Source organism: Carassius gibelio, chromosome B23, assembly GCF_023724105.1.
Source record: "Carassius gibelio isolate Cgi1373 ecotype wild population from Czech Republic chromosome B23, carGib1.2-hapl.c, whole genome shotgun sequence".
NCBI lineage: Eukaryota > Metazoa > Chordata > Actinopteri > Cypriniformes > Cyprinidae > Carassius > Carassius gibelio.
Window position 1 is genome coordinate 9,265,518 of NC_068418.1, and position 264,214 is coordinate 9,529,731.

Sequence of the window (264,214 nt, forward strand, 5' to 3'; positions counted from 1 at the left end):
GATGGTCCACAGTATCAAACGCCTTTGTGAGGTCTATGAACAGAGAAACACAGCTAAGTTTACTGTCCATGGCCTCTTTGATGTCATCCATTACTTTTAAAGTGGCGGATATTGTACTGTGCCCCGACCAGAGCCCGGATTGCATTTCATTTAAAAATATTATGTGAGTGCAAATATGATTCAAGTTGGGTAGCAACTAAAGATTCCAATATTTTAGAAAGAACAGGAAGATTAGAGATGGGTCTAAAATTATTCATGTTAAAACGATCACCAGACTTGAATAGGGGAGTAATGTAAGCTTGCTTCCAGATTGCTGGGATCTGATTAGAACTTAATGACATATTAAAAATATGAGTAATAGGCTCAGCTATAACCGGTGCAGCCACCTTTAACAAAAAGGGATCCAGACCATCCGGTCCAGGCGCCTTTTTTGGGTCTATAGAATTTAATAATTTCATAACATCTTGAACTTGTAGGGCTTCAAAATCAAATGACAAATCAGAGATAGAAAATGTACTAGGTGGCAAAAAATGTGTTGAATCATCCCTTGAAATTGATGGAAACTGCTGATCAAATAGATGACCTGCCTTCTCAAAGTGTGCATTAAAGGCATTTAAAATGTCACTTTTATCTGTGATGGTTACATTTCCAATGATCAATTTCTGGGGAAAGTCTGAAACTTTTTTGTTCTGCAATAATTTAATTGTTTTCCAGAATTTAGAAGAATTGTTAAAGTTATCAGTAGTTGCATTAAGATAATAATTTGATTTAGAGGCCCGAATAGCTGAGGTACATTTATTTCTCAAAGTTCTAAAACATTGCCAATCTACATTACTGCTGGACCTCCTTGCAAGGGACCACTGTTTATTTCTTAAATGAATTAACTGGGCTAGTTCTTGAGAAAACCAAGGATTGTCCCTATTCTTTATTCTATGCTTTTTAAAAGGAGCGTGTTTATTGGCAATCAATAGAAACTGTTGCTGAAAATAATCAACAGCTTCATCAACAGTAGGAATCAATGCAACATGATCCCAATTCAATCTTGCCAAGTCAGATAAAAATGCCTGCTCTGAAAAATGTTTTAAATAGCGTCTAGAAACAGTGAGACCCTTAAGTTTAGGTAATTTGGTGTTTCTAACACATCCTATTGCACAATGATCGCTTAGATCATTTACAAACACACCTATTGCTATATACTTATGAGCCCTGTTAGTGAGAATGACATCTAACAGAGTGTCACTATTAGTCTTAGATGGATTAAATCTGGTGGGGCTATCAATGAGTTGTACTAAATTTAGAGAATTACAAGCCGACTTAAAATTATCTGATTTGTCGCTGAGCCAATCCCAATTTAAATCACCAAATAAGATTATTTCGGAATTATTTAACTTGGACAACACTTCAGTTAAAGTCGATAGGGTCTCGTTAACAGCAGAGGGGGGCCTATAGCACCCAATAAGAGTAAATGGAGAATTTGCAACCCCAATATTTAAAGCAATAAGTTCAAACTGTCTTGGGATTGACTGGGAAAGTAAAACAGACACAGGAAATTTTTTAGATACATAGATAGCTACGCCACCTGCACGCCCTTTTCGATCTATTCTGTAAACATTATAACCACCAACACAAATAACATCATCAGGGACAGACGGTTTAAGCCAAGTTTCAGAGATCACAACAATATCTGGATTAGCAGACATAAACCATGTTTTCAATAAATCCAGTTTAGGTAGTAAACTTCTAGCATTGATATGTAGAAACCCAATTCCATGCCTATTAGCAAATTCAGTAGGCGTAGAGAGATGATGTAAATTTACTGAATTAGACAGGGGACCCGGGTTTACATTAACATTACCAGAGACAAATAAAAGCAATAAAATCAATGTTCGTGAAAGAGGCTTTTTAACATTAAAAGATTTGTGATGGGAGGAAGTCCTTGGACAGCCATAAGAGATAACTGATTCGAACACCAGCAAGGCGTGTGGAAAGACAGACCTTATATGATCAATTATTAGTACATTGAGAAGTTGATCAGTGGTGAAGTTTGTTATATTTTGCTCCCGCCCATATTCGCAGCGGTGTCCGAAATAATTTTGCATGTTCAAAGGCTAGTGTGACCGCACCTTTACCCCAATCATCCTAGAATTTTACAAAAAGAGCTACTCAAATCATTAGGTGAAATTGTTTTCAGGAAGAAGAGGAAGTCATAGTTTTTCAGAATTTCATTTTACTCTATGTGCCTATAGGGGTGGGATGGCAGGGGTTGGTGGCAATGTAAGTATCTAGATATTTGCAGCGGGGCCAGGGAAAACATCCCAAGACCATTACCCCACCTTCAACACTGGTCCATATAATTTAGTCTTCAGAACCTTAATAATTAAATTTTAGTGGACCCCCCAAGAGTCCTAAGTCATTTCGAACCCTGGTTTTTATTCATGTATAAAGTTTGTGTATTTTTATAGTGTTGTCAGCATACAAAAATGTGTAATTTGTGTGAATAGTCAATAGCCAGTTAAACTCCATTAAAGATTAAACTGGTCTGGCATCACTGGTGTTTGTGGTCTTTTTGTGGTATCAAACCTGTGAAGAAACAGAGGGTGTCATTATCAGTATTTTCTAGAGCAGCCTACTGTAAACGTATTATACAGAATAGCCATTTCAGTGCTGTCAAGATGAAGATGTCAGTCTCATTTGTCATGTTTATAGTTTGGTGAAAGGGTCCTGACCATCATGATAAATAGTAAATTTTTTGAGGAATGATGTCTGAATGTCTGAATTCTAACAGTTTCAGTTTCATGATTGTGACTTCATGACTGCAGCAACGCAGTCTGAGCAATACATGAACCAGCACTCATGACATAATACAGATAAACATTCAATCTTTAACATGCAACCTTTCCACAATAAAAGAAGAGCATAAGAATAAAACGTAAAATAAACACAAAATAGGTTTTTATCTAAAATAATTCATTAAAAAGCAGAGGTTATTACCGTTCTGTTTGCAGCAGGAGATGAGCTGTCATAGTGTCACATGAAAGCTTCCCACTGTAAGTTAAAGTCAGTATCTAGTACAGTGACACTCGCGTTGGTTTGGCTCAGTGGTTACTTCCGATTATTGAAAGATCCCCCTCTCATGGTCACCGGGAAACCGGCGACCGGAGATCGAACCTCGGGCACTGTCCAACGTTTTCATGTTTCATGCTACGAGAGCTTGCTCTTTAGTCAGTCAGTGTTTTTTAATCATTTGTATAGGCTATAAGTGTTCGGTATTAAACTTTAATCTCACTATGTCTCGACGTCTTGCATTTTTAAGCCATGTTTACATTTTACTTTTTAATTGATCAAATTAAGACGTAAGACAGGTATTATTTTAATTGCCATTAACGAATACGAGTCTATTGATATTTATATTTGCATTTATAAAAAGCGAGACAAACTCGATTTAATTCCAATAGTTTCACTTCTCGTTGTTGTAACACCCGACACGAACAGCAGAAGGCGCTCAAATGTCATTTGAGACACTCCAAATATTCAAATATCACATTTTTAAATCTTCCATTAGGTTTCCCAGATTTATGATTAAAATCTCTTACTGGCAGCCTATTTTTAATGCTTGATTTATAAAATATTAATTTATATTTAAATTGAGATTAATTTACCGAGAAGATTAAATAATCCCAAGGCACTCCTGTAGTATGAATACAAACAACTCGTTATTATTTTTGATGCATGTATAAAGTTTGTGTATTTGTATAGTGTTGTCAGCATAGGTACAGCATACATTTGTGTGAATAGTCAATAGCCAGTTAAACTCCATTAAAGATTAAACTGGTCTGGCATCACTGGTGTTTGTGGTCTTATTGTGGTATCAAACCTGTGAAGAAACAGAGGGTGTCATTATCAGTATTTTCTAGAGCAGCCTACTGTAAACGTATTATACAGAATAGCCATTTCAGTGCAGTCAAGATGAAGATGTCAGTCTCATTTGTCATGTTTATAGTTTGGTGAAAGGGTCCTGACCATCATGATAAATAGATTCATTTCTGAATTCTAACAGTTCCGTTTATGATTGTGACTTCATGACTGAAGCAACGCTGATAGTGAAAAATATGACAGTCTGAGCAATACATGAACCAGCACTCATGACATAATAGAGCTAAACATTCAATCTTTAACATGCAACCTTTCCACAAATAAAGAAGAGCATAAGAATAAAACGTAAAATAAACACAAAATAGGTTTTTACCTAAAATAATTCATTAAAAAGCAGAGGTTATTACCGTTTCATTTGCAGCAGGACAACCTATGAGCTGTCATGGTATCACATGAAGGCTTCCCACTGTCAGTTAAAGCCTGTTTCTAGTACCGTAACACTCGCGTTGGTGTGGCTCAGTGGTTACTTCCGATTAATCGAAAAGTCCCCCTCTCATGGTCACCGGGAAACCGGCGACCGGAGATCGAACCTCGGGCACTGTCCAACGTTTTCATGTTTCATGCTACGAGAGCTTGCTCTTTAGTCAGTCAGTGTTTTTTAATCATTTGTATAGGCTATAAGTGTTCGGTATTAAACTTTAATCTCACTATGTCTCGACGTCTTGCATTTTTAAGCCATGTTTACATTTTACTTTTTAATTGATCAAATTAAGACGTAAAACAAGTATTATTTTAATTGCCATTAACGAATACGAGTCTATTGATATTTATATCTGCATTTATAAAAAGCGATACAAACTCCATTTAATTCCAATAGTTTCACTTCTCGTTGTTGTAACACCCGACACGAACAGCAGAAGGCGCTCAAATGTCATTTGAGACACTCCAAATATTCAAATATAAAAAATTTAATGTTCCTTTTTTAAGTTTCCCAGATTTATAAAATATCTTAATGGCAGCCTATTTATAAAGCCTTATTTATAATTTATTAATTTATCTTTAAATTGATATTAATTTACTATCAATTTAAGATGAAATAAATACTCAAGGCACTCCTGTTAATTAATTTCTCTTTGCATGCAATTTAATAGACCTTGACAAAGTTTTCACATAATAGACAAAATGTGTAAATAAGACTGTTATTTGTAGTATTACTTGTATTTAAAGAGAATTAATGCATGCTCTGTGTTTGACAGTTTTCTACATTACCTGGCTTTTCCTTCTAGACTTTCTATACCACTTTTCTTTACTATGAAGCTGTATTTGCCACATTGAGACAGTAAATCACCCAGTTAACGTCCATGTTTTATGATATAAACATCTGGCTGTGAGTCTTGATGGCTATTTTTGTTCTGTTGTGATATGTTTTAGGCTTCTATCATCCTTCTGCCGTTCCTCATGGACAGACTGGCACCTGCTGCTCACAACCTCGTTACGCAGGGCATTTCCTGTGAAAGAACAACCGCTCACATGAATGTAACTGAAACAGTAAGGATCTGATTAAGAAGCCCTGTGTGTGTTTAGTGTGATGACAGTCTCACCAGTGCAAATTCAGGCCTGGACCGATCTCTCTGAGACTGACACAGGCAGTGCAGCACAGCGTCATGGATAGATGGGAATAGGCGACTTTTTGAGATGGACTCAGAGAAGAATCCGCCTCGCTCCAACTGCTGCACTACACACACTACAGCCACACACATTGGTAGAGTGCGATATGCCACATTTATTGAAGGTTGATTAAATGATGGACATTAGTTAACATCGTCTTGATTCAGCATGTGAATGTTGGAATAAAGAGTGGAGGTCTGATTTTACCCACCTTGGCATCCGGCGATGTAAACAGTGACATCAACCTCTGCAAAATCTTGAAAAATCTAGAAGCATGTGTTTTTTTTTTTTTTTTAAGTACAGTAAATGTAAAAACATTTCCACTGCAAGCCAATGTGTTTATGATTATTATAATGAATTATAATGTTATAACCAGTTTAGAATATCAAGCTGCATGCACTGTTTTAGCACAGCTAAAATAACTGGAAGCGAATGACACTGGCAGCATTGCACATTCAAGTCACATAGAAGCTGGGTACAAATGAATGTGACTTGGCTTACGTTTCTCAGTGTTTTCAGGGTGACCGTGTCGATGAAGCTGACAGGGCTGAAGTCCAGGATGATGGAGTGTGTGTGTTCCTGCACACCATCACAGCTGGAGGAGTGCGTGTCTGTCTCGTCCCGTTCCTCCTCTTCAGAGTCCTGCTCTGGCTGGAAGCTGCAGTTCATGTTCCCCTGGGTTACTGTTGCTATGCCGCTGTCGTTGATGATGCATTCCTGGTCCGTTCCGTGACAGTGCACAGACTCGCTCACATTCTTCATGGAGACCATCATTCTGTTCGCCAGCTCTCTCAGAACTCCAGTCTATGAACAACACACATTACCACTTAATAAAATGGTAAACGTCACTAAATAATACCTTAAAGAACTAAAACAAATGTTTCTGTAGGCCTATGTGTATTAGTGATGGGAAGTTCGGATCATTTTACGATTTAGACTTTTGAGTCACGTTCAGCAAAATGAACAAATCTTTTTTTGAGTCATTTAGTTCATTTCTTTCATTTTAGCAAAATGTAATTAAAAATGTTATGTTATGATTAAGGAACGACTCGACCCGAAGACTCATGAGATGAACTAATCAATTCTCTTTCCGGCTCAGACTACATTGGGTTTAGCGTATGGGGCTGTCACGTAATTAAGGAACGAGTCAAAAACCTGATTGTCCCAAACTATGAACTTATCAATTCTCTTTCCGGCTCAAGACTGCATTGACTGACACAGGTGAATTACTACTAGCGCAACAAAACCTATAGAAAATTGCGCATGCGCGACTGAACGAATCATCATCCGAGACGACTCGTTCTTCCAAGTTTGAGTATGTAGCCTAGGCCTTTGGCCGTACTGTCACGGACAGCCATCTAAACATCACAGGGGCAACTCTCATGGAAATGGTAGAGTTAGTACCTAGTGCTCACCATTTTCAGGCCTGCACTCCCCTCAGCATGGTGGAATGGGTATACTGTTCCCCATAGCAACCCCTAGAGGACGCAGTTCAAAGTTCCCTTGAAATGTTACTTATGTAGCCTTGGTTACCTGAGTAGGGAGCGAGACACTGCATCCTTTAGTTTCCTGCCATGATTTGGACGCAAGCGTCAGATGAAAAAGTGGATGACGTGTTCTCCCGGCGCCTATTTAGTCACACTGCTAGTGACGCCATGACCTGTCGCCAGCGAACATGTTGTTGGTGTGTTTTAATACAGGATTCAGACACGGTTCACAACGAGGTGTTCCCCGTAGCACCCCCTAGAGGACACAGTGTCTCGTTCTCTACTCAGGGAACCATGGATACATGAGTAAACTGAGACATTACTTGACCAAATTTGTATACATGGATGATAAAACCTGAAATCAGTTTTGGGGTCAGTGAGTGTTCAAGGTAGTATATTTTATTATTTATTTATATTATATTTATTATTTAAAGAAAATTATCTTATAAGTCCCATGCTTATTTGATAAAAAAACAGTAATATTATTACAATTTAAGCTGAATTTTCAGCATCATTTCTCCAGTGTTTGGTGTCATATGGTCCTTCAGAAATCATTCTATTATGCTGATTTGCTGCTCAAGAAACATTTCTTATTATTATCAATGTTGAAAACAGCTGTGATGATTAATATTTTTGTGGAAACTGTGATACATTTTATTTTCATTATTCTTTGATTAATACATTTTCATTGCTGGTCCACATGAAGAACAATTAAAAAAAAAAATTGAACTTGCATAGATGTTCATATAGGTTGTTTGTTTTTAAGGTTAGAAAATATAAATGATATAAGATATATATAATAATACAATAGGCCTAAGTATAAACAAACACAAATTTATTTTTGTATTTCTGATTGTATTCTCAAAATATTACTGCTTTAATCTAATAAAAGTGTGACCTTATTCTCAAATTGTTGACTTTTTCATAAAAATGTCAATTATGAGTTAAAAAAAAAATCATTCACTTTGATCCTATAATGTTATGACTTTATTCTCATAACTATATGACTTTAGTCTTATAAAGGCCAATTATGAGATTTTGTCCAAACATGATAACTTTATTCTCAAAATAGTTATGTTGCACTAAAATGCTGTCGTATAAAAGTTATTCATAACTAAAAAGTTCATTTTTGTGTAAATCTAAAACACAAAAATAAGTTTTTGATTAGTTTGGGGACCAATTCTCACTCTCTATTAGCTATGACATGTGCTTTTATAAAATCCAAATTACTGCTTTTTAATATTTAGCAAGGTAATTAAGTTTAGGTATGGGGGAGGGTTTAAAGCTGCAGTAGGTAACTTCTGTAAATATATATTTTTTACATATTTGTTAAACCTGTCATTATGTCCTGACAGTAGAACATGAGACAGATAATCTGTGAAAAAATCAAGCTCCTCTGGCTCCTCCCAGTGTCCTATTGCCATTTGCAGAAATGCATCGCTCCCGTTAAGAAACAACCAATCAGAGCTGCGGTCCGTAACTTTGTTTGTGTTCAAAATGTAGAAAAATGTATATAATAAGCGAGTACACCATGAATCCATTTTCCAAACCGTGTTTTTAGCTTGTCCTGAATCACTAGGGTGCACCTATAATAATAGTTTATATTCTGACTATTTTAGATTGCTTCGGGGGTACCGCGGAGGAGTAACCCAGTACCTTTGTGATCCTTCATAGACATAAACAGAGAGAAGTAGTTCCGGCTACGATGTTCTTCCGCAAGACGCAAGCAGTTCTGTTTATTAACCGCTAGAGCGTCAAAAGTTACCTACCGCAGCTTTAAGGATCTACAATATGGTCAAGCTGAATATGGCATTAATATGTGGTTTATAAGTACTAACAAACAGCCAATATGCCACTAATACACATGCTAATAAGCAACTAGTTAATAGTGAGAATTGGTCACTAAACTAAAGAGTTACCAAGTTTTCTTAGAGAGGTCAGGTAAGTGTGTAGTAATTACAAGTAATGTGTATATGTGTTTGTGATACTTAGACTTAAACAATCTTTTCTTCTTCAGTAATTTACTATTTCTCTCTCACCTGTTTATCTTTTTCATTCACTTGCTTCTTTTTTGCATTCTCCTCCTCCTCTTTCCTCTTTTTCAATTTGAGCAGCTTTGGAACATTAATTCCACTCTAGAAAGAAAGAAAGAAAGGAAGGAAGAAAGAAGAGCTGAAAGCTGTTGTTGGTTTATTTTTAGTCTTTGATCCTGTGTGTATTTCATCTGTTGTGTGTGGCACCTTCTTTAATAGAGCCTCTTGATAGAGTTCAGCGTTTGCATAGTATGTCATTGCAGAGGAACGGAAGATAGTGATACCTGGGATTGCTTTAGCCTGTCCAGAAACACAAATATAGGTGATATAAGTATCATAAACAAGCACACACACATGTAAATGAACATTTTATTTGCCTATAAGGAAGTCTCACCTCTTTATATGACTCAGTTTCTAAGTACAGTTCTGTGTCAGAAACCCTGCCAAGCAAAGAGTACCTGGGACTGGAAAGAAAGAAACAATGGCAGTTATGCTTATGAATTAATCAGTATCTTAAATACATAAATATATTTTCTCTCTCACACACAAACACACACACTCACCACTGGGTCCTGAAGATCACAGTGAGCAGTGTGAAGATGATGGAAGCTGCCAGACCCAGGTCCAGATTCAACAGAACTGTACAGAGGAACGTCACCAGCCACACTAGCTTGAGAGACGGAGAGAGAGAAACACAGTCAGGACTCACAAATCAAACAGATTGAGAGTCTTGATGATCAGATCTCACCAGATCTACTCTGTTGCTCCTCCACAGAGCAGGAATATCCTGACACTGCGTGAACATCCCCTTCAGATTCACAAACACAATGCTGGACAGCACAGCCTGATCAAACACACACACACAAACACAACCCCTGCTTACAAACTGCTGCATGTGCAAACTGGAGGACCAGAATTTAAATGGCATTTCATATCATTCTTTAATAAAGAGCTCTGAGATTAAACACACCGTTCTAAAACATTATCCCTTCAATATGCAATTTGTACAATACATTTATAAGTTCATAATTTCTAAATTGTCAACAAGGGATTTAGCCTTGTTTTCATAGATATTATGTAAACATATGTTTTCCTACTGACTTGCTTTCTACAGTGCATTTGTGATGCATTGCTTTGAGCCTTCACTGTAGAAGCCGTCTTCTCGCACACCACAACTGGTCGATTATGTACTATACCTGCACACTGTTGGTCAAACTACTTTTCAGTCATCAAGTATGAAAACAACAGAAAAACAATACCAAACAAAGGATATATTAGGCAATTTACAAATCCAGGCTAGGACATGTGAAAAAAAAACATGATGGAACTGGAAAAAAATGGTCATCCAATTATAATTTTAAACTACATTAAAATGTAATTTAAAATTAAAATTTTCAGATACATACAAACGTTTATGCAGTTTGACAAAGTAACTGCATCTTGGCTGTTTTCTTTTTAATTTATTCACTTTAAATGAAAATAAATATGTCATTGTTTGCATCCAGGTTGTCAATGACTTGTCAATTTACAATGAACAAATGAATTATAAGAGCAGTGTTTATGCTCTATATGACCTAGTTTCCCTCATGTTTGATTGTGTCATTAATTATCTTCAGTTGCTCCTGTACTTAAAGTGTAGTCTTTTCTGTCTTCCTTTGTCTGGTATTTTTGTTACTCTGTGTGTTAGACCTTCTTCTTCATGTGGAATACCATTAAAAGGATTTGTTAAAATCTTCTTCATGGCTTTGTCTCCCTAACAGCAGTAGCGTGATAATTTCAGATCTATTTGATTTCCTGAAGATTATTTTTAATAGTTTGGGTTTTAGTTAACAATAACAACACTGGACACAAGAGAGGTCCTGAATTACAGAGCTTTATTCATTGCAATTGTTTTAATTTCATATTTTGAACTCTGTATCACAAACGTCTCTCTCTATATTAATGACACTTCAACCTATGTTCATTTGAGTGCTTGACTTACTGTGGGCAGCTGCTCAAAAAGTGAACCAAGCTTCAAAACTGTAATGAACACAATAACTGCAGATATCAGGCCAGCCACCTGTGTGACACAACAAGCAAATTTGTAGTTGTGCATAACTGTATGTTTTACATGTATACTGTATGCACAAAGGTTTGGGGTCTGTATGACATTTTTATGTTTTTGAAAGAAGACTCTTCTGCTTGCCAAAGCTGCATTTAAAATACTGTAAAAATAGAAAATTACTGTTTTCAGTGTGAATTTTCAGCATCATTACTCCAGTGTTCAGTGTCACATGATCCTTCAGAAATCATTGTTATATGCTGATTTGCTGCTCAAGGAATATTTATTATTATTATGTTTTATCTATGTTGTGCTGCTTTATATATTTGTGCTTCATTACATTATTTTTCAGGACTCTATGATGAATAGTAAGTTCCAAATAAAAGCATTTATTCGTAACAAATGTTTTGTAACATTACAAATGTATCTGTATTAATTTCTTTAATAAATAAACCTTACAGAGCCCAAACTTTTGAACACCAGTGTATATTTGTGGTTGGTGGAAAAACACCTGTGTCTTTCCCCCTGTGCTCTCCTGCACAAGACTGCGAGACAATGAGGAAGTGACAGAGTAGCACTGGAAGAAACCACCGATGGTGTTACTGAGCCCCAACGCCACCAACTCCTGCAGAGGGACAATGAGAGACCCTCACCACACATACTGCACATTTCTTTTTCAGAACATAATATATACGTGATCAAGCGTTTGTTTTGCATGACAGATGCTGTACCTGATTGCTGTCTACTTTATATCCATGCTTGAGAGCAAAAGTCTTGCCTAGAGAAATGCTGATGGCGTATCCCACCACAGCCACAGCAAACGCATCCCCAACCACTGAGGAGAAGAAACCCACCTCTGGGACTCTGGGTGGCACCAGTCTGAGGAGGGTCAGAGGTTAAAGATGACTAACATGGCTCTAGGGCTATTATAGTTAGCTGAAATTAAAACTAAAATAAAAAATGGTTACTTGAAATAAAATAAAAATATTAACAAAAAAAACTTTAAAATAATGGTTTCAAAAGTGTGTTTTTTTGTAGTGATGTCACAGAAGAACCATTTTTGGTTTTACCAAAGAACCTTCTTGTGAACATTTCATAGTGTGAAGTACATTTTAACAATCTAAAGAACTTTTTTTTATTATTATTATTATAAAGATTGTATTGTGAAATGTAAAGTTTCCATAGATGTTAAAAGGGCTCTTCATTGAACCACGGATGCCAATAAGGAACCACTAAGTTGCCAGTTCTAAAATGACCAAAACTAAATAAACTTGAATTAATACATTTGAATTGATAAAAAAAAATGTACATGTTTAAAAAAAATTAACTAATAAAGACGACAAAAACTTAACAAAAGTGAAAATAGAATATATTAGAATAAAATCAAATTCAAAATGGAGACACATTTGTGGTCCCCATTGAATTTTTGTATCTGAATACTGTGAAAGTCAGTGGGGACCAGCAACTATTTGGTTACCTTCATCCTTCAAAATATCTTCAATTGTTTTCAGATGAAAAATTAACCTTATACAGGTTAGGAGAAAAAAATTAGGCTAAGTAAATGATGGAATTTTATTTAGGTAAACTATGCCTTTTAAATGATAAATAACACTGACCTTTGTGTGTCTTTTATATGTTTAGGAATTCAAAAGTCCTCCTAATGTCTCACGTGAGGGAGTACAGAACAAGACTTGGATTAGTGCTTTACTGTCGACGTGTTTTGATGGATTAACAAAGTCAGTCAACCAAGATTAAGACCAAGAACTGAGCCACCAAGAACTTTCTAACCTCCTGCATGAGGTCAGTGTTTAAAAAGAAATGGTTTGACTTCCCTGCACATGCAAACAATGTCAGACTAAAATGATTTTAAACCTGCCGTCGCTAGTGAAAGCTCACTGTGTTCTTCTAGTATCCACTCAATGTAATGTAAAACACATACTTACCCACTGGGAATTTCTCCCACCACGTCGACACCATTAACAGCTCTCAGATCAGCATAATGAGAAACAAGTGTCCCTGCAATAATCTGTAAATATAGACACAAAACTGTTGCATCTGTCTCTTTGTGTACTTACTAGGTTGGAGTTTTGTGGTTTGACATCTGAAGAAACATGGTACATGTGTACTCACCACCATGAGCTCTATGGGAACAGGGAGGAGTAATCTGTGACTGTAGCAGGAGTTGATCTCTTTCACAGTGATCAGAGCTGTGAGAGCCACTAGACTGATCAGAAGAGTGGCAATGTGAGTCTGTGGTAATAACCTGCCCAGCTCCACCAGAGTCTAAAGACAGAGAGGAGTCATTAATAAAATAAATGTGCCTTTTTAAAACGTGACTGAAGCTGATTTTTGTAGATCGATTGTACTTGAGGTCTATATTTTATCTGTGTGCATATAAGTGCAGTGCTCTGAGTGACAGTGGAGGCAAGAGTGAGTTCGGGAGTACGACTAATTAATTAATGTTAAAATCCTCAAACAGGTTATTTTGAACGCCCTTTTTCTTGTTTCGTCATTCAAAGAGAGATTATGGAAACCAACTATTGGTTGAAAACAACCTTGCTTTTAGTCATCACTTTTTGCATTAGGGATTTGCGCCATGCTGTTTGCCTGTGAATTCTTCAAAGTGCCATTCCAGCGTGCTCTGGCTTACATGTCAGCAGCTCCTCTAAATCCACAAGGAGAAACGCCACCTAGTCTCTTCAAATTTAACTCTTTTATTTCTTTTACTTTAGTTTCTTTTCTTTTCCGTTCAGAGTTTCTTGTTCTGAGTTAAGTTTTTTCTGCAACGATGTGTCTCCGAGTTCACCTCGAGTCTGTGATCACCTCAAAACTTCAACCAGCCCACAACTCCACATCTTCAACCAATGACCAACCATTGGCTTCCCAAGACATCACTTCAACGACTACAAGGGAACTCCCTAAACAGGCAATGCAAGTACCTTCAGATCCTAGCTGAACTGGTGGATTTAATATAAATTTCATTAAGGAACTCAATGCAAGGGTTAATTAAGCAATTGATGGTTGTTTAGGTCTATGCAATAGTACATATTGCTATAAACTTGGGATTTCACATTTTCATTCTCTTAAACTCATTCTTTCCTCAGTTTTGTTCACTGGCCGATTCAATTGATCAGCCATAAAAAAGTGATTCTGTCAAACTGCTTTACAAAATCAAAAATAATTTCCCTTGAGCTAAATTGACCTGTTTTCCTTGAATGGTCAAAGGCTGGGACCTGTACTGGATTCTGGTCGAAGGCTGGAGCCTACACTGTACACTGGCCTGGGGCTGGAGCCTTCACTGTACACTGGTCTAGGGCTGGAGCCTACACTGTACACTGGTCTGGGGCTGGAGCCTACACTGTACTCTGGTTGTAGGCTGGAGCCTACACTGTACTCTGGTCTGGGGCTGGAGCCTTCACTGTACTCTGGTCTGGGGCTGAACCCTACACTGTACTATGGTCTGGGGCTGGAGCCTACACTGTACACTGGTCTGGGGCTGGAGCCTACACTGTACACTGGTCTGGGGCTGGAGCCTACACTGTAAACTGGTCTGGGGCTGGAGCCTTCACTGTACTCTGGTTTGGGGCTGAAGCCTACACTGTACACTGGTCTGGGGCTGGGGCTGGAGCCTACACTGTACACTGGTCTGGGGCTGGAGCCTACACTGTACTCTGGTCTGGGGCTGGAGCCTTCACTGTACTCTGGTCTGGGGCTGGAGCCTACACTGTACACTGGTCTGGGGCTGGAGCCTACACTGTACACTAGTCTGGGGCTGGAGCCTACACTGTACTCTGGTCTGGGGCTGGAGCCTACACTGTACACTGGTCTGGGGCTGGAGCCTACACTGTACACTGGTCTGGGGCTGGAGCCTACACTGTACTCTGGTCTGGGGCTGGAGCTTACACTGTACACTGGTCTGGGGCTGGAGCCTTCACTGTACTCTGGTCTGGGGCTGAAGCCTACACTGCACACTGGTCTGGGTCTGGGGCTGGGGCTGGAGCCTACACTGTACACTGGTCTGGAGCCTACACTGTACTCTGGTCCGGGGCTGGAGCGTACACTGTACTCTGGTCTGGGGCTGGAGCCTACACTGTACACTGGTCTGGGGCTGGAGCCTACACTGTACACTGGTCTGGGGCTGGAGCCTACACTGTACTCTGGTCTGGGGCTGGAGCTTACACTGTACACTGGTCTGGGGCTAGAGCCTTCACTGTACTCTGGTCTGGGTCTGAAGCCTACACTGCACACTGGTCTGGGGCTGGGGCTAGGGCTGGGGCTGGAGCCTACACTGTACACTGGTCTGGAGCCTACACTGTACTCTGGTCCGGGGCTGGAGCCTACACTGAACTCTGGTCTGGGGCTGGAGCCTACACTGTACTCTGGTCTGGGGCTGGAGCTTACACTGTACACTGGTCTGGGGCTGGAGCCTACACTGTACACTGGTCTGGGGCTGGAGCCTTCACTGTACTCTGGTCTGGGGCTGAAGCCTACACTGCACACTGGTCTGGGGCTGGGGCTGGGGCAGGGGCTGGGGCTGGAGCCTACACTGTACACTGGTCTGGAGCCTACACTGTACTCTGGTCCGGGGCTGGAGCCTACACTGTACTCTGCTCTGGGGCTGGAGCCTACACTGTACACTGGTCTGGGGCTGGAGCTTACACTGTACACTGGTCTGGGGCTGGAGCCTACACTGTACTCTGGTCTGGGGCTGGAGCCCACACTGCACACTGGTCTGGGGCTGGGGCTAGGGCTGGGGCTGGAGCCTACACTGTACAGTGGTCTGGAGCCTACACTGTACTCTGGTCCGGGGCTGGAGCCTACACTGAACTCTGGTCTGGGGCTGGAGCCTACACTGTACTCTGGTCTGGGACTGGAGCGTGCACCGTACACTGGTCTGGGGCTGGAGCCTACACTGTACACTGGTCTGGGGCTGGAGCCTACACTGTACACTGGTCTGGGGCTGGAGCCTTCACTGTACTCTGGTCTGGGGCTGAAGCCTACACTGCACACTGGTCTGGGGCTGGGGCTGGGGCTGGAGCCTACACTGTACACTGGTCTGGAGCCTACACTGTACTCTGGTCCGGGGCTGGAGCCTACACTGTACTCTGGTCTGGGGCTGGAGCCTACACTGTACACTGGTCTGGGGCTGGAGCCTACACTGTACACTGGTCTGGGGCTGGAGCCTACACTGTACTCTGGTCTGGGGCTGGAGCCCACACTGTACTCTGGTCTGGGGCTAGAGCCTACACTGTAATCTGGTCCGGGGCTGGAGCCTACACTGTACTCTGGTTGTGGGCTGGAGCCTGCACTTGACTCTGGTCAGGAATAGATACCCTCTGTGGGCCCAACTTGGGAACAGAAGCCCTCTCTGGGCCAAACTCGGGAACAGGGGCCCTCTCTGGGCTACACTCTGGGATAGAAGCTCTCTCTGGGTATGATTTGGGGACCAAAGCCTTCTCTGGACTAAACATGGAAACAGCCCTTATGAAACAAAAATATATTGCAGTATATTTGAAAATATCAATATTAGGCATATATTCTTATATATATTTATTTTTTCCAATATATTGCAATATATTAAAAGCGGCAATCATTTGTATATTTTGCAATATATTATATAATATATGTATCATCAATATATTATTAAATGTATTCAAATATATAAAATATTAGAAAATAAAAAGAGAAAATAATATATTACGATATATCACAATAAATTTTAAGAAATATATTGGTAAATATATTTTCCTTTCGCAAGGGAGGAGCCCTCTCTGGGATAGGCTCTGGGATTGAAGCCCTCTCTGAGATATACATAAGCCTTCCCTTGACTATGGTCAGTGGCTAGAGTCATCTCTCGAATAGAGGGCTTGAGCTGATCCGGGGCTGTGCTCTGAGAGGAGTGCATGGTCTGGATGGGTTTCTCGTGCAAGTTTTTTAATGAATTCGGACTGTAGTGGATTCAGGACTGAACTTGATGAAATGAGTAGATTTGTGCATAAAATCACTCTTCTGTGAACAGTAATGCCCACCTACTTTGATTTAATTGGCCAGCTCAATTATTGTGACATTGATGAGTACTATTAACCTGAGAAGGGCAGGATGTCACTTTTAAACCTATTTGTCATCCTAAAAAACAGTGCTGCTAGTGGAGGGCAGCAGATAAATGCACAAGTCTCAGATACTGGGTGGTGGGGGGGGGGGGCATATTGGCCATTTCCAATTAGGGGGGGGGGGGACTTGGCCCCCTCAATGTCTATGGTGATTAAACTGCAAGCCAAAAGTCAACGAGGGCAGTGCTGAAAAAGGAGACATACAAAATAATTAATAAACACAAGTGGATCAAAAATGAACTAGTTACGGCAACTCAGGAAAACTAGGTCAAAGGAAAAAAAGACAGAAGATCAGGAACACAAACAAGTGTCCTTAACTGTGATAACTGTGTGCTTGGTATTGTTGGCAGTATTTGGCCTTCAGTAATAATCATTAGCTATTAAAAATAATTTGAATGAATCATCAGTGAATTTACAATCTTAAATAAAAGGCCTGCAATGCACTGCAGTGTTATTGAATCAATACATGTTATTCTTAGTTTACGTTGTTAAGATTTAACCAACTGAAATACTCACATAGAGCAGCTGCAGGGGTCCACAGAATCGTCTGGGTGAAACTCCAAACATGTATTTGAGTTGAGAGGTGATCACGTGAGTGGCTGCACCTGTCGTGTAGCCCCGCACTAACGGCTCCGAGAGATACTTCACTACAAACCCAAACCGAACCAGACCAAACAGAACCTACAGAAACATTTACTTCATCAGCGAAACCTCTTTTAGACAAAACAAACAAAAAAACTGAAACTTTACAGGTCCAAAGTGCTTGTTGGTTTTATTATTTTGTTTAGTTTGTACTGGTTTGAAAATATGTTTGTTTTTATACAAAGATTAATGCCTTTGTTTGTTTATTCTTGTATTTTCTTGTTTAGCCTATTTATTTTATTGTTTTTCACATTCCTTAAAGTATTTTGCCCCACATTTAGCATACATTATTGTTTGATTCGTTTATTTTTATTTTTTACTTTTTTGTTCATTCTTTTGTTGTTTTTTTCATGTTTGTTTTCAGTGTTGTTTTGCCTGACTCACCTGAAATATGCCACACAATAACGTTGTTGCTGCAGCCACTTTCACTCGCTGAACATCTCTCGCCTCCGTGTCTATGACGACTGATCCATTTGTCCCATTGGTCAGAAAGTGATCGTTAGGAGCCAATCGCTCTGAGACGCTCCCGATCATTATGCTTATCACTGCAAAGGTTCCTGGTACATTTAAAGAACGCAAATCAGTTTTCATACTGTGAAGGCAATGTTATTTTTATTAATATATATATATATATATATATTTTTTTTTTTTTACAGTTTTTACATTTATATATTATTTTCTTCCCTTACCAATGGAGACATGTCTAGAAGTGCCAAAGATGAAGTACACCAGTACAGGATAGAAGGAGGTGTAAAGACCAAAAACTGGTGGCACAGAAGCCAGGAGAGCATATGCCATACCTGAGTAGCAACACACACACACACACACACATGCAAATAATGTATCCTTTGACTTCTCGTTCGCATTGGCTGGTGTAATTTATTTAAAACATTGTTTAGACTGATTTTTTTTTTTTGGGGGGGGGGGGGGTGGACAATCCGGCAATGGGGTCTTGACTTTTTTTTTTCTATGTGTTATTCACTTTGCACAAACTTGCACTTGTAAACTGACCCTGAGGCAGGTGCATGATTCCCACGCTGACACCTGAAACCAGGTCACCAAGTCCGTTCTCCCGAACAGAATACTGGGGTATCCAGGAGAGAAGCGGTATCCACTTTAGAATCCAAATCTTCCACTGTCCCACAGAGCACCTTGAGCAGACAGTGAGACAATAAAGAGCTTTATAGAATGAGTTTATAGAATATAACTTTATTTTAAAGCATCCTTGACATTACTGGCTGACTGCAACAATATCCACAAGATTAGAACAGCAAACACTAAATTTTAGCTAATGAGATGCCAAGTTCATTTGTTTACAGTAGGCTTTGTGTCCCTAAGAACATAAAGAAAGAGCTGTACTTTAACAAATGATACACTGAAAAAAATGGCAACCAGAAAAAGGTTACTTTTATTCAAGTGTGAAATATTATTTAACATCACTATAAGTTAAAGTGGTTACAGGTAAAAAAAAATGGTTTAAAGGTAACAATTTTACAATGTAAGAAATGACAAAACAAAAAAAACAAAAAATGTGCATGCTCTTTATAGTTTTCAAGCAATCGTTGCTTTCAAAATGGTTATGCAAGCTCACGTTTTACAACATTCCTAGTATAAACAAGATTGTTCATTTGACTTTTTGAACTTTTTGAATGTGTATATTGTTCATTTGAAAAAAAAAATCTTAATAATTAATAACTTGTAAGTAACACCAAAACATGGGTTTGATTCTCATTATACACTTATGCAGTGTATACATACAATCCAATGTAAGTTGGTTTGAATAATCTGCCAGGTGCATGCCAGTATTTACCCATATCGCAACTGTTTGCAGTCGACCCCCAAATTTAGCCAGATTTTGTCACACTGTCTTTGCATCTTACCTTACAGAGTTACAGATCTTCTCCTTTATAGAGGAACACTGAATTTCATTGTGCCGTTGGGCTACTTCATCTAGTTTAAGTTCATCCAGGACGATCCTCTCCACACAGAATGTTGCTCCAGCATGATCGGATACACCCATGCCTGTCCTGTTCATGTCCATATATGCTCCTCTCTGCTTAGGTTTAGGGGTTTCAGCAAACCACCTCAAACCCCTCCCAGGGGTTCGCGTATGAATGGAGACTTTTTTTTCTTCTCTCCCTGAGTATGCCTTTGAACATTCTCCTTATCACTGAGCATGGGTTTCAAGCAGCGATGACAGACATGCTTGAAGGAATCATCTATAGGTGCAGCCAAAGGCGGATTTCAATGTGCAGTTATGAGAGCAAACCAGAAATTTCCACATGAGAAAAGTTGTTGGGTCCTTATCAGTCTTCACAGGTCAATCCCACTCCCTCCCACAGCACGCAGTCCCATAAACATGAGCGTGCCAAATGGATCACACATCTGTAAATTAACTCATGACACTTCACAAACTCACTCACTATGCTGACTTAAACTTTTTGTCCAGAGCACATTTTGGACAATATCTGGACAATCTGTGCTAGACCAGGAATGTTGTTCAGAATAATGACAGTTTTAGTCTTTGTTCTGCTGATTAAGAGATACATTTCAAAGTACACAAAGAACAAAGTAGGCTGCGTTTTAACCAAATGTAATATTTCGTAGCATGGCTGCTGAACGTCCTGTGAAACCAATATGCATTTAGACACACAGCGTGAGATGCTTTTTCTTGTTTCACAAGCACAACCTTATAATCTGATTTTAAATCAAGTAGTAAAACAAATAGTAAGCATATTTTGGCGTGCTGTCCTGCGGGAGGGGTCAGAGCCCAGAATATAGCCCAAACCCAGAGAAATACCATTATAGAGAATAGATTAAGAGTTGGGAGTTGGGGTGGAGGAGGAATGCCGGTGTTGTGCACATTTTCGATCCCCTGCCAAATTATTACCCCTCTCATTGAAATCAGTGAAACCAGTGTTGTGCCCAGTTCTGACCCCTGCCAGATTACTTCCCCCATTTAGTATTGGTATAGGGTTAGGTGTGAGGGAGGGGTTAGGGTTACAAATACACTGTTAGACATTTTATTGTATTTTTGCTGTAACTCACTGGCAGCACTATTGCTAACAAGTTACTGTAACTACCCCTTTACAGAAGCTTACCGCAATTTCATTTTAAAGTATGATGACCTTACCGTAATTTATTTAATACCACTGAATTTAATAAATTCCAAATAAGTGACCTGAGTCCATTTATAACAATACATTTTTTATTCACTGTCACTATTAAATACATCCATTACTTTTTTTTTTTTTTACTTTATTCTGGAACATTATTAAAAAATAAATAAATAGAGAACTGAATTCATAACAACAAATCAAAGCGGAGATCATGACAATATGGCAACAAACATCCTAGTTGGTCTTGGCTGCATGGCCTCTATAGCTGATCTGGAACAAATGCAAACGAAAAGCTTTCTCAAAAAAAAAAAAAAAAACAGACATAACATGGATCAGAGTCTAAAATTCTAGAAGTACTCTTGAAGAATGCAGGGTTATAACCAAAATGAATTCTTTATCAAGGTACATAAATGGCTGTCAACAAATTCTCAGAAATATTTTAATCCAATTAAATTGTTTGGAAACTGGAATCAAGATTAATCTAATCCAGATCAGAACTTAATAAAGAGCTTGTGAATCAAATGGAATCATGAAATCTCTATCAATCCCCATCCCAACATATGAGTGATCATATGTTTTTTTTTTTAAAACATACAAGGCAAAAGGTGCTGTGATTCTAGCTGGCCCTTAAAAGAGTCTCTGGGGTGCTGACACAAGAAAAATGAAGGAAAAGTGGAAATATCGGAGGGATATTGCATATCTCAGGTGTGGGATGCTTGATAATATATAGTTTACTAGGCTTTTTGCGCTAACTAACTGTAAAACTACAGCAAAGTTTAGCAGTGTATTCAATCAGCTATAGTGATTTCAATGCGAAGGGATAATAATTTTGCAGGGGTAATGGACACAACACCGGAAAACTGTTGTAGGAAAGAGTTAAGTATGCTGTGTATGTACGCATTGTGCTAGTTAGGATGATTAGCTAAACAGGTTACACTGTGCCAAATTGGTTGTTTATATGATCATGCTCCCCCCCGAACATTGTTAGTAAAACATAATTTAGAAAAATGTATATTATTGCTTTTTGTTTGCTGATTGACACATTTCTCACACAAAGTTTAAACATTTATATTCACTTGGCTTTTTTTCTCTTTGGGAATCTTCTGATAATATTTCAAGTCAGTCAAATCAAATTTCATGTGCCATTAAATGTAAAATATGGGTTAAAATACTTGCTTTTAAGATATATATTATAAAGAAAATAGATTTTTAAAAAAGAAAAAACATCTACACTTTATTTTTGGACAACATAAATGGCAATTAAAGATTTTTTTATTTTTTATTTAACATTAAACTTAACAAAAAAGATAATTTTATTTATAAATTAGTATGTATTATATTGTATATACTGGACATTGACATGTTTATATTTTTCTTAAATATCGAGTGCTGTAAAAAGTACATCTAGCCTATACATGTACAATACACGACATCTATATGAACTTCAATATTTTCAATACAAAATATCAAAGCAAAGTCCTTTATCACAGCTTAATAACACTTTACTAAGACATTTTTGCAACTGCGTTCATTATTATTATTTCATATATATGTATATAAACTTTTTCTTAAAAATAATTTGTGTGTGTGTGCACTGCAGTTCGTATGGCTTCAACATCCACGATTTGCTGTTCAGATATGGCGTTATTTGTATGTTTTAAGGTAGGATTGGAGTCAGCAGTCCATCCTGGCACTGATGCGCGTCACCGCTGATGATTGACAGCTCGACTCCGCCCCTCGTCAGCGATGCCGGGCTCCGGAGGAAAAGAGAGCACAGGCAGTGAACCAGAAGATGCTCCAGACTTTCAGAACAACAACATGTTACTCTATTTCCTGTCATTTTATTCCAGTAAATATCAGAAAAGCTCATCTTAAGTCGCCGTTCTAAACAGCGGCTACAGCACGCCTCCCAGGTGAGCTGCTCCTCGGCGATGGACTGCGCGCACACACCGGAGGAGCGAGCAGAGGTGAAGAAGCACCAGCACAAACACAGCCTCACGCGCCGCTTCCAGGTGCTGGAGACGCTCGGTAGAGGCGCGTACGGTAAAGTCAAGCGAGCGGTGGAGAGGCGCTGCGGGAAGACGGTGAGACACTTCAGCTGCTTTTATATCGACACATGCATTGCAGTTGTGCTGTTTTGAATGATGATAAAAAAAAAATGCTTAGGCCTATATAAAGGTAATTTTTACATCTGGTTTTTATTTATAAATCAGTTCACTGTTATAAGAAGGTCTTCATTTGAGTAAATTTCTCATAGTTCTCTAATTTCTCATAAATTGCTCAGTTTTCATTTAAAAGCTGTTTATCCAAAAGCGAATCATTGTAATAATAACCATTTAAATCTTAATAATAATAAATTGTATCAGTGTAAAATACGCATTGTATTATATATAATATTAGTTATAGAAGAAAACATTTAAGTCTTGACGAAGGTTTCTAAAGTATAATAGTGCATTTCTATAATATTATAGGGAATATTATAATAATTTGAGTGTAAATGATTATGTAATATAAATGAACAAGAGTTGTGGTGTGGGAAGGACACTCAAGTGTTAAATTAAACCAAATTCCTTAGATTTCCAATATGCAAAAAATACATAAATAATCTAAAATCTTATCTTAGTGTGTAATCATTATTTTTATAAAGATGTTTATATGCATTATTTATTGCTATTTATTTCAGTTTATTGATTTTATCCATCAACTTAAACTAAATAAAAATAAGAAGTGTGGCTTATATGTGTGTGTGTGTGTGTGTGTAAATGTAATTTTATTTTACTTCAGTTAACATTTATTTTAGCAACATTTATTATTATTATTATTATAATTATAATTATTATTTAGTTATTAGTTAGATAACTGGCCTGACTTTTCTCAAAAAAATGATAGATTCTGTGATTCTGAGCCCCTCATAATAATGGCTAAATTTCAATTAATTTAATCCAAAATGTTCAGAGGGTTAATTTCTTTTGAGAAGAATATCCAGCATGTGTCTCTTACCTCTGACAGCGTGTCAGTCAGTCAGCATGTCTTTACTCAGTTAATTATTATTTGGCTTGTCCAATAGGTGCTTTGTGCGTGTACACGCGTGTCTACTGTATGTAGACCCCATGTTAGCAAACTTAATTAAATACTTAACCACTCATTCATCACTCAGTCTGACATTTAACAAAAACAAAAGAGACATTCCCCACAGCCGGTCTCTGCATTCTTTCACAGCCTGAAAATGTATCGCATTAATGGGAAAAATGAAGTAATCTCAGTGTCCAATCAGATTAGAGCAGCAGCTGAGCCTCTCTCTCACTCTGTCACTCATCCGGACTCAGAGGTGAAGTATTCCGGAATCCAGGAGCATTAAGCATAGCTGGGATTCCTGGAGAAAAACACTAACGGCATTCAGAGGGAGCCATGTGTGACAGGGGAGCGAGGCGTCTGAGGGTCCGAGTTGTTTGGCAGTTACCCAGATGGCTCTGCCAGTGTCGCCATACAGACAGCAGGCTTTAGATGGTGATTTTGGGGGTTGATTGATATCTTTTTAGCTTGACTTTATTTACATCAGGAAATTCTGTTTGCTGATGATATTAGCAAAGAAATGACATAGTTTCACTTTAAGCCACATCATGATTTCAGTTAATGAATTTCAAGGAATTTGGGAATCGTAAAAATCCAGGGGGTTACAATGGAGCTTTGTGTTTGCTGCTCCAAGCTCACTAGATGCAACACAACACATGAGATACAGAGCACAATATGTGCCAGAGACTAAACAATACCTTAGTGGCAAATTCAAAGATAAACGCAAGTCACTTTTGTTGTGTAGAACCATTAAAAAATGTGGATAACATCTTTGTTCTGCAGTCTGAATTGTATTCATGAACCTGAACCTTTTAAATTGATCAAATATATGAATTGTTTACTGTTAGGGTTAAGGTTAGACTACTGGACATATTTATGCTGTTTAGACATCTATGCTATAGGTCAGTGACAGAAAAAAGATGGGGAAAAGTAGAAATATTTGAAAACTGTAGTAAGAAATTGATTATTTGTATTTGTATTGGCTCCAAATATTTGTGGAAAATGTTTGCACAAATAAAAAAAAGATGCTAAAATAAGTGCTAAAATACTTTAATTTCTCATTATTCATTCATTTAAAAAGAAAACACTTTTTTTCATGTTAAAACTAAATAAATATTATGAACGTTCAAATCATGAATACAATTTTAAATAAATAATACATTTTAATAAACCTGCTTATTTTATAAAATATACATTAGTAAAAGACCAGTTATAATGAGACTGGGTTAGTTAAACCATGTAAACTTTTCTGATTACAAGCCACGCAAAAGCTATCAATATGAGAAACTGAGAACAGAACATGGCAGGAAAGGTTTATTCAAGTCTGTATTAATTGCATTCTCCATGTATTTTTGAGGAAATTCAACAGACAGGCATATGTATTTGGTTCATTGGTGTGTTTGATTATAATGTGTCTGTTTGTGTGTTTCAGGTGGCTATTAAATCTATTAGAAAGGAGAGATTGAGGGATGATCTGGATAGATCTCACATCCAGAGAGAAATCGAGATCAGTGCCTCTCTCGTGCACCCACATATCATCCGTCTGTATGAGGGTAAATCACATCCACAGTCTCACAACCTCTGTGTGTGTGAGACCTCTCCGTTAATGAAATGTGTTGTGTTTCCAGTGTTTGAGAGCAGAGAGCGGATCGTGATGGTGATGGAGTACGCGAGCGGAGGAGAGCTGTACGACTACATTCAGGACAAACAGAGACTGTCGGAGGAGGAGGCCAGACACTTCTTCAGACAGATCACCTCTGCTGTGCAGTACTGCCATAGAGTAAATGATCTATATCATATTTGTTTTTATTATATAGCATGTTTGTGTTTATACTGAGTCTCTTGATGTTCCTCAGAATGGTGTGGTTCATCGTGACCTCAAGCTGGAGAATATACTTCTGGACAAAGACTTAAATGTGAAGGTAAACGATTCAAACTCAAACTGACTGATAGAGAATTGACAAATGATTCATGCCTTTTCATTTCTCATCCACTGGATCATTACAGAGACTGATGGCTTTGAATCCACTTCAAATGAACTGCACACAGTTTTTATTTTTAAATCATAGGTACAGCGGAGAATATATCAGAAACACAAAACAATGAAACCATTCAAATTTAGGATCAGCTTTGATCAGCATCATTATCTTTTTGGAATCTGTCGAACTTATTATTTCTCTTTTTTTGTGAACTCTTTCCAGGGATTGGTAAAGTCTTATTCTGAAATCCAGAACGTCCCTGTGAAGGTTTAAGGATGTGCAGATCCTGATGACCATGGATTGAATTTGACTTCATCCTGGTGTTTATGAAATCACTCTTCGATTTATTTAGGGGCGTCATTATTCTGGAATATGGGAACATTATGAGGGAACAATGTTGCATTATTTAGCACAATAGAGCTGCCTCATTCATTCCAAAACCATACAGACAAGCAATCACCGGATCAGATGACAAGCAAAATAGCTGTGTGTACCTCACCATGCCTCATAGCTGGTAACAGACAGGCATCCTTTGTCTTCATTTTGTAACTGGATGTAGGAAACATGATGAAAGATGACGGCTTTCTCATACCAGATTCTGTGTCTCTTAAATAAACGCAGAACGAGAGTTTTATTTTGTATGCATGCACAGTTCGTTTTTGTCTACGGATCTAATTGCAAGCAATTCAGCATAAACCCTCATATCAAATGTTTTTGGGAATAAATTCAGTCAAGTGTGTCCAAATGTTTGTCGGGTGGTGTAATATGATTCGTCTCTGCTGCTGCATTCCTAATTATAATTATACTTCAGAATTAACCTCCTTTTCCTATTTTCGTCCTCCCTCTTTGACTCAGAAATAGATTCCATTTAATAAACAGAAGTAGGTCACCCATTTTAATACAGATCTGCTGTATCTGTAAATGCTCTGTTTGTTGTAGTTGGCTGACTTTGGCTTGTCGAACCGCTACACGAGAGGCCAGTGTCTGGACACGTTCTGCGGGAGCCCACTGTACGCATCTCCAGAGATTATCAATGGCCTTCCTTACCACGGACCTGAGGTTACATTTACTCTGATAGCTCGCCTTTGTGCAAGCACACTTAAGCATGCTTTTAAAAATGTGCTTTTATAATGTTATATACTGAATGTAATGTTTAGACTCCTGATTACATGTTATTTGCAATTAAATTCAAATGTATTATGGGTTAAAAGTAGGGCAATTTGCTGAATATTAGAGTGCTTTCTGACCCACTTAAGTGGTGCTTAAGTACATCTTTATTTATAGTTTCATAATTACTTCTACTGTCTTTGTATATATGCTTAAAGTAATGTGCACTGGCAAAAATACGTTAATGCCATTTCTAGTGCAAAATCTAAGTCATGTATTTAGATATGTTTGTAATTTCACATTTGTAAAGAAGTTGCAATTTAGCAGAGGCAGACAGTAGTGAAGTATTTTTAAAAGTACATTTGAAGTGTCTGTACTTTATCAGTGTTTTTCTTTAGAAAGCTTTACTTCACATCATTCCAACCCATAATATTGTACTGTTTATTGCTCGGTTTCATATTAAATATAATTTAATACGTAAATACATTAGACATCTATTAGTTTATACGTCTACTCAAGTAAAAGTAATTTGAAGATTTACTTGAGTATGGAAAAAATGCTGTTTTTTTCAAGGTAAATCAAACAACAAATGTACTTTAAAGTACTTTAATGTACATTTTTACAAAGTAAACCTGAAAATGACTCTTTCTTCATTTATTCACTCTCATGTCGTATTAAACCTCTGTGACTTTTTTATTCTTTGCAACATAAAAGATGAAATGATATGAAATGATAGCAACCAAAGGGTTATGAGTCCCATTGACTTCCACAGTATGAGCAAAAAATACAATGGGAGCCGAAACCATACGGTTACCAATTTTCTTCAAAATATCATTCCACAGAAGAAATTCACATAAGCTAATAGTCATTAATATTATATCATCTGCAAGTAAAGTTTTTTTTTTACTATAATCTTACAGTTGAAAGTAAACTACAAATGCAAATTCAATACAATTAAGTGCTCTTCTTTTTCACAAGGGCATTTAAATCAGTAAACAGATTTTAAATGATGCTTTTGCTTGGTTTATGTCCCAGGTGGACTGCTGGTCTCTGGGTGTGCTGTTATATGCTCTGGTTTATGGCTCCATGCCTTTCGATGGCACAGTTTACAGCGTCCTTAAAGAGCAGATCCGCCACGGCCGATATAAGACCCCAGATATCCTGTCAGGTGAACCTCACACACTCACATATATCTGCCCATCACGAGTGAGGATTTACCAATTCTTCCTACAGAGGCCCGTTCGTTGATCGGATGGATGCTCACAGTGAAAACAGAGGACAGAGCCACTGTGGAAGACATCGCTAACCACTGGTGGCTAAACCGAAACGGTCCCAAAGCTAAAGAGATGAAACCGTGCGCCTCCACTCTACCCAGAAAGACACCTAAAGAAAGTAGATTGTCCTCAAACAGCAGCTTCGATCTGCTGTCGTCCCACAACCAGCCCACGAAGGGCATCCTGAAGCATCTCTACAATCAGGTTGAGCACACAGACAGGTCTGTGTCTGCTGGAAACAGTACGGCAGCGACCGGCCAGGACGTGGAAAGAGTCGGGACAGAGAACGGGAGGACGAGGAAGGGCATTCTCAAGTGTCACGGAAAGTTCTCCGGTGTTTCTCCAATCACGTCGGCTCCTACGTGGTCACATGGTTTGGGCGAAACGAGCCAGGAGTGTGATGGAGGTGAGCAGCAGGAGATGGAGTTTGAGATCAAGATCTCCCTGTGGAAAACACACGGGTCTACAGGTCTACACTTTCAACAGAATACCTATTTTGATCATGAGCAATGATTGTAAATGCATTGAATTTAATAACTAAGAATATCGGTTACACTTTACAGTTCAACTAGTTAACATGAGAGCGTTAAGTATCATGAACAATATTATGTAGCATTTATTAATCTAGGTTAATGTTACTGTATTATGTTATTTTGAAAAAAATATATATTTATTGTATTTATTTAATTTATAAATAAACTATTGGTCATTGTTGATTTACGTTTGTTTGTAATGTTAATACAACTATTGAAATATGTATTAGAAATATGTCGAAATGAACATGAACCTATATCAATAAATGCTGTATATTAATAATGAATTTAAAAAAAGAAGTATTGGCATAAACACTTCAAAAGTACATTTTTAAATAAAACAATGAAACACTTTTATTCTGCAAGGATGTATTAAATTGATCAGAAGTGACAGGAAGTACATTTATGTTGCAAATAAATTCTATTTAAAGTAAACGTTCTTTTTCAACTTTTTATTCATCAAAATGCATCAATGGTAAGGGTAAAAATGTAACAATGAAGGATCATGTGACACTGAAGACTGGAGTAATGATGCTGAAAATTCAGCTTTGATCACAGAAATAAATGACATTTTACAAATTGCACAAATATAAAACAGTTCTTTTAAATTGTAAAAATATTTCACAATATTTCTGTTTTTTCAGTATTTTTGACTAAATAAATACAGCCTTGGTGAGCAGAAGAGACTTCGAGCAGCACAGAGCTGCATCATTTGGCCTGTAACCCCAATCAAGGAGTCACAACAGCAGCATTAACATGCTACTGAATAACTCCTAACCATAATCATCTGGAAATACCTCAGACATTAGAGCTGCTAAGATAATGCGTGCTGTGAAATTGTTAATAACCCAGGTCAATTTATTTATTTGCCTCAAAGGAAGTTAAATCAGCTATGAATCCGTAAATCCCATCCCAAAAGAACAGAGGCTTTGTGCGGAGCTACAGTCGTGCCATTCTCACTTTATACTGGTGTTCAAAATGGGCAAGAGTTTAAGGGGACATTCAAAACTTTTGCTCTCTGGCTCTCATTTGCTTTCTCACGTGAAGAGAAAACACGCTGTTTAGACTGATTAGCATGACACAGTAGAATTAGTATTAAAATCTCAGTTAAGCAGCAGTGTTTGGTCTTGTGTGGCCTATTAAGCCGATCATTTTTATTCTTTATTCCCTTCATTGTGTGAGCGAATGAATGAGGGGATATGTGCAGTGTTGGGAAAACACTCACCTCATTAAAAATAAAAATATTTCGAGGAGTATCGGGATGGTAAAATCCTGAATCCCAAATGAAAACGCTTTGATAAAATGATCGTACTGAACGCCAACACTTTTGTCATCAAATACTTTTTTAATAAAAAGAGTGGGGAAAAAAATCCACATCTCACCAGAGTTAAATTACAAACATAATCTACATTTTTACACTCTGCTGAAGTCTGTTCAAGAGTCGTCGGAGGAGACTTGACCCATGACAGCCAGTTTGGCACTGAAGGGCTGTGTGGGGCAGGAGAGCGCCCGAGCGGTCCTCCTCTCTCCCGGCTTCAGGGCGATGCTCTCTTGTGTGCCGCCGGCGCCTGGCGTCTCCTCTGATTGGTCCGCTGCAGGCCTGAGTGGTTGGGACAGGCTGATGAGTGTGTCCTGTAGCTCCCTGCGCTCGCTCTGGTATCGGCTGCAGCAGTGGAGCGCGGCGGGGTCCAGCGGATGAGCCTCCGTGTTAAACACATATCCGCCTGCGCCGAGTATGCAGTCGCCCTGCAGGCCGCCCAGCTCGAACTCTGTGCCCGTGTTATGAAGGAAGTTTTCAGGATCGAAGAGGAGGTAGAGGTATTTAATGGTCTCGGCCAGGAAGAAGGACTCCATGCGGTTGTCCAACTTGTGGTCCCTTACATCCTTTACCTTCGGCAGAAACAAAAAGATGAGCATGTTTAGGGACTGGGCTGGTTTTAGCCTCAGTGTTGTACTGAGACTCGTTTTGAAATGTAGCCCTGAGACACTCACAGTGGCAAAGCCACAGTTCACCCGGCTGATTTTGTCAATCGACTCGACTGCATCCCGGCCAAGCTGCATGAAAGTCGGGTCACCGGTGGCCTTATACAGATACATGGCGCTCTCGATCAACTCTGTACAGCACAAACACAAACACACACAGAGGGTCACTTCAGTTTCATTCAATAATATAAATCAAACAACTGTATGGAGAGAAAAAAAAAAAAAAAAAAAAAACAAAGCAGATTTTACATGACCTGAAAAAAAAAAAATCTGATAGGTGCCTATTTGAAATGTTCTGCTTTCATGCACATTATTTGCAAAGTGTTTGCTAGGGTGTTATGAGGGGTTGTTAGAGCATTGCTAAAGTGTGACTGTGTGGGTTGAGTGGTGTTTAATAGGGTTGTGTACTAAATGGGATGAGCAATAGTTACAGTGGTGCTTGCTAAAAGCTGGAAAACTCAAGAAATCAGAACAGATTTTTTAACAGTAATCATGATATATTCAAACAACATGCATGTTAATTTAGAGTTTTCACTAACTATATTTATTTTACTTGCATTGCACTTCTTTGATGAAAAGATGATCAAATTTCCATGCTGCAGTAATTTATTAACTCTTTCCACGACATTGACGAGTTATCGCGTCATATAGAAGACAACGCTTCCCCGCCATTGACATGTTTTTACGGCTTTTTGTGTTTTCACTGTTGTACACTCGGGGGCACTATTACACATCTCCTGAACGAGTACAAAACCTCCCAAACAAAAACACACGTGAACAGGCTGGAAAAACGAGTGATCACTTATGTAAACAGATGTAAATAAGAAATAGACAGCATATAAATGAAAACTGCATAATGTTATGGAGTGAAATGCTGTCCCAGGAAGTGGTATAAGTCTGTGGATGTTGATGGAATTTATGCTTTGATAATTGTACTGAATATTATCCAGATGTAGTTTTTGCTCAAAATGTGATTTTCTCACCTTTTAGCTCAAAACTATACATTTTTATGAAACCTAAAATGATGTCAGCAGAGCAAAATGTGGCCTTAAGATTTTTCCAACCTTCTTTTTCTTTTTTAGTAGTTTATTTGATATAGCTTTTTTATTATGTCACATTTGTTGTCTGTTTATAATGCGTTTATGCATAAATATTCTATTCATGTTCAGCAACATACCGTATTTTCCGGACTTTAAGTCGCATTTTTTCCATAGTTTGGCTGGTCCTGCGACTAATAGTCAGGTGCGACCTATTTATCAAAATTAATTTGACATGAACCAAAAGAAATGAACCAAGAGAAAACATTACCGTCTCCAGCCGTGAGAGGGCGCTCTCTCGTGGCTGTAGACGGTAATGTTTTCTCTTGGTGCTTGGTTCTAAATAAATGCGACTTATAGTCCAGTGCGACTTAAATGTTTTTTTCCTCATCATTACGTATTTTTGGACTGATGCGACTTATACTCAGGTGCGGCTTATAGTCTGAAAAATACGGTAATTCAAAAGTGTGTGATATATATATATATATATACACTAAAAAGGGAAAAAACAGAAAAAAAAACAAAAAAAAACATTGTTTTCCGAAATCTTCAGGAAAGACCCAAATGTGTTCCAAGGCTCTAAATCAAAGTGTTTCATAGACACCTGGGCGCAGAGGGTATCCCTCTCGTTTGTCCACGGTGTAACCTTGAGGAATGCTGTAGAACTCCGGGAGTCCTCCAAACTGACGCCACACACTGTAGTAGTTATGAAAGGTCTTCGTGGCACTGGAAATATCACCTATCAAACTCTGATAAACACATGAACATTACAAACTGAAACAGAACTCTGCTCTCGGATGCATTCAGTAAATAGATAACAAAGACTTGAAACTAGTCAAACTGGTGCTTTCCCTTTGTCTTGTGACACACTGGACGAGTGTATGGTGTCAGATCTGCTTCCTCACCTGCAGTCCAGGCCAGAACGCCTCCAGAGACTGAAACACAGGCATTGAGACGGTCCCCTTATGCATCTGCACCCACAGATACCAATCATCAAACTTAGTGTAGTTCTTTATGGACTTATCAAATTCTGCAACACACATTTGAAAGTTGATAATGCTTTCATGCAAGGCAAGGTCAAGAAAGATGAATAAACAGCAATTATGATGAGCTATTCTTGTCAAAACTAATAGCAACTGTAACACAGCTGTCAGTTTACCGTGAAACATTGCCAGCAGCTCCTCATCTTGCAGCATGATGGCCCCCTTTACCAGATACTCGAAATATGAGTCCACTCCCGCCCCGATCCCTGCGTCCTGAGCCACCCACTTAGAGGTTATGACATCTATATGGTTGCCCACCTGAAGAAACGAGACGGTTATATGATAACATGAACACTGAATGCAACTGTTAACATATGGTAAATGCATGCCATCATGCTGCCCAATAATTGCTGAAATATTGTAGCTCTATACTGTGTCTCCTACAAATAAATTGACATCAAACAGACAAGTTTTTATTATTAAAACTGCAATGCTAAAATGCAAGCTTACATGCTTTTCCACAAGTGTAGGAAACCTGGGGAAATATTCATATATATATATATATATATATATATATATATATATATATATATATATATATATATATATAAATGTTTTGCACGTGTGAGCATTGTTACTCATTTCAAATGCAAAGAGGGTTTACATTGCAAGCCCCATTTAATTCTATGGGTGAGAGAGAGGGCAGAAAGTGGTCACAATTATATATATTTTTTAATTAGCATATTTTGTTGCAAACACATGTATATGACCCTATTTAATCAGCTTGTAAATATGTCCAGCCATGCTACACAGCAAAATGCTAAGTGTTAATCAGATTAGGATATGTATGAGCTTTATGGCGTAGAGGCTCTATAATAATAATAATCTGTTTTCTGTGAACTCAGGGATAATTGGTTGTATACCCCAGACAAACATAAACATAGATTTTGGTTTTCAGTCACCTCGTCTTAGTAATTGCTGTTAAAGCGATTAATGCTGTGCTAAGAAAGCACCAGCTAAAGCATAAATATTAAAGTTATTAAAGGCATTTGGTCAAAGCTTTTCAAGAGAGACATTACTGAGTGGTTTAACTAGTACTAGCAGGCTGCGGTCAGTAGGACTCTTGCGTACATGCAGGTCATTCCTATACTGTGCATCACAGTACTAGTAAAATGTAAAATAAAAAATGCACCAGCGAATAAGTTAGTATTGCATTCTATTAAAGGAAAAGTTTGCACAAAAAATGCATGTGCAATCAGGACACTGAAGAAGTGGAGGAGTCTTTTTTCTCCATGTGAACAGATTTGGAGAAATTTTGCATTTCATCACTTGTTTACCAGTGGATGCTCTGTAGTGAATGGGTGCCGTCAGAATGAGAGTCCAAACAGTTGATGAAAACATCACAATAATCCACAAGTGTAACCTACACCAGTCCATCAGTTAATGCCTAGTGAAGCGAAACGCTGCGTGTTGTAAAAAAACCTAATCCTACATTAAAACATGTTTACCTTAAAACAAAAAGTACTGACTCCTCTACCCAGAATATTGCTTTCTTCAGTGAAAAAGTACTCTTGTCTGAATCAGGAGAGAAATATGCACAGACCAAGCACCGTTTCCAAGTGAAAACAGAATAAAACAGTCCTTTTTGATGTTAGAAGACACCAGAGGATGGACTTTTTCACCAACGTTAAAGGGATTTAATGATGGATTTTTTTCTGATGGCACCCATTTGAATGCATTGGATCCATTGGTGAGCAAGTGATGTACAGCTAAATTGTTCTGATGAAGAAACAGACTCATCTGGATGGCTTGAGGGGGTGACTACATATTCAGACAGTTTTATTCTTTTATTTTTGGGTGAACTATTCCTTTAATATTGCATAATGTTTAGTTAAAACCAAAGCATGCTGGACTCAAAATGTTTTACCAGGCCGATATCGGAGCGTGTTCTCCACAAGGCCCTGAGAGCTTTGCGAGCCACGTTCTCAAACACAGGGTCTCCGGTCAGTCGGCTGAGGGAGGAGAACTCCAGGATGAAGGTGCCCACTCCAGCAGTGCAGGTGACCGGGGTCTCGCCGGGGTTCACCCCCCTCAGCAGGTTCACCGTCCCGTACGGCATCCCCGTGGGGGTCTGGAAAGCTGAGAAGAGACAGGATAGATCAAACTGACAGCATTATGCAGTTATCATGATCGATTTCCATCCAACACAGCATGCCAGATTTGCATTAGTGTATCATAAACCATATGCTCTTAAAAATCTATGGCTCCATGAAAAAACATTTAACATTTGTGACCCTGGACCACAAAACCAGTCTCAAGTGTCAGTTTTTCGGAATTGAGATTTATACATCATCGTAACAGTATAAAGCTGGTTGGAAACTGTTAAACGAACATTAACAAAACGTTTTGCTCAGTGACTGTGGTGCACTAACATTTACACTTAATCATCTTTGAACATTTGCAAATCGCAAATGACAGCTGCAACAAACAATACATGCCAAATATGTTTCAGACAGGAACGGCATTGCCCTATTACTTCTAGTTCTAGTTTGAAGCATATGTTAGCTCCCTCACCAGGCAGCAGTCTGCGGGCCGCGTCCTCTGCCATGCGCAGGAGGGGTCCGGAGCAGGGCCAGCCCTCCTCCACCTCCATCCCGGCACGCTTGGAGAGCAGATGAGCCGAGAGGAGCCCACCCACCACTGCAGATCAGATTGGATCATGTGACCACAACATCAACACATGCACTGGTGAAACTGCTTGAACCTCACGGACTACAAGCCCAGGCGATATTTAACCCCAAAATTAAAAGAAACATTCAAGATATTCTGTTTTGCATGACAACAATGCACTCTACCATATTTAAAAGTAATGCACAAATAATATTTAGCTTTGTGATATTTATCCAAGAAGGCTGGTGACTTTACCTCGTATATTGGTCTCAAACACAGATGCATTTACGTCGGTGTCGAAATCGACCGTGTCCTGGAGCAGTGTGGCCACGCGCTGGAACTCGGTGTGGTTTCCCAATATCTGTGATCAGAGAGGACACATATTCTCTGCATCTGAACACTGCAGGACGTGAAACAATCTTGTTGAATGAAATTTCATACCAGCAATGTGTCCAGAGCATCAATGAGTGTGAGGGAGAAACTGGAGGAAACAAACAGAGAAGGGACTTCTAAACCTCACGGTCGTGATAACAGAGATAATATATTACAGACAAAACTCAGTTCTTCAATTGCTGTTGTTCAGGAGTGAATAATGCCACAAAGTGTCCCAGTGGTATTTAGCCAAAGACATCACTGAATGTTAAAGAAGTAAAACGGAAATTTTACACCAGCAAAGTTTAATAAAAACTGCTATTTTAATCTTGTGGAAAAATTTTTTTTTTTAATGTCACATGAGCAGCAAGGCCATTTCCATACGCAGAACAAATTGAATAAGAGTTGTACAATGTAAAATAAAAACAAATAAATAAATATAAAAATCGACCATTTAAGATGAATACAAAATAAAAATATCCATTCTGGTGATACTTTTTCAAAATACACCGTGAGTCGAATACAAATGTTGCTATTTACATGAAACACTGCAGTCCAGTAAAATGTGTCTGACCGTCAATAAATTATTCTGTGTAAATCAATCTTGAGCCTAGCAAAAATTAACTTAATCAGATTTGAAATTACTAAAAATAAATAAACCAATATGTAAACCAGCAAAAAAAGATATTGAGGTGTTAAACACATCTACTTTAGGCAAGTTATTTATGTTTTTGGGGCAGTCAGGTAAGTCTTTACAGTTTGGCAAGGTTTTGAGTCTGTGATGAACAGAAAATTTTGTTCTTATCTATTTTTTATCATTTCCAGGTCTAAGATTAAAGCAGGCGCTTCAGCTGTAAAGATGTCCTGGAATTTGCATGACTGATCCGTAACCTGTGCTCTTCATGACATGCAGGTGTCAAACAAGTTAAGATAGCATGAAGAGGTGGTGCCGATTATTCAGGTGCATGCATCTAGACTCCTTGACTCTCTGATGAAGAGTGCAATGGAAAAGAAGCATGCATAGACAGAGTTTGTGCTCATACCTGCCCCATGTGTCCTGTCCATCACATGTGAGCGGCCTCAGCTCATCATAGGGATATGCATTGTCCAAGTAGCTGTTGTATGCATGATAAAACATGGACTTTATTCTGTCCCTGTTGAGAAGAATAAAACAAACGAGCATTAAACAGAACTGATTAGCACTATTCTTCAAAGCAGTGTCAGGTATTACACTCCTAGGCTACAGGTGACTGGCGTTAACAGTTAGTAAACAAGCTTTCTGCTGACATGTATTCACCATAGACTGCATAAAAACAGGTATTCACACATGAGCATATGGTAAAGCTGATTGACTGACACTACAGACATGTATTTATACTTGTTAGAGCAGCTGTGATATCTATACGCAGCCTGATACTCTGACCCACTTAGTACAGATTAATATTTAATGCTGAACTGAGCATGTCATAAAGAAATCTCACCTGTAATGGGACATGTCCTGCTCAGTAAAATCTCTGCCTTTAACATGACTGATGCTCGGAGACAGGTATGTGGCGCAAAAAACGGCGGAGAAAAGGAAAGTAAGCATGAAGTAACGAGATGTGAGCAAAGGCAAACAATACGATTTCCAGCGACATGGATACTCACAAATACTACAAACAGTGACAATAGGAAGTGGACGTACTGCGCGTGCGTGTGAGCGAATGCTGACGTGCAGGTAGCTCGCGCTGTCGCGTTTAAAATAAAAGCCCCGCGACTGCGATTGAGAGAATAAAAGTCCTCGGTCCTGAGAACACGATTGTGAAGAAATAAAATGACATCAAATATACATTAAAATAAAATGACATAAAATAACGTGAAATAAAATAACAACATAAAATAATATAACATAAAATGAAGTAAGATAACAAAACATAACATGAAAATGTAATTAAATTAAATAAAGCGAAATGCCATAAAATAACATGAAAAAAAAATGAAAATAATAAAACATAAAATAACATAAAATGAAGATAACAAAACATAACATGATATAAAATGAAAATAATAAAACATAAAATAACATAAAATGAAGTAAGATAACAAAACATAACATGATATAAAATAAAATAAAATAACATGAAAATAACATAAAATAAACTAACAAAATTAAATTAAACGAAATGGCACAAAATAACATGAAATAAAATAACAAAATAAAATAATATAAAATAAAATAACATAAAATTAAGATAACAAAACATAAAATAAAATAACATGAAAATAACATAAAATTTAAATAACCTAAAACATAACATAAAATAAAATGAAACAACATTAAATGAAATACCAAAATGAAATAAAATAAAATGAATAAAACAAATAAAACAACCTCTAACAACATAACCTGAAATAAAATGACAGAAAATAACATGAAATAAAATAGCAAAATAAAATAAATAAAAAACAAAATAAAATGTAAATAAAATAACAAAATAAAACAATATAACATGAATAACATAAGAAAATATAAAATAAAATAACAACATAAAATAACATGAAAATAACATAAAAGTAAATGAATTAAATGAAATTAAATAACAGAATAACATAAAATAAAATAACCTAAAACAACATAACATGAAAAAAAATAAAATAATAGCATAAAAGTAAAATGAAATAGAATGATAAAATTTAATTAAATTAAATAACAACACAAAATGAAACAAAATAACTAAATGGAATAAAATAAAATGTAATAACAAAATAAAATTAAATAAAAATGAAGTAAAGTTTGAAAAAGACACATGCCATTGTTTGAGTGTTTTCAGATTTTTTATTAATTTATTTTTTAAAATCTACCAACAGAAAAAGTGTACTTATAGAAAGCATCGACAAAACAAGAGAAATCAGCAGCACCTAAGCAGCAAATTGATATCTGACAGTTTTCAATACAATCCAATAAACTATCCAATAAACTATCCAATAAAACTTCAAAGTGATTCAGACAAATAAGCACCTTCTTCTACCCAACACATGTTATAAAGATGAATCGACTAAAAACAGGTAGGAGATAAGTTACTGAGACAGCTTATTTTGAGTTATTATGTTGTGAATGTACAATTATGAGCATTAGAAACATGAGTTAAAACATGAATAACGTTGTCAACTTTAAATTATGAGAGTTGTAGATTTGGCTCAATGTGCAGCACCAGATGTGAGTGTCCAAGTGAATATGTGCATCTATGTAACTGTTTAACATGAATAACTTGCTATACATAAATCATATAGTGCTCACAAATAAAAGATATACAACCAGAAGTAGAAACGTATAACAATACAATGTCTTATGTGTTCGACACAATCTCAGCTTATTGTTACACCGAAGGAGTATTATACAAAACACTTGGTGTTTCTTTTTTATTAAAAAGTGAAAGTGAATAAATAAGGATAAAGGGAAAGTTATTGTGCATATTGTTTTAAATAAAGTGTAGTGGAGCTGAACTGAGACCTGTGTATGCTGTAATTTAATAAGCGGTCACACTCAGCAGCCTCTGCCAGCAGTTTATAAGCATCCCCATCATTTTCATTCTCCGCCGCCGTCTTCCTTTTCCCTTCTTCCCTGCTTTGCAAGATGCTTTTTTCCGTCTACTTGCCTGCGAAACAATACATATTTCTACATCATGTTAAATCCTCTCTACATTTCAGATTATTATAATTCAGATCAACTTTATTATAGTGCAGTCAAATGATCAATCGCATCCAAAATAAAATATATGTATATGTGAAATGTGTTATTGAATTTTATATATATATATATATATATATATATATATATATATATATATATATATATGTACACACACATACAGTTTATATTTACATGCATATTAATTTATATTCTTATATCATATACAAATATAATTAATATATAAACATAACATATTTTTCTTAAACATACATGCCTGTGTATTTATATACACATAATAAATATACATAATACACACACGTATATTTTGTAAACAAAAAAAAAGTTTATTTTGGATGCGATTTATTGATTGACAGCACTACTTTATTTTCATTATTGAATCAACAAACAAAAAAATAATTAAAAATCATTACACTGACATTCCTAACATTTTTTTTAAATACATACATTTCTAGATAATTTTACCCTTTATTTCAGATTAGAACCATTCAGATCGTATTCTGATATTATTCAGACAAGTTTATTTTGATTATTCAGTCAATTATCATAAATAGATTTTGATCATTCGATCACAAATAAATAAACAAATCCGTTTCTGGATCATGTTATCCTATTTTCATTTTTAGATCATAATAATTTAGTTTATTTTAATCAATTAATAAACAAATAAATCCATTTCAAGATCATGTTTATTTCAGATTATAATATTCATTTTGTAATTATATGCTTTATTTTGATTATTCAATCAACAAACAAACAAACAATATTTTTTATACATTTTTGATTATTCGATCAACAAATAAATAAATCAACACATTTCTAGATCATCATCCTCAGTGTATTTCAAATCATAATTATTCAGATTAAATGTATTTTGATTATGTAACTTCACATTTCTAAATCATGTCATCCTAAATCTATTTCAGATTATAATTGTTCAGATTAACTTTTATAAATAAATACACTTTACTTAGACAGACAAACAAACAATCAAGGTTCTAGATCATTTTACCCTGTTCATTTCAGTTTATAATAATTAAGACTCACTCTATTTTGACATTCGGTCGACAAACAGACAGATATGAATATTTTACCAGTCTCTCTGGCTTGCGGCAGTTTCTTGTGATGAGCTGCTCCATCTGTCCCACCACCTTCGTCATGTGATCTGCATGCTGTCTCTGACGTTCACTCAAGCAGCTGAAGATCTGGGTCATGCTATAGATATATCGCAGGATACGGTGCACCTACCAGCAAAACACACGGCATCGACTATCAAGACACCGCTAAACAGAGAACAGCTCAGGGGCAACTGTCTCTGGAAACTTCAAAGACGCTAGGGAAACATACATGTAGTCATGTACAGGTGGCTGTACCTTCTCAGACGGACAGTGGTCCTTTTCTTTCGATATGTCCAATGCACCAGTCAGATTCTGGCAGAGAGAGAAACAAAACACAGTACATCTCCATCACATCACCAGAAGAGGGCAGCTAGTGACCTCATATACACACACAATCTCACTACTTCACACTTTAAATGCTTATATAACACGTTAGACGGTCAGGCAGCCCCAGCTAGTCAGATGTACACCGTCTGTCTGAACAGATGAAGTGGGGTCATGAGATGACACTCACCAGGCTTTGGAGCTCCACCAGGATGAGAGCCCTGTAGGTGCTGATGATGGCAGTGTAATCACAGGCACGTTTACTGTGGGCCGCTGTGAGCAGCAGCATTACAGTCACACACACAGCAGGCCTGCTCACACACTGCACACAACACACACATCTGCAGCATCAACAACACTGCGCTTTACATCTGCATTCAACATCTAGACACGCTATCTCATCCCTAGTCTTATATACATATATAACACACATAGAGTTTTTGAATATTTTATACAGACTTGTCCACTACAAATCAAAGTGCATTTGCTATATGGCTGCTATAAAGTCACATGAGATTATAAAACTTGTCAATACACACACGTAGGCCTACAACTAGCTAAAATAAAAAAATTATACAAGCTCTATTACTGTTGTATTATAATATTATATCATATCATATAATATTAGAATTCTGATACATCATTCAAAAAAAATACCACATTTAAAGCCTCTGTTTTTAATTGTCATTATTTTATTATTCTGATCACGGCATATTAAACAGGACGCATTTAAAAAAAAATAATAAAAAATAAAAGAGTTGAATTGAAAAATGGCAGATTCGTCACACCCTCTATGTTTTAATACGATTGTCACTAGACATAAATAAATACATAAACAAATTTCTCAATAAGAGGAAAGAAGTAAAATATAAAGGGCTTCTTGTATTATATATATATATATATATATATATATATATATATATATATAAATAAATAAATAAAGTTTAAAAAAATATTATTAAAAAATAATAAAGTTGGAAGTCCCATCCTGAATAGAACTCGGACTAACTGTAATAATATATCATGTAGTTATATAGATAATATTATTGAGCCGTTAAACCAAACCAAGTAAAAGTAAATCAATTTAAATCGCACATATTATTTTTCCTCACTATTGCATGACGAATGTTGCGTTAACTTGGTCGTACTGAGCCACAGGAACAGTTAATGTTTTTGAAGTTTATCATTTATATAATAGAAGAGTAAAATATATACTTTGATACGTACATAAGCATGTATTCAAGTAAAAAAATATATAAAATATTTATATTAAATTATGCAGTTTGTGTCACTCAAGCTTTCTAAACGCACGTGTTCGATTACCTGGTAATATTTCTGCGCGTAAGCTGGTTAATTTACAGTGTGCTAACCATAGACAGCAGTGCTAACTCCACTCTCCTCAGTTAGTCTGGTCACGAATCCGTGTATCTGCTGCCCGAGGCTCTGAACAGAAGCAGTGATGCAGTGGGCTCTTACCATTGACCATGGGATGATGAGGGACTCTGGCGCGCACCAGTCAAGGCTTGGAAAGGTGGACATGGTCCAGCGGCGTCCAACGCCTCTTACATGTTTCCCGCAGAAAAACTTCAACAACGGTCCGAGCGAGGCGAAATAACGCAACAACCTTAAGTACTTGTTCGGGTCTAGTGTGAGCTGGAGCTCCGGCGAGGGTTGCGTCGATGCGCGTCCATTCCAGCACTGGCGAGAGAAGTGCGTCTCAGCCGTCACGCGCTGCTGCCATCGCGCTTTGGGTTTCACCAGATCTCTAGTCTGATCAAGTCGAGAAAACTTCCGCGATCAATCAACTTTGCGCTTTGTTTCGGTTTCGGCGCGAGATGACTTTATAAACCCCACTGGAGTGTCCGCTGCCGAAGGGAAGGCTTTGATTCTTCACCGGACACGGCTGAGATCAGGAAATGACTCGTTATTTACACTGATTAATATGTGGACGGACAGATCCTTTAATCTTTGATGGTGTCCAGACGTTTGTGTCAGGTTTCAACGCGGCCGTGTGGTTCGTGTCAGGCTGATAAAACCACTACATGCAAGTTTCACACTGGATTTGATTTCCTTTAAGGAAATTGCTGTGCTTATAGGTGGAAATTATTGTGTGTAATGACTTATGTAAGATTAATTGTAGTCAGGGTCATCACAGGCGGGGGTCCTATACAGCAGGCCCACCTCTAATCTCTTCTTTCTGAACTTTACACATTATATAATCAGCTCATTTAATAGATATCCAAAATCAGTTTGTTTCTTCATCCGGACAGACTTGGAGACATGTAGCTTTACATCACTTGCACACCAATGAATGCTCTGCAGTGAATGGGTGCCGTCAGAATAAGAGTCCAAACAGCTGATAAAAACATCACAATAATCCACACCACTCCAGTCCATCAGTTAATGGCATGTGAAGTGAAAAGCTGTGTGTTTGTAAGAAACAAATCCATCAAAGACATTTTTAACCAAACCATAGCTTCCGTTCAAAATACACACATCCATAATAATCCAATTCCTTCAGTGACAAAATCCTTAAATCCATCTATGTATTTGTTCAGAACAAGCGGTTTTCACCAGATCCTTCTTTCCTGATTCAGACCAGATGATGTTTTACTGGAGCTTTTCACTTCACACGACATTAACTGATGGACTGGAGTGGTGTGGATTATTGTGATGTTTTTATCAGCTGTTTGGACTCTCATTCTGACGGCACCCATTCACTACTTTGGTGTAACAAAACGTGCAAACAGAAAATTTACATTCAGAAGATGCCGAATGACTGGTGGATGTAGCTTAGCAGCTTTAGAAGAAATTGTTAGAGATAACACATTATTTAAAAAGGAAAACAAATATATTTGCAGAATTATAGAAAGCTGGATTTATCAAGCCAACGTAAAACCAGGACGACTGAGAAATGCCCAAATCACCAGCACAGAAGCACTGACATCTGAAACAGACTGGACTTCATTTATTTTCCGATAAGCAGCACATTTACACATTAGCATCATGAGAAGCAGAGTAAGAGTGTGTCAGATATTAATGTTCAAAAGAGACTTATATCTCTGGGAGACAGCCTTGAATCACAACACATAAAAAATGAAAAAAAATAATAATAATAATGACTAGACAAAACAAAACCACTGGTCCACAGATTCTCTAAAAACAACATATTTGCTAAACCAAACATGCTCAGATTTGTGAATCCGCTATCAGTCCCACAGTTCAGAAGGTGTTTTTGATCTTTGAAGCCACGAGGACCAGGATCTCTCCGATGTTCTTCTGCCAGTTGAGAACGTGTTTGGATTCAGCGCACCACAGCTCACCGTGCCGCGGCTCTGCGTTCTCACAGCGCTTCTTCACCTCCTGCTGCTGCTCCTGAGAGACAGAACAACACCAGAGTCAGGAGACGGGACACAGCAAAGCAGAACATCCTCCAAAACACCTCTTTTCGTCTTCCACCAAAGGAATCAGTGAAATGAGATGATGAAGAAATGACAGAATTTACATTTTTGGATGAAGAACTTCATTCCAAGTGTCTGTGCCTAAACTAGTTAGTAACTTATTATCGCATAACAGCAGCAAAACGTCTTACTTCTGTGCCGTGCTGAAGCTCAAACTTGTAGAAGAACGCCCAGGTGTCGCCCAAGTCTGGTTCGATCTTTACCGTCCGCAGAAACCACTCTCGTGCCTTTGTTATCTTCCTCTCGCTCCAAAACAGTCTGCAGGATACACAAACACAGAAATGGTATCAATGGAACTAAAAAGTTCGGACCGTTTTTGTCAAACAAGCAAAAAAAAAAAAAAATAAGGGAGGAATGTGGGTGGGTAAACTGGAAACAGGGAGAAGTTTGGCAAGAGCCGGGTCAGGAGACTTACTTGGCCACAGCCAGAAGCACATGAGGATCATGTTCACACTTCTTCAGAGCGTCAACACTCTTGGTCTTGCGTTGAGGCCTGGCCTCCAAGAACACGGCTTCAGCCCACAGGATACCTGACAGGAAGAAGCAAAGGTTGAGGGGTGAAAGTGTGCCGAGGCTCCTGACGGATCAGTTCAGGGCTGAAGAAAGCGTGGCTTACCAGAGTTAGGACACTCCTGAAGGGCTTTGGCCATGAGCGTGTTGGAGATGTTTTTCAATCCAGCTCTGTATTCAAGTCGGACAGACTCCAGCCTGCCAAAGAAATTGAGATCGTTGTATATAAAATAGCATTGTTTTGGTGAGATTTTCAAGGACTTGTCAAGTAATTATTGCATGTACTTTTCAACGCAAAGTAGTTCTGTCAGTAAGTCTTAGATGGATCCAAGTTGTTCATGCCAAGCTGTCAATCAGACAGCACCCAGAGGTGAATGAACACGTGCTACGGTGATGAGGGCTGGGCTCATGAATATTAATGAAGTGGCATGCTCATCCCAGCAGAGTTTCACTCTAAAAAGAGTTCCTAATGATCTCGAAGCACTTGATTAGCTGGTTCAGGTTCAGAGTTTATGTGAGGCTCGGACCAAAATCAGCTGGAAAGGGTCCATCCAGGAACAGGACTGGAAACCCCTACACTTAAAACCCAGCTTAAGTGATTTGCAAAAATAGTTTTTATTACCAATTAGTTGCTAGGAAGCTAGCATATGGAAAAGGCATTCCTCATGAATATTTTTAAGGTTATGTGACTGAATTGTTCTGGAGTATTCTGTGACAATGTCATCAATCTAGTTAATATTCATTAGCTAAGCCACTGTCATAGTAGTATTTATCCTTATGCCACTTGTCTATTAATTTTGTCATAAAGAAACATTCAAAAAGTATAATTAGCTACTCTTTCGTATAGGCTTTGTACAAGTACATTTGACCAGTTTTATGTTAATATTGATATACTATTAGGGATGTAATGATACTGAAATCTCACAATATGATAGTATGAAGTAGTATGATATGAAGTCCATGATACAATTTTATTTTATATAAATATAATATTTTCATTACATGCTTTTATCTTCTTTTGTAATGTAGCTTTATTTAATTGCAGTTAGTTTGAGTAATTTCAGTACCACATTTTACGGACTATAAGTCGCACATGATTAGAAGTCACATCAGTCCAAAAATACGTCATGATGAGGAAAAAAAAACAAATATAAGTCGCATTTATTTAGAACCAAGCACCAAGAGAAAACATTACCGTCTACAGCCACGAGAGGGCGCTCTGTGTCTTCAGTGTAGACTACAGGAGCAGCATAGAGCGCCCTCTCGCGGCTGGAGACGGTAATGTTTTCTCTTGGTTCATTTCTCTCGATTCGTGTCAAATTAATTTTGATAAATAAGTCGCACCTGACTATAAGTCGCAGGACCAGCCAAACTATGAAAAAAAGTGCGACTTATAGTCCGGAAAATATGGTACTTATTTAATTTAGATGCTGAGAACTAGGGCTGGGACGATAAATCAATGCACCGCAATTCCTCTGGAATCATTTCTGAGCTTAAATTTTAACAGCAGATGGCGCTCTAATCTAGTTATCCACACACTCAAATGCTCATGAAGAAGAGTGCTTGTGCGTTCGGCTGAGTCATGTAATTTCCCTTGATCTTAGAATGCTTTTATGATGCAAGATTAATATAAACACAGCCAACTGAGAACACCTTTGTAATAGCGCTTTTTGAATTTTATGAATGATTATTTTAGGTTCAAGTGTGTGTAATGATTTGGAAACGAGCAGAGTACGGGTGTTTCTAAAGCATGCAGTGCCGTCTGCTGTTAAAATTTACGATCAGAATCGATTCAAGAAAGAATCGCGATGCATTCGGAAAATCTCAGAATCTACGCTGTATCATTTCTCGATTCGCGATGCATCGATTTATTTTCCCAGCCCTACTGAGAACATATAAAGTTTTGACATTTAAAGCCAAGTAGCTTTAGTTCTGGTTACCAATAACATCACTGAATTTGTCATGGTTTCTCACCAGATCTCAGGGGTTTGTGGATTCTTGAGGCGAGCTTTCTCTAAGATGGCTCGAGCGCGTGTGAGCTGCCCGACTCTCTCTTCCAGCCGAGACAGGAGCAGCCATAATGACATGGAGTGAGGACACTTCTTCAGCTGAACGGACACAGCAGAGAGAAGCCATTAGAGGAACACCATCATCACTAATGCCCACTGAAAAATGATTGATCCTAATATTATACAGAACAGAATTTAATTATAGCACGGCATCTTCTCCAGAGCCCATAAACGTACTCCCTGGTTGTAGGCCTCTCGTGCTTTATCGATGTTCTCTGACTGCTCCTCGATCTGTCCTCTCATCATCCAGAGTTTAGGGAAATCCTCATAGTGCTTCAGGGCCTCGGTACAAAGCTCATGTGCCGCCTCAATATTCCCCAGCACCCACTCCAGCCTCACCGACTTCATAAACACCTGCGAGCGGCACACAGAAAACACTTATGACAACTCATTTAAAGCTTTTAACATCATTTATTAAGGATGTGTAAGATGCATAAAGGTGTTCTTGAGTGCAAACAAACAGCCAGAGAGATTTTCATAATCCTTTTCCCGTATGAAGCTCACATGGCTAGTTTCCATAGATGCAGGAAAAACATAAGTGTATTTTATTTTTTTTGATAACATTATCACTTATGAGGAATCCTGCCAAGTGCTTGAGGTACATTTGATCCGGTGATATTTGTCTAGATGCTGACACTCTTTCCTGGAGCCAAGAGTTAAACAAGCCCAGGCAAGAGGCCATTCTAACACCTTCCATCTGCACCATTTACTCCCAAAAATCCCACGCTCCTTTATAGTGTGCAGAGCAAGCACATCTGCTGTGAGGAGGTTACCATCCACTTACAGACCTCGTTTGACACAATCAGCTTCTGGTGCATCGGTCTCACATGTTCATTCTCTGACGCAGAGTCAACATCAGGGTTTTTAAGGTCATTTTAGTCACATCTCACAGCTGAACTTTATATGCAAAGTCGAAAATAGCTTTCGGTTTCTCTATGTGAGTGTGGGGTAAAGTAACAACCTTAAAAACTGCTAAATGATAATAGATTTAGGTTTTTTATTATTTTTTTTATAAACAAAAACCACACACACACACACACATGTATATATTCACACTATATATATATATATATAAAATGTCTAAATGTAATATATCAGTGACTGTTATATTTAACTGAAAAACATAAAAAAACTTTTCTCCTTTCTTAAAGTCAAACATTAAGTGATATTAGATATATATTTTGTACTTTTTTTTTTACTTCAGCAGTTTGAATAGGAACATTTCTCATTTAGTTTAACTTGTATTACAAGAACTAAAACTGAAGTAAAAACTAATTTAAATTATATGGACTTAAAATAAATTAATTTAAAATATTAAAGCTTCAAAAAGAAAGTATTAAATTAAGCATTGTATACTTATTTTAATTATGAAATTATATACTATTAAAATGTATTAAGAAAATTTAACAGGCTCTTAATTATACTATAATCAAGCGTCTTATTAAAATAGTAGTTGTGTGGAAAAGTGTCAGATGCTTTGGGCTAAACCACCGCAGACTTAAGCTGATCAATCATTTTCTGAATATTAAAGCTTTTACCTTGATGGTTTAATATAATTATGTTTTGCAGAGCAACCTGAGTGTGCTTTAGCAAAAAAAAAAAAAAAAAATCTAATTTAACTGAAATGAAAATGAGTCACATTCAGTGATGACACAACTAAACCCTTCATTTGACATGGCGCCTAATGTAATCCAATTCGTCAGTGGGACACTTTTTAGATGAAATATTATTAGGATTATTAGTTCAACCTTGAACCTAGCCTCATCTCGCACAGCCTAGTTTCATGCACAATCCTGATATGGATACCAGCAAAATGGCCAAAGGCCTTGAACTAGCCATGCCTTGGTAAACCGTCTTCCCACTAGCGTCCCATTCAACACTGTTGCACAATCACTTCTGCAGGGTGACTCACCCCTCATCTACTGATCTCATCACTTATCTCTGGCAATCAAAACAAGAGAAATCATAACATGCAGAACCGAAACGATGTGTTCCCAGCAGACGGGTGTCCCCAGCATGACACAGCAGCGGTTACATCTATTTGACACTCAAGGGCCCGCTCACCCTGGCGGTGGGGGCGCTGCTGCGGGCCTTGGCCAGCAGCCTGCGCGCTCTCTCGTACTCGTTATTCTCCGATTCCAGCTTGACGGCAGCCAGCCAGATCTCCTCACTGTTGGGGTTAGCCTGACACCAAGAGAAAACCAGAAAGAGGCGGGATGAGTTTTATCTGGCCATCGTCCCAGTCAACACTTAAGATACAGTAAAAGCTGCTTAGTTTCAGGAAATAAGCCCTGAAATGCAGTTTAGAGTTCTGCTTCTTTAATTTGACGTTTTGCATACAGTTCTTGCATGTTTGGTGCTCTTTCAGTTAAGTCAATGTTATGACTAAGTCAACACTGAATCAAAAGTTTCTGTTGTTTTTTCACACCTACTTGTGAGGGAATCTAAATGAATTTGAACCGTTTCTATTTATCTACTTTAAATGAATATTCGGTAATGATGCATTACACTTTTCAAAAGAGACCATAATGTATTTTAGACTTTAAATCAAAGTATCAACATTTCAAATGAATGCTGTTCTTCTGAACACTCTATGCATCAGATTAATGTGCATATATCCTGAATAAATGCATGGTTTCCACAAAAAGGTAATCTGATATGTTTCCTAAAGCAGCAAATGAGCATATCTGACACTGAAGACCGGAGTAACCATAGTCAAAATTCAGATTTGCATCAGAAATACATTACATCTTAAATCGTACTAAAATAGAAAAAGAGTCATTTTAAATTCACAATTCTTTTAAAACATTTAAATAATGTTATCAAGCCTGAACTTTTGAACTGTAATCTATCCGTTAACAGTTCATATTAAATAAATAAAAGCGAGTGAATCAAGAATGAAGCCAACCACTGTGCTTCACAGGCCTTTTGTGAAATGCTTTTGTACAAATCCAGCACAAAGAAATATATCTTGTGCTGTTGCTTCATCATGACAATGCTTTCAATAACGATGCTTGCTACAAATAATGCAGTCATGGGGCTTGAAGAGCTGAAGGGGAGCGACACTCACCTGGAAAGCCAAAGCCAGGATACTTCTGGCTGCAGGAACATCGCCCGCTAACCATTTCGATTTAGCACCCATTAGCCATAACACCTCAGCCTTAGGACAATGAGCCACGGCCCTCTGTAACAGAGCCTCCAACGACTCTCTGAGAGAGAGAGAGAGACAGAGACAGAGAGAGAGAGAGAGATTTAGAACAATGAACATAACTATGGAATACTATCAAAAGATTAGATTAGGATTGGCTTCAATAACAGCAAGTGTTCTGATCTAGAACCATTTTAAATGAGCAAGCTCCAATTGGCCTCATTGCCTTCCTGCCTCCAGCCAATAAAAGCAGACTTCAATCATGTCGGGCTGTGTGTAGAGAGCCAGTGAGTATTTCTCACCGTGTACCGTGGTTCTTCTCAAAGTAAGCGGCTCTCAGCCAGACGCTCTTCTTGCTGGGGAAGACCTGGAGCGCATGAGCGTAGATGGCCCGCGCACACTCCAGAGCGCCATGAGCCACACACTACGACAAAACACAACCAATCAGCAGCAGATATCACAGTGACAGTGTGCATTAGTGCTCGCCCACAAAACAACACTATGCACTTAATGGCTTTATTGAGTTCAAAAACTAGTCGCATGAACCATTTCAAGAGACGTAATCAAATTAGTTATTTATAGGAAATTTATTTTAAGTTTATTGCAACTACGGATATAAAGACAAGGGGTTCACTGCGGGGTTGTTGTTGTTTTTTTTTGGAGATTTGCTCTTCTCTACTTTCTGATTAGTGCAATTTTTCTGTACAGAATCATGAGTAATGTAATTTTTACCACAAATTCAGATTGAATCAGAAGAAATCATTTGAAATAATGTAAATAAAGAGCCTCAATGAAAAATACTGATTTACAACTACAAAGCTCACACTACTTATATCTGTTTTTAAAGGCTTGCAAGTTATTGCTAAAAATCCCTTTAGAAAAATGTATGTAGTTTTACTTGTAACACGACCAAACTAACGGTAAAAGATAAAAAGACATTAAAGGGACAGTTCATCCAATGAAATGAAAATTATCCTCATTTACTCACCCTCATGTTGTTCCAAACCAATGTGAGTTTCTTTCTTCTGCTGAACACAAGAGATGATATTTTGAAGAGAGACAAGCAGTTGCTTGAAGCCATTGACTACTATAGTATGGGGAAAAAAATGGCTACCGGCAACTGTCTGCTCACTATTCTTTAAAATATCTTTTTTGTGTTTAACAGAACAAAGGCATTAATGCATTTTCATCTTTGGGTGAACTATCCCTTTAAATGTTCTGATATAAATTGTTATTATCATAGTTCAATGATCAGAAATGTCTGTAATAAGCGATCAGGTGGTGCTGAATGAAAGCAGAATGTGGGAGTGTAAAGGTGAGAGGATGTTTACACTGTCTGCGTCCTCCATCCATGTGTGTTTGCAGTCCTCCTCTTCAATGCCAATCCCAATCACCGCTCTGATCACAGCCTGACATGTGGCCACGCTGCCAGCCTTATCACACTCCTCTGCATCCTGAGACAGACACCAGCTTTGAATTAACACTTCCTGATATAATATTTTTCTTTTTCTTATGACAATGCAACTTAACTGAGAAACCTGATCCTGTCCTTATGGAATCTGTCTTTGCATATATGCATTGCACATTTGAAACCATTGAGTATTTAGTCAAGCATGTCACTGAGCCATCTGAGCTCTTAAAGATTGAGATGTCAGACCTGAATCCACTGCTCGCGGTTGATCTCCACGCCGTTGGCCCTGAGGGAGGTGATGGCTCTGTCGATGATCTTCTCCACCATCTGTGTGTTTCCGTTGGCCTCCTCCAGCTTGGCAGCGGTGATCCAGATATGGCGGTCGGTGGGAATGTTTTCACGGGCCTTGTTCAGAACACGACGGGCATTCTCATAGGTTTCTAACCGGGCCAGAGCCAGCCAGAGCTACGGAGGACAAGCACAACAGAGCTGTCTGATTTATGGGCCATAAAGAGGTTTATGGGTTCTGGCTGATTAAGGTGGTGTGTGTACCTCAACGCTGGTCGGACAGCACTCGACTGCTCTGCTCAACATGATCCTTGCATCCTCTGGCTCCTCCAGCTCAACAGCGATCTTCCACAAACGCACCGACTTCGACACATTCTCCAGAGCTGTGGAGACATGTAGATATCGGGAAAAAAGGAAGTATACAGACACAAAGTTTTTTAATGATTAAACAAAAATGATCAAGCATCACATTACTCCTGTTTGGGATTATTTGAACTAGATCTCTAAATAACAATAAATAAGTATAAAAAGTTCAAGTTATCTGATATCTTAAGAGACTAACTGACTCATGGGGGTCTGGAGAGGTCCGTTGAATGATATTTAGGGATGTAATGATTAACCACAAGCTGGTTGAAAATTGATTCAAACATGAGGATTCAAATCAGTTGAGTTGCAAAACAAATCGCAAGTCATTTTAGGGTAGGAGTTTATATGAATGCATGTCTGAGGGGAACTTACCGTCTTTAGAAAAGGTATATTGTCTTTTCATCTTGTCTCTGTGTAACGCATATTAAAGTTCATAAGTGCAGTGCTGTTTTGTTTACAGCGGAAACCAAGGAAACGCTTCAAGCTCCACCTGCTGGCAGAGAGTGAATCTGCGTCTCGTTCAGTTCGTCTGCCGTTTCTGTTTCTGTTTCATGCTGATATTTTTAAGTATAGTTTCACAAAACTGAAGTCTAATCATTCTGTTTTTGCTTCAAATTAAATTAAAAACTGCTCATGTTGCATGTGTGCAGAAACTTGGTTTTCTATTGTTTACAATAGCAAAGAAACACTGCTTTGAAACCAAGCCAACGTCTATACTAACATCCTAAAGTGTAAAAACTAAGGTTTAAACAACTCCAGGAGCTCAAATACTAAATGAAAATGTTGTATAAAACAATAAACCACGAATTTCAGCCTAATAAATGATTATGCATGTTATACATAAATCTGGTGTTTGTTTATCAGTCTGGCTATAGCGCCGTCTGCAAAAGCAGTTAAAGTGATGGGTAGACTAAAGCTGGGCTCAGGTGGTTGTGCTGTGGGATGTGTTTCCCATACATTTATTTATTTGTGGTGCTCACAATATAAAAACTGACTGATTTTCCAAAAGGTTTTGTTGAATAAACATGAGCTTGTACTGTACCTTTAAAGATCAAAACGAGGCGCGGGTGTTTTTATATCACTGTATTTCTGAAGAAAGACTATCTTTAATTAGTCTATACATTTTTTTATGTAATTAACATTTCGTCTTGCATGTTATATGCCGGATAAAATAGCATTTGTAAGCTCAGTGCTGCATTGTGTAGAGCAGTTAATGGGGAAACCTCTGTTCTTCCCGCTTTAAAGCACCTCCTGCTGGCAGATAATTAATTAGCATTTTCAGTAAATCTGATTTATGCGGCAAACTGATTTTGCTTTTCATCAAAAAGCCACCATCTACTCTTGAGGGACTACTTAGCCGTTACTGATTCTATTCCTCCGGAAGTAAAGTTAGGGCCACAAAAGCGTGCACGCACAGTAACGTTTGTTTATGTTGTTGCCGTTGAATCCGTCTACACATTCACATTCACTCCTCAGGTTTGCAAGAAACACATGAATGGCCAATTTCAATGGGCAAGCACTCAAACGTTCTCCAGAAAATGCAAAAACCACTGCTGTGCAAACACTTATTATGAATCACGTCATTAATTATAATCAAACGGTTACAAAAATTAAATCTTTATTGACAACTAATTCCCTCTCATCACTTTACAGAGTTAACAAGCTGATCAAGGCAGAGACATTGATGAAGTAGAACAGTCAGCCTGTTTAAAGAGATACTTCATTACAAGGGGGAGATTCAGGACGTTTTAACAAGCTGAGACGGATAGAGTTTTCATACATAACTAACAATTCATCTGTCACTGTCACACAGGTATGCAGGTTGAAAAAAAGCAGGTGACAGTGGAAAGAGAAACCTAAAGAGGAGTGGAGGAAGAGAGACAGACAGAGAGGCACTGACCTTTCCTGAGCACTCGTTTCTTGGCCCTGATGTCCGTCTCGAGCTCCGCAGCTCTGATATAGATGCGCACAGACTGAGGGAGGTGACGCACCGCCTGGGCAACTACTGCCTTCGCCGTGTCTCCGGGCTGCAGCCGGGCGGCTTCCAGCCAAACATCCTCACTCTGCACAGACAACACACACACACACACACACGAAGATGAACATAAGACACACAAATAAACACTATATTAACCAGTTAAAGCAGATAACATCTTCAGCAGGGCTCAAGAGAAACAAAAATGATGAGGAAGCCAAAAAATCTATTTAGTTTCGGAATTGGTTAATAAAGAGTCATTCATGAAGTTATGCATGTTTCTGCTTGACTCTGTTTGAATGAATGGCACAGATTTAACACATACTGAAGCACGCGTGACACTCACAGGGTTTTCAGCCTCTTCATTATGTGAGTACATGACCACATAAACACTGCTCTGAGAGTCACTTCATCAGCATTCACCAAGAAATTATCATCATATCACAAAATAAAAACCATAAAGGTCTTCACAGCAACACGACAAAATAAAAGCTTGGTTGACTTGAAGAAACCGTGACAAATACATTAAATGTAATGATAGTATTAATACTACAAATAATTATTAAAAAATAATTTAAGGAATATTTATGTACCAGAATTTAGCAGAAACTGTTTTAATACAAAACACAGTATTTCTGAAACAAAAAAACAAACCAAAAAAATTATTATATAAGACCAATTACTTAGAGATGCTTTTGACTATTACAATTAAATTAAACAATTTAAATGTAATCCAGAAAAACAAATGGAAAATAGAGTATTTGGTAAAAATAAACAAATAAAACTGAATTAAAAAAAAAAATATATATATATATATATATACACACACACACACACACACACACACACACACACACATATATATATCTCATAGGGGCCTTAAAATTAAATTTGTCAAACTTTTAATAAATTGCAGATATCAAATTTATGCTGTCATAATTTCAATTAAACAAGGTTTTTTTTTTTTTTTTTAAATAATGTAATTTCACCATTGAAACAGTAAATGTACTGATCATGTCCCAACATCCTGTCTAAGTGGTCAGCTCTCTCAGGCTTCGAGACACATCCATGTCACTGCTCCGCTGCTGAACTGTGGCGCTCAACTTTGATTAATGAGCCTGCAGAAATTTCCCAACACTTAATGAAGCTGAAAAAGGGCCAAAAGGGCCTGACATTGTTTCCGCTCGCTGTGTTTTCATTCCCAGTTCTTTCTCTCCGAGTCCAAAGTCAGCACTAGTAGACAAATGGACTGGCACAGATTACATGACATGTTGTTCTTGAACCACATTCACAGCATTTTGGGAAGTGGGATTTTGCAGATTGTAAATGTATCACTAAGGCAAGCGGTCAACACAGCAACATTCCTAAAGCTGTAAAATATCCATGACTCATACACACGCTGCCCTCTACTGGACATACAGTAAAGCACTTCCTTTTTACTTCACAGGGACAATCCAACCCAAACCTAATATTCTGTCACACCCTTTTGTGATTAAGAACTTTAAACCATTTTACCATCAGAGTCCCATTTCTAATGTTCATCAAGGTTTCTTGCACCTAGCTTGAGTGAAATAAAAGAAAGAACTGGTGTAATGCTGTTTAAAAAACAAAAACTAAATTTGTTTGGAAAAGATATCAGGCCAAAATTAACTTTCTAGATAACTTTGCACTGGCTAGTAAACACATTCCCATTGGTCTGCAGCGGTGATGTAATAGGGAGGCGTGGCTCTGGGGCTCCGCCTTCTTTGACATGCAGATCTTTCTCTGATACATTTCTTCTGCTCACTTCATCAAGGTCAGACGTGAGAAAAAGCAAGCACACACTGACAAGCAGCTTTATATTAGAAACTGTTGTTGTAAATCGAACTGAAAGTGACATTGACACTGTTTTTTCCCCCATGTTTAATACTGTAAAGCTGCTTGCTATAAATGTGCTGAAGTGCAGAGTAAACATGTCCACACTACTAGCTATGAATCTATCAAAAATTCTAATTTTGACTTGAGTAATAAATTGAATGTCATAAAACATTTGCAAATAAAGCAGTTTCCATCCAACGAGTCAAAAAGAACAGAATCGTCACTTTCTGATAACATAGCACCAACTATCACCAAGAAAAGTAGGAGAAGCCACTTGATATAATAATTTGATGAATAACTTGCACCTCAGAGTGAGCAGATGAACTAAATTAATGCGGCCATTGCTTTGAGGTGGATGCTACCATTTGGGAATGCAGTCGTTTAAGACAATTACATAGAAATAATTTGACGACATTTCTAAAATCATATGTAACTTTTTTGTGCATTTTTTTAGATTTGATGTGCATCTTGGTGTTTCCATCCAGCGGTTTGTCATGCGATACTCCTAACTGTTCATAAAAATAGGTGGATGGAAACACAGCTAATATGGTCAAATGCTTTCTTAATGGCTGTTATTTTTGTTGTGTGCATTTTTGTTTTTGTTTTTGTTTGTTAATGAGAGAAAAACGCACAACACATTTACATGTCAGCTCTCAACAGAGAGTGTGGTGTATGGATGTTCACAAACCATGAAACACTGCTAAGATAATTCAAACTACCTTTTACCTCTAAGACAAACAATAAAAAAATGAAAATTACGTTATTAATAACAAGAGTTGTTCCGATTCCGATACTAGTATCGGAAATATCTCCGATACCACAACAAATTCTGGCATCGGCGAGTACATAAACCCATATACCGATCCGATACCATTTTCTTAAACAAGACCTAGTTATGACCGCTAGCTTTGCCTAACTGCTGCAGGTTCTTCTTCACTGCTCAGAATGCATTGCAAACACAGGAAGTTGTGCTGTGTTGCCACAAGCAAACCCTGTTTAGAGCAGCGAAGAAGAAATGTAAACGCGTTAGCAGCACTGATCTATATAAGACTGGATCGCTCATCGCGTTCTAAACTGCCAACAGACAGTGAAGCTACTTTTATATTATAGATCAGTGGTTAGCACTCAGTATGTCTCTGTAGTACCGGTAGTTACCGACTCCCGAGTATTTTCGGTACCCGCAGCTGCGTTCAGTCGCTTCCGTGTTAGTCAAAGCGCAGGGCTCCAGACATTAGCCGAATATATTTACCAGTGTCTGTGAATATTAAACTGCAAAATACTATTTAAATATTACTCCTGCAAATTCTACATCTCTGTGGGTGACGTGCGCAGATGCGCGGGAGCTCGCTGTTTTGTAGTCTCTGCCGTGTGTCACTATATGAGGACATGAACGCATAAACCGTCACTTCATGAGAATTTACCATTTCATTTGAGAAAACTGTCATATCATAAACACAGACACTCAAAGATCTTCATGGCAGACCATTAAAATAAATGTTTGGTTTAACATGAGTGAAATTGACAATATATTAAAGGGGGGGTGAAATGCTATTTCATGCATACTGAGTTTTTTACACTGTTAAAGAGTTGGATTCCCATGCTAAACATGGACAAAGTTTCAAAAATTAAGTTGTACGTTTGAAAGAGTATTTCGGTTCCAAAAATGCTCCTTCCGGTTTGTCACAAGTTTCGGCAAGTTTTTTTCGAGTATGGCTCTGTGTGACGTTAGATGGAGCGGAATTTCCTTATATGGGTCCTGAGGTCACGTCTGCCGGAAGAGCGTGCGCATTAAGGGACCAGTGGATGGAGTTTATTTTTACAGAGCATCAACGGAGTTGTGCAAGTGTTTTTGTTTGTTCCCTGCATTTGGAAGATGCTTGTTTTACAAACAAGGTCCAGTTTGACGACGGATTTGCGTTTCGTTTATTTCTTAAGGATGATGCAATCCCAACGAAAAAGGGTCACGATCGTGTGTTGAAACCGCAGGCGGTGAGTAAAACTGCTTCAAATATCTCTGCCTCCTTGTTAGTGCGTCCCCTCCCATGCCGGAGACCCGGGTTCGAGCCCCGCTCGTTGCGAGTCGTTGCTGCTGCTGCTCTCGTTCAGTTTCAGCCTCTGGATCTGATTCTGGATCATAAATAAACGGCTGAATCTGACTGTAAGCCATGGTTTGTTTTGGATGATGGTTTTTTTTCCTCACGGTAATGTCACAACTTCCAAACGCTCTCAAAGCAAAAGCCTACTGGCGCTTGTGATTGTTTAGCTCCGCCCACACGTCACGCCTTCAGCCGGTCGTGTTTTTCCGGGAAAAATCGGTACAGACTATTTTTCTCTTACGAATATAATAAAACTAAAGACTTTTTGGAGTTATGAAGGATGCAGTACTACTCTATAGGTACTCAAGATTAACAGGATATTGAGTGAAAACGAGCATTTCACCCCCCCTTTAAGCTACTGTTGTAGCCTACAGTAGATTTAGCTACTGTATGTCTCTATAATAATAATACGTCTCTATTAATAATAATAATTATGCCTAGACGGTTGCTTGTTTTTCACTTGTTTTGTTGTAAAGAGATTATCTGATTAATATATCATTTTTTATATTCCTAGACTTATTTGTTGCAATTTTTTTTATACAGTTATATTTGTATTATTTATATTTTAAAATTAAAATACCTTTTTTAGTTTGCGGTGTTAGATTTTTGGCTGCATTTGAAGTTCTTTTTCGCTTAAGAAAATAAATAATACTGTGAAATTCATGTCAGATAATAAAAATACTGTAATGAATGCAGTAGTTTACCATGTATTTTTTCATGTTTTATTAAAGGATCAGTCTGAAGCACACCATAAAATTATTCTAGCAATGTACACAGGGCTAGTAGTATATACAGCTGTATATACAGATACACACCCAGTTATCGGATCAGTACTCGGTATCGGCCGATACTCTGAGCCCAGGTATCAAAATCGGTATCGGGAAGAGAAAAAGGGTATCAGAACATCTCTATTAATAACTCACCCTCATGTCGTTCCAAACCTCCGTTCATCTTCAGGACACAGTTTAAGATATTTTAGATATAGTCCGAGAGCTCTCAGTCCCTCCATTGAAGCTGTGTGTACGGTATACTGTCCATGTCCAGAAAGGTAAGAAAAACATCATCAAAGTAGTCCATGTGACATCAGAGGGTCATTTAGAATTTTTTGAAGCATCGAAAATACATTTTGGTCCAAAAATAGATAAACGACGACTTTATTCAGCATTGTCTTCTCTTCCGTGTCTGTTGTGAGAGAGTTCAAATCAAAGCAGTCTGGATATCCGGTTCGCGAACGAATCATTCGATGTAACCGGATCTTTTTGAACCAGTTCACCAAATCGAACTGAATCGTTTTAAACTGTTCGCATCTCTAATACGCGTTAATCCACAAATGACTTAAGCGGTTTTAAACTTTTTTAATGTGGCTGAATGTGGAAGAAAACGGTTCACTGGTTCTTTTGTGCTTAACGTAATAACGTCATTGCCGATGAATGCCCTTGTTACATCGTTACATCGAATGATTCGTGAACCGGATATCACAACCTGCTTTGTTTTGAACTCTCTCACAACAGACACGGAAGAGAAGACAATGCTGAATAAAGTCGTAGTTTTTGCTATTTTCGGACCAAATTGTATTTTCGATGCTTCAAAATATTCTAACTGACCCTCTGATGTCACATGGACTACTTTGATGATGTTTTTCTTACCTTTCTGGACATGGACAGTATACCGTACACACAGCTACAATGGAGGGACTGAGAGCTCTCGGACTAAATCTAAAATATCTTAAACTGTGTCCTGAAGATAAACGGAGGTCTTACGGGTTTGGAACGACATGAGGGTGAGTTATTAATGACATAATTTTTGTTTTTGGCTGAACTAACCCTTTAAGTATTTCAGGAACTTGATTTAGTTGTACATCATTTCTTCCTACATTTATGCCTCACCTTGGGACACATCTCAGTGCCTTTCATGATCAGGTTTCTGGCCACCTGCAGCTTCCCGGTCACCTCCTCCAGACGAGCAGAAGCGATCCAGGCCGGAGGGTGATGAGGGTTTGTTTCTCTCACGGACTTCAAGAGGAGACGGGCCTTCTTGATATCACTGCACACACACAGAATCACTTTAGAAGATGCAACACAGACAGCCCAGATATAAAGCTCATGAGGGTAATACACTCGGTACCTGATGTCTCCTCCATGTGTGGGGATCATGGAGTTTAGATCAGTGAGATAGCCTTTAGGATCAACTACTGTCTGTCCACTCACAGAGTCAGACACCTGGAGACACCAACAAAGACTCTGTGAAGACTTCTGTCTTTCTTCAGAATAATTCAGTTTGCCAGCTGTGGTGCATCACCTGACTGAGCCTCATGTCCATCAGAGTGTTTCTGGCCTGTCCGATCTTCCTCATGTCCAGCTCTCCAGCTTCAGGTGTCATGCCTCCTGGGTAGGGTGTGTTCAAGCCCCCTGGGAAGGGTGTCTCCAGCCCAGCAAATTGCTGAAAAAGGAAACAGCTCAATTAGAAATGGCATCGTTTCATATTTTGAATGAAAACTTCAAGTGCAATAGATCCTCTATTGCAATGCATTCTGCTTTGATTAGATTCACTTTCTCTTTATAGACAATGATACACCTGAAAGGTGACGGGATGTTACTCACCCCCTGCAGAGGGTCTACGGAAGTGTGGTTTTCTCCAGTCTTGAGGTGCTTGGCAAAGAAGCTGTCTGGCACAGGTGTGAGCTTCTCATGGCGGGGATTCCTCTGGCGTTTGTTCCTGGCATCACCAACCTCAGGAATACTCAACCATTCGTCCTCTGTGACCTCCGCCAGCTTCCTCTGAGGGGAGAAATAACAGTTTATTTTAAAATGTAGTTCATTCCTGTGATCAAAGCTGAATTTTCAGCATCATTACTCAGTTATTGTCTACTCTGAATCATTGAAACGAGTCATTTTAAAAAAAGAATTCCAAGCGTTTCCTGTTGATGTCAACATGAAACATTAGCATACTGCCCGCCCACTTCTCCCATTGGTCTCAATGAAAATGCAAATTCATTCTTTGCCACTAGGTGCAACTTTTAGAGATTAAAAATAGCTAATTCCCCGGTAACACTGCACACAAAGCAGCACTGCGCTTACAAACACTGCTTTATCAGGCATCACAGGCAAGAAGACATTAAGATGAGAACAAGCGACCAAACACCGCAGATTAACATCACTCAACTGAAGGGTTTAGAAGAATTTATCTTTGAGCAAATTGTTTGGGAGTCGTTGAGTAAGTAAGGTCAAAATAAATGCATATAAGAGAAAGAAAGTATTTTTCGTCCTTGCATACATGTCAACTTGTTGTTGGAGACCAAAATATGAACCTTTCATAACCCATACTAGGTACACTTTAATCTTCTAAATACTAATCATAGGACAAAGTAGCTAGGGAAACATTTTGACAAACAAATCATAATTCAGCAGGACAATGCCCGCCAAGTTACACACAAACCTTTAGATCTGAGAACTGTTGCTGAATTTTGGGCCGCTCCATACGGTATTTCTCGATCTCCTCTTTCTCTCGCAGCTCCCTGCAGACACATCAACAAAATAAGCCAAGAGACGCTACAGAACAACCAACAAGTGCAGATGAGAGATGAAAGTTCACACACACACCTTCTTTCTTTGCGTCTCTCATCCATACGTTTATCCAGAGCGGCGTAGATGGCGTCCGCCTCCTCGTCGTCTTTCTCATACGGCCCACTGGAGAACAGACTGCCTGCGTAACCATTGAACTAGAGCACACAGAGGAAGAGATTCAGGATAATAGTACATATGATGTTTTAATCTTAAAAAGTTATCAATAAAGTGACATAAAATTAGTGCTTTTCCTTTCACTGTGGTCTTAATTGATCCTTATATTTATTAAATATAATTTTTTTATATTCTTTTGTATTTTTTTTTGCATGCAATCACACAGGGGAACAGGTCAACATGACCCTCCTCAGCACAATTCATGATGAACTGCAGGTGTACCTCATCATAGTTGGTGTCATTCAGATCCTCTTCATCCTCCTCTTGGTTCTTCTTCATCTGATCACCCACCGTCCTCTTCCCAGGAGGTGCGTGGCGATCATCCACGGGGTCATTGGCATCACGAGCGGGACCGATATCTGATCGCGTGGTGAAACCTGTGGCACTGAGAAGCACAGCACATCACAACTCAGTACATAACACAAGATACTACGATATATACTACCGGTCAACAGTTTGGAACAGTAACCATTATTAATGTAACTGAAAGAAGCCTCTTATGTTCACCAAGGCTGCATTTTTCTTGATCAAAAGTACAGCATAATCAATAATATTGTGAAATATTATTACAATTTAAAATAACTGCTTCTTCAGGAGAATATATTTTAAAATTTATTTTATTTCTGTAATGCAAAGCTGAATTTTCAGCATCATTGCTCCAGTCTTCAGTGTCACATGATCATTCAGAAATCAATCTGATATAGTGATTTGCTGCTAAAGAAAAATTTCTGATTATTGTTGAGAAGATGTTAATATTAATCTGGAGACTGGAGTAACAGCTGCAGAAAATTCAGCTTTGAAACACAGGTATAAATTAAATATGTATATGTATTCAAATAGAAAGCAATTAATGAATGTTTGTATTGTATTTTTGATAAATAAATACAACCTTGGAAACTTTTTTTTTTACCAAAGTTTTAAAGTAGTGTAAATAACAAAAACACAAGACAATATAAGGCATCATAACATATTACTATAATGTGACATTTTTAAATAAAGACACAACACAATACGTAACACATTACAACAACCTCAAGACAACAGATAACACAACAACGAAGCATCAACGAAGCATCAACGAAACATCACGACACACAACACACGACACACGACACACAACACAGCGTTCTTAACTGTTTACAGCTGCCTGCAAATCAGGCGTCATTATTCATTATTATTGTAATGATTAACACCGTGATTAATGCTGCTCTAGACCGTCATGATCATATGTTTGTGTGTGTTGGGCTCTCACCCTCGTCCCAGTCCGGGTACGTATCCCAGCGGCGCAGACATGCCGAGGAACGGCTTCTTCTTCTTATTCAAGCCGCCCATGAGCGGAGAGGCGAGCGGCATCGCCGGTGCTCCCCCCGCGGCCCCTCCGGTCCCCCCGGACGCGGCTTTGCCTGCAGTTTTCGCGGGGTGTTTCGCTGTAGCGCTCGCCATTGTTGCGCTGCTGACAACACGCTTCACTTCCGGCACAACAAAAGACGCGCTTCCGGTGACATAAAAGTCTGCTTTTAAAATACTGTAGTTGCCCTGTAGCGCCCTCACAGGACAGGCAGTGTGAAGTAACTTGACCTAAATTCACCTGCTTTTTGTGCTTTTGTTGCGAGTTACATGATTCTGTCATAACTGAAACAAGATTATATAACACGCAAAATAATAATAATAATCATACTAATAATCATAATAATAATAATAATCAGTGTTCGAACTATACCGTGTCCTTTGGGGGAGCCCACTTCTTTTTTTTTGGGGGGGGGGGGGGGTGGAGGTCGTGCACATGCGCATGCCTCAAATAAGGACTTACAACAGCTACAAATGTATGCACTATTATACATTATCGACACGAGTGCCTCAAAAAAGGACATATAATGACTTACAAAGATACATAACAGCTACAATATGCACTATTATACTTTATCGACACAAATTGATAGGTCAGGAAGACAGCCTTGAATGATGTTGCGCTCTCCTCCGTTAATTTAGAATTCACCTCAATTACTTTATTTGCCAGAATCGCTTATCAGATTTGCTTAGTCAATGCCACTTCAATGGCCATCTTGTGTGCAATGCTGTCCCTGTATATATATATAATTTTTCGCGACTGGTTCTGAGCATTAATCATTAATCCACTCCTCAGACAAGTGCGTGCCAGGTACCTTTTCAGACAGAAGAAGGTTTTTTGCGTCCTTACAAGTTGTAACGAGTGGAAAAAAATGTGGCCCCTTTAAGAGCTGCGCGCTCCCTGTAAAACGGTATGCACTCTGTATGATAATGTATACACGCGCGACTCGAATCCCCCATGTATGCGGGTAATCTCTGTTTGGAAATAATTTTGTTTTAATCTTGTTTGTTTTGTTTTGGTTACGCTGTGGACGGTGGAACATGGGACAGACAATTGCCCGAGTTCGATTGGAGAAATGAAACGAGTCGTTGTTAAATGTCAATCGCCTCCGTGAGTTTTGTCTGGCCTAATAACTTTGTGAGCTATCCATATTTTTCCCCCTCCTGACACAACGCGTTACAAAGTGATGCACCCTAAGCTTCATCCTTAACACACAGCCATGTATATTGGCTCTTCCAGTCTCTCCACTGCTGGCTGTTCCAGTTTAACGCGAGAGAGGACTCGAAGCAAGAGGGGTTAGGATCCCAGAGATTACTTTTCTTCAGCTTCATGCGTTTTCACAGTGGGCTTGGCTTGAGGTTTACCAGTGCTTGCAGCAGGTGAATCAGTCGTGCGTTATCACTACACAATTTCTTAATAATACCAAAATTAATTGAACTACCTTGTTTTCTTTTTGCCCTGGCTATGATGCTATAACTGCATAATGGAAGGACTTTGCGCACGATAAATGGCCTCCAACGTTTATTTTTTTCTACGAACCTATGACATACTAACATGGAATTTGCTGCGCAGCACCCCCACACCTTGATGCTGTGACGTCTTTAATCTTTATTGAAGTTAATTAGGTTTTAATCGCCGTCATGCATGAATGAATAATATTTTTGCCATCATAATCACATTACAAAACTGAAATTGCACTTAAAAATATTCACATTGTCAGTATTTTTTGAGACCCCCCAAAATTTCAGATTTCTCGTTTTCAGGGGAGCCCATGTCTTATTAAGGGGAGCCGAGCTCCCCCTAGCTCCCCCGTAGTTCGCACTATGATAATAATAATTAAATATATATATATTAAAAAAACTTAAAATATTGTGTATGTCGTTTGACTTAAAGCTTTATTTTTATCATAAAGCATCTACTCGATTTCAGATTTATAGACTCAAATAATAACTTGGAATATGAATCACATAAGAACTGAGCATGCAAAACGTAATTTAATATATTATTTGTTGCCATAGGACCCTTTTGGATTAAGATTATGATTGAATTCTGTTAGCTATCCTTTAAGATTTTTGATTGAGTTAGTCCTTTAACAGTAATAAAAATCTATATTTTCCGGCTAATGTGAAAAGTATATTTATAAAGCTTTGGGCCATTTGAAAACAGTTCCTCATGAACGTGAGTTTGATCTACAGAGGGCAGCAAAGGCTGGATTTCTATGGTGACAAGTATTTCAGAACAACACTTAAAGGTTTGTATTTGAGTACTTACTGTTATTAAAGCTAAATATGTCGAGTCAATTAAAAGTTAACCAGTTAAATGTTAACCATGTGTAGTCTAATTCCCATGAAAAGTGTAAAAGCACTGGCTCCTTACTGAGATATTGGCTGAACCAATGGTGTGAGTTTGGGGGCGGGACTTTCTGTTATTCTGACCAATGGGAGACGAGGGGAGTGTTTGGTGACAGTAGTGCCACAAAAATAAAGTAGCCTTCTCACTTTGTAAATAGTACTTTCAAATAAAAATGTTTTTTAATGGAGCTTCAAGAATCCATTATTTGTGAATGTCACACATTGAGCAGTACAGCTCATATTTTAAAGTTCAATATGTGCTTATGAATGTTATTATAAATATTATCATTCTGTGCATATCAAGTGGAAGTAAATAGCTCATTCTAAGTTCATATTTCTTCACTCGGGATGTATCAAGCATCTTCACACTACTTCAATGCTGCAGCTATGGTTTTCTCAGTAGAGACGATAATGAGAGCAGACACTGTCACATCAGACTCGAGGGCTTTCGGCAGGTCAGTTTAATAAATGTGCCCACAACATCAGGAAAATCAGCTGGGCTGAGGAGACAGTTCGTCAAAGCTTATAGATTCACAGAAATAGCTGCCGAACCAGAGTGCATTTAACACTCAACTTAATTCAAATACATTATGAAATCCCTTGCTTTCAGTGGCCTAAGATTTGGCAGTCAGGCTTGAATGTGAATTAAATGTTTTCTCCATTCTTCTCTGTTGCCCTTACTGAAATGACGTCAATGTTAAAACAATTGGCAGACATAACGCTCAACCGCCATTCTCAATTTACGTAAGATTTTAGAAAGTTCAGGAGATTTTTTATACCATTTGCACATATTGTACAACACTGATACAAGCTTTCTGAGCTTTCAGTCACAAACATCTTCACATGAACCTATTTACTTTCTCAATTCACTTTGTCAGTGAATGGGTGCCGTCAGAATGAGAGTCCAAACAGCTGATAAAAGCATCACAATGATCCACGAGTAATCCACACCACTCATCAGTTAATGTCTTGTGAAGTCAATAGCTGTGTGTTTGTAAAGAAACAAAACCATAAAGACTTGTTTAAACAAAAAACTGTTGTTTCTGTCTAAAATACCAGTCCTATATTTATAATATTGCTATCTCCAGTGATAAAGTACTCTCGTCTGAATCAGGAGAGATATCTGCACAAATCAAGCAATGTTTAGAAGTTAAAATAGTCTGAAACATCTCTAAACAAATGGACTTGTCAGGAAGCGTTATTATGGACTGGTATTTGAAGTTAAAACATTTTATTAATGGATTTGTTTCTTACAAACACACAGATTTAACCTCACAAGATGTAAACTGATGGACTGGAGTGATGTGGATTATTGTGATGTTTTTATCATCTGTTTGGACTCTCATTCTGACGGCACCCATTCACTGCAGAGCATCCATTGGTGAACAAGTGACATGATGCTACATTTCTCCAAGTCTGTTCTGATGAAGAAACAAACTCATCTACATCTTGTAGTGTTATGCTGTTATAGATAGATATGGTTTTTAAATCCAGACAGAGAAACTTTACAGAACATGTAGAGTTCTGAGGGTCTGTGTCTTTCATTATTGAGACATAACGATTTCTGCCTGGGATTCTTTCAGACATGTGTCCTTTGTATGCCACCCTGAGATAATCAGGTCTAAAACATAATCCTGTTTTGTGAATGCACAGGCCAGGATTGAAACACATCACGTGTGTGGAGCCCAAGGACTGAGCCTCTGGAGGAGGTGAAGGGGAGAGGAACAGAAAAAGAATTACTCTCTTTGATCTGTTCCCATGGAGCACTTGGCTTTGGTTTTCCTCCACACATAACCTTGAACAATGAAGCGGGAAGAAAAAGAGTAAGAATGCCTGGGAGGAAGAGGGAGAGGACAACAATGGAAAAACATGGGTGAACGAGGGTCAGAGGCATTATACCTGAGAGAGGTTTATTGTGTGAAATCCACATTTCCATGGTATGGCAAAACCTAAAAGTGGAAGTTCATGAGTATGTTTTGGTGTGTTCAAAGTATAACAGACAGTGTTGGGGTAACACATTATAAAGTAATGGGAGTTAGGTAATCAGATTACTTTTTTAAAGTAACTATAAAGTAACACATTACTTTTAAATTTACAATTTATTTTACACATTTCCCATTTATTTACTGACACATACCGTCCCAGTGTTAAGAGAAGTCGGGAGGGAGGCACTTCCTTCAGCCTGAAGATTATTAATTTCACTTTTGGTGTGAAAGGAACTTTACAGTTGCCAAAAATACAACGTTTCGCTTTTTTGTTATTAAAAAACAAACAAGCAAGCCCAGCTGAGGTGAAAAAAAGTAACGCAAAAAGTAACATTCCATAAAAAAGTTAACTAAGTAACTTTTTTATGGAGTAGCACAATTGTAATACATTACTTTTAAAAGTAACTATCCCCAACACTGATAGTAGATACATCATTATTACATTATTAATTGGTAAAATAATCAAATGCATAAGTCTGCAGTTATTTTATTAATATTGATATTTCTCAACTTATAATAACTTATAATATGCTATCTGTTTATTTGACTGTATTACACTTATTTTAGATAAATATTTGTAATCGGCGGAAAATATGCATAATTGTTATATATTTTTTTACTATTTTATCATGCTGAATCTTAAATTACAGATGTAATCTTTATTGCTGAATTGCAATTCAGTAATGTTCACATCCTTTAACTCATGCACTGAAGGTCATCCAATGTTGCCCGACCCTGATGTATGTACTTCTAGCCCCCTGACCTTTTGTTCAAAACTTATGGGGACCCTTGTAATTTGCATCCGAATTGACTTAAAGTTTATTGTCTTTACTTGGATGTCAATGTACTATTGACATGACCAGAATGCAAAGCACAGGAAACAAACAGCAGGTCCCATCCCCACCAGCTCATCAGCACAAAGCAAACAGCTCATGTACCAAACTACAACAGACAGAGAGAGAGAGAGAGAGAGAGAGATGGAGAGATGGAGAGCATGCCGTGACATTGTACTTCAAAATGACATTGAAATTTAACCATCCATTATGGTTTACATTAAAAAAAATGTATGCAGAACATTACTACATAAAAGTACTTTTCAAAATGATTTGCATTTGTACTCTCGAAAATGTGCTTTGCCCTTGCAGGGGACGCCGGCCAACGCCATTACAGCTTCTCCATTAAAACATCTGCGGAGGTAACAAACAGCCAATTGAAGTTTCATTGATTTACAAAATGCTGGCTGATATCCAGAGGTTCACATAAGGACAAACTATAGCAATTAGTTAACCCAGATGACCTGAGAAACACATCAGAGAGGTGAAGAAAGGGTGATCGATAGAGGATCCTTTGTTTATGGCAGATAAGAACAAAGAAAAAAGATAAAGCTGATTAAAAATGAAAATACTCGATCAATAAGCTCTTCAGTAAGAACTTGGAAATTGTTTCCTGTTTTCTCAGGTCATCTGGGTCAACTAATTGCTGGTTTGTCTATGAATAGATTTTATTATTATTAACATTATAATAATAATAATTGTTATTCACATTTTTTTAAGTCATCTTATCTGAATCAGGAGAGAAATATGCACAGATCAAGCACAGTTTACAAGCAAAACCAGTTCAAAACCGATCTAAGCAAATATGTTGGTGAATTTGGATGTAAGAGGACAACAAGAGATGGATGTTCTCCCGTTATTCTCATTAAAGCAAAACATTGTGGTAAATGATGTACAGAAACTGAATCTCCTTGGGTGCTCTAGGAAATGATGTCAACCGTGAATAATCAGACTGATGTGATGGTGAATGTCTGTGCCAGTTCCTGTACCTGTGCAGTCGCCAGTGTGGCAGCAGTTCTTACGGCAGGACTTTTTGTCCTCTGCCTCATTAATGAGTTTCCCTCCCCACTCTTCATCTGTAGCTGCAGGACATTTCTCCATCTGGAACAGCCGTCTTCCCGGCTCTTCTTCATTTACGGTGTTCTCATGTCACGCTCGCAGACAGCCTTGTGGCAGTGCCGTGAGCAGCCCATATTTTAGTGCTGGGTGCAAGTGTAGCGTAGAGTAAATCTTTGGCTAGAGACCTTCTTATTTCTTTTTTCCCAAGACTGGATATATTGCAATAGAGTGCAACAGTGACTGGCAATTTTTTTTCAGCAGCCTTGATCCCTGAAAAATATTTCAATGTCCTCGGTGTCAAAAGATGGATTTCAAAAACATACAGTCACTGAAAGGGTTTAAACATGAAGGACATGCTGGAAAACCAAAGAATATGCAGGAACTGGAGGATTTTTCTGAAGAACAGCAGGCCGTCAAACTGCTCAGAACCATCCCAAAATATAAAATGGATGGTCGTGGATCATCCAGGAGACCCAACGCTATCTCACGACCAATTCGTACGTATTTTACGAGGTGGCTTATTCGTATGAATTTGTACGACCTCACTCGTACGATTTTATACGACCCCAAGGACGGTTAGGTTTAGGGGCGGGGTTAAGTGTAGGTCATTCGTACAAATTCATACGAATTGTGCAACTCGTAAAATACGTACGATTTGGCAACAATCGTATGAATTTGTACGAGTATGGTCGTACGAGTTTGTACGAATAAGCCACCTTGTGAAAAATTTACGAATTACAGTGAGATCGGGTTGGGAAACCACACATAAAATTAAAGATTCAAGACTATGTAAACTTTTGAATGGTGTCATTTTTATAAATTCAGCTATTATTTTGTCATGGAAGATATAACAACATCTGTTATGTGATATAGCTTATACAATAATAAATAAAAAATAACATGCAATTTTTATGATTCTCAAATTTAGTTTAAATTATTAATATTCAGCATTTGGTATGTATGAGCACTTATATAAACATATGTGTGTGTGTGTGTGTGTCTATGGTGTGTCTGTATATATATATATATATATATATATATATATATATATATATATATATATATATATATATATATATATATATATATATATATATATATATATATATATATATATATATATATATGGACTTATGTTTTCTTTTTTTTTCTTTAAATGTTGCGGACATTTTTCCTGAAAAACAAGACAACCATCTTAACTGCTAACTGACGAGTAGTTAGACAAATAATTTAAAATTAAATAAGGAAAAGGTCATAACGTCTCTAAAGGCTTATAAATAACATTTTATTTTATGAAGACAGCATTGGGGTCAGTCTGGCGAAGCCGAGCGCTCTGAAGACAACTGTAAATACTGGTGACATTGTTCTAATAATGGCTAGGCCTTGGGCAACCAACAACCGTGCCATCCAAATGACAAGCTGTCTTTATCACTGGCACAAACTCCTGGGAAAATGAAATAGTCTGGAGATATTAAAGGGGAAACAGCAAGCACTGATCCTGAAACAGCTTGTGCACACAGACAAAAACTAAAAGGATTGATGTCAGAAAAATAGGGAATCACATCTCAGCAGATAGTCAAGAAAGAGCAATTAAATATGTAAATATCAGCGGGAGGAAGAGTAATAGAGGTGAAATAAATAAATAAATAAAAGTCCATGGCCTGCAGGTTTATGTGTGGGTGAGATAGTGTTTGAATGTGGCGTGACACGCAAGACTCGGTTCCCACTGAGCATCCAATGCATGAATGAATGATAGGTTACATAATGCATCAATTCACAGATTAATGGCTTCTTTCATTTCTAGTAAACAGACTTCAGAATTACATCGATTTTAAGTTTGAAACTGAGTTTTATTCTGATCCCTTTCGTGTTTTCAATCAAGTTCTTATCTAATTTTGATGGGTGAGAAACACAGAGGCTATCAAATGAGTCTATTGACAAATGCATTTTCAAGGAGTAATGCCTTGAGGAGCCTCTGAACATAATTCCTGAAGTGATAGATCTTCTCAACCATGCATGGAGCCCTTCGTCTTGTACCCTGGTTCTGTCTTGGTGGGAAGGTTCTGTGCTTATATCAGATAGTGTTTGATAGACAGATGTGCAAAAACAGTGGCTGTAACCAGGCCTTGGAAATGAAACTGAGAGATTAGAGAGAACCGGACCACAGGAAAAAAGAAAAGAGAAAGATTGCAAAGAGATGCAATCATGCAAAGTGTATCAGACTATAATATGTGAACTACTGTGAGTGCTATTTTTTCAGCTTTTTCATTTTAGTTTTGGAATTTTTGGAATTAGTTCTGTTAAGGCAAGCATCATTTTAACCCTGCAATGCTTGCCATATATACTCACTGGCCACTTTATTATGTAATACATCCTTTTGGCTTCAGAACAGCCTTAAAGGGATAGTTCACCCAAAAATCATAATTAGGACATTAATAACTCACCATCATGTCGTTCCAAACCAGTAAGACCTATGTTCATCTTCAAAACACAGTTTAAGATATTTTAGATATAGTCCGAGAGCTCTCAATCCCTCCATTGAAGCTGTGTGTACGGTATACTGTCCATGTCCAGAAAGGTAAGAAAAACATCATCAAAGTAGTCCATGTGCATCAGAGGGTCAGTTAGAATATTTTGAAGCATCGAAAATACATTTTGGTCCAAAAATAACAACAACTACGACTTTATTCAGCATTGTCTTCTCTTCTGTGTCTGTTGTGAGAGAGAGTTCAAAACAAAGCAGGTTGTGATATCCGGTTCGCGAACAAATCACTGGATGTAACCAGATCTTTTTGAACCAGTTCACCAAATCGAACTGAATCATTTGAAACGGTTTGCGTATCCAATACGCATTAATCCACAAATGACTTAAGCTGTTAACTTTATTAATGTGGCTGACACTCCCTCTGAGTTAAAACAAACATATATCCCGGAGTAATTCATGTACTCAAACAGTACACTGACTGAACTGCTGTGAAGAGAGAACTGAAGATGAACAGCGAGCCGAGCCAGATAATGACTTGTTTATGGGTCTGTCATGTGATAGAAGGAATAACTCGAAAAACCTGAAGACTCATGAGATTAATCAATTCTCTTTCTGTCTCAAGACTGCATTGACTGAAACAGGTGCTCTTGGAACTACTAGACTAACGGTGTGTCTCCGAAGGACACTGGTGGTGGATGAGGAGATACCCCCTGACAATGTAAAGCGCTTTGAGTAATAGAAAAGCACTTTATAAATGTAAGGAATTATTATTATTATTATTATTATGCCTGCCATATTGAAGGGTCGCTCCAAACTGAAGTGCTCAAAACTGGCCACTTCAAAGGGCCCTTCAGAATAAAGGATTTCGAAGGGTACAACTGATGGACACTTCGGCTCCCATGATCCTTTGCACAGATTCTTTTTTGATAACGGCACCTCCATGTGGGCACGTGATGATGACACAGAAGGGCACTTCAAGAAACAGTTGTTTGGTCCCCTACACCCTTCTACCCTCGAAGCTCTCACTCTGGAGGGTAAACCCTTTGAAGGGATTAGGGCATAGGGATGAGCCCCTCTGAATGGAGTACAGGGTGATTCCAGTACAGAAACTATAGAATCTCGAATCTCGAGTTACATTAAAGATTATTCATTTTACATTAATGTCAAAATAAATATATTCTCAAAAGTACCTTTAGTGTTAGTTGCACTGGCCATGAACTTATAAAGACAACCAAAGCATATCTTGAAGCTTGTTTGAAAGTGCATTCTCTCTGTTTGCATTCCAGATTAGAATCAGGATGTAAACTCGTGAAGGATAATTCCAAGTGAGTCAACACTCTCTCCGGCTGGGAGCGGGGGGTATCCATCAGCGGGCTGTCTGTTCTCCTGAAGCTGTATTCGTCATCAGTGTACGTAGGGTGTATTTTCAGCTTGACTGGGGGAAGCAGAGGCAGGGTGGCCTTATGGGTAAAATGAATGAATCCTTTATCATTTGATCTGTGCCCCAGAGACTGGAGGAGATAAAGAGAAACTGAATAGAGATTAACCAGAGAGAGAGAGAGAGAGAGAGATGAGTGGAAAAAGATGGGGAGGCAGAGACTTTTCCAAGAAGCAACACACTGGCCCATGCTGTGTTCTCTAAAATGGTCATGTCAGATAAACACAGATTCTACTCTGAATGCACAAGTTTGCTTCAGCAGTGTCTGATTTGCATGAGACAGAGTTTTCGGTGTGAGTGGAATTTCAAAGACTTTTGAGGCCCTATCACTGAACAAAAACACATTGACAAACATGACTTCCCCATTGATGAGGAGATGCCTGATCTCTGCACACATCCACATGTATTTCAGCAATATCACATGAGCAAGAGTACCGTTGATCTGAATATCAGCGTGGCCATGATTCGGCTGCAGACAGAATGTTGATCTATCTATCTATCTATCTATCTAACTTCTGCTCATCTGTCAACTCTGTAACTGTTTCTTTTTTACTTTTTTGAAACATTTTTTCAAAACACTTTGTAAAGCCAACATTCTGTCTAGACAGATTTTCAATTTATTTTAAATGAAGTATTTAATAAAACTTCCCTTTTTTTGCAAATTCAATGTTTAACTGACAAATGATTAATTGTTACGCCTTCTGGTAGGTTTGGACCTTGCCTGATGCCCCAAATTTGGATGAGCCACATTGTAAACAATCAATCATTGTTATGCTGCTTAGCAACAGTTTGCAGCCTTATTTTGATGTGCTTAATTATTAACTTGATTGTACATTGTACACCGATTTTAACAAACTACAGATTTTTTCTAGTGGTTTAAAACCACTATAATTTGCAACCTCTTTTTTTTTTCTTCATTTTGCAAAGAACTGAATCCCAGCGTAGCAGTCGGACAGTTTTAAGCCCTGTTTGCAAAGATGTTTTCAGGTTCTGCACTTTTGGAGTTTGGCCACATGCTCGGGACTTGGAGCGTCCCCGGAGTGTCATTGCATTTCAATGCCAGCCATTCAAAATGCCAACACCATGACACCATTATAGTATGAAAATCAAGAGCCCCAGTATGTTCAACCCACAAACTTTACTCTTTTGTGAAACCCTGTTTCCCAGGCAACGCCTGGCCCTGACACCAACCCAGACCATATGAGAGGACATGGCAGAATACATCTTTAATTAGTCGACTGATATGGATGCAGTCCACTGCCTGTTATTGGGCTACGATTGGCAGCTAGTCTGAACACATTCTGTTCTTCCATTAAATAGACAAGAAGCTCTGTGGTGCATCTGTCTGACCACCAGATCTGTGACGATCCTGTTTTCCTGTCTGAGGCTAGGCATTGTCCGGAACCGTGCCTGCTGACAGCTTGCTTCGGAGAAACCGTTTGTTGTACAAGGGGGGCATTGGTCTACAGTCGTTTAATTACACCAGCACTGTCCATCACTGTTTGGACACAAAACCACCGTCTGTAGGTCGTTCCATATGTGTCTAAACCCGGACTTTCAATCCGATCGGCAGGAACCAAAAACTTGTCTCTCTCAGCTTGCAGCCTGTTTGAAGGATGCAGTAATGAAAGAACTAATGGCACACTGGAAACACAGCCTCCCTGCCAGGGGTCAGTGAACACTGCGATTGCTGTTTGAGTCTTCAGGCCATCAGTGTTGATGCTCAGCACATGAGAAAACGAAGAAGAGCAAACCATCTCTTCAGATATACAAGCCATGGGAAAAGGCATTTGATAGCTTGGTACAATAATATTGCGACATATATAAATTTTTCTAGACATTTAAATTTTTAAAGAAAAAGTGTATCGTGCAAAACTGTAATTCTGGTGGTTGCTAAGGTGTTTTGTGTGGTTGCTAGGGTCAGGGCTGTGTAAAATCAGAATGGAAGAACTGGTTCCCTTTCAGTTCATTAGGGATTGTTGATTGACAGGCTATTTGACCAATCATAATGCCAAATCTTTAATTTTGTCTCCAAAGGTCAAAACTTAGTTGCAGTTAGTCTAAATTACCATTTTTACTTACCTTACATTTCAATTTCTTTTTAATCTTTCTTACATTTCAGGTCACATTTTAGTTCATTCTTAGCATTGTGTTTGTTACCTCAACTGAAGATAACTGACTGTAATTCAGAATGCATTCACAATTCAGTTAGACCTTAATCAGGTTAGATAAAATATTGAGTTTAATCACCGGAACAACTGGTATGTTTATCAACAGTACAGTCAATAACTGCATGCGTTTCTATGTCTCACTGTCTCATTTATTATTTTTTTACAAAAATATGGAGCTGCCCTGACCAAAGTCAACCCTGCACTGAGTGGTTGCCAGGTGGTTACCTTCAGGCTCAAGTCACTACGATATCTGTTCAGTGCAAGTCTATTGAAGCCCCACATTTTATGTAGTCACCTACAAAATAGTCATTAAGTCATGTGATGCTATGTTATTTATATTTAGAGCTGATTTCAGGCTATTGTTAACCTGTTAAAGTATAAAGCAATAATTGTGATGTTTGCTGAACTCTACAGCTAAAAATAAGCTTGGTTTTGCTCAAACTCAAAAAGATGAGTAACATTTGACACAATGCTTCAAACTTTCATGCTAATCTGTACAACATCAATAACAGCAGTCTTGTGAAGATAACAGAAGCTGTGGCTGCATCGATGAGCTGCTGCTTCGTTATCGCTGCGCGTTTGCTTGTTAACTCTACAGAGACTCTCTCCCACACCTCTTTAAACGTTAGAAACCCACTTCGCCAAACACCTTCTCGTCTCTTCTGGTGACTGCACATATATTGAAGGCAATCATTGTTAATTATGACAGTAGCTGAATACAGCTCATTTAAGTAGATGTGTTCTCTGGCATTTGGTGCAGTAGCATCTCTAGGGCACCGTTCTGTTGATCGTCAGAATAGGAGGGAAACGCAGGAAGTTGTCTTTGTAGAATGGGCCACTGAAGAGCTCTCTGATGCGCTGATGTTCTTCACTACACGCTCGCCTCAGATACTCCCTCCTCCACTGCTTCACGGCAAGCGAGTGTTGCCCTGAGGCATGACGGCAGCACTTAACAGGCTTTTTCTTCATTTTCTAAAGACCAGATATGGCACTTATCCTAGTGCAACTGCAAGAATGGGGGAGTCCAAGTGCACAAGAGTGTGCTGTGACCCATGAAGAGAGTCTCGTTGTGGACCAGTTGTAAAGCTTTAAGTGGAGTCAGCACTTCTCATTGTTTTAAACTTTTTAAAGAGGTCATCGGATGCAAAATTCACTTTTACATGTTGTTTGAGCAAATGTGTGTTGGCAGTGTGAAAACAGTTTTTTTGTTTTGTTTTTTTGAAAACCCGATAAATCCAAAACCCTTTCTCAGATCAAGCTGTTCACAGATTCTTGGCAGAATGACGAAGTTCTGCACAGGTCCCTCCCACGATTTTTGATTGACAGTGGCGTCAATCATTAGTTTTATCACAGACCTGAGTGAGCTGTACACAGTCTGCCATTGTTTCACTGCCAGAGCAGTTGTAGACAAGAATGTCTCTGCGATTGAGGTGTTCTATTGTTGGATGTGATAATGAACATAGCAGTCGTCATTTCCTCCTAACTTCTGAGCCACTGAAGATGCAGTGGATTATGTTTTTTTGGAAGGGAATGCACCCCCCCATCTACAGTACCTAAATGCATATATGTGCATGCCAGTCATTCATGGTCCAGCTTTATATACAGAAGAAGTAAATATATAAGTTTTTTTTTAGTCTTTGCAAGTCACCTTTCCTAATAATGTGCTAGTAATCAAGTTTCATGATGAATGTTGCTGAAGTTAAGAGTCTCTCAGTGAGAGGCTGAAAGTGAGGGGCGGGGTCAGCAGAGCTCATTAACATTTAAAGGAACATGCAAGAAAACGACTGGCTATAAACAGCTGTTTTTGACAGGGTAAAAAGGGTGTTGTTTTACACTACCATTAAGAAATTTTAACCAATGTAAGTTATAGACTAAATAATTATATCAACATATCGACGCGGGCATCGCATCTCTAGACCTGTGCGAGGACGCGTCTGATTCATAGTCTGATCGTGTCTTTGCATTGACTTTGTATGTAATCTACTTGCGCAAATTGTTGAACTTGCGTTAAATCCATGATTTATCTTTCCGTCTGATTAATGGCCGTCAGCGGTTGGGTAGAAGACAACAAATCCCATCATCCCACTGTCCTTCTTAGCATCATCAAACCAAGCGATTGTTATTGTTTTGATGGTGCGCCCTCTAGTGGCAGGTCCTACAACCTGTACCTTTATTTGAAGCATACAAGAAAATGTAAACACAAAAGAACCTTATTCTGCTGATATTTCTTTTGTTCAACAAAATAAATTCACACAGCATTAGAACAACTTGTAGGTGAGTAAATGGTGACAGAATTTGCATTTTTGAGTGATCTTATAAACATAATAATTCACAGATCATTTTGTCAAGTAGCCTATAATGTATAAATCGTTAGTTATGGTTAGTGTGAAAATATGCTGGTTAAGTCATTTTCAGTTTTGTTAGTGGATAGCCAAACTATCCATTTTAGAGGATTGCGGTCTCATGTTAATTTTTCTCTGTTTAATATGCTAAATCTGGCCTTAAAGCGGCACTTTGTAACTCTTGGCCTCGAGCGGTAAAAAAGTCTTGTGGGAGAAATTTGTTTTTGTAGTGTTTCGGCTCTGCTACTCTGTCTGAATAAAGGTTCTTCGTCAGTTTTTTTTCTCGTTTGTTGTGACAATAAAACGTAGGCTTCGCTACTTTTACTATATTTTTTGTACACATGGGAGTGACGTATGTGTGCAATTTCCCGCGAAAACCAAGCTTAAAATGTAGATATAAAAGTGCATTATTTTGTGTATTTGGGTGAAGTCATAGGAAGATGGATTAATTGTATTTATTATTAATTTATTTATTTTTGCATATTTTGCATGAACTGCTTTTATCCAACGTTTCACAGTGTAGCTTTAAGTAATATTTGATCGTATAAGTTGTTATTAAGCTGTTATTTAATTACCAAATGACAAAAGCAGATAGCCAAGTAAAGGTGTTTTCCCTCAGTGTCAACAAACATTTATGCCAGGCGCTTGCCCCATTTGTTCCCCTCTCCCTCGCACGCGCTTAGATGTAGTGCAAAAGGCGTGTTTTATTGCACTGGCTTCATACTGTCATTCATCTCCAGAGCCACTTGTGTAATCACTGAATCGCGCGCTGTGTGTGTGTGTGTGAGGCCGTTCAACAGCACTAAGGTGAGAAAGCAGAGGGAGGAGTTTAAACTTGCCCGAGGCTTTGGCAGCCGAGTGACTCTCATCCCTCTCCCGGGTTTATATGTGGACTCGTGCGCTGATTTCTCCTGCTCCACAGCAGATCTGTGCGCTCGGAGGTATCGTTCAGGAGCACCGGCTCTGTCTTCTACCGGACCGGACACCCGTCACCATGGCAGACACTTACTAAAGCCATCACGGAGAGATACGCGTTTGTACCGACTATGGCTGTAGACGGTAAGCTCACGGTGTTAAACCAGTGTTTACTTGATTCATAGTACAGTCACATGCGAACGATGTCCCGTTTAGTGAAATGCTTTGCAGTAGACAATACTTATGACTTCTGCTGTGTACTGTACTATACTGGACTGGACTGGACTGAAGACTAATATTTTTGTCTAATAATAACTTCTCTACTATAAATGACCTCTTTACACTGTTTACACAATATTAACAGTACTACTTACTAAGTTCTTATGCTTATTCTTTACAGTATAAAATGTAATGTTAACATCATATACATTCACTTACACTTTTTTTTAAACTAAGAATATTTTGTTCCATTTACAAGAATATTGAACTTAGGTTCCATCAAGAATTAAATTCAAAGTGGTTAAAAACTTTTTCAATTTGGCTATTTTTTTTACACAGTGTAGCTACTATTCTTTAGACTATTTGCTGCCTATATAATAGTGTACTACTGTAAGACCATTATTTTACCTTTTTTTTTTTTTTGCTGCATCTTGTGTTGCTATGTTTATGCTTTGCTGAATGCCATGTGCAGGTTTTGGTTAGAAAGTTGGTGATTGGTGAAGTCTCACTCACACATTGTCACACATATTTTTGCCCATCATGTTGACATTCGTCAACTAGAGTTCATGGTTTTGTAGCTGGAAATAAACATATAGTTTACCTTACATCCTACATGATGAATGAAAACATCCACACACATGCTTACAGTGATCTCAAGGGCTTTTATGTAATCGTAAGAAAAATGTGTTTTCCCTTGGCCCCAGGCAATTATATGCAATCATAGTATATCTGCAGCGCTCAGCGTGGTGCTGAAATGGACAGCAAGACCTTGCCTCACTTTATCCTGGCTTCTTCTTATCATGTCCTTTTCCTAATTCTTTCCCATTTCACGTAAGTGGTAGTGTAGATTGAGTAACTTGAATAGTTCATTCGAAATTATTATTTTTTTTCTTAAACTGTGCTCACTCTCAAACCATCCAAGATCTCTACAGTCCGTATCTGGTGTGAGCACCATTTGCCTCACACAGTGCAACACATCTCCTTCTCATAGTTGATCAGGTTGTTGACTGTGGCCTGTGGGATGTTGGTCCACTCCTCTTCAATGGCTGTGTGAAGTTTGATATTGGCAGGAACTGGAACACGCTGTCGTATACGCCGATCCAGAGCATCCCAAATATTCTCAGCTTCCCTGAGACAGTTTCTGACAGTTTGTGCAGAAATTCTTTGGTAATGTAAACCGTTTGTTGCAGCAGCTGTCCAGGTGGCTGGTCTCAGACGATCTTGGAGGTGAAGATGCTGGATGTGGAGGTCCTGGGCTGGTGTGGTTACACGTGGTCTGCGGTTGTGAGGCCGGTTGGATGTACTGCTAAATTCTCTGAAACGCCTTTGCAGACGGCTTATGGTAGAGAAATGAACATTCAATTCATGGGCAACAGCTCTGGTGGACATTCCTGCAGTCAGCATCCCAACTGCACGCTCCCTCAAAACTTGGGACATCTGTGGCATTGTGCTGTGTGATAAAACTGTACATTTTAGTGTGGCCTTTTACTGTGGCCAGCCTAAGGCACTCCTGTGCAATAATCACACTAATCAACATCTTGATATGACACACCTGTGAGGAGGATGGATTATCTATATAAGGAGAAGTGCTCACTAACACAGATTTAGACAGATTTGTTAAAAATATTTGAGAGAAATAGTCCTTTTTGTGTACATAGAAAAAGATCTTTGAGTCTTTGAGTTCAGCTCATGAAAAAATAAAACGAAAGTCCTGCATTTATAATTTTGTTCAGTGTATTTGTTAAGGACTGTTTTTGCTTGTAAGGGATGATTTTGTGAGTATTTATCTTCTGATTCAGATGATACTGGAGAAAGCCATATTAAGATTTAGGACTCATACTTTAGCCAGAAGCAGCAGTTTGGAGTTAAATGCATATTAATAATGGATTTGTTACACAAGACAATAATTGATGGATTGGAGTGATGTGGATTACTTGTGGATTAAGCGTGGATGTTTAGACTCTGTTGCGTTTCTCCAAATCTGAAACAAACAAACTCATCTACAGTATATCTTCTTGGATGGCCTGAGGGTACATTTTCAGCAAATTTATTCCTTTAAAATAACAGTTTGTACTCAGAATAGGACGTCCTTTATATAGAATTATGTTGTGTTCCCCTTGAGCAAAATCTTGCATTTGCAAACAAATTGCATAATCATCAAGTCTCCCTCAAGGAATGTTAGATAATTATGTTTATTCAAACATGTTGTTTTATACCCAATTAGGATGGCTTGTTTTAATTAATGTTATATTCTGTGAGCAAATTATTGTCAATGTTGAAGCACGTTTTCTCAGCCATCCTAAGAGAAAGCCTGATATGTGAGTACACAAGAGGTTTATTTCGAGGAACCTCATATTTGCTTTCAAGCCGTTTGATTAAACAACTCAATTACGCTTCAGAGAACTGATTGTTTGCTTTAATATCTTCTAATGCACAGATACTGCCATATCATTTTCTGGCTACAACACAGTTATTGCTTGGCAGGGTTTCATTTTATACGAGCTGTAATAAAAAGATTTCCAGAACAACACTGGTTTCTGATTCACATAAAGCATGTTTTTGCCACTGCTCATATAAAGCTTCATCAGATCTGGGGAGGCACAGATGTTTTGTTGACCCCCTCTCGCCCTGTTTCACACACCCGACAGCTCTGAACCAATCCCAGCATGCAGCACGAAGACTGGGCTATTTTCCTGCTACCTAAGGGACCACCAATGCATTAAGTGCATGGACACATGCATGTCACTCATTCATTCATGCATACGGATGGATTAGGAATGCTAACCACACGCACCATGTCTGATGTCTGAAAAAATAAAAATAGAAAGAGAGAGTGAGTGAACAAGCAGTAGTGATAAAAAGAGAGTAATTTCTGGCCCGTTTCGCTCAGATTGACATTCAGTGGGTGAAGGGAGTGTATGTTTTGGCTCAATGTGTGTTTGCCTGTTATCAGCAGAAGCGATTCCATGCTTGACCAGTCTGTCAACACCACTGAATGGTTTTTTTTTCCTGTGACTGGTAGACATGTACTTTTACTCTGTCTGTCATTTGAGAATGCTTCGTTTTAGTCACCCAGCAGATGTTTTTGCTACTTTTTTTATTGTAAATAAATCTTGTGTGATATATTTTCCGCTTCCCCAAAATAAAGAATTCAAAACGAAATAAATACTCAAAGCAAGGATAAATTTCACATTTACATTTAGTCATGTTGTTCATTTATCCTTTCACCTCAGCTGCTGAGAGAAGAACAGCTTTTCCATCATATTAAATAATTATTTCGACTTGGTCCATTGGTTTATAAAACACAAAAACTGAGTGCACTTATAGTGGAAAGTCTATATGAAAGCAGTTGTTAAAAATCTGTCAAAGCAGAAATGTGTAGCTTGTGCTATATTTGTGTTACAGTGCTTATTTTAATTCTGTCATGTGTGTTATTTTAGCTATACATTTGTTTAAATCATAATTTTAACAGTGGGATATGATTATGAGTGTATTAATATACGTTTGTATACATTTTATAAGTAATATTATAAGTAACAGTGGTACTACTTTTATACATTTCATTGAAATACTGGATACTAGTGATGCACCAAAATGATTTTTTACCAAAATAATAAAAATGAATTAAAATTTGCAGAATAACAAAATTCAACAGAAAGTTGAATTGCATTTGAGTAACTGAACGTCTTTCAGAACTAAACAAGTTTACATCTCAAAATTCTGTTTTAATTCTGACTTTTTTTTCTCAGAAAAAGAGCATATCTCTTAATATCTTGGAATTCTGATTTAATATTCTGAAATTCTGGGGGGAAAAAAAATAATTGTGTGAAAAATGTCAGAAAAAATAGGCTTCCATTCAAAACAGATGCTGACAGTCAAAACACGCCATTGCAAATTGCTACAATAATTAATATTGGCAATATTTTATTGTCTTCAATATTCAATACAAAATGTTGAAAAACTATTTCACCTTACTGGTCTTATTTGATCATTTATAACAGTTCCATTCAAAACATTTTAAGTTTATCCAATATATATTTTTGCCTTGTCCTATAGACTTTTTTTGTTTTAAAAACTCTAAATTATGTATGTGGTAAATGACAGTATGTCACAGATGCTGATAATAGAGATTAAATATTATTGAACTCGGAACATTCCTTTAACAATGCTCCCAAATCTGTTCCTTTAGGAGCTTTGTCCCAAAGCCTCTTGATGTTGTTTGTACTCAGTGCATTGTAGGTCAGATTAAATGAATCTCGCCCCAACCACATGACCGGTGTTACGTCCCTGTGAACTGATTCTCACACGAGAGAATGCATAAAAGAAGAAAAGGAGGTGAAATGAAAGGAAGCTACTGTTTTCTTTAGCCACATAAACACGGTGTTTATTAGCTTTCTCTCACTTGTTTGTTAAGGAGGGGCTCTTAACAGCTATTTGGTGTCCTGCCAAAAAGTTGGCTCTGGAGAGCTTTTGAAATGAGATCCTGCCTCAAATGGCGTTGAATGTGTGTGTGTGTGTGTGTGTGTGTGTAGGCCAGCATCATTGTGTCCTCACAGGCATTGTATCTACCTTAAACCATCCATCCATCCGTCCCTTTATCCCTCATCCTTTTGTATCATATCTCTTAGAAGCAGACAAAGGATTTTGCTCAAATGGATTCTGCGTGTGTTTGTATTTTTGTAGAATATAGCATGTTTGATCTGTCTGTGTGCATTTTCATTTTGTTTTTGTGCTGCTGTGTGTATGTTTGGGTTTTAATTCTCGTTCTGTTGACCTGTTGGTCTTAATATCCTCTTACGGTGTCATCACAGTTCACACAGCATCTGTGCTGCTGACATCAGGGGAAGCGGAAAAAAATAAAATAAAATAAAAAGATTTGCCTACTTTTTTTGCCTTTTTTCTTGCAGTGATCCATTTATATGAGAAAGATTTCAAATGCAAAGACGTCACTCTCCGTGCATCATAGATTTAATGTTTGTTGTACATATTTGCACAGCTGGCATTGGTGGATATTTTTGTGTCCGACTTTGATCTGGTTAGACAGTTCGCCGTCAGGTGCATTCACACCCATTGTAGACAAAAATAACAACGGAATGTGTACAGGATTGACAGAATTTCCATCGGAATTTGAAACCAGAATCGTATAGAATCAGATAAGAATCCATTAAGAATGAATCTATGAAAAATTTAAATCTTGCTGGATAATTATAATTTGTTTCAAAATCAGACTGTATTTCTATAAGCAATCCTTCAAACATTTCTTTAGGATTCTCTTCCTTTCTGGGGTTTTGAGTCTTCTAGATGGTTGTCAAGAAGTTGATATGTTGTTGTATGGCCCTATGTTGTTGAACTAATGTGGTTCAGTCGACAGAGATGCGACTGTTTTTAGGTAACAGCCGTGACTAGCTAGTTTGTATCCACATCAATGCATCGTAAAATGGTGGTTAATCAGCGAGTTACGTCGTTGTATGGGTAACGCACCCCTGGTCGAATGCGTCTTTGATTGCCTCCTGAAGTGGTCGAAAGTGGACAAGCTCAAAACTTTTCAGACCCCCTTTATACCTGTATTGAGCATTTTTTTTATTCGGAAAGTTTCAGAAATTTTCCAAAACATCCTGGAAATTTTCCAGAAATATACTGGAATTATTCAATCCCTTGCCAACTCTAGATTGGATCAGCAAAAATGCATCTTAGCACCAGGTGTAAACAGGGCCCAGGATGTCCTTGTTGTTTCTTTAACATTTTTATGTGGTTTCTAGGATGTTCTGGTTTGTTTCTACTAGGGTGTTGATTGATGTTTGCTTTGGTGTTTTAGGTGGTTTCTAGGGCAATGTTTCTTGGGTGGTTGACGGGGTTTTCTGGGGGATTGTTTGGGAGATGCCTTTTGGGGCTACTGTAGTTGATTGGTAGGGAATTTCAGCCAAGGAGTTAAAAGAGCCTTTCAAGTCTCTATTACAGTATATTGTGTTCCTTCCTTCTTTGTAAATATGTTTTTAACCATATTATCTCCTGCCTACTGTATGTCTGATTACTTGGAAAAGTAATCCCACACCCTAACAATGTTGGTAGCACAAATGTTTCAGTTCGAATTTAATATTTCAAGTCAGAAGTTTGCTCCAATGCCTAACTCTAAAAATAATCCTTAAAAGACAGCAATTATAAATATGAATGAATTGTGCTGAAACCTTTTGTTTGATTTGTTTAAAAAAATGATCCAGTTTACAGCTTGCTGATGCCTTTCACATTCTAATCAATAAGACTGTATAGATCACATGCTTCATCCATATGGTGCCTCATTACGGATCAGCTCTACACTTCTGAGATTCCCTACGAATAATAGAGAGATTGAGGGGGATGGGGAGGAAAAGCAAGGGGGAGGTGTCTAATAAACCTTCACTTGTCAATCCCTGTGGACTTTAAAGAGATTGATCGAGCGTTGAAACCCGGGAGGGATCAATTTGACTTAAATCAACAAGCATCTTTGTGAAAATGGACAGAGAGTAAGGAGGCAGAGAGATGGCTGAAGAATGGAGAAGAAACGTCCATTTAATTTGCTGGGAGGACTGATGGCTGGGTCGACCCGTGAGCTACGGATAATTGCTCTTGCGGAGGGCAGAGCTTTACACCCTCAACATCCCGAGCGTTCTCATCTTCGTTCTTCCCCCAGTGTTACCTAATATCTTCAGTACTGTGGTCACCCTTGATTTTTTTGAACGGCCGGTCTGTCACCGCCTCTCATCCAGTTGTATTAGCAAGCGCACGGGCTCGTGTCCAATATCTTGCCGTTAATTAGTGCACGAAGAAAAGAAATGCATGGTTGGGAAAGATAAAGGATTAAAGAGGAGGAGGATGTTGAAGAAAGAGACAGAGAGAGAAATGAAGAAAAGATAATAGAAACTGCTGAGAGGGTTGTGCTAATTAGCAATAATGCACTTGGTTTGAATTTGATGGAAATTGATGGGCTGGCATATGGTAGTTAGCAGTTGCTTTTGCAAAGCATCTCAAAGCAGTGATTCCTAACCAAGGGGCCGCAGGATGACTTAAACCTATTTAAATGAATGAATTATATAACAATAATCCAATTTTAATCTAATTAAAAATTAGTTTGTTTTCTTCTTTTTGTTGTTTTTGTTTTTTTCTTTTTTTCTGCTATGTGTGTGTCTATAGAAGCACATAGAACTGCTTGATGGAAAGTTATGAAATTTGGCACACAGATAGAGGACAGTCTGAACATTAACCATAGTGAATTTGGAGTCTCTATCTCACTCTCTAGTGCCACTAATGGGCCAATTTCAACGAATAACTTTTGAACCTTAAGATCTAAAAGCAAAATTATTTTCAAAAATTGTATTTCTAAAGGTCAAGATGTTTTTGCATTTTTAAATTTAGCACAAAATCTTCTTATTTCGAACTTGTCCTAGACGGTTTGTCTGATTTCCAAAAAATAAAAAATAAAAAAAATTCAGGATCATCTTCAGACATTGCTGGCAAAAAGATCTCAAAAGATTTCTGATAGACCAAACTGTTTTCGTAATGTGTGTTAACAAATTTGACAAAATTTGCACAAAATTAGACAGGATGCTGTATTTTCACAATGCTTTAGCAGATTCTGACCAAACTTGGTATGTGTTATCACAAGCATGAACTGAGGGAACATGTGTAGTTTCGGAATAGCATCATCTACTGGTCCAAAGATATTAAAAAAATGAACTTCTGACTATTTTACCCAAAAATCATAATGTTGATCTCATTAGATCCTGAGTGGCACCACAAACTAAACGATATCCAATTATTCTTATGTCAGGCATTTTGTAGTAAAATGCTGTATCAACAAATGTCTTTAACAGGGGTCTCCAATCCTCCAAAATGAATTGTGGTATATTTAATTAAATAACTATGCTTATTCAGTATATCAATGAAAAGTTTATCTAGTTTAGTGTTTATAAAAAAAGTATATATATATATATGTATGTATGTATGTATATATATATATATATATATATATATATATATATATTAGAGGTGGGCATAGATTAATTTTTTTAAATCGACAAGCGGTAAGGCTTAACAACACGTGAGAAAGATAAGCTTTCGTGACGATGCGCAGCAGTGGCCTGTCAACTGTCCTGAGCATCTTTTTAGGCTGGCCTCATTCAGTGGGTTATATACAATATCAAGGTGAAAGTCATCATAGCTTGCTTAGTATGGACCCAGCTCCCAACACAACTTTGAGAATAGATTAACGACGATATATTTTTTATCGCCCGATAAGAGTCTCGCGTTAACGCAGCACGTTAACGCCGATAACGGCCCACCACTAATATATATATATATATATATATATATATATATATATATATATATATATATATATATATATATATATATATATATATATATATATATATCAAATGTATAGTATTTTATGTATTATCATTAGTAACATTAATAATAATAATTACTATTATTATATTCTGTTTATTATTTTATTATTAGTAGTAGTATTTCATCCAAAGCTATATGCAGATTTTCCTTTCATTTGTTTCTTTTTTCTACAGACCCTTTGATTCATACAGAAAATACTGTATCATGTAGAGACTATTAATTAAACCAGTGCCCTATTCTTTAATTGTGAGCTGTTTGTGACCGTTCATAATGTGTGATGGAGGTTTCTGATTGGTCAGTGGCCTCGATGAAAGCACTAGGCAGAGACGATGCTGCTCCTGCCGGCAAAAAGCAATTACACAATTACACTGATTTTAACATCTGTATTATCAGTCTCACCCAGCTTTCCTCCAGCTAATGGATGCATTATAAACCTGAAACATGAGAGAGGGGCTCAGTGGTCCACGTTGACGTTCTGCTCTCATCTGTGTTTCTGTGCGTGATGAACAGCTCTTCACATTTTACCCTGTCTCTCAAAATATCACCCATGGGCCATATTTCTGACTTGAACTCTGTCTCTGTCCCTTTCTCTCACATCAGCTTCCTCTTCTGACCTGCTTTGACCGTCTGCTCATCCACACAAACACAGACCTCAGCAGGAACGGGGTGTAGATGTGGATAAAAAATGTCAATAAAATTAGGTGACTGTTAAGGTTTACCACACAGTTTATTAGATTTATCCTCTGATTTGTCATTACAGTTGGCGATAACACTGTGCAGTTATGATATTCAAATACCATACTTTAATGTGTACTGCAGTAAAAACCTGGTCTTGTTGCCTCTAGAGGAAACTGATGCTTTCTTGAAAGGCATGTGAGAGAAGTGCACTTAATTGTATTTAATTGGCACTTGTACCGTACTTCAAATCATACAAGTGTTTTAATAAAAATAAATTCTTGCAGATAATATAATATTAATTAAATAAAAAGCCACTTAAGTAGACTTAAATTGGGTTCACTCTTGTTACTTAGTGACAAGTGCACTTTGTAATAACTTCAAATGAAAAGTTAATCTTTATGTCACGCTATGGTGTGAAATGAGCACACGAAGATGAATGAAGGCAGACAGTCTTTTAATAAATATACAGAAAGCAGGCACACACACACACACACATACAAATACATATATATATATATATATTAGGGGTGTAACGATACGCGTATTCGTATTGAACCGTTCGGTACGACGCTTTCGGTTCGGTACGCGGTACGCATTATGTATACCGAACGGTTCGTTGGAGTAATTAATTATATTTGAAAAAAAAAAAAAAAAGAGAGAGAAAGAAATATAATGATATGCGTTCAACAAGGTAGCCCAATAACCCAAACAACGTAACAGGCAACGCCCCTGACACTCCCGAAGAAGAAAAAAACACCATCTTATATGTTTATGTTAGGCTACTCAGCAGGCGCTCGCTCACTCAGTACGCGCTGAAGGCTCGTTGCAAAATAGCCAATGCGTTTAACAGACTAGAAATGAGAAGATCCTCCAATAACCAACAGGTCTGGTGTTTGGGTGCACTTTGGATTCCCTTTAAGCTATAATGGTGATGGCAAGAGAGTGGTGGATAAAAAAACAACGGTATGTCGCATCTGCAACATGACAGGGTACACCAGCGGGATTACAAAAAAAAACCAGCGGGAATATCTGGGATATATGCGTCAGTACTATCTGGGAAAAGACGAAAAAAAGGAGAAACATGCACGCAGCAAACTATCCCTGCAGCATTTAGACACTATAGCTTACAGGGAATCCAACCCAAACACCAGACCTGTTGGTTATTTTAGGATCTTATATTTCTGGTCTGTTAAATGCATTAGACATTTTGCAACGAGCCTTCAGCGCGTGATGAGTGAGCGAGCGCCTTAGGGGCCGTTCACATATCGCTCCTAAAAACGCATGGAAAACGCTAAGCGCGTCTTTCTCCTCCTTTCCAAAGCACTCGGGCAGAAGCGCTCATGTGGCGTCTGTCTTTGCTAAGCAACAATGACGTGCTCTCTCCATGAGACGCGGAAATTTCAGCGAAGGATAAATGGATTTGCAGCTCTAAAAATCGCTTGCAGTAGCTCTGCTACTGAATTTATTTCAAAATTGCAATCCATATACAACTATGATCAGCTGTTCCTTCATCTTGGCTGAGCTCTCAACGTTGTTACGGGAAAGGATGAAGCTGATTGGTTGGTTCTTGTCACATGACCCGCGGTGCGCTTGCGGCATTCTGAAAAGTTGAGATGTTTTTACATTTTGCTGTATCTAAAACGTATCGAACCGAACCGAACCGAACCGTGACATCAGTGTATCGTACACGTAAACATTGCCATGTGTACTTTTATATTACATGTACCTAATTTAAAAAAATAATACTAATAGCAATAATACTCAAAATTACTTTATATTGCAGTTACACATACCTCCGCATCAGCTTTGTGGTTTCATCAATGGTAAATCATTTTTATTTATATTTTTGTAATGCTTTTATGCTTGAATATGATGTGAAGTGGATCAGACTTTATGTCCTTGAATAAGACACTTAACTCCAGGTTGTTCCAGAGGGACTCTCCCTTATTAATTATACTGCCAGGTGATTTAGATAGAAGTGTCAGCTAATTTATATATTAATTAGTAGTTAATTAAAAAAGATTGCAATATCAACTGTGGAGCCTTCAACGTTATCATTGTTGCTGTTGTTAGGGGTCAGATGAGTGTTTTGATGAGGATCTGATAGTTGTTACAAAATAGTTGATAAGACTCTTGCACTTGAATGCTAGGTGAGGGTTGATTATAGTATGTTATATAAAAAAAATTGGTTTTATATATATATATATATATATATATATATATATATATATATATATATATATATATATATATATATATATATATATATATATATATATATTTAGTTCAGCAGTATACATTTAGCAGACACTTTTATCCAAAGCGACTTACAGTGCATTCAGGCTAACAATTTTGACCTATCAAAATATGGCAGTATGTATACATTATATACATTATTTGGCACCTTGGATGTTTCTGTATAGATCAGGGTTCCCACCCAAGGGTTTGTGTGAGATTGTGTTCGAATTGCCAATTAAAAAATTAAAATTATAAATGTTCATTTTTCATGATGTAAAATGAATAATAATAAATGCTCAAATATTTAAAGCTGCATTAGGTAACTTCTGTAACTATATATTTTTTTACATATTTGTTAAACCTGTCATTATGTCCTGACAGTAGAATATGAGACAGATAATCTGTGAATAAATCAAGCTCCTCTGGCTCCTCCCAGTGGTCCTATTGCCATTTGCAGAAATACATCCGCTCCCGGTAAGAAACAACCAATCAGAGCTGCGGTCCGTAACTTTGTTTGTGTTCAAAATGTAGAAAAATGTATATAATAAGCGAGTACACCATGAATCCATTTTCCAAACCGTGTTTTTAGCTTGTCCTGAATCACTAGGGTACACCTATAATAAGTGTTTATATTCGGACTATTTTAGATTGCTTCGGGGGTACCGCGGCGGAGTAACCCAGTACCTTTGTGATTCTTCATAGACATAAACAGAGAGAAGTAGATCCGGCTACGATGTTCTTCCGCAAGACGCAAGCAGTTCTGTTTATTAACCACTAGAGCGTCAAAAGTTACCGACTGCAGCTCTAAAGCTGCTGTTCGTAAGTTTGGCCTCTTTGTCGCCATCTCTGTTTGAAACCTGCAATTGCAGTTATTTGTGGAATTATTTTCTTTACATGGGTTGTGCATTAACATGGTTCTAGCACTGATGAATCTGATGTTTTGATGTTTGGCTGTAAAGGCCCCAATATACTTCAAATGAAGTTCATTTTAGTTCTTCGTTTCAAGGAAAATAAAGTTTGAAAAGGGTGAGAAAATTTATTTATTTTATTAGTGTTCATTTATTTTATTAAACTGGATAAATTATTACACCTTTTTATATTTTATGTGGTGTCATAGCAGAAGTATGGTGTAACATTTATTTGAAACATGAATTTAGTACTTGCTACCTTTTATCTTTACTCTTTCCTTTCATTCTTTTCATGGCTTTGGAAAACTTGTCTTGGAAGTTTCTCTACATTACTTTGGGTCGTCGACACCAAGCTTTGTTGAAATTTCTTTTAAGGGATTAAATGCTTTCTCTGAACCTGTAAAGTCTCTTCGTGAGTGATCGTACAGGTGCGGATATATCTGTGGCAGCTCAGAAAGTTCATTATGGTGAGCTGTTTCGAACTGCCGAAAAAAACTCAAAACAAACTTAGTTTCGGCCTGATTATGTTCGAAATGACGTCATATCAGTTCATTCTTCGATTTAGTTTGAAGTATTTTGGGGCCACCGCACTGGTGTGGATACTGTTCATAGGAATCACAGATTCTAGCCTAAGTTTTGGAAGTATGACCAAAATAAGAATGTTCACCAAAAATTGTGATCTGAAGTAATAAGTCTGCCACTTTTGTTCTGACCAACTGAGGTAAAAGCATTACAATAAATTGCACTACCAGTGGTGATTTGATCTAACAATCGGCTACCTCATATCACATAAAAGTTTGCATATTATTATTATTGTTTTACTTTGTTCTCAAATTGTTAATGTTGACAACATCAGTATTACATGACTATGTGTATGTAGTGTGTATTAGCGTTACATATAGATTGTAATTTCTCCCAAAAGCAAATTATTCTTTCTTAGAACTGGTGTATAAAAAACAAGACTTGTGTAATACCACATATAAATAAGAATACATTTCACACAAGTAACAATTAGTGGTTGACTAATTTTGGTTTTCAATGCCAAATTAAATAATTAATAATTCATTTTAATAATTCATTTATTGCCAAGAATTGTCCACCAATAGAAATATATACCGTATTTTTCGGACTACAAGTTGCACTTTTTTTCATATTTTGGCTGGTCCTGCGACTTATAGTCAGGTGCGACTTATTTATCAAAATTAATTTGACATAAACCAAGAGAAAACATTACGGTCTCCAGCCGTGAGAGGGCGCTCTATGCTGCTCAGTGCTCCTGTAGTCTACACTGAAGACATAGAGCGCCCTCTCGGGGCTGGAGACGTTAATGTTTACTCTTGGTTCTAAATAAATGTGACTTATAGTCCAGTGCGACTTATGTGTTTTTTTCCTCATCATGACGTATTTTTGGACTGATGCGACTTATACTCAGGTGCGACTTATAGTCCGAAAAATAGGGTAATTGAAAAATTCAAAAGCTTGGTTTTAAAATGTAATAAGAATAAAATGGTGAAAATGGTTATATTTTATGAAAGGTTAGCATTTCTCAAAATCTGAAGTAAATAATTGAGATCACAGGATTTTACATTTATGCACATGGAAATTATATTAAGAACTGGAGAAAGCATTTTAACTAGTGATCAACTAGCTAATGCCAGTGTCAATATCTGTAGAACATGGTGGCTGATGGAAGATATAATTTCCATATACAAATTACAATTTATTTATAGCAATAAAGACATTAAATTCCAGGATTCATTTTAAAATATATTCTATATCACTAAAAGTATTTGAAAATAGAAAATGAGAACCAACTATATGTTTTAGTTGAGACCAAACTCAGAATGAACAAATGTTATCCAGTTAATCAGCCGGGGTAAAATATTACTATTATCAATAATTTTATTATTGGGTGAGTTTCACAATGTCATGAATGTTTATGTCAAAAATAAGGTTGCATCTTTGCTCCTGTGTCTTACTTTGTCTGTTTTGCTCTGAGATTTATTTAAATAAAGTGGACTACCAGTCTCATTTAATGTTTCCTTTACTTACGCTCCCATGATCACTGTGCATCAGATATGTTTCCTAGAGGTCATGCATTATCTCTGTGACTCGAATCTCTATGCTGTGACAAAATGTTTCTCTCCGCTGCTTAAGTGAGTGTGTGTTTGTGTTTGTGGGGTAATAGTGTATCACTGACCTTTTAACATGTCTGTTCTCATAATCCACTCTGAAAGAGTCCAGACCACCTTATCTGCGATTAGAAAAGATCTGATGTGTACTGGCATGTGTGTGAGAGAAAGCGAGGGAGGAAAGTGAGAAATATACTCTGGCAGGCTATCTCAGAGTAAGCAGTCCGGTCTAAGTTTTTGAACTCAAGCTGAAGCTTCAAAGTCACCCTCAGGATTTGCCCTTGCTGACTCGAGGCTGTATTGAATTACATAATTCTCCTCTGCACCAAAAATAAAGATTGTTAAAAATTAATCACATTAAAGACATATCAACCAGTGCTCCTTCTGAGATGGCAAACCATGATAGCTTAAACCCTATGAACTATTACGTCTTGAACTTCCAGTCAAAATCAGTCTATCATACATCAAACTAATCTTTCATGTGTGAAATATGATATGGAAATATGAACTGTGGGGAACCTCTGTGGCTTCCTTTGGAAATATGGGTGTTTCTTGCCATTCGGGAGTTGTATGACATAGTGAGATATGTCTATGTACAATATAATTTAATTTGACAAACTGAAACTTACCTTAAAAATTAAAAAGTGTGTGAGTATGTTTTAAATGATTATTTCAATCTTTTCAATATAATATGTCCCAGAAACTTCTCCAAGCAACACATAGTAGAGGTATTTGGTTCCTGAATTAATTTGTGTTTTTGAACAAATCAATTGAGTTCATGATTCAGTGACTCACTTATAAATACTTGCACTGAAAAGATAAAAGGCTAAATCGTGTGTACGATTTACAAATTTGTTCCCTCAATGTACTAAAACGTGCACACGATTACTATAGCGTTCCCTCGATTTACTATTGACTTCACTTGATTTATAAATGGTGCGCACTATTTACTAATTCATTCCCTTGATTTGCCAAATCGTGGACACAATTTATAAATCGAGTGAATGCAATAGTAAATCGAAGGAAGGCTATAGTAATCGTGTGCACGTTTTATTAAATTGAGGGAACGAATTAGTAAATGGTATGCAAAATTTTTTTTTTCTTTGCATGTCATGTGCGGGGCTCCGTATGAACGAGTCGGTCAAGTGTATGATTAAAATTACTGCCTCTTAAAGACAGTCACTTATTTTGTTCCTAAAATAAGGAACAAAACCTTATTTTACCATCACCTTACCATTATTTTACAATAACATTACCATCACCTTCAACTCAACCTTGCCAAGACAGAACTGCTTGTGATTCCAGCAAACCCATCGTTCCATCACAATTTCACCATCAAGTTAGGCACATCAACCATAACTCCTTCAAAAACAGCTAGAAGCCTTGGAGTTATAATTGATGATCAGCTGACTTTTTCAGAGCACATTGCTAAAACTGTCCAATCCTGCAGGTTTGCTTTATTCAACATCAAGAAGATCAAGCCCTTTCTTTCGGAACATGCTGCACAACTCCTTGTTCAAGCTCTTGTTCTGTCCAGGTTGGACTATGCAATGCTCTCTTGGCAGGACTTCCAGCCAATTCTATCAAACCTTTACAATTAATTCAGAACGCGGCAGCAAGATTAATTTTTAATGAGCCAAAAAGATTACACGTCACACGTCTGTTTATCAATTTGCACTGGCTTCCAATAGCTGCTCGCATAAAATTCAAGGCATTGATGTTTGCCTACAAAACTACCACTGGCTCTGCACCCATTTACCTAAATTTGTTACTTCAGACTTATGTGCCCTCTAGAAGCTTGCGTTCTGCAAGTGAACGTCGCTTGATTGTGCCATCCCAAAGAAGCAAAAAGTCACTTTTACGGACTTTTAAATTAAATGTTCCCTTCTGGTGGAATAAACTCCCCAACTCAATCCGAGCAGCTGAGTCCTTAGCCATCTTCAAGAATCGGCTTAAAACCCATCTCTTCCATCTTTATTTGACCCTCTAACTTTAACACTCACTATTCTAATTCTATTCTTTAAAAAATCTAACTACCTTTCTAATCTTTTTGTATTCTATTTTCTTTTCATTTATTATGCAGTTGTATATGTATGTGTGTGTGTATGTGTAAAGACCTCTAACTAGCTTGCTCTATTCTTTTATTTTTTTATTCTATCTGTTTTCTTTTTATTTATTATATTAGTTAAAAATCCCATGCTACGTGTACTGTATTAACCTAACTGAGACTTGTTATAGCACTTATATATCATTGCTCTTTTTGTTGTTTTTGATTGCTTCCACTGTCTTCATCTGTAAGTCGCTTTGGATAAAAGCGTCTGCTAAATGAATAAATGTAAATGTAAATGTAAATGAACCAGTGTTTTTGGCTAAATTGATTAAGTAAATGATTCAATGGGCCCTATAATACACCCGGCGCAATGCGACTCAAGGGGCCGCACAAGTGTGTTTGCTAGTTTCAGTACCGCACCGTTCGCATTTTCCCGTCCAGCACCACATTGTTTGATTAGCAAATGCATTTGCGCCCATTTGTGCGTCCCTGAGCTTGCTGGTCTTAAAAAGAGGTGTGTTAAGGCGCATCGCTATTTTAAGGAGCTGAAAAAAGACTGCGCCATAGACCATCTCAATACTGGTCCAAAGTCTAAAGTCAATGGCGCAATATGCTTTTGTTATTTAAAGAGCGCGTTGGTAGAAAATGCGCCTCTGGGCGGGTCCACAGTGCGTGTTGACTTTGCTTATTACACACACGCATCACACAAACATGTCAAATATGAAAAACAAAAGGATTACAGTGTACAAGAATATTATTGTGTAGGCTACTTAAATATAAAAATTTAATGATGGATAGTCATTGCGTGTATTAGAATTAGGCTACCTATTTGCAATTCAGCCTATTACTACTTATAATGATGAATGAAATTGGCTAATTAATTGAACAATCGTGCCAATACACACACACACATATATATATATATATATAAATGACTCATCGCGCGGAGCGTTGGTTAATTCCTGCTTGACCTGTAGATGATCTGTTCGCGCACTTTAATAACTTCGCAAGAGCAGACCGGTTTCTTCGCTTGAGAAGCGTTCAGCTTTTCCACCAACAAATTCCGCCATGTAAATAGCGATCCGCCCTGGAATGGAAGATGACACTCTGATTGGTTTATTGAACGTTACGCCCATTACTTATTAAGAGAATAGGGGTAACCCATTCCAAAAATGCGCCCTGGCGCACGGACCGTTTTTCCATTGTTAAAATAGCAAAAGTTTATTTGGACATGCCCTGATTGCACCTGCGCTGTGCGCTTTTTACACTTTGCGTTTAGATAGTTAAAATAGGGCCCAATGACTCACCAGTAAAGACAGTCATTTATTTTGATTCTGCATTAATCTGTGTGTTTGAATGAACTAGTTGAGTAAAGTAGTTAATGACTCATTCATGAAGACAGTTTCTTTCTACTTATATCACCAAAACAGTATGTAATTTCATGTATATGTAGATTTGAACATACAACTTTTTGGGACACAGATTTTAAATATTAATACTATTTAAGACATATAGTGGGGTGTAGCAAGTCACTTGTTTATTCCTGAATGAATCAGTGTGTTTAAAAAAATTGGTTGAGTGAATAATTCAAATGACTTACTCATAACTACACTCTTACCGGCGTAACAATGTAACCTGCAGAAAGAGTCACTGAAAAAATCCCACCACTAATTGGGAAGACTGACAGTCTGAACACATTTCAAAGATTTGGTGTGACTAACCTGGCAAATACAGCAATTATTTCATCCTCAAAAGCTCTTCTTGCATCGTTCCAGGTGGACTGGTGCATCCTGTATCCTTGAAGTTATTTTTAAATTTCACATTAAAATAAAAAAAGATACAAATTATCACCTTCAAAAAGACGCATTTACATTTAGAACATATAAACTGAATATTTACCCACAAAACATACATTTCAGCACTGTACACTTTATACTCCCTGAAAGGTTTCTGGACCAGCTACACAAAGACACACACTTGATGACATAAATTGGGTTGTGATGACATGAGATTAATTTCTATTTGTCTTTTTTGAGAATGAAGTCTGTTCTGATTAAACAGAAAAAGGTCCAAAAGAGCAGAAGCTGTTGCATCTCATTGAGTAAAAGAGAATAGGAAAGGACCACTAACCTGACATTAATGTTACTTACACTGATAACACATTAATGCTTATTTTGAGGGACTGTTCACCCAAATGGTGTAAATTCTGGCTGGCATTAAACCTGTGGAATACAAATGCAGACACTTAGCAGAATGTTCAAGCTGCGTTTTAATGATGAAAGCATCGAACTGAAGCCATCCAGCTGAACTGAACAATAACAAACATGTATTTTTAACCATGTAAAATAAGATTGATTGATATATTAAATAGGCCTACTGGTCCAGTCTAATTAGCATTTTGTTAATTTTGGTACTTAACACTTAATGGTACTAAATGGTTCTTAATGGCACATATTGATAACAGGATCTGGTATTAATAGCTAATAGTCAATGTAAGTATTGACCTGTCTGTACTGTGTTAATTTAATAGCCTGTCTTAAAAAATGGCAATGGCAGACAGATGGAGAGATTGCTCATTCAGTACATGAGTCTATTTAGAGACTGAATGCATAAAGAGTGGCAGCTTTTATTCTCTTCTCTGTTCTGTCTAAATGGTCAGTGTTGGTTCTTTTGGCTACCTGGAGCCTCCCTGCCCAGACAGCACACAATACAGATGGGTAATTGGCATAGCTGTCAGGCAGAGAGAGCAGGAGCTGGAGAGAGTCTGATAACATGGTAATTAAAGCAAGAGAATTCAGTGATTGGAGAATAAAGCAACAATCAGACAGAGAGAGAGAGTGAGATTACATTTGGGTCCTTTGAGGACTTGAGTGAGTTCATACCTTATGAACACATAACCTTTTACACTCTGTGAGACTGTCTGAGTGATTGAGACAAGAAAGAGATGTTCTCTGAATACCTGTGCGCAGAGGAATTGCTAAGGCATTGATTCCTGGAAACCCCTAAGTCTAAAAAATTTAACTTGCATAATTGGTCCCATACCATTTGTGATATATATATATATATATATATATATATATATACAGTATTGTTCAAAATAATAGCAGTACAATGTGACTAACCAGAATAATCAAGGTTTTTCGTATATTTTTTTATTGCTACGTGGCAAACAAGTTACCAGTAGGTTCAGTAGATTCTCAGAAAACAAACGAGACCCAGCATTCATGATATGCACGCTCTTAAGGCTGTGCAATTGGGCAATTAGTTGAATTATTTGAAAGGGGTGTGTTCAAAAAAATAGCAGTGTGGCATTCAATCACTGAGGTCATCAATTTTGTGAAGAAACAGGTGTGAATCAGGTGGCCCCTATTTAAGGATGAAGCCAACACTTGTTGAACATGCATTTGAAAGCTGAGGAAAATGGGTCGTTCAAGACATTGTTCAGAAGAACAGCGTACTTTGATTAAAAAGTTGATTAGAGAGGGGAAAACCTATAAAGAGGTGCAAAAAATGATAGGCTGTTCAGCTAAAATGATCTCCAATGCCTTAAAATGGAGAGCAAAACCAGAGAGACGTGGAAGAAAACGGAAGACAACCATCAAAATGGATAGAAGAATAACCAGAATGGCAAAGGCTCAGCCAATGATCACCTCCAGGATGATCAAAGACAGTCTGGAGTTACCTGTAAGTACTGTGACAGTTAGAAGACGTCTGTGTGAAGCTAATCTATTTTCAAGAATCCCCCGCAAAGTCCCTCTGTTAAAAAAAAGGCATGTGCAGAAGAGGTTACAATTTGCCAAAGAACACATCAACTGGCCTAAAGAGAAATGGAGGAACATTTTGTGGACTGATGAGAGTAAAATTGTTCTTTTTGGGTCCAAGGGCCACAGGCAGTTTGTGAGACGACCCCCAAACTCTGAATTCAAGCCACAGTACACAGTGAAGACAGTGAAGCATGGAGGTGCAAGCATCATGATATGGGCATGTTTCTCCTACTATGGTGTTGGGCCTATTTATCGCATACCAGGGATCATGGATCAGTTTGCATATGTTAAAATACTTGAAGAGGTCATGTTGCCCTATGCTGAAGAGGACATGCCCTTGAAATGATTGTTTCAACAAGACAATGACCCAAAACACACTAGTAAACGGGCAAAGTCTTGGTTCCAAACCAACAAAATTAATGTTATGGAGTGGCCAGCCTAATCTCCAGACCTTAATCCAATTGAGAACTTGTGGGGTGATATCAAAAATGCTATTTCTGAAGCAAAACCAAGAAATGTGAATGAATTGTGGAATGTTGTTAAAGAATCATGGAGTGGAATAACAGCTGAGAGGTGCCACAAGTTGGTTGACTCCATGCCACACAGATGTCAAGCAGTTTTAAAAAACTGTGGTCATACAACTAAATATTAGTTTAGTGATTCACAGGATTGCTAAATCCCAGAAAAAAAAAAATGTTTGTACAAAATAGTTTTGAGTTTGTACAGTCAAAGGTAGACACTGCTATTTTTTTGAACACACCCCTTTCAACTAATTGCCCAATTGCACAGCCATAAGAGCGTGCATATCATGAATGCTGGGTCTTGTTTGTTTTCTGACAATCTACTGAACCTACTGGTAACTTGTTTGCCACGTAGCAATAAAAAATATACTAAAAACCTTGATTATTCTGGTTAGTCACATTGTACTGCTATTATTTTGAACAATACTGTATATAGAGAGAGAGAGAGAGAGAGAGAGAGAGAGAGAGAGAGAAAATAGGAGAGTATTAGGAAAGATTCTTATGTTTCTTCATTTGTAGATGTACGATCTAGATAGTATATTTCAGAGCACAAAACGTATAAGTGAACATTATGAATACTAAAAAGATTACAGACTACAGTTTTGATTTGACCACTCTGCAACCACCCAAGAACTCTTAGCAATGCACTTATAACCAATTAGTTCTACTCCTTTTATTTATAAAGCACATTTAAAACGGGCTCCAGACTGACCAGAGTGCTCTACAAAATAATGATCAAAGGTAAACATATCGACTGGCAAAAGCTAAATAAAACGTGTGTTTGCAAAAGAGATTTAAAAACCAGTAAAGAGTGAGCAGCTCTGAGGTGTGCTGGCAGGCTGTTCCACAATCTTAGGCCCATCACCGAAGAAGCTCTATCTCCTCTGCGTTTCAACCTGGTGGAAGGAACCAGAAGTAGGTTTTGCAATTAGCAACTATATAGTGGGTAAAGAGGAGAAGCTAAAGGAGGAACAGAAAAAGAATGAAAGAGAACTGCGGCTTGTTGTCTGTAATGGATTTGTTTGAGATTAACTGTTCATTTGGGTCGGGACTGACCTCATGTTACAACAATAACTACAGACTGACCGATGAAAAGATGAGGGAATACGTTTCTCCCACTGTACAGAAAGGATTTAGCAAGTTTTTGAAGTGTGACTATGTGTTTGTGTTTGTGTGTGTGTGTAAACGGACACTGATTTGTGTAGCAGCACCTCCTGTGAGTATCTCATCTGAGGTGGCCTGCACCTATGTCTGATCAGTAAGTGCAGTTCAGTAAACACACACACACACACACACACACACACACACAGCTGTGACTTGAGCTGGAGACACACTGCGACACCCCACTGTGTGTGTGAGAGTGTGTGTGTGATCCGTTACTCACTGCTGTTCATTACTCTCACTCTCTGTCCTCTCTTCTGTTTGTCCATCATTATTCTCTCCATCTCAGAGGTGAATCTCTCCTCCTCTAATTTGTTTGTTTCATCGTTGGTTAGCTCATCCATCCTACCTTTCTTTCTTCTTTCAGCTTCTTTCAGTTTTTGTTTCCTCTTTCCTTCAATTGCTTATTCACATAGTCCTTTCTTTTGCTTTCCTTCCTTTACTTATCCGGTTCATCTAGTTCTTTCTTTGTTTCTTTTTTCTTTCTTTTGATCATTTTGTTCCCTCATTTCATTCATTCGTTGCATGTTTCCTCATTTCATCGATTAGTTCATCCTTTCTACCTATTTACATTTATTCCTTTCTTCATTCTGTTAGTTCCATCCTTTTTTGCTTTTATTCATTCATTTTCTTCTTTTCTTCACTTGTTCATTCATTTCTTTCCTTCATTTGTTCATTCTTTCTTTTCCCCCATTTTCTGTTCCTTTCTTCCTTCTCCTTTCCTTCTGTCATTTGTTTGTTTCTGTCCTTCCCTCCCTTTCTTTCTTTCTTTGTTCTTTTTTTTACTTGCTTCACCATTGGTTAGTTTATCTTTCCTACATATTGTACCTCATTCCTTTCTTCCTTTCATTCTTTCCCTCCTTAATTTGTTTTGTCCTCTCATCCTTTCTTTCTTTCTTTCTTTCTTTTTTATATTTCTTTCTTTCTCCTTCCTTTTGTTCCCATTTTGTTTCATTCATTCATTCAATTAGTCAGTCAGTTTTTTCCATTCCCTCCTTCCCACCTTTTCCCTCATTCCTAGTTTCATTATTGGTTAGTTCATCATTCCTACCTTCCTTTTTGTTAATTTCTTCTTTCCATCCTTCTGCTCCCACACTCGTTTTTCCCTTCTTTTAATTGTTTGTTCCTCCTGTCCTTTTACTTGTCCATTTTTTAACCTTCATTCATCCATCATCAATATTCAAACACTAAGAGACCTGATGGTCATACTGAATGTTACTCAGTCTCTGTCTGCACTGAATGACCTGATCAGTTTTAGAAATTACAGTTACAATGGCACATCAGATAAATACGTCAATCGTGAAAGATAAATAACAGAATGAAACAGATTTAAATTATCACATAATCGCATAATATTAACTCTGACAACTCTTATCCATATAAATCACAAATGGATAAATATGTTACCCTCAAACACTGTTTTTTTTTTTTTTTTAAAGTGTATTTTATTTATAGTTTAACATTATAGTTGCGATTTATGGATTGTTTCATCCACAGACACACATTGCCAAAGTCAATAGAGTTGAAACAGTAGTGAATGGGGCCGGAGTTGAGTACATTGGACAGCAGAGGTTGGCTGCATTGATTTGTTAGGAGCATCTGATGGGTTTGTATGTTTGAGTGCATTTGCAGCTGGATGTTAGTTCACCGAAAACTCTTCTCTCCTATTTCAACAATCTTGAATTGCACAGTAACATGTTTTGTGCTCTGGACAGTGGCTGTTCTTGCCCTTTCTGGTCCCAGCAGTGCCCAGGTTGGGCCGGTTGACTCCTGCAGCTGAATTGGGGTGAAGGTAGGCTGGCTGTAGCCGGCGGGACAGGCCCATGAAGAGGCACAGGGTAGTGGCGATTCAGTCTGGCACTGCTCCGGCTTACAGAACTGCCATACAGAGTTTCATCGAAGGTACATTTGTTATTCATTACTGTGCTTTTTTCGAATATGAGGGTAGGTCTGCTTTCTCTTAATTACTATTGGTTAAATGGTCTACAACTATGAATTCTGTATAGTGTTTGTCCCAGAGGAATGTTTTATTTCGCTCAGTGCTCAGGAGACCTAATTTAGGTCAGTTATGTTTCATATTACGTTTCATTTGTGTCGTTCATATCAGATGTTTCTCCTAAAATTCCTTTAGGCAGAAATAAAAATAGATATAAATGAGAGTAAGACAGTTATAAAAAGAACGTGGGTTATATCTCACATAACTGCATCTTGAAAGAATTTGATGGTTAATGTTGGAATTGAAATCTTTGATTTTGGGATTAAAGACTTTTATGGCAGATCTAAGAACAGTGTGTGATATTGTTGGGATCTTGTGCTTGTGTGTCCAACCAAACACTGATGTTTTGGAGCAAATGCGTCTGTTATTTAGTTACTATGTACAGATAATATTAACCAGTGGATGCTCTGCAGTGAATGGGTGCCGTCAGAATTAGAGTCCAAACAGCTGATAAAAAACATCACAATAATCCACACGTAAATGTCAAAGCATTTTTTTCCAGCTAAAATTGAGTCCTCTATCCATAATATCGCTTCCTCTACTGAAAAAGTTGTCTTGTCTGAATCAGGAGAGAAATATGCACAGATTTGGGATACTAATGGGATGTATACGATTTATTTAATAGAGTGGCTCATGAAGACAGCATATTCACAAAATAGATATCAGGACATTATGTAATTATAATGAAAAATGGAAGGACCGCTGGAGCTTATAAGTGAATATTTAGTATTTGATACCTGATATTTAAATATCCTGATTATGCAGAAGATGCTGACTATGCTAATGAAGGCTGTATAAAAAGTTTTCCTTCAAGGTCAAAGTTTCCCTCCAAACTCAGCAGATGTTCATTTGGTTTTCCATTCACAATTAAGTCCTTATCTCTTTTATGGATATCATTTACTATATCACAGCTACAGGGTTTCAGAAGATGAAATCAGTGTGCATGAATAATTCACACACTTCATATTAAGGCAAGAAGCAGTTGCCCACTATGTGTAGCTAGTTAATGGTGAGAACTGGTCCATATATACTAATAGCCAATATTGCAATTAAGACTGATAAGCTACCTTACCTTATCCTTATATCCTTACCTTAAACAACTAGCTCAATAAATATCTGTTTCTCAGCATGGGAGATTTATTTTCCTTGCTATTAACCAGCTTCCGTAGGAATGTTGTTGTTGGTCAGAAAATCAATGTGGTAGTGAATAATCCTTTCCTGTGTTGTTTGTTTTCCCCATTTAATGATGTTTCTTTCTGTTGACGGAGGCCGTCTCAGGCGGGAGATCTCCTGTTATTCTTAATGCCTCTGCCCTGTCAATCTTCCTCCATTCTCGGTTGATTTGCTGGCTGTCGAATTGATCTGGTATCCAGCAGACTGACTGTTTTGCAGTATGGAGAGATTCATAGATCTAAATAGACATCCGTCCATTTTTTTAGCCATGCAGGTCACTGGATGTGACAAACTGAACAACCCTAAAGTGGACTGTATGTGTCTGTGGTTTGAGTTGAACTTTAATGTCTAAATTCTTCTAGAAACTTTCAAAGTTTTAAGCTGCTTTGGCTCATGTCAGTATTTGAGATTCACTGGCTCTTTCGAGGTTTAACCATGTTATGTCGACTTTGTATTGGATAAATGATAACTTTATTCCTGGACCAAATTGGATGTGTGCTGAAGACCACAATTTACATAAGCTGACTTCATGATGGACCTGAAATTGTCTCTGCTTGCCTTTGTGGGGTAGAGTTGCCTTTAGAGGTCTTGAAGTAAAAAATAAAAGTGAGAGATGGTACTCTTCACTCTGCCAGCCAGTACTAAAGCTAGTTTGTATGGACGAAGCCCGACAACACATTCTTTGAGAACAACTTTATATTTTTACGGTATTTTTCTCGACATGATTGAACTGCTCTCTAGAGCTGGGTCAAGATGGAATAATTTCATGCTTCATTTCTGGGGTTCAAGATAGTGTCCGCAGGACTTCCCCTTGGCAAATACTCCATAACCATGGATTGAACACCCACTAGCTGGAAGACATGCTGATATGGAAAAGACTTATATATTGAAAAGGTAATCTAAGGACTGTTTTGTAGTAGCTTGTGGTATATTTAATTTCATGTTAAATGTGGTTTAGGTAGCAAAAGTTAAAAAGACACTTTAACATTTTTACCAATACTATGTTATGCTGACATACACTGCCATCCAGAAGTTTTTTTTAAATAGAAATTATTATAGTTTTATTAGTTTTATTCAAAAAGTATGCATTAAATAAATCAAATGTTGCAGCAATGAAATAAAAGTTTTATAATGTTACAAAAGTAAAAAAATATAAAAAAATGCTGTTCTTTTAAATCGAATAATATATATATATTTTAATATATATTATTTAAATAGAACACTGATATTTTAAATTAGAATAATATTTATTGATATTGCTATTTACTGTATTTTATTAAATAAATGCAACCTTGCTGATCAAGTGACATCTGACAAAAACATAAAAAAATCGTACAGTACAGTAGTATAAATGTGTTATGTATTTGTAAAATAACAATCAGCACTGAAAAAAGAAGCATTTTATTATTTTATTTTTAGTCACCGCATAGTGCCTAATTCTATAATTCCTATGCTTTTTGTATATTTTTTGTATATTTCATAGTTTTAATGACTTTGCTATTATTCTAAAATGTAAATGAGTAAAAATAATGCATTAATTTATACTAAAATGGTAAATTTTAAATTGAAAGAGCAGATGTGGCCAAACTTTTACTGGTTACGTTTATGCAGAAATTATGCATATGTACATATATAGTTTTTTTCACACATGCATTTTTTTTTGACTTTTCTGGTACTTCAGGAAGTGACATTTTCAAGGGGGAAGGAGCCTATGGGAAAGTTTAGTAGTGTAGTACTTTCTTTAGGAAGGAAAAGTGCTGCGGTAATCTACCATGGGCTTTGACTCGGTATGACCTTGCCACAAGCCACACCAAACCGCAGGGTAATTGCTTGCTAATGACTGTTAAAAAAAAAGCAAGGAAATGTCAAACGAAGTTTGGAAACTTTCATGATTAATCTTTTTCTGTGGTGGCAGGAGAAGATCTAAGCCATTCCATCAATCACATCAGGCAGGAGAGTGACTCTTTCTTCAGGGTTGAAAGCATTTGCCATTGGATCTCTCTTTGCATTAACTTAGCTGTCCTTGCCCCGTTTCCATCTCTCTTTCTGTCTTTGTCTTCTATTACATGTATCTAAGCAGTTTAGTGCCTTGCATCAGCACTCAAAGAGCTTTGTACATCCCTCTCCCAGAATATTTAATGGCAATATTCAGACTTTTGTCCCCATTTGACCTCTGCTGTCTGTCTTCCACCCTCTCCTGATGGTGGTGTTGAGACCCCCTTAGTCTTCACACTGAGGGATTGAACGATTAACTGAAGAACGGTTCTGGCCAAGGTCACATTCTGAAGCCCGATGAGAAGCCTGAGTGAGGGTCAGAATTCATCTTGCTTCCCACGTTTACACCCTACTGTCTCCACCAGCATAACATTATCTACACTATCTTATTAAATACAAAGGTCACAGCGTCATGGTATTAAAGCCAACAGCTGCCCAGAAAGTGACTATTCTGACATATATCTACTAATTCTGGTCATTGAAAGTGAATTTCCAAGATTGTATTAGTGATGGGGATTTTTCCTTAAAGGGTTAGTTCACCCAAAAACGAGTTTTACTCACCCTTAAAGCATCCTTGGTGTATATGACTTTCTCCTTTCAGACGAATCCAGTGGGAGTTATCCTGGCTATTCCAAGGGTAACAACTGTCGTTGTAGTCAGCAGGTGTTGCAGTTGAACAGTCCACAAATCGTCAAATAAAGCTTGTGCATTCATAATAAAACGTGCCTCACATGGACCCAGGGGGTGAATAAAGCCCCTCTGTAGCAAATCCATGTGTGTTTGTAAGAAAATTATCCATATTTCAAAATTAATATACACTTTTCTCTCACTTTCCTTTATCTGTCATACACGAAAGCTGTTCTGGGGGATGACGCAGCATGTAATATACACAACACGCGTGCCTCTGAGATATGCTAGTCTCACGAGTTTGTTTATAGGAGCAAAAGAAGTAAAGTTTCTTTACTTTATCAAAGGGAAACCAGTCTCCTATTCATTTCTAGTGAAATCCATCCATCATTTTTCAAAAAAAAATCTTTGATTTGTACTTCTAATTCGTGAATGCAGTTTTGTTTTTATTCTCTCTCCACATTCGTCACTAATCACGCAACGCTGATGTCTTATGTCAATCTCTGGAAGTGCTTCAGTGTATGACATCAGTAGAAGTGAGAGAAAAGTGTTTAAGTTAGAAATATGAATATTTTTCGTACAAAAACTATATTTTTCTTAAAGGGGGCCTCCATCTATCCCCCTGAGCCATCTGTGGCACGTTTTATGAATACGCAAGCTTTATTTGACGACTTGTGGACTGTTCGACTGCAACACTCGCTGACTACAATGATATAGCTTAGAATAGCCAGGATAATGTTTAATATAACTCTGATTGGATTAGTCTGAAAGAAAAAAGTATTATGCAACCTAGGATGCTTTGAGGGTGAGTAAAACACAAGCTAATTTTCATTTTTGGGTGGCGTAACCCTTCAATTTTTACTGCAAATGACATCATGCCAGTAGGTGGAGACAACTGTTTCGTTCAACAACACTAATTCATTTGGAGTTAAAACAAGTTACTTTTGCTGAACTATTTCTGTCAAAGAAAAATATATAGTATTTAAAAAAAATGATGTCTAAATCAGCTTTGTTTTCAGCACGCTCTAGTCCGTGTTGCTTTAAATGCTAATGAGCTCTGCTGACCACGCCCCTCTCTTCCGTGGGGCGACGAGCAAACTGTAAACTTCAGCCTTGAAACTACCACATATTAGGAAAGGCGATTTGCAAAGATTCATAAAAACCCTCACACTCACTTCTTCTGTAGATGAATCTGGATCATGAATGATTTGCGCGAATTTAAACGCATTTAGGCAGATTGGGATTGGCGTATTCCTTTCAAAAACAAAAGTAATGTAAATCCTCTGCGTCTTCAGTGGCTCAGATGTTGGGAGAAAATGACGACTGCTATGTTCATTTTTACATTCAACAACAAAACACCTAAATCACTTCCTCTGCACCATAGTCGACACAGACAAACAGATCACAGCTCCCTTAGGGCGGGTCTAAGGTAAGACAGCCTTGTCAATCAACTATTGTGGGACATGCCTGTGCAGAACTATATAATTGCGACAGGAATCTCAGAACAGCCTGATTTGAAAATAACCACTGGGTGGATTTTCATCATGGTGCATGTTTACAAACTTCCAACACACATTTATGTTCAAACAACAACAAAAATTAATTTTGCATCCGATGACACTTTTAACATCACTGTGTTGCTTGGAGATATACAGTGGTTTATTCTGCTGTGGCTTTATTCAGATATGTTCACTAATGGATTATAAATAGACAAAATAGCTCTAAATGTTGTGTCTACAAAATCTAAGTTAGTCAATATCAACTTATATTACAATATTACAATATTACACTCAAAATTGGGCTCAATGTCAACATGAGAATCACTCTTGCTTGTGTGATATTACTTAAAGGTGCAATAGGAGATCTTGGAAAATGCTAACATTAGCCTGATAGCACGGAAAGCGAACGCCCCACCCTCCCTGCAATCGCTGTCCAAAGCCACGCCCCCTGAACGCATTTATGCTCACAAACCAGGATACCAGAGACAACATTACTACAATACAGCGGTTCTCAATTCCAGTCCAGTCCATGTTACGAAGTGAAGTAAACCCCTGCTCAGGGAGTATGGAGCGATGAACACGGTGTAGGGATCATATCGATTGGAACACAGTTAATTCTAGTAGCTCGAGTTGGTCATCTGAAATGGGTGTGTTAACTATGCAAGACATGTAAAATATGTGCGCGAGCACTTGTTTTTGTGAAACGCTGGGCTATGTGTCATTAATCAGCGAGAAAACTATAAAAAGTACTACAATACCAGGAAGGAAGAACGGATTGTTGATGTTTGTCTGTCATTCCAGCTCTGTCTGCACAGCATGCGTGAATGCGCTAATGACATATTCTGTCTGCGCGACCAGGGTGCACAGAGCTATGCAAATACATACATTGACAGGCAGGTAGGAAACCTATTTAAAATGCTCGAACCGAGCATAACAAAAAATGTTTCAGAAGAAAATCACCTTTTGCACCTTTAACCTCAACCTAGTGAGCTGTTTTATTTACTAAAAATTACTAAAAATATTGATGTGAAGAGGTAAATGTAATTCAGTGTGCTGTTTATGATTGTGTTTATCAGTAAGACGTTGTTAGCTTAGCAACATGCTTTTAGGATCAAGGGCTCTGTATTTGTGTGTCACAGAAAGTTGCATACTACAGTTGTTGGTATACTACATAAAAGGGAAATAGGCATATTCAGACGCACACAACTGGTGTCTTCTTCTGGGATGTCAAATGGAAATGTGTATTATTTTAATCTGACTTAAATGCTGACACATAGTCATTTGGACAGAATGGTAGATCCAGCAGGATATCCATAGAAAATATAATTCTTAGCTGCAGCCCCCTGTGGATGAGTGATAGATGATGTTTGGTTTTTAACCACACCCCTTTCTTTGAGTGATGGGATGCGTTTTTTACCCATCTCAGTTTGTCGAATTTTTGCCTCCCATGGACTGGATTGTCAGTAATAAGCCTGCGGCTTTCGTTTCCTGTCCGCCCAGGAGACAGAGAACAGTGAGGACAGCAGACACAGGAAACGCATCACTGAACTCTGACAAACTGCTCCATGATCCACTCTTTTCCCAATACTCCATGATTACACTCTGAACTTGACCTGCCCTTTGGGATGGTTTTGATAGGTGGAAACACTTTTGTTTTAGCTGTCAGCATCTCCAGGCCGGTTTTCCCAGAGTTTCCATTTTCCCACAGTCGCTTTTATAATACTTCAGTTAACACAGAGCTAGCGGCGACTGCAGCACAGTTTGAAACACAATGGACTCAAGCTCTTCACGGAATGAGACTCTATGCAAAGAGCTTTGAGACCAGCTTAACCAGACAAACAAAACTTTTTCTAAGCTGTGTAGGACTACCTCAGTCCTTTGTTATTTTTTTTTTTCTTCGTGAATGGTCATTAATGTATTTTTTTCAGACTTTCCCCACTTTCTCTTGCTCCCTCTCTCTTTTACACTGACTTGCGCTCTTGTTTTTTAATCTTTTACGTGCTGATATGCGCTGGTATCATCTTTTACCCTTCATTAAATATTTTGTACTTGCCAAGTGCTCGTCGTAGCACTAATCACATTAGCTATGCTGGAAAAAGGGCTTACATAAGAAAGCCAACTGGGAGAGGTAGATACACAGAAAGACAAAGATAGCCGGGGTAGGAGAAGGTCAGGGAAAGGAAAAGAAAGACCAGTGACCTTTATAAGCACCTGTAGTTTTTTTTATTTATTTGCAGTTTGGTGTTTGGTTAAAGCATCTTAGGATTGTGAACGGTGGAAATGGAAAAGTGAGAGATACTAGCATACTAGCATACTACTTTTGTGCTATTTCTACAGGATGAAGCTTCATTTAAATAGAATAAAAATGACAGTTTTTTTAAGACCATTAAAGTCAACGTGAAATGATAATTCACCCTATTTATTTTGTAAATACATGTAATAGATCTCATTGTGAAAGATTGATGTACTGTATATGTTAATCTTTTTTTAACCTCATAATTTTTCATCAAAATGGATGCATGTCACATCATGAAAAAAAAAAATCGCTACTTCTGTTTCATTGCAACCTAATTTTATTTTGCATTGTCACGTTATTTTGATGACCACTTAACATTTTCACCTGATTTTCATTACCATAATGCATTTTTACATTTTACATTGCATTAAATTGACCTGACCAACCTGAAAATAAAATAAAATTAAATTAAAAATAAATGGGTGTAGGATTGTCTTTAAATTATTATTATACTCAGAAATTGCTAGCAAATTCACACATTAAATTAAACACAACATTGTTAAGTTGAAAGACATAATATTTTCTTGAAAAAACATGCTCCAAAAATCTGTTTTATTTACAATTTTGAATGTATTTTACATTGCTACTTGCCAAAATAAGCAGTACATGTGACCTATTTCCAGTGAGTGCTATTATTTGATAGTTAGCTTTTTTTCTTCTTAAAATGTAATTATGCAATGTAAAATATACATTTTTATTTCAAATATAAACTTTTTCTTAATTAAATGAAATTTAATGAGTTTGCAATGACAGCAGTGAAGCATATGGCTGTTTGAAATCTCGCACTGCATAGTGCACACTGCTTTACTATACTGTTTATAAAAATAGTAAGTAGTCTGTACACAGTAGGTTTTGTCTTCTACAGATACTTTGCATTCATGGAAGAGCTTGTGTATGATAATTATGTCGTGGCATCGCACACAGACACTGACATACTGATGTGCCATTTACATTTTCATGCACACACACACTCGAAGGGCTTCTGCACTGCTCAGCAGGTCCATGACCTGACACATCTTACCTGTCTCCTGTATCTGCTGGGGTTAAAGACTGCCCTCACCGGCCACTTAAAGAAAGAATTGATGTCTTTCCTTCTCTTTTTTTAGACTACAAGCACCAGATTGCTGAGTAGGGTTGTTGAGTTGTTGTTTGACTAATTTACTAGTAAAATGTATCATTATAGTGTCTTTATAGTGATTCTGAATTTCGATACAGATCAAGTTTAAAGATGAGTTTTTAGCATCAGTTTACTGTGTCACAATGACCTGTGACTGACATTCTATTGACAGTGTTCAGAATTCATGGAGCTTTGACAGTGATCCTGGGTAATATGTCGTGATGTGGACACTATAATAGTCTTCATCGTCCGTCTTCATCTGTCCTCCACAGCTGCGTCCAGCTTCAGCTTCTGTCGGGCTGCGCTGGAGCACACAGTCTCAGCAGATGAGCTCAACTATCAGCTGCCACGCAAGCCCGGGGGCAACCTGACCTGGCATGAGGGACGCGGTCAGAGGGTGACGAGGAGGACCGTCAAACTGCTGCAGCAGCCCGGCACAGAAGGAATACAGGTACACAATCACAGTCACGCTACCCACAGGAGAGAACGCACAAATCAGGTCCCTCTAACATCTTAACGGTTTCCTCTGGAGTTTGAACTGAAATGACAACCACTTAAAAAATTTGCATCATTTCCCGCAGGACTCTGTTTGCAAAAGTCAGATTATTATTTTCTTATTTGAATAACAGTACATTAAAATAACAGTATTCATAAAACTAAAATGTCAGCTATTCAGAAAATGACAAATATTTGCATGTTAATATTTGTGAACTGCGCTAGTGTTAATAGTTGCTTTGCAAAAAACATGTTTGCAATTGGACTGAAGTCAATAGACCTTGGCTTTCTTATTCACATGTGTGTTTAATATCATCCAGGATTTATTTTTCATCCATCATGAAATATTTATGCCCTTCCTTCCCAGCTCTGAAGGTCGTGTAGAGGTTTTCTCGTTACAGGATTGGCTCTGTGATATTTCATGTGTTCAGCAGCACTTGGGAAACTTCTCCTCTGAGCTATTTGTCAGTGCTAGCGCTCGCTAGCTACCTTTGTCCTTCTTTATCACTGCAAACTCAAGCCATCATAACAGGCTCATAATCCGCCTGTCGTGGTGAGGAAAGAGCACATCTGATGTCTGGATATTATAGCGTCCCATCATTTGAGCCATTACCCAAGAATTAGTCTAAGCTCAAGCTGAAATCTCTCATATTATGCATGTTTTTTTTTTTTTATATTAGAAGACAAATGAGAGGCGTACATGAAATTAATTATTCCCTCTTTGTATGCATCAGCCTTGAGGGCCATAATTATTTCATAATAAAATGTTTTCACCCTGAATTTAACTACCAGATTTGATTAGCATGTTCTTTACACTCTAACGGTTTTGTTCTGAATAATTGATTTGAATGGTGTGAATCGAAAAAATATCCTTTTGTAATGTGTCACCTTAAAACAAAGGCTTAGCGGAGTGGCTGACAGCAGCGTGTGATTTATTTATTTTTATATGTTAAACATCTTTGTTCTGCTTGACAGTGAACTGTGAGGAGATGCATATGTAAATGGAGCTGCTCTGGTGTTGTGAGCATCACTTTAAATAGAACAGATTTTATGCCTTTCTCCTGGTTTCAGGATTGGCTCAGATGAGCTCAGTATTGCATGAGGGCTGCTGGGTGTGTGTGTGTGTGTGTGTGTGTGTGTGAATGGGAGAAGGTCACTGGCGTGTGTTCAAACACACACAATCATAGCCAACTGTTGAAATTCAAGGTTATGGCAAGTCGTATAAAGAGCAAACTTTAAACCATGTTCTTAACGATTGAATTGTGGAAGTGTTTTATATTCGGTCTTTTGTTAACAAATGCTAGCTTTGTTAAGAATCTATCGCACCCTCATTTCGCTGTGTGTGATTCCCTATGCCGTTAGCATCCTGTATGCACAATTACAAAACACTGATGGGTTTTCAAATAGTTTTCCTGAACAGTTCTTTACACCATTGGTTAGAAAATCATGTAGCCCCACCCCCAAACTCACCCCACTGGTTGAGCCATTGTTGCTGGGCAGAATGTTTAAACAAACAGCAGTGTTTTGCTAGTTTCACCAAAGTCCCTTTAAGGCAATCATGTCACTCGGACGGCCATCTTTAAAATTCCTGTCGGGTATGCAAGTGCAGCTCCTATCTCTTTGAATGGTGAAACATCAAAATCTCAAAAACTGTTCACCAAGTTTAAGATTAAATTTCATATTAGAAATCAGGGGCGTTTATTTCAAGGGAACAACCCTTAGATGAGGCACCCTGTCCCTCCGACTCCCCTAAATTTCCACCTTTGTTTGAAGTCCGCAATGAAATCTGACAACAATTATTTATTTTGCTCCAATAGCATTGAAAAAAGCTTATTTTTCAGACTAGACCAGCCAGTGCACATGGACAGTCCTAGGCGCATGTCTCAGAATGCTTACTGTTGCTATAGCATACAGCTTCATGCTATAGCTTCTAACTGCACAACTTTACAGAGTAAGGATTGGCTCTTTTGCTCAGATGCCGGGGCTTCGTTTGATAGAGTGACCATTTCCAAATTCAAAGCAATACGAGTCTTGGGTATTCTAGAGTCTTTGCCTCCACAGAGCCTTTGTTTACACCTCTGAGGGAAATCACCTCATGAAAGTTTTTCTTTTCGTTCTCTTTGCATTTTACATTATAATAAGAGACAGCATTTTAACATTACACAGCTCACTGCTTAACCCTGATTGACCAATCGCAACATTCAGCAATATGATATTTTCTGATAGGATATGTTCCCGGTTAATTCATGGCAACGCTTCAGGAATCAGACCTCTCATCCAGGTAACTGAAATCTGTACTATTTTATTATTTTTCATATCACACCACAGGTTATCATTTATTAACTGCAGTATAAATGGCCTCAGAAAACATCAGTTTTAAAATCACTGTAATACAATCAGAAATTCTGAAGCCAGAAAGGCAAAAAATTAGTGCAAACCTTGCAGTTTGTGTTGTATAGGTAAGTGAATTATTATATAGACACCTCCCTAAAACTGTATCATTGTAGTTTACACAAAACTAAGAAAAATTCATGCTGATCCACATCGATAGATGGCAGCATCTAATAACATTGTAGTATCAGTACTTAAAGTACCTGAATAATGCTAAAGAACTGGTAGGTTATGCTAAAATATATTAACACTAAAAAATATTCACACTTCATTTTTTATTCACAGACATGCAGTGTAAATTATATCAGATCCAAACGTAATAGGTAATTTGAGTCATAAAATATTTCCCCTACTTCCCATATGCAATTATGGTTGCAATTGAAGACAATTAGTACTCAGTTTTAATTAGCTTTTTGTCAAAATATTTCCTCTGTGATGTTCCTCAATGAATATATTCCACTAGCATCCTGGACACTACAGTTCATATCATATGAATGTAGTATTATATCATATCACCTACGGTCATGTGAGACGCAACCTGGTATTATGAAGAACGTTGTGTAATCGTATAGCAGAAGTCAAGCGAGCCTCCTGGCAGCCAGTCCTGTTGTTTAATTGGCCATCCCACAAACCCAGTCTCCAATGAAATCACAATACTGTCATAGAAATGACTTGGTGGTCATGAATCCATCATTACCAGATCATATTCTGAGATTAAACTTCCATTACACATGATTGCACTTGGCAGAGATTGTGGGTAAAGTCTAGTTAGTGTGACAAAATGATGTCCTTTGCAAGATGTTATGTTGTGGCTTATTCTAACAAGGCTTATCTCATGCGGCCAGTCCTGGCATGAAAATTAGTTTTTCCGATGGGATTTGTGTTCAAGATAACATTCATTTACTGCATTTGGCTAGAGACTGGGCTGGGAATGATTAGGGATAAACTTTTGTTATTTCAAGGTGAGCAAAAGTGTCAGATTGCTGTTGGCAAGATTGTCAAGGATAGAAATAATTAGGACGACCATGACCATGACTAATGAACTATGTACGAGAATGGTTTCACAAGTGGTTTATTTAATTACCCACAAGATGTTCTTGTTTTTTCATTTAGCAATTCATTAAGGTGTAAAATATTTTTCAGAAGTTATCTTGTCGGAAGAAAAGGAATTGAGGATTTTGGAAAAAGTAATGTACTGTATAAGTACTGTGTTTTAGGACCAGTATTGCCTCCTATTAACAGTCCAAACACAAAGTGCTGGAACCCTACTGTGTTTGCGATGATTTTTTTTTATTAATAATATTTAATTTTTCTGTGGGTCAGAGACCTTAAGTCATAAAGACACCAAACTTGTTGGGATCAAAGACAATAGGTGGCACTACACTAAAGAAATTAGCATTTTTGGTCCCATTCAAATCCCTAAAGGCCTATAATCAAATTTTCTTTTTTCCCAATTAATAGATGGTTTCACTTTTCAAATTTTTCCGCCATTATGTATTTTTGAAAAATCTGTTTTTCGTACTCCTCCTAGGTTTTTGGTTCAATTCGCATGAAACTTCACATATCATCTCCAGACACTCATGACAAAAGAATCACGATCAAAAGTTTTGCCTTGATGAATCAAAATAATTTTGGTCGTCAAAGCATTAAAATTATGTAAGTTAATTATTAGATTGGGCAACATGTCTTAATGTATCCTCTAACATGACACAGATATTTCAAAAACATGGCTGCCAGCAGCCAATCAAACTTCAGTGGCTAATAACTAGGGATGCACTGGGCCCGATACTGCGCTCCTGTACTCATACTCATAAAAATAACCCGATACCAAAAGCAGAGACTACACAGAGTGTGAACAGAGCTGTGTCCAGAAAAAGAAACACTGACAAAAGAACAACAGAGAGTAGAATGGAGTTATTAGAGATTAAGGATGTCTAGAAGTACTTGTAAGTAATTCATATAATGTTAAACATTCAATATTCACGCCTGTATACCAGATGTCTGTGAGCTGATAAACAGAGCTCCCTGAGAGGATTGAGCGCACGGCTGCACAGATGCACGAGCTTGTTGAGTGAGTAGCTCACAGACATCACTGGAAAGTTTGTAGTTCTGTCGGATATTTCAAAAGCAAGCAAGTGAAATGGTGCACAAATTACTAAAGTTATTTGACGGTAAGGAGAGAGAGAGAAAGAGAGAGAGAGAGAGAGAGTCAGAGAGCGTGCACTTCTGTTGCATGATCTTGATTACTGTTCGCTCCATTAACACATGCATTTGGATTAAAACTAAATCGTAAATATAAAACATACAAAAATTATAGGGGCATTCACTATAAACAACATTTATGTTAAAAGTCTAGTATGCACGATAAAATCAAAAGTGAAACTAGCAGACTGTGAAATGCGCTAGGCCAGGGGTAGGCAAGTTTGGACCTAGAGAGCCGCAGTCCTGCAGAGTGCAGCTTCATCCCTAATCAAACACACCTGAACAAGCTCATCTTGTCATCATGTCTTCAGGATTACTAAAGCTACAGGCAGGTGAGGGGTTTTTCAGGGTTGGAGCTGAACTCTGCAGGACTGCGGCTCTCTAGGACTGAACTTGCCTACCCCTGCGCTAGGCTTTAAGTGTCTCTCTCATTCTGCACCAATACAAACATATATTTTGTATGTTTAGCTTTGCTTTACAATTATGTTTTTTCTTCATACAGGAGGGTATGCGTACAATTTGTGTCACCAAAATACTATGCCAGTACTCGTATAATGTATAACGAGAGGTTCACTGCATTATTTTACAAAAATGTTTTATGATTACAGTATTGAGCTGCTGAAATGGAAATTAAAATGAACAGTGAAAATAACCAAAGCTTATACAGTAAAACACATTTTAACAGGTATAATAAAATGTGGAAATAACTGAAGGAAATATCTGTTGGCTAAATGAAGCCAACTAACATGATTCATCTTCTTCTTATTATTTATATTATTATTATTTTGTCTCTGTGTCCAATATTTGCAAAAAAAATGACAAATGCTGTGAAAATATAGGTATCGGTATTGGTATCAGCCAGTACCAAAAATTAAAGTATCGTCATCGAACTCGTTCTGAAAAAGTGGTTTTGGTGCATCCCTAATAATAACTTCACATCTTAATGACAAACTTGATCTAGGCTGTTTATCTGATTTGCACAATACTTGGCATGTGTCATCCCCATATCCTCATGACAAAAATTTGTATTTATCGGAGAGATCCAAAAATATTAGTTAATTTGTCTGTCGATGCCCATTTGAATGTAATGTTCAAATTTCGCAGAACCTCATTCAAATGGACAACTAGAGTAAACAAGACAAGTATCATTAACTTCCACATATTACTAATCTTAACAATGTCTGAAACTTTGAGTTTATTTAACTTCCTGTGTTTATTTGCCTCTTTATGATGAATCGCTTGTTGTATCCCTCAGTTTTGAAGTAGCTTTGGATAAAAGCATCTGCTAAATGAATAAATGTAAATGTAATGCAAATGTAGTTTCAGCAGCAGTGACGTGGTGCTAAAACTACTCAAACGCACGCACATTAATGATGGCTTCAGTGAGGGCAGTTAAATCTTTATGAGGTGTTCACACATCACCAGGTGGCTGTATATTTGGTTTCAGTAGGTGTTCTTGCTGCTGCCCTGACATTTCGGTCTGCACCACTGACCACAGCTTCTGAAAATGTGATTGCAAATGGAATATATTATTGGTAAAATAAGATATTTTTAGTAAGCACTTCCAGCTTTAAATAAATCCTGTATTGCACGGCGCTGTAATATAAATTGTAGCAGCACATAATGCATCATAGTGTAAGATAAATTGTTATCATTGCGTGAATCAACATCTCACAAAAATGCTTTTACTAATAAAGCACAACAAAATAAAACTGTGCCGCATTGCTGGTAATCCACAGCACTTGAGCAGTGGTTGCCAGAAATTGCCATTTTTCCCTGAAAATGAATGATTCTGGCTGCTTTTGCTTCGTGAATTCCTGACTTTGCAGCACATTTGATTTTCTATTAGTGTAAAGTCTTATATGCACATAATAGTACTGATGTAAGGGACAAGTTAATGAGGAAGACAGACTAAATACGGGGTTAATGGAAAAAGGAAAACAAGTAAACTGTCTGATTCCTTCACGGGAACAGTGCCATACAAATGTTGTTTAGCATGCAGTGGGTTTAGTCCATTAAAGCAGAGCTGTGATGAGGCTACCTGAGGTTGACAGCCAGAGGAGATTGGCCTCCAGATTTGTTTAGTTTCCTCATTACGGCGAAGGTTACCGACCCCATCAGCGGCACAAAACAATTTAGAAAAGCACACAGATTACCAAAAGTCAGCAAACTTAGCCAGCCTATCTTAATTAGGCTGAATGGCTCAATCTTTTTTATATCAGCATACAGTTCTCAACTCATCTCGGGTAAATGGTTGGATTCCAGTGAAAGTGGAAAAGATGAGTTGTGAGTTGTTTTTTTGCCCTGTGTGTCTGAACAGATGTTGTGGGAACCTCATAATGAATGCAGACCTGCGTCTGAAGTCTCATATCAGTCAGTTGTCACCAGGCTGAGAGGGATCATTGTGTTCTTATGCATGTAAGCTGTCCTGGTGCAAAGGATTGTGGGATTTGAGGCAGTCTGAAGACGAAAAGAGAGATGGAGAGACAAGCAGGAGTGGAGGTGTGTGTGTGTTGAGGGGGGGGGGGTTGTACCTATTTGCTGTATGAAAGATTATGCTTGTGCTGAAGTGTGACATGACCAGACAGAAGGATGAACGGAAGAGCAACACTGATTGATTGAAAGGATGCAAGCAAGAAAAAAAGATAGAGGAAAACTTACAGCAGTGTCAGACATTATCCAGGGCTTGAGGAAAAAATGACTCTGGACATGATAAAATGTTTAGATGTGCACAATGAATTCTTATCTGTTCTCTTTAAGGTATATTTCTTCATATAATTCTAATTATTTATACTGTATATTCTACAGTATACATGGGTTCAGTGTGTCTTAATGTGTTTTATTTATTTATAATTTTAATGTATTGTTGGTAGACTAATTATCATCTGATTAATAACCATCATTTTCCAAATGGATATTATGTAATTCATAATTTGGAGAATTTAATGTAAGCTATTGTTTTTATGGTTTGAAAGAATACCAAAGGTAATAAAAAAATAAAAAAAATAAAAAGAATTTGTTTCAATTAATTGAACTAAACAAAATTATTCTAAATTGTATTGAAATGGCCTGGCCCCAAAGAGAAATGTTTTAAACTGAACTACAATGAACTGAATTATGCTGAACTAAAATAAAACTAACTGAACAGAACAGAAATGAATCAAACTGAAGTGAACTACGTTGAAATAAATTGCACTGAACTAATGAACTGACTTGACCTGAAAATAATTTAATTTAACTTAATTGAATTTAAATGAAATGGAGCTTAATTATGAACTAAACAGAAAAGAACAGAACTGCTTGGACTACAGTGAATGCAAATACTGAACTAAATTGTTTTTATGGTTGAAATGAGCTATGAAGGAAAAAAAACTAAATCTAAATCTACTACCTGTATTAACTATTCAACTTAATTGACATGAACTGAACTGATGACTTCCATGAAGTCAAACATACTGAACTGACCAGAATTGAATAGAAATAAACTGATAACCTCAGATGAATATAAATGAATTAAACTGCACTGAACCAAAGTAAACTACATTATACTGAATTGAACTACAATGAACTGATCTGACCTGTATCGAAATGAATATAGATGAACTGAACTAAACTGATTTGTGTTAAATTATGCTGAACTAATTTGAAAAGAAACAAACTAAACTAACAAATTTTCAGTAAACTAAATTGAACTATAAACTCACAATGAACCTAATTAAATTGAAATGAACTGGAGACATGCAGTAAAAAGCATTAGGCAGAAACCGTTGAAATTAACTTGGAAACACAAGCAGAATCCCGTGTTTAAGTCAAGAGAGTGAGAAACAAGCAGCACAACAAGGTCTGTGTTACATCAGCTATTTACATGGTAACAGACTAGCTGTGTGCTTCAGACTGAGTCCACTAACTCATTCTGAGCTCTGATTGTATCTGAGGTTATAAGAGCAAAACGCTCTCTAAGACAGAGGGAGCAGGCAGAATACTAAAGAGATGCATGGCCCTGATTCAGCTCCAGCGGGTGAAATCAGAGATACACCACCAGGACAGAAGGAGAGAGGAACAGAAAAATAAAAGGACACTGAGACACAAACAGACATGCAGAAAGACTGAGACCAAAAGAAATGGACAACAGAGGAAGAGAGAGATTTAGAATAATTGAAGGAGAGTTTCAAGGGATCGTTAGAAAAAAATGAGGAGAGAAGATTTTGGAGGTTGGAAAAAGGGTGGATGGAAAGAAGAGCCTCGTGGTCAACTGGGATGTTTTGAGGAAAAACTGAAAAGAGACTCTTGAATAATCTATACATATTAATCACACTTATTAAGAATTTATAGCAGAGGTTCAGAACATGAGCCCTTGAGGAAATATGAAGTAAAAAGACATGAAATAATTTGACAGCAGATCTTGATGCACTCAGTAGTGCTCATGTACAAATTATACCTCATACTGTAAATTCACTCACTTAAACTTGATACCGTTTACCTTAAAGGGTTAGTTCACCCAAAAACGTAAACTCTGTCATTAATTACTCACCGTCATATCGTTTCAAACTCGTAAGACCTACGTTCATCTTCAGAACACAAATTAAGATATTTCTGATGAAATCTGAGAGCTCTCTGACCCTCCATAGACAGCAACACAACTGAATATGAAGTTTTTACATTTTGATGACTGTATGTTTTATATTTAAACCCAATGTTTTAACATCAATAGTATATATTTTATTTATGCACATAATTTTTTATTAAGCATATACAGACTACCATTCAAGGTTTGTGGTTGATACATTTTTAATTGTAATTTTTTTTTTTTTTGCATTTATTTGTATACAGTACAACATAATACAGTAAGTATTTTATAGCTGTGATCAAAGCTGTCTAATATGCTGATTTGCTGATTTATTATTATTAACTATAATTATTAATTAATTATGAAATAGTAATATTTTGTAAAATTAGAAACATCTTTATTGTCAATTTAATGCATCCATGGTAAATAAAAGCATTATTATTATTATTATTATTATTTATTTTTTTTTTTTTCATGCCGACACCAAGCTATTGAATAGTAGTGTATATAAATAGCTGAGGAGGACATGGCTGTTCCTCTAATCATGCATCAGCTTGATGTATTCAGACTCATGTCACAAGACAGCCGCCCAGATCGGGCCGCCCCTCTCCTTACAGGTTCAGTCCCCTGTGTATTATTAATGACTGTATGTTTCAGGCTGGACAGAATCAGGTCTCATGGGTTCAGGGGTGGCTGTGTAATGCCCAGACGAAGGCTTTGGAGAGATAGAGGGTGATGGATGGCTGGGGATGGAGGAGAGGGAGGAGGAGGCGCTAATGGTGACCATGAGGGTGACTAGCAGCACTCACCAGATCAGATCCTCTTTGCTTTCTGTCTCGTCCTCCTTCTCATCTCCACACTTTCTATGAATAAGGTCCACTGTGGTGTGCCACTACATTTTCCTTAGAATAAAACCCATATCTGAGAGCTTTATGTTAGATAAATATTGTCATCAGTGCAATTTAATGAAGAGCATTATCTCTATTTGAGTCTCACATTTTGCAAGCAACACTGTTACCATTTTTTGCCTTTTACAAAAAACTGTTTTTTTTTTTTTTTTGAATAATGCCATACAGGAAGTAACATCATTTGTGTACTTCTTAGGGAGAAATTAAATGAGTAAATTATATTACTTCAGTTTTATACAGATTTTGATGAATGCCTTCAGCAGGTTCAAGCATTCAACTCTGTTTCCCAGGTTATTGTGGCTACTGACTGACAGTTTAATGAATACTTAAAAATACAATTGCAAGCCTTTAACTTGTGTTCTGCAGCAGTTTATTGTTATATTAATATATTTTTAGTATATTGGTAAATAAATGTATTATTTTTGTGTTGATTTTCACTGGAATATGTAAAGTAAATAGTCATAATTTGCCCACCTCCATGTCATTTTAAACCCGAATGATTGACTTTCTTGAAGATTTTTTAATAAACCAAACAACGTTGGACCCCATTGACTTGCACTTGTTTGGACAAAAAAAAAATAATACACATCTTTGGTTTGGAACAGCATGAGGGTATTAATGATGACATTATTTTATTTTATTTTATTTTAATAAATTATTTTGAGTGAACTATCCCTTTAAGAGATCCAGCGGAAATATGACTCCCATTACACACAGAGAAAAAATATTCAGAGGATTAAGTGACTTCTTTTTTTTCTATTTTCTATTATATTCTGTCAGTTGAATGCTTCCGGCCTGTGCTGTGCTTTCCCTTGTTTCATTTCTGTGTTTGCCGTTCTCTCTTTTTCACACAGAATCATGTTTTCAGCCTTTTACAAGTCCAGTCCTGTACGTTGAGCCATCTACTTCAATCCTGTCCTGTGACAGCTTTCACTTCCTTTACAAGAAAATACAATGTTCCATGTCTAAATCTGTATCTTTCTCACTCTCGTTCTGTCGGTTGTGTTTTGTCTGCTACCTAACTCAATGCCCGTCTGTTTTCCTGAGTGAAAATGAGCTTCTGTCTTCAGGTGTTGATTAATGTTTGACCCGCAGCTCCTCACAACAAATCCTCCCTCTGCGTCAAGAACTGCCATCCTTCTGACTGACCATAGTCCTTTCATTTCAAATACATATTCACTTCACTGAGTTCAAATATAGAGACAGAGAGAAGCAGAAAGTTTCCCTGTAAGTGATCTGGAAGACGCATCGCAGACATCAGAGATCAAAAACACAACTTTTGAGTGACAGTATCAATATATTCAGTTTCTTAAATATTAAATAATGTTGTGTTATGTGGTCTAAATGTCTTCTGGTTGTAAATAGTGTTATGCTCATACTTGTCAAACACCCACAATTTTCCATAATTTGCATATTCACTTTAAGAAATAAGACATTATATCGATGTTTGCACATGCATACCCAGATTGGTCTCACAGTGTAAGGTCTCTAGTAGTCACGATGAAATAAATCAGGCCTGTGAGTGTTTACTCTCATAGTTTACACAAGCTAGCGTTGCATTTCATCATGCTCTCACACAAGCGTAATATACCCCAGTAAAGGGTTTTATTACACTTCTCTGCAGCAGAGAGCCATAAAAGTGTGTTTTGATGAATCTTTCTGCTCATTCCGGCAGTCAGAACAAAGTGTGCGTGTAATTAGAAGAGCATTGTTTACACTGAAGCATGCAGTGCTAGTTGTTTTAATTAGCGCGTTCACACAAAAAAACGTACACTGTAAGAGCACCCTGAAGATATGAAAGCACGCCGTTTTTCCATATTCATCCTGCCTACTAATCCATCTGTTGTTTTTTAGTATGATAGATTGACATTTTTTCAGTTTCAAACCTGGTGCTAATGTTGTCTGGTGAACATATGGGCTACATATAGTTTCGAGATTGTAACAATAAAGATGTTTTTGCTCCGCAGATCCAGCCAGGAGAGGCCTTCACTGTATACCACACCAGCCCGACGCTGTCCAGCTTGTGTAAACCAGTGGTGCTGTGGACCCAGCAGGACGTGTGTAAGTGGCTGAAGAAACACTGTCCACACAATTACCTGACCTATGTGGAGGCCTTCTCTCACCACGCCATCACAGGTACAGCACAGCTCTCTCTGTCACACAGCACAATGGAAACAAAGTGCCAGGGACTTTCAGAATTGTGTTTTCCAGGCTTTGAAATGTCATTAAAACTGGTCTAGATTTGACATTGTTCTTGTGGTGAGTAAAACTTCAAAGTCATACCTTGTTTGTGAAGGAATCATTCTTTCTTTCATTCAAATGGTCTGTTTACAAATCTGCTTGAAGATCTTTTGGAAAATTGATATCAGTGTTATTTTAGTATCATTGATCTATTATTACAAGCAGTGTTGGGGGTAACGCATTACAAGAAACGCAAGTTATTTAATCAGATTACGCTTTTCAAGTAACTAGTAAAGTAACACATTACTTTTTCCCCCTTTTATTGATTGAAAGCTCTCCTGTCCCCATGTTGAGAGAAATCGGGAATAAGATGTTACTTTACTTCTATTATTTAATAAAAATAAAAAAAAACACATGTTTTAAATCCCATTTTATTAACCAATTTGCTGCTGACCTTTGATGATCCAATTCAACCAAATTAATAAGCAAAAATGACACAAGATAAACTAACATTTCTTCTTTTCTGTTGCTGAAGAGTGTTGAACTTTCTTCTTATGCGTTCACTGTACAGATGTGAATTTTCACATTTTCTTCAGCCTTGGGCTTTTGGTGTGAAAGGGATTCTAGATTTGCCAAAATATCACTTTTTATATTATAAGCAAAAAAGCAAGCCCAGCCCAGATTTAAAACGTAACGCAAAAGTAACGTAACGCATTGCTTTCAATAAAAAGTAACTAAGTAACGTAATTAGTTACTTTTTTTTTTTGGAAGTAATGCAATATTGGAATGCATTACTATTAAAAGTAACTTTCCCCAACACCGATTATACCTTTTTATTTTTATATTTTAATGTCCATTTTAAAGTAGTTAAAAGTTTTAGTAGTTTCAATGTTTTGTGATCTTTACACATTTATATATATATATATATATATATATATATATATATATATATATATATATATATATATATATATATATATATATATATATATATATATAAAAATATTATTATTACTTTTTAGTTATTTTAGTTCTTTAAATTAAACCAAAATTAAATTCTAATTGATGCTTTGGAAACACACTGAAATAAATTTGAAACATTTTATTTTATTATTTCAGTTGTTATAGTTAACTTAAGAGTTATTATAGCTATAAAAAAAACTATAAAAAAAAATTTTGTTTTACTTGAAATAAAGCACGTTAACTGAAAAATAAAAGTTTTATATGAAGCAAAATGATTTTTAAATGTGATTATGCAGTAGTTCTTTTATAAAGCTTTAGGATAATCATAGATCAGCCAAGCCTTACTGTGGTCTGTCAGAGGACCAGCTTTGGCAGATCACATCCTCTAACTAACACACTCTCATCCAACTCCCAGAGCTGTGTGCACTGTGTTCACTCACTAATGGACAATTATACACCCTAATGTTGAGCCATTTGTCACATCACAGTCATTTCCATGAGGCCTCACCATCTAGAGGTCACCAGAGCGGCACATCCCAGTAATAAAATCATTTTACAATGCCATTCATGCGTTTGTTCCTGGACAATTTAGCAGTGGAGAGGAGCTGAGACTAAAAGGATTAACTAAAGGTGGACATTCAGCTTTTGTTATTTGTTGTATTTGTAAATATGGCAGGCAGAGGATATGAGAAGAGCCTTTAAATAACAGATACCCCATTCAATGTCATATGAGTGTCAAACCATGTGAGTCATGTGACGTCTTCTAGCCAATCAGGGAAGAGTTGTGCCTTAGGAGAGATTTGATGGCTGGATGGTTTGTATTGTCCACAATAAAAACTAAATCTAGTTTAAAATGCATGTGGTACATTATGTGAGTTCATGTTGGTTTTATATGATCTTGAAACTTGAAAGGCTTTCTTTATTTAAGATTATTTCTTTAATTATTGCCAATATTAGGATATTTGGCATTTCCAATTACGCCTGTTACATTCTTATTTTTATTAGGCCTATTATTATTATTATAAAGTTACATTTAGTATTACATTTTATTATTCAATTAAAATGACTTATTATCTGCCCCGCAAAACCTCATAACTGATGTGCAGCGAGGATAACAAAAGATAAGGCTATTTACTCCTCAAATAAAATGTTTTAAAAAAGGTCTTTTAAAACAGGTCTGTTACACAATTAAATAGAGGCCTATAATCTAAATGTTAACACTGCAGTCGTCTATAAAAATCAATTAAATAAAAAGCTTTATTTAGTCTATTTAGAGTGCAGACTTTAAAAAAAAACCTGTCTCAAAAACAATTTTTTTCCCCACTATGTACGGCCACAAGAGAAATATTAAGGGAATAAATGAAAACAGTTAGCTATAGTATACAGTTATCAGCATACAGTACGTTGAAGTAGATTCGTCTCATAGTCTAATATGCAGCATCAGATGCAGAAAGGTCTGTCATTCCGTTTTTTACTTTCACTTTCTGCTTATAGAGAACTGACTGAGATTAAGATGCTCACCGGCATAACTCTTGTGCAAAGTTTGTAAACTGCTTATGTGATGTCCATTGGCTTGCCTTGGTTTAAAACCAAAATATTTCTAACATTGTAACGAAAGCAATTACCCCCGTACCGAACATATCGAACCGATTTATAATTTCGATTGACATTTTACAACCTGATCTAACCTTAAACTAGTTAGACTAGTTATTAAAAATCTAGTTTCTGATGTTTCTGTGTATGCACTGGTCCTTTATAATTTAAGATTATTTAGAGGTCCTTTATAGTAATAATTTTTATTTTTTATATAGTTTCTTCATACTGGTTGCACATGCTGGATGCTTAGAACTAAAGATCATTTTATGATTTTAAGCATTCAAAATGCAAGGATACTCTGTATATGTGTATATGTATATTGAGCAGTGGCATGAACATAATAAGTTATGCTCCTTATCTATTCTAACAACAGAAATCAGTTGTGTGTTTGTGTAGTTCCGGTTACTTCATATGTTTTAGGGTCATGTGTATTCATGCCATGGATCTTTCTGTCCTTCAGTGATGTTGAACACAAGCACTCATTTTAGCAGCATTACATTTAGATAGGTGGAGTGACAAATGTCTGCCCCCTCTAAATGCCCCTTTAAGTAATTCATCCGTGCGCTGACACCGGCTAGAGGCTTTATTCTATTATCTGCACTATTATTTATTGCTTCATTTATCAAGCCTCATTCTCAGATGGTTTGTGTGTCTGTGGCTGTTTGCGTGTGCCATATTTCCTGGGTCATTGGCTCTGTAGCTTGAAGCACTGTTACACACACTGCTGTAAAACACTGACTCATTTCAGACAAGATCTTAAAAATCTGAGAATTTTATATTTTTTCTGACAATGCAATGTTAGTTCAGTTTGTTAAAAAAAATACCTTGAAAATTTATTTTAAAATGTTTTTTTTAAATGTCTAAGGTTACATATGTAACCCTGGTTCCTCAAAGAAATGAGACGCTGCATTGATGACCCCTCCAGCATGACGTCTCTGAATAATGTGTGTAATCAGTCCAATGGATGGGCGAGGCGTCATAGGTGGGTGACTTCAGAGACAAGGAAGCATAAATGCATGAGCGGCGAATCCGGTGACCAGCCTCAAAGGATGAAGCAAGCGTCGGCCAGCATCTCATTCCTTTGAGGAACCAGGGTTACATACGTAACCTCTTCAGGAACTCGAGCTGCGTCGATGACGCTTTGGGAAGCGAGAATGCCCACGTCGCCAGACTTTCAAATCTCTGCCTAGTGTGTAAGAGCACAGCTAAAGCAAGAGAAGGAGACAGGGGCCTGACAGTAATCGGGGACAACCCGTCGTATGACCAACTTCAGAAGGAGTTAGTCTTGACCCCCAAAAGAGGGGACATCAGAGGACTCGAGGCTTAGGATAGCATCCTGATCACCGCTTAGCATACGTTTCTTCTGGCCGGAGGCCTCAGCCTTAGCACACCATGGAGGAAACATGTAACCAGAGGGTTTCTGCCCAATGACTGGCCACCGAGAGGTGCGCGGTAGGCAGCCATGGCTGCAACGTAGACCTTCAGGGTGGAGTGGGTCAATACTGTGGAGAGCCTGCAGGAACTTCAGCACTGTACCAACCAGGCAGTTAACTGGGTCGAGCTGCGGTCCATTTCAAGGCATACAGTTTCCTGGGAACTCTGAGGGAACTCTGGATTGGAGAACGGTCTCAACAACCTCGGTTGAGAGACCGGAAGCTAAGAGTTGTGCCTCCTTTGAGACCACACTTGCAGCCTCTAAGCTCCATGCGGGGGTGCACGCTCTGCCTGCGAGAGGAGATCTCTCCTGATGGGAACCTCCCATGGAGTGCCGTCAAAAAGAGAAATCAGGCCTAGGAACTATACCCGACCCAAGGATCTGGTACGCTAGTTTGTATAAACGGTGTGAGTGCAGAACTCCTTGTTGGTTGATGTAAGAGACCACTGCTGTGTTGTCAGTGCGCAGCAACACATGGTTACCTCTTAGGTCTGGGAGAAAGTAAATTATTGCTCGAAGCACAGCCAGCATCCTCGGGCAGATGATATGCCATGTCAGATGGCAGCCACTCCACAGACCGCGGGCAGGGTGGCCACTCATAACTGCACCCCAGCCGGTGAGGGATGCGTCTGTTGCTAGCATTACGTGGTGACAAGGAGCTCCCAGCACCGGGCCCTGAGACAAGAACCAAGGTTTTTTCCACATGTCTAAGGCACATAGGCACCGCCGTGTGACCTTTAGCATGCAAAGTTTCCCCTCGGGGAGAACCCCTTGGTCTTAAGCCACCACTGTAGGGGTCTCATGTACAGCAGGCCAATAGCATTCACGTTGGACGCAGCTGCCATTAGACCCAGCAATCTCCGAGACTGCTTGACAGTGAGTGACCGGCCTTCTCTCACTTTCGCAACTGCAGTGAGGATCTGAGCAGGTTACATATGTGCCTGCATCGTGGTCGAATCCCAAACCATGCCAAGATAAGTGGTTCTCTGTACTGGAGAAAGCACACTTTCCTTGGCATTAAGTCTAAACCCCAGCTCTTTCGTGTGAGCGAGAACGACACCTCAATGCCAAACCATCATCTGCTCTGATTGAGCTAATATCAACCTGTGACGAGTGGGGTGGGGCCGAGAGACGTGGGAACGAGGAGTGAGGACAGGTGTAGTGATTGGAGACGAGCTACACCTACGCCCCACCGCCGGTCTCTCGTCCCTTACGGTCGTCGCTCCATTTTCATATCCTTCCATCTCCTACGTGGGACTCGAGACCGGCGGTGGGGCGCAGGTGTAGCTCATCTCCAATCACTACACCTGGCCTCACTCCTCGTTCCCACGTCTCTCGGCCTCGCCCCACTCGTCACACAACCAATCGTCAATGTGGTTGAGTCGTGAAAGTGTGGGGTGAGAGTGCAAGGCCAGAGGAAGATCCGTATTGGTAGGCTTTTGCCCCCAAAAGCAAACCACAGGAACTTCCGATGAAGAAGGATGGAGATAATTGCATGTTTTTGATAGATCGTGACACACCAGTCCTCGGACTTGGCATGTGCAAGCGTGCTGAACTTTGGTCCCCTGAATGAGCGGTTCAAATAGCACAGAAACTGGTAACTGAGAGAAGCGCTCGCCGGAGATCGCTGCGCCTTGGAACACCGGCAGGGTTGACAGAACGATCTCCTGAGGGCACTGAGGAGAGATGGGCACCATGTAATGCGGTGTACACCTCTGTTCCCCAGAGGGAGCTTGCCCTCAAAACGTCCTAGGCCTTAGGCGTCAGGATGTTATGACGAAGGTTATCCAGCGAAAAAGACGGCCCGCAGAACTGCTTTCCTCTAGAGGTGAACACGTGTTCTCACACAAGAAATTACATCCCAAGAGCCCCTGTACATCTAACTTCATGTAGTCAGGTTAATATTCCATTTATTCCTCAGAATTAAATTTAGTCAACAACCAGATGAGTCAACACGGTCTGGTGTAGAAAAACTCACATAAAAACAATGTAATACACACATAGCGCTTGCTGAAAGCAGAAGGCTGGTTACCGGCTTCGCCTCTCATGCTTTTATGCTTCCTGGTCTCTGAGGTCAGCCGCCTATGACGTCTCGCCCATCCATTGGACTGATTACACACGGTATTCAGAGACGTCACGCTGGAGGCGTCATCGACGCAGCTCGAAGTTCCTGAAGAGGAATCAGAATGGACGCCGTGTACTTTTGATATGGCATATGCTTTTAAAAGCAGATCACAATTTTGCCTGGTTATTGTGCCAATTCATGATATATTTATGTCATGAAGTATAACTAAATGTCTTTTCAGTCCACTTTCAGTCTTTTATTCAGTCTTTTTTGGTCATAAGAGTAAAATAAATCAAAATAACCCACTGTACTTTTTAAGACCCACTGTTTGAAACCATTTTTCTTTCTCGTCTTTACTCCAGCTCATCTTGTTTTTGACAGCACCTCTATCACTATCTTGAGGGTGTTATTTGGGAGCACATTAAACCTGTCTGCAGAGAATTCATTTCTCCTCTGTTCACCTGTGCTGTCTGTGATACACAAAAGCCTCAAACAAACAGCAATCCTGGATAAAGTGCTTCTGGAGGGCTGAATTCAAAAGCACTGAATTAGTGTGTGTGTGTGTGTATACTAAAGAGCTTTACAAAACATCTCAGTGTTGTGCACAATGGAAGCACAATATCAAGATGAAAAATACAGTGCATCTTACGAAAAAAACCCACAATAGTTCAAATATCAACCTCAAGCACCTCTGGCTAGTTATGGATGTTTCCATTATCAGCGTTATTAGCATCACCCATGCTCTAATTGTTCCTCCCAGCCTGCTGTGAGTGACTGGGAAGCGAATGCAACTCCCCCAGCCATGTGTGAATTCCTGGAGCTGGAAACTGGGTCAGTGTTGGCCCATGACTGTCCTCTAAAGCCCCAGGGGCAACTGCAGGTTACTCCATCACAGCATTATGGGTCACTGGAGCATCTCAGTCCAATAATCCCCCATGAGCCTCTAGTAGTTAAATACACTAGCAATTTGTTTAACAGCCTATACATCAGGCTTAACAGGATATACTTCAGTGACTAATGCTTTTTAGCATGAAGATGGATGACTGGAGAGTGCAGTTTGGAAAGATTGCTACATTAGCTTGAAGAATATGAATTTGTCCTGAATTTATTCTGGATTCAATGGTTTGATTTAGGCAAACGATAACAACAGCAATCATATAATGAATATGAAAATGCACAGAAATTTTGTTTAGTCTTCGTGGTATGGACATGGCATTTTGCCAGTAGTTTATACAGAGATTTATACTGTATATGCATTTGAATTACTCCAAAAACTACACTATTAAATATACATTAAAAAGAAACAGCCATTGTAATTGCCAGAAATTTGGTGTAAATAAATATGGTCAAAATGTTTCATTTTACTAAATATAACAGTATATTTAATGAAGTGTTATAATGTTAATATACCAATCTATCTAACTACCAAAACCTAATTTGTATGTTAAAATGTACTGATAATCACCACAATGATACAGGTGGTAAAATAGACAGCTACTCGACTGATGCATTAGAGTTTATAGTAAGGGTTTCTCCACAAAACGTGTAATATTTGTATACGATTCATATGGTAACACACAATACAAAATATTGCAAAAACATTAATGTAACACAAAAATAATAAGAAACAAAACTTATAAAATATAATCATGTTGTGTGACATGCTTTTACTTTTTTGACCATGAAGTATACTGTTGTTATGTAATATACTGTCTTTTTTTTTACTTTCAGAATCGTGGACAGTATTTTACAGTAAAATTACATATGATGCAATGTTAAACAATGTCTATTTACTATGAATAAATTGATAAACTTTAAGATATAGTTATATTAATTATTTGTAAAATATTTCTTAAAACTTTGCTATGATAAACTATGTATTAGTGGTCCCATTGACACTAGAGCAATTACATTTATGAAAACTGTTCGATGCCCTCCAAAAGTCCTGATATCAACTTTTGAGCCAATTAGACCAATGTTTCTCTCGTTTAGCGTTTATAATTTATTTATTTGTTTGTTATATGATTCGTCAAGCGTGACACACACAAACACACAGATATATATATCGCAAAAAGCAGCATGATAATTGAGAGAGCTGCAGTCTCAAATTGAGGATATCCCAGCATATTCATTTAGTTGGACCCAATGCAATTTAACAGCATGCAAATATGTTCAGCAATCTTACAGAGATGTACTTTAAAAATCACCTTTCCAAAATGAAAAGGCACTTCCCATTTCCCCGTGAAGCTCTGGTTTCTATTGTATATTATAGATATAGAGGCAACGGACACAGCTTAATAAAGTGGTGTCTGGTGAATTACTGTGATTTACTGTAATATGCTGAGGATGGGCCATTTCAGTGTAGTGCTTCCAGGCCTCTTTTTGTTCTCGCTCTTTCTATCTCTGTTTGGGATTCACCTTGCGATTCCATTTAAGGGCTGTTTTTATTGTTCAAACACACACACAAACACAGATGTCCTCTCATACCAACTGCCCCTTTATCACTTTAACCGTAGATATTTCTGTAAAATAGCTTTGGTTTTGCAGCTGATCCCTTCCACTGTACAGTAAAGCACATTAAAGACCCTATAAAATTTCAATTGCTTTTCATGAAGAAAGCTTTTAGTCAGTGTCTGATAACTTTGAGGTCATCTGTATGTTAGTGAACTCATAAAAGTTAGGAGTCAAATAAAAAGTTCTGGGAAAACAGACCAAAAATATTAATGAATGATCTCACACTCATGGGTTTATCCAATATATATATTTATTTTGTCCAGTAAAATGCTGTCTAAAATTATTAAATTATTAATACCACCTGCCTTTAACAGAGTAGCAAGTCATGGTTTGTCAGTGTGTGCAAACACTCAGACTTCATCAGCTATGCATTTTTTATAAGCGTCTTGTGTAACTGTGACATAAAATAGACCAGCCGTTCTGGACCTGGGCACCTGGACACAGATGTCTCACACCATCTGTACACTGAAAGCGTGCTGTGTGGTGTGACGCACAACACAACACAACCCAACCCCCCCCCCCCCCCCCCCCCCGGGTCTGGAGCCCCGCAGGCCTCAATAAAACTCAGACTCATTGGACAAACATGTCTGGGATGAAATTTATGCAAAATAATATTATGTTGCATCTTGTACACTTTTGCGACACTATCAAAGTGAAGTGTCCAGAGAATGGCACTAAAAGCTCATTCAGTTTTATTCAAAAGAGATTAAACGGAATCTGGCAACGATTAATGCATCTAAGCAGTTCAGAAGTTAAATGTGTAGTATTTGAAAATGCATTTCAAGATAGCGTAGCATCAACGTGTAACAGGGGTGTTTAGCCCATCGTTTAGGGGAAATGGATTATGGCTGCCCTGGAAGTTTGGACATTGAAGGGATCTTGGTCCCCACTCCCCAAACTTTTTAGTCTCATTACAGACTAATGTGTGTATTTGGTTTCTTAGCTTTTTGGGCTGGAACACTACTGATTGACAAGTTTAGGCTTCAGGTATGGTGATGCCCTCCCCAGATCTCTCTGACAACTCAACAACAACAACAACAAATTTACACTATAGATAGGTGCAAAAGGAATTAGACAGAATTTATTATTTTAAATTCTTTTTTTTTCTTATGATTAATTATTTTTTCTGCTTGAGTAATCAAATAAATAAAATAAAACAGAAGAATTAAGTCTTTCTGTTGTCTTTTGAATTGACACAAACTCCCTCAACTCAGCTGAAAAACCTTTCAGTATGACAAATCAATTATGTGCCAAAAAACTGATAAACTGTTCTAAAAAGGATCAAACTAAGATGTCACTTGGATGGCAGGGTAGCTACACAATCTTCAAACTTGAAACGGTGGAAAAAAGTTACTCTGTATTAAAGGTGGGGTAAGTGATTTCTGGTAGCCAATGTTGATTTTTAAAATCACCAAAACAAACACACCCCTAGCCCAAAAGGATCTCAGCCCTATTTTGATAGCTCCACCCCACACATATGTATGCAACCCAGGCAACAATTATGACGGAATTTGCTGTGTTATTATCTGCTGTATTAAACATATTATCTTACTTTTTGGACACGCTTTGGGAGCCTACGCTTGAAACAGACAGCAGATCATTTAGATGCTTCAGACTTATAGGATGTGGAAATGAATGTGTCTTTATCATAGCTGAAGGGAACCAAAATACTATTGCCAATGAACAAACAAGCAAACATGACACAAGAATATTCAAGCAAAAGCCAGCATATATTAGTTCTAGAAAATCTGTAAAGTCCTTATCAGTGATGTTGCATTTTAATGTTTTTGTTAGCCTATACTGTTGAACCCACTATGCGACGCTGCATTGTTCATACAGAATACTAGCTGATATGTGATGCAGACTTCAAAATGTTTGAGTTTACAAATCATGCACTATGGTAAAAAGTATTTTGAGGTCATAACATAGTACTGTGCAAGGAACCGCTTGTACTCCAATAAATAGCTATTTACTTATCAATGATGTGGCCTGTGATCATAATTTGTGAGAAAAAGGAATAAAAGTTGATGTTTAACTGCCACTAGTGTTCATTGCAGATGCAGCGAATGTATGTATTGGTAAATTTATTTGTAAGTACTTAGGTATCAACCTTATCACCTATAAAAATGTGCACAGGGTTAACGTTATATTATCAGCTTGGAAATATATATTTATTTGACTAGAAATGCCAAGGACTGGAAATAAAAACTGGAAAAGAAAACTACGCTTCTAATGCTTTTTTTTAGCTGACTTGAAAAATAGTCAGCCTTGCTGCCTCTAACCACTGACCAAGAGGAGTCATTTTGCTTACCATGTCTGAACTTATAAATGTTTCTGTTACTGAATCTCACTTATGAGAAAGTAATTAAACGGCAGGTAGTGGTTTCTCTCAAGGGGCAGCTCATGAAGTTCTGTAAACGAACTGTAAAACTGTAATCATGGCCATCTAATCCCTGAACCCCCAAACCACACTGCACTCATCTCTCCAGTTCCACTACATCATCAGAGAAATAGCCACAGCCAGCTGTTATTAAGGTCATTATGTTTCATTTACAGCGGGGAATAGCCGTCCAGTGCTGATGTTCCTGGACACACACCACACGAATCGATACACTCATCCAAGGTCATACAATGGGCCTTATGTAACACGACTTCATTAGTAATCCTTACACAAAGCAATATGTGCGGAAATTGAACACAATCATTAATGTGGCCTAAAATAGACTCTGGTTACGTAAACTTGTATACGTGGCATTCTTCTGAGGGAGTGTCTGTGTACTTGCCAGGTATGGATGATTATATTGTAAGAGAGAATGAAATGATTTATTCGCCTAATTAGAGCGAGCGCATGCGGGGCAAATGACAATAAATTCCTCTGCTTTGTGATGTTTTGTGAAGGACAGCACTCTGACACTGAGGTACATGCAGGCTTTATGCCGGTCTGTTTGACTGCTGAGGTAAATAAACTGCTTTGCTGTCTTCTGCCTACATAGGATGCTGCCTTCTGAGTTAGCATTCAGAAATGGACCCGCATAAGAGATTTGTACAGCTCTACATTGGCTCCATGAGCCACAGAAATGTCACTTCTCAAGGGACGTGAAATGAGAGATGCTAATCACAATTGATTTCAGTAACGTTTTAGCATGTTGCAACTTAGCTACTGTAGTCAAATAAGCAAAATATACATTGTACATATTGCACAAACACTATGTAAAATGTAAAAATAGATTCCACCCAAACACACACACAAAGCTTATATCAATCTATTTGGGAAATGTCACATCCAGTTTTATTTTTTATTTTTTTTACATAACCTATGACGATGTATTGCCTTATCCAAAATGGATATATTGGCCAACATGAGGTGTTTTGGAAAGCAGCAAATCTAAAATTGTACATAACACAAGGGGAAAGTCTTCTTGAATCTCTAGTTAACTGGTGTCATATTCAGAAAGCAGCAGGACATCTGCAAGGCTTTTCTTGGGTCGTCTTGTTCTGTCGGCAAGACTTGTGACATTAATTTGATGGCTTCTTTGGGGATTTAAACAAATGTAAACCAATTCCACACTACTGATCAAATTTCCTCTGGATATAATCCTTTGCTTGCTATTTTACAAAGCTGGCATTGACTTTTTATTCATCCTGCATCTCACACGATTTTTCCAGGTCGTGCCCTGTTGCGGTTGAACGGAGAGAAGCTGGAGAGGATGGGTATAATCCAAGAGACACTGAGACAGGAAGTCCTCCAGCAGGTCCTACAGCTACAGGTCAGAGAGGAAGTGCGTAATCTACAGCTGCTCAGCAGAGGTGAGAGGTCAACACCTGAAACACACACACACTCATCTGCTATTAACTTTACCATTATTGCTGCAGTTGACTAGAAACTCAGAGATTCATTCAGACTGTATGTGATAATATAATTTATATATATTAGCTTTTTTAATGTTTTTTTTTTCTTCTGACACATAAGTGGAAAACAGTACAAACAAGTTTAATGAATGTTTATTATATTATATTATATTATATTATATTATATTATATTATATTATATTATATTATATTATATTATATTATATGTATTTTACAATAGCATGCTGCATCTCAACAATATTGTAGCCTAATAAGCACAAAACGCATATAACATATTGGGTCTTTTTTCCAATTAGACCATTTTAACTGGACTGAAAAATTATTTTATTTTAAATTTTATTTTTTATTTTTTTGTATTTGTATTTTTATTTGTAATATAATATAATTAGAGGTGGGCATAGATTAATTTTTTTAATCTAGATTAATCTCACTGTGATCTTGAAATTAATCTAGATCAATCTAGATTAAAATGGCTCATTCGAATTCTGCCAACGGCATTCAGAGCAGGGCCGTGCAGAGACCTTTGGAGGGGCAGGTGCTCAAAGTATAAAAGAGGCACATGGAACAAGGCTTTAAAAAGCGCGGTTCAAAATATCAATACAGCAATATATTGTGATGCATTCCTTGCCGATTTGCGTATTGATATGGATGATTATGTATTGATACGGCAGCCAATGCTGTGATGTAGTTTTGAAAAAGAAAAAGATTAGAAGAGACAATTTTAAGTTTAAAAGTAAAAAAGTCTACATTTGCCTCTTTGTCTTCCTCTATCTCCATCTCCTCATCTGATCTATTACTTTCCATTCTCTGTCCATCTAGGAACAAGGCACAATCTACTATTTCATTATCAATCTATTATTTTAACCATCACTACTATTCTTGCACCTAATCAATAAGTCCACCTTAAATATTGATACAAAACAATAAACAACTGAGTCATGCTATGAAAGCACTGTATAACTTATACAGGCTTATGTTTTATTTATTTTTCTTTTTATTCAAAACAATTCCAAACATGCTTAATATATCAGGAAATATCTCGATTCTCAAACGTGTAAGTAAACGCGTTTTGCACCTTTATAGATTGTTATTTGATCAATAAACGGAAAGGTAGTGTAATCTATTAACTACACATAAAACCCAGACTTTTTACTTAAGTGCCATATCATGCCATAAAATATTTTTAATACGACTGAATTTGCATTTAATGTAAATTTTAATAACAATATTGTAAGTTACTTATTTTAACTCTTTCATTTTACAGAGAGTAAAGAACATTTACATTATCAAATTACATTTACATTCAGTCTAGCCAGAGTTCAGGCACTCTCAAAAACTCCCATTAAAATCACTGAAGCACTTTTATGCACATCAGGATTGTTTTTAGTTTTTACTCTCTCTCTCTCTCTCTGAAGAAAGAATTCGCTAAATAATTCAGTCAGCGAGCAAGTGAACCAAAACACCGCGTTTCATGATGACTCTTCTGCACGTATCCGATTGTCCATTGCATTCGCGCAACAGAACCGTTGATTGGTTATCATCATGAAGCATTGTTAGAACGTCTCTGGCTCAGCGCCAGTCAGCGAACACAGATTTGAATTTAACAGCTGATGCTGAACGATCTAATCACAACAGTGTGATTAGATCAAATATATAAAAAATATTATTCTGCTGTTTTTTTTTTTGTTTTTTTTTTGTCGTTTGGAAGCTGCATTTAAAATCAACTTGGCTCAGAAATCTTTGAAGGGGCATGACGCCTCTGCCCCTCGATGCCTGTGAAACGTTTCTCCCTCAAACAGCACGCTAACGTTACTCTACACTACAGGCTACACACCGCAATATAAACAACATATCTGCATGTTCTCACATCACGTCGTTCTTGTAAAATAATAATAAGTAAATACATATCAAAATCACTTCGCTGAGAATGAAACACCACTTACCAGCTTCCGCAGTAATGAAAATATCCTCTGACAATTAAAAAATGCGCGTGCGGCGTGACGAATCGTCCCGGTTGGATGAGGAGGTCGTCGTCGTCAGGTCAAAGGTCATCATGTTGGTCATCTTATTGACGGCTAAATTATTATTCAAAATTTTACTAATATTTAGATTGGGCATGAACAGGCATTCACAAAAGGAAACGTTATGAAAAAAAAAAAAAAAAATTAGAGGAAATTTTGCTTTGACAAAAGGGCACTTTAGGCACCAAAGGGCAAAGGGGCAGGTGCTCAAGCACCCAACGCCCCCCCCCTCTGCACGTGCCTGATTCAGAATATGTGTGTTACCCAAATAAAATTGACAAACAGTAAGTCTTTGAGAAGGGGTTTATCAAGCTAGATGGTGCATTAGAAATGTACATCTCCTGTTTCCAAAATGCATCACAAACTGCTTGAAAAAGCTGTAAACTAATTCCACATTGCACAAGCGGGGACCCGGTGAAGGTTGTACCAGTGGGCCCTGTTTGAAATTGTCTAATTTTTATGTTCGTTTATTTTTATTTATTTGTGCTTTTTACACAATGTTTAAGGATTTTTTTTAAGTTTGTAGGTGTCAAGGTACAGAAACCGAATAATTAAATGTAAAAAAGCACTGGATAGTCTTCAATGTAAAAATGAAATATACAATCAAACCTACATTTATTCAGACACCTTCAACCTTTCTCACATTATTACAGTTTTGCTATATATATCAAACAATATATCTGGTGTCTGAATAATTTTTGGTTTGACTGTTAAAACTACAAAGTAGTCAAGAGCAGTGAGTGATTTTAATTTTAATTTACTTGGACAGCAGCCAGTCGCTAAATTATGCGCGGTCACTTTAAGAGAAGATGAACGCATCCGATATAATACACATCCCATTTTTCCTCAACTGTTTACATTCACTTAAGAAATAACTGACAGTTTTTTCGAGCATAATTTCCAAGGTGGATATTTTGACATATTTCGTATGTATTTGTCAGCACTAGAGCAAAAATAAGCAAATTCGATGTTCAATTGTTTTGATCAAAACACTTCAAAACGCTTATTTTTAGCGTCTTGAGACGCCTTTCTCTGCGTGAGCCCTGAACACCAGAACACCGCGAGTACTGAATCGGGCTCTTTCACACCTTGTTGTTTGTTTCAAACTGCGATTTGTATTTGTTCACTCGGGTGCAGGAGGGACTTTGAGGAGAACTTCGCAGAAGAGAGCTCGGTTCAGTGTCGCTGTCCGTTAGGCTGGCCTCAACCAGTCGGTTATATAAAATATCTAGGTGAAAGTCATCATAGCTTGCCTAGTCCCAGCTCCCAACCCAACTTTGAGAATAGATTAACGGCGATATTTTTTTTATCGCCCGATAAGAGTCTCGCGTTAACGCAGCACGTTAACGGTGATAACGGCCCACCACTAAATATAATATATTATAATCTTCAACTTAAGGACCAGAAATCACTGTTGTAAATAATAAAACACACAGACACGTTTGTTTTTTGTGAAAAGTGGGTTCATCCCTGAGTGTAATGGTTTTTATACTGTACAAACTGTATCATATGGCCCTACACCAACCCTAACCCTAACCCTCACAGGAAACTTTGTGCATTTTTACTTTCTCAAAAATCTTATTCTGTATGATTTATAAGTGTTTTGAAAAATGGGGACATGGGTTATGTCCTCATAAGTCATCCTCTCCTTGTAATACCTGTGTCATACCCATGTCATTATACAGAGTTGTGTCCTGATATGTCACAAAAACAAGAGCACACACACACACACAATTTTCTGCAAATATCTCTATGTTATAAAGTATTCTGTCTTTCAGGAAAAAAGTATTTTTAGGATATATGTTTCTCATTTTTTGAAGCTCACTTAAACACAACTTTCAAAGTTTCAGAGGACAACCCTTAGTTCAAGACACAAAGTGTGAGGGTCTCCTCGGAGCAGACGCACCCTCAGAACTCCCGTCTCAGCAAGTGTCAAAGCCCAGTGTACCCCACATTAACAAGGAAAGGGAATTAGAGACCACTTAAATGCTGTGTCAGGGAATTCTACCAACAGCTTAGGGGGCAAATTTAATTTAACACTTCACCAAGTCCCGGTCTCCGTGCTTTGATAAAGGAATCTAATTGAGCCACCCAGAGGAAAAATCCTCACCTGAGGTTCAGAGGGCCAGGATGAGGGTTCAAACAGGTGAAGGGTGTTCCAGAGAGGAGGACAGTCAAATAAAAGTGCCGTCAATGCTGATTAGTTTGTTTCTGATAGTTGTCGTCACCTGTCAGAGCGTGTTAAGTTTGGTTCCTGGAGACTATTGGGCACGACTGGAGGACACAGCTTATCTGAGTGTATTCTTAGATGCATCTCTCAGCCAGCAGGGTTTCCGCTGGACGTCTAAACAGAGGCCGTCAATAGCAGCCTGTCATATTTGATTCAGTTGAATGAAAATATGAAATATTGATTGGGGGAAAAACGAGAAAGCCAGTCTGACCATAGAAGGGACTGAAGGCCAGTTTTACTAACCGTCTTTTGCCGTTAAAATTCACAGTGACGAATTAGCGCTGAAAAGGCTTGGACACAGTTATTTTTGCACCTGACCTTATTGAATATGCATTTGTTGGAGTTTCCCTTTCAGACACAAAATTTCGAAGAGGAAAGTATTATTAATTAACACCCCCAAAAATTGCATGTCTTAAACTATTTTGTGCTTGCAATGGCTAGATTTATTGTTGCTAGAAGGAGGCACTGCAGAGAACAGAGAATGCGTGGTAGAAGGGAGAGGATTTTTCCCCATGTTTTAATTTATTTGGAATGCCGGAAGAACACATACAAACATATCATTTTCCAAGCCATGCTATTTTTAATTTGCTTCAGGAAATAAAAGACGACTTGGAACCCTCGGCTAGGAGTCACGCAATACCAGCTTTATCTAAACTTCATGCAGTCCTTAATTTTTTGGCCTATAGTTCTTTTCAACGTAGCTTGCTGTGGCTTCTTTATTTCTTAAGACTATGCTAATTTGTGCTGCGATTGGTATATTGCGTTGGTCAATATGCAAATGATATATTGCATCTGTGTTCTTTAATTTGCAATAGTTGTGCTATTTATTACTGTTGTGGAAACTGGGATACTTTTTAAAACTTTTTTTTTTTTTTCATAAAACTGTTACTACACTGAACTAAATTCTAAGCGCAACACTTTTGTTTTAGCCCCCATTTATCATGAGCTGAACTCAAAGATCTAAGACTTTTTCTATGGACACAAAAGGCCCATTTCTCTCACATATTGTTCACAAATCTGTCCAAATCTCTGTTAGTGAGCACTTCTTCTTTGCCGAGATAATCCATCCACCCCCAAGTTGTGTCATGCTGATTAGATAGTGTGATTATTGCACAGGTGTGCCTACCATAAGCTGTCTCCAAAGGCGTTTCAGAGAATTTGGCAGTACATCCAACCAGCCACACAACCACAGACCATGTGTAACCACACCAGCCCAGGACCTCCACATCCAGCATCTTCACCTCCAAGATCGTCTGAGACCAGCGACCCGGACAGGTGCTGTAACAATCAGTTTACATAACCAAAGAATTTCTGCACAAACTGTCAGAAAGCTCATCTGATGCTCGTCGTACTCACCGGGGTCACAACTTGACTGCAGTTCATCATCGTAACTGACTTGAGTGGGCAAATGCTCATATTCGATGGAGACTGGCACTTTTGAGAGGTGTTCTCTTCACGGATGAATCCCGGTTTTCACTGTACAGGGCAGATGGCAGACAGCGTGTATGGTGTTGTGTGGGTGAGCGGTTTGCTGATGTCAGCATTGTGGATCTAGTGGCCCATGGTGGCGGTGGGGTTATAGTATGGGCAGGCATATGTTATTGACAACAAACACAGGTGCACTTTACGCTAATACAGAGAAGATTAGCATGGCCCCTGCGAAAGGATGACACGCAAATCCGTGAAGCGCTCGGGAAGTCGTGGCCTAATGGTTAGAGGGTTGGACTCCCAATCGAAGGGTTGTGAGTTCTAGTCTCGGGCCGGACGGAATTGTGGGTGGGGGGAGTGCATGTACAGTTCTCTCTCCACCTTCAATACCACGACTTAGGTGCCCTTGAGCAAGGCATCGAACCCCCAACTGCTCCCCGGGCACCGCAGCATAAATGGCTGCCCACTGCTCCGGGTGTGTGCTCACAGTGTGTGTGTGTTCACTGCTCTGTTTGTGTGCACTTTGGATGGGTTAAATGCAGAGCACAAATTCTGAGTATGGGTCACCATACTTGGCTGAATGTCACGTCACTTTCACTTTATTGATTGCCTTTTAAATGCACAGAGATACCGTGACGAGATCCTGAGACCCATTGTTGTGTCATTCATCCACACCATCAACTCATGGTGCAGCATGATAATGCACGGCCCCATGTTGCAAGGATCTGTACACAATTCCTGGAAGCTGAAAACTTCCCAGTTCTTCCATGGCCAGCATACACACCGGACATGTCACCCATTGAGCATGTTTGGGATGCTCTGGATCGGCATATACGAGTTTGTGTTCCAGTTCCTGCCAATATCCAGCAACTTCACACAGCCATTGAAGAGGAGTGGACCAACATCCCACAGGCCACAATCAACAACCTGATCAACTATGAGAAGGAGATGTGTTGCACTGTGTGAGGCAAATGGTGCTCACACCAGATACTGACTGGTTTTCAGACCCCCCGGACCCCCCAAAACAGTACTGGGTGCACATTTTAGAGTGTCCTTTTACTGTGGCCAGCCTAAGGCCAGAGGTGGGTAGTAACGAGTTACATTTACTTCGTTACATTTACTTGAGTAATTTTTCATGGTAACTAATACTTTTCGGAGTATATTTAAAGATGGGTACTTTATACTCTTACTTGAGTAAATTTTTGGGGGAAAATCTGTACTTTTACTTCGTTACTGTGGGCGACGCCCCTCTCGTTACTTTATCTTCATGCAATAAATGTTATAAATGCTTCAGTTTATTCCAAACGCGCCGTCTACTTTTCTCTGGGCAATGAGCGATGCCCATTCGCGAATGATTCATTCTTTTGAGTCAATTCTGTTCAAAGGCTTGATGAAACCAATTGGCAAGCGAGTGAATTGGTTCGTGAATCAGTTTGAAGGAGTCGTTCAGTTCCCTGGAGAAACGCGCTGAGCGTCTGAAGCGGTTCACTCAGAGTTGTAACGTTTAAGATCATCAGCAGCGTTGAAAACGGGGCTATGGAACTTCACTGAATTGAAAGCAAATCTGCAAAAGCCATTATTTGCTTGCGATGGAGATCCTTATTAGATGAACGCGTGTGCTGTCTACTGTTTAACAGGTAATAACTTGGGCTACATTCGATTACAGTACATGATACCACTGTGACATTAGTTTGTTGTACGTGTGTGGCTTATAACATAGGGGATTCAAGTTGAATGCATCTTCCAAAAGACAAAAAATAGCCGATTAAGATTTTATTAATTTTAATACAATCACACCGGTGTATGTTCAGCGAGTCATATCATCAGCCGCTAAATTCAGATCTGTGATCGCTTGCTGGCGCTGAGCCAGAGACAGACGCGTTTTTACAGCGCTGCACATTAACCAATCACACACGGTTCTGTTGAGCTTTTGAATGCAATGGCCAATCAGAGGTGTTCCGATGAGTCATCGCTGAAATGCCGGTGCTTCCTTCACTCGCTCACTGACTGAATACCTCTTCCTGGCTAATTCTCTCGTCAGAAACAACAAAGTGCAGATGTGTGTACGAATCTATAATTAAGATATTGATTTCACAGTGTTAACAGTTTCAGTGATTTTAATGGGAGTTTCTGAGAGTGATTGAACTCTAGACTGTCAGTGAAAATGATCTTTAATAATGTAAATGTTATTTGCTCTCTTTCTGAACAATGAAAGATTAGTAGCAATATTTATATCACATTAACTTTCAATGTTAAATTCACATTTAATATAAAGTCAGTTGTATTAAAAATATGTTATGGCATGACATCTCTGTTACTTAAGTAAACAACAGACAGGGTTTTATAATAAATTACATAAATTGGAGTAAAGGCTGATGAAATATATACATTTATACACATACACACACACACACACATAACATACATTTTATCTATGTATCTAAATAAAAATAGGCTCCGTATATATGACCCAAAGTAACTAGTAACTAACTACTTGAGTAGATTTTTTATCCGATACTCTTTTACTCTTACTCAAGTAACTATTCAAGACTAGTACTTTTACTTTTACTTGAGTAAATATTTCTAGAATTACTTTTACTTTTACTTGAGTAAAGTTTTTGGGTACTCTACCCACCTCTGCCTAAGGCACACCTGTGCAATAAACATGCTGTCTCATCAGCATCTTGATATGACACACCTGTGAGGTGGATGGATTATCTCGCTAAAGAAGAAGTGCTCACTAACACGGATTTAGACAGATTTGTTAACAATATTTAAGAGAAACAGGCCTTTTGTGTCCATAGAAAAAGTCTTAGGGCTTCGAGTTTAGCTCATGGGGCAAAAACAAAAGTGTTGCGTTTAGAATTTTGTTCAGTGTATTCTTACTCACTTTTATCAATTTAATGCATCCATGCTGAATAAAAGTATACATTTATTACCAAAAAATATTACTGATCTTAAAACTTGAACCATAGATGACATCATATAATTTTAAAATTGAACTTAAAACTCTTAAATTGTGTATTATGTATATCATTGAGGGTAATAGCGTTCTGCCTTCTGCCCAATAATTTAATGTCTATTAACAATCAGCTTGATACCCTTCGGAGGATTTCTGGACTGGACTTCTGCTCATTTACCGGTCTCTGTTAAAGCTCATAACACTCACATGAGTGATTCAGAGGTGTAGATTGACCTTTCAGTCCAGCTGCTATCTGGTATTTATCCTCTGCAATGTTGCCTCTGTACTCTTCTAAATTGCTTTGTTCTTTTGGATCCCAGTAAGGCTAAGTAATTCTGCCCTCTTCATCCCTCACCGAACCCTCCTCCTTCCTCTCACCGAAGCAATTTAGCCGAGAGCGAGGCAGATTCTCCCAACACTATAATTGCTGTTTCTACTGAAACACCAAACCTTATTACCTCTTCTCCAAATTACCACCCAATCGTCCAACTGTATTAGTTTTAAACATCTCACATAAATAGAAGAGAAAAACCTGTGATCCACTGCTTCTTCATAGCAAACAATACAACCATTTGTTCCAGTTCCATCCTTTTTTTTTTGTTTCATTCTCATGTCGTTGCTCGAGCTCCACTTGTATTTAAACACTAATCTTGCGTAGATGTTTTTCTGAAATGGATTCATACAAATAAATGCATGATGTTTCAATGAATTTTTAATGTGCTTTGTAATGCACTTTGCTTGTGTGCTATGTAGGAGGGTTGTAAAATTGAAATGCTTTAGTGTTTCATTTCAAACCACAAAATAAAGATTTGAGAAAAGCCAAAAGACATATCAAACCGAATATCAAATGTGCAATGATTTTTTTGTTAAACGAGACAGATTTGTGATTCTCAGGGAAATGAGAAGTCTTCAACAAACCAATTAAATGTTGATGTAGCTAACGCTGTGAACCCGACGGGAAGTCTCTGAGACTCAGCTTCATTTAGAGCAGAGCGCCCCACACAAACTCCCTGAGACATCCGCCAGCGTAATCAGCTTGTCTCCTCCATATGCCTGTTTCCATCAGGAGAGCATCCTGAGGCCCTTCCAAACATCTGCCACAACAAGCTACTCAACGCACATTTTTCATCATGTTTCTTTCTCTTTTTTAGCTTTAAAGGAAATGTTCACCCAAAAATAAAACTCCTGTGTCGTTTCAGAATGCTGTGCTGGTAAATTTAACAGTTAAAATTCCATTAAAACATGTTAAGTAATTTAAATGTAATATTTTGTAATATATATTTGAATCAAAAATTATAATGTTATTGCTTATAAATTTCTTTTTTACACTTAATTTTAAAGTGTCCTTGTTACAGTGTAAATTATACATTTCAGTACTGAGTAATATTAATGAACCACATGTACTTACTATATGGTTAGGGTTTGGCTTATGGTAACTTGCATGTAATAATGCATAATTAATAGTAATTATACTAGTACATACTCAGTACATGTAACGTGTAACAAGGACACCTTAAAATAAAGGGTTACTAATTTCTCAATATACTGTATATTGAATTAAATCTTTTATTTTTTGCTTTTCTTTTCTTACAAATAGCACAGGTTTTGTATTTCTTTTTGGAGCTTAGTGATTCTAGGCTTCATTGATCTGAGCTTATGCACCATAGTTTTTGAGTGAACTTTGTCTAAATTACCCACCTCATAAGCTCAGATCAATAAAGCCTACAATCAATCAGATCCAAAAAGAAATTCAAAACCTGTGCTAATAAAAAAGAAAAGAAAAAAATGACTTAATTCAAGATTTGATGATAATATAGCATATTGGCATAATGACATATATACAAGATATTTTTATATAAAAGGCCAGTCATTTTTAATTGGGAACACCACATTAGCTAAAGGATCTTCAGTGCAGCACCATGGTTAAACACTTTTCAATACTGGCCCTTAATGGAAGCTTTGGTATAATTTGAACACTGTTCTCTGGTGAAATTGAGTTGTCTTAACTCTTCCCCTCCTCCCTCTCTCTGCTCTCACTCTTTCCATTCTGAATGTTTTTCATAGACAGATGTCTTCACCAGTAATCAGGTGTCTTCATCACAGACTGTGCGGCAGACAAAACATTCACCATTCATTCTGACTTCCACCAGCTTCGGCATGGTGGTATTTGATGTCACGACAGCACGAAGCACGCCACCTGTTCCTTTCCTCAAATGCGTTTATCACTGATTGTCCATTGTCCAGTGATTTAAATTGTTCCTTCCATTGTACTCTTAGCTTTTCTCACTTTCATTTTTATACTTTCTTTCTGGTCAGATTGAACTAGACTATCATTGATTGCCCAGGCTGAAAGAAACGCGTCTCTAAATTGCAATCAGTGTTTTTTTTTTTTTTTACAATCCCTTGCATAACAAAAAATATAAATATATAATAAATCATGCAGTGTTTCTAGTAGACAGCTGGCTGCTGCAGTTATAATGTATTCTGATATGATCTAATTTTGTCTGGTCCTTTTTGTTTCTACTCTTGATGAAAAGATCCTTCCTGCATTTTTCTCAGATAACACTCTTTGCTGGTGACAGATAAGAAATATAGCACACCATGATGTTCTTGAGAGTTATGTTAATTGCTACCACAAGACAAGCTCTACTCAAACTCTCAAACAACATCTGGGCGGTCTGTCGCCGCAGCACTTCGCCTATGAATGATGGTCGCTTCACATTTTAAGAATTACTTGTTTCTAAAGCGTTTTTCTAAGTACACCCTAGTCCAATTAAATTAGAACAATATCCAAACCAGATCTGACTATTTTCCAAAACCTGCTGAGATTAATGCCTAACATGGGTCGGATGCATCTTCTAATGTATCCTCCTAACTGACTGACTGTGTTGCAATCCCATAGACAGCAGCTGTGTGCATCACACAAATAATACAAGTCATTTCAATGATTAAATGCTAGGAGAGACTGATCTAAAGATGAATGCATAAATCAGTGCCTAATATGGTTTTAACTTATAATAATTAATTGATTTAGAGTTTTGAAAAGCTCAGTTTCTCCGATCACTATTTTATCTCGTCTGCCTGCGGGCATAACTTAGAACTTACACCTTGTAGATATACTTTAAATAGCCTAAATATTGGGCAAAATTGTTTTTTTTAATTAGAGTTCAAAGTTAACTTAAATGTACTTGTAAAAATGAAATTGAGAGTTTGATGGTGAATTAGAATTGTGTACAAAAGTAGCCGTCTATAAGGCAGCACAACGTCCTTCAGGTCTGAAGTGTGCACATGAAACACATTTCTGAGAGTTTTTAAAGCTCTGACTTTCTCCCTCATAAGACAAGAATTAGAAGGAAGAACATGAAGGTACAGAGGGATCTAATAGATCAGGAGCTAAATCCATGGATAGTGAGTAAATGTCTAACAAGAGAGGTTCGGTGATGCGCATCCCTTCTCCACATGTATTTCCTGCAATCACATGAATAATTTATGCTCTTTTTCATTCTCTTGTCTTTTCAGCTTCCTTCGGCAACATTTCATAGCTCGTCTATCCTTTTGGCAGTTCTTTTGACGTCCCGGCAGATACGGGAGGACTTGTTCCAATCGGCTACAGACAGAGAGAGCGAATCTGCCAGGAGGTGAAGCTGTGGACTATTTACTCAACACCAATTTAACAGACAGGACCGTCTTTTTATGCAGATCTGAATGGGACTCAAAAGGACATAGTCGGACTCTAAAACTGTAATATAATGCTAAGATTCAAGTCTCACCTTATCTCTACAAAACCTAGAGCATCAACCAGAGCTCTGTTAGACAATAGTGAGCATACGGATTGGATCAAGATGTTGACCCCAAATCAAAAGATGAGCATTGATCTCAGATCACGTTAAGGATCGCTTCATCTCGTCTAGTGTTGGGATGTCTGACAAACCTGCTTTTTTAGCCCAGCATCATTCACTCATCATGGACGTAGATGCAATGCTGAAGAGATCCTGTTTCTACAAGTGTGGGAACAGACCATTCCTTCTCCTACCTCTCACGATAGATTGTAGCATTTCTTTTGCAGAGAATTAGATCTAGATTAAGGCATGAAGTTTGATTACCCAATATCTTCGCATTCAAGCTAAAGGGATGTTCACACCGACAAAAACAACGACTAATATGATCTGAAACTGGATATTATGGACAATTTGTTTCAAAATGAACATTGAATGTTAATAGCATCAGATGTACACACCTAAAAACCAACCATCGTTTTGCTTTTCTTCTCAGGACGTTCAAGAGCTTCGTACATTGTTCCTGCTGTTACCTTCATAAGTTATATTCTCGATTTCAGTGTCCTTTTAAAAATCTTGCCCACAGTGTAGCAGGTTTTCTCCTAATATACAAAGAATATATCAGAGTATGAATATACCTTTACTCTAGGAGTTATAGAGAACATGTTGAACTCGTCGTAGAAGTCCCAGTTGTCCAAGCAATAATGTAAAGAGGTGCCACATGTCTGCATGGTTAGACCTGTTAGAGACCTGTTTTAAATCACAAAATGTAGGTCTGCAACATAACAAATCCAAAAGCTAACTTTAAATGTTGCTGGTTGCGTGAACTAGGCTTTTGAGTAATGAGGTTTGTTATCTCCAAGAATGCAAGAAGGCATGTTAAGTATGTGCTGCTGTAGAGGCAGTGTGTTTCCTCTAGTGTGATAAAGGAGCTTTTGCAGAGAGAATGTAATTCTTTCCATATTGTGGTTTTGACTTTATTAGTGCTGATGAATCCTGTACGCTTCAACACTCAACTACACTGTGATGCAGTGGCATGTTTAGGGAAAGCTTGAATGTTAGTCTGAGTTACAGTAAAATCTCATTTTTACAAAGCAGCTGGAGTCTCAGTGTGACGCCAGTTATTGTTCAAGGCTTTTACACAATGTACTCAAAGCAAACCAGTTCAGTCCATCCTGGTTGTAAATGTTTATATGAAACTGACAGGCCGGAATTCTCTCTGAAATTCATGTGATGTAATGATTGATGGGTTTCTAGGGCATTTCACTGATTATTGCATTACGACACACTAGCATTTTTTTCTCTCTCTCCAGACATGCAATGGGTTTTTTCTTTAAAATCTTGTTATGCAAAAATGTGAGGGAAATGAACATTGGTTATGTAATGGCTTGCTACCAACATGATTATACAAGACATGGTGTGGCAGAGACAGCTGTTTTGGAATAAAGTTTTCAAAATACAGATCATTCTCATATGGGAAGTTTGTCTTTCACTATTGTTTGAAACAACTGTGGGATAAATGCAAAGTAAAGGACATTAAGTTCCTGTGGCTCAGTGGTAGAGCATTGGGTTAGCAGTGCAAAAGGTTGTGGATTTAATTCCCTGGGAACATACATACTGGTAAAAAAATGTATAGCCTGAATGCAATGTAACTCGCTTTGGATAAAATGCATGAATGTATTAAAAATGCCCAAACCACCCAATTTTGTCAGATTTATCTACAGTAAATAAGCCTTTTACTCCAGAAAAAAAGACTGTGTAAATGCTACAGTAAAAACTTATTTATTGGTTAACAGTAAATTTCCCTACTACATATTATGAAAAATCTGTGTTGGAAATTACATGTAATTTTACGGTAATGTACAGTTTTTGGAAGTGAAAAAGCCTGTATAATTTACAGTGAAAAAACTTAAATTGACACCCATTTCATTACATTCCACATTTGATGTTTTTTTTCCTTTTCTTTTTTCGTTGAAATTACTAGTTTCTTCTTTTTTTTTTTTTTACCAGTTTTGTAAATTAGCATTGTATGTTACTATACATGTAATGTTGTTAAATTAATATTAATTTCATTATTTCAGTATCGTGTGTTGGTATATTAACATTATATCAGTTAATGAAATACGGTTAAATCCGTAAAACGCAACATCTTGCTAACTTTTTACAGTAAAATTCTGGCAACCACAGCTGCCAGTTTTTACCGTAATTTTTTATAGATTTCTTTTACGGTATACCTTTCTGGGTCAGGAAACATTTTAGTTGCAATGCTGTCTATGCAGGTTAAGAAAGCTCTTATATTTAATCAAATATCTTAATTTTTGTTTCGAAGATCTTAGGGTCTTAGGGGTTTGGAATGACATGAGAGTGAGTAATCAGTGACTCCCATTTTTAGGTGAACTATTGCTTTAATGCAGCCTATTATCATACAACGTGATGTACCAAAACAGAAAAAGTTCACTGAGTTGCTTCCACCATCAGAGAATCTATCCGTCTGTCTCTCTCTCACATCCACAGGTGCTCTGTCCGCTCCTGCTGAGCTGGATCTCCCCACACAGGTGCAGTGCAGACTGAGATGGAGGAGAGGTAGTCACTGTGCTATTTTATTCATGAAGGACCTCTGTGAGCCGTGTGTCTGAATACCTCAAGCTTCTCCTGGTCACACAACAGAGATCTGATTCACTACAGCAGACCCACGGTCAAAAACTCTGAGTTAGCTTAACTATATCCATCTTAAACATGTTTTTCTATTGTTCCTTCCTTTGTTTTTAGTTAGAAAGTCTCCTAGCTTAGCATTTTCAGACATGATTGATGCATTGAGACTTGTTTATGATGTCAAAAACACTGTTTAGTTAGGCAGCCCACTAGGTTTTAAACGAAAGCCATTTTTTATGATTTCCTCAAACTCCTCCACATTCCTTTAATCACCAGTTTATTTCCCGCTGCGTGCATCTGGCCCACATCCATTATTTCTCTCCTTCTCATTTTCAGGATTTGAAACTGCTTCTGAAGCCTCTCAAAAGCATTCAAGACTCAATAGGGTTGTTTGGTTTGTATCCTAAAACCCGTTACAGAATTAGCATTTTCGAGCCATGGATTGTCTTCTGAGTTTCCAGTGGGTTTTAGAATAAATTACACATATTCATACCTCAAATGTGAGTTTCGAACAGTTGTGTGCTTAACATCATAACATAAGGACAGGAGTTTGTGTGCTTGATGAATTGGACAGTCGCTGTAATCCTTACGTAGCAATTTGTTGGCAATTTGATCCCTTTAAAGATGTTCTAGTAATGTTGTAGCTATAGAAGACCATTTCCATTAACAAATTTAAAAAGCTTTCAGAGAGTTTATATCTCACAATTTTGAGTTTTATATTTCCTCCCCAAGTTTACAACTCATAATTTATTTTGAGTTGTAAAGGTACAGGTTGTAGGACCTGCCACTAGAGGACGCACTACCAAAACAATAACAATCGCATGGTTTGATGACGCTAAGAAGGAGTGTGGAATGATGGGATTTGTTGTCTTCTACCCAACCGCTGACGGCCATCAATCAGACGGAAAGATAAATCATGGATTTAACGCGAGTTCAACGATTTGCGCGAGTAGATTATATACAAAGTCAATGCAAAGACTAGAGAGTCTAGAGACGCGATGCCCTGCGTTTGGCGTGTATGCCCCATAATACTAATCTTGTTTATTGTTATATTAGCATACGTTTGCTGTAATGACATGAATCAAAACAACTCACCTGTTGAGTAAAACACAAGCAAGATCTGCATCTCTTTCTAGTTTAAGTTTGTCGCGAAGCTGTTGTCATGTGGTTTCTACGTCAGTAAAGACGTAACAAAGGGTAACTAACATCACTGACAGGTGACTGCACTGCCCCGTGTCACTGTTTAGAATGGGAATTTTCTCATGATTTACAAGTAGTTGAAAACATTAGATATATTGTTAGTAATCAGCTGGACAAAATATATAACACTAGCCTAGTGGTTTTTTTTTATATTTTACTGCAAATATCTTACAAATTGTACATTTAACATCTCATAATTCTGACATTTTCTAAATCTTGCAAATTCAAAATCTGGCAATTATCAATTATTTTCTTGAAATCGCAAGTTTATATCTTGCCATTCTGAGTTAATATTTCGCAATTTCAACTTTATATTCAGATTTATTTTTTGAAATTGTGAGTTCTGAGTTTCTATCTCACAATTTTTTATTTTCCTCAGAATTACTTTTTTTTCTAAATTGTGAGTTCGTACTTCACAATTGTGGCTTTTTTATTTAAAATATTGAGTTGGAACTTTTTTTGTGTGCAATCCTGAGTTCATATCTGCCAATTCTGACCCTAACCAAAAAAAAAGTCAGTGCAGATTTTTTTATATAATTCTAACCCCCCCCCCCCCTTCCCCCTTTTAAATTTAGCAATTCTGATTTTTTGCATATTGCTTATTATTTGCACATTTATTTCAAGAAATGTTTTGGTACATTACACTTTGTATTCATATCCATGGATAAAATCACATATTACATGTTTTTTTATTTTTGATCCGGCAGAAAATGTTATTCACATAATTAGACAGGGGTAGATTGGCCACCAGAAGTAGTGACTGATTTGTCTTGCTGCCTTGGAGTCCCTGCCGGGATATTATCTGTTTTTCTACAATTTCTTTCTAATGGTGTACACTTATTTATTATTATTTATTATTGCCTGCCCAATGCACCCAAGTGATTTCTGAATTCTGCATTCATTATTAGATCAATAACAGTTCATCATTCTTCTGGTTTAAACTTTTAAACTTCACACATTCAGCACGTGAGAACCAAAGATGGATTTCTTCTCCTCCAGTGAGCAGAGCTTCAGGTCCATGAATCCAAAGAACTTCTTGTGTGAATCAGATTTAAATGTAGCTACTTGTAAGCTGTTTTATGGCATCAGAGGACACTGAGTTCTTTCATTTGCCATCCACTTTTCTCGCTCTCTAATATAAACACCTCCTTAGGTCATTTCTGCACAAATGAACACAAACACCATCAGCACAAACAGGCTCTTTAACTCTCTTTCACCACCTGTTCCTTTGTTCCCTGCAGGGAAGACTGTCCTGAGTGACTGTGCAGTTCTGCCACAGAGATCAGAGCCGTGCGTCTGGCGCACGCCGCACCGTTGTGTCTCTGAGTGTCACTTGTGGAAGCAGCTGTCACACAAACAGATGATTAAAGAGCGCTCGATCTCCACCACCACCTTGAGAGGCAATTACCACACGACACAGAGGATTGCAGCCGCATAATGATCTGTGCGTTTGGAACACAGACACACACAAATGTGTGCATTATAAGCAGCCCGTGACGTTATGTGACAGTATCTGACAGCGCTGGAGCTCAGGGGTTATGCCTCATTGGCCGCCACATGGCTTAACCAATCAAGAGTTGACAGTGCGGAGGGCAGTTAGAGCAGTGGGACACTGTCCAGAGCGCAGTTTGTCTTATTCCCAGAACTAGCGGTGAATCTGCCATCTGAAAATATCCTGCCTCTGAAATGCAGTAACAGAGTCTGTGCAGCCTCCGATTCATGTCTGAATGATTATGAGCACACATGAATGCCACCACATGCAGTGTTGTGATTACATTGGTCAATGACAAATGAGAGTGAAAAGAACTAATCTTATGGATGTTGGCTGAAACACATTTATAGAACCATTTAGGGCACTCTTTGTTTTCATGCTGGTTTGGTTTTATACCATTTTCAAGAAAAGTGTAAATCTAATCTAATCTAAAATCTAGAGGATCACTTCGTCATTATTATTTTTATTATGTCATAACACCTATGTCAAACTCTAGTGCTATGGTAAAGCACCAAAGCCTGATTGACAAAGTTGCTTTGAAATGATGCAAAAAAGGATTGTATTTTTAACTTTAAAACTATCCAATCCAATGCAATGCAATGCAAAAAAAAAAAAAAAAAAAAAAAGACGACACCGAAAAACCTGATTAAAGCTATCCCTTGCTGTGAAAAACTGTAATAGATGTAATTAGACATTTCATGTAATTTAACAGTAAAATGCTGTTAAAAGTACAGTTTGGAAGTGAAAAAGAACAAATAATCTTTTAATTTACAATGACAATCCATAAACCTACTTTCTCAGAATTCTGTGTGTGTGTGTGTGTGTGTGTGTTGTAAATTAGATTTAACTGAAAAATTACTGGTTATTTTGTAAATATTTAAAGAAATATTCTTTATTAAAAAATATTTTTTTTTGCCATAATTATTAATGGCTTTCCCCTAATTTTATTTATTTCATATTCTTTCTATTTTTATTTCAGGTCAGTATCCACTAAATGAATAGCATTTTCAGTCTATTTTTAGCTTTGGCAGACTCATATTTTCTTTAAGCCTTTCTTTTCTGAGAATCGTGGTAGAAGCTAATAGTTTCTGATCACTTGTTACCACTTTCCCAAGCATTCTTTGTGCAAACACAAAATAAAATAATAAAGAAAAATGAATAAAATAAAGCACATCCTTTGCTGCCTAAGTAAAACATCTTCCTGTTTTTTATTTATTTATTTTTAAATCAGGAAGTAAAAATAAATAAATAAATAATAAATCACAGGAAGACTTGAAGGCAGCACGACTTTGAAGTACTAACAATTAAGGCGACTGAAAATGATCGTAAAATGATCTCCTGCTGTGGGGGAAAATGTTTGAACCAACTTTTAGCAAGTTTAAACTGGTCTAGCTGGTCTCCCAGACTGGCCCATTCAGATCAGGCTTAGCATGGTCTATGTACAAACGTTCTGCGCTATTTTAGCAAGGCATCCCTGGTATGTTCTCTTTCATTATTCACAAAACTGTCTGTGACGGGACAGATACAGGACTAGTCAGGCGCAGCGTGGATGCATATGTATCTCTGTCAGTGAGCTGGTGACAGCAGCATTCACTTGAGATCCCTCAACTGCTCTGCTATTGTGATATATGACTGCACTTTCCCCCTGGGTTCTGTTCATGTTGTGCTCCACAAAACACATGTTACACACTCCATCTATTTAAGATGAAGATCTGCGCGATCGATCACCACTGTAACAGATACACCCACACAAACCCTTGTATCACCTATATCTCTCATGTCATCCTATTTATCATTTCACTCTTGTCGTGGCTCCGTTCTCTCTCCGCTGCAGGCACTGGTCCGTGACTCAAGGTAAGTGAACACCTGATGGTAAACTGACCAGCAAGTGCTGAGAAATCTCCTTAATGGTGTTCACGATCTATGACACTGTTCTGCTCTATCAGCAACACACGCAAATCTATAGATCAGCACTACTGGAGGTAGATTTATGCTCTGTCGATCCCTGTTCAACCATAACCATTCATTTCAGCTGCATTCTATGATGGGAAAAGGGAGATAAAGGAAAAGAGAGAGGGGGAGGTAATGGGATTGCTTGGGGAATTAACTCTTTTCTATTTTATAACACATTTTCTATTCTGTATTTTATATCCCTTTATAAAACAATTCATACTCAGGATATTATAAAAAAAAATAAAGGCAAACAAACAAACTAACAATAAAAAAAAAGGAAACAAATTGAAATCAAATAATTGAAATGAAATATATATATATATAATATATATATATATATATATATATAAAGTCAAGATAAAATAAACTAAAAATGAACAAAAACTATATAGTAACAGAGACTTTAACAGTATTTCAGTCATATTAAAATATCACTGTTTCATATCAAATAAAGAGAACCGAAAATGTATTAATATTAAATTATTATACTAATTATTTTATAATTATCATTTATGATTAATAAAGTACATTTTGGAATAGTTACATTTAAAATAATAAATGAACACATAAGATAATATTAAACTTAAATATTTATACATAATACAATTTTATATTACATGAAATATTATATAACTTCCATATATGAAAACAATTATTCTATGAATAAAAATAAGGTAAATAATTAAATAGATCTAATCAAGTACTACGGTTAATAACATTACAGTGCTGTATTATCTTGCCTTAAAACTAATTATTTAAAATCATTTTACTTGTTGTTTTGACTGCATTTCTTTCCATATTTTTGGCTTATTGTATTATTTTATACAGTGTATTGTTTTATTTGTTTTTGTTCAGCACTTTGAGTTCTAGATTTAAAGGCACTATAGAAAATAAAGTTTATTTATTTATTATTATTATTATTTTAAGTTTGACCTACTCATGCATAGAGAACGATATTATTGCATTTTCATAGTAATGCTATGCTATACACATTTAACAGCCATTAAAAGTCATTACTAGTGTAAAGAGTCATATTTTACACTTTTAAAAAATATATATTTTAGTATAGTATAATATAGTACGGTAGGCTATATTTTCAAAAAGTTTAAATATTAGTTGTTGAACATTAATGTTTTAAGACATAAATGTGGGTAACACAGAAGGGACACAAGAGAACTTCTATTTCTAAACTTATATGGCCTTGATCAAATGTAATGAGCCAAATACTGTATCTTTGTTTACTGCATATTCGCATCTCTTTTCAGCATGTAGCTTGTTGTGACTGAGCCACAAATGGTGGACCGCCTAGAAACCAGTCGAAGACCCCCGGAAAGTGGATCGATAGATGAATCACAGTCTCTCTATGCAACATGGATCGTCAAGGGAGCCCAAAGGAAACGGCTCTCCTCTTGAACTAGCAGCTCTCGATTAAACAACAAAAAAAAAACACACACACACATTGCCAATCTCAGCAGAGAAAAGAAATCTCTCTCCAAGTCTCCAGTTATTCTTGGATTTCAACAGCGAGGAGTTACTCAGAGCTGAAGCGGTCCTTCACACACAGCTTGCTTTACTTCATTTCATGGCCTAAAATACAGCTGGAGCACTCACATACAGTATTACCACAGGGTTTTGGGAACGTGTCCAGATGACATGAACTACCCATTATGTAAGAGTACTTCGTAACTCTGAGAGTAGCTTGGCCTTCACTAACTCAGATGCTGCAGTGCTGTTTATGGCCTCTGGTAGACATATGGGTTTCTGTAGCCGACTATAGACTGCTGCGGAGAATGACTGATATATTAATAACATACAAAACTTGTCATCTTCCAGGAACAAGATTTATATTTCATGTGCATTATTAAAGTCATGAGATTGATAGTTTGAGGGACAGGCCTGCGTGTTAAGTGCTCGTCACCTGTTATCATCCGTCATAAACTCATCCTGCTGTCACATAATCCTGTGGACTAGTGCACACTTTTATCAGAATGACTCGTATATGAGAGAAGAAAGAGTAAGGGTGTGAAACGCTTTTGGAAAATAAGATAGTGAAGGATTAATAGAGTTAATTAACTAATGCTCTAAAATAGATAGGTTTGTAAACAAGTCCGAGAGCGTCTGCTAAATTAGGGTTTCATTCATTAAGTGTTGATTTATTTTTACTTTCTGAGGCTACTTTTGGACAAATACGGCATTTACAGGCAATATAAAATAGGATTTGGTTTTGGGCTATCACTTTTCCACATTTGGAGCCTCAGTAACATCCTGAGAAACGCAGTCATTTGCCTCCCCCTCCTGGTGAACGCAGTAATGGTGTGAAGAGACACAAAACAATGGGTTAAAATCTCTATTAAGCCCTGTGACGTAGGTGTGGAAAGCGAGACCTGTTTCTAGAAAACATCAAAATTGTTAATTTGCATTGCAAATGCAATATATATGCATAGCAAGTACAGAAACAAATAAAAACAAAACTTAATTGCTATTTACAGGGATATGACATCATGTTCACTTCTGTCTTCCGGACGGCAAAAATCCAGATAATAACTAGTAAAAATCCACATGATATATATCGAAAAGAAAACGACGTCATAATGCATATCCTCAGATTATTAACTTGCCCTAAAAACTAAGCAATCTTTTCTCCGAACCTAAGAGTCACATACGTCATTATAATGTTGGGAAGATTCTCATATGATGCGTCCGCTAAAGCTTTTCGTCATGAGCGAGCGGCATGACGTCAAGCCGCATCAAACGCTTCCATTCAGGCAGGGGCTTTATTATGCAGAAATACCAAAATGATTGGCCTGATATCAAAATGAGCGATCATAAATAATAACGCGAGAGTTTGCAAGTTGCCTGCCGACTGTAGTCACAACTGTCAAAGACAGCGGCGGATATACGCGCGCGACCCAGCACCCATACTGTTACTGTACACGCTCGCGGAGATAATATCCCTATCAAACAAATACACCGCATTATCCCGAGGTAAGGACCGGAATCGCGCGACGCTGTGCCTTCCCCTCCGCTCTCCGTCGCGTTTACTTCTACCAGCCTCGATTACTGCACTAAACATATCCCCGTGCCTCCTTTAGCAACAGCGAGAAGGTTTTTTTTTTTTTTTTTTTTTTTTTTACTCCTCCTTCGTATTAAAGTCGCCATTTTGCTTCACTGCCTATGAAAGCTTCTTGTATTTTCATGTTTTTTGGCGGCGTTTCTGCGTTTTTGTGCGCGTGCTTTTGAGTTGGATTTTAATGCGAGAGCTCGTGGATTACATATTAATGAAGAGGGGCTCCGGGTGCAGTCTGGAAACACGGTGAAAGTGCTCGGCTCGAGGGCATTTGCATCAGCTTGCTCTTTTTTCTTCCTTTCTCCTTCTTCTTCTTCATCCTCCTCCTCCGCGGACACGCGCAGCGGGGGCCGTGAGTGTGGCTACGGACCGTGACGCCCGTCTGTCCGCGACCCCCCGCGCGTCAGGTGCGTTTGCCATGTAAAGTCAAGCGGCGCGACGCGAGAGAAAAGGCTACAGCCTGACCCCACGTGGGTGACCCGCTCACCCGCTCACCCGTCAGTGTTGGGTGGCTTTCCAGGTAGGTGTGGCCTTCGAGAAATCGATTATCTGTCAATACTGCCAATTAAGACACAAGCTCGCCGGACTGTGCGAAGCGGCGTGGTTTAACGCGTTACGAGGTGTTAAGGCTTTTTGGGGGAATGAAATATACAATAAAGAATATGTTACATGATACAAACACTCACTCACTGTTTGAGCACTTAAAAATACTTATGTGGGTCATTCTCACGATACAGCAGCAGGCCTATATTTCCATATGTATGTCCTACCATATTGGGTTATTAAAAGTTTGTTGAAATGTTGAATATGACAAATCAGATATTAGTTTACTGTGGGGTGAAAATTATGTAAGACATTCATTTTGCGTTGTTGCAAATTTGGGAATAGTGTTTTAATGAAGAATCAATATATATATTTACTGTTCCCTCAATATAACTTCCCCTCATGTTAGTCTGTGGTGAAATCTTTAACCTGAAAATGACTTTCAAAACGAGTTCCCTATGACATCATCTGCCAGTAATTGTCATCATTGTGGTATTGGTATGTCCACTCAAAAAAATGCCATCCTGTTTGATAAAATTAATATTAAAAAGAGTTGTAAAAATATCAGAGCGAACTTTAAAGTGGCTAAATAAATGTAAGCTTACTCAGTTCCTCATTGAGAAATGATTAGCTAAAGCTCTTGATTTCCATTGTTGTAAGTAACAATTCTATTTCATTTTCTTGTTATTCTGTAAATAATGAAATTTTTGCTGTAGTGTTTGATTCTGATCAGAGCATTTTAGAAAGTTTGATGTAATATAATAATAATACAAAATATAGAAGTACTTGCTTAAATTACAAATCAAGCATATTTATTCTCCAGAAGTTATAGTTTTGATACAGTAGTTGCTGCATAGCAGGAATGAGCCTTGTGTGTTTCTCTGATTGTGTAGGCACACTTCCATCCACAGCCTTTCTGAAGTGTGTGACACATTTCCCAGATACCATAGCACTTAGTCCTACCAGCTGCTTTTCCTATTACCTTAGTGCTCTTTTCCTTTTTGGAATAAACTTCTGGCTCACAAATGGGCTTCAGTCTCTGGGCCATAAATAATTTGGTGTAGTGATCTTCAGCACTTGATGAGCTATCTATCGTTCTTCTTTGTGGTTTAGGTGATGGGAGTGGGCTCTGTGGTCTGCTGATGCACAATGCGGGCCTGTTTTGTGGTTTAATAGCACAGCTGTGAGCAGTTGTTTTGGTTGGCATTTTAAAAGGGAATGGTTGTCACGTCCTGTCACATACAGTATGCTGTGATGGTCAGAGGGGTTACAGCTTGATTTCACATCTCTTTCAGACGTGCTGTATATGTGTGTGTCAGTACATGTACAATAGCTTTTTTAACTTTTAATCTTATGAAAGTTTTCATGATTTAAAACTTGCCCTAAGTATTGCCTAAAGTAAACCCTTTCAATTAGCACTCACTGGAAATGTACTCGCGCCTCTGACAGTGAGACATTCCCACCGCGTTCATTAGAGGAAACGTTTATCTGTGGTGTTCAGAAAATCTTCTTTGACATGATGTGATAAATCATACAGCCATATGCCCGGCCACTGTTCAGCAAATAATAGAACACTAAATTAATGGTGGTTTTTAAAAGACACAAATTAGTGACCCATTAGGCCAAACCTAATGAAGAAGTGAACTGACATTGATTTGAGTTAATAAGAAAGTATGATCACATTCTAATCAGTGCTGTTTATTTTCATTAGGCAGTCATTGTCAGGCTTCATTCATTGCAGTAAACTGCCTGTTTCCCTTCTGGATTGATGAGAAAAAAAAAAAAAACATTCAGCCAGAGTTTTAAATTGATTTATGTATTTATTATTATTATTATTATTGTTATTATTATGCGCATTAAGTTAAAATTAAAATGATCAGATGTGTAGTAAATAAAAAAAATACACACAAGTAATCATAAGGAATGACTGTATGGACAGACGGATGAACGGATGGACAGACAGATAGATACTGTAGATAGATAGACAGATGGACAGACGGATGTATGGATGGATGGATGGACAGACAGATAGATACTGTAGATAGATAGACAGATGGACAGACGGATGGATGGATGGATGGATGGATGGATGGACGGACGGACGGACAGACAAACAGACAGACAGACAGACAAACAGACATATAGATAGATAGATAGATAGATAGATAGATAGATAGATAGATAGATAGATAGATAGATAGATAGATAGAAAGAATGATAGACAGACAGGCAAACAGAAATATGACAGACAGATAGATAGATAGATAGATAGATAGATAGATAGATAGATAGACAGATGGACAGATAGATAGATAGATAGATAGAGAGAGAGAGAGAGAGAGAGAGAGAGAGAGACAGACAGATAGAGAGATTGATAGAAAGAACGATAGATAGACAGACAGACGGATAGATAGATAGAGGGATAGATAGACAGACAGATAGAGAGACAGACAGATGGATAGATAGATAGGGAGAGAGAGAGAGAGAGAGATAGACAGACAGACAGACAGATAGAGAGATAGATAGACAGACAGACAGACGGATAGATAGATAGATAGAGAGAGAGAGAGAAAGAGACAGACAGACAGATAGAGAAATTGATAGAAAGAACGATAGATAGAAAGACAGACGGATAGATAGATAGATGGATAGATAGATGGATAGATAGACAGACAGATAGATAGAGAGATAGAGAGACAGACAGATGGATGGATAGATAGATAGATAGATAGATAGATAGATAGATAGATAGATAGATAGATAGATAGATAGATAGATAGATAGATAGACAGACAGAGAGATAGAAAACAGACAGAGGATAGATAGATAGAGAGAGAGAGAGAGATAGACAGACAGATAGATAGATAGATGGATAGATAGATAGATAGATAGATAGATAGACAGACCGATAGATAGATAGATAGATAGATAGATAGATAGATAGATAGATAGATAGATAGATAGATAGATAGATAGATAGATAGATAGACAGACAGACAGACAGACAGACAGACAGACAGATAGATCGGGAAGACAACTGTGTTGAAAGACTGTAATTGTCCCTCATGCAGTCAGGCAGTGAAATGGATGTTAATAATTAGATTTGTGTGTCTGTGTGATTTGTGTGATTCTGTGTGTGTGCTGTTCTGTCTCAGCAGGTGTCTGTAATCCCGATTCAGAAACGTTCAGATACAGTCAAAGCATCTTTGGGTTTATGTTGTTTCCGTGCAGATAATGCATTTTCCTTTGGCCTGATCTATTTGTGTCCTAAACAGGCATGGACACCTCCAGCGGTGCCCGGGTGGTGAAGCCTTCCTCGGGCTTGTCAAAGGGGCGCACTGCCAAACAGGCCCACCCCGCAGAGACGGCCCGAATGGGCAGCACTGAAAACGACAATCACAGTAAGAACGCAAGCTGCTTGCTTGGGTTTAAAAATACATGAAAGATTTTCAACTAACACACACAGGGCATGTAAAATCTTAACAAATCATTGGTTTATGTTGGTGGAATTTACCAAAAAATAGTTGTTTACATGGTAGGCATATTAAAAATGAATAAAGAACTTTGTAGAATTGTTGACATCATTTCAGACTTTTGTTTACACAGTCTGTGGAGTACATTTGCACATTAAAATAGCTGAGCTGCAACTGTACACTTGCTTCAACCTGTTTGACGTCTCCGAGGTTTTGACAAGCGATTTCACACTTGTGTGCTTAAGAGAGGAAATGACGGCTGCCTTATTATGATGAAAGGTGTTTCTACAGATGAAGTCCTTCTACTGGTAGCACGGTTGTTTTTAATGTCAGTGAAATACATACAATCTGCCTGCATGGCTGAACTTTAGTCCTGTACACATGTTCAGTGCTGGAGTAAGACTGAATATTGTGTCATTTCCTCTGCAAGAAACGGATTGAACAAAACCATTGAAATGGACAAGTGGAAATTGTTAAAGGGAGAAATTATGCAGTATAGCACTGATAACAGTTGCTATAATCTCATTGTCATTGATAAGATAGACATTACTCTGGGTCAGTGTCAGTAGGGCTGCAATGAACAGTGACTAAATCAACAATTATTTCAATGATTATTACTCGCCTTTAGAGTTAGAAAAGTCTCTTTTTTTAACTGCTATATGTTCAATGGCAGTACTGGAAGTATTTAGTATTTAATTATTTCTGAAAAATAAATAAATAGAATATACAATTAAGTTTATTGCAACCAAACCTACATTTAGGAAACCAAAGTTCCACTATGTTTTATTATCCGAGTTTCTGTCCACATATTTTTTTGTAAATTTGGGGATATTGGATGAAAGATTGGGGATGCTGGATAGATTTCTAAATGTCAAAATATGCATAAAAAACTACATGGAAACTCTTAAACTGCCCAGCCTATGAACACATTTACTGAATAAATACGTGCTTCAAAAAATGTCTGACTGAAAAGAAATTACTCTGTTCATTCTGAAAGGCCAGAATTTCTATTTTGCACCAATTTCCATGGAAAATATGATTTTGTTCTCTTGATGGAAACTGTTTTTCCTGCTTTTTTTGTTTTTGTTTTTTTGTGTTTGCAGTATTTCAGTTTTTAAAATGTTAAGATTTAATGTACATATAGCGTACAAATTGGAATGGATTTTTAAAAATACATGTTATAGATTATGAACAATTCATCCATGAATGCTTCAACCAATGCAGACAACCAAGTCCCTGCCCTAAATGTTTTATAACATTCAGATCAGATGTAGCCTACATCACAATATTGAAGAAAAAGTCTGTCAATACTTGGGTTTCATTGAGACAGTACTTTGGCCATTTTTATACAAAGAAATTGTGTAAGACTTCAGTATAGATTCTCACTATTAACTACTTGCATATTAGCATGCCTATTATTGACATATTGGCTTTTTATTATTACTTATAAAGCACATATTCTGCATGACCATATTCTACATTGCTTTGAGTTTATTGAGGTAAAAGTCATAAATGGTTTGTTATTAGTGATAATTGGACATTAAAATAAAGTGTTACTAGTAGTGTTTTTTTTTTATTGTTAATGTTGCCATCCTCAGTATTACTTTTTTTATTTAGCCATAATTTATGTGTGGTAAAGTTATCTTTCAATTTCACATAATACATTGCATGAAATAATTTATGTAAGATCATTGCATTACATGACCATACAAGATGAATAATGTAAAACTGACATTTCCCACGAAATCTGATCCATCAGCTCAGATTATAAATACTGTAGTTATGATAAGCTTTCCATTGTGAACCGGGGTAAGGCAAGGACACAGTTTTGAATTCACATTTTTTATGTACTCAGTAATTGTTTCTTGTTATTTTTTTAACTGTTCAGCTGTTCATTAAAAAGCAACCTTCTGCAGTGCAAGTAAAGACTCATTATGCAAAGCAAGTACATTGCAAATACATTGACAGGACACATCATGCCACACATACTGTACAATGCAATATTGGCTCTAACATGTTCTTAAGAGTGTGACTGGAGCTTCATCTGCAGTGTTATAACATTGAGATATCTATAACTCACATCCAGACCACCAATCTGATGCACAATTAGTGAAATGTCATAATTGAGTATGTGTATGTATTGCTGTTTAACGAGCGCTAGTGAGAAAACCAGCAATGTTTGAGCGTTCTGGTCCATTCACTCCACTACCGCCACTCATTTCCATTTTTTTGGCAATTAAGTGCTTTGAAAGGGAATGAGAGGAAGTTCCATATTCATGTTTTTTTTTTTGACAGTATTAGGCCTGCATGGGCATTATTAGTCACAAATTGAGGCTCTCTCTGGTACACATAATTTGATAGGCTTTAATGATAATGGATTTTTTTTTGGCTAAATGGAGAGTCTTATGGTACTACAATTATGTAATTCAGATGTTTAATTTAGTAAATGTAACATGTGCCAACTGTTGCACAGTTTTAGTAAGAAAGCTCAATTTGAACGAGAGCTTGTGTAGCTACTGCTTTGGACAAAAAAATCCCCTAATTCTTTGCTCAGAGTTGAAGCGAAAGCAGCCTGGCAGAGGTCTGGTGGAAAACAAACTTGGCGCTGACTCACAAATGAGCTGGGAGAATGATATTTGTGCCGGGCCATGCTGTTTGAATTTTACTGCGGATTGTGAAGAGCATTTTATTGCTTTCACAGCGTCAGGCCCGACTGTCTCTGCTGGAGAATATTTATCGCTGAGTTTGCAGCCCACTATATGCTGAGCGCCTCTCCTCGACTCAGACTGCATGTTCAAAAGCAGCTTCCTATGCATTCATTTAACACTCACTGGAATGGATGTAGAACAAAACCTGCCGTTAGTATTTCCACCAAGCGCTGAGGCATAACTGAATGCTGTCTATACAATATTAAGTAACACAGGGAATTGATGAAGTGGCTTAGGGAGTTAATTGATTAATTGACAGACATTATATTCCTATCAGGGTTTTTATTGATGGCTCTTTCAAGGGAAGAGCATTAAGAGTGTGTTTTTTCCTTGAGAATGATTTACATTATGGAAAAAGGAGATTTCCTGTTTATTTACATATTCTTCTTGGCTTCCTATTTGTGGTATGTGGTTGTGGCTGCTGCTTTTAACTTGTAAACAATGTGTCTGGAAGGAATTCAGACATAAACAATAGCATTTCCTAGCTGCGGTTTGGATGTCACAATGCCACCGATTAGCCAGTCGAACCCGAAGCATTCAGTCCCAGCCTCCCTGGGATGTGGGTTAACCTAAAGTGTCACTTGTGTGTGAAAGTGTGTACGTGTTTGTGCATGGCTTCTTCTGCCAAGGGTGCGAGACACTTGTCTGGTCTTAGGCTGTTAGATGTCAGCAGCTGAATAGCACAGTCGCAGCTGTTTATAGTTTCTTATGTCTGGAATGGGTTTATCTTACTTTCAAAGGGCTGTGTTTAACACGTTTGTAGCATTACATTTTATTTGAAGTCCATTTTGTAATTACAGAAGAACCAATATAAGGTTAGGCTTTAGGAGCCTAATTTTGCTTTGAATATTAATAGAAAGATCACATTAATAAAAAGTCACATTAGCTGTGACACTAAGGCTGCACGATTACGACAAAAATCATAATTGTCGATTATTCCCTTGAATTTGTAATTGCGATTATTAATTACGATTGTCACAATTTACATTGAATGATGTTTATACCATTATTTTTTATATGAAAATAAGCTGAAAACATTAACTGAAAAACTTTGTGCTTTTCTATAGTATTAAGCCTCAAATGTCAAATATACACCGGATTGGTTTATTCTTTAAATTATTTAAAAGTAAAAATATGAATGGTATTACAATGTTATACTAAAATGAAAATAAAAGAAAACATGTAGAAAGAAAGAAAAAATGCATTTAAGCACACTGAATAACATTAATGGACTTTAAACGATTAATTGCCACTCTGAAAGAGTCTTAATTGTGGCATCCGTAATTGTAATTGCGATTTAAATTGTATTAATTGTGCAGCCCTATGTGACACTGGTGAAATTGCAGTGGTGTAATAGTGTTGCTGGATGTACTGTATTTAGAGACCAACCAGATGGAGCCGTTAATCTGTGAACATGATTTATAATAACTGATAATCAATGGAAAAGTTTAAATACCTTAAAGCAATATTGGTTATAACAATTTTCAGTCTCTCATAATACTTGATTCTAAATGGTCAGTCGTGATTTTCTGAAGTGCTATTGCCCAGTAATCACATCAGTAGCAATGCCAAATAACATAGCATTCATCTGGGAACACATCTTTCCCATCTCTCATATCACACTGCCACACTCTCTCTAATTTAATTCAAACCGTTATTTGCCACGTATACACAATGTGTGGTGTCATGAGTCACAACCGCATTTAAATACAGGAGTGAATCAACTGAATTTTATGCCGTGTTTGTACAGAAGGCATTTTTAACCAAAGTTATATTACAGTGACCAAAGACTGTTCAGCAATTTTAACTACACCACCATAAACAGACAGCGCTGTTGAAATGTTGCCTTGTCCCAAGTATCACTGGGTTTGTTGTTTGGGCTCGGCTCATGAAGCAATCCAGTTTATGGAGTTGATAGAGTAGGCAGGTGCGGGCCGATATATTTTGGTATGTTGCTTATTTTCAAGAAAATGCAGTTGGGTTTGAGTTTATTATGTTCATATTTGTTTTTGGCAGATCTGGCAGCACTGATTTGCACAGCACATACAAAAGAGACACAACTCGCATCCAAATGTCATCAACAACAAGTTGCTCATTTCTGTACACACTGTTGAAATTTAGTAAAATGTGCTTGGTCAGTTGTAGAACGCAGTTGTCACTTCCATAAATCTGTGTGTGTGTGTAGAGAACAGGATCAAGCACTAAAAGCTATATTGTTAACTGAATTTAGCTGCCGTGTGTATGTGGCTATCGACTGTATTTATCGTAAAATAAAGGACTAAAGTATTAAAGGGATAGTTCACCCAAAAATTTAAATAACCCCATGATTTACTCATCCTCAAACCATCCTAAGTGTATATGACTTTTTTTCTTTCAGACGAGTCATCTTGGCTCTTCCAAGCTTTATAATAGCAGTGAACGTGTGTTGAGATTTTGAAGCAAAATAAAGCGCATCCATCCATAATAAAAGTTGCTCAACACAACTCCGGAGGGTTAATAAAGGCCTTCTGAAGTGAATTGATTCATTTTTTGGGGGGAAAAATATCCATAATTAAAACTTTATAAACAGTAATATCTGGCTTCTGCTAACTGTCATATGTACACTCACAAGAGAGTAGCACTTCAGCATATAGATTATAGTTCATAATGTTTTAAATATGTATATTTATCTCATATTTGGATATTTCCCACTGGAGACATGTTGAGCAATTTTTAAGCTGGATGGATGCACTCTTTCATGGGCTTCAAAATCTCGACACACATTCACTGCCATTATAAAGCTTGGAAGAGCCAGGGCAGGTTTTTAAAATAACTCCGACTGGATTCGTCTGAAAGAAAAAAGTCATATACACCTAGGATAACTTGAGGATGATTAAATCATGAGGAAATTTAGATTTTTGTGTGAACTATCCCTTAGTAGGCCTGCGGTAATCTTGTTAAAGTGTTCATCTTTCTGACAGAAATACTGTTTTGCATTCTGTAATGGATTCTGCATTTTTGTGCCCTCTTTATTATTTATGTTGTGAAAAGCTGTGTAATTAGTGATATGACTGTACATTATGCTTTAAATGTCTGAACTTGGTCTAGGCTCAAAGCAGTTTGTTTGGAAATGTTTTTCCTTTCAGAAGCTTTATGTTTAAAGAGCTCAGATCAATATTTTGTGTCTAATTATTTACTCATGTGGCAAGTAGCTGTGTAGTAAACAGGATAATGTACTTGTATATCCAGCCAGTTGTTATCAGAAAATGAATCATAAAATATTGTGTTACATGAAATACAGTATGATGGCTACAGTACACATGCCTATTAAACTTGAAAGGTTTTAAGAAGTAAAAAGTGATTTGTTTGTTACTATAATTTTTTTTTTTTTTTCGTAGAATATTGTGTTAAAGGCTGAAAACACTTCATTCTGGAGGAATATCAATGGTCAAAAATTTGAATAAGAGTTAATTCCTTCTGCACAACTTGATCAACATGTTCTGTGTTTTAGCTGTTTGTTTTTTGGGGGAAATTGGAGCAATTTGTATTTTTCTACATTTACTGTAGGAGTTCTTGATCACACAGGTAGGCATAAAAACATTAAGAATAATTTCAACAATGTTTTTGTAAGTAGTGTGAAATATGAATCTTAGCAAACTGTGAGTTAAAGCCCACAGATCCTCATTAGGGAATTTACTGTCTTCTTTTCATTGGCTCTTTCTAGAGTGATCCCATAATATTTTCTGAATTATATCACCCATTAGATGGAAGATAATAGATACTAAAACACTCAGCTTCAACTGGAAATAAAAACAAAAGAAAAGAAAAACATAGTAAAGTAAAATAAAAGAACTGGTTAGAATTAACCAGTGTTATCACTGAGATACGATTACAATTTTAATTGATAATTTAAAGTATTACAATTTTATTTATTTTTTATTCGTTAATTAAAATGATAAAATGTTTAGCTAGCTAAAAAAAAACATTTTATTTCAAGTGACAAAATGTTAAAAGTTAGTTTTAGGTTTAGTTAACTAAAACCATGAATTGAAGTCAAATAAATAATAACATATAACTATTATATATGTATTTAGAATAGAATAGAATTATATGTACCGGTAATATAGCTAGAATTAATGTGTTTCAATGTGTTACACCAGTGAAAGTGAATTTTCAGATTTACATGCATAGGTCCTCGGACTATATAAAAAAACAGTATTTTTGTCATTTTTGATAAAAATACTTACAAATAAATATTTATTGCGATTAGTGTTGTTTTTGGCGGCCTTTTTTAGTTTTAGTCTAAGTTTTAGTCTAGTCTTTGTGTGAAGCTGTCATTTTAGTTTTTATTAATTTTAGTCACGTTCATACTCTTTTTAGTCTAGTCAAGTTTCTGTCAACTAAAAGTCTGAGCATTTTAGTCTTATTATTTTTGTCTAGTTTTGGCCGATGAAAACTGACGACATTTAGTCTAGTATTAGTCAATGAAATTTTTTTATTTTTAGTCTCTTTTTATTTTGTAAACCACATTTAGTCTCATTTTTATTCGTCAACAATATTGCATTATACATTTAATTATAGTCATCATCACATGACCAGCATTTAGGTTGCATCACGTCTTGTTCTTGTCACGTGATAAATGTTCGTTGACATTGATATTTAGTCATAATTTTTGTTGACAAAAGCAACACCACTTACAATAAAGTTACTAGAAAAGATTAGCTCCCAGACTTTTTCTTTGCATTATATTTACAATAACTTTTTTCCTAGCATGAAGGCATAAAGATTATTAAATTTGAGCTTAAAACAAGAAAAAACTATTTGACGGGGTAAAAAAATTTGTGAAATTATAATTTACAGTGTGTTCACTTTTTACAGTATGCATGAACTGTACTGCCCATTAATAAATCCCTGTCATAGTTTCCCTCCCTTTCTCCTTCTCTATCTCTGAAACGATTTATCTCTGTCTCTCTCTTCTGTGGAAAGCTGAATGATCGCAGTGCTTGCTGAGGCTTTGGAAAGCTTTTGGCAACAGCTGTGTGCATTTGGCCAGTGCAGCTGAAAGAGGTAGTAGGAACAAATAAGGTCATTCTTACTGACTGCTGTAATTGTAGTGAGCGCGGAGCAGACACGCTATTTGACGGTGTGTCTTAAGACCTTTTTGTGCGAGTGTAACATATGCCTCTGTATAATTGGCCTCTTTCCTGTCAGAGAGACTGGAAAAAATGATTGCATACAGCATACAAAAGAATAGTTTAATTTTTTGGCTCAAGGTGACTGCAATTGACTGCGTTCGTTAAGCAAAAACAGGCAAATTGAAAACATATCAGTCTGAAAGTTATTTGGTAACACTAGAATAACTTTACATTCAGTAATGCTTAACAGATCATTAGTTTTCTTGCATACAAGTAGTTACAAAAGTCTTGAAACTTTGAAAAAAAAATTGTCAGAATGTTGTCATATCAGTACTTCTACTTAGGCCTATTTCTACTTTTCAAGAATTTAATATTGAAGTTTAGCATATATACTGTACACTACCATACAAAAGTTTCATTCATCAGCAACCAACAACGAACTGATCGGTTGAAAGAAACAACAGTAGTTGACAACAGACAAATCAAGCTGTGAAAATGAACTCTAAAATACATGTCTGTAAAATCACCATCCACCTCCAGAAAGCTGGGGTGATGCTCTGACAATCTTCTGTGCGCAGAAGACTTTCACACAGAATTACAGAGGCTATACAGCAAGATGCAAACTTCTGATCAGCAAGTTTGCAAAAAAGCACAAATCTGAGCCAGTAGAGATTTGGAACAGAGTTTTATGGACAGGTCATTGTGGACTTTAATGATGACTTGATGTATAATGGCAGTAGCAGAATGATTGCAGAAGTATACATAAACATAGGCTACCAATGTTCAAGAAAATGCCACCAGATTAACTGGGATTCCCTTTATATTGCATTATATTACACCCTTCCAGTCCAGGCAAGGAGTTTATCAGGGCAAATAAATGTAAAGTCCTTGATTGCCCAAATCAATCTCCATATTTAAATCTGATTGAACATTAATTTCACTATCTGATGAGGAGACTAAAGGCAGAAACCCCCCAAAAACAAGCAACAGTTGGAATTGGCTGCAGTAAAGGCTGGGAAAAGCTTTTCAATGGATGAGAGCAAGAGTCTGGTGATGTCTATGGGTGGCAGACTCACTGCTCTGATTGCATGCAAGAGATCTGCAGCTGAATATTAGCTTTTAATCTTTTACACTTTAATTCAACTGTCCAAATACTTGTGCTCACATCAAATAGTGGGATGAACTCTAAAAGTGCTGTCCTGTTTATTTGGTAAAACATGTGTGTGTCGAAACAGCTAATAATAAAATGAGACATTCTGTAGTTTTGTCTTATGTTCATCTTTGTGTCTTGACTACACATCAAACAAAGCAGTTTTGTAATTACTGTCCTTAAGTACTTAAGTGTACACACACACACACACACACACACACACACACAGAGACACACTTTTTACTGTTCTAAAGTAAAGAATTTGGGCACTTTCTGGTGGTTCTACGCCACTGGATCACATCCATATATTTTGTACATTCGACTCTAGTCGCCTGGTTCACAAATTCACAGGCTGCTCTTTTATTGGATGGCGGTGTTGCTGGGGTGCTGATGCTGTCATGTGGCAGGTCACCGGAGACGCAGCTCATTTCTGACCCAATGCATCTCGTCCATCTGTTCAAAGCCAGAGCGCGTTGCCCATTCCACACCGTTACTGAAGTGAGCTGCTAGGTGTGAAAACAAACTGCATCACATGCAGAAACAAACTTTTGAGTGTGTCTTTTTCAGCCTGGAATCTTTCCATACTCTCTCTTATTAAAGCTTAACATTTAGGCTTATTAATATCACAGTACACCATGGAGTTGCATTCAAGGGTTAACAGTCCAGAATTGGTGCTTGCACACTTTCAAACGTGCTAGTGTCAAGTGTAGCTTCACTGAGGGTTAAAATGGCTCAAACCTGGGGTTTAAAAGAGGTTAAGTGTGGATAATGATTTCTGTGCGTTTCTTTTGTGCCATAAAATGAATAGTCCCTTTATCCTGTCTTTAGATAGTGTCAGACTGTTGACGTTATGTCTTGATGACAGATGTGATAGTCCATCAAATACACATTATCATTTCCTTCTTTATCTGATAACCCATTATCCCGGAGCAACAGCGTAGTTGATGAAAGAAATGTTTGGCAGATGAAGCCACTGGGCTAATTAGATATGGCATCATTTTATTTAAAGGGGAACCTACAATTTTATATTATCAGCAGAAAAAGGATGTTCTGAAATTGTTTTAGCAGCTTCTGAGGCTTATGATTCAGTCTACTCCTAGATTAGTGTACAAGGGCAACATTTTCCTGGAGCATTATCTGCAGCAGTGAATTATGGGATGTTGGGACTGCTGCAGACTTTTGGCCGGGTGTCAATAGATGATAGCAGGAGATTAGGCCTAGAACAAGCTCTGCAAGGCCAATGATGTGCCCTAGCTTTATGGGGAGTAGTTTAAATATCGATTCAACCCTTAAGAGTTAGTGCAGGGACCTTGAGTCAAGGGAAATGGATCCTACCATTTTTCTTTCCTTTTTGGTGACCCCCAAGCACACACACACACACACACACACACACACACACACTCCACTCATCTCCACTCAGCCAGTCTCACTATCACTGCAGAAATCTGAATCCATTCAGAAATTCAGTTTGCTCTGCTCTTTTACACTGGCTCAATATGATGTGAGTCATTTGGGACTGGCTTGCAGCTTTGTAAAAAACCACCTGCTGGGCACTATTTATAATTTATAATTCATTTAACAGCAATTTTATACTTAATAAATGATATAACAGACGTTTACATACAGTACATGGAATATTTTTTTAAACAAATATCAAATGAAATAGTTGTGAAGCAATATAAACTTCCCGCAGGGAGGTCAGTGTGGTTAAATAACATTTGATTTTGTCTGCCCAGAATTTAAGACCACTTGCAATCAAAACTAGAGTTTAATGTTTATCAAATGTAGTTAATACTTCAGGAAAAGGGAATATTTATGCAGCACTCACACTTTTATTTACAACCAAAAATAGAGATCAAACAATGAAGGAAATATTCACACAGCTGGATGAGAAACTAACAATGGGCAGCCAACACAATTAGTAAACCAATGAGTAACTATGGAAATAAAGTAGTGAATAGAATATATGGAAACACAATAAACTGAAACTAAGTCTAGACATTAAATAATTACTGTATGCCATAATTCATTGTGTGTGTGTGTGTGTGTGTGTGTCAGTTTTACTGTAATATTGCATATCATTTTTGTTAAATCTGGCCCCTCGTCTGTGGTTGAGAGTAAATTTTGTCTGAGCGACTGCTTCTGAGCGCTGTCAGAGGGGGTGTGCATGTGAAGACAGTGCACAGGAGTATTGAACTGAGTTATTTTAGCCGCTTTATAGGCCTTGAACAGTTAAATACACACCTTCGGTCCTCATAAACACAGTAGGTCTTAAATGCAAGCGAACAGCTGAGAAAGAAAACACGTGTAACAGTATATTGGATCCAGGCAGCTCTTAAAGTGACAGTCTAATGTCGCTGATGTCTGTCATACATGTTAATAAAACAACAAAAGAGACAAAAATTATAATTTAGGCTAGTGTTATTGTTTTCTGATACTGACACAAGTGACAAGAATTATGACATTTTATGGTATCAAAATTGATATCATAAAAACCTTATTAAAAGCAAGCTATGCTATAACTGTAAATACCTTATATCTATATTGTGACATATATCGATACCATCTAATAAAATTACTCATGTCGTGATTTTGGTCATATTGCGCACCTCTAATCTGAGCAAGCATGTATCATAACCGCACATGACATGCAGACAAAAATATATTTATGTTGACCAAGAATTCATTTCCCCAAATTAAGAATACTTTCCAACATTCATTATCTCATTTTAGTTTAATCATAGCTACAAATCAAGAATCTTCCCATGACTTAATTCATTAGTAAATTGTACTAATTTGTTCCTTTGTTTTATTTGAATTATATTGAGGCATCAAACAAGTGAATGAATACAACATAGCCATGATTTATTAAATCAAGGGAACAAATTCTTAGTTTATGATTGAACTAAAACGAGGGAATGAATTAATCTTGTTAGAATGAATTTGTAATTCGTGGCTATGGTATATACATATATTTTTCTCGCATCACGTGCGGGGCTCCACATTATCGTATCTGCAGCTGTGGTTTGAATTTGGTTCTGGCTCTCTCTTTCCATTACTGACTCTTTGTTTTTGACAATGGATGGAAAGAGGCCGAGGGTTGCTGTTTAGAAGTCACACATAGTAGCTGGCCCTTGTTTTTATATTTACGGATATCACATAAATACACAGAAAAGAGTAACATAACCCTGCTATTTTCCAAGAACTCCGACCAGACAGGCTAAACCATAAACCATATGGTAGACATACCATAGTGAATCAGAATGAGACAAGTATATGAATTAAGAAAATCAATGACGCAATTTTCTGTAGTGCACATTTAACATAATTACATATTAGTTTGTGATAATGTACATTCATTCATTTTATTTAAATAATTCGAAAACTTTTGATCTCTTTGGTTGCTCACATCATTGAGATTTGAACTCTTGTTAAAGTTCAGTTCAGTTCAAACCATGTTGCAGTTTAAAAACTCATTGAAGCAACAATCTGCTCGTATTTGGCACTTAATTTAATTTTATGTTAATTTTAGGAATGGGTTAATTTTTGGCCTTGAGGATTGTAAATAAGGATGAATTGTACAAGTTTATTGTTTGAACAGACATTATATTCATCAGGTGTAAACTGGTGTCTTCTAGATGAAAGCTCTTCTCTATTTTGGATTTGTCTCAAATTAGCTGTGAGCTGTGTTAGGAGCAAAAGAAGGGACGAAGAACTGACAGTAAACCCAGGTTTACATTAGTTATCATAAAAGAATAGTTCAGTATTTCAGAACAGAGTGAAATATCTCTTGAAGTAAAAGTTATTTTCAGAGTGTGTCAGTAAAGTGATAGTTACTGTAGCCATCTGTAATGTCATTTCACAATGCAATAGCAGTTCTACATTTAAACATTATAAGCCTGTCACAAAATATATTTTGTTTTGCTAATTACAGCCATAAAATATTATACTTGAGTATAGACGTGTTAGTAGTAAAGGTGTTTTTTTTTTAAGGCAAAATTATATAGTCCTGCTAAAATGAGCTGCATTTCATATTAAAGGTGAGCAACGTTTTATGTTTTGTTACTTTATTAGTTTCATTTTCTCTTTGCTCTAAATTATATGCTTAGTATTTTTGTCTTTTCCCACCACATAAATTCACCAGAAGAAAAATTATTTCTCCTTTATTTGTATAAGAAGTTTAATGCATAAAAGAGCAATACAAAACCATTTTGATTTGAATCTATCATCAATAACTCTTAAAGTGCATTATAAGGTTCATGGGTTGTAACATCTAAGTGGAGCTTTCCAATATAAAAAGCACTCTGAGAGAGCACGCTTGACAAAACTCTGCTTAGAAGTTCACAAATCATTCAGTAACTGTAAACAATGTCCTTCTGAGAAGTTTATGCTGTCTTCTCATTGGTTTGAGTCCACTTTAGACATTTGGACATGAGCCACCAAGAGTAGATTCACTGGCTTTCTACAACATGTCTATTCACACAGCATTGCTTTTACCCTGTGTTTTCAAAGTATTTCCTTTACATGGAAAAACACTGTAACCTTTTCCACCTCAAGATCGCATGCTGTATATGTATGGAGAAATTACTGATGAGTAATTATTATATTTACCCACCTCTTGATGTAAAACTAATTCTGAGAAACTTGTTTTTGTGCTGCCCTGACCCCTGTTCTCATCTGGGAATAGACCTAAGCATGAGGAAATGAACAATGAGTCTTGAACATTTAGAGAAAGTGGGAAATGAAGGGGTGGGGGGCTTGATACTGTACACCCTTAATGGCTTCAGCAGACCCTCTAGAGCTTCTTTGCTCAAACACTGTGCTGCATTAGTGTGTGTTTCCAGTTTTTAAGTTCACACGACATCTGGTGTGGGCTTAAAACAAAGGACTTGGTGTCCTCAGTGATTTTCTGGAACGGGGTTCTCAGTCACATGATTTATTTGGTCCACACACTTCAGACTGTTGCTGTGTCTAAACAAATCCAAAGCACTTCAGAGCAACACAACCTTGTTTCTGCAAAGACATTCCACATGTTTTCTACAAACAGCGTCTGGTCTGATGCGTTTACGTTTAACGTGGCGTGAGAAAGTGACACGGGCAAAAAACTATGCAGAATCCCATCTGAGCAGTCAAACTGAAAGAGATTTCCAGAAACGTGATTTGAATAGGATTTCAAACCACATGTGAATGAAATGTAGCTTGAAATGGATTTCTAAAAATCATATTATATGAGATTTTTTTGCTGTTCACACTCGCTAAATATGTTTGGATTCCAGTCAGGGGTCAGTTGCATAACAACAGTAGACTAGTCTTAAAAAGTTAGTCATCTAATTTATTTATTTTTCTCCAAGTCTGGTCAAACCTTTTTTAATTCAGTTATGAAAAGGTAGATTGGTCTTATATGTATTGGCAAAGTAAGACTGATTCCCTTTGGTAGCTGCTAGTTGGTAAGACTAGTTCTTAAGACACAGTCTTAAGTTTATGCAGCTGGCCCCAGATGTGCACAAACTTTAGATTTGGACTGATTTAAAGGCTTTAACTTCTCAGGACAGTGGCGCTCCAGGAGCAGGATTGGACACCCCTCATTTATTTGATCAAAATAAAGTAAAAACAATAATATTGTAAAATATTATAACAGTTTAAAGTAACTTTTCTATTTTCATTAATCATTCTAAAATGTAGATTTTCTGCTCAAAAACATTCCTAACTATCAGTTTTAAAAACAGTTCATATTTTATTGGAAATCATGATACGTTCTTTAAAGAAGAAAATTCAAGAAGAACAGCATTTATTTGAAATAAAAATCTTTTGTAACATTATCCAAAAAATTCCTTTCACTTGGTCAATGTAATGTGTCATTGCTGAATAAAAATATTTATTTATAAAACATTTTTTAAAAACGTACCGATCTGAAATTGCATTTTGTGCCATTCTGCCATTATTTATTTATGGCATTCTTTACTTAAAATGTATGAAATGTTTGAAAATATTGAATTATTATTGACACCATTTTAAAATTACCATGTTATTTAATGAAAAATAAAAAAATATTACTAAATAGGCATTAGAATTGGTATTTAAAGACTGAAAATATGCCTATTTTCAGAGATGTATGAGATGTGAATTGCAGCATCATTAAATCACATGACATATGACAGAATCTTAATTTTAATCCAAATAAAAACGTTATTTGTTGTCTGAAATTAATGACCATACAACACACTTAAATAGAAATCAGCAGGGAACATACTTCACAATGATCCAAAAAAGTACTATATAGATATGTATTAGATCTCTAAGAAGTTATTCCAAAACATTCACATTTGCATGTTCATCTGCTTTTCAAACATATATTTTATTGAGCATCACTGTTTACAGAATATTTTAGGCATATTTTTCAAATGTATTTTAGCCAGGAAAAGAACTGCTGATTGATTCTAATGGAACAGAAGCACTTGAGAAGGTGGCGGAAAACTGTTAAGCCAGAAGATCAGAGGAGCAAATACAAGTAGTTCACAGAGTTCAGGATTTGTGTGTTTGAATGTGGTGAAGGAGGATGGAGAAGGGATGAGAATGTGGAAAACAGTTTCTGTGGGTTTTAAGTGTTGATTCTGGAGTGGAAATACAATGTCTTGGCTGAGTAGCTGTCAGAGTAACATTCACAGAGAAGGGTGTGTTTTGTCTTCAGTTCTTCTGGGAAATTGATTTTCTTCCATCTTCTCTATGAAACACGTGTTTGCTGTGCTACTGCCAAAGGTGTTGGAAAGCCACAGGCTGGACAAAGGGTGTCAGGACGGCTTTGAGCTAATTGCTAATTAGAGCCACATGCAGTAAAATGAAGCCGTACTGAACACAAAAAAACGTGTTAGTCTAACACATTTAAATATTTCAGAAATAGCTCATATTCAGCTCATTTGTTAGACAGAAAACTACTGCTGCCCTAACATCGCACACAAGAGATCTGTAGGAAGCCATGCAAAGTTAAAAGAGTTTCAACTTTTAGAAAACACATCGCAAATTTGAGGAGATTTATTCAACTTCACTGTGTCTCGTACTGTATGTTTCTAAATGCAATCTTTGTGATTGGTGCTTCAACTTCACAGTTCACAAATAGACTACATGATGCTGTTTTGTTCATAATTGTTTAAGCAATTTATGAAATTTTATTTGATTTATATATTTAATTTAGACGTTGTGCATGTTTTTTTTAATAGACAGTTATTTCATTGCATTGAATAAATAATTGAATGCTCTTCATTATTTTGCTCATTGCATCCTCCTGTGATCTTGGGAGACTAGCTAAAGTTTCCTTAAGACTCATTTAATCTACATAAAAAGCTAGATATATGTTCAAATTTTATTAAGTTTTTGACTGTATAAACTATGTATAATTATTTATTATCTTAATAAAAATGGTTACATATAAAATACAGTGATTACATTTAAACATTTCTTTCTATTGCTCTTTGTTTTAAAAAGGTTATAAAATGTCAATAACTATTCATAACCTACGATATGAAAAATTATATCGTTGATAATTTTTTTTAGCTATATTGCTTAACCTTACCAATACCTTATAAACACTTAAAGGAAAAGAGAACACATGATAAACATTGAACATTTTATGAACGGTGGAAGAATTAACAGAAAGGCGAGAGTTCATGAATAACTAATAAACAATTAATAAGTGCAGAAAGTGTGTTTAGACTTTGTTTGAAGAACAATGTTTACTTTAGGCTGTACAAATCTATAGCCTTTTACAGCATTCATCCCACTGTGATCATATCAGTTATGTTTTTGTTACTTTCATATGTAATTATAAATGCTGTTTGCATGCCATATAGTTGAATTATTTTACATATAAAGACCCATGAGAGGAGATCTATGAAGTGAGGAAGAGGGTGTAGGAGTGTGTGTGTGTGTGTGTGTGTGTGTGTGTGTGTGTGTGTGTGTGTGTGTGTGTGAGGAAGCTGTTGCAGGCAGAGCACAGAGGAGAGTGGCCGGGTTATTTGAGATCATTATGCAGTTGGCAGCACTCGTTCTGACTCTACCCTCGCTCTCTCCCTCTGTCTCTCTCTCTCTCTCTCCCGCTCCAATGAGGATGAAAATGAGCAGCGTGCAGCTGCAGCCAAAGACAGCTGGGAGGGTCTCACAAAAATTACAGCATACCCTTCTGTGTGTATATGTGTGTGTGTGTGTGGTGTATGCAGTCATGAGCAGATTTTACCATTTAATAATTATGTACAATGTCTTTCACAATAGTTGTTCTTGTGTCTTTGGGAATGTGTGTGTCACAGTGTCACACACACCTTTTGTTAGGCTTTTTAAGGGGGTGTTACATGAGAACAGAGAGTGGTTTATTTGAGCAAAACAATGAGTGTTTGTGTGTGTGTTTAAAGAACTTGGACAGTTGGTGTCTTTTTCTAAGAGGCATGTGGTAAGGCCTGTTTACACCAAGAATGAAAACTATAACAGTAACTGTATAAGCATCCATAAATGATAATGTTCTGTTTGTAATACAGTAAGTGTGTGCTGCAGTTCTGTCGCCTGTCGATTTAACTGCTAGAGCTCTTAAAAGTCAGGTGGATTATTGCTGTGATGTGGACTTTTCCTATTCTCATAGAATTAGAACGATTATTCAAATTTCATCATATAGTGACTGACTTTGGTGTGAAAGGCCCATAGAAGTAATAGACACTGGTGATAACAACCATTTTCAAGAGTTCTTTAAGTAAATGTGAATGGTGGCCATTTGTAACCATAGTTAAAGGGTTAGTTCTGCAAAAAAATAATTGTAATTAATTGATTACAATTAATTAATTAGAATTGTTGAATAAAGTCCTTATTTTTATTTCGTTTGCACAAAAAAAAAAAAAAAAAATTAAAAAGCAGTTGAAGCATTGATGTCACATGGACAATTTTAACGATGTCATTTTGTGTTTCTGGGCCTTGAATGTGTCAGTTGTATTTCTGTCTATAGGGTCAGAGTGCTCTCGTATTTCATCAAAAATATCTTAATTTGTGTTCTGAAGATGAATGCAGTGAAGCTGTTGACTTGTTATCTTTGTTATTGGGTGCACCAGAAAACACGTCAGCAGCGTCTTACATCAGCAGCGTCATGAACGCACTCACAACAGACCCGGAAGAGAAGACAATGCTGAATAAAGTCATAGTTTTTGCTATTTTTGGACCACAATGTATTTTCGACGCTTAAAAAAATTCTTACCTTTCTGGACATGGACAGTAGACCGTACACACAGTTTCAATGGAGGGACTGAGAGCTCTCAGACTAAATCTAAAAAAAATGTGTTCTGAAGATGAACGAGGTCTTACAGGTTTGGAACAACATGAGGATGAGTCATTAATGACATAATTTAATTTTTTGGGTGAACCAACCCTTTAATGACAGAATCTAGAGTTTTGGGTGAAATTACTCTTGAAATGCATGTATTAATATTTATATCTATAATAGACTAATAGACTGCAGATGATGATATTAAGCCATCACAGTGCAAGACAAAGGCATTAGCTAACACAACATTAAAAAGATAGCATTGTTTAAAAAGCAGTAATATTGAGTTAATACATGTTAAAAACAAACCAACACCAACTTTTCCACTGTAAAAGTTTATCCCATTTCGTCAGGAACTTCTTGGTGGTTTTTTTTACAACCAGAGACTGTGTAATGTTTTGGCATCCTGAAAAAATTCATTGATTTTTACTGTGAGTGGTGACACATTGACCGTTCCAAGATTGCGGATGTGTCTACACGTCTGGAGTAGACATGTGCTGGTATTTGGTAATGCGATAAAAATATTGTGATTAATAATATATTACAAATTATTCCGAATTTGGAATGCATTTTAAGAATACTTTTCCCATCAACTGGTCAAAATGCACAACACTACTGTATGTGGAGTGTGCGCTCTGATGTAAACAAGCACGATTGAGAAGCACATGAGGAACATGTGAGAGATGCGCTGAATGAAAGCACATTCACTCTCTGACAGCAGATGGCGCTAAACTGCAGAAAATATAGCCCTTACCAAGGAAACCCCATAAATAAAGCAGCTGCTACTTTTTAAAACATATATAAATAATTTTAAATAGCCATTCAGATTTTGTGGATTTGCTATGGTGTTCATCACATTCATCATCATGTTTTGTTTTGTTTTTCATTTTAATCTGGACGACATCTCCTAGATATTGTTTGAAAGTGTTTTGATTCTTTATTGTTCATTCACACTTTGCATTAGGGATTCATTACTTAACATTAGTTAATTCATTAGTTAACATAAACTGCCAATGGAAAAATCTTCTAAACATTCATTTATCTAAGGTATTCCATTATTTAACCTGTTACCTGGCTGGATTCAAAATAGCCTACCTGAAGGTCTTTGATATGTAGTGCCGCAGTAATGAGTCTTAAAACTCGGAGAGCAGTTTTGCACTTCTGCTTCCAGTGTCTCAAACTGTTTAGTTTTTAGTAGTTGCCTAACATAAGGTCAGTGGTTAAAAGCATCTCAAGATATTTTCATGTTGTCCAGACATAAAACACATCACTAAAAACCCCACTCATGATTTTTAAAGCTGTTCCATTTCTTGAAAAATAAATTAATTGCTTAATTGACCTATAGAGGTTCATCACACCGAACAGATTAACTCATCTACTCACTAGTCTGCTTTCACAGCCTCTGTGTGTTTGTAATTGCGCTCTTGCAAACTATTCTAACTCAAACTTTCCATCTTGTAGTAGATTATAAGAAAAGAATTGTCTAATGCTTTGTGGTGGTAGCTTAGAAATCATGTGACCATATAACCTGCTATAACCTGTATTTAGGCTTTAAAATTCATAAAAGTTATGTTCACTTGTGAAGTTAATCATGATGAATAGAACATAAGAATCAGAAACGTATTATTGTCTGCAGTAATTCAAAAGCCAATAGAAAAATCCTTTTGGCTTTTTCTCGAGGGAATCGGAATAATGCAAACTTACGGGTTGGCCTACAAAAATACGTCATCACTGCGGCGCTCTATTCTGGTCTCTAGATACAGTCTAATTCTAGGGATTTTTTTCATCATCCACACACAGGGTGAGAAGAATGATCACTTTCTTTTCATCATGCCACACCAATTGAGATTTCATTCATGTCTGTTGCACAATCAGTGCAGGAGGATGTTTAACACTTTAGATTATGCATATTGAGCTTGCTTTACTAAACACCAGTAATGAAAAAGTTTGCTTCTAAATGCACGTTTTTGTTAATGATGTGTGTGGGTACATTTACTGGAAGTGGCCTGATGGATACTAAGACAAGTGGCTCTCATTCCCATAGGAACATAAACATGTCTTTCCCGGGAGCAACATTTTTTAATTATGCTCTTTATCTAAAGGACCTGTATATTTGCAGATAGAAATTAAAATTCATTTGAACTCATTTTCTCTTCAGCAGAAGAGTCATAATGACAGACGAAATCTTCTCAACTATAACACCCGTGTCATTCTAATGTGTCTGCGTTTATACGCCTTATCTCTAAAGTACTGTAGTGTTCACACACACAGACAAACACACTTAATACATTGTTTAGCCTAATTCAGCCTGAGCAGGTCTCTCTAATTCTTGTTATCATAAACAGTGTGCCTTCAAATCCCCCCACAAAAGCCTCTAGCCCAAGCGTAGCTCGTCCTTTAAGCTTTCCAAACATTCTTTTAAACATCATATAATTTAGTCATTGACTTTTCCTTTGCTGAGGTAAAAGATTAAGTTTGATCCCTTATTCAACAGGACTAAAACCACAAATCTAACAGGGATAACTCCACAAAAAAGTCCCGGGAATGCTTGTAATGATGAAGACAAGATCCCTCCACAAACTTAAGCTTCCTGGGTCAAATAATAACAACAAATTTGATAACACCTAACACTAACTTAAGTAAGAGGAGATGAATTCACTAAACAGTTTAACACTTTAACAGTATTACTTAATTTAACTCTTTAAGAGTTTTCAAGCTTTTGGTTACACTTTATTTTAAAGGTGCCCTTGTTATAGTGTAATTATACATTTTAAGAACTAACTAATGTTAATTAACTACATGTGGTTAGGGTTAGAATTAGGGTTTGGTTTAGGAGTAAGTTGCAGAGTTATTTCTATATTAAGTATATGTAATGTGTAACAAGGACACCATGAAATAGCTTTAACTGGCTTTTTAATAAGCTAATACACAGTATTGGTTTGAAATGTAAAATTAAATTTTATATTAATATTTGTGGTCGACCGATATATCGGCATTTTTTCAAATATCGGCATCGCCGGATACGTTTTTCTGCTTGGCCGATGTGTTCGAGGTGAAGCCTTTTATTTAGACGGCACGTCAGACTTTTATTTTGACGGTGCTGAGAACGGAAGCACCTGAGCACACACGAGGTGTTTCTCAATGTCAAGGAAGGATCCTCGGAAGCCAGTATTTCAAGGATGCTACGTCATCGACATCCGTCGAAGGACTGTTCCAATGTCGAGGATCCTCGGAATTTTAACCAAAGACTGAGTCCTTCGTTCGAAGAATATCCCATACACAGGAAAGGATGCATATGTGTATCCTTCGCGCTCTTCGTGCTCTCAAATCACCCACAATCCTATGTGCGCAGCTTTTCTAACGTTAGTTCGAAAATGCAAAAATGTCGAACGTTAACGTAGTCGAAGCGTTAACGGTTTTTATTTATGTTACCAAACATTTGTTATAACTGTAGTAAATATAAGTAAAGTTTGACATTTAAATGCCAGTACAAATTACTACCAAATTTATATTGTAAATTATACAGATAAAAATGGTTAACTGAACCGGACCTGTCATTTAACAATTGGTTGCGTCAACGGCATTTCTTTTATAAAAAACTAGTTAAGTTGTCCAAAGTAATTTAATGATACCATTCACAGCGTTATTCAAACGGACCTTTACACTGATGCAATGACGCAATTACGTGCACTTGCTAGTCTGTTCCATTTGACTAATGAACATTTAATTTCACAAACCTTACAAACTTACAAAAAGTCGAATCCAGCTGTGCGATCTTGTTAAGTGTGATCCAGCATGATCGTGTGTTCTCTGCGTGACGGTCAGTCCACGTGAATTGAATGCTTTAAACTTTAAACTTGTGATTTTAAATTATGCTGTGCTTTATGCATTTCCCCACTGTAATATTCATGTCGTTTTCGCTGTGTGCTGTATGTAAAATGAGAGTTACCAACCAGAATACTGATTGCCCCGTTGGTAACAGTGTTTACTTCCTTTTTATTATATTTCTTATAAAATATTTATTAATTTGTGAAAAATACCTTGCCATCTAAAGTATAAGTATGTTCAGTTTACACATATTTTTTTTAATCCATTGTCAAATGATTTCAAATTTCTTAAATATAAAAAATAATAATAATATCGGCTTTATATCGGCTATCGGGCCCCCTGCTTTCCAAGACATCGGCATCAGCTGTCAAAAAACACATATCGGTCGACCACTAATTAATATATAGTCTATGGTCAGTAAGATGTTTTAGAAAGAACATTTATTTGACTAAAAATACAGTAAACAACTGTATTATTGTAAAATATTATTACAATTTAAAATAAGTGAAAGTCGTGACATTTTCCAAGTACGGTGACCCATACTCAGAACTGGTGCTCTGCATTTAACCCATCCAAGTGCACAAACACAGCAGTGAGAAGTGAACACACACCCGGAGCAGTGGGCAGCTATAGATCCAGCACCCAGGGAGCAACTGGGGGTTCAGTGTCTTGCTCAAGGACACAGTCACAGACACTGTTCATTCACTCTCTTCCACCAACAACTCCTGCCAGATCCAAGACTCGAACTGGCAACCTTTGGGTAACTAGTCCAAGTCACTAACCATTAGGCCACAGCTGCCCTGTTTTCTTTCTGTTTTCTAGGTGAATATATTTTAAAATGGAATTTATTCCTGCGATCAAAGCTGATTTTTTTTAGTCTTCAGTGTCACATGATCCTTCAGAAATCATTCTATTATGCTGATTTGCTGATCAAGAAACATGATTAGTATTATCAATGTTGAAAATGGTTGTGCTGTGTAATATTTTTATGTGGAAAAAAACCTTGATACAGTACATATATTTGTAAGATTCACTGCATTTATTTTTTATAGAAATCTTTTGTAACACTACAAGTGTCTTTGCTGTCACTTTCGAGCAGTTTTATTAACATATTCATATTTATTAACAGTAAATGGGTCATTTTTGATTTCGTCTTGCCTCGGTCAGCATCCTCCCTGTAGCTGCTCTGGTTAACAGGGTCATCGGTGGGGAGAAGAGAAAAGAGCAAAGCCAGCCACTGCTGTAGCATGACTCGGTGAGGTGATTAGCACATTGTTTGGTCTCAGATCTGCCCTTCCTCCCCCTCCTCTTCACTCTCCAGTGTCCTGTACCCTTCCCACACACTTCTGTGGAGAGCCGCTGTGATGGAGGACACAGCTAATTGTGAACGAGAGGAGTGTGCCAGTGAAGGAGAGAGAGGATTGAGCACAAATACAAATACGGAGTGTTTATGTGATTTTTTTTTAAGTGACAGTTGACCCAAGCTTCAAAACTCTGTCATCATTTATTTACCCTCATGTCGTTCCAAACCTGTATGGCTTTCTTTCATCAAACATGGAAAAAGATGCTTTATAGAATTGTTACACAGCTCTCTGGATACTCAATTCTGATTGGAAAGCTGCAACATTTTAAATCAGTCGCGCCGGGTTCTGATCACCATTCAGATTAACTCTGCAAAAGCAACCAACTGGATGTACAATATCCCTTACTTATAATACAGATCTTACGTATAATATGGGTTGCTTTCCTAAGTTTGAATTGTGTTGGCTAACCAGATGTAGAATTCTCATTCACATTTGAGTTCAACAAAGTGGAATTAATATTGGAATGAAATTCAAAGCAGTTCATACCATATCTGTATATACATGAATATACATTCTGGGTATATACATGGAAATGTAAAACATTACATGGAAACATTATGTATCTGTAACTTGGAAAGTACCATTAATTTCCAAAAACAAAACAAAAGGTGTGTAGAGTAAAAGTATACTTGTAAAAAAACAAAAAAAAAGAGTCATTTAAAGTAATAATGAGTAGTAAGAAGAGAGTTCTGATCTGCGATTATACACACTGCACACTGCAATTTAAAAATGTAGAAACACTGTACATACTGTAATTCACATGTTTGTCAGGAAATAGTTTAAATGACTTTAAAATAGTACACTATCTGAGAAAAACTACTTAAGTAACATTCTGTTTGTAATTAGTTACTTCACTTCCAGATATACTGAATAAAATATATGGTATAAAATATAGAATATCATGTGATAAACATACAGTCTGTTATTGTATAGAAGCTTAAAAAATGTGTTTGTGTGGATATCTGCATATGTGTTTGGAATGATATGAGGTTGAGTACATGAGAGAATGATCATTTTTCAGTGACATATTCCTTTAACTCAAGGAGTGTGTCCTCTGTGTCAAAGACATGCTGATTAATGGTTCATTTACTCTAGTCTGTGAAAGGCCTTTATCACTCTCATTTACACACACACACACACACACACACTGCAGACAATTTGTCTGAAGCCACTTTGTAAGTGTCCTTATTATGTAGTTGCTTAGCAGCCATAAGCCAGCGGGCCTCAATGGAGTATTAGTGTGTAATTATCTGCCGTTTGCTCAATGTTTTGACCTTGCCAGCGTTCATATAGATTTGCAGCAACCTTCCATGTCCTCCGCTAACCAGAAAACCAACACATGCTATCATCTTTCATTCTCCTGGGACTTGCATGAAATAAGCAATGCCACTAATTTGTACGCAGAATGCATTTGCAATTGACTGTCTCTGTAAATGTTCGTTCAGCCTCACTAAAGTCCCCGTGGGGACGTCTGGAACATATGGAGAGCCTCAGTTTTGAGTTTTTTACCAAACATTAATCTGAAGTAAGGTTAATGGTTCTTCTTTGATAGAATCAAGGTGTTTTAAGGAGGGTAGGATACGATTGGAATTCCACAGAAAGCACCAAGTCAAAATGGACACTATTTGCTTTCTAATTCACTTTCCTGAACTAATTCATCAGTGCATGTTCCAAAGAACAACAGGTTTATCATTTTCAAAACGTAAAAACTTTTACACCCTATGGGTGGCGATAATGTTAATGTTAGTGGTGATGCTTGACAGCCACAAAGTGTCCAAACACTTATTTTTGTGAAATGCTTTGCCTTTGAAATAAGTACCTATGTTTTATTCACATAAATGTCGATTGCTTTGCCCTTTTTGTTATGAACTGCCAAGACATTCATATATTTTAAGTGTCCAAATGTCATAGTTAATGCAGAATTTCAAGAATCCAATAATGGCAGTGTTAATGTAATTAAGTCAACTGCAAATAATACTTGCTTCACTACAATATATCTTTCAAAATAGAAATGTACAATATGTCATGAAATGTTCATGTTCATCAGGTTCCTCCTACAATGAGAAATCAGAGGGTAAGAAGAAAGCACGCCCTCGCGTGGAGGTGCAGGAGCTGCGCATTATTCCCGTGAGTAAAGCAATAAATATCAGTTTTGCTACGCCAAATTGGGATTTTGGGGGATTATTTGCGAAAGGAGTAAAGGGACTTTCCAAAACTATTTCCAACTGTTGTATTTGGAGAAGAAACTTCTCAGAGGGCCGTGTGGAAGTGAATTGATTGCAAATAGATTCTAATGCCTCTCTTGTGTGTGTGTGTGTGTGTGTGTGATGTTTTTCCTCGCCCTAGGCCCATGTGATGGTTCAGTGGAAAGAGGAGTTTAAGAGTCGGTCCAGGGTGAAGTGTCCATGTTCAGGCTGCTGGTTGGAATTCCCCAGTATTTACGGACTTAAATATCACTATCAGCGATGCCAAGGGGTAAAAACTCAAATCCAGACTACACTGTCACGGGCCGCAAAACCATGAATGCAACCAACAGTCGTTTATTAATAGAAATCTATAAAACTACATTAATTTGAAATCAGATAGTGTGTACCTGCAAAATTAAGCTTGGTTTAGGATCATGTCTGCCAGACTATTTGAGGTCTAACTGGTATTGTTTTGACATTTCATGACATCGGCAAATGTGTTAAAGTGGTAGTTCACCCATAGATTCAAATTCATTCATTACTTTAATGTTTCAAACCTGTAAGGCCTTTGTTCATTTTCCGAACACAAATTACGATATTTCTGATGAAATCCGAGAGCTTTCTGACACTACATAGATAGTTACACAACTGATATGTTAAAGGCCCAGAAAGGTAGTAAGGACATCATCAAAATTCTCCATGTGACACCAGTGGTTCAACCGTAATCTTATGAAGCTACGAGAATACTTTTTGTGCTTGAAGAAAACAAAAATAATGATTTTATTTAAAAATGTCTTTGATGTGCTTTCAAGAGAGTACCAGGACTCAGAAAGCTCTCGGATTTCATCAAAAATATCTTAATTTATGTTCTGAAGATGAACGAAGGTCTTACTGATCTGGAACGACATCCGAGGGTGAGTCATTGATGACCGAAGTTTCATTTTTGGGTGAACTGACCCATTTTTGGTGACTATTGAAGACTATTGAATTTAGAGGCACAACTTTGGTGCTAAGCACAACATGCTAAAATCTAAAATAGTTTTAAAAACATTTATATTAATACACATTTTTTTATAAAAAATAAATAATGGCTACCACTGAAAAGTTTGCTTCATCAAACACTATATAGACAGCTGTACTGATTATAAGGGGAGCTTTTCGAGAGTGCTCAACTCATGCCAGATAGAAATCAGTCATACTGTTCATTGACAATGTAAATGTTTTTCTGCATAATTTATTCACCGTTTAAATAACTGTGTAAGGTACAGGTAATAAAACAACTCATTACCTCAACCCTGAACATGATTTGTGAATTAAATACATCTCTAAATGGTAAAAACGGCATCTCCCATCCTTCCCCTTTCCTTCATAGCATCATCAAACTTCGTCTCTGTTATTGTTTTGAACATGCGACTTCTAGCGGGGAAAAAAGTCGCCATCAGCTGTAACAACTAGACAAATGAAACTTTGTAAAAACCCACTATCTATTTTTATTTTTTATTTTTTTTTGCTTCGATCTGAGACCTGTGGAACTTGACCTGAGTTTGTGTGTGTGTTTGTGTGGCGTTCAGGCGACCATAGCAGAGAAGCTGAGTCACAGCTGCCCGTACTGTGAGGCTGTGTTCGCCACCAAGGTGCGTCTTCAGAAGCACAAGCTCTGGAACCACCCAGAAAGGGTCCCCATGGAGAACAAGTCCGGGGTCACCTCGGACACCAAATCTGATCCCAAGTCTGAACCCAAACAACAGAAGAGCCATGTGAAAGGAAATTCCAAAAAAAGGTTTGAAAGCTTAGTATGCATTTCCTGACTGTATTCCCACATGTTGGAATATTTTTTAGCGTGATTTAGTCACATCGCTTCAGGACATGACTTGTTTTCCACACTGCCATCATTAGATTCCAGATGAAGTCCTCTTGTGTTACTATAGTACCGGTCCTCTGTGGATTGTCTTTAATAGCCTGTGTTCCCTGCGCTCCCTCTCAGGCCCGTCGTTTTCAAGGTGAAGAAGACCCAGGAGGTGTCTCGGCCCTCACAGAATGGGGAATGCGCCCCCCTAAGGCCGGAGAGGAAACAGCAGCAGGGGACATCCCTAGACACTGGGGGCAGTGAGAGCGAGGGGGGCAGTTTACCCCCACCCTTCCCTGAGGAGGACCCTGAGAGAATGAAGCACAGTAAGAATGCTACACACTGAGATTAGTGGTAATACCGTGATACCATATGTAATACTATAATGCTTTTCATTCATGATATCACTTCTGTACAGTTTTGGTATAACATTCAGTTTTCTGTGACATTTGCATGTGAATTCTGCTTGCCAGTGTTTTTATTTAATTTTCAAATAGGTAAAATTCAAAATGGCTAGGAAAATGAATCATTTGACAAGTCAAAATTGTTTTGTCATGCACGAATGACAAAATAATCAGTAATGTTTTGTGTACATGTTCATTTTCCAGCAGGTGTTTACAGCTGCCTTTATTTACCTTATAATTTTCAATTATTATTGCAGATTTTTGCCAAGTTAAAATTGTTTTTTTGCATGTAAAAATTGATATATTTAACATTATAAATGTAAATATAAAATTCTGAATTTAAATTCAGTATAAGTTTACATTCTTTAAGTTCTTTACAAAAAAAAATATGCAGTGTATGTGTTCATAATAAAAGTTCATAATAAATAATATTTAAATCATTTTAAAATAAAAGTTAATGCATGTACAATTATAAATGTAAATATAAGATTATACATTTAAAATACATTTTGAAATTTAAATTAAATTAAATTAAATTTTTATTTCTTTTTTACAAAACATTTAATGAACAACAAAAATGTAATTAATTTAAATAATTGTAAATTAAATTTTAAATACTACATGTAAAAAAGAATACATTGAACATTATACACAATAATATACAATTATTAATTTAAATTCAGTATAGCCATTTTTGTGTTATCATTTTTTTGTGTTGTTGCCACTTGCCAGTGAAAATGCTTCAAATTATTTAGGTTCTTTACCAAAAATATGCTATGTATATGCAAAAAATGCATAATAATTAATGTTTTTAAATAATTAAAAAAATAAATATTGAGTAATAAATGTAAAGATAATACATTTAAAATTATATATGGAAATATAAAATGTTTTAAATATTTAAATGCATGTTCTTTGCAGTTAAAATATGGAAATTGGTGGAAAATAGTAAATTGCCATTCATTTGTATGAATTGAATGTAAGAAGTCTTTCACACCAGTGGGTCCAAATGATTTTTCAGATTTGCACAAAGTACATTTTATTTTTCTCATAAACGCGGTTTCACTCTGAGCAGTACAACTTGCATTTGGGTGATTCCACTAACTGAAGTCATGTTAATAAAAAGTAGTTCAACCTCAAAAAGAAAGTCCCAGTTCTCTTGACTTTCTGTACTAAAATGTCCAAAAGTCTTAAAATTGCTATAACATTTCTCATTAACACGACCAAGATCGCCCTCATTGACTTCTGTAGGAAATGGTGGCCTGGCCCTTTAAGCAGCAGTGTGTATGTTCTCAGTGTTGGCTCCATCTGAGGGCTGCTGGTCATTAAGTCTCTCTGGTAACTGGTGGTGGCTGCTGTCTCTGTCTCTGTGTGTGCCTGGCAGAGACGCAGTGTGTCTGCAAGATGTCAGTGTGGCTCGTGCTGTGAGTCCACTATTTATGGCCTTTGTTTGGGTACATGATCCCTCCGTTTGTTGTTCCGGAGCCAGGGGCGAGGACAGCATATGTGTGTGTGTGTCGATATCTGAAATGTCAGGAAAAACAGGCGGCAGTGTTTGTGTGACACGAGTTGACAATCAACCACATACACACATACAGAACACACATCTGCTCTCTGCTCCCATGACTGGTTCCTGAAGCTGCGTCAGTTTCTCCAGCAGAGGAACCGCAGCATGTGAAACAGCAGGTGCTTTGCTGCACTGACGTTTGAGCATCATTATGAGACTGTAACTTACAGCAGAAGCTCACGAGTGTGCTCTTGAATGTATAAACCATGAATGCAGCTCTTTGCTGTGTTATTGAGATGTTTGACCTCTTGTTGTTGTTCTTCTCATTTGAGCCAGGGAGGAAGCAGAAAACTCCAAAGAAGTTCACCGGGGAGCAGCCGTCTATTTCAGGAACATTCGGTTTGAAAGGTGCCACAAACACACACTCATACACCTTTTATATAATGGTGAAGACCTCCTGTTGTTCCTCTGAAGTCTTAAAGCTACTAAAGATTAACTTGAACCCTGTATTTTTTGCAATATATATGCATTATTTTGTCCCTTTATGAAGCTGATTTCATTTTTGTCCCTGCAGTGAGTTAGTAAACCCACTCTTCCTACCCTCACATCTGTTCTTCTAGCCATTAAATTACATTTTTTATTAAGGGCCAATATTTGCCCTCTGGATATGAATTTTGAGAGGGATTTATTAGGGAATATTTTTGTTTTCATAAAACTAAACACAGTATGCTGTCCATGTGTGTAAAACTAAATCATTCAGTGAAGTAGTATGGCAGTTTAACAAACATATCAATCAACATCAAATAGAAGAAAATCTGTAAATATTTAATGACAGTATTGGTAAATGACTAAATAGTAAACATACTGCTGGGACACACAGAGTGCAGAAATGCAAACCACTGAGGCTTTTGGTGGAGCTGCACTGCAAGGCCCATTGAGTCCAGTGGTGGAGCTGCACCTCATGACCCACTAAGCTCAGAGGTGGAGCTGCATCTTGGGGCCCACTGAGCCCAGGGGCTAGTTTTGTTATTGAGCCAGTCCGTTTTCTTCACTCAAAAATGAAAAAGATCTCCATGGACTTAATATGGATCTAATCCTATATTTTATCTGATATTTGTAACTCTTTTAGATCTAGAATAAAGTACAAGAAGTAACTCTTTACAATAAGGTTCTGTTAGTGAACATTAGTTAATACATAATTAACAATGAGCAATACATTTGTTACAATGTTTATTAATTGTAATAAAAATATAACTGTTTATTATGATGTCCACTTAAGTCCATTAAATAATAATGAAAGATACAACTTGTTTTAAAGTTTAATGTTATTGTAAACATTGAACTTAAATTATGATTAGATTAATTACACCTTATAAGTTCACTTAGATGTTAACTTTAGTTGTAGTTAAGTAATGATAACAAATGGAACCTTCATCATTTTAAATGAAAGCAGAATTTATTACAGAGGGTTTTTTGCTCATATTTCCGTTTCTGCTTCATTTTTGTCATTTTTATTGTAAATTTTTGTTACAACAGTTAATACATTAATTTATTATTCTGTATACAGCCAAACACGTTCATTAAGGGAACTTGAGTACAGGAAGTCATTGCCATGAATCTTTTTATTATTATTTTTTGACTGACTGACTGCCTCGCAGTGGTGTTTCCTGTTCAGAGTTTAGTCCTGGCTTCCTTTCAATAAATACACCTCAAGATTTCAGTTTTTTTTTGTTGTGCCCCGTATGTATTTAATTAGCAACCATGTACTCTTTGATCGTAATTCCCCCTGTTGGTGCTAATATGGGGTCTATAGGTGTAGAAGTGTTTCATTTCCTGTTGAAGTTACAATGGTGCATGTTTAAGAAACACAGCAGCACAAGACAGACTGCAACACAACAAGGCTCTTTGACCACCAAGAGAGATTGAGAGTCTCATTTCTTCATTTCTCTTTTGTTTGTTCTTTTTTTAGTCATACTTTTATTTCCGTGACTTGTGAAGTCTCTACTTTTCCTGAATGTAATTTGTTATGTGTTGTACAGGAATGAATAAGGTGGAGGAGAAGTTGAAAGCAGGTCGGATGAAGAGGGCGGAAGGGGCTCTGTTCTCTGAGGAGTCCCAAAGGAAGCAGTCGGTTCAAGCTCCCTCCAGAAAAGAAGCTGCTACTAACAGTTCAGGTCTCTCTCTCTCTCTCTCTCTCTCTCTCTCTCTCTCTCTCTCTCTCTCTCTGCTCTGAATATTTGCATGATAAAATCATCCAGTACATATGTACTACCAAAGCAGTGTGAAATAACTCAAATAAAGCAATATATATATATATATATATATATATATATATATATATATATATAAATATATATATATATATATATATATATATATATATATATATATGAAGAGTTCAGATGCAAAAGCCTTTAAATGCCATCTGAAATTTTCATCTAAAATTAGGATTTTTATCAAGCTCCTATGCTTAGGTTGAGTCATTTTACTTTATTGGCAATGTGCAGGTCCTTTGCCAGACTATTAAAGTGAAATAACTGAACATAAAAATCTTAATAATAACTTAATAATAATAAATAATAACTGATAAAAATCTTAATTTTAGATGAAAATTTCAGATGGCATTTAGAGGCTTTTGCATCTGAACTCTTCATATATAAATACTAATAATAGCACAAATCAAATAAATAGTTCTATTTTTAAATAAATGTATAAAATTAAAAATACATTTGATACAGATAAAATATATAATAGAGAAATGCACTGTACCGTTTGAAAGATTTGGAATCATGTATTTATTTATTTATTTATTTAAAGTAATTACAGCATACTTTTATTCCGAAAATTGATCGAAAGCAGTTATAATGTTACAAAAGATGCTGTTCTTTTTAATGTTCTATTCATGAAAGAATCCTGAAAGAAATGTATTATGGTTTCCACAAAAATAAGCAAAAACCTTTTTAATGATAGGATCATGTGACACTGAAGAGTGGATTAATGATGCTGAAAATTCAGATTTGCATCACGGGAATAAATTGCATTTTAAAATATATTATAAGAGAAAACAACTGTTTCAAATTGTAATAATAATAAAAAAAATGTATTGCATTTTTCATAAAATGAATGCATTCTTAGTAAGCAAAGGAGACTTATTTCATAATCATAAAAAATCATACTGACTTTAAACTTAATGAACCATGTATATCTGTATGTTTCAGGTCCCCCTGCTGAAGCCCAGTGGCAGAACACCATCTCTGAGAGAGGGGAAGTGGTCTGTCCCACCTGCTCCGTCGTCACTCGCAAGACCGTCCACGGACTCAAGAAGCACATGGAGATCTGTCAGAAGGTCAGAGGTCACTCTAAAACACACTTTTGTCATTTTTACTAGCATAGGTTTAGAGCAGGGGTGTCCGAACCTGTTCCTCAAAGACCACTGTCCTGCAGAGTTTAGGTCCAACCCTAATTAAACACACCTGAACAACGTCTTCAGACTCACTAGAAACTTCCAGGCAATTGTTTTGGAGCTAGTTGGAGCCAAAATATCCAGGACACTGTCTCCAGGAACAGGTTTGGACACCCCTGGCTTATTTTATAAGTTACTCTCAACATTCCCAATGGAAAGATTTGTTTTATACGGATAGTTCACCCAAAAATGAAAATTCTGTCATTAATTAAAAAGATATTGTTGATGAAATCCGAGAGCATTTTGACCCTCCATTAATAGTAAATCAACTGGCACAATCAAATCCCAGAAGGTTGCAAGGACATCATCAAAATAGTCCACGTGACATCAGCGGTTCAGCCTTAATTATCTGAAAAGAGACTTCTGTTTGTGTGCAATGAAAATAAAAACAACTTTATTCAACAATTCTTCTCTTCTACATCACCCTGGTGCCATTTTGGAGAGTATCATGATGCATGCGTGCTCTCCTCTGAATGTAAACAAGGCACAGTGCATGTGTTCTACGTCATCAGCACCACATGCATGCGTTGTTTACATGCAGGAAAAGCCTGCGCATGCATCATGAGTAATTAAAGGGGTCATGTGATGCTTTTTAAAAGATCATTATTTTGTGTATTTGGTGAAACAGAATATGTTGACATGCTTTAATGTTCAACAAACACATTATTTTTCAAATACTGTACATTATTGTAGGTCCTCTATGCCCCGCCTATCTCAAACGGGTCATTTTCTACAAAGTCCCTCCTTCTGACAAGCGCAGTCTGCTCTGATTGGCCAACTGACACAGTGCATTGTGATTGGACGAACACCGCAAGCACTCGTCGGAAATGTAACCCCTTTTTCCATAATCGTGAGCTTCATCTTTCAAAATAAATGTAAAGACAGTTAATAATGTCCTTAGTTTTACCGTCAGTTCAAGCCTGAAAGAGGAACATAGTCACGTGACAGACACAGTGATGAAGCTCATATGTGTTTGCAGAACACAAGACACGGACGATTAAGACAGCTGACTCCACAAGTGCGCCCACACACACGCAAGCACAACGTGCAAAACTATGCATTTGAACATTCAAAAATTTAATCCTTAAACTAATAACAAAACAAATTTACAGTAGCTGATTCAGAAGCAAAGTCCGAATGACCTCCTCTCCTAGATTCACGAAACGGATGTCCATTACATGCGTTGCTGTTCTGTTGTAAGTAATCTTAAAAATTCTTAAATGCATCTACTTTCTGAAGGCCAAATAGAGTTATTTTGCTTTCTCCTAGACACACACGGCATCTCCCTGACATGACTGCTTCAACACTGACTGTGTTACTGAAACCACGCCTTCTTTCTTTACGTGAACATTTGGGCGGCATTACGCAAATATTTCCACATGTTGACGTAGACATTTAAACAAGCTGTTTTAGGGGGGCATGGCAGAGTCTTAACTTTGATAAAGAATATCTCTTTGTATTTGAGACTTTAGTCTTTGCAGCTTTACAGATCTTCTTTATGCACCAAGAGCTTGTAACACTCCAAAGAGAAAGGACAAATTTAAATCGCATCATATGACCCCTTTAATTTTTGGGTGAACAATCCCTTCAAGGTGAAGCTGCTTTGGCAATCCTGACCGGCCCAACCAATACTTGCAGTTTGCGTTGAGGCTTTATAAATATTTGTCAGTTAGCAAACAGGAAAAGTGTTGGGGAAACCTATTTGAAAACATTATTTTGGTGGTTTGCTTGCTTATCTTAAGATGCTTGATGCTTATTGCATATAACAAGATATCTAGTCAGACATTGACGTTTGCATTGACCTCAAGAGGAATCTACACTAAATCTTCAGCCAGCTGAAGGCCTTGTCCCTCATTTATTGGTAACCCAAATGTCCCATGGGGACTTTGGTGGATTGGACCTTTTTGTATCCGCACTCCTCCAAAGAAGACAACAAATGTCTCAGTTTCCTAAACACATTAAATATAATGTGGCAGATGTGCTCAAGCTCTTCCATGTGAAGAGGGACAAAGCCTTATTCATGACACTCAAGCAGAAAGAATTTCTGACTGTAAATAATATCCAATAACATCCATACATATATTTTCGTGCTCAATTCAGTAGGAAGGAGTTATTAGATTTCATGAATGGGGCCCAAAGAAAAATAGAAGGAAAGAGAGGGAATCACTTTTAGTGTATGACTCTTCCTCTGTTTATACAACCAAACCGCAGAGGAAGTGGATTGGAGAATGTTTCAGGCATGCAATTAGACACCTCTCTCTTAGGACCTCGCTCAGGGGGCCGGAGGGAGCCATTAGGGGCACTTTATTGACTGGGCATCTGTGAGTGGCCCTACCCAGTGTGCATCTGGAGTTGAGTATTACAGTGGCAGCCCAGTGTATAGCACAACTCTATAAAAATGATGACATGTCTATTAAAGAGGGAATCGATCGGCTGCGTTATTGCGGGGTCACAAGTAATTGTAGTTTCTCTGGCCTCTTCCTCAGCTCTGTGTGAAATCAATGATGGCTGTGATGGGCATTAAGGGAGAAGACGTTTCATAGCAAAGGAAAAGTATTAAAATCATAATCATTGACCTTATTTTCTCATGTGGTTTTTTTTATGTTACTGCAGAAATAAACTTATTACAGTGTTTCTCAATCGATTTGGTACATTTCTCCAAATTCAGGTAACAGCTTTCAAAACAGTTAACACAGCAAACTAAACACACTCTTATGCTGACGAAACCATTAAGTATTCACTGCGCAATGAAACACAGCATTTTATTCTAGTAATGCATTTATTAAAATTCAATATTAACATCAAAACTAAAAGTGTTCTCTGATTTTATAACAAATTCAGCTGAAGATACACAAAGAAATAGATGAAAATGTTTTTCATTAAGTTTTTTAATGAGGAGTTCAGGTGTATAACAATAAGTTGTGACCAAACACACACAGAAATAAATATATAAAGCAAATAAGTATATAGGTAAATCAATTTTATTGATCATGCCTCTATATTACATCTGGTCAGAGAATCTCAAAAAAATAAATAAATAAATAAATATTTTAATGAGTCATGCATCGTGGGTAAAAACGCCTTGAATGCTGTATCCATCCTTGACATGCTTGTGCCCCAATAACTCCACAAGCCTCTTCCATCGCTTGAAGACTTACTTGGTTGTAAGGGTTGCGATCATGTACTTTCCATCTCCAAGAGGAGAAGAATTCCTCGGTTGGATTCAGGAAAGGAGAATATGGTGGAAGAAACACCATAATGAATTGTGGGTGATTCTCAAACCACTCTCGGACTAGTGCTGAATGGTGGAAATGGACATTGTCCCAAACAACTACAAAATTCCGCACCATTTGCTCCTGATCTCCCGGCAGAAAGAGGACATCATTGAGGAGGTTTAAAAAAAATAAAAAATGTAGGAGCCTTGCTGTGTTGTATGGTCCCAAGACAGCATTGTGTGCCACAACACCAGTTGTAGAAATTTCTGCACAGAGAGTGATGTAGCCTCCTCGTTGTCCAGGGACATTGACTGTAGCACGATGGCCAATCACATTTCTCCCTCTTTTCCTTTTTTTGAAGATTGAAGCCTGCTTCATCAATATACAGGTACTCAATGAGTTGCACTGCTATCCAACTCCAAGATTCTCTAGAGTAAAAAGAACACAAGGTAAACTATAGTAAATTAGTGTTTACAATAATGGCATTGAATGCGGTCAATACTACCGTGAAATAGTTGCTGAAGTTTGATTTCACTCTTCAAAGCAGCAGTATACATAGACATGCCTAAATCTTAAATCTAAAACAAACTGGAATCGCAACTCCTTCACTCTAACAGAGTTCCTCTCAAAGGACACTTTGTATACTTGCTTCATTCGGATAGCATTTCTTCTTAGAACACGGTCAGTTGTGGAGAGACTGCATTGGTGGATCTTGTGGATTGATTGGCCTGTGTTATTCTTTGCTTGGTTGTTTACCACCATGTAAACAATGGCATGCTCTTGTTCAACTGAAAAAAAATAGTCTTGTTCGTCCCCCTGAATGTTCTCTAACTTAAATTCTGAAAAAGTTTTGGACAAGCAGGAACATTTACTGTAGAGATCTAGACCTATATCAAACAAGACTACATGGACTCTCATTGTAAAAGTAGAATGGTATAGTTACTTAACAGTTTTCCCTCTGAAATGTACAGATAATTGAAGCCACTGTGGATCTGTTTATATTGGGCTGAACTCTCTGGCCAGCTTCTCTCAGTGAGAGACCATGATTTGTGAATAAGTGTGGCTCATATTTCATTTGAAACACGCGTGTACTAGAGTTGGGGTACTCGAACTTGGACTCGGAAAATTTGAAACTTGGAAAAATTTTAATGAACTCGGACTTGTCACGCAGTCGGGTGAATTTGCACTCGGATTTGACACGGACTTGAACATTTTGGACTCGGAAAATATTCAGAGTACAGTCGAGTCCGCGTCATGTGTAACAATAAAATCAGCATAAAATTGAGATGATAAATTAATGCATGTCTCCCCTTATGTCATTTTACTGCACTACACAGGCAGGCAGCAGTAGTATATCATCTCATGCTTGCAGACGAAACACACTCACCACTCACTGGATATCAATGTGGATTAGTGATGGGAAGTTCGATTCTTTTCCGCGAACCGGTTCTTTCGGATGGTTCGATTCAATAAACCGTTGAAAAAAACAGTTCACTGGTTCTTTTACGCTCGACGTAATGACTGGCATTGGCGATGACGTTATGCCGTCAAGTCTATCAAACATTCAAATATATAAAGTCACTAATCATAACTTCAGTCAGTTAAAAACCTCATAATCATGAAAAGTTTACAATTAAGTTTTGCAACAACACACCCAAATACAGTAACTGCAATAATGTGCATACGAGGATTTAAGTCTTGAAGATATAAAGTAAATTAGGTGTCATCAGCGCAGACCATGATCCACTTACTATACATAATCAATTGCGATGTATTTGTTATTAAATGAACGTTTCGTCAGATTGGCCTTCATTCAAGCCCTCGGTTTACTCGCACTCATAACATTAGCACAGAATCAGTTCAGAATCAATCACCAAAAGAATCAGTTCGGTTCAGACGCGCTGTGAGTCAGTCGGCTTCATGCTGAATCACGAATGCGCAGTATCATCAGCACCTCGTTTCTCGAATCGGACGCGTCCGAAAGAAATGGTTTTCGGTTCAGTGTACTGGTGATCCGAAAACCGATGCAACCGAGTACCAAAGACAACAGCAGCAGCAACCATGGTTTAATCCTGCATTGCAGGATTTGCAAGACCAGAATTGACCAAACAAGCAATGCAACTTTATGATGCAAGTTCTCAAAGACAACAAGAAATTCATAATGTAATCATTAAGGATCTCCTCATTGGCTGCACTTTACCTCTCTCAAATGTGGGGGAGAGGCATTAAATAATTGAAATGTCAGCTTTAACTGGAGGACAATATAGTGTGATACAATAATAAAACAGGTTCATTTGTATTTTCATGCACTTGTAATACAATAAAACCTTTGAAACCTTTTTTGATAGGAAACTAGTTCTGTTGACATAAAATAAAAATGTTCAATGGCAATGACTAGATGTAACAGTGGTATTTGTTTATTAAATTTTTATATTGCCATTGGTTTAATGGGTTGAAAGGTTAAAATATTAATAGAATGTAAAAATTTACAATACCAATTTATAATCTTTTTTAATTTAATTACTTTCTGGACTCGGGCGGACTCGACTCGGACTCGGCATTTAAGAACTCGGACTTGAGTCCAACTCCTCTTCCTCCCTATCCACCTCTTCTTATATTTTCTCTTTCCAAATGTTTTTCCTGATATATTACAGATTTGGTTGGCTGTATGAACTGCTGTGATAAAATTAGGGATTTTTGTGCACAGAAAAAATTATGCTTTTGATTTGTTTGTTTAAATAGGCCTTGAACTTGTTAAAATAATTTACTTTTTATTGCATTGCATTATAAATTAAATTAATAGTTCTTAATTTTGAATAGTTATTTTTTACACAAATCATGTTTATTTCATGTGTTTTTTAAGTATGTAAAGGTTTTTGTATTAAAGATAAAGTGTGTAATTTCTGTGTCAATAAATTTACCTACAAATGCTTTTTTTGTACATTCCTTTATTAGTTGACTGCTTCAAGGGGAAAAATACATAGTTTGAAGTTTGTATCATCGTAACTGGAATATCAAATGTAAAATGTCACATTTATAACCCATGATTTCATGATATTTGAGGTGGACATCACAAACTGTGGTCTTTTTCTTGTAGCTGCGGGACGCTCTCAAATGTCAGCAGTGTCAGAAACAGTTCCGATCAAAAGCTGGACTCAATTACCACAGCATGGCTGACCACATTAAGGTGAGCGGCGGTGCCAGAACACATTTTACTTTAGCTTTTAGTAAGAATTAACTGCAGACCCATAGCAGAGCTCATCTCCTAGATGTCACAACGGATGAAAAATCTATGATTTGAAATACAATGTATAAATCATTTAAACAATTAAAATTGCATCACTTTAAACATCAGCTTTTCTGTGTTTAAATGAAACATTCAGTCTCATGAAATGTGTTGTTCTTTCTCTTACACTCCCTTGTGTAAAAGTACATTTCCGCATATTTTTAAAAAGGGTAATATTATGGAAATAATATAATTTAAAGGAAAAGATGTGAAAGTAATGTTTTCAGACACTGCATGTTATTTACAATCAAATAAAAATGTATTATAGTTAAAATGTATATTTAATGCAATTAGATGAATCTTTAAACAAAATATCTTAATTACTTGTGTTGTCTTTGAAATATGGTTAAACTGTACTGCCAGATGTTCTGACATTTATAGTAAAGTAAAATATACTATAGTTTAATTTCTATTAAAATGTGTATGTCATGCATTCAGATATTTCTGTAATTACACATTTGTAATATTGAAATTGTAATTTAATACATTTAAAATACATTAACTTTAAATGTAATATGAAAAACACTACATTTTAATTTATATCAAGTACTTTACATGTGTGTTAACATGTCACTCGTCAACATGTTATGTAGTCAACACATCAAAATAAATGAACTTTAAAAGATGCTATGTTCTAAAATGAACTTTACTTTAAAACTTTTAATTTGACATATTACAAAGTGCACTTCTTAAAGGTGTATTTAAGTGCGTTTTGAGACATAAACCCTCTAGACGTAAACCCTCTTTAAGTACACTTCAATGGCGTTTTATTTCATTAAAATTATATAAGTGCAAGTTTAAAAATATACTGTAAATGTGCATTTAATACAGTTAAGCACAATTCTTTTCCCCAAGGGACTCGAGAAGATCTGAAACTATAGCATTTTAATATCCTTAATAAACTAGTGGTGCTGTATGTGCAGAAGAACAGTGTTTAATATTACATACAGTGACCACTACAGACAGCAGCGGCTGCCCTGCGTCCACTTCAGCCTCTAATCTCTATTAAATCTGACACCATCTCTATTCTCCACCATCACTTTAAGACCCAAAGCATCCATTAGGCTCTCACCATTAACAGTACATATGGGAAAAGGTCTAGCACAAGTCTATTAAGGCCTTTTAAAACCGTCTTCAAGCAGTATTTCAACTGTAATGATTGTCTTCTGTTCCCCAGCCTTATTTCTGTACAGTAATAATTTCCTCAACATTCCTAAGCTATTAACAGCTTTCCTGCCAGTTATTTTTCTTAACGGCAAATCATGGTAATATGCCTTATGAGTAAAGCTCTTATGTTTTTTCCAGTCATATTTAGCCATCATCTGAATAAGAACGGCACATCCCGTAAAGATGATGGTGTCACTTGTGACCCTTGTGAGGTTTAGAGTAAAAACATGAGAGAGAAACGCTGGTTAAAGAGGGCCATGAGGATGTAAGCTCCATCTGCCAGGCTCAAGCGTTAGCTGCAAACAATATTTCCAATGAAATGTGTTAAATTATGCACGACCAAATGTCTCAGAAACAGTATGAAACATTAATGAGGATGTGCATTTAGGTCTGTGATTTGTTATTTGAGCCAGGTGCTGAGTCTCACTGAGCCAAACATTTGAGAATCAGCATAAGGTCTGGGCCACACTGCAGCTTATTCTAGCCAGGATCCGCCCACTTAGACAGGAATAGAACGACAAATTTGTGCTATTTCAGACTGAGTACAGAAGTGAATTGAGATTGAGCGGATTTACGAAGTCTGACGTAGTCAGGCGAGGAAATTACTTCTATTTCAATCTTGATTTTATGTGTTTTTCAATATTTTATGTAAGATCAGAGTTATTATTTTAAGATATTAAGATAGTTTTTAATAATTAAAATTAATTTATCAAATTAATAATTGCAAGAATTGCAATTTATTCACACATCAATTGAAAATTATCCCCCAAAAGTCAATATTGTGATGAAGGAGAAAAGCATTGAATAGGCATTTAAAAATCTTTAGAAATAATTCATTCGACGTAGGATTATTTTAACACAAACTTTTAAGGCTACAATGCTACAAATGCCATCATTTTTTTTTTTACATTCAGAAGCTGCATGCGAAGTAGCATTTTGGTATATTAACACAGAATTGGCTTGAATGCATTTACACTGCAATCATTATTGCGTAAATAATACTATGAAATTAACGGGATTTAAATGGACATTAATGGATTTATATATATATATATATATATATATATATATATATATATATATATATATATATAATTGTTTTTTTTTTTTTTTTTTTTTTTTTTTTTTTGAAAACCTGCTTGTTGAAATAAAAAAAAAATACAAATAATGAAATGATACTGTACATATGAAAGTAAAACCACCAGTATGTGATGGCAAGTCAATGTTAATGCGTGAGTCATTCAGTCATTCATATAACTGATTTATTCAAATGGCTGATTCATTCAGAAACAAAGCTAGTGACTGTCTTCATGAATAAATCATTGAATAACTGGCTCAGTTGATTCAGACTGAGAGCTGCAGGGTAATATACTGTAGCCAGGTGATTCAGTATCTCTCACACATCATCTAACCCTCTACATTATTAGCTCTCTGTGTTTTGAGTGCCTGTGGGTGTTAGCATTAACATATTTTGGTTTAACAATCTGCGAGTTAATTTTTTTTTTTCAGTACAGACCTAAAGTTCTATCTCAAACTTAGTGTTTACCCTCAGGCATTGTGTTGATGTGTCTGCCATCCTGTTTAAATAGCTCATGTATTATTTCCAATGCTGATGTTTTTAACAGGCCAAATACAGTGCTGTTAACACGCCTTAAGTAAATGCCCTTCTATAAAGGCATCTGGCTTTCAGAAAGCAGTGATTGGAAACATACTGTTGTAAAGACCTGAGGAAAAGTTTCTGGAAAGACACTAATGTGTTGTATTGTATTTGTTTCCCATTTATAAGCCCTCGCCGAGTGAAAATCTGTCTGAGGAGGAGCCGGAGGAGAGAGAGAGGCTACACTGCATCCTCAAACAGATGGGCCGAATCAAATGTCCCAGTGAGGTAGGATTTTGTCACTGGTGCCTGCCGTCTGTCTGTCTACCTAGACGGCACTGGCTGTCCTTAATATGTCCTAATTTCTGTCTACTTCTGTCTCTCGCTTTCTCAGTTATGAATTTTGTCTTCTTGTGCACACCTCAGCTGTCTGTCTGCAGTCTGTATCTATCTATCTATCTATCTATCTATCTATCTATCTATCTATCTATCTATCTATCTATCTATCTATCTATCTATCTATCTATCTGTCTGTCAGTCTGTCTGTCTGTCTGTCTGTCTGTATTTCTGTCTGTCTGTCTCTATGTCTGTCTGTCTGTCTGTTTGTCTGTATTTCTGTCTGTCTGTCTGTCTGTATTTCTGTTTGTCTGTCTGTATTTCTGTCTGTCTCTCTGTCTGTCTGTCTGTCTGTCTATCTATAATTCTGTCTGTCTGTCTGTATTTCTGTCTGTCTGTCTGTCTGTCTATTATTCTGTCTTTCTGTCTGTCTGTCTGTCTCTCTGTCTGTCTGTCTGTCTGTCTGTATTTCTGTCTGTCTGTCAGTCAGTCAGTCAGTCAGTCTGTTTGTCTGTCTGTCTGTATTTCTGTCTGTCTGTCTTTCTGTATTTCTGTCTGTCTATATATAATTCTGTCTGTCTGTCTGTATTTCTGTCTGTCTGTCTATTATTCTGTCTGTCTGTCTGTCTCTCTGTCTGTCTGTCTGTCTGTATTTCTGTCTGTCTGTCTGTCTATCTGTCAGTCAGTCAGTCAGTCAGTCTGTCTGTATTTCTGTCTGTCAGTCTGTCTGTCTGTCTGTCTGTATTTCTGTCTGTCTGTCTGTATTTCTGTCTGTCTGTCTATCTGTTAGTCAGTCAGTCTGTCTGTCTCTCTGTCTGTCTGTCTGTCTGTCTGTCTGTCTGTCTGTCTGTCTGTCTCTCTGTCTCTCTGTCTGTCTGTCTGTCTTTCTGTCTGTCTGTATTTCTGTCTGTCTGTCTCTCTGTCTGTCTGTCTCTCTGTCTCTCTGTCTATCTATCTGTCAGTCAATCAGTCAGTCAGTCTGTTTGTCTGTCTGTCTGTCTGTCTATATTTCTGTCAGTCAGTCTGTCTGTCTGTATGTCTGTCTTACTATGTATATTTCTGTCTGTCTGTCTGCCTACCTCTCTGCCTATTTGTCTGTCCATCTATTCATCTATTGGTTCACCAGGTAGACCAGCACTAACCAGGTTGGAATTTTTTTTTAAGTTGTTCTTTTCAGCAGAGCAGTCTGGTTCCAATTACTACAGTATGTGTGGGAACGAGAAGAGAAATAGAAAGAGGGAAGAATCAAAGATGCTTATTTGTCACTAGGGCCAGATTTACTGAACAGCGCAAATTTGCGTTAGTGAATACGCTGATGGGAGGGGAAAAATTCAAGTTATTCATTGACAAGATGCACATTAAAGAACAAAGACGCAGATAGATCTTTTTCAAAATGACTAGCGCAATCTACCAATAGCAGCGCAATTACCACCTGCTTTAAGACAAGCTTTTTTGGGGCATTAAATAATGCAGCAAATACAGCAGGTAAAATAAGTATTGAACACGTCACTATTTTGTCACATTAAATTTACCAGATGTCAGTAACAACCAAAGTAATCCATGCATACAAATAAAACAAAACAACTAAATTCAGTAATTAAGTTATGTGTAACAAAAAATCTTGAAGGTTCTGTGGGCCTTTTCTATTAAATCTAATCTTTAGTTCTTATTTTCTATGTGATTCAAGTCAGTTGATTGGCTGGGCCATTTTATTAACTTTTTTTATCTATATGGTGCTTAATTCATTTAAATACTCTCCTCAAATAATTTTACAGATCGAAAGGAAAACTCTACAAATGCATATTCAATGAGGTGAGTCACAGAAATAACCATGTCCACACCTTTTCAAGCGCTATTTCCCACTGTTTGTGTTAAAAGTAAATCTTGACAGTAGTTCTTTTAACGTCAAACAAGGGTTTGCACTAGCATAAGCTGATTGTAAATCTGGCCCTAAGAGTATAAATGTAGTTTGTGTTAACAATCAGGCCCTTTCAAAGGAATTTTGTAACCCAGACTGTCAGCCGCACAGATCAATGAGGGCATTAATGAAGTATGTTTGATTCTCTGTCAAACAGGGCTGTTCAGCTCATTTCTCCAATCTGATGGGTTATAAGTATCATCAGAAACGCTGTGGCAGAGAGCTGCTATGCGGACAGAAGCCTGTCTTCCTGTGCCAGCACTGTGGTAAGACCTATCGCTCAAAATCTGGCCGTGACTACCACCTGCGCACCGAGCACCCGGTCACTGCCCTGTCCGCACACTCGGTGAGATTACACAGCCACGCTACACGTCATACTGCTAATCTAACACTGTGTGGAAAAACGTCACTTCCAGTGTCATGTAATTAAGCAATTAATCCGGATGTTTTTAAATGTCTGTCACCGCATTTAGCTCACAGCTGAGGACTGGCAAAAGGAAGACAGTAAAGATGAGGAGGATGTGCTGGAGGACGAAGAAGAGGAGGAGGAGGAAGAAGAGGAAGAACCTGTGCAAATAAAGAGCAGGGAGAATGCAAAGGTGAGAGCAGACGAGCCGGAGGAGAAGATGGAGGAGAGGAAGGAGGAGAAAACGGAGGTGGAGGAGCTGCTGGATTTGGAGAGGACGCCCAGTGGCAGGGTGCGCCGGCGCTCGGCTCAGGTGGCAGTGTTCCACCTGCAGGAGATCGCAGAGGACGAGCTGGCCAAAGACTGGGGCACCAAACGACGCATCAAAGATGACCTCGTACCAGACATCAAGAGGGTATGACAGTGTTGAAGTCACTCTGAAAATGAGTCACCAGGGCTCTGAACCGGTTCGAGGAATGAAAACGAAAAATGGAAACGAACAAAATTTTCACAGGAACAGAACCAGAACCAGAAACAAAATCAAATTTTATAGTTTAATTTATCTTCAGAACATAAATTAAGATATTTTTGATGAAATCCAAGAGCTTTCTGACCCTCCATAGATAGCAACACAACTGAAATGTTCCCAGGTCCAGAAACATTGCAAGGACATCGATAAAGTAGTCCATGTGACATTAGTGGCTCAACTGTAATTTTATGAGACAATGAGAATACTTTTTGTTCACAAAGAAAAAAAAAATAATGACTTTATTCTACAATTCATCTCCACTTCCTCTATGTCCCCTCTATGAGGATGGCAAAACTAAAAAATGTAGTCAGTAGTGTTTCTAAATTTTGGTAGTTACTCCTCATAATGCTTATGGAAGCAATCCTCAAAACAGCTAGACAAAATTTCTTCTCAAATCCTATAAACAGTAACTTAAACAACACTCGTACTCTTTTTTGTCACTGTTGAGAGACTGACAAACCCCCAAAAAGTCAGATTCCCAGTGAAATGCTCTCAGACTTCAAGTGCAATGAGTTTGCTTACATCTTTTCTGAGAAGATCATCAATATCAGGAAGGCGATTAGCACATACTCAAGTAATGCAGATGTCAGTCAGATTTGGCCACAATATCAAAAAGATACTATGTCTATTTTTGAAGCAATTGATATCAAAATTTTGGAAGACATAGTGCAGTACCTAAAATCGTCAACCTGCTGTCTTGACACACTTCTCACATCTTTTTTCAAAAGTGTGTTTAATTGTTTAGAAGCAGATCTCTTAGAAGTGGTGCACACCTAACTTCTTTCTGGGACATTTCCATTCTGGGACAATTTTCAATCTGGTTTCCGACCACATCACAGTACAGAGACAGTATTCATTAAGAAAATAAATTATATTTGCTTAAATTGTGACTCTGGCAAAATATCGGTGCTGGTATTGCTAGATCTCTGCGTTTGACACTGTCGATCATAACATACTACTAGAGAGACTGGAAAACTGGGTGGGGTTTTCTGGGATGGTACTCAAATGGTTCAGGTCATACTTAGAAGGGAGAGGCTATTACGTGAGTCTAGGAGAGCATAAGTCTTAAGTGGACGTCCATGACATGTGGAGTCCCACAAGGGTCAATTCTTGCACCGCTCTTGTTTAGCCTGTATATGCTTCCACTAAGTCAAATAATGAGAAAGAGCCACATTCACAGCTATGCTGATGATACCCAGATTTACCTAACCTTATCTCCAAAAGACTACAGCCCCATTGACTTCCTCTGCCAATGCATTGTTGAAATTAATAGTTGGATGTGCCAGAACTATCTTCAGTTAAACAAGGAAAAAACATAATGAAGTTATTGCATTTGGAAACAAAGATGAAGATTTCAAGGTGAATGTGACTCAAGGTGTCAAACAACTAAAAATCAAGTCAGGAATCTTGGTGTGATTCTGGAGACAGACCTTAGTTTCAGTAGTCATGTCAAAGAAGTAACTAAATCAGCATACTATCATTTAAAAAATATTGCAATAATTAGATGTTTTGTTACCAGCCAAGACTTGGAGAAACTGGTTCATGCCTTTATCACCAGCAGGGTGTACTATTGTGATGGGCTCCTCACCGGCCTTCCCAAAAAGACCATTAGACAGCTGCAGCTCATCCAGAACGCTGCTGCCAGGATTCTGACTAGAACCAGAAAATCTGAGCATATCACACCAGTCCTCAGGTCCTTACACTGGCTTCCAGTTACATTTAGGATTGATTTTAAAGTACTTTTACTTGTCTATAAGTCACTCAATGACCTAGGACCGAAATACATTGCAGATTTGTTCACTGAATATAAACCTAACAGAGCACTCAAAACATTAGGATCAAGTCAGTTAGAAATACCAAGGGTTCACACAAAACAAGGAAAGTCCGCCTTTAGTTATTATGCCGCCCGCAGTTGGAATCAGCTTCCAGAAAAGATCAGATGTGCTAATAAGCACTGTGCGATGTCCGAACTGATTGCACTGTATTTTATGTAAAATCATTTTCTATTTATACTTGTTTTAAATTCATTTTAAATAAGTACATTTTCTAAATCATTTCCAAAGTTTTAGAATTGCTTGTTATATTTTTGTTCTTCATGATTATTTTACTTTCTTTTATGTAAAGCACTTTGAATTACCATTGTGTACGAAATGCTATTTAAATAAACCTGCCTTGCCTTGCCTTGCCTCATATACACATTTAACTGCTTATTTTTTAATTTCTGTGTACACACTTTTTTTATAGCTCAACTATACTCGACCAGGTCTCCCCAACTTTAGCCCTGAAACTGTGAACAGCTGGAAGAACGAGGTGAAGGAAAAAGGATTTATCTGCTGCCCCAACTGTGTAAGCATTTGTCTTGTATTTCTGACGGAACATTGCCTTTAACAGCAGCTAGTGCTTCAGTAACAGATTCCAGCCTCAATATGAACATCTGAATTACATCAGTAGATGTAGACTTGTAGATGTAGATGAAGAGCTCTTGAAAGTTGTGTTAAAAACTTTTGACATTTTTGTTGCTCAGTTCTTCTCCTCAAGTTTCTCTTGATCTCATAACAGAACTGCGAGGCTATCTACTCAAGTGTATCTGGACTTAAAGCACATTTGGCAAGCTGTAACAAGGTATAAAAACTTATTCATGCTTTGCTGTAGTTGTTAATTAATTATAGCTCATTTAAACAGCTGTAAATGTTTGATCTCTGATACTTATCAGCTTCACTGCTGTTATTGTTCTCCGCACAGGGAGGGGGCGATGTAGGGAAGTACACTTGTTTGCTCTGTCAGAAGGAGTTTAACTCTGAGAGTGGCGTGAAGTACCATATCAGCAAGACACACTCTCAGGTAAAGCAAACAATAAACCTGTGTACCGTAAGCTTAGAAACCATGATTGCTAAAAGGACAGTTCACCCAAAAAATTTAATAATCCCCCTCTACTTGTTTCAAACCTGTATGAGTTATGAGTTTCTTTCTTCTGTTTGACACAAAAGAATATATTTTGAAGAATGTTTGTTACTTAACAATTTATGGTAGCCATTGACTTCCACAGTACAAATATACTATACTACAAAAAATACTATGGAAGTCAATGGCTGATAACAGAATTTTAATTTGGGGTGAACTATACCTTTAAGGCCTGTGGACACCAAGTTCAATATACATAAACAATACGAGACTTTGCCAAAAAAATTAAATCTGTCATGTCATGTACTGTCATGTACAGTACATTTTCATTTCTTTAGAATCCATTGAAACAGAGAAATACATTTTTATTATATTAATATTTTCATTAGTTCCTACGTTTTATAAGTTTATAGTTTACATAAAATTTATGCTTTTATTTTTAGCTTTTAATTTTAGTTTTTTATTTTATAGACTTAATTCTTTAGATTTTTATTTATTTTAGTTTTGGTTTTAAGTTCAGTTATTGAAGAGTTTCATCAGAATGTTATCAGAATTTATTTTCAGAATTATGTAAAATAACCAAGAAATTTGAATTAAATAAACTTTTCATTTGTGAACTTTTATATTTTTGAATAGATTGTAAAAATTGACTGGAAGGATTGGATTTTGCAGAAAATCTGTTAAATCCTTAAGTTAACTCGCTATTAAATCCGCTATATACCTGTAGGCATGTGCAAGTTAATATTTTAAATAATGTTACAACATTTTGCCGTCATATGAAGAATATTTTATTACTGCTAAATTTAATAATATAAATTGAAATATAAATGAGTAGTGTGTGAGATTTATATATTTTCTCATATTGTTTCATTTTTATAGGTTTACATTATATTTTCATTCAACACATCTATGATTAATTTGTGTGTGAAGCACTTTATCGTTTGAGTATTACAGAAATAGTTTCATATTACCTGTTCATATATTTTTCATACCTTAGTTTCAGTTTTTAGTACACAAAAACATTGCTAACTTGAATTTTTTTATCAAGGGGTCTCTAGGATTGAATATCTTCCTTCTATAATGTAATACTTCAAAAAATTCAAGCAGATTCACTGTAAGTCCTTGATTATCATTTCCTTTTTGAATTTGATGTGGCCTTATGTGCACAGAACTGGTTCCGGGCGTCTACCAACGAGGTAACCAACAACAAGAAAAAAGAGCCAGAGAGCAATGGCTTACAGAAGGACATGAAAAACGTAGTGCCTGGGAAGAGGAGGGGACGAAAGCCTAAAGAGCACCACCTGGTGACAGCACCTTTTCCAGCAAAGACTCAGAGCTTCAGCCCAGCTCCAGCTCCGCTTCCACCCCAGACCGTAAGCCCAGCCTCAGAAACCCAAACCCACATGCCCAACCCCATCACCCCAACCACTCCCCCTGCCCCAGTGGACAGTGGGAATCCAGCCCAAGCTAGAGACACACAGCCTCCTATAAAGAAACGAGTCAAAACTAAGAAAGCGCAGACCGCTGAGTAACTCTGCTTTCAATCCGTCACCACCAGAAGGGATGTTTTCCGAACTACTCCGGATAAAACTTTAGTCAATTCGGTCACAGAAATGAAGGATGGCACAGAAGAACGAGCTCAGAAAGATGAACGGCAGAACGAGGGGATGAAAAATGGAAGAAAACTACAATGATTTGCCCTTGTATTGATTTCACACTGATCTTTGTGTTTTTTAAGCTGAGTATATACATTATGTGTGTGCTTGTGTTTACTGATATATATTACTCCTGTCGGTTTTTCATTCCATTTTTATAGTTGATTTTATTAAGTTGTTCACTCTAAAGGGGTTAATAACATTTATATATATATATATATATATATATATATATATATATATATATATATATATATATATATATATATATATATATATATATATATATATATATATATATATATATATATACACACACACACACATAGGCCTTTATTGAAGCTTTTTTTAGAGCAGAAGTTACATTTCTACATATTTTTTGGGGTAGTTACGTCAACATGTCCGGTGGTTTCATGATGTGTTTCCACGTTTTTTTTAAAGAATATCGATCTCATTCAATTAGCATGATGAGCTAATTTACTGCTAACATTTTATCACAGTTATACTCTGCTGTGTATATATATATATAATATCTATATCTATATATGAATATATTCAAAACAATTCATTTTCGTCCATCAGTTTCAAAACAAAGTGCGTCAAAAAAGTTCTGAATCATTTAGGTTGCTTTTTCTTCAGTGTGTTTGGGATTGTTTTGTCAGTGGCAGCTGAATGAAGAGTTGGATTTAGATTGACAGCTGTTGTAACAGTGTGCTACTGTGCAATAGTGTTGCTTTTGTGGTTTCTTGTCCTGTCTCTTGCTCGGGATCGTGAGAGGTCCAAGCGCGTAGCCTTGCGTAACTCCCTATCCCGCGTCCCTTTGGGCTGTTTGCAGTAGTTTGTAGTTTGCTGCAGTTGACTCAGAGGTCTTTGTTAAAACCTTTAACTGCTTTGAATTTTGGCAGTGCTGTGTGCTTTCATTTTGTCTGATTGTTTTTTTATGGGAATAAGAGCTTGTGGTGTTTAATGTAGAAGGAGTATACAGTGCAGACGATTAGAGAAATTCCAATCAATGATACTGATAATGACTACAAATGTGTTGGCGGGAAAAATTTAATCATCCAAAGCATAGGAATGCCCTTCAATATCTGTGATGTCATCAGTCCTTGTTTAAACTTAAGAGGACATTCACAAATTAATGGAATGAAAAACACTAGTTTTAGAGATGTGATTTTTAAACTTAATTTTTAACTTTTATCTTGAGCGCTGCATTCTTAGATTGCCGTGCCATGTGTGAGATGCATGACACACGTCCATCCAGCGCATGTTTACATAGAAAACCAATGGAAAAGCTGCAGTGGAATGCAAAAATGAATCCTGTGTGAACAGCCCCTAAGACTCAAATTGAAAAATTAAAACTTTAAAATTTGGATGAATCTCACAAAACCTGACAAGAATCCTTTCACCTCAAAATCAAGGCAAATAAAAATGTAATTCTGTTTTACTAAAAGAAAGTGAAGCTTTTTGGGATTATTCATTTTTATATGTATTGCACTATTTTTCATGACAATTAAGCACATTTTATCTGCCTATTCTCCAAATGAATCCCCCGTAAGTAATCCTATTTACCTTTTAAATAAAGAAAAAAAGTCAGAATTGGGAGATTATAAACTTGCATTTATGAGAAAAAAGTCAGAATTCTGAGTTTATATTTGCAATTCTGATCTGCAACTTTATGTCTTCTTTAATTATTATTATTGTTGTTGTTATTATTATTATTATTATTATTAATTCTGTGGTGGAAACAGGCTTCTATACAATTCTTATTACCAATGCGAAATAAAAGTTACATTTTAGTTCACATTTTACTTTATATTTTGAAAAGTATTATTTAAAATGTTTAGGATTTATACATTATGGTAGTATTTGTAAATTAATACTTTAATTTATTCAATTTGACAAAAACAGGGGTTTCAGTAATGATTTATGCGATATATGGTAATTATAATTTGGGAAGCAAATGTGCTTAACAGTCATGAGAATAATGTCACAATGCAATCTTAACAATGCTAAAATTACACTTTACCAAAAAAAAACAAATAAAAAAATTCTTAGATTTTAGAGTTAAATGTGCCAATGTTTTTGTGAGATTCACCCATTCAATTCACTTTTGATAGGAGTATAAGCAATGTGTGTGGAATGCACTTAAAGACCTCTGTGACTGTATGCAATGGTGAGAGTATTTTGGGTGCACAAGCACGCGGTGTGAAGCATTGAAGAGCACAATCAGAATGGCCACCGCAGGCTTTATCTGAACGTTTCCGAATCAGAGAGCATCTGTCCAAAAACAAACGCGACATCTGAATGGTCCTGCACTGATTCCCAAGCTTCTGATTGAGGCCTGTTTGAGAAAAATGCTGGTATTGCACTTTAACCCCTCCTCCCCCTCCCTCCTTATCTTGCACTTTGCAGGCACTGTTAGGCTTCCATTCTCCGACCTCAAATGAGCGGCTCTGTGTTGTGAGATCTAAGATCAGTTTCCTTTACATAAATCCACCACACAAGAGAAACTGATCACAGACAGGCCACCCCGAACGCCTGCCATGTGATCCGTGTGATTCGTGCAAGGGAAGCCTGTCCTCCATTCCCCGATTTAGAAAGCAAATCTATGTCAAATAGGAAAAGAAAATTATGTTTAAAGCCATAACGGTCCCCTTGAAGGTGACTTATGGAAGCAGTGTGTCTTTTTATTCTTCCTGGGTTTGTATAAAAGATTATAGATTGAAAAAATATATCAATTGCAACATAAATGATGTATTCCGAAACCCTAATAATTCTAACTGAGGTACTTGAAATCATGAAAAAAAAAAATCCATTAAAATTATTAGCATACAGGTCACAAATGGTAAAAAAAAAAAAAAAGGATAAATTATTAAAAATATATTTATCTAATGAGAAAAAATTAATAAGCTCAAAGTTGCATATGTTTATTTTATACTAATACTTGTAAATGTGATCTTAATTTCATAGTTGCTTAATAAATCTAGGGTTGGTATGTCGTGGTTTTAGGCAAAAGGTGCTAGTAGCCAATCTACCTTAGGAAATGTTGCGCATGAAATTGTGAAGCAGTTAGTTTACCTTTCCATTGAGTCCCACGTTTGTGACATGAAATACTGTAGCAGATCTCATTTTAACTGTCCTGCATCAATGGCTCATAGAAATCTTCTGTGGCTTCCATCACACTGAAATCCTGCACTGTAAATGGTGAATCTCACAAAACTGTTAAGAACATATCTTATTAAATCCAAAAATTAATAAATATAAAAATATTAATTAAAATAATTAAAAGCAAACACAGACACACATATAGTAATTAATATCGTACTATAAAAATAAGTTACGTGTACGTAAGTTTAAGTTACTAGATGTCTTTTTCATAATTATTACATATAAATAATTGTGATGCAGTAAAATAATGCAGTAATTTAAAATAAAGATTCATTATTATTGATTTACTTTTAATAATTATTTGTCAATTTACTATGTAATGCAAATTTTAACATTTTTTAATTTGTTGGATTATGCGAAATTTCTAGATGCATATGAATAATTTTCTTTAAGCAAAATGTAAATATATATATATATGCCAAGTTGCCAATATATATATATAAAATTTTTTACAGTCATTTGATTTTGCAGTAAAATGCGACATTAACACGTTCTTCATAGATTTATGAGATTCGCCCTTCGAAGATTCACATACTATTGTGTGAACAACACGAGTAGAGGACAAAGCAACCCAAGTATCATACATGTTACCAGGTTAAATCTGAGAGAGGAGCTCAGTGTTGCTCCATGACATTTCTATGTAGTGTTTTATACTGTCACTGAGCTGTAATGAAACCATAGACAATGTGCTTTGAGTCTGGCCCAGTAGAATGTATCTTTCTCAGTGGAAGTTTAGTTGTCGATTCGCCATCTCATGACACGAAAGGTGGCGTGTAGTTTCCGCTAGGGATATTGTGCTTGGCTTCAGTTACCGTCTTCCTATAGATTATGTGGCGTACACATATGCAGACGTTGTATGATCATGACACTGCAACAGATTTATTTCGAAATTACAGCAATAGCTTGCAGTCGAAAGCACTAATGCAACATTACATATGATTTCCAAAGCTTGGTGCGAACTCTACTCGCTTTCTTTTGCTTCTTTGCATCTTTCTTTGTAATATAGTTGCTTTAAACTCTTTGAATATGATCTTGCGCTTTTCTATAAAGGTCAAAGTACATGTTGAAAATGTCCTTTTGTCCAAACCTCTATACGCAGCGTGTGTATGTGTGAGCGGGCGTGTGTGTGTGAGCATGAATGTGTGTAGGTGTGTATTTCTGTATTTAGTGCACTTGTAATCCCATGAATTAGGCTTGAATATGGAGTGTCGGTAGAGATTTTGGTGAATTTGATTGTGTGCTGTGGAATTTTGTACTAAAGGGGGTCTGTAGAAAGTGATGCCCCCTACCAGTTTTTAAAAAGCATTCTTTTCATTACTTCAGCTTTTGTGTGAAATGAAGATTTACTAAGTTTGAGTTTGACCCATCAGACGTCTGACCGAACGTCCTCAGAGAAGTTTACAAATAGAAGATTGTGTTTGATTAGAAATGAGGCTCTGGTTTGAGGTACAAAAGAATGATCCAAATACGTAGATTTTTATTCAGATGCTCTAGAAACTGTTAAATCTATTAATACTTATCAAATAATGAGAGTAATGGACAAAATGATCTTTTATTAATTTAAAGTTTTACGTAGGTTGGCAAGAGTTCTGAATCTAAACTATTATTCTCTCTTTCCCCCCCTGGTGTATTAACTGTGCATTAATACCCCTCAAATAATTAATAAAATGTTGACAAAGGTTTGACTGATTTGTTTGTTTTCTTGTGTTTGGACAAATTCAATGTCGACCCCAAAATCAATAGGGATATATATATATTCAAAATACATTTATTTTAAAACAGTTGTGCTGTGGAAATCATAATACTTTATTATTTATGAGAAATAAATCTTTTGTAACATTATATACTGTCACTTTTGATCAATTTTTAGGATTTGTGACAGTTTGTGTGTATATAATGTTGTTGTCGTCTTTTTATGGATTTTAGTAATAGATTTGTACACATGCTTTTTATTATTATATGTCATTATAATCAATTAAAGTATTATATAATATTAAAACACATTATGGCATTTGAATTAAGATGGCAACTCTTAAGAATATTCAATATGTGTATATATTTTACCTAATTAATACTGATTTCTTTTACTGTCACATTTTGATCGATTCATAAATATGTAATAGTATAATATTTTACTTAAATACATTTCAGCATATAAGATGTTTTATCAATTTACATACGGTAAATTAAATTCGTAAAGCAAACGCTACCATGAGGTATCCCCAAAACTGTACTTACAAATATACTTTATAGTTTACATTCTGGGATTTGTAGTTCTCTTTTGCTGAAGTCACGCACAACCCTATGAATTATAGAACTACATATCCCAGCAGCATTAGCGGAGCCTAAAGTCGCAACAGCTGATTGTCAAATAGGAAACTAACAATGTCTGCCGTGTGCGGAGACGGAAGGGTCTCAGCGATGGACTGCGGAGATAAATCGTCTATGCGCTGCCCAAGGTAACGTTTTAAGCTATTTACCGCCTAAACTCACATGTTATTTAGACTCCTGTTTTCTTAATATGTGTTTACATAGTTAACATTTAATCGCGATTGTTGACCTGTCGCGCGCGTGCTGGCTGCACCTCGCGTGTTTCTAAGACTTCACAAAACACAAGGTGATCATACCTATGGATCATACACGTCTGATAACATTTATAAACGTCTCCTAGAATAACAAGAAGCGTGGATACTCGTTTCGACCATAAGCAAATTATTATGAAGTTATGACCCTGTTTCATTGTCTTGTATTGGCCTGTTTTTATACGGTCATTGGTTTTAGCCTATCAATATTTTGGTCCAAAATCTGGTCCTTAAACATGATTAAAATGTCTTCTCTTAAACACACACTGTGTGTAAATGTGTGTTCTGCTCACTGTTGGTGTGTGACAGTGAAGCACATGGTCGATGATCTGTATAGTGACTGTGACTCATTTGCATAGCTATATATATATATATATATATATATATATATATATATATATATATATATATATATATATATATATATATATATATATACCATCATCATCTGCGTTATATCTGTAGACTTTCTCAGTATCACATAATTATTAACTTATACAGTAACGTTATGTAATTAAACTACTGCAGAAAAACCACCTGAAGTCGAGTTGGTTTCTCATGTAAAAATAGTGTTAAGAACTAATACATAGAATTAACTATTAAACCACAAAATGATTTGTAGCTGTTTGTTCTATACACGGTAACTGTGTTATAGTTGATGTATTTCTGAAGCTGATGTCTCACTCACCTCGTGTTTGATTTGAGTCACAGCTCGGCTCACAGCGCCAGAGGACGCGCTCTCCAACCCTTTACCAGCAGAGCTCATGTTTCTGTATATTTACATACACACACACACACGCACAGCTGCTGCTGGGACTGTTCTCCATGTGTGTAAACTGACGTGTGTAGGATTGAAGTGGAAAGAGAACGTCTTGACCTTTGGGAGAGAAATCTAATAGGAGAATAAAAGGTTGGTTGGTTATTGTCACACAAAGAATCACACAGCACATAGACGCACCAATGCATCCATGATTATGGATCAGCTCTTCTGGTTCTGGTTTTGAATATACTTCTTTTAGGTTACTATAGATAGGCTACTATATATTCAGAAGTTTGGTAAGGTCTGTAAGACGTTTTTGAAGAAATAGATGCTGTTCTTTTGGACTTTCTAGTCATCCAAATATTTTTTGGGGAAAAGTATTGTAGTTTTCATAAAAATATAGTATATATAAAATATAATATATACCCTTTTAACATCAGTAATAATAAATGTTCCTTAAGCAGCAAATCATTATATCAGAATTATTTCTGGAGGATCATGTGACACTAAAGACTGGAGTACTGCTGCTGAAAATACAGCTTTGCATCACAGGAATAAATAATATTTTAAAATATATTACAGTCTTTTAACAGTCTTTTTTTCTTAAAATTGTTAAAAAATATTATTGCGTAAACTGTGTTTTTTATCAAATAAATGCAACCTTGGTGAACATTTACCGAACCCAAACTTTTAAATAATATTCTGCATGCATGCATGTGTGTGTGTGTGTGTGTGTGTGTGTGTGTGTGTGTGTGTGTATATATATATATATATATATATATATATATATATATATATATATATATATATATATATATATATACACACATATATATATATATACACACATATATATATATACACACACACACATCTGTGTGTGTGTTCTGTAACGTAAAACAAATTTTATAATAAGTTAATATTTTACTTAAAATGATTGTGCTGCTAGTGCTTAATATTTTTTAGAAACCTTTAATGCATTTTACTTTCAAGATTCTTTGATGAATATAAAAATACTGTTATTTGTGATCAGCATAATGCAGCCTTGCTGAATAAAAGTAAAAATATCAATAATTAAAATATATAATATTGTTATACTTTTTTGTGGCAGTTTATGTGTGCAATGTGCATAAAAAATATATTACTCTTCTCTTTTTTTTTTTTTTGGTGGATTCTAATAAATTTTGTAAACAGGTAATCATATGTTATAACAATCAGTTAGTAACTCATTACTAGAAGAAGAAAGCAACGAATTACTTGGAATTTATTTATTTATTTTTGTGACCAATACACACATCTTAATACACACAGTTTGATATATATTTGTGTATGTGCATGTGCTGTGACGTTACATTCGGTTCTGGCTGGGAGACTGAGTTTCATCATGATGTTTGTGAGGGGTGTCCCGCGAGGGGGGCAGGTGGAGATACGCCCCACAGGACAGACTGGTTGATATTGGTGATAGCAGAGCCCTTGGTCGTAATGTAGAGAGCGCACCGAGCTCATGACACACCCAGCGTCACAGAGCAGCCTGATTTGTTTATGTTCCTCTCCTAAGAACACAGTTCAGAAGCGCTCCTCGTGTCTCAGACAGAGCAGCTGCCCCGTAAGAGGCCAGTGGAGGGGGCGTGTGCTCTGCGTGTTTCCAACCTGCTGCTATTAATACCACCCCCCAAACATAATCTGCAGGATAGGTTATCCTCTTACGTTTGTTGGAAGCACATTAGGGAGAGAGAAAGAGAGAGTGTTTTTTCTGGAATGGACCCAGCCCACTAAACGCTTGTGACGGAGAACACAAAAGCGAACCGACGTAGAAAGCACAGTTTTGTTTTCCTCCCCTCTGCTTCACTTTCGTTTCTGTGCCTCTCCTCGGCTTGCCAGAGGGCAGGCGCTCTAGCGTCTGTGTGTGTGTGTGTACGTCCCAGCGCTGATCTTTCTCTGCGCACCCATCATGAACACACTCCCAGCGTACTCGGGAGCCAGGATCTCAGGCTGCTGGGCTCTTAGGGCAGATGGAAGGTAAGTCTGATAACTTGAAGACATCCTCCTCAGGTGTGTAGGACGCTCTTGAGTTGCAGTTGTATGGTAAACTCAGCTGTTGCTGACAGGACTCTCTGCTTGCTGTGTTATGCAGAAAACCTCAACTTAGGTTTTGATTTCGGTATTATTAAATGTTTGATGGAAATATTAATACGTGATCTGCTCAATGGTGTATTCTCATACGATCCTTGAGTGTGAACTCGTGATACGAAGCAGAAGTTGCAAACGAAGTGTCGTTGAGGTTAACGTGTGTATTTTTTTTAAGTGACAGTTCACCCAAAAAGGAAGATTGTCACATTATTTATGCTCGTATTGTTCCAGTATGTTTATATGACTGATGTTCTTCTGTGAAACATGAAAGGAGATGTTTTGAAGAATGTTCACGCTGCTCTGTTCTGTTAAAAATGTGAAGTTCTTGGTAGCCTAATTGTTGAAAACTTAATTACTGCACAAAATCAGGTTGAAAAGATGAACAAATATTGTTAAAAGTTGAATCCCTAATGAACCTTGAACATTTAAATATAATAAGACAATACACAACAAAAAGTAAACACGTCTTTCAAGCAGATAAGTGCAAAAGAGCACAACTGTAAGAGAACAATAGTAAAGAATCAGGACATTTTCAGCCAGTATCTAGATATTGTTTCAGTGTAAACACTGAAAAACAAAAATATGACCTCTTTTAAATATTAGGTGTTAGTGAACGAAAAGCAAAAACAAGAGTCTGAGTGGAAAAATGTAAATGAGCAGTGTGACTCCTCTAATCCAGTTTTTGCATAGAATATGTGCAGTGTTGTCAGTTTTAACCGGTTGATAGAAAAGAAGTTAAAGGAATAGTTCACCCAAAAATACAACTTTTCTAAACATTTTCTCACCCTCAAACCATCCAAGATGTAGATGAGTCTGTTTCTTAAAGGGGTCATCGGATGCAAAATTCACTTTTACATTATGTTTGAACATAAATGTGTGTGTGTACAGCCTATAATAATAAAGATCCACACTGTGCTTTTTTTTTTTTTAAGCTCAGCTGGAGTTTCCAGTCGAACTCTAGAGGCAGTAAAACTCAGACTTTATTTTTATTTCTTTTCACCCAAAGTATGATTTACAGTTTTAATTCATAAAGGCTCATTTTCACACAATTGCTTGTAGAATATTTTATTATGACAAATAACAATTCTAACATCTTGCACTATTTGAAAACTGATAGCTTTGAACGTTTTTGTCACATACAGCTACATATGCATGAGTTTTCTAATTCAGTAGGTTTGTTCGGTAGCTCACGTGATACGCAGTTGCTCTTGAGTGATGAATAGCTCTGGTATGAACCCTGTAAAACTACAGTTCGAATATGGTTGGGTTTGCAATAAAAATGTGCCTTGGTCACATCTCAAAATAGAAATTTATTCATTCAACGTATTGTTTAAATTCTCTTTACTTGGCCATAAAAGGCCTTTTAAAAAGTCATAAATGTGCCATTATAAAACGTTTAGAAACCCTGATAAAATATGTCCAAATTGCACTAGATTTAAAGTCATACATAAGCTCCACGTGAGGAACAGACTACAGTTATATTATTTACTAAAAAATGTTGATCTCCATAGACTTTCTATAATTTCTCCTTTTGTTTTCCAAAAGGAAAAAGAAGTGCATAGATAAACTGAAGACTGTCATTTTGGTGAACTATTTCTTTAAGAGAGACTCTTATGAACTATACTCTACAGTGGTTTGTTTTGCTCTGAAAATGCAAGGGCAGGGTCCACCATTTATCGTCTTATCTGTTATCACGCTTTCATATTGTAGCAGGGCAGATTATCTAGAAAGTTAAGGTGATCTCTATTCTCACAAACAGAAACTCAGGCACACGATTGCTTTAATTCTAGTTTTACCAGTTGTACCTTAGTTGCACAGGTCCAAGGTGTAGGCGTTCAGGTTTAACCATGTTATGTTAACATGTTTAGGGATTACACAGTCATGCATCGCTTGATCTGGCTGGCTAATTAAACGTATAGATGATTAGTTTGGAGTAGGCTGTTTGATTTCTTCTTCTTAATGGACAAGCACACATCTTCTGTGGACATCTGGCTTTCTCGTCTGTTTTAGTAAGTATATTTCTTGCTGCTTATGAGAGCTACTAAGCTCCTAAGGTGTGACACACACACTCTCTTGTAGGCGTCCACCTATTTTAGCATGTGTCTCTTTCATTGATTCGTGACTCATCAATCATTCCAGAAATAATCTTTAAAAATCAGTGCATTTCAGCACTCAGAAACCTTCAGCAAATAAATGCAACATTGGCATACTGTAGTTTTCTTATGCATACTAATAATTATTATACTGTAAGTCATGCATCTTTTTAATAATGAAACTTGAGAGTTCAGTGTAATATGGGGCGCTGTTGTTTGTGCCAGGGGTTACACCATACTACAAAATTGATGATGCCATTTCAGTGTTTCCTCATTTAAGTGCCTGTTACCTACATAAATGTAGTTAATCGATGCATGGAGGCATTGTCATGATGGTCGCCGGGTCGACTGGTAACAGTTTGTGTGCAGGAAGTCAGAGTTGACACAGGAAACAGCAGGATGTGTCTTGTCTCGTTCACTGTACCATATTTCCTCTTTTTAATAGTGGCGGTGGGGAAGGCTCTCTGGACAGGCTCCTCCCATCCGTCAGCACCAGCCTGTCTCCACGCAAGCGGACCACCAGCCAGTGCAAATCAGAGCCTCCGCTGCTGCGGACCAGTAAGAGGACCATCTACACCGCCGGACGCCCACCCTGGTACAATGAACACGGCACCCAGTCCAAAGATGCTTTTGTTATCGGTTCGTATATTAAAGCGCTCCGGGGAGGACAAATCACAATCATCGTCAACCATCATCACGTGTCAGTTTACTGGTCTGTTTTTACCCACAGGGCTTTGTGGAGGCAGTGCCTCAGGCAAAACAACAGTTGCTCGTAAAATTATCGAGGCCTTGGATGTTCCTTGGGTGGTTCTTCTGTCAATGGATTCCTTCTACAAGGTAACAGGTCATCTCATTGTAAATCTCGTCCCTTCTACAGATCTCAGTGAACTGGGGGTTCTGGGAAATCACACCCATTTCTGTAACAGCCCTGAGCTGTTGAGCCGTTTTTGGCCAATCAGAAACACTCTTGTGTGTTTCTGTGACTTGGCTGTGATTTATTTTGCATCTTCAAGTACACTTGAGTTTGAATCTCTTATAAAGTGAATTTAAAAATGCACCATGCGCAAGACGTCTACCAAGTTTATTATGAGAATTTATTATAAATCTGATGCCAGAAAAAGAGAAACATTGTTAAAAGAGAAGGTTCCCTGCAGATTTGCACCAAAATAAAAGCTCTGTGGTTGAAAAATATTTTGTTTTTATTTAAATGTTTTCGAGTTTTAATTATTGTTATTGTATAAATTACAAAATACTTTACAGTTCAAAGTATTATTATATATTTTATTGAATTAATTGAAACAAGAAAGAAAGAGACATACAAATATGGACAATGATCATAGAAATTGCAATTAGCTGTGTTTCCCTAAATAGTTTTAATGAAGTATTGCACATACAGTTTCAGTGCCAGTAAACCCTGTAAGAATACTATTCCCATCAACTGGTCAAAATGCACAACACTATTGTATGTGGAGTGTGCGCTCTGATGTAAACAAGCACGATTGAGAAGCACATGAGGAACACATGAGACACGCGCTGAATAAAAGCACATTCACTCTCTGACAGCAGATGGCGCTAAACTGCAGAAAATGCAGTCCTTACCCTGGAAACCCCATAAATAAAGCAGCTGCTACTTTCTAAAACATATATAAATCATTTTAAATAGCCATTCAGATTTTGTGGATTCACTATGATGTCCATCACAGAGCCAAATACTTAAATATTTAGATTAAATAGGTTATTCAATAAAAATAAAAAATAAATCATTTTAAATGTGAACTACAACATGCCCTAGATATTGTTTGAAAGTGTTTTGATTCTTTATTGTTCATTCACACTTTACATTAGTAAACATTAGTTAATTCATTAGTTAACATAAACTGCCAATGAAAAATTATTCTAAACATTCATTAATCTTAGGAATTTCAATATTTAATATTATATATTAAATATATTATATATGTATTATATAATATTTTAACACATTAAAATCAAAAGTTGCAGCGGTGTTATTTAATGAGCTAACATGAACTAAGACTTGAATTTTTTAACAAAGATTAATAACTTCTGTAGCAAATGTAGCTATTGCTCATTGTATATTGCTAGTATTGCTTTATTGTATTTAAATGTTCAGTTATTTTTGTTATAAGAAAAAAGTCATTTAACTTGTTATACTGTATTATGACAAATTTTTTAAAACAAAATTTCAATACCATGATGATATCGTATACCCTCATAAAAGCATTAGCAACGAATCACAACATGAACATTTGATACCGGCATAACCCTGGTTGTAATGCCAAATATTTGAATCGACGCAATAAATGAGATAGAAAAAGTTTGGGGGATTTTAAAACAAGTTGGAGGCACTAACTCTCTAAATTCTAACTTTTAGAGGTTATTTACAGTCCAATGATTTTTTTCTTTCCAGCACTTCAAATTACCGTATTTTCCGGACTATAAGTCGCACTTTTTTTCATAGTTTGGCTGGTCCTGCGACTTATAGTCAAGTGCGACTTATCAAAAGTAATTTGACATGAACCAAGAGAAATGAATCAAGAGAAAACATTACCGTCTCCAGCCGCGAGAGGGCGCTCTATGCTGCTCAGTGCTCCTATAGTCTACACTGAAGACACAGAGCGCCCTCTCGTGGCTGTAGACGGTAATGTTTTCTCTTGGTGCTTGGTTCTAAATAAATGCGACTTATATATGTTTATTTCCCCATCATGACGTATTTTTGGACTGATGCGACTTATACTCAGGTGTGACTTATAGTCCAAAAAATACGGTAAGTTTTCTCTTTAGAACAGGCTTCAGAAAAAATGACAAATTAAGAATTCCTTGTAAATTTCTGTTCCTGTCAAACATATTTTATTGGACTGTCCAGGTTTTCAAAATTGACCATATCTACTTTGTTTGCCTAAATTGATCGTTTTGTGGTGAACAATTCATTAATGCAAGTCAATCCACACAAAAAATTTTTTGGCTTTGTAATCTTTAATCAAAATCTGAAAATGTCCCTCCCCTCTGCATTGAGGACCTTCCCCGATGAGGAAGGTGGGATAACAGAGAGGGCACGGATGTGCTCGAAGCAGTTCACGCGCGAATGCTTCAAAAATTGGACCGAACACAAAATGGGGTTTCTTAGATATCTCTCATTAACTACTTTTCTAGATCCAGTCAGGTGCTAGTTGGAAAATAAAGCCACGCCCACTATTTTTCCTCATTTAGTATTCCGTTTCTTTTGGAAATACGTCACAACACTGGAGAAAAGTTGTTTGTATAATTTTGCCAGAAAAAGTTTTAGAATTTTTTTTTTTTATTATTATTATTATTATTGTTTTTGCCATGAAAATAGCCAAAGATGCTGACATGGCATTAAATAAAAAATATACTACTACTATGTGAGTCCGGCCATGTAGTCAGACTCAGATACTTGTTGTTTGGGAATCTACTTGACTGGTTATATCAAAAATATCTTATATTTGAGTTTCTTCTTTGAAAGGTTAAGCATCATTTCAGACAAGTCTGTCTAAAAACTTGACGGGTAAAGTGTCATATTATTGAAATTCTAGTTCATTAACCATCATCCAGATGGGAGAATATAAAAGCTCTATCCAGAGATATAGTATGAAAGATTTCATGCATCTGTTCTCATAGAGAGAGCACGGGCACGAGCCATTAGTGTGATTTTAGTTATGTAATCCATTAAATCCTTGAAGAATCTCAGATCCTGTGCTGAGAAACTCAAGCGGTGTCTTTACCGTGGCCTGCAGCATTCAAACACAAGCCGTCATGTCTTTATGATGTGTGAGTGAGCCGTGTGAGGAATGTGAGCGTCTGCAGAGGTGCTCTAGACTAGTTAGCCATTTGTTTGAACAGTTTATCAGCTGTTGTAGATCTGATGAGAAATCATTACATTTATATGAGGAGGCTGAAGCAATGTGTGTTTGTGTGCATGTTCTGGTGTGTAAATGTTCCTCCTAAATTTAGTTCCTGTGACCTGAAGAGAGGCTGGGGGTAATCATACAGCGGACTGCACTGTGTCTGCTGCAGGGTGAAAGTATATCCCTCCATGAAGACTGGAGGGGGTTTCTAGATGTTCTCTTGTCTGGAAAATATTACTTGAAAATGCAGCTCATATATAGACAGTTCACACTGGGATTAATGTGCTTAATATTGTGGTTTATAAAACAAGCTAATGTCTTATTTGATATGATATTTATACACTTTTTTTTTTTTTGTGGCAAACGATATAATTCTAAAAGTTGTTTAAACTTTTTTTTTTGCCTTCACAAATAATATCTAGCCTCTATATCTCTACAACATTTTTTTTTTTTTGCTCCATTTTTAAATCATGGAAATGTACTTTAGTCAGCATTTGAAGGGGATCAAAACCTTTCATCAAAGTTGTCCTAAAAGCTAAAAACCCAAATGCGTTCTTTTTTTTTTAGGACAACTTTGATGAAAGGTTTTGACCGCTGTATTGTGTGAAAGCAATTTATTTATTCATATTTTATTTATTTATTATATATTTTAATGTTTTGTCTTTTACGCTTAACATTTGTGATTTTATGCTTCATTTATTTCATCAAGAATTCATTAAAAACAATTAAATAATATTGTCACATATGATTAAAATAAAAAATAACTGCTTTATATATATATATATATATATATATATATATATATATATATATATATATATATATATATATATATATATATATATATATATATATATATATATATAAAGCAGTTATTTTAATAAATATAATATCCTTCAGAAATCATTCAGATTGGCTGATTTACTGCTTAATAAACATTTCTTATTGCTGTTAATATTGAGCAGCCATTGTTTGAAATCTAAATCTTTCTACATTTTATAAGTTCTTTAATTGTCACTATTGATCAGTTTGATGCGTCCCTGCTGGACAAAAGTATTAATTTAGTTTTTTTTAATCCGACACCAAACTATTGCATGGTAGAAGGTAATCTGCAGTAATTATAATAACCCCCCCTGCTTTTGCTCTCCTTTATATTGAAGTATGTCTGTGTGTTACAGTGATTTTTACCACAGTTTACCCCTTTGCATCATGTCTAACAGCATGCTGTACCTGTGGTAAAGCCAGTGTAATGCACAAACACAGCCCTTGTCTGTTTTGAGCCTGCAGTCTTGATCTCAGACCAGCAGGCCACGCCGCTGGCAGATATTTGATCTGAAGTCCTCGGTGTAACTGCGTCTGCTGTGACGTGTTTCCTGCAGGTTCTGACGGCCGAACAGCAGCTGCTCGCTGCTAATAACGATTACAACTTTGACCATCCAGACGCCTTTGATTTCATCCTGCTGGTGCACACTCTCCGCAAACTCAAGCAGGGCAAGAGCGTGAAGATCCCGGTGTATGACTTCACCACACACGGACGGCAGAAAGTATGGGTGAGGGAAACACACAGCTGATCCTCTGTAAAACCAGATCACATCCACCAGATGTGGCTTTGTTGTTCCTCATTTATCTACTCTGATTTGCTTCAAGTGTCATGTCTATGTAAATGATCAGTGTTGGGGAAGCTGCTTGGAAGCTGTTATTATTTAAAAATGGCAATAAAGATACATTTTGAACAAGTGGCTAGCTACATTTATAAGTCGACTTTTTGTTCAATTCCTAAACTAGGTTGAGAGTTGATGGAAAACGCTATTAATTAAATAAATCATAAAAATTGTAATACATTTTTAAAATAAAATCGTAAAAACTTAAAATGAAAATAAATCTTATGTAAATAATTCAATCCTAAATAGGTAAAGAAATAATTATTTGTAAAATAAATCATTGTAAATTAAATTAAATCCTTAAAATATAATAAATTGACTATTTTAATAATAAAAAAAATATTTAAATCATAAAATGTAACTATTCAAATATTTAATAAATAATAATTAAATCAAAATATTATAATTTTAATATAAATAAATAAATCACAAATTTTTTATTACAAAAATATTGTAAAAAATTTCAAAATCATAATTTTTAATTACAATTAATATTAGAACAAAAAAAGTAATCAAACATGTAAAAGTAAAATAAACCATTTTAAAAACGATAAATAAAATAAAACACTTTCTTAAAGATGTTGTATGACCATTAACTGACACCAGAGAAACCTGAACATGCAAATATTTGTACAGTATTCCAGTTTTATTGCCTGAAAATCAGGAGTAATTGAAGCTAATATTTTAGGTCAAAGGCCAAAAACTTTAATAAGCCCTGTTATATACAAACAGAAATAGCTAACCTCTAGTCTTTAACTAAGAGAAGCTAATGAAAGTTACCTTTAATATTACATAATATAATCTGAGCATTTCAGCACACGGGCTAAAGCATGTTTTAAAGTTTACTTTCTATACTAGAATCACAAAATAATTACAATAATCATTCTGCTGCTGTTTTTAATGGATGTTTATCTGCTTGCAGAAAACGGTGTATGGGGCGAGCGTCATCATATTTGAGGGCATCATGTCCTTTGCAGATAAAGAGCTGCTGAAGGTAAAGCTGATCAGATCTGTCATGATGTGGTCATTTCTCCAGCTGGAGCTGATCTGGAGCGCCGTCTGTGTCTGTGTTTCAGCTGCTGGACATGAAGATCTTCGTGGACACCGATTCTGACATCCGGCTGGTACGGAGGCTCAGGAGGGACATCACCGAGCGCGGCCGGGACATCGATGGAGTGATCAAACAGTACAACAAGTTTGTGAAGCCAGCCTTTGAGCAGTACATCGAGCCCACCATGAGACTGGCAGATATCGTGGTGCCTCGGGGTCAGTTCGCTCTGACACATGTCAAGCACATTGCATTAGTAGTGCTTCGTAGTAATTCCTGTTCTTCATTTCCTGTAGGTGGCGGCAACATGGTGGCCATTGATCTTATAGTGCAGCACGTCCACAGTCAGCTGGAGGAGGTGAGATCAGCACATAAAGCATCACAGACTCACGATTTAAAACATCATTCGGTCACACCGGATCTTTCAGATGTCAAACATCGCCCCCTTCTGGAGGAAATATTCCATGCCGCCTATTTAATAACATTTGAACACAAATATATAATATATATAACTATAGTTACATTAACTATTATATTTAATTGTAACGTTAATAGAACTAATAATATTTCAAATTACCATTCAGAAGTCTTGTTGACATTTTTTGTAAATTGACACATTTTTAATAAATTTTGTAGTTGTACATTTTTTTTATTTTTTTAATTTTTTTACATTTTAAATTAAATATATTGCTATTTTAACAGATAATGGTAGTATCGGTAAATAAATGCCGTTCAAGAACATATGGTCTTCAACTAAATAAAGTATGCAACGAGGAAAGAAAATATTAAAAAATACAATTTATGATTATGAATTAATTAACTTAGCTTTAAATGTATGTATAATATTATATAAAAAATAATATAGTTATTTTAAATATTGCTAACCTTTTCAGGAGAAAATCAGCATTTTAATTATGAAAGAAGATTCTTATTCCTTGTGAGACGTCTTTGTTAATATTTCCTGTACGGTTTCCTTTGTAATAATGCCGCAGTGTGTTTGGTTGGTTGTGAAAATGATATCCTTCTCCCAAATGTTTTTCCTGTGATTTATTAGAGCAATAATCAGTGTGCGGCGTGCACCTCACGAGAAGTGGTTTTAATAACGCTTGTGCATTGTGGATTAGGAATGCTCTGTAGTGGACTAATATCTGACTTGGTTTGTATCATTGACTGTAATATGAAACATTGACAGACCCACAGAGAATCTGCACAGATTTCAGCAACATTTTAGAAGCATATGTTGTTCCCCGGCCTTTTCGTGTTTGCTAAATATTTTGATCGATTTGATGATAATTTGAGCTATGAGTAGAAAGTAATGCTCTCATTCAAGCTCCCTTAAAAGCAGATTGTGTGTGGGCCTGCTGATTGTGTGTAATGTGTTGTTTGGCCGTGCCCCCTCACCGCACTGGTTTGTTCTCTCTCCTCTCGCTCCCCTCGCGGTGGCACAGCGTGAACTCAGCGTCAGGTAGAGTAGCACTGCTCTTCTTCTCACTTCCTGTCACCGCCTGCACAGAAGTGTTACCTCAGCACTGATCTGGGCTCTGAGGAAACTGGCCTTAGATCAGTCTGAAGGGGGAACTTCTAGCATCCTCTCAGACTGTGGCCTTCCTCCTGAAGCCTGCTGCACTTCCTGTTCAGACCGACAGAGCGCAGCGTCTCTTTCTGCTGACTGCTCACGGTCACATCAGTCTTTATGAGCACTGGTGTGGTTCAGTTTGATTAAATCATGAATCAGGTGAATTTGAATAAGCTTGAAGACACGTGTCATATTTCACCTCTACATATATATATATTTTTTTTTTTACATATTTATTAATGTAGTGTTATTTCAGCATTATTTAGATACAAATATGGTGTTTATTAATATTTTATATATATATATATATATATATATATATATATATATATATATATATATATATATATATATATATATATATATATATATATATATATATATATATATACAAGCAACTTTGCTAGGTCCTTTTGGCATTCTGTTAGTTTGTTTTAAAAGTAGTTCTGTATAGATTTCCTTTTTATTTCAGTTTTAGTTATTGTAGTGTATGTTTGTATTTAATATTTAAAATAAAATAAAAAAAATGTTGGCAACACTTTATTTTAAGCTGTCCTTTTTACACTGTAAGAAGGACTCCATAAAATAAACCGATAAAATATTTTAAGTATTTAATTTAAAATATTAATATTTAATTAGAAAAATACATTATTTCATTATTAGTTTACTTAAAGATTATTTCAGTTTTTAGTCAAAGCAGCATTTTAAATTAAAGTTTTATGATTAAAAAAAAAAACATTTTTGCAGCATTTTCAATTACTGAAAAAGAGTTTCAACTTTAGTTTTAGTTCGAAGTAAAATACCGATGTATTTATTTTGTTTTACTATGCATTTTATTTTAATAAATGTAATACTAATAATATTAATAATAATGGTTTTATTTTTCTATACTTTATACATTTTTTCCATTGTTTAATTGTTCATTATTTTAAGAAATATATATATATATATATATTTTTTTTTTATTATTATTATTATTTGGTGGTAAAATATGACACGGAAGTATTAATGACTGGTTTTACAAGATCATTCAAATTTTCCTTAACATAAAAAAATCTGCCGTTGTGGAGGGAAAGTAATGATAAAATGATCGAGCATTATTATAATATATATTCCCACACTGATGAGCTATGAAAGCACAGCAGCAGAGCATCATGGGATGGCCGTCTCATGACATGATATAATGCGAGAGGAAAGATGCTCAGGTCTGCAGTCAGGAGGGAGGCAGACACCTTCTGTTTTCCATCCTTCGGTGTTTTACACCAGACATCCTCCCTGCATGCTGCGTCTAAAAATACTCCGCCGTCTTCCTCCCCTTGACCTCTCTTTCTCTTACTTTCTCTTGCTCTCTCTGTCTTTCCTCTCTCGTTCTCTCTCTCATGGTTGTCTCTGTAGCTATTGTTGAACACGGCATCTCGCACGCACTCAAGTTTCCTGTGTCTACTACAAAGAGTTTCATTTTTCCGTTGGGCTAGAAACGACAGCACATGAGAGAGCGAGAGAAGAGACAGAAAGGAAAGGAAGAGAGCGAGAGAGAGAGAAAGATGAGGAAGTACAGCCCCCGACACAGGATGTAGCAGACCTTTGTGTCAGTGAGAGTGAATGAGAGGATGACAGCTACATCAGACCCACACCAAATCACATATTCAAGAACACAATCTCACAGCTTGCACAGGTTAAACACATGGTTCACTTCAAAATGTATTCATTTAATGTCAGTCTAAACTCTTTTAGGGCTGGGTGTCTTGTTACCTCACAATGCATGATACAGATCTCTCAATGCTATGCGGCGTGATGCATCACAATATTATAAATGGATTGTGACTGAGAGACTGAGCGTCACATGAATCTTTAAAAGCACAATGTAGGCATTTTTAATGAAACTTGAGAAATATATGTCCCTCCTTTGAAAGTCTGTTCCACCAAAATCATTTTGACGATTCAAGAAGTGCATAAAAACATTAAAAGCATCTCGTATGAGTCAAGCAGTTCAATCCACGCTTGCTTTATATGATGAACAGATTGAATTGAGGCCATTATAAACGCTGTTCAATGCACAGACGTATCAAATGTATTCAACCGAAGCTCAAACATGACACGCGTGACTCTGAGGAAATGATTTGGGTGAACTGTCACTTTAAGAGCAGGTTCGTTTGTTCCATTACTAATCTGTCATATGTGAACGTGCATGAAAGACTTGACTTTCCATCCGTTCCCCACACTCGTATCACGTCACATCTTTTAGAAGCAGCTGGGATATTATGCTGCTTTTGTGTTCCATGATGACAAAACCGTAATTTTGGGTGAACTGTAGCTTTAAAACGAGACTGGATGGCATCCTGAGTGCTGGATGGTTTGCCAGCTCTGGCTCCGCTCATGTGGAGTCATGTGACCGCCTCCTCCTCCTTCACCTGATCGTGTGTGACGTCTCTCTGCTTCTCCCTCTCTTTCTGTTGTCATCGTCTGTTTTTCTGTTGTCTGTCACTTCCCCACAGAGAAAGCTCCGCTGGGATATGTGAGGAGATTTGCTTATGATTTTATTTTGATTGTTTTTATATTTTATGCTGTTGTTTTACAAGCCATAAGTAGAACAGCAGGGATCTTGGTGTGCTTTCCAAAGACTGCATATTGTCACACCTCTGTTTTAATGAAGCATCTCATTTAAATGTAAAGCAATGCCATGACTGCTCTGCTCGAGTTTGTCAGTTTTGTTTGATGACAGGATGCAGTCTTTGACCTGAGTGCTTGTGACACTGAATCATGGGATACTCCCAAAAAAGCCTGACCTACGAACCAATAGTCTTTATAAGCTGGAGTGAACAGTGGCTTCGAAAAGTATTTGAACGCTTAATGCGTATTGTATGAATGTTTGGGCTTGGTTTTAATTTGTTAATGTTTTTTAAAGAAGTCTGTTATGCTCCGCAAGACTGCTATTTATTATTACAATTTACAATAAATATTTATATTTTAATATATAATGTAATTTATTCTGATATAATGATTTGCTGCTTGAGAAACATTTATTATTATCAGTGCAGAAAAGATTTGTGCTGCTGCACAGTTTTGTGGAAGTGACACATTTGTCAGGATTCTTTGATGGATGGAAAGTTCAAAAGAACAGCAATTATTGGAAACTGAGATATTTATTACAAATTAAAAGTCCCTATGGTCAATTTTGATCCGTTTGTTCTTTGCTAAAATAAACTACTGAGCCCAAACACCCCACAAAAAGAAACTTCAAAATGTAAAACAAGTACAATGACCAGAAATAATATACTTTTTTTTTTTTTTTTTTTTTTTTTTTTTACTTTTTGGGTCCACCATATACAGATATCTAAACACTAATTCTTGGACAGGTCGGTCTTTCATGTGGAGATTGTCCCGTGGTTCTCTGTTATATGAATCCTTCCCGTATGCTTCTAAAGTTTCACTTCACCTCTACTCTAACACTGTATAAATGTTTGACTGATGGGGTTTGGGTGACACTTGTAGCTGTTGTGTGTGAGCATGTGTCTCTCTCCGCCGGTGTGGTGCTGGAATGAACGTATTATTTAATTCCACTGTGTTGACGACTTCCTGTCTGTTTCTGCCTGTGCTGGTGATGGTAACAGGGCGGCCCTGGCATCTGCCCATCAGGCCCAGCCCCTTCCACAGACCCTCAGTGTTCTGGAGAGTACTCCGCAGGTCCGGGGCATGCACACCATCATCAGGTCAGACACACACACACACACACACACAGCAGTTTACTTCACACATGCAGTCTGTAAAGCTCAGCAGTACTAAAGCGTCTTGATGCTTATAGTTAAAAAACACAATGTCCAACAATATGCCAATTTACATTTTTTTTAATACAAACAACAGCAGTACCCTGAGATGTGCTATTGGAGGTTTTTCTTGGTTTTTAAGCTTTGCTTTGTTTCCTTTTTCTATTTTTATTATTTTGCTTGTTTTTGCAAACTTTTTTTTTTTTTCATTTTGGTTGGTTTTGTTTTGTATTTTTTTTTTTTTTAATTTTTTTTTTTTTTTTTGCATAGTTTTGTTTGCCGTTTATATTATGTTTTGTGCTCATGTTTTGTGTTGTTGTTTTAATTGTTTTAATTTTTGTATTGTAGTTTAAGATTTTTTTGCTATGCCCACCCCTCAGAACAGGAGGTAACAGGAAGGTAGTTTTTTGTTGATGTTGTTGTTTGTTTTTGCTTAGATTTGTAAGCTTGCTTTTTTCTTTTTATTTGTATTTTGGTTTGTTAAATTTTTTTCCCTCACATTATTATTATTATTATGTTTTGTTGTTTTAATTTTTTTTTTTTTTTAAGTTTTTGTAAAAAAAAAAAAACTTTTGTAGCTTTGCTTTGTTTTTTTATGATAATTTTTGGTTTGTTGTTTTGACTAGTTTTGTTTTAGCTTGGTTTAATTTTAATTTATTTCGTTTTTCTTTTTTTTCTTTCTTTTATTTACCCCCCCCCCCTCCCCCCCATCCCATCACTGGGTGGAAATTGTCCCTCGCTCTCATACTTCCTTTGACCAACAAGAAGCAGAAGCCAGTGGCTGAAATGTACTCATTTTGAAAGTCTTCGTCCATGTCACAGGCTGTGCGTGGTTATGCCAGGTTGTAACGTAAACTAACAGCCATTGCATGCTAAAACAGGGGAAGTCCTACGATGTGTCCTGCCTAAATGCTTGTTAGGAAAATTGCGTTGGTCCGTTTGCTTTGAGGTCCTAAATGTCTATTTTAGATGAACTATTAAAACTGTAATAAAAAAAATAACTGTAATAAATTTAAATCTATTTTGTAATATATTTTGAATAAAAAGGTTCTAAAAAAGATCTTCCATTGTAATTCAAATTTTTTTGAACACATAGCCACACAGCTGTTTTGTCATTTTAGCAAGTAAATTTATCGTTCGCTCTTGTGTTGCAGAAATAAAGAGACCAGTCGAGACGAGTTCATCTTCTACTCTAAGAGGTTAATGCGTCTCCTCATCGAGAGAGCGCTGTCCTTCCTTCCATCTCAGGTGAGAAAAGGCGAAGATGAAGGGATTGATGAGGGATCTTTAGATCGACCTAATAATGCCACGCAAACGGACTTGAGCGTGTGGGCATGGAGGCCTCGTCTTGAACATGGAAACTCGTCTCTCTTGTCCACCGCAGTGGAAACTCAGACTAACAAACTCTACATGATAGAAACACAGCGACCTTTACACTTAAAACAGTCACAGGAGAAGTGCACTGAGCTTCATGATGTTGCTGCTGACATTTTACTGTGGCTTTTAATCAGAGAGGAAGATCAGTTTCACCTCATATGATATGCCTGGATAAAAAAAAAAGCTTGACGTTACAGTTTGTCTGTTATCTGCTGCAGGTTCACATTGTTCAGACCCCACAGGGAGAAGATTACGAGGGCCGGACCTTTCATGGGAAGAGGGTAAGACAAATACTACTCAATCTGCTCGTTTGGTGATTTTCTCCGTCATACAAAAATGTCTTTGTTCTGTGTGGAGTAGTAAAGTTAAGCCCTAAAAAGGAAATCCCGGACCCTCCGTCGTCTTTGTTTTAAACAGATTACGGGCGTGTCGATTCTCAGGGCGGGAGAGACCATGGAGCCCGCGCTTAGAGCTGTGTGCAAAGACGTCCGCATCGGCAAAATCCTCATCCAGACCAATCAGGACACAGGAGAGCCGGAGGTAACACCCCTTTCTGCTCATACTAACCCCAGAATTTACACACATCAGATCAAGTGAGATGAAGACAATTTTAAATGCATTTATTTATTTGGTAGCACTTTAGTTTAGGGACCAATTCTCACTATTAACAAGTTGTTTATTACCTGCATATTATGAGCATATCTGCTGTTTATTAGCACATATAAAGCACATATTAATGACTTATTCTGCATGACCATATTCTAGATCCCTTAATCCGACCCCACACATTTAACATCCAACTAATTCACTTCTAATAAGCAGCAAATGAAGAGTTTGAGGCAAACGTTGTAGTTATAAGTTAATAGTGAGAACTGGTCCCCAAACTAAAGTGTTACCATTTGTTGATTTATTTGATTTTATTTAAAAGATTATTGTTAAATGTTTTCTGAGCAAGACATTTCAGTGTTTGAAACACATTTTTGTGTTATTAGCACCTTTTATAGTTTATAACATTTTTATTAAAAAAATTTTGTAAAGTGTAGTTTTTTTTTTTTTAATTTAAAATTTGTATTTCTTTTTTATATACATTTTGTATTTGCAATCAGTTAAAGAATTCAAATTACATCAAAATCAAATCTCATTTTATTCATATTTAACATTTAGTTTATTTTCTAGGAATGAAAATGAAATATGTGAAAACACTGGTTTCAGTGATTTGTGTAGTTGACACACGTAGTGGAATATGTGCATATATATATATATATATATATATATATATATATGACGGTGAAAATACAAAATCTGTCTGCAGCAGTGCTCTAGTCTTACTCGTATCTTTCTGTTCTTCACAACAATCTGTGCTGGGGAGTAACTAGTTAATGTAACAGAGTTACATAATTTAATTACAAAAATGTAACCGTAATCTGTTGCTGATAAAAAAAATTTGTAACAATTATTTTAACATGTAATTGATATCTTTCATAAATTGCATTGACTCCTCTAAAATATGAGACACCAAAGTTTCAGGACTTTAGGACACATTCTTTTTCAGTAACAATTTCTTTTTGCGTTTATGTATATGACTATTTTTTTTTTTTTTTTTTTTTTTTTTTTTTCCAAGGCATTGTGAGATGCACGTGTTTCCTGTCATAGATATGCAAAGATTTTATGTTAGAAACGGTATCATAGCTATTAAACTATTTTTTGATTATTTTAAATCTGTAATTAACCTCAGGACTAAGTCAGGATTTGGTGGTGGCTGTGCTTTAAAATGTCATTTTTGTCATCTTAATTCAAGTGAGGAAGGATTTGAGGAGTCTGACAGGAATCAGTGTTGAGTGTTACTGTAAGGTTAACCCTGCCTGCTTTTCATGTTTCAGAATGAATAATGAGAAATATTTGACAAGATGAATAAAGTAATTGAAATAGTTACAGAACTTACTAGATTTCCAAAGTAACCTTCTCGACACTGACAACAATATGATGCAGCCATGCACTACACAACTGTCAACTTGTTTTTTGAAATACCCCTCTTAACATATTCTCATTACCATTATCATTTAGTACAATATAATATCATTTTTTAAGAAACAAAATATTTCAATAATTGCATGAACCATTTTCTTTATTAATTTGATTGATTAATTCATTTAGACAATGTTATTGCTGCACATTTGAGTTGTCTTTCCTGTTGCCATCCAGTTGCACTATTTGCGTCTGCCCAAAGACATCAGCGAGGATCACGTGATTCTGATGGACTGCACCGTGTCCACCGGAGCGGCAGCCATGATGGCCATCAGAGTGTTACTCGTAAGTCTGCATCTGAACCCTTCTTCCTGCACAACAACTGATAGTGTGCAGTGGCAGAGACACACACGCCTACACAGGCGCCACATGTAGAGCGGCCCAGTTTGTGTGTCTGTCAGTGTAGGCGTAGCAGAGAAACCTCACTAGCTGACGGCAGCCATAGAGCATGACAGAGCTCTACACATTCTCACATATTGATTCTACAGAGCTGTGTTTATCAGTTTCTATGACCGGTTTTGGCACTGGTGGAAGTTGACCCTTCACGCTCTCACTAGTTTAAATATAATGAATCTACCAACACTGAAGATGCATGAACTAAAAAAACACCTGTGATTATATATTACAGGTACAGTAATGACTTCTGTGGTAGAAGTAATAAAAAGCACAGGTATAGTGGAGGAACGAGAGGGTACTTTCTTCATGAGGTGTGTGTGTGTGTGTGTGTGTGTGTGTGTGTAGGATCATGATGTTCCGGAAGATAAGATCTTGCTGGTGTCTCTGCTGATGGCTGAGATGGGTGTCCATTCTGTGGCCTACGCCTTCCCTCAGGTCAAAATCATCACCACCGCCGTCGACAAGAAGGTCAACGACCTGTTCCACATCATCCCCGGCATAGGTGAGACTTTATCAGCTTTACCTGTCTGCTTAACTGTGGCTTCTTGTCCTAAAGGTTCTCTGCAAAGGGGTTATTCTCACAGAACCAGCCTTGAGCATATCTGGCTCATATTTCACCCAAAATCATAAAAAAAGAATAATTATACTTTGCTTAATGGAAAGAGAAGACTTTTTACAGTACCTATAGGTCCATTAAAGGGTTAGTTCACCCGAAAATGAAAGCAGCCCATAAATAACTCATCCTCAAGTCATCCTAGGTGTATATGACTTTCTTCTTTCAGACGAATCCAGTCAGAGTTATATTAAAAACTGTCTTTGATCTTTCGAGCTGTTTCGTGGGACTCAGCGGGTGCTGCATGCATCAGTCCAAAAGAAGTCAAATAAAAAGTCCCATTCTTAAAGGTCCTATGACATGAAAATTTCACTTTCTGAGGTTTTTTAAGATTAATATGAGTTCCCCTAGTCTGTATATGCTCCCCAAGTTTCTAGAAATTTGAATCGTTGTAAATTGAGATTTTTCTATCTTTCTCTGCCTTTGAGAAAATGGAAGCTCAAACGGGCTGATCTTGAATCTTCTCGTTGTGACGTTGTAACGAGAATTGTTACCTCCCCTTTCTCTGCTTTGCCCGCCCAAATATTTACATATAATTCAGTCGCAATGTCAGCATAGGCATTACAAACAGACTTTTATGATATGGATTCGACGGAAAACAAACAGTGAGTAACAGTGTTCATTAATGCCTGATCTGTGATCAGTGATTTCTGATGTGTAGCTAATCATTCAAGTTCACACAGACTTTCTTTCTAAATCGTTTAATACTGATGCATCAGTGAATCAAGCCAGTGACTAAACGATCAAATTCGCGTTGTTTCTCTTAGTAGCATGAAACAAATCTATTATTTAAATTGTGATTTAACTACAGAGAGCGATCAAAGAACGCTCGCTTTTTTTCGGAGCTGTTACACATCGCGAGTATATCTGCACACTTGCCCAAACTGCCGTTACAATGAATGACGCTGTTATGCTGCACAACGGAGCTCTTACTGTATTCATGTGTTTGCTGTTAGCTGTGGTGAAAGCATTTTGTGAGAAAACGTGTTGCAATAATGACGAGATCACTGCATCCACGCGATAAACAGACTCTGTCTACTCAATGCTCATCACTGCAGCCTTTCATGTGATGGGAAAAGATCGAAAAAATAATTATATAATCAACACTTCCATGATTCGTTAATCTCGACAGCTGTAATAGTAAAAAAAATATATATAAATATAACGTTATATTTGAGAGGATGTCAAAGATGCAAAGATGTCAGCCAATCACAACAGTTGTGGTTTACTCGGAGTCTCACAGCAGACACGCCCCTTCAAACAGAGCATTCAAGCCAGAGGGCTAATGTCAGGATCTAAAAATGCTTTAAATTTCTAAATTTTAAATGTAAAAATCATACTAACAATATAAATACACCTAAGGAATAATTAAAAAGCATTTAAAGATAAGGAAATGATCCATGTCATGGGACCTTTAATAAAAAAAAAAAGTGTTTCACACAGCCCCAGGAGGTGAACAAAGGCCTCCTGTAACAAATCAGTATGTTTTTGTAAGAAAAATATCCATATTCAAAATGTAATAAACTCGGACAGGATGATTAGATGCTACATTCAAATCTGCCGTTCTGCTTTGAGTTCCTGAACCAGAGAGACGAGCTCACCGCTTGTCATACATCACAACTTTACACAACTTTCAACCATCTGAAGTTTACTTCAGGGTTCAGACATTTAAATACACAAATACTTGATATTTATCATATGTGAATGTAAAGCATCTTGTAATTTTAATTGTTGTATCTTTCGGTTTATTCGGTTTCCAGTTTGTAAATATTTTGAATAAAAAAAAAAAACGTTAAACCTATACATATTTTGGATGCAGTGTGTCATGTGACAAACTTGAAAAACTCACACAGGGGACTCAACTAGAATATTCTATTTTAATTATCTTTAATATTGTAAAAGGGTTTATTCTATAAGTGGGTGTGTGTGTACATACTATATACACACACCACACACTGTTTAAATGTTTGGGGTGAGTAAGATCAGTTGAGGAAATAAAAAATACCATTTGTACTGTTTTATTAAAATAATAATAATAAAGTAAGGAAAATCTAATCAGAATAATCATTAGATACTTGGACATAATAATAATCCAGACACATTAAGGTAATGATAATTTTGAGGAAATGTGCTTAAAGTTTCATGATTTATTATAATTTTTTTTTCATTCCAGGAAATTTTGGGGATCGTTATTTTGGCACGGATGCGCCTCCAGACTGGAGCGATGATGACATGGATGAGCCCAGCTGCTGATCATCATCTCACGCCGGATATTTGTACATTATAAAATATTTTTATACTTTTTGGCACTCCCCAAACTGAAATGTTTCCTGTGCAGTTTTTATTTGTGAAGGTTTATTGAGGTGTTTTTTTATGCGAGTTATTTAATAATATTTACTGTCTTCTAAGGTGTGTTATGTTTGATCTTGAAGCACATGTAGTTGATTTATCGCCTTGCGTGTCTGCCGTCTCTTTTGGAATCTGATGTGTAGTATTTTTGGCACGCGTGTGTGTGCTTTGTCATGGCAAACAGCGTGTCATTTTTATTATCGTACTCGGTTTCATGCAGCAGTCGAGCTTTCAGAGGGTAAAGTAAGACTCAAAGCGCTGTCTTGCTACACTTAGACAGTGAATTTCTTTGAAGGACCACTTCGTCGGAAAAAATGTGTGGGCGCTGCATAGTTTTAATCTTTGTTTTCTCTCTCGCTTTACCTGCAGACGGCTGCTGACCAAACCACACGCTGTAAACAATTACACTTTCACAACTGAGCAATGCATAACAGGGTTTTTTTTTTACTATTTTCGGATGATGTTGCGCTGAATTGAAGGGTTTATCTGTTTATCAAACATAAACATGAAGGAGCAGCTCCGGTTCAATTGTAGATAGGATCTGTATTATAGATCATCTGTAATCAGCAGCCATTCATTTTTAGGAAAAATGACACATTCTGCGATGAGGATAACCAGTTTTTTTTTTTTTTTTTTTTACCCCCCCCCCCCCCTAAAAAAAATCTGTCAAGTGAGTCTATAGCTGCCTTTACCATATATAGCTGCTTGATGTTCGTACAAGAACAGAAGTAGCCCACAGGAAGTGTTGGTGTTTGGTATGAAATTCAAGCCAATGAGCGTCGTGCTTGCTCTTATTAAGTGATGTCGCGCTGATATCTCTGTTTTATCGTTTTTACCCCACTGAGCACTTTCAGAAAGTACCTAGCCTGGAGAAGTCAGTTCATCATAGAAATATGATGTGATTGTGTTTTATTTGTTTGATTTATGCTGACTCACGATAGGTAACCAAAACAAGAGAAAACAATCCTGTACCGCATTATAGAAAACAAGTCGTCGTCTTTTTAATGTTTGATAGAAAATGTGAACGATATTATATAAATACGGGAGCACTGAGATGATGTCGAGGCCTAGTGAATGTATCTGCTGTGACTTTAGTCCTGCAACAGGAATAATAGTCTAGGATTTATTTAATATTTTATATTCATTGTCATTGCACACGTTCTGGAATACTTGATTCTGATTGGTCAGTCTGATATTTTTGTGCAATGACTGCTACACTGTATAATTGGTGTTCTATATAACAGTCACTCATATCCACATCTGGCATAATAAATTCATTTAAACTCAAGTCAGTGTTTTGTGCTCTTTATTGAGGTGATTGAATTGATTTATTTGATATATAGCAGTGTAATAATTGTGATTTGCTTCATGTAGAGATCCTAATTACACTATTTAGATTACATATGCACGGATGTGTGTGTGTATAAAAATGTACACATACCGTACATACAGTGCTGGGCAAAATTGTTTGGGGTCTGTGAGATTTTCTGGGGTTTGTTTAAAGATATTAGTACTTTTGTTGAGCAAGGAAGCAAAAAATCGATCTAATAATCCTTAATTGTGGAAGCAGCACTAAGTGTTTTGAGCACCAAAAGACACATCTTTGCATCACGGAAATAAATAACATTTGAAAAAATATTCAAATGGAAAAGGGTTCATTCAAATTATAATAATATCTCACAATATAGCAGTTTTTACTGTATTTTTGATCAAATAAATGCAGCTTTGCTGAGCATAAGAGACTCCTCGAGCCCAGACTTGTTTATGGTGGTACAGTTTCTTTTCACAGCCAGTGTGTGTCTTTTTTTTTTTTTTTTTTTTTTTTTTTTTGAGGACATAAATGTCATGTCTGAGAATTTCACATCAGTGAATTTTCCATTCGATATCTGCGATGAGAAGAATGTGCTAGACTGTTTCATGGCACTTTTCTTCTATTTTGTATGCTTTTTGTCACCGAATCAGCGGGATTGGAGCTCATTCATGTCTTAAACTCACAGGAAGGATGCTGTGGTTGTCCTCTCGATATGGAAACTAACCTAGCAATCTTTCATCAGTTTCCATAATTAACTCCGCTCTGATATATGATCGTCAACACTATCATAACCACCCTTCTCCGTGTATCCTACACTTCAAGATCACCTTACCTTTGAGTTCAGCACACAACATCTCATTAATATATAATGCTTCTACAAACTGAGAACATTTGTCTTTTTTAAATGTATTAATGTACTGTTAGTGACTAACACAGCTTTTGGTTAATATGACTCATCGTTATAATCAGCCAGGTTAAAAAGAACAAGCGGAGGCAAAAGTTTATATTTAGCCATGTCTGAAACCACGTTTTCTAAAAACCCCAAAAAAAGCTATAATCTTGCTCTTCCTCCGTCATAAAACAATCAGGGTGTCGCATAAGGCTTTTCAAAAAAGGAGCGGTTGAGATGAATGAAACGTGCTCTAGAGTGGCCCTCAATATTGAGATGTCATGGAAAGTTTACCACAAGCTTGTTCATAGTGACAAACAGGAAGGAGGTGCTTTGCTGGTGTGTGGCAGCTCTAGAGCATCTCCAGCAGCTCGCGAGGGCCGTGCAGGTCACAGCGCTGGAGGGAGCGAGTGTGTGAGCATCAGCCCGGGATCAGGCGAGGGCTTCAGCGCATACTGGGAAGGTCTCAGAGTCCTCTGTCACTGAGGAGCGTATCAACGTCTGTGTAGGTAAGGCAGAGGTGAGTGTTTAGCATAGCTGCGTGCGTGTACCAGCCCACAGTGAAAGCCAAATTGAACTTACAGTGAGAAATCCCAGACTTTCTGAAGGCTGAAATACATCTGAGATGAGGTTTATAGTTGTTGACGAGCTCAACCAATGCAACTGTGAATCGATGCATAAGAGTCTATGATTCTGAACATCAATCCTGGCGTCAAACGTGATGGTGCGTGTGAGATACAGACAGATGTTTGAGAGATGTGGAGGGTTAAAGTCATGGGACGGTGTTGTTCTGCAAAGCCACGAGGCCATTACAGTCAGACACAGCTGAGCTGATTGTCTCTAGATGGCTGGAATATGAGAAGTGCATCTGCTTAAACTCGTTGGGTTTGCTTCGTAATAATGAATGATGCATATTTGTATGTATGTAGCGTTTTAGATGTTATGGATGTTGTAAGGTAAAGGCTTCAGTGGCACTTTCCAACTGGAAAGGCGCGAAACTATAGCAGACAGTACAGCATGACCGAGACTGTAAGTGCTGCCAAATTTAGAGTTTTAAAATCATTTACTGAGTCTTTTTATTTATTTATTTATTTAAATGTAACTCATTTTCTTGAAAAATATTTTTTCTTATGTAGGCCATATTTTATGTACTTTTTATAAGATTTTTTTTTTTTTTTTTTTAGATTTGGTCAGTGTGTTTTTTTTTATTTATTTTTTTTATAAATGTTGAGTTGTTGAGTGATTAAAGATTGATTCCTGTACCTGTTGTAATGATCACAATCTAAAAAATTGCAGAAATCATGCTAATATAGTTTTCAGTATTCTGGATTGGATTTATTTTTACATATTGGTCAAATGGAAATTGCAGGAGATAGTAACAAACCAAGCATGGTTTAAAATCATATTTTCTGTGTTTCTTCATATTATTTTTAAATTATACTTCTATTTTTTCATATTGTTGCCATAAATGTCCATCCTTTTCCTGCATTCAAGAAAGAAAGAAAATGTGCTAATATGTTCTTCTCATCATCGAAATGGATACGATTTCAATTTACAAAATACAATTTGAAAAAAAAAAAAAATGTCCGGTCTAAATTCTTTTTTGAATTTCTTTCTTTCTTTTTTAAGACGATGCAAGTAGTCTGTGGTCAGTGTGATCTGGCCTGTGTCCTGGATGAGCAGTGCTTTCGAGGACTGTCCAACCTGAGAATGCTTGAGTTTTGGTCAATCTCAGGTTCGTCAGCCCATGAAAAACTGTCTCGCTGAAACCCCCGCGGATGACCACCTCAGTGCCGCTCGCACCATAGCCAGAGTGAAAGCTAAATCACTCTACTTCTATGCATGGCATGTTATATTTTCAGATGCTATTTGTTTATTTATTGAGTTAAAAGACTATTCGATGCTATGACTTTGTCAAAACTATTTTATAATAACATGTAACTTTACAGATTCACAAAATGTTAAATTTTTTTATTTAACATTTTTTTAATAATAATAAATGTATTCAAACCCCAACTAGGCGCAAATGAAAGTCATTGGGTAAAACAGATCAATTCAGTGTCACAAAATGTTCAGTAAATGTGTTTATTTACAGTATGATCATAGATATATTGTGCAAATGTACATGCACTGGTTGACACAGCATTACATTTATTTATTAAAGACTAAATGTATATTTTATTAGAAAAAAAACACTATTCTGAAAACATACATATCTCTCTCAATGTCTATGCAGGTCACGGCCATGTGCTATCTGTGTGTGTGTGTGTGTGTGTGTGTGTGTGGGTACTGTACATGTTCCAATCACATGTGTGCCAACCAACCCCAAAACCAATGTGCCGATCATCCTCACATATTTTCATATAGCATTATTTGGTAACCAAAATCTTTCTTTTTCTGCATATTTTTTTTCTATTTTTAATTCATTTATCATCACAAGGATTGATTTTTGTTGTACTTCATCTATGTCATTGGCAGATGTTGATCTTTTAATGTCTTGTGTCACTCAAGAGGGAAACCATGCCATTATGAACCAAATAAATATCCAGTATCCTCCCCAAATCTTCTTACATCTTGTCTGAAATGTGTAACGAAGACCAAATCTGTTACATATCTGTTCTGTACTGTAAATACATCCACATATTTTATTTGATACAATGAGTGAAGTATTAAGAGTGGTTTAATGCTTCTCAAACACCCCTTATCTGTAACTTGTCTGCTCAAATCCTTATTTGTGACACACACAGTCTTAACAGCGATCGGTGTGGCAATCTGATGAAGAAAAGAGAAAGCCATTTAGACTGGGTCAAAGGATTTAAACCTTCAACAAAACACCGGAGCGGTGAAACAGCAATCCAGCTGACGCATGTCCCCTAAACAAGCTTAATTAAAGAAGCTTTCCAAGTGCTTTAAGTCGCTTAATGGTATAGTTTTATGCACATTTTCCCAAGCATTATCCTTAAGCCCTAAAGTCTGTTCGGTGTCATTCTTAGAACCAGAGATAAAGCGGAGGGTGTGGAGACGGACACGGAGAGCAACGTGGATTTTGGGACAGTTTGCTGTAACATTTGACATGATAAAGTGGTCTATCAGTAGTGTACTAATTATTTTCTCAGTTGAAAAAAAACAAAAACCCTGTGTTGAATTTATTGCAGATTCTTATCTAGAATCCTGAGGGAGTTAGAGGGAAGATGTTTGATGAAATCATCTGTGTAATATCCTGCCTAGGACTTTTTAGATGGTTTTATATTCTGTTAACTCAGGTAGTAGTTTGCAGATAGATAACGTAAAGCAGAAGCTTGGAGCACATGTGCTGCATCTGTTCTGCTGTGTGTGTGTGTGTGTGTATGTTGGTGGAACACACACCTAAACCTCATGCACCACTAGAGGGACCATCATCCACGTGTGATGATACCAACTCACGCTAACCTGTGAACAGCACTGCTCAGATCACATTCATCAGCATTTAAGACGATCTTTCCTAGAGAAAAATGACGTTTCTAAGATGAAAACAAACAATTCTGTTCATATAAAAGAGACAATGGTATGTTTCTGGTTGAGGTTTAGCAATATTGCCAACTCTGTAGCCTCTGAAACAACTGTGTGTATTAGACTGATTTAGTGAAATTCAATCTTATACATTTCTGAACGGAGCAAATTACAATAAACTAACCCTGAAATAAAACGTTTGTCACATTCATTTGTCTCTTCATGAAGCATTTTTATTTTTGAGGATGTCCCCAAAAAGTTTGTTCAGCTTAAATGAAAAAATGTGCCATTTTCAGCAGTTTTGTCTCAATCAAAGCAGCTCAGCAGAACCTCCCAGACATTATACACAGGCTTTTAGGAGCAATCTGTACATGTGCTATACTAAGCTAAATGTGGCAAAAATGTCATAAAACTAATTATAAAAGAAAATTAATAAAACAATAATTTAACAAATGTACACAAAAGGCCTATTTCTTTCAAATATTTTTCTCAAATCTGTCTAAATCTGTGTTAGTGAGCACTTCTCCTTTGCCGAGATAATCCATCCTCCTCACAGGTGTGTCAAATCAAGATGCTGATTAGACAGTGTGATTATTAGGCCTCAGACTGGCCACAGTAAAAGGCAACTCTAACATTTACAGTTTTATCACACAGCACAATGCCACAGATGTCCCAAGTTTTGAGGGAGCTTTTTTGCTGCAGATTTGCTGCACATCCATGATGCGAATCTCCCGTTCCACCACATCCCAAAGCTGCTCAATTGGGTGGAGATCTGGTGACTGTGGAAGCCATTTGAGTAAAGTGAACTCATTGTCCTGTTCAAGAAACCAATCTGAGATGATTTGAGCTTTCATTATCCTGCTGGAAGTAGTCATCAGAAGATGGGTACACTGTAGTCATAAAGGGATTTACATGATCAGTAACAATACTCAGGTAGCCTGTGGTGTTTAAATGATGCTCAGTTGGTACTAAGGGTCCCAAAATGTGGCAAGAAAATATCCCCCACACCATTACAGCACCACCAGCAGCCTGAACCATTAAGACAAGGCAGGATGGATCCATGCGCTCATGTTCTTTACCCCAAATTCTGACCCTACCATCTGAATGTCACTGCAGAAATCGAGACTCATCCAGGCAACGTTTTTCCAATCTTCTATTATCCAATTTTGGTGAGCCTGTGCAAACTGTAGCCTCCGATTCCTGTTCTTAGCTGACAGGAGCAACACCCGGTGTGGTCTTCTGCTGCTGTAGCCCGTCTGCTTCAGGGTTCGATGTGTTGTGTGTTCAGAGATGGTATTCTTCATACCTTGGTTGTAACGAGTGGTTATTTGAGTTACTGTTGCCTTTCGATCATCTCTAACCAGTCTGCAAATTCTCCTCTGACCACTGGATATTTTGTATTTTTTCGGTCCATTCTCTCGGGGGAAGTCGTGGCCTAATGGTTAGAGGGTTGGACTCCCAATCGAAGGGTTGTGGGTTCTAGTCTCGGGCCGGACGGAATTGTGGGTGGGGAGATGCATGAACAGTTCTCTCTCCACCTTCAATACCATGACTTAGGTGCCCTTGAGCAAGGCATCGAACCCCCAACTGCTCCCCGGGCGCCGCAGCATAAATGGCTGCCCACTGCTCCGGGTGTGTGCTCACAGTGTGTGTGTGTGTTCACTGCTCTGTGTGTGTGCATTTCGGATGGGTTAAATGCAGAGCACAAATTCTGAGTATGGGTCACCATACTTGGCTGAATGTCAATTCACTTCACTTCACTTCACTTTCACTCACTTCACTTCTTTGTAAACCCTAGAGATGGTTGTGTGTGAAAATCCCAGTAGATCAGCAGTTTCTGAAATAGCCCGTCTGGCACCAACAACCATTCCACGTTCAAAGTCACTTAAATCCCCTTTCTTCCCCATTCTGATGCTCGGTTATATACATATGTGTGTGTGTGTGTGTGTGTATGGGGGTGGGGGGTTGTGAGAGAACTGATGTGATAAGGGGGTGGGGGGTTGTGAGAGAACTGATGTGATAAGTGATCAAATTGTTTCATTTGTAAGTTTCAGTTAAGTGGATATTGTAAATGTTTTTTCATTTTATTTTTGTTATCAGGGGCCTTCTGATTCTCAAAAAGAGAACAAATGCCAAAGCAAATGTTTTCAGTTACTGAAGGCATTGCAATAAATAAATAATGATTCATTTATTCCTCAAGATATATTGTCACCGATATGAATCAGTTTTTGACTTTGGTTATGTGATTCTGTTTTAGATAAGATGACAGTTTTGTCTCTGTGAAACTTTTGTTGCACAAGATAAAAAGCTTTAAATAAAGACAGAGCCCTGTCCATGACATGCAGGGAAAAAGTTCAAATGTGAGCATGATGTAATAATTGAGTAATTATATCATGTGCACGATTTACATAAAACGAGGGAACACCTTTTTATGTTGTTAGCACGATTTAATTTTTTTTTTTTCATACAGGACATCTGTAAATAAGCCATAAGATACCAGGTGCATACTGTATACCGATTATCTAACTAAAGAAATATGAATGAATAATACATGTCAGGTGGACCTATAGACTATAGAGGATATGAAGAGCAGTGTAGATCCTCTTTGAGTCCAACCCGCTGGTGTTTAACAATAGGCTTTATCCTCAGGGGAAGAACCCTACATGAGCGTCTCTGTGTGTGTGTGTGTGTGTGTACGAAGGGTTGTGTCTCTGCAGCTCATCATAATGCGTTTAGGGTTAAAAGATATCTGGGTAAGAGGTCTATTAATAAGTGAATACTTTGGCTTAAGAGAAAGATGAAGGAACATGTGTGTATGCATGTGTGTGTGTGTAGGAGGAAGGTTAAACACCATCTGGATTGATACATTTGAGAGATCATGCATGTTTGTGTGTGTGTGTATAGCAGTGACCAACTTCTCTACTTCTCTTTCTTCACTTCTCTGAGCTCCACAAACAGCCTCCACAAACCCAGGTCAAGGGGAAGAGATGGCCAATGAGTCTTTTGTTCTCTGATTTTGAAGGTCTTTCCACCAACTCTTTTCATCTTGCCTCTCTGCACGCTTTCACATGAAGGCACAAGGTGCTCTGCGTCTCAAAAGGATTTTTAGATCATGGGTGCCTCTTCATGACAGGCCTTGTCTGATTTCACATCCTTCTCCCTGATGAGAGAAAGAGCGTTTTGTGTTATAAGGGCAGTTTTATCACACAGCTGTTAAAGTTTCTGTCTGTCATGAACGGCTGGATCATGAGCTGCTCATGAACTGCACAGTGTAACTGTTGTGTAACATGGGTTTAGAAGTTAAGAAGAGTTAAGAAAAAGAGGAAAAAAGACCCTTTTAATTTCATTTTCCTTTTCTAAATTGGTGTTTGTTACTATGAACTGAAATTTCCTGGTCATAACAGGGACAAAACACTGAATTTGAAGTAATTTGATTCAATATTCACCCATAATTGAACCCCTGAAATTTTCACATACACTACCATTCAAAAGTATGATTAAACTGTGTAACGAATGTGTTCAGTAAGTGTGAACTCCTGAACAGCAAGAAGTTGTGCAAAATTGGCTTTGACTCCTCCAGTCCCAATAGAATCTGACCTGTGAAATATACTCGTATTAATATCTTAGCTAGCAAAATAACACAGAAATTCAGGCCTTACGTATTAATCCACTTAATGTGCTGGAATGTTATTTAAAATGATTCATATATAAGAAGCTTTCTGCATATGATGGCAAAGTAGGCCCGCTCAATATTGCCTACACCAAACTGGGGTCTGTAAATGTTTAAGGTCTGTGAAAATGAAATAAAATAATCTGTTGACTGTTCGAGTTTTTAACAGTAAGAAATAGAACTCCAACCTGCTTTATTCATGTGCTTTGAGAAATTAACATATGTAATATAAGCATAACAAATAATGAATTACAAATAAATTGTATTTACAGTAATTATAAAATGCAGTAGCTCAGTGAGGTCCCAACCTAAGAGTTTGAAACCACTATATTAAATTATTTATATTACATTATATTAATATAATCTTAATTAACATGCTAAAATAAACACTGATAATTAATATGAACAAAATTTAAGGAAATATGTTTTATTTAATATACATATTTTACTAAAGGTTAATGTCCGACTTAATAGAAGAACCTCCGAATATAGTTTTGGACAGAATGGGGCATTTAAAGAAAGTAACAAAAAAAAAAAATGATTATCAAAAAAATATTTTAACAAAGGAAAGCAGAATTTTCAACTCATTTTTCTGAATTATATTTTCTGCATTGTCGCTGGAGTAGACCCTTAAAAAATATTGAAAGTGTCACAAGCACATATACATAACACAGCATTATCAATCTCACATAAGCCAAGTGGGAGGTAAATCTGTGTTTACAGAACTAATTTACGCTAAACATCTTCTGCTCTCATGAAATCCATTTTTGACTCAGTGTGTTAGAACAGTTGTGCTCGGCTAAGCCATTGAGACACAAACACACTGCGTCTTACAGTCACTGAGCTGAACAGAGGCAGGATGCATCCCACAATGCATTGCCTAGAATCCCCCAAAAGTCTCAGATGAACCATCGGGGTTGTGGCTCTTGGATAGGTAGTCAACAAGGGTCACAACCTCCTCCCTCTCTCTCTCTCAGTCCCTCCCTCGCTCACTCCTGTTCTTCTTCTGCCATTGTTTGACCCACTTTCTCTGTGTCTGAGCTGACTGCTCATATAGAGACTGTATTGATTGGGATTTCTATTTGCTTCTCCCTCTCAGCATTCTTTCTCTCGGTTTTTCTTGTTCCCCTGTGAGATATGTGCTCATTTCTGATGGTTTTTTTTATTTTTATTTTTTATATAAATGTATGTCGGAATGAGACAGCTGTGTCTATTACTTTCTCTCTTTTTTCCTTAAGTGTAATACAAATAAATGCTTCTTGATGCTGAAAATACAGCTTTACATCGTAGGAATAAATTCGATTTGAATATATATTAAATTAGAAAACAGTTATTTTAAATTGTAATATTATGTCATTATTTTACTGATTTTTTTTTCTGTATTTCTGAGCAAATAAATGCTGCTTTGGTGAACACTTGTAATATCTGTATATATTTCTCCCCTTTTGTTGTACACTTTGTCACCTTTTAACACATTCACTGTTGTTTTTCTGAGTAGTTGGAAGAGAAATGAAGGAGGGGGGATGAGTAGAGGTGAGGGAAGAAATGAAAAACTAAATTAGAGGAGTTGGTCAGGCGAGAAAGGGAGGGATGGATAGAGGAAGTGAGAAATGGAGAGATGGGGGAGGAGTGACCTAATGAGGGAGTGTTTGCGTCTTCATCAGCATGAGTTTGCTGAGAGGACAAGACAAAGACATGTTCTTCTGTGTGTGTGTGTGTGTGTGTGTGTGTGTGTGCGTATGCCAGTTTATGTTTCTCTCAGGGTGTATCAGATCATTGGTGGTTATGGAATTGAACAAAATCCCCAATAAACACTGCATTCTGCTTATGTGACCTTTTCACCTGATGTATGATACAATGTGTGATGTGTTATGTACAGTTCTATACACTTGAATTTACACTTGGCCAGTCTGGCATAAAACACATTAATATCAGAAGGGTATGCCATCCAAATTGGAGTACCTAAATATTTGTTGCTTCATAGAAACTTGCTCTGTTTTCCTTTTGAAAGAAAAGATATTTCGGACGCATCTGCCGTTAATAATACTCGGGGCATTTTTCCCAGACTTTCACCCACGGAATTCCACTGAAAGCATCACACATTTCCATATAACTAGAATGCCTGTCATTTATAATATTCCTCACATTCCCTGTTTGTTTATTCAATATTTTGGCTTTTTTAAATGTCCTTTCAGTCGTCAATAGGAGTGTTGTGCACTGGGATCCATTTAGAACGTTTACGTTTCAATGCATTTCCACAGATCTTCCCTCAGAATCAGGACAGGTAATATGAACATGGTCTCTAGTGCTATCTTTATTTTGGCGTGTGAGCAGATGCTGCTGAAACTCCTCGTGTGTGTCTTGAAGGGCCCTACCCTTCAGTTCTGTTCTTTCCCTCCCTCTGTTTCTCTCTATGACTGTTCCCCCCAACTCCTACTTTTCTGACCTCACTTCTCTTTCTAACCAGGCCAGACGGATAGAGAATCCCACGCCTTCCCATGATGCCTCTCCCTTTGCATCCTTTAACCCATTCCATCCAGGGGGAGTGTGGAAATGAATAGGGTGGGTCTTCTTGCACAAGACATGGGGCTTAAATATCTCATCCATACAAACACACACACACACTCACACATACACACACACGCACACACACACACGCACACACACACACAGCCCAACTGGATTCTCTGTTTGACCCCCTAAAGTGTGTAATCTGCCACTCTGATGCCTTTACTCAAACAAATTGCCAGATAAAAAGACATTTATTACCAAATTAAAAAAATATAAATTTAAATTGCATATAATTTGTATTTTGTATTTAATATAATTATTTTAGAATAAAATGCTAGCCCAAGTGCAACCAGCCCATCCACAAGTTTCTATAATATTCTGATCCCTCTATGGAGTTATACAAATTTCAAATCGATTAGAAATATGATAACACACCTCCTCTCAACATGTTGCACAATTTCTTTAATGTCTTTGGCATGAACATGAGTTAGGTACCAAAGTTACTTACTTACTGTTAAGGCCTGAACCACAATAACTTAAAGGGTTATTTCAGTCTAAAATGAAAATTCTGTCATCGTTTGCTCACAGTCATGTCATTCCAAACCTATTTTCCATGGAATAAAAATGCAGCTGCACATATTCCAGTTTACAAAGCTTTTTGAGTATCAAATGCTAAAAAAAAAAAAAAAAGGAAAAAAAAGCAATTTTCTTGAAACTACATAAAAACCCTTGTCAGATGTCAGACCAACAAATGTTTCCTCAACTAATCTGAACAAAGAATTTTGCTTTATTCTCAAAATTCTGAATTTAATCTAATAATGCTGTGACTTTATTCTCAAAATATTACTTTATTCTTAAAAATTATGACTATTCTCAGAACTTTTTTAATTAAAATTTTTATTTTACATGACACTGAAATGGCATCGTACTTTACACACCAACGCCATGCAATAACATTGGTTCCACGTTTGCTTTTTGCTCTTATCATCTGCTCCTTTAAATGCTCCATCTCTTTAAAGTCGGGTGGATTCTGATTGGCTGTCAATCTTTCTCTCTCTCATTAGCTGGATAACAGTGATTCAGACTTCCTTATTCTCATAGAAATAGAACAGTTTATATGTCTATACTTTATAGTTATCGTTATAGTTTAGGCCTTGGTGTGTAAAGGACTTTAGAGGGTTGTTCAGATCTCTGATCAGCAGCCGTACTGTGAGTATGAGCGAGATCAGTAGTGATTCTTGGACTACGGTCACTCCCGGCTCCATGCATCTGCCCTTCTGACACACAGCATCCTCCACCGAGCTCATACCCACATACAGCATCTGCACATGCCCCTACCCTTTCAACCCACGCTGTGTGCTCTCTCTTTTTCTCTTTCTCCCTCTCATGTTAGTAAGCTGCTTAAACACCTACCAGCAGTGACATCACAGGCTCCGGTGCCAGCTACTTTCCAATACATATCCCTCAGAGCGGGAGGGAGGAAGAAAAGGAGCGAGATACAAAAAGCGAGAGTGGTTATCAGTTCTTTCTGCAGTCTCGCGGCAGAGGCTGGGGGCCTGTCCTCTCACATTAACCGCTGCTCAGACACACACAGGCCTCCACCTCGCTAGTGTGGAAACGGGTCGTCAGCCTCTGAGACGATTATGACAGAGAAATGTAAAAAAAACTATTCTCCCCAATAGATGAACAGCTTGAGGAGAGGAGGAGTAGGCTGTGAGCGAGTGGAAGTGGAGGAAGAAAGAAAGATAGTCATATTTCATCCTTAAATGTACACAAATATGATTATGTTGTGAATTGTGCTGGATATAGAAAACGAATCCTGTTGAAAGCATTATTTTTAAGTGACATTTTTATAAATGTATCAAATGTTCATTACTGTCATGCCAAAAATATGAAAATAATTTATTGACACGTAAAGTATTTTTACATCATGCCATTGCAGTAATAAGAACATCATGGAGAAGCATTGAGAGTAAAACACTGTAAACATCCAAACACAATCCAGTTTGGTATCTTGCCTTTATTACTTTCTCTTTACAAACAGCCACTAACAAAATGATAAATAATAATAAATGAACTAATTATTGTTATTTATTTATTAATGTAAATGAATTAATTTAAGTAATTGTATATGTTATATTAATATATTATATTTATTTTTTTTATAAATAAATTCTTATTTATTTTTTCAATTATAAAAGTTTTTTTCGGTTGCACTTTATTTTACAGTCCATGTACTTTCGTGTACTTATAGTGTGCTTACAGTGTATTTATCTAAGAAAGTTCTGGTAACACAAGGTAACTACAATGGGGTAGGGTTAGGTTTAGGGGTAGGTTCAGGGTTAGTACCTAGTTATTACATAGTTATTATAATTACTATAATATGTACATAGTATGTACATGAGGAAGAGGACTGTAAAATAAAGTGCTACCAAATTTTCTCCTGAAGTGACACTTGCCTGTGTAAAACATTACTGCTATTCAATTGTTAAAGGGATAGTTCACCCAAAAATTTTAATTCTTTAATAATTTACTCATCTTTATTTGTTCCTAAATAAGTTTCTTCCTTCCGTTAAACACAAAACAACATATTTTAAAGAATATTGTTAACCAAACAGTTTGATGGTACTGTTTTCAAAGGTATGGAAAGATATACTTTGAAAGTAAATGGGGACTATGAGCTCTTTGGTTAACAGCGTTCTTCAAAGTATCCTTTTTTTTAGAAGAAACTTATTCAGGTTTGAAACAAATGCCTAAAGTGGTTGCTAATGTGATTTTTTATTTTATCATCCAAAAATCAGCCAGAAATTGCAATTCCAGTTGTTTAGAAATATAACAACACACCACTTCTCTCCAAGGATTTGAGGCTATTTTTGAGAGTATTTGTTCCACAAACGTGGGTTACGCCCAGACACATTCAAATTTAGGGTGAAACATAATCTAGACTTATTTATTAGTGAGATTCACCCTTACATGAAACGAGTGAAGCAATGAGGAAGAAAGCGAGAGGGGAATTATGAAGAGAGAGCTGGACATGACGGGGGTGGCAGTGGATGTTGACATTTGTTTGGAGGAAGCTCATAACAGCTACATCACGACACAAAGGTGCTTCCCTGTCAATTGGACATTCGTGTGGGCAACAAAAAGCCATGTCAAAGTATTTTCTGGACTTTCTTTTACTGACATCAGTTCCTCTTGTGTTTTACCCCTAAATGAAACCACACTGTAAAATCTTCAAAAACTCCTGGAGAACACTTTGTGCAGAAATCACCCTGTGGCAACGAAAAAGAAATACATGCAACTGTGCTGTGTAGATCCTGGAATGCATTTGCATTGTCTAATGAACGAATACACAATGCATTGATTTCCTGTGAAGCGCACGCACAAACACACACATAGATTGGTGTATAATGTATTGTAGTTCCCGTGACCTGAGCACCCTCATGGCCAAGCGCTGCCCGTTCCCTGCGAGGTCAGGAGTGATTTGTTCTGGTGTGGGAGTGTGTCACGGCCCCTAAAGGTCAGGGAAGGTCACATTTAATGGCTTGCTGCTCTATTAAAGCAGGAGGCAATGCTGAGGTTTAACCCTTTCCTCTCCCTCACTCAACACACGCAGCTCTAAACCACTCATGAGGGTGTAAAGGTTGAGATAGCTGTGAAGAGCAACATGAAGCTTTTATATTTAAGACATTTCTCCATGAGATGAGTAGATTTTTATAGATCAGTTTATTAATGTTTTATAGATTTACATATTTTAGATATTTACATATTTGATGTAACTATTCGGTTATTAGATCTGTAGCTTTTGTATTAGTATGATTATTTTAATTGCATTTATATTTTTATGATACACACTACAGGTCAAAGGTTTAGAACATTGTTGTTGTTGTTGTTGAAAGAAGCTCCCCATTTGCCAATATTGCTATTTAAATTGTACATATATTAAGGAATTGGAAAGGCTTTCTCTCGTACTATGAAAGATTGAAGGAAGGGTTTAAGTATTTGAAAAGATAAAATAGGGAGAGACGTCCTGGAAGCTGTGTGTGCTCCCTGACATCATTAAAACAAGCAGTATAGTTATCCAACCTGGAGAGCTGTATCAGGAGGGTGACCTCTGCAATAAGATGATGTTTTTGCTTCGGGGCAAGAGAAGGTCGTTTTGTACTCTAATACTCCCCCCTGCAAGTACAGAGCGAGTAAATGAGATATAAGGCGCGGAGAGAGACAAGAGTTAGGGAACAGTGGTCTGGCTAGCTTTCCTTTCTCTGTTTCAAAAACACTGACAGTGAACGAGAGAAATGGAAAGAAAGGATAGGAGCTTGTTAAAGCTAAACAGGAGGCGAGCCTTCAGTCTATGTGCTTGTAAGCTGGGGAAGGTCACTTCTGGCTGCAAAGAACCGAGCAGAAGAGAAGCAAGGGAGCAGGAGAGAGAGAGAGAGAGGGCCTTGAGTGATTTCTGAGGCGGGCAGGGGCAGAGGCGGTGGGCAGCGAGGGGGGTGGTTAGTGATGGTCAGCCAAGGCCATCCGGTGCTACAAAAGAAATGAGAGAAGAAGAGGAAATGGAGTGGGCGGAGTGGGAAGAGAGAGGAGAGAAGCCCGAGTTGAGCCCAGCTCACAGCACAGTCCGTCTCCCACATGAAGGGATCTAACTGCAGTAAAAGCCTTGTTTTAACTCAGCGAGTCTAGGGCAGTTTGCATACTTGGTTCGATTGTTTGGTCTGAACAGTTCGGTTACACCCCGTTCTCCCCTTGTGTGGGGCTTATTTCATATTTTAGTGTTCAGTTCCAAACCACTAGATTACCTTTGTATCTTCAACATGAGCACCGCCGCTCAACTATTTATTAAACTAACTCCAGACAAGGAGGTGCCGGTTTATTTTATGTACTCATATAAACACTTGTGTCTATTCCTGTGGACTGGTTAAAATGCAATAATGTTGCAATAAAGGGGAATTTCTATGGAGTCCTAGTCTAGTCCTAATACTTCAGGACCATTAAAAAAGTCTATTCTATAGAGTATGAATATGGGAGGCATGAATGGAATTTGGATCCTTGTTGTTAAGGTAATGTGACCTACCAGGGTCAGTTTGTCTCTTCAGTGCCACTCAAAATAACTCCTGTCCCTTGGCCTCATGGGATATTAAAGTGTCCACTGAAAGTAAAATGAAAACAGATAGCCTACTGTTTAATTCCACATACATTTGAAGGTAATGCCATCATCCTTTTGAGTACTGGGTTTGTTATCAGGGTTGCCAGGTTTTCACAACAAAGCCCAACCAATTGCTACCCAATCGCATTTCAAGAGTTTCCTCAGTAAAAATCATGTTCCGGTGGGTAAAATGCATGTTTTTCAGTGGGATCCTCCAGTATAATTTGCATCCCAGGGATTAAATATAACGTTATCGGGTCAACCCGTGACCAATATTTTATATGGAAATTAATTTCTCCTCTCTAAACTTTTTCTCAAGCATGTTCTCTCATCACCATTGCTGCTAAGAGAATATGATACATTACAAAACTAATTCAATAAAAACTGCAAAATGCAGTATGGCAATGCAATATTCAATATGGCCATGTATTTCTTTATTTAAATTAAAATTTTCCATTAACCCATACGTGCAAAGTTTGGTGCAAAAGGAAAATGAAAATGAAATTATATATAATTTATATTTGCCAATTCCAACAGTAGTCTTAATATGTAAACTGCATACAAATTTTAACGCTTAATAAGTTACAAAATGAAAATGTATAACACAAAATGATTTGATATGTGTAACATTTTCAAGCAGAAATGGTAGTAAAATTATATAATATTATATATAAATCAAATCTTAAATATATGTAGAGAACATATCTTTGTGGCGCGGCTGACACAGAAGAGCGTAAGCTGCCTGCTTTCAGCTCATATTCTCCAAAATGCCACTACACTGATTTGAAGAGTCACACATTGTTGAATAAAGTTATTTTTGTTTTATTCACGTACAAAAAGTATTCTCGTCACTTCATACCATTACAGTTGAACCACTGATGACAGAAGGACTATTCTGAGGATGCTTTCATACTTTTCTAGATCTTGACAGTGATATTTTACTTGGCAGTCTATGGGACAGACTCAAGCCTCAAGTTTTCATCCAAACGACATGGGGATGTCCATGATGACAAAATTTAAATTCTCAGGTGGAATATCCCTTTAAATACAGAAATACATGTCCATTTTGAATATTGTTTTATCATTTTGAATATTGGATTGCCATTTTCGAAATCGGATGGCACTGCACCGTAAAAGGGGTGAATCATATCATATTGCATCGCATCAAATCGGTAGCTGCTTCATATGTATAATGTATCATATTGTTGGCTATGCATCGAAATGTGTATCGCATCAGCTTAATTTATTGAGAAGCACATCCCTAATACAGACTTTATACCAGAGAAACAATTGTGCAGCCATATTTATAATTCTTTCTTAGAGCTACCACAAAAACAGAGGTTCAGTAGCATCACGGTGGAAGACTAACTAGCTGGTGAAGTGGATTTACTAAACGAAAGTCATCAATTAAGCCTTCGCTGGGAGTTTGATTGACAGATGATCTGACCAATCATAACACCAAATCTGCCCTTTTTAAACCAACTAACAAACCAGACAAAAGACTAGATTAATGTAAGTGGACTTGAAAATGTTGTGTATTGACGTCTTTCCATGGTTGAAACAAGATACCTTCTGATGTTCATCTGATGTTTCACAAGTTAACCCTTACATCTAATCTGAAAGCAAATAGTAAGCATATTTTGGCATGCTGTCCTGGGGGAGGGGTCCAGGCCCGGAACATAGCCCAAACCCAAAAGAACTCCCCCCATCCCTAATTTGAGATAAAAATAGATTAGAAGTGAGAACTACAAAAAACTGTCGTAGGACAGGAGGTAGGAAGACTGCATATATATATATATATATATATATATATATATATATATATATACTTGTTGTGCTAGTTAAGATGGTTAGCTAAACAAGATGCCCCTGTGCCAAATTGGATGATTATCTGATTGTGCTCCTCCCGAACCTTGTTAATAAAACCTCATTTATTTCATGCTATAGCTAATAAAAAGGAAGAGACGTGCCACTTGAACTGAGGCGCTACAGTGATCTGTCACAACACATTTAAGAGAATGTGACATTTATTGAATTTCTTAAAAAATGGCAATATTTGTGAGTGAAGTGTCCATTAGTTGTACTCTTTGATATCCTTTTGTTTTGAGCATTTCTGTTTAGCGCGACCCTTAAATATGGCAACCTGACTCCAAAGTGACATTTGGAGGTGGATTTTTCCCATTTGAGACCTAACAAGACTAAAAGATAATTAATAGTGATTCACCAAATTAGCCGATACCAATTATGAGCACAAATGAATCATACATTAGCTTAAGGTTTCAAAGCAGACTTAGGTGTGGTTTACTTATGCACACACACACAACCTACCAATCAAACGAACCGAGCCCTGACGTGAAGCAGAGTCTGCAGCGAAAGCTCTGGTGTGAAAGTGCCCTGTGTTGAACACTGCTTCGTGCTGACAAGATTAGACTTGACCAGACTAGATGCTGATGGACACGCAGACACCTAAGAGCTGTTGTCTTGTTTGAAAGTCTGTCATGTATCTAGTCTACAGTACAAAAGATCTCACTCTCACTTCCCTTTCCTCAGTCTATCCACCCTCTTTTCCGTTCACCCATTAATGTCTGTGAAGGTGTCATTGTTTTGCTGTCATTCCATTGTGCTGATTTTTGGTTTGTTTGTTTGTTTGTTTGTTTTGGGAGGTGTTTTTAGAGCGGGGGCTAATGTAGAAATCGGTTTTGGTTTTGTCAGCAGCCATTATCGTCAGATTGCACCTTTAGACGGACACTTCATCTCTGAGCTCCCCACAGAAAACCAGAGCGTCGCTGAATAGAACAGACACACACCTGGTCTCCCTTCACGTCCACTGACAGACAGAAACAGAGCACTATTCAGCTCGCTGGAAAATTGATAGTGAAAGGTGGGGGGACGGTGCTTTGAAATCCATCCGTGCTATTTTTATGACAGTTTGTGTTTAGATATATTCTTCGCCCGCTTGCTTGACGTGAAAGATTATTGCGCTTCACGGCAGGGGGGCCAGAGTAAAGACGTAATTAATTTCAGACTTCAGAAAGTTTTTAAGGATGCTATTTATGTTTCTCCTCCTGTTGTCACGGTTCAAACACGTGTCAGCACTTGGACTCCGTTCTTGTTTCCAGTGCTGACATTTACAGCAGTGTTTTCTTTTAATTACGCATCTACAGTCTGTTTGTAGATGTGTTTTGAGTGCATTGATGAGCTGAAATGTGTTTGTAGTGGCCTAAATAACAAAGTTTTAGGGCTGTAACAAGACCCTTATGAAAAAGAGGTGTGCTTAATGGAACTGAATATACACGTGTAGTGTACTTTTTTAAATAACATATTTAAGCACATGTAAATTAGCTACTGATTCAACAATAAGAGTAGAAAAAAAGCTAATATAGAAAATTGGGTAAGACAATAGTCCCAACAGCTCAATTAAATATTAAAGAGTTAATTATAAATGATATTATTTATTTCAATATATACCAAATAAATTATAATTTAAATATTATAATTGTAAACCAAAACATATTTTGTATACCACACACACACACATACACACACACACACGTAGATACTGTGTGTGTGTGTGTGTGTGTATATATATATATATATATATATATATATATATGCATTGTTTGTTCATGTTAATTAATACATTAACTAACATTAACTAATGGAACCTTATTCTAAAGTGTTACCATATATATATATATATATATATATATATATATATATATATATATATATATATATATATATATATATATATATATATATAAAGATATTTAAGTAACCTTTTTTTAAGTGCACTGTTATAATGTCAAATTAAAGTGCATTAATATAAATTTAAGCTATAATACATTTAAATGTATTTGCAATTAAAATGCAGTAAGGTGCCTGAATATTACATTCAGTTTTCAAGTATATTCTATTTAAAGGATATTTGTTTTGTATTAGTAAAAAATATATTAAGGCGTACTTCTTTTTCACAAGGTAATTTTTCAAATAAAACATTTTATTTTTTTCTATAAAATAGAAGTAGAGTTTCTAGTGCTAGCAGGACTCTCTGAACATATTTGTTGAGAGGTTTTGAAAATAATATGTTGTCTGGTCCCTTCCCTATGTTTATGTGTGGGCAATGCCTTCTTTGGCCCTTGTCCCTCTGGCCTGGCTTTGATGAGTGTTCATGATATGAATGAATAAATACGTA

At 37.1% G+C, this 264,214-nt stretch overlaps 7 protein-coding genes and 1 non-coding gene across 13 annotated transcripts; 5 read left to right on the top strand and 3 right to left on the bottom strand.

Annotated features, from left to right (window-relative positions):
• Positions 1-4,020: 4,020 nt before the first annotated feature.
• On the bottom strand, positions 4,021-20,129 carry si:ch211-117c9.2 (solute carrier family 26 member 6). The gene is made up of 19 exons (XM_052593224.1): positions 19,735-20,129; positions 18,866-19,005; positions 18,544-18,654; positions 18,239-18,411; positions 17,729-17,893; positions 13,233-13,385; positions 13,046-13,128; positions 11,834-11,981; positions 11,614-11,727; positions 11,043-11,120; positions 9,810-9,905; positions 9,625-9,731; positions 9,456-9,525; positions 9,269-9,361; positions 9,068-9,163; positions 6,043-6,345; positions 5,753-5,807; positions 5,475-5,617; positions 4,021-5,381 (listed from the first exon to the last, which is right to left on the bottom strand). The coding sequence occupies exons 1-19, from the start codon at positions 19,893-19,895 to the stop codon at positions 5,355-5,357; spliced, it is 2,316 nt and encodes a 771-aa protein (XP_052449184.1). The 5' UTR covers positions 19,896-20,129; the 3' UTR covers positions 4,021-5,354.
• A 2,609-nt stretch (positions 20,130-22,738) lies between these two features.
• LOC128012054 (NUAK family SNF1-like kinase 1) lies at positions 22,739-29,107 on the top strand. Its single transcript, XM_052594973.1, has 7 exons — positions 22,739-23,057; positions 25,478-25,598; positions 25,674-25,825; positions 25,902-25,967; positions 26,964-27,083; positions 28,167-28,299; positions 28,365-29,107. The coding sequence occupies exons 1-7, from the start codon at positions 22,905-22,907 to the stop codon at positions 28,916-28,918; spliced, it is 1,299 nt and encodes a 432-aa protein (XP_052450933.1). The 5' UTR covers positions 22,739-22,904; the 3' UTR covers positions 28,919-29,107.
• A 268-nt stretch (positions 29,108-29,375) lies between these two features.
• Positions 29,376-37,715, bottom strand: edem2 (ER degradation enhancer, mannosidase alpha-like 2). Its single transcript, XM_052594972.1, has 11 exons — positions 37,465-37,715; positions 37,027-37,137; positions 36,053-36,092; positions 35,867-35,972; positions 35,516-35,641; positions 34,869-35,080; positions 33,118-33,259; positions 32,864-32,988; positions 32,563-32,707; positions 30,931-31,052; positions 29,376-30,828 (listed from the first exon to the last, which is right to left on the bottom strand). The coding sequence occupies exons 1-11, from the start codon at positions 37,569-37,571 to the stop codon at positions 30,373-30,375; spliced, it is 1,692 nt and encodes a 563-aa protein (XP_052450932.1). The 5' UTR covers positions 37,572-37,715; the 3' UTR covers positions 29,376-30,372.
• Positions 37,716-44,059: 6,344 nt separating this feature from the next.
• Positions 44,060-63,524, bottom strand: prpf6 (PRP6 pre-mRNA processing factor 6 homolog (S. cerevisiae)). Its single transcript, XM_052594473.1, has 21 exons — positions 63,284-63,524; positions 62,254-62,416; positions 61,894-62,012; positions 61,730-61,808; positions 60,895-61,071; positions 60,593-60,733; positions 60,419-60,513; positions 60,181-60,337; positions 54,267-54,429; positions 52,265-52,383; positions 51,959-52,177; positions 51,633-51,755; positions 50,604-50,725; positions 50,224-50,362; positions 49,218-49,337; positions 47,331-47,507; positions 47,059-47,192; positions 45,191-45,282; positions 44,990-45,104; positions 44,706-44,832; positions 44,060-44,488 (listed from the first exon to the last, which is right to left on the bottom strand). Exons 1-21 carry the CDS (start codon positions 63,472-63,474, stop codon positions 44,336-44,338), a joined length of 2,925 nt encoding a protein of 974 aa, XP_052450433.1. The 5' UTR covers positions 63,475-63,524; the 3' UTR covers positions 44,060-44,335.
• A 15,296-nt stretch (positions 63,525-78,820) lies between these two features.
• LOC128012191 (sterile alpha motif domain-containing protein 10-like) lies at positions 78,821-151,020 on the top strand. Of its 2 annotated transcripts, none has more exons than XM_052595273.1 (5): positions 78,821-79,102; positions 111,990-112,168; positions 124,248-124,416; positions 136,701-136,841; positions 149,065-151,020. In XM_052595273.1, the coding sequence occupies exons 1-5, from the start codon at positions 79,090-79,092 to the stop codon at positions 149,085-149,087; spliced, it is 525 nt and encodes a 174-aa protein (XP_052451233.1). In that variant the 5' UTR covers positions 78,821-79,089; the 3' UTR covers positions 149,088-151,020. The 2 variants fall into 2 exon arrangements, with proteins under 2 accessions (XP_052451233.1, XP_052451232.1); XM_052595272.1 differs by lacking the exon at positions 78,821-79,102 and adding an exon at positions 102,635-102,916.
• On the top strand, positions 142,753-142,856 carry LOC128012699 (U6 spliceosomal RNA). The gene has a single exon (XR_008183182.1). It is a non-coding gene; the product is annotated as a U6 spliceosomal RNA (small nuclear RNA).
• Positions 151,021-158,818: 7,798 nt separating the features above from the next.
• On the top strand, positions 158,819-213,785 carry LOC128012189 (zinc finger protein 512B-like). Its single transcript, XM_052595264.1, has 17 exons — positions 158,819-160,205; positions 163,504-163,629; positions 189,205-189,284; positions 189,504-189,632; positions 190,915-191,123; positions 191,328-191,515; positions 193,437-193,508; positions 195,140-195,274; positions 196,319-196,446; positions 202,876-202,965; positions 206,018-206,116; positions 208,240-208,428; positions 208,556-208,903; positions 211,262-211,363; positions 211,577-211,639; positions 211,760-211,858; positions 213,088-213,785. Exons 2-17 carry the CDS (start codon positions 163,506-163,508, stop codon positions 213,448-213,450), a joined length of 2,418 nt encoding a protein of 805 aa, XP_052451224.1. The 5' UTR covers positions 158,819-160,205; positions 163,504-163,505; the 3' UTR covers positions 213,451-213,785.
• A 5,284-nt stretch (positions 213,786-219,069) lies between these two features.
• On the top strand, positions 219,070-243,604 carry LOC128012190 (uridine-cytidine kinase-like 1). Of its 5 annotated transcripts, none has more exons than XM_052595268.1 (15): positions 219,070-219,200; positions 224,752-224,945; positions 225,037-225,143; positions 229,570-229,740; positions 230,774-230,845; positions 230,928-231,117; positions 231,196-231,257; positions 232,348-232,364; positions 236,087-236,185; positions 237,394-237,487; positions 237,835-237,897; positions 238,034-238,156; positions 239,819-239,926; positions 240,383-240,539; positions 242,824-243,604. In XM_052595268.1, the coding sequence occupies exons 1-15, from the start codon at positions 219,127-219,129 to the stop codon at positions 242,901-242,903; spliced, it is 1,611 nt and encodes a 536-aa protein (XP_052451228.1). In that variant the 5' UTR covers positions 219,070-219,126; the 3' UTR covers positions 242,904-243,604. The 5 variants fall into 5 exon arrangements, with proteins under 5 accessions (XP_052451228.1, XP_052451225.1, XP_052451229.1 ...); XM_052595265.1 differs by lacking the exon at positions 232,348-232,364 and adding an exon at positions 234,971-234,990; XM_052595269.1 differs by lacking the exons at positions 219,070-219,200; positions 232,348-232,364 and adding exons at positions 221,770-222,102; positions 234,971-234,990.
• The last annotated feature ends 20,610 nt before the right edge of the window (positions 243,605-264,214 follow it).

Coding starts and splice junctions, on each gene's coding strand:
- prpf6 (XM_052594473.1), bottom strand. CDS start 63,474: ATGGCGAGCGCTACAGCGAAACACCCCGCGAAAACTGCAGGCAAAGCC. Junction 62,417..63,283: donor GTACCCGGACTGGGACGAGG/GTGAGAGCCCAA, acceptor TGTGCTTCTCAG/TGCCACAGGTTTCACCACGC. Junction 62,013..62,253: donor ATGACACCAACTATGATGAG/GTACACCTGCAG, acceptor TGTGTGCTCTAG/TTCAATGGTTACGCAGGCAG.
- LOC128012189 (XM_052595264.1), top strand. CDS start 163,506: ATGGACACCTCCAGCGGTGCCCGGGTGGTGAAGCCTTCCTCGGGCTTG. Junction 191,516..193,436: donor CCCTGAGAGAATGAAGCACA/GTAAGAATGCTA, acceptor CATTTGAGCCAG/GGAGGAAGCAGAAAACTCCA. Junction 193,509..195,139: donor AGGAACATTCGGTTTGAAAG/GTGCCACAAACA, acceptor TGTGTTGTACAG/GAATGAATAAGGTGGAGGAG.
- si:ch211-117c9.2 (XM_052593224.1), bottom strand. CDS start 19,895: ATGGACATGAACAGGACAGGCATGGGTGTATCCGATCATGCTGGAGCA. Junction 9,732..9,809: donor GGAGCAACAGAGTAGATCTG/GTGAGATCTGAT, acceptor CCGTCTCTCAAG/CTAGTGTGGCTGGTGACGTT. Junction 5,808..6,042: donor CCCTGAAAACACTGAGAAAC/GTAAGCCAAGTC, acceptor ACATGCTTCTAG/ATTTTTCAAGATTTTGCAGA.
- LOC128012190 (XM_052595265.1), top strand. CDS start 219,127: ATGTCTGCCGTGTGCGGAGACGGAAGGGTCTCAGCGATGGACTGCGGA. Junction 236,186..237,393: donor GGCATGCACACCATCATCAG/GTCAGACACACA, acceptor CTTGTGTTGCAG/AAATAAAGAGACCAGTCGAG. Junction 237,898..238,033: donor GGACCTTTCATGGGAAGAGG/GTAAGACAAATA, acceptor TGTTTTAAACAG/ATTACGGGCGTGTCGATTCT.
- LOC128012054 (XM_052594973.1), top strand. CDS start 22,905: ATGGACTGCGCGCACACACCGGAGGAGCGAGCAGAGGTGAAGAAGCAC. Junction 23,058..25,477: donor AGAGGCGCTGCGGGAAGACG/GTGAGACACTTC, acceptor TGTGTGTTTCAG/GTGGCTATTAAATCTATTAG. Junction 25,968..26,963: donor ACAAAGACTTAAATGTGAAG/GTAAACGATTCA, acceptor TGTTTGTTGTAG/TTGGCTGACTTTGGCTTGTC.
- edem2 (XM_052594972.1), bottom strand. CDS start 37,571: ATGCTTACTTTCCTTTTCTCCGCCGTTTTTTGCGCCACATACCTGTCT. Junction 32,708..32,863: donor CGTTCTGGCCTGGACTGCAG/GTGAGGAAGCAG, acceptor TGTGTTTATCAG/AGTTTGATAGGTGATATTTC. Junction 30,829..30,930: donor TGAACTGTGGCTTTGCCACT/GTGAGTGTCTCA, acceptor TTTCTGCCGAAG/GTAAAGGATGTAAGGGACCA.
- LOC128012191 (XM_052595272.1), top strand. CDS start 102,838: ATGAAGAGGCACAGGGTAGTGGCGATTCAGTCTGGCACTGCTCCGGCT. Junction 112,169..124,247: donor CCGGCACAGAAGGAATACAG/GTACACAATCAC, acceptor TTTGCTCCGCAG/ATCCAGCCAGGAGAGGCCTT. Junction 124,417..136,700: donor CTCTCACCACGCCATCACAG/GTACAGCACAGC, acceptor CGATTTTTCCAG/GTCGTGCCCTGTTGCGGTTG.